The sequence below is a fragment of the Vulpes lagopus genome, chromosome 10 (assembly GCF_018345385.1).
Source record: "Vulpes lagopus strain Blue_001 chromosome 10, ASM1834538v1, whole genome shotgun sequence".
In the NCBI taxonomy this organism is placed as follows: Eukaryota; Metazoa; Chordata; class Mammalia; order Carnivora; family Canidae; genus Vulpes; species Vulpes lagopus.
Window position 1 is genome coordinate 37,411,027 of NC_054833.1, and position 288,358 is coordinate 37,699,384.

The window sequence follows — 288,358 nt, forward strand, 5'->3', positions numbered from 1 at the left end:
GTACCCACCAGAGGAGCAGCAGTCAGGCTGCCCCCCCACCCCCCCACCCCCGCAGCCAGCCCTACAAGTAACCACCCTCCAACCACCCCCATCCCCTTACCCCTTGCCTCCAGGGTGAGAAAAAGTCAGAGACCCAAATTAGAGTGTTATCTGGCTGGCAAAAGAAGTGTGAAAAACTGCTGTGGCCTTTTCTAGCCATCCCAATGAGCTCATGTGTTTTCATTTTGAAGTGTTAAATATATTGCCAGAGAGAGGGTATTCTGTGGATATTTAGGTCAAACGCTAGGATTTCTTTTACCCCTTTAGAATTTTAGCCCAGTTCTGAGGATGTTAAATTGAGATCATAAAACTGGCAGAGCAAACTTTCTGGAACCTTTACAGAGTAATCACCAATATTGTTTAAAAATAAAAACCCACAAAACCGTCTGATCTCAGAGAGAGCTGCGTTATCTCTTTCTGTCTCCCTGAAATAATCCCTGCGTGAAACTTCCATGGGGCATCGGTAATGTGCAGTGGCTCTTCCCTCTCCACTTCTTTACAGCCCACATGCAGTTAAATCGAGGCCGGATCCCTGACTGCATGAAGATTAACTTTCTTGTCTAATCACTCCCTAGAGAATTATTTCAGGTTTTAAGACAAAGGGGAAGTCCTCATTTTTGAGCTTTCTTACCCAGGCAGGTCTCCACAGGCCATTTGGAAGGCCTAAGCTGACATTAAAAGATGGCTTTCAAAGGAGCCGAACTGGAAGAACCAGAGTGGGTGGGTGGTTGCCGGCGGGGGCTGGGGGTGGGGGAAATGGGGAGATGTTGGTCAAAGGGTGCAAACTCCCACTGTAAGGTATGAAAGATCTGGAGATCTAATGCACAGCATGGTGACTGTAGTTAATAACAGTGCATTATGTCTTTGAAAGTTGCTTGTGGAATACATTTTTTTAAGACTATTCATGAGAGACAGAGAGATAGAGGCAGAGACATAGGCAGAGGGAGAAGTAGGCTCCCCATAGAGAGCCTAATGCAGGACTTGATCCCAAGACCCTGGGATTATGACCTGAGCCAATGGCAGACGCTCAACCACTGAGCCACCCAGGCACCCCTGTTCGTTTCTTAAATTCCATGTATGAGTGAAATCATATGGTATTAGTCTTTTTCTGACTGACTTATTTTGCTTAGCATAACACCCTTTAGTTCTATCCAGGTTGTTGAAATGGCAAGATTTCGTTCTTTTGATGGCTAATATTCCACTGTGTATAGATACCACATCTTCTTTATCCATTCATCTGTCAATGGACATCTGGGCTCCTTCCATATTTTTGCTATTGTGGACATTGCTGCTGTAAACTTTGGGGTGCAGGTGCCCCTTCAAACCACTATGTTTGGATCCTTTGGCTAAATACCTAGTGGTGCAATTGCTGGGTGGTAGGGTAGTTCTATTTTTAACTCTTTGAGAAAACTCCATGCTGTTTTCCAGAGTGGCTGGACCAGTTTGCATTCCCACCAACAGCATAAGAGGGTTCCCTTTTCTCTGCGTCCTTGCCAATATCAGTTGTTTCCTGAGTTGTTCATTTTAGCCATTCGGATAGGTGTGAGGTAGTATCTCATTGTAGTTTTGGTTTGTATATCCCTGGTGAGGCTTATCATGTTCTTTTTTTTTTTTTTTCTTATCATGTTCTTTGATAGCCAGACAAGAGAGCACTATTAAGAAATAAGTTCCCAACTCTTCATATTTGTATATTTAATACATCCTCAATAAAATACCAAGATTTTTAAAAACATCTAGAGTTAAAAAAAAAAAAACTAGAGTTGATGTGGGGAAAGAAACATACAGGAATACCCTGGAAATGTTTAAGAGAAATGTAATGAGCCGGTTACAAGCCTTAACAGATGCTAACTACATTCTGAAGTTACATTAACACAATGTGGTGCTTATGCAATGAATACACTGATCATGGACGAGATGAGGAAATTTTAAAAATAAGCACAAATACATAAGGTAAATTAGTGTATAAAGCTGGGATCTCTAATGAGTGGATTATTTAAAGATTATTTGATAGATGGCTTACGAACAATATGGTAACTGGGAGAGAAATAAATTTGGAATCATACTTTACATCCAACATCAGAATACTTTTCCAGTGAATCGAAGATTTACATGTGAAACTTAAAAAAAAGAAACCTAGGAGAGTTCTTTCGCAATCTCAATTGGGAAAGACCTTTCTAACTGTGACACAGAACTAGAAGCCATAGAAGAAAATATTGACAAATCCAACAATATAAGACGAAAGTCCACATAGTGAAAATCATTATGAACAGAGTAAAAAAGGACAATCTAAGGGAAAACAATATTTGCAATTTATACATTAGATTAACAAACCAGTAGAAAAATTGGGCAGTTTCCCCCCCAAAGAAATACATGAACAAAATGCATCATCTCATTATTAATAAAAAAAAATACAAATGAATAATATAGTGAGATGATATGCCCCGTTCAACGTTTCACAACACACTGCTATAGGGTTGGCAAGGGCTCTCCTATATTGCTGGCAAGAGTAGAAACTGATACAACATTTTTGCAGAGGAATTCCTAAAAAACTTTAAAAATTATATATGCATTTGTCCTTTGACCCACGAATTTCACTTCTGGGAATTTACAGATGTACAAAACGATATATGTACACGGTTATTTAATGCATCCTTGCTTGTTCTTTCAACAATTGGAAACAACCTTTGTATCTATTAATAGTAAAATAAATGATCATAAATTTATCCAGTGGAATAATATACATCCATAAACAATAATGAGGGGGCTCTTTATGCATAAAAATTGAGTAATCTTCAGGATATATCATTAGATGAAAAGAGCAAATACAGGGCACTGTGTAGCACATTCTGCTATTTACTGAAAATACGAACAAAAAGAATATATAAACATTTGGCAATATACAAAGAAAAGAACACTGGCTGTTATAGAAGTTGTCTTTGGGGAAAAAACGGATATCTAGGATTCTAGGATAGTGGTGGGGGTAAAATCTGTACTATACACCTTTTTGAACTTTTTGAATTTGAACCAAGTGACTATATCATCTATTTTTTTTAATGTCAAATACAAGTTTAAAAGAATTGAAGGGATAGAAAGAGTGACAAGACAAAAATTAACAGATGTGTCTCAAATGCATATTAATGCACGAGAAGAACTCAATAATGTGCTCTCCATCACCAGACTGAGGAGCAAAGAATGACTTTGGTCCCATGGTATGATGGAAAGAGCTTGGAATATGGAGTTGACAAAGTGTAATTCCCGAAATACTTCAAAAATATGATTCTCTTACAAAATAGGATTAACATTTGTCACAGAATTTATTTAAATAATTAACCCAGGGGATCCCTGGGTGGCTCAGTGGTTTAATGCCTGCTTTCAGCCCAGGGCATGATCCTGGAGTTCCCGGATCAAGTTCCGCATCAGGGTCCCTGCATGGAGCCTGCTTCTCCCTCAGCTTCTCCCTCTGCCTGTGTCTCTGCCTCTCTCTCTGTGAGTCATGAATAAATAAATAAAATCTTTAAAAATAAATAAATAAATAACCCATGAGGGCATCAGGGAGATGGAAACATTGATTCCAAGAGTAGCTGAGGAAGTGGGTGGTGGTATAACCCATAGGGCCAGGCACACTAAAATAACTTTTTTAAATTAAAGACAAATCTAATTAATGCTCCACTGGGGAATAAAAACATCTTTTCTGAAGAAGAGAAATCATTTCTAGCTCTACAAATAGATACATGTTAGACTCAGAGCTACAAGTTAAGGTGTGACTTTACAGAGTCTGTGCCCCGAATTAGTTGTAAATAAAAAAATCAAACATCAGTTTCTTTTCCAAGAGACAGACTAATTGGCTGGACTCAGTGTAAATGAAAATTTATGGCCCCTTGTTCAAATATTATGGAGAATTTCAAGACAGTGATGATCGAGCACTAAACCAAGTTAGTGGGCCCTCCTAAGCGCAGAGTTCTGGGTGACTGCATAGATTGTAACCCATGAAGCTAGTCTTGTTCCCAGGAAAACTAGATAAACCCTAGGAGAGCTTTTAAATAATGTCACACAATGACATTAGGGGACATGCAGCCACTCTCTTGCTTCATTTCCAAATTTTGCATCATTTTTCATTATAGAGTGGAAAGAATGCCTTCATAGTTGTGTGATCTTGGGCAAGTTACTTAATGTTTGCAAAGCTCCCTTGCCTCACTGGTAGATGAGGATTAAAAATAATCCTTGCTAGGGGCGCTGGGGAGATGGTGAAATGGGTGAAAAGATCAAAAAGTACAAACATCTGGGATTGTAATAATCAGGATAGTGAGTATAGTTAATAATCTTGTATTGTATATTTGAAAGACACCAAGAGGGTAGATCTTTCAAATTCTCATCAGAAGGAAAAAAAAATTGTAACTATGTGTGACAATGAATGTTAACTAGACTTATAGTGGTGATCAGTTTCCAGTATATATACATATATGGAATCATTATGCTGTACACTTAAACTCATATATATGTCCATTATGTCTCAATTTAAAAAAATTCTAGGGGCAGCCTGGGTGGCTCAGAGGTTTAGCACTGCCTTCAGCCCAGAGTGTGGCCCTGGAGACCCGGGATTGAGTCCCATGTCTGGATCCCTGCATGGAGCCTGCTTCTCCCTCTGCCTGTGTCTCTGCCTCTCCCCCCTTCTCTCTCATGAATAAATAAATTAATTAATAAAAAAAGAAATTAATATGTTTTACTTAACCCAATATATTAAAAGTACTATTGTGATATGGAAACAATATTAAAAATTATTAATTAAAAAATAAAAATAATCTTTAATTTAAAAAGCCTTGCCCTATATACTTTTTAGGATTTTAATGATTTCTAAATAAAACATGCATCTGACAGTTGGATACACTGTAAAGTCCTATACAAAACTATGCAAATATTTAATATCCGGATGGAGTTTTGGCATTTCAGCCTGGCACTTGTTTCAGATTCTGTCTTTCTCGCTTTCTTTTTTTGTTTTAATTTTAATTGATTGATTGATTGATTGAAGTATAGTCAATATAGTAATGTTACTTTAGTTTCAAGTGTATGACATAGTGATTCAAAAGTCTATATGTCATGCTGTGCTCACCACAAGTGTAGCTCCCATCTGTCACCATGCAACGCTACCACAATACCATTGACTATATTTCCTAAGCTGTACCTTTCGTCCCCATGATTTATTCATTCCATAACGGATTCTCTTAACTGAGAGAAAGCTTCCTGGATAAAATGACCTTGGATTGCATTATAAGGAGAGGGAGACAATGGGATGTGGCTGTCAGGAAGTGGTAGGTTGTCCAGACGTAAGTGACAGTTTGGACAAAGCCTCGAAGAAAAGGAAAGGTGAGCCCATCCCTGGAGACCCCAAAACTGCCTGCTTCACAGGCTGGCAGGAGATGAGAGCTGACACCCGAAAAATCATGGTAACTCACGTAGCCTGTGAAACATTAGGGCAGTGACTGTCAAAATCTTCCCAAAATACCTCTAAAGACAGAAGAAAGAAAACTCTCCAAAAAGACCACTGTAATGGGGGGAATACTTCTTTCATTTTTTTGGGGGGGGGGAGAGGCATACTTCTTTTCATTCTTGTGTCTATCTTCACAAATTCATGAACATTTTACATGCTATTCTATCACATATCCATTATTTTAATATTAAAAATAATAATTCAGGGATCCCTGGGTGGCTCAGCGGTTTAGCGCCTGCCTTTGGCCCAGGGCGTGGTCCTGGGGTCCCGGGATCCAGTCCCACGTCAGGCTCCCTGCGTGGAGCTTGCTTCTCTCTGCCTCTGTCTCTGCCTCTCCCTCTCTCTCTCTCTCTCTCTCGTGAATAAATAAATAAATAAGAAAAAAAATAAAAATAACAATTCTTCCCCCCTCCAAAAAAAAAACAAAAACAAACACAAAATCTTGGGTAAGACTGAATTCCCTCAAGATATCCCATTTTTATTTTGTGGTTTCCAGAACACAGAAGCTTAAGTATCCCAGTCTAAAAGGCACTAGAATAATAGTCCCTTACTAGAATATCGTTCCTGACATCTCGATGACGGAGGCTACTACTGCCCAGAAGCTTCCACCCTTGACTGGAGGCCCTTTCCGCACTTCCAGGGACCAGAACTCCTTGGATGGGGTCCAAACGAGGACCTGCCTTCAGCACAAGTCTCACTCTGCAGCCTCAGTTACTTCCTTTTTCTTTGCACATGCTCCCACCACCTGGGAGCCTCCAGTCTCACCCCTTCCCGATCCCCAAAGGGCTAACTGGTTTAAGGGATTTAGGATTCCTTGAGTTTTCCCCAAAGTGTTCTGTCCAGTTTGGTTTTTCTGCAGCCTAACTGGGTATGGAGGTGGAGCTACCGGAGGGGAGGAGTGGGCGGGGCAGGGGGAGGGCGGAGTGGGCGGGGCCGACGAGGGGAGGACCGGGTAGGCGGAGCCTATGGGTGAGGAGTGGGCGTGGCTAGGAGTGGGCGGGGCCGACGAGGGGAGGGGGAAGGCCTGGTGGGCGGGGGCCTATGAGGGAGGAGTGGGAGTGGCTAGGAGTGGGCGGGGCCGACGAGGGCCGGGGCGGGTGGGCAGGGCCTATGAGGGGAGGGGTGGGCGGGGCAGGGAGCGCGGAGTGGGCGGGGCAGGGAGCGCGGAGTGGGCGGGGCCGATCAGGGGAGGGGAGGGCTGAGTGGGCGGGGCCAGGGGAGGAGAAGGGATGCGTGGGCGGGGCCTGGAGGAAAGGGCATGGGCGGGGCTTACTGTAACCTCAGAACAGAGCAATTTTCCTTGAGAGGGAAGAGTAGTCTCTAGAATCTTCCAATTGGCGACCACCCAGGCTCACCAGCTCCTACCTACTGCGCTGAGCCCCTGGAACCGTGCACATATTTCTGCTCTCCAGAGCCTTAGCCTCCGGAGCGGAATTATCATTTGTTTATGATTAGGACCAGGCTGTGGATCGCAGAGAGCACCCTCCTGAAGTCAGATGGCCGCCCTTCCGATTCTAACTCCTCTAACAAGAGCTTCTTGTGTGTTTCCTTTTGTTAGAGTCTGTATATGTTGCTCAGAGACTTGGTGACGTTTTGAAAGAACAAAGTTTATGATTGCCTCTGAGTCTAAAAGAGGAATTAGGGTAAACTGATGATTCTGCCTTGAGCCCTTCTTCCCATCCTCAGAGCTTGTTTTCATTACCGGGGACTGCTGGGTTGCAAAATAGGAGATCAGAGGAGCATGTAAAGTATCTTTCCCCATTTGCTTCTAAATGGTGGAGTTTGGGGAGGGAGTGCCAGGTTCATGATGTGATCCTCTACTCTTTTTTTAGGTTGGAAGAAATGTCTTAAGAGATTTTTAAGAAATCCCTGCTCTCATGATCTTCTGTTGTCTTTGAGGAAGGGAGTGGTGTGAGAGAATCGGCACACAGCACAATGCGGTGCTTGTAGCCAGTTTTCTTTTTCTTTCTGCTCTGTCCTTTGGTGTTTGGTCCACAGCCAGGGAGTCGCTGTCACTTCTCTGCAGAAGCCTCCCTGGCAGGACTCGCACCTTTACCTCTCTGCAGAACTCTATACCAGTCTGAAGACCGGACTCTCCAGGTGGCTCCCTTCTCCCCACTCTGAAAGAGGAGAAAGGGGAGGAGGAAGAAGAGGAGACAAGGAGCACTGGAGTGGTCACCTAGGACCAGAGCAGCCACAAGCAACCCAGACCCATGGTAAGCAGAGATGAGAGTCATTTTTTTCCTGCTAGACTAATACTCAAGAACCAGAGTCTAAAGTGGAACTTAAGGACACAGATTTCCAGGCCCCATTCCAGAAGGAATGAATCAGCCTTGGGGTGGGGGAGATGGGAATATGTCATATTAAAATCCTCCCTGTGACTCTGCTGTATCAGCAGGTGAGGGAACCACTGGACCAGGCCAGCCCTTAGCTTCAAGTTGCTGCACCTGCCAGTCGGCCCTAGAAGAGTTCAGCTCTAAAAGCTGGGGTTGCCTGGGTGGCTCTGTTCATCGGGCATCTGCATTCAGCTCAGGTCATGATCTCAGGGTCCAGGGATGGAGCCCCACATGGGGATCCCTGCTCAGCAGGGAATCTGCTTCTCCCTCTCCCTCCACCCAGCTAGGGCTTTCTTTCTTTTTCTCTCTCTGTCTCAAATAAATAAATAAGATATTTAAAAAATAAATAAATAAAAGTTGGGTTCAACCTGTTGTTCTACTGTGGACACTCCCACCCCCCTCACACACACACAGCCCTACTGTTCGCCCTGATAATGCTGGGAGATCTCAGTATCCTTAAATAGTTGTTTGCTCATTAATTTTCACTGTCTCTTAGTAGTCTTGCCTCTGGGAGCAGCCCAAGTCCCTCCTGGTATAGATAACTAATAATCCACATTAGCTAGAACACCAGAGTACATCCCACCAAGGGGTCCTTTCGGTTCCTCAAACTCAGCATAAATGCATTCACTGGGTCCTCCTCCCAAGCAGCATCCTCTCCTGGCTTCTACTGTTTATTTCTGGTCTTAACATGGTCATTCTTCCTGTCATCCTGGCTTGCAATCAGCATTAGATCCACTTATCTCTATCCCTTCCCATAGGCCATGCTCCTCTAATCAATCACTGCATCTCATTACTCTCAATTCACAAGTTGATGCTTGTCATCTCCTCCTTAGGCATATTGCCCCTGTCCCCCCTCAGCCCTCTTCACCTCTCGCTGGAACACTGAATGCTTTGAAGGTGAACGTTCCATCGTTCCGTTGTTCCATCCCCAGTTGGTCCCAAGGCACTCTGCTCACCCCCTTTAACCATTTCCCATCCCACCTTCCTTTAAGTGGTTTGCAAGTAAATCTGACCAATCCTTGGTCAGGCTAAAGGCTATGTTACTCCCCAGATCAAAAAACCTTTGATGATTTCCTGTGCCTACTAAATAAAGCCTAGGCATTTTTTTCAAGGATTTGCCCCAATGTCACCCTATTGGGCTACCTCCACTCACAAGTCTCTTATGCTCCCAAACTGTTACCTCTTGCAGATCTTTCAAAATTGCTCCCATTCCTCCTCCCCTGAGCCTCGGTCCCTGCTATGTCTTTCATTGTTTTTTTTTTTTTTTTTTGCTATGTCTTTCATACTCATGTATTGAAAGGTTACCCGTCCTTCAGAGCCCCAGCTCTAAAGTTACTTTCTCCATGAAGTCTCCCATGATCACTCTAGCCTGATGTGATGTCATGCTCCTCAAGACAAGTATGCTTTTCTTATGACATTTTTTCATGCCCTGTTCTTACCGAGGTCATTTGATTATATACCATAGTTCTTTTACTAGACCATTTGTTTCTTTAGGGTATGTTTCTTTACTCTTCTTAATATCCCCCATTATGTCTAATCTAATGCTTTGCACAGAAGCAGCTCAAAAACTAAGTGTTGACAGGCTGAATAAAAGTAGAAATTAATAATGGGTTAAGTTGGGGTGAGGAAGGCTGATAGTCGGTATACTCATTATTAAATATTCAATATTAAATATTGGAATATTTCCATCCTGGTAGGACATCTTCGGCACTATTTCATGCTGCTAAGTTTCAGCAGCTACTGCTCTAGAGCTGTAGTAGCCCCCAGATTCCTGAATCCTCCTCTGAGAGCCCCTGGACCCCTGCACGATCCAGCACCTAAAGAAGTGATACTTGACTCAGTAGAAAGTCTCCAGAATTGATGCCTCCATAGTAATTCTGAATGCCACCCATAGGGAGGAGAAATATGATTAATCAAATAGGTCAAACCACATTGAACTTTGAACGGGATGCTGCACTTGCCTGGGCACAGAAGGAACTAGAAACGTAGACATGATTTCTGCACATCTTAGACTAGGAATGTTCCAGTGGCTAGAAGACGTGAATGTTTGTGTGATGACTAGTGAAGTGGGGTGGGTATTTCTCTTAGTACCAATAACCAGCATTTGACAAAAACTTTTACTAATCTAATTGTCCTCAGAAGTCTTGGAAGCAACCATTACTACCTCATTTACAAGTAGATAGATAGTAGCCGAGGACAGATAAATACCAGTGTGCCCAGGTTCCTATGGTGAGAACACGCGCTGCCTGAATTCATTGATATTCTGCACTATTTCTTATGGCTTCTTTTTTTTTTTTTTTTAAGATTTTCTTTATTTATTCATGAAAGACACACACAGAGAGAGAGAGGCAGAGACATAAGCAGGCTCCATGAAGGGAACCTGACGTGGGACTTGATCCTGGATCTCCAGGATCAGGCCCTGGGCTGAAGGCGGCGCTAAACCACTGAGCCACTCAGGCTGCCCTTCTTTCCGCCCCCCCCCCGCCCCCCCAGGCTGCCCTTCTTGTGGCTTCTGTATCAGGCGACCACAATACGATGCCCCTTGATGGAAAGGAAGAAAGAAAGGAAAAGGAAAAGGAAAAGGAAAAGGAAAAGGAAAAGGAAAAGGGAAAGAAAGAAAGAAAGAAAGAAAGAAAGAAAGAAAGAAAGAAAGAAAGAAAAAGAAAGAAAAGGAAGGAGGGGGGAGGGAGGGAGACACTGGGGGAGGGAAAGAAAGAAAGACAGAGGGAAGGGAGGGAGAGAAGGAGAAAGAAGGAAAGAAAAAAGAGGGGAAAAAAGCAACTTACCAGCAGTAAACAGGAACATTTGGCCTTTGTAGGCATTTTAAGAGGCCTCACACTACATTCTATAAAGCATATTAAAATATACCCCATCTTGGGGCCCCTGGGTGACTCAGTCCATTAAGTATCTGATTCTTGATTTCGACTCAGGATGTAATCTCAGGGCCCTGGGGTAGAGCCTCAAGTCAAGCTCCACACTGAGCGTGGAACCTGCTTATGATTCTGTCTCCTTCTGCCCATCTCCACTCTCACTCGATTTCTCTCTCTCTAAAACAAAACAAAACAAAAAAACAAAAAAAAACATATATATGTCTCCAATCTCTAACTTTTTTTTAAAGATTTTATTTATTTATTCATGAGAGAAAGAGAGAGAGAGAGAGGCACAGGCACAGGCAGAGAGAGAAGCAGGCTCCATGCAGGGAGCTTGACATGGGACTCGATCCCGGGTCTCCAGGATCACACCCTGGGCCGAAGGTGGCACTAAACCACTGAGCTACCGGCTGCCCTCTAAGTTTTTAAAAATAGATTTTATTAATTTATTTGACAGTGAGAGAGAGAAAGAACATGGGTGAGGGCTGGGCAGAGGGAGAAGCAGACTCCCCACTGAGAAGGGAGCCCAATGTGGGGCTCAATCCCAGGATCCTGGTCTCATGACCTCAGCCAAAGGCAGATGCTTAACTGACTGAACCACCCAGGCGCTCCTCTAACTTTTTTTCACTGTGAAAATCTTACGATATTTTTCATAACTTTACATCTCAAAAGTTGGCCTAACAACGATTTCTTGGCAATCATTGCACCCCCAATCAGGAATTTTGCCAATGATGAAAAACCAGCCTGCTTATTGTTCTTGGATAGGTAAACGTCTTGTGATAAATGAAAGAAAATGGCATAATAACATCTGTATAGACTTAGGTATATTGTTTATTTTCATGTTTTCTTTTCATAGTGTGAAGCAGGTTACATTTTTTTAGATCTTCAACATGTTTAGGTCTCTACCACCAGCCGTAGAGACATACAGCCCTGGTTGCAAGTGTTGGAGTAGGGTCAGCCTGCAAACTTAGCCAGGATACTCGAAGCACCCTGGAAGTGCCATCGGCCACCTCCTCTCCGAGCCATCTTCATACATCTTCATACATCAAGGTGCAGACTGTTGCTTCCGTGGTGGAGTTAATTTTCAAAATCCCAAATTGGCCTCTTCCGGAAACCCCTCCCCACTCTGGATCCGGCCAAGCCCCTGGGAGATGGGCGGCAGATGGAGAGCTCTGTGACACCAGGCGGGAAGCAGTGCAGCCAGCGGGCTTGAGGCTGGCCGGCCCTCTGCCTCACCCACCCCTGGGCCCAGAGAGAGAGGCACAGAGTGGTTACCAGTGAACACTGTTTACTTGGGCCAACCTGAGTGCATTCCTAGCCCAGGCTGCAGTCAAAGAGGATGCTAAACAGTCCTCCTTTGCTTTTGGGGTTGCTATGACAGCCAGGAATTTGCAGATCAAACCGGACCTGGAGAAGAATTCTGTCCTTGGCCCAAAAAGTTAGTGGTTCCAAATGGTTCTGCTTCTAGTTCCTGGTGTCCCTTCTGACACCTGCCAGATGGAAGGATCTCTAAACCGGGAATTTGGAAATGTCCCAATGGAAAGGCTATTTCCAAGCTGGCCACAGCTGCATTAAAAGGAATTTAGGTGTGATTGAAGGAACTTTTTGGCAAGAAAATCTGGAAAATATTACAGTAGGCCCCAGAGAGAACCTCATTGTTCTCTGGAAAAAATCTCTTATATTTGTTTAGCGCTCTGTGGTTTGCTAACTACACGCACATAAATTATCTCGTTGGATCTTCTCATCTGCCTGGTGAAGTACTCAAGATCAACATTATATTCGTCCAAAGACAAGGGAAGTGAGGCTCAGTAAGAACAAGATCAAGCAGGTAACAAACAGGAGAATTGAGATTTGAATCCTGGCTCTCTGATTTGAGAGTTAGCAATTTGAATTCTATACTGTTCTCCAAATGATAGACTAGATCACACCTGATCTGGACAGTTTCGGAGTAGAACTTTTTAAAAGAAAGTGATATTGTAGAAAAATAGTTTTTCGGGAACCCTGGGTAGCGCAGCGGTTTAGTGCCTGCCTTTGGCCCAGGGCGCGATCCCGGAGACCGGGGATCGAATCCCATGTCGGGCTCCCGGTGCATGGAGCCTGCTTCTCCCTCTGCCTGTGTCTCTGCCTCTCTTTCTCTCTCTCTGTGTGACTATAATAAATAAATAAAAATTAAAAAAAAAAAAAAGAAAAATAGTTTTTCTTATTGTGGTAAAATACATTTAACACTCTATTTATCATCTTGGCCATTTTTATGTGTACAGTTCAGTGGCATTAAGTATATTCAAATCGTTAAGCAACCACCACCACCACCCATCTCCAGAAAGCTTTCCATCTTGCAAAGCTGACACTGTACCCATTAAACACCAACTCCTCATTCTCTCCTGCCCCCCAGCCCCCTGGAAATTCCCATCCTATTTTCTATCTCTCCAAATTTGAACACACTATGTACTTCATATAAGTGGAATCATAGAGTATTTGCCCTTTTCTGACTGGCTTATGTCACTTAGTGTAATGTCGTAAAGTTCATTCATGTTGTAGCATGGAACAGAATTTCCTTTCTTTTAAAGGCCGAATAATATTCCGCTGTGTGTATATGCCACATTTTTAAAATTATTTTTTTAAAGATTTTATTTATTCATGAGAGATACACACACAGAGAGAGAGAGAGAGAGAGAGAGAGAGGCAGAGACAGGCAGAGGGAGAAGCAGGCTCCATGCAGGGAGCCTGATGTGGGACTCGATCCCAGGTCTCCAGGATCAGGCCCTGGGCTGAAGGCAGCACTAAACTGCTGGGCCACCGGTGCTGCCCAACATTTTGTTTATATATTCATTTGTTGGTGAAAACTTGAGTCACTTGGGTTGTTTCCACCTTTTGGCTACTGTGAATGATGCTGTTCTGACATGGGTGTGCAAATACCTCTTTGGGTCCCTGCCTTCAATTCTTTTGAGAATACATCCAGACATGGAATCACTGGGCCATATGATAATTCTATGTTTACTTTATTTGTCGAAACATCATCCTGTTTTCCACAGCAGCTGCGCCATTTTGTGTCCCCAGCTAGGGTCTTAATCTCTCCACCTCCACGTCCTCATCATCACTTGTTATTTCCTGGTTTTTGTTTGTTTTTTATTTGAGCCATCTTATTGAGTGTGTGGATGGATGATTTTTACACACGTGGTTGTCTAGGTCAGCTTTTTCAGAGGGGTTAAAGAAGGGTCCTAGGGAAACCAGGTTTCCCTTGACATGTCTGACTTGACATGCCAGCCCTAAGCCCAGCCAGGAATCTCACAATAGCATTCACAGGTCACCAGAGAAAACATTAGAAATCCTTGGGCACATTCATGACTTGCGTTTAGGGATAAGGAACCAACCCAAAGCACAGAGCCTCCTCGTAGGAATTTCATGTACCTTCACTATGTATGAGAATTTATTATATGATGCATTTATATTGAATAAAGCCACCCTTCCATAACTAGAAGGTACATGTGAGCACACACGGGCAAGGGTGTGCATCTACATGGATAAAAATGAAGGTGGAGAGTTCCAAGAAGGCTGATATGACCAAGGGGGTCAAGCAGGCTCTTCTTCCAAAGGACTCCAGAATCTTAAGACCTCACTTCATGTCTGTGAGCTTCCTTCTTTATTGTTTATCCACCCCTGCCCACTTCAGAGGGATGAGTTAGAATGTATCTTTAAAGGACTTTGAAGAAAGTGCTTTGTGAGCACAAGATGTAATATCTGATTATGTCCAGAGTTATAATTTCTCCACCTGGCAAGAACTATTGGATTCCTTATAATGTGGTTCAGAATAGAAGCTTGGGGCTGGTGAGTTTGGGACTGGCCACCACATCTGATTCTCCCAACCTTGGCTGTTCAAGTTTTATCTACCTCAAATGCCACCTCCTCCATGGAACAGTCTCTGATGACTACACAGGACGAAATAATCATTTCCTCCTTTTAAATTCTATAGCACTTCACTTATGCCTATCTCAGGCATAATCTTAGACTGGTGGTTATTTAAGAACACATTAGGGGGGGCCTGGCTGGCTCAGTTCGTAGAGCATGCTGACCCTAATCTCTGGGTTATAAATCTGAACCCCATGTTGGGTGTAGAGATTACTTAAAACAAACAAACAAACAAAAAAAAAACAAAGAAAAAAAAAGAATACATTCCCCCTTGAAAGTGGATGCCCCTGAGATGCAAAACCTCTGGTCTCTGGTTTGCACATAGTATAAAGCAAATGTTTACTGAAAACTCCCTAGCAAACTTCTCTTATGCCTGACCTATCGGCCAGAACTGTGTTACATGGCCTTTCCTGGAGCAAGAGAGGCCCGGGAAGTGTTTTGATCTTTTAGCCTCTTTAGTGGAGGTGTGTTGAGAATACTTCCCTTGCATTCATAAGGAACTTAAGAGTTTACAAGGCACTAGCATCCCTATTTTTTTCAGACAAAAAACAAACAAAAACAAAAAAACTAAGACTCAGGTTAAATCATTTGCTCAGGGTAAGAGTAAAGCCAAGTCTGCTGCAGTCCTGGTCTCCTGACGTCCATCACTCCTTGGGCTCTGTCCACTACTCTCCACTGCCCCTCCGAGGGTAGCTTCTGGCCACCACTGTCCTATTCCTCACCCCTGCTCCTGGGAACGGTATAGTCAGGAGAGACGCCAGACAGAGCAAGAGGCTGCAAGACAGTGACATGTGTCATGTGCTTGGGGGTGTGGTGGCTGGGAAGGTGGGAAGTGTTTCTCCTCCCCCCCCCACCCCTGTCCCCTCAGCCTGGCCACCACAGACATCAATCTTGCCACTGAGCAGCTGCGAGCAGCTGTGGACAGCTCTCAGCATCTCAGCCCATGAAAAATATGAGTTCCCCACAGGACACCAGGAGCATATTCAGGTTTCGCATCTCTCGTCCTCACTTTTACACTGTGGATTTGACAGTCTCATCCACGCCTAGAAAACAAAGAAAGAAAAAAGTCCCAGCTCTTCCCCGGGCCCTATCACACCTGTTCCTGCCAGCAGACACCACAGATTTTTCTGTGCAATTCCTGACCTTTTAGGAAGAGCCTGTGTGGCCATCTTCCAGGCTGCTGGAACCAGAAGGGGGCTGGTCGCTAGGCAACGGGCCTCAAGCTTGGCTCTGCCTCTAACTTGACTGTGACCCTGAGATAGCACATCCCCTGGCAGGGGCTAACTCTGCAAAAGGAAAAAGTTCAACCTAAAGGAACTCTAAGGGCCCCATCCAGCTTGGTAGTGGAGGCAGCAGCTGTGCGGAGGGGGAACTAATGGAGGCTTTCAGGCCGGAGCACATCTTTCAGGCCTGAATGAATGAAAAGTACATGAGGGCTCACGCTAGCTGGAGACAGCAAGTCACCATTCCCCAGCTGCAGAGATATGAATTATTTCTGTCTTCTGGCTTGGCAGTTCGCCTTCTCTGCTATGTGCTTACATGTCACAGAGGCAAACATGCTGTTGGATTCTCGGAAAAATCACCCAGGTCTCTGTTTGGCTGCAGAATGAAGCCAGATGTGGGTCTGGTCACCCATGGGATCATAGCAGGCCCGCACGAGACAGTGGTCTAGGAGTCCGATGGGGGCTCTTAGAACTTCCATGCCACCAATTAGCTGTGTGGCCCTAGACGAGATGCTGTTCCTCTCTGAGCTCGTGTCCTTTTCGTAAAATAAACAAGTTAGATGGGATGCCTGTCATACTCCGTTAGAGCCAGCGATCTGAAATTTAGTGCTTAGTCTTATTCTTCTCTCATTTGGTTTCTTTTTTGTTTCTTTTTAAAAAGATTTTATTTATCTTTTAGAGAAAGAGAGAGCACACAAGGAGGGGGAGCAGCAGGCAGAGGCAGAGGGAGAAGCAGGCTCCCCACTGAGCAGGGAGCCCGATGCAGGGCTTCATCCCAGGACCCCGGGATCATGACCTGAGCAGAAGGCAGATGCTCAACCAACTGAGCCCCCCAGGCTCCCCCATTTGGTTTCTTTCTGACAGTTTATCTTAGGGTAATTCTGAGTGTTATTAACCAAAGAAAAACCTTTTGATTCTGATCTCAACTCCAAGATGGGGAATGAAGTGATGGGGAATGGGAAAGCTACAAATATGTTTCCCTTACCCCTTTCACTGTGTGTTTCAAAGGAAACTGCAGGACTTCTCCCTCCAAGGTAAGTGATGCTATACCCCCGATGCTGAGAGGGGAAAGCAGCACCAGTAGACCCAGTAACAACGTCGCTGGAGTTGGGGCACTTACTGTGGTATTGATTTTTTTTAATATTTTATTTATTCATGAGAGACCCAGAGAGAGAGAGAGAGAAATTGAGAAAAAGGCAGAGACACGGGGAGAGGGAGAAGCAGGCTCTCTGCAGGGAGCCCCTTTGGGACTCCATCCCTGGACTCTAGGATCATGCCCTGGGCCTAAGGCAGGGCTAACCTACTGAGCCACCCAGGGATCCCCTTAAAAATAAAGTCTTAATGGATGTCTGGGAGGCTCAGTTGGTTAAGCATCTACCTTTGGTTCAGGTCATGATGCCAGGGTCCTGGGATTGAGCCCAGAGTTGGGCTCTCTGCTCAGTGGGGAGTCTGCTTCTCCCTCTGTGCTCTCTTTCTCAAGTAAAAAAAATAAATATAAAATAAAATAAAATCTTTTTAAAAATCAGCCTGTCTTCCTCCAAAGTCTGAACTGCCTCTCCAAGGGTGTCACTTTAGCAGAAATTGAAAGTAGGATGTAGGGAGGAGCTGGGAAACCCCAGATTTAGCTGACCTCAGGGAAAAAGATGGCATTAGAGCAGAGACTCTGGCTATAAATCCTTAGGCTCAGCAGCCACACAAACCTCTGTGTGTCATCTTGGTCCTTGATTCCCCTACTGGTCAAGGGACAGGCCTGTGCATCCGGCCTCCTCAGCTGGCCACATGAATCAAAGCTGGGGCTGTCCTCTCATGGTGTGGGATGGAGCAGGGTCCAGGGATCGGCAGCTCTCCCCGACTCCCAGGCCCTCTGTGTGGGGAGAAGAGCTGCTTTCTCTACCTTTGTGAGAACCCCTTATTCCTTAGCCTCCATCGGCTCACAGGGCTCCCCAGACACAGCCTCGGGAAAAGTTATCCAGCTCCGACCCTGTAAGCCAGCTGGGGCCTCGCACTGTCCAGCCATAAAAAGAAGCAGCTCACTGAATGGCCAGGTCAAGAAGTATCCTTGTGAGACAGGAAAGAACATATAAAGATAACCTTGTTTTAGTAGAAAAAGGAAATGAGACAGAAGTTGGCTCCTTCTTACTGCAGGGAATGGAATCCTATGAACTCAACTTACTGCGTTGGAACAAATATTTACTGAGCTTGTGTTATACCCTGGGAGGCGCTTTCCTCCCTCGGAACGGTGTTAGGAAAAGAGGAAAGGAAGGCTGGGTGAAGTCAGGGTGGCCTCCTCGAAGCCACTGGCAACTGAAACTTTCGGCCTCCTAGCCCAGGGTACAGCAATTACACCACAAGTGCCTTCTTCTAAATGCTGTCTTGAGCCTGTATCTTCATCCTACAGAACTGGACACAGGTGGATACTGAAGGGACAGACAGATGTGTGGTCTGTTTCCCAGGGGTCCTGTGAGAAGAGACGACAGCACGGATCTCTTTCCTCACTGAGCTCCCCCGCCCTCTGTGTACGGGGCTTCCCCCAGGAGGCCTTCCTTGACATCTCCTACCCTAGGTCCAGGGTCCTGCTCGTGGCTCCACAGCCCCCTGCACTTGCCCCTGCATTTGCCCGTTCAGAGCACTTCTCGCTGCACTTCATGATTATTTCTGTCATCTAGCTTCCGTAACTCACCATAAGCATCTGGAGGGCAAAGGCAACTTTTGCTTGTGCTACATAGATACTTAAAGATTTACTGAATTATTTTAAAGATTTTATTTCTTTATTTGAGAGAGTGTGTGTGTGTGTGCACTAGAGAGGGGAGGGGCAGCGGGAGAGGGAGAAGCAGGCTCCCTGTTGAGTAGGGAGCCCCATGTGGGGTTGATCCCAGGGCCCCAGGATCATGACCTGAGCTGAAGGCAGGTGCTTGACCAACTGAGCCACCCAGGCACCCCTTGAATTATTGATTGAAAGAAAAAGTAGAAGGATGGGTGGATGGGGTGATGGGTGGATGGAGGAATGGATGAGTGTGGATGGGTGGATAGATAAATGATGGTTTACCCATCCCTCAAAGTTACCATATCTCAAATGTGTCTTTCCCTTCCTGACAAGTGAACTAACTTGACTTCCTTAGTTTGTTAGCAGTACCATCAAAAGACAGTGAGGTATAAGGGCTTTCAATCTTCTGACTTTACGTCTTGCCTCAGTCACTTACTAACCATGGGACAATAAGCAATTGATTTAATGTCTCCAAACCTTAGTTTCCTTATTGTAATATATTGTGAGGCTTACTGATGATGCTTCTAAGCCCTGGAATATACTAGGAGGTCAATAAACAACTATCTGTCTTAGCATATATATAACAACATATGAGATCGCTTATGTCTCAACGTATGAGATCTTCGATGCCTCTTTTGTCTTCCACCTCCTGTCCTACCCACAATGACCATTGGCTATAATCTGTGTAGTCTTTTTTTTTTTTTTAAAGATTTTATTTACTTATTTGACACAGAGCACACACAAGCAAGGGGGGAGAAGCAGACTCCCCAATGAGCAGAGAGTTGATGTGGAGCTCAATCCCAGAACCCTGAGAATATGACCTGAGCTAAGGGCAGATGCTTAACCGATTGAGCCCCCCAGGCATTCCCTGGGTAATCTTTCTTCCAAGCATCTCTTGTGTTCGTTTCACCACCTTCATGTCATTTCTTCATGTGATGTAACAGGTTCTAACTAGTTCCTCTACTTCAAGTTTTTTGTTTAATGTTTCCTGAACCCCGTGGCAGCTCTAAAATTCCTATACAAAAGAGGTGTAGGGTGGCACTCTTGGCTCCCCATAGAGTCTTAAAGCTTGTCTTGTCTTGAAGCCGCATGTGAATATCACTTTTGAAAATATTGAGAGCCGCCTGGGTGGCTCAGTTGATTAAGTATCTGCCTTTGGCTCAAGTCAGGGCTCTCAGGGTCCTGAGATCAAGCCCTGCATTGGGCTCCCAGCTCAGTGTGGAGTCTCCTTCTCCCTCTGCCTCTGCCCCTCCCCCTGCTCACTCATGCTCTCTCTCTCTCTCTCAAATAAATAAAATCTAAAAAAGAAAAAATATATATAATACTGAGAAAATGTCAACTGGGGAGAAATTAAAGCACGGGGCAGGGGAGGGAGTCTGATGGATAGGAGAGGGGTGCTAAAACTGTCCACTCTTGGCCAAACCTTGGGGTCACCTCTGGGCAAAAGCTGCCAATTTATATTTCCTAAAGTATGGTTCTTATCAAAGTCCCCTTTGCTTAAATCTTTTCAATGAGTCTGGAGAAGCTGCAGAATAGTTTCCAGAATCTTCTGCCTCATATTCAGGATCCACCATTCTTGCCTCAGGCTAACTGTTCCAGGGCATTTTGCCCCAACTTTTCATTTCATGTATTTCATTTCATTCGATGGCCCCTGAATACACCAAACTATTCCGACCTCTACATCACTGTCCAGAAGTGCCCACCAATAGTCCTCCCCAGGTCCTCTCACCTAATGAGAGTGTATTCACACCCCCACCCCCACCCCAAGGCTTGACTCAAGCCTTGTTCTCCCAAGGAAACTTCACAACCACCCAGCCTACAATGCTTCCTTCTTTCTTGGAATTTGCAGTGCTTCTTACTGTCAGGATAATGGATTCAGGCACTTAACTACATAACTTTCTTATATTGTTGTTGAGACATTTCACATGTTGACGTTTTCTCTCCCACTGGACAGAGAGATCCATTTAGGGTAAGCACTGCCACATACCACTTTGGATTCCCATGGTGCCCAGCCAGGTCAGCGTGGGATATAGTGTAGGTAGGCAATGGGCTGCTGAGTTGTGAGCCATCCCAAGGTACTCTCCTCTATGGGCCCACAAGGATAACAAAAAAGAGGCTGCAGATAGAGAGACAGTCATCTTTATGGAAGCAAAGACTCTTTCCAAGAAACATATGCCAAATGGTTCTGAGACTCTGGACCTGGGAAAACCGAGTGTTTATGACCTAATCTCAGCCTAGTCAACCCATTTCCTATGCTGATGACTAATGACTTGGAGTGAAGTCTTGTTACCTTTAACTTAAGCGATGTAGCTTTAAACACACACCTGCTTACACCCACACACATCTGTCCTCCTATACATACCAGCCCTCAAGCAGTAAATGGTGTCACCAGGTTCATGAGAAAGGCCACAGTGCTGGGGGAAAGGTGAGGGGGAGTAAAGATGGGGCTTTAGAACTTTTGCAAAAATGTCACCTTTAGAGGGAGGCCTGGGTGGCTCAGTGGTTGAGTATCTGCCTCCAGCTCAGGTCATAATCCCAGGATCCTGGGATCCAGTCCCACGTCAGGCTCCCTACAAGGGAGATCAAGCCCTGCATTGGGCTCCCAGCTCAGCGTGAAGTCTGCTTCTCACTCTCTGTCTGCTCTTCCCCCTGCTCACCCATGCTCTCTCTCTCAAATAAATAAATAAAATCTAAAAAAGAAAAAAAGTAATACTGAGAAAATGTCAAGTGGGGAGAAATTAAAGCATGGGGCGGGGCCTCCCCTACAGGGAGCCTGCTTCTCCCTCTGCCTATGTTTCTGTGTCTCTCATGAATAAATAAATACAATCTTAAAAAAAAAAATCTCCTTTAGAAAGAAATCAAAAGGAAGGGTCTGGGTGACAAGTATCCAAGAACTCTTTGTACTATTTTTGCAACTTTTCTGTAAGTCTGAAATTATTCAAAATAATTAATAAAATTTTAAAGCACAAATAACCAAAGTCACCCTCTCTATACATTTTCCTTCCCACCTTCCTCAGCCTTTAAGAATAAACATTTTTCCAACACATTCACATATGATTTATAGCTGTGAATATTTCAACTCCCCCTATTAGGCAAGAAGTATAAAATGGAAAATGAAAATACTCAGAGCTTTTAAATCTTTTATAATATAATAATAATAATATTTTAGGATATTAAATTAGAATATTAAGAGTAGAAGAGAAGGTTTAAAATTTTTTTTTAGGGGGATCCCTGGGTGGCGCAGCGGTTTGGTGCCTGCCTTTGGCCCAGGGCGCGATCCTGGAGACCCGGGATCGAATCCCACATCAGGCTCCCGGTGCATGGAGCCTGCTTCTCCCTCCGCCTGTGTCTCTGCCTCTCTCTCTCTGACTATCATAAATAAATAAAAAAATTTAAAAATTTTTTTTTAGGTATTTGAGAAACAGAACGAGAGAGAAAGTACTAGCTGGGAGAAGGAGAGCTCTGGAGAAGTAGACTTCCAGCCGAGCAGGGAGTTGGATGCAGAGCTGATCCTAGGACCCTGATATCATGACCTGAGCTGAAGGTAGACACTTAACCAACTGAGCCACCCAGGTGCCCCAAAGAGTAGAGTTTTGATATTTTGTAACCTGGGGCAAGATATTACTTTTCTTAGGTGATGGTTTCCTCATATTTAAAACAGAATTAGGGCAGCCCGGGTGGCTCAGCGATTTAGTGCCGCCTTCAGCCCAGGGTGTGATCCTGGAAACCCGGGATCGAGTCCCACATCTGGCTCCCTGCATGGAGCCTGCTTCTCCCTCTACCTGTGTCTCTGCTCTCTCTCTCTCTCTGAGTCTCTTGTAAATAATAAACAAAATCTTTAAATAAATAAATAAAACGGAATTAAAAGTGCCTATCTCTTAGCATTGTTGTAAGAGTTAAATGCAAAGATAAATGTTAAATAATTAATATAATCCCTAGTCTGTAGGTGGTGCCCATACTACTTCCAAATATCAAAAAATTTCAATCACCAAGCTCTATTTACTTTGTGTCCTCACCACCTAAAGAAAGCACCTGGCCCTGAGTAGATGCATAATACTTACTGTAGAAGGGAGAATGAAATGAATAAATGTTCTAATTCTAAAGCAACTTATAGCTGACCCCACAGCCCCTACAACAGCCCCGTTTTTGCCATCCCTTCTGAGTGACTTCATGAGAGTCCCATACCTCTCTTTTCCACTTCTATGAAATGGGTTGGTTTTCATTAAAACCAGAAAGACTAGAGAGGGCTATACAGCTCCTGGGATCTAAGACCCCTAGAAAGAGGACTGGAAAAAGTGGGGCAAATGTGGGACCCAGCAGCCTGCCAGGCCTGTAGGGGTTCATCCCTCCTACAGCATCCCCACTTCTCAGAGCAATGCCCCAGCTCCCGATTATAGACACAGGTGTGGCTGAAGGTGAGCCCTTTGTCGGGCCTCAGTATGACTGAAGGAGAGGCCACAGTGCCAGGGACATCCGGAGTCTGGGAACCAGAAAGTGCAGGCCCAGGGGTTCTCAGAGCCCAGGACACTGTGCTCCATAGGTGCCTCAGGCAGTGGAGACCTGAGCTTTGGCTGCTGCCCTTTCCTCTTCTGGTCTCCTCCCACCCCAGGCTTCAGGGCTCTCAAGGGCAGACCCCAGCATCCCACTAGAAAGCTCCCGGTCACACCCCCCCCCCCCCCCCCCCCCCCCCCCCCCGCCGCCGCCACACACACACCCCTTGGCCCTAGGCCCCTGGAGGGCCCAGAGGCCAGGTCCCTGGAGCCCCAGAGCGTGGCCCAAGCGCAGAGGGAATTCCATGCCTTTGGCCTTTCCTTCCGGAAGGGAGTGAGTGATGCATATTTTGGCCGGCGCCGCGTGCCCTGCAGTTTGCTTCAGTGCTTCCCAGTGGACCGTCCCCCTGAGCGCGGCCCTCACGCCCGGGGTGCAGGCTAGCTTAGCTCTGCCCGCATCTGGATCTGAGGATGGGCGGCTGCTGACAGGCAGAAGGAGAGAGAACGAACGCGAAAGGCCAAGGGAAGGCCAAGGGAAGGCCAGGCAAACGGTGGCTGGGCTGCCAGGACAGGCAGGGAGGCCAGCAGAGCAGGAGCAGACGCTGCTAGGCCGCCTCAGCTGCCCCCTCCACGCCTCGGCATCCTTCTGGTCAGCCTGCGGTTTCCTGTGACAAAACCAGCCAGGGAGCGCAGGGGAGAGGAGAGGAGAGGAGAGGAGAGGAGAGGAGAGGAGGAGCGAGGGGAGAAGGGAGAGGAGGGAGGTGAGAGAGGCCAGAAGAGTGTAAATGGGAGAGAAACGGGGAGAGAGAGGAGATGGAGGCGGGAGGGAGGGCAGATCCAGAGAGAAGTGGAAGCAGAGAGGGTGAAGGGGGTGGGGGGACGAAAACGAGATGCAGAGGAGAAGCGGAGAGGGACAGAGTGGGCACCGAGGCGGGGAAGCCGGGCAAGGCCTGGGCCCTCGGCCGTGGCAGCGGTGGGGCCGCTCCTCTGCTCCAGCGGGTGCGGACCGGCCCCTGCGCTCCCGGGCCCCTGCCCTCCCCACCCCTGCGCTCTCTGCCCCAGCCATCCCGACCCCGGCCCCCCGCCCCCTGCCGTCCCCGCCCCTGCACTCCCAGTCCCCCGCGCTCCCGGCCCCCTGCCCTCCCCACCCCTGCGCTCTCTGCCCCAGCCATCCCGGCCCCCTGCGCTCCCCGGCCCTGCCCTCCGCTCCCCTCCCCTGCGCTCCCGGCCCCCTGCCCTCCCGGCGGCGGGCCCAGCGCTGCGAGGGCGAGGGCGGGCGCGGGCGGGGTGCGGGGGGGGGGGGCGAGGGAGGGGCTGCCGGTGGGAGGTGACCATGTGGTTCCAGCTCACTCTTTTTTTTTTTTCCCCCCCTCTCTCTCTTTCTTCACTTCTTTTTCTTTCCAAACAGGGAAAAGTGTTCCGCGGAGCGGGAGCGCCTTTCCGCCTGGCCCTTCCCTCCGCGACCCTGGTCCCCGCTCCCGTCCGGGCGCGAGCTGCGGGGCGAGCGCTGGAAGCCCCTGGGCGCCGGGGGGCGCGGGGCGGGGGCGCGGGGCGGGGGCGCGGGGCGGGGGCGCGGGGCGGGGGCGCGGGGCGGGGGCGCGGGGCGGGGGCGCGGGGCGGGGGCGCGGGGCGGGCTCCCGCGCCGGCACATGGCCGCAGCCGCCCCGCGCGCTCCCCGAGGCGCGGCGCCCGGCTCGTCCGAGGTCCGTCGGCTGCGCCCGGCCGCCCCGGAGCCCCGCAGCGGCTGAGCGGGGCCGTGCCCGCGCCCGGGCGCCGGGATGCGCGTCCTCCTCGTCGTCCTGCTCTGGCGAGGTGAGTGCTCGGGGCGGGGGAGCCCGCAGCCCCCGGAGGGCGCTCCGCGGGCGCACATCTGGCGGGGGCCCGCCCGGTCGGCCGGGGGCGCGCCTCGCACAGCTGGGCCGGGGGGCGGCCGCGGGCTGCGGCTGGTTCCCGGCGGAGTTTGGCCGCGACCGGTCCGAGGTGGAGGGCTTGGGCTTGGGCTTGGCTTGGGCTGGCTTGGGCTGGGCTGGGCTGGGCTGGGCGGGGGGTGGTTGGGGTTTGGTTTCGGGAGTATCTCCGGGGCAGGCGGGAGAACTGGGGGAGGGAGGAAGGTTTCTTCTGGAATTTCTGTGCCAGGTTCCTGGGGGTGGGGGGGGGAGCCTTTTTGTTTCAAACAGGCGCCTCGAGGGCTCAGATTAGAAACAGATGTGTTGGAGGGGAGGCGCAGGGGATGGAGGAAGCGGCGGAGGAGACGAAAGGTGGAGAGGGACAAGGCAGGACCGGGGAGATGCCCCCGCGAGGGCCAGAAGACCGGGAAGCCCAAGGGGTGGGGAGCTCGAGAGGAAAGAGGAGAGAAGGGGAATATGAAGCAGAAGCGCAGGACGGGGGAGATGGGGCTGCAGAGGGTCAGAAAGAAGGAAGAAAATGGAGTGGAAGGGAAGAAAGAGAGGTTCCGGGGCAGAGAGGAGACTCTCGGGGTGTCCACCTGGGTGTGAGAGAGGCCCTGCGGCACATTCTCACCTGGGCGGGAAGCAGGCAGGTTTGCAGGACAGGGCAGGACAGCAGTTGCACCAAGGATGTGTGTGGACAAGAACTGACAGGAGGACCCGGAGCATCCGAGGCCCGGGGGCCCTGGGGGCTGGAGGGGGGGGGCAGGAGAGCCCAAGAAAAACCGTGACAGGCGTTGGGCCGCGTGCGGGCTCCCCCACCCCCACCCCAGGCCGAAAAGTTAGCCCCGGGTTCAGAAAACCCAGGAGCCCGCTGGGTGTAGTAGAGTGCACGCTGCCCAGGGCACCAGACCTCCTGACCACGAGTCCTGGTTTCCAGCTGCCCAGCTGGGTGATCACGGACAGCTCACCACCCAGGGCTTCGGTTTCCTTAGCTCGAAACAAGCAAATTAGATGGTTCCCAGATCCCTTGTAAGCTCTGACAGCCTAAAACACCAGGGGTGTGCGGGGGCCTGATGTCTAGAAAAATCCCCACACCAAAGTGAAGAAGCAACTAAAAAGCCACCCTGAAGTGGATTTCTAGAGCATTCTCTCTCTCTTTTGTTCTTAAGCTTACAAACTGACTAGGCCCCAAGCGCACCTTTCTAGGCCAGCCTCAGGTCAGCAGTCACCCCGGTGGAGGAATAAAACCGGTGGATTAGCCTCAGCTGTCACTCAGGTGGGGCAGGTGGGCAGCCGCTACCTTCTCAGCTCCTTCAGATACTGGCCGAGAATTGCCAGACTGCCCCTGTGCACAGCTGGCATAGCTGGGTGGCACCTTTGTCACCTTTCCTGACCTCCACCCCGAAGCTGTGAATCACCAGATGTTCACTGGACTCAAAAGTTCAGAAACGCACCCCCACCCCCTTTACTAAAAACAGCTGGGATTCTTTAAGTACTTCTGCTGAGCACTTGATATGAACTGTCTTGTTGAGTCATTTCTCCCTCACGCCGGTCCTATTGGCTGCGCACTGTTGTTTGCCCCGTTGTACAGCTGAAGGAGTCAAGGTGTAAAGAGGTCAGGTAACTTGCTTGAGGCCATAAGCTCCTAATGAACAGAGATGGGATTTGAATGTAGGTTGTTTGCCTTGAGAGGGTGCTCGCTAAAGCGCCCCATGTACAGCCTTCTGTCCCTACGGAAGGACTTAAAGGTGTTCCTTGGAGTGGCATCCGGTGTAGCCCTCTTCGCCAAGGGTGAGAGGTCAAGGTGAACCTGCCCTGAAGGAGGGGTCTGGGCAAGGGATAGAAAGCTCAGCGAAAGGAGTTTGAACCCCTGCTCTATACCAGGGGTATAGTGGAAAGTGACAAGTGGAAAGTGACAAGTGACTTTGTCCCCCATGGTCAGTTGAAATCAACTGGCCGGCCTTGCTAATAGTCATCCTCTTGGTTCATGAGAAAGAGGAACTGGCGAGACAGCATCAAAAGATGTCATTGGAAAAAAAGATGTCATTGGTTCACCGTCCCTTCTTTACTGACTGCCTGCTGTGGGTGACCGTTCCTGTGGTGAGAAAACAAATCTGTTGGGCTGATGGTCTCTTTATCATAGAAGCTGCCTCTCACGATTCCTTTGTTGATTCTGTCCTTATAAAATGAGAGCAAACGACAGGCGACAGGCCATGTGGAAGAGAAAAAGGAGAGCACAGACTTAGCTTTCTGCGCAACTGGATGTTTGTCACTCACACCCACTATTCAGCTTTTGCCACATCTGTGTTCTTTGTCAGACATGCTCAGACTCCTGCCATCCGAGTTCAAGTGAAAAGTCACAGAGTCCATAAGCTGAAGGGTCCGGACAAGGGACAAGGCAGGAGACCTGAGGTGATGTTGGTGATCCAGAGATCACCCATGGAGGGAGAAACCCTGGAAGGGACCCCTCTATGCCTGACATTCCTTCCTGGGTTGGAAGGCCCCGGGGAAGCACTCCTGTGGGTGGGATGGACCTTATTTGCTGAGCGGTTTTGAGCCCTGGTATGCCTGGCACTCTAGGGAAGCCAGAAAGAAAAGCCTCAGAGTTGCCTGAATCCTTAAATCGGCTACTGGTCCCTTAAAGGGACAGTTCCAGGGCTGCTTATGATCGCTGCTGGCATGATCTCTAGCCTCTTTTTTTTTTTTTTTTCTAGAGAATGCACAGTGCTGAAGGGGAGTTGGGAGGGCTCAGTGTTCATAATCTGAGCACGGGTGGACCCGTTGACCTCATGCTTTCTGGACCTGCCAGTGAATGAAATCAAATGCCACACCTCTCTGATGTGAATGAACTGAGTAATGTTCTGAGCTCCTTGGAGGAGAGAGAAGGGATACTTCACAGGCTCCCCCGGCCTCAGCCCCTCCTCTGACCCCTTGCCTTCTCCCCCCCACCACCCCACCTTGATACTCAGGTCCTCATTTCACCTTAAGTTCTCACTTGGACTCCTATGATGGCCACCATATTGGCCTCCTGCCTGAACCCCCTTTTCTACCCTGGACTTTAGAATCTGGCAAACTCTCTGGGTTCTTGTTCTGACTCTCTTGTCCCTAAAACACAGGTAAGGAGATCTTTCATTTAAAATTTCTATGATTCTAAAAAAATAATTTAAAAAATAAATAAATACAATTTCTATAATTCTATGACCTTAGTCTCTTCCTTCATAAACCTTTGGAAATCTCCATTGTTTATGACTTTGAGTACAAACACTTCATTCTCCTGTTAAAGATGCGACACAGTGTCATTCACAACTCTGTTCCTCCCACTCCAGGCAACTCTGCAGGGAATTGAGATTCTTTCCTGTGCCCTAAACATGCCCCGTGTTTCCTTCCGTTTCTATGCTTCTGTTTATGATAGTCTCTCCACCAAAGATGCCCTCTTACTCTCCACCCTGAAGATCAAAATCATGCTCACACTCCAGATCTCACCCCAAATACCACTTCCTCCATATGCCTATGCACGATTTCCCCCAATCAGGATATACTTTCCTTCTTTTGAGTCACAGTAGCCTTTCTGTTACATAGCTTTTCGTGATGGTGATCCAAATGCTCATCTAATGGCCCAGTGAGAGCCTAAGCTCCATGCAGACAGGGTAGTGTCTCATTCATCTGTGTGCCACTTTCAGTACCTTGCATAGACTCAAAGCTGTGGGCCAATTGTTAAAATATTCAGATTTTTTAAACATTTGGAACACTTAAGGTCAAGAGGCAAAGGATTAGGAGGATTGCTACTCTATGGAATGACACAACTGTAAGGATCCCAGTTGTGGGGTTGTTGTTTTTTTTTTTTTTTTAAGATTTATTTATTTACTTGAGAGAGAGTGCACTAGTGGGAGGGGCAGAGGGAGAGGGAGAGGGACTCTCAGGCGTACTCCATGCTGAGTGTGGTGCCTTACATGGGGCTTGATCTCATAATGCTGAGATCACAACCGGAGCCAAAACCAAGAGATGGACGTTCAGCCGTCTGTTCACTCAGACGCTCCACACATAGCCTAGTTTTAACTCAACTTCCTTTTGGGCTTTCTTGTCCATTTATACAAATAGGACCAGTACCTTTTAAAAAAAAAATTATATATAGAACATTACATGCACAGGGACCAGATAATATTTCTTACACAAACTTATTTTGTTATAGGAAGGACATTAGTACCAGATTCATGATAGATTTCTTCATTGAAATTTCTGCCAGGGTGGGAAGGAGCTTTGTTTCCCAGAAAAGGAATATGAGGAAGGCTTGACTGCATGGTCCGTTGGTCTGTAGTTCAATGACAGGTCTCAGTAGGATTCCATGCCCTGCCTTCATCTTCCCACATTAATGATGATGGCCATAACAATGATACATTCCTCCAGTAGGCTCCTGTCTTGTCTCATCCTATTTTTGTCTTGTACTCAGCTGGGCAGTATATACATGAGTGTATTTCATGAATGTACCTAATGGTAATGAACTAGATAGACATTTTTAAAAGGTGGAGCCAAAGATTGTCAGAACTGGGAGAAGCTAAGAGACTGTCTAAAAATGGAAAGTTCTTCTTTTTTTAAATTTTATTTATTTCTTTGAGATAGCATGAACATGAACGGGGTATGGACAGGTGGCAAAGGGAAAAACAGACTGTCCACTGAACAGGGATCCCAATGTGGGGCTTGATCCCAGGACCCCGGGATCATGACCTGAGCTGAAGGCAGATGCTTAACTGACTGAACCACCCAGGCATCCCTAAAAATCAAAGATTCTTAAAATTTGGAATCTCAGACCCCACTGAGAATTTGATGAAAACCACAAAACTGCTTAGAAAAAGACACATATACGTTGAATTTTGTCGAAACTTCTAGGGATTCATTGATCTCCTGATGCCCTTCCTATCAAGTGAATCCTTGATCTAAACCTATCCCCCTCCTTTTTTTTTTTTTTTTGAAGATTTTATTTATTCATGAGAGACATAGAGAGAGAGAGAGAGAGGCAGAGAAATGGGCAGAGGGAGAAACAGGCTCCATGCAGGGAGCCCGATGTGGAACTTGATCCTGAAACTCCGGGATCACACCCTGAGCCAAAGGCAGATGCTCAACTGCTGAGCCACCCAGGCATCCCAAAACCTATCCCTATTTTTATGATGAAAACCAAAGTTCAGAGAGACTTGGGTAAAGTTAAACAGCTAGGTTCATAGAAGGGCCATGACTAGAACCCAAATTCCATAATCTGTCCTATCTCACATTCTTGAACTAGAAAAGTCTCTCCTTCCTTTTCAGCTCGTATAGTCAAACTTCAAGATCACAATTGCTCTTCAGATGCTCCAGTTAAATGAGCTAAATGCTGAATAATTGGCATTGGTTTTTATGTTGAGAAATTGCCTGAAAAATAGGGCAGATGTCGTAACATTTCAAGTTAGCCATCCTAAGTGGAAATCCCGGAAACTTCTGCAGTGTCTTGTAGAATGTCTGCTGTATTCTGGAAAAAGGATTATACCCAAAGTTCCAAAGGGGTGTGTGTGTGTGTGTGTGTGTGTATAAGGAATAGAATGGGAAACCAATAGCTCTAGCTACTTCATAATTTTCCTAGGTTATTCTGGGAAAGTCCTACCACTCTGAGCTTCAGTTTCTTTTTTTTAAGATTTTATTCATTTGTTCATGAGAGACACACAGAGAGAGGCAGAGGCACAGGCAGAGGGAGGAGCAGGCTTCATGCGGGGAGCCTGATGTGGAACTCAATTCCAGGACCCCAGGATCACACCTTGAGCCGAGGGCAGACACTCAACCGCTGAGCCACCCAGGTGTCCCATGAGCCTCAATTTCTTTTGCTGTAAAATGAGATTATTAGATTAAGGTTATCTCAGTTTCCTTATACCACTAACATTGTCTGATTTTTTTTAAATTCTGAGAATTTTCTGGTTGGTCTAGATGTGGTAGTGTTTAGGAACATGTGGGTAAGCATGGCAGTATCTGATTCTTTTCAGGCACTGTCCACTCATGGCAATTGGTTGCATATGATTATAAATCTAGAGGGGCCAGCTACCTAATGTGAAGAGAGCAGTAGTGGGACTGTACTGTAGCACTGTTAGCCAGGGAGCATCATTTCAGGTCATGGTAGATGGTCAGCGACCTATTTCCCAAGTTTAGTAACTGAAATATTCACCTAAAGGACCTCATCCTAAGCAGAGTTACCTATAAAACAGGCCCAAGCATGGACACCTGGCTAGACTCCTGGGTAGAGGGTCTAATGAAGCTATTTGCAAGTGTTAAGCATTTCCCCTCAATTTTTAAAATTAAGGCATAATTCACAGATAATAAGGTATACCTATTAAGTGTGTGGTTTAATGGGTTCCTTGCATGGTTTGAACTTTTGGTTGGGTTTTGAAATATGAATTGGGTATTATTAGGTTACAGTATCTGAGAGAGGATTATATGAGTAGGATTATTATGAGAGTAGAATTCATGTCTAACATTTGTACAGGGTTCAGCAATTTACAAAGTATATTAACATACTTTACCTCATCTTTAAATCACTCTTTGAGGGTAAATGTCATTGTTATGCCATTTTTCAGATAAATAAACTGAGGCTTAGAGAAACCGAGTAAGTGTTTCAAGATTACCCTGTTAGTAAACAGCTAAGCCAGGACACGAACCTAGCACCTCAGATTCCAAAGACCATCTGCTTTTCGCTTACCAGGAGGGACATAGTTCTTCTGAAATCAAGGCTTCTGTGTTACCAAGAAGCAGAGGCTTTGTATGTAGGATGCCAAACAATAAATCCCACAGTGGAAAATTCAGTGAGAACATTTATCACCTACCCCCTTTCTGCTATCTCATTCAAATGGTTCATCTGGTTTGTTTGGGTTAGGGATTCCTGCATCTATCCTTATAGGGATTACTAGCTCTTCTGATTAATCAGAAGGCTCTGGTAGTAATCAAGGTTATTGTGGACACCTTGCCCTGCTGGGGGGGTTAGGTTCATTAGCTATCCTAATTAGTATACCATCCTGAGCCTGTGGGTGCTGATGGTGTAGGTTTGGGTATGACTTGCCCTTTATGTTGCTCTTGTAGTTAAATTCCTGTTTCCACCAGTTTTGACTCCTTTGCTCCCCCCTCCCAAAAAAAAGAATGCAGACTGTACCCCTCAAAAAAAATCTAGTTATCTGAACTTCCTAACTGTCTGGATTCTGGAAAAAACCAAAGTTTATTTCCTTTGGCACCATATAGACCAAAGTGGGAAGGAATGCTGAAATCAAACAACCTTTATTTTGTTAGTGACAGTCAGCCGGGTCGCTGGGTGTCTAGCGTCAGCCAGAGTCTGGCGGTGATAAGATTGAAGGCTGCTTCGTTTCAGTAGAAATCGAGGGAGAAAGCGGTTTCCTTTGTGCCTATGGGGAAGGGAAAAGGGGGCAGCCATCCTCAGAATGGGTCCCCAGTCAGTGGGGAATATGGGGGAGGCTTTTCTGAAGTGAGGCCGCAAGGGGGATCTGGAGAGGTCAGGTCAGAAAAGCAACAGGAGAGAAGAAGGAAGAACTAGAAATGGCAGAGAATGAAGAGCCAAGCCAAACCATGGAGCTCTTGGCCTTCACCGAGCAGCTTCTCCGAGCTCATGCTGCCTCATGGATGGCATTGGCTGCTCCTCGGCCTCCCTTCCACATTTACACAATTTTGACTTCCTCCACAGGCTCTCACAGAACAGTTGTGGAAGGGAGGCTCCTTGTCTGCTTCAGGCCCCTACTAGGCTCCCAGGTCACACGAAAGGTGCCATTTCTACCATCTCAGAACTCAGCCCAGTGGGGGCGACGTGTGCCTGAACAAGGAATTACAGATAAATGAAAGTGCTAGTAGCATCCAGGAAAGTACCAAGATTTCTAGGAGTCCCAAGGAGGAAGGAACTTAATTTTGAGCTGTCTTGTGGAAATAGGGTATTTCTTCTCTGTGGGTCTTCAGGGACTGGGCCTGATATTCTTGTGTCCCTCACGGCACTTGCACATCGTGAGGCTGGTGCTAAATAAACAGCTGGTGGCTTGCTGGCTCACCCCCCATATCATCAGAAAGGATATTTAAGCGGTGTGTGTCCTTGGCATTCAGCCAGATGCTTCCTGGAGGGATTGAACCTCCTAATGTCCTTGCCTTTTGAAAATTATGGTCTCCTTCTTTATCACCACCTGCCAACGACATAGCTACCTCTGCTTCTGCATCCCTCCGGGGATATTAAAAAAAAAAAGAAAGAAAGAAAAAGAGAAAGATATATTGATGAATTTGAATCTCTTAATTTAGGATGGTGGTCTGCTCCCCCAGGGTTGTCATTGATATTTGTCTACATGGAGAGCAAATGGGATCAAGCCAAGAAGGACTTTATTGTTCCAAAAGAAATCCATTGTATTGAGCAGAGACTCGGCCCCTGCCGTCGTCTTCCTTTTCTTGGCGGGAGGGCGGGGAAATCAAATCTCGGAGGGGGAAATTGCTTTGTGACTTCATTGTTTAAATTTAGGCTTGGGTTGGTCGGCATCGTTCAGACTTGGAGCAATGAGCCTCTAACCCAGCCTCTGTCACTTTTCATTACTTCCAGTGACAGTTCCAATTATTTCCAATCATTCTTCAAGGGAAGAGCAGGGGAGGCTTCCGTGGGGACCAGCAGTGGAGCAACTTCTGTAGGGGCCCAGGCCCCGGGGCCCTGAGACCCCAGCGTGGAAGTGCCTGGATGCCACTTGGGGATCACGTGACCTGCCCCCATCCTGCCCCCGCTTTTCTCCCCAGTCCCTGCGTCTGACACCAATGGCATAGGTTTGTTGTGACAATGAACGAGGTAATGCATATAAAGGATTTCAACACCCTGCCTGGCACAGAGTAAACGAATGGCTGTGGTTAGGACCCCGGCTGTCCCTGCTGGGAGAGGGTCCCCTGCTGGGGATTGGGACGACGCGGGGATCTTCTGCCCCAAGTCAGTGGTCGCCAGGCCAGCCAGGCCAGCCTTGGGAGCTTCAGCCACGACCGCTCCTCCACCCTGCACACAGGTTACTAGCTGTCCTTCGGGGAATGTCGCCCTGCTCCAGGGCCCTAAGAGGTGCACAGAACCCACCTGAGCCCCGACTGGCTGCCTGCCACTGGTCTGGGAGGGGAACGTTTTGTGTCTCTTGGCCCTGGGCAAGAGGTGCCCTCCTTACCCCGCTGGGCAGACAGTCTGCAGGCCACTGGGACCGGTGCCACAGTGTGCACACCTTTCCCAGGCCCTGCCCTCCCTGCTGCATGCTCCCGAAAGCCCGTGCCAACCCAGGGCTGCCCCGGCTGGGCAAGCACCCTGTGCCTCATTGCTGCTCTCGGTGCCGGGTCATGTTTTATTGAGCATCTACTGTGTCCTCGGCATCGTGGAGGGACTTTCCAATGAGTGATTTCTTATATCCTCATAACAACCCGGGAAGCAGGAATGACCCCATTCTACAGGTCAGAAAGTGGAGACTTAAGAGGTCAGGGGTTCTGTCCTATGTTCTGTCTGCCTCCTGCCTCTGCACTGATCTGGGGAAGATGGGAGCACAGAGACAGGCGGGTGGCACCCAGGCGAGTGGCGACACACAGGCGGAACACCACTTGGGGACCCAGGTGTGCCCTGCCTTTGAGTGTCTTTGAGGACGTGGCCTTAGAAGGAGGCGTAAGTCCCTGCATTCTCCACTTTTCAGGCAGTCATTTGTCCCGACCAAAATTAGACTGCAGTGTGCCCAACACCCACATTCAAGACGTGTTGAGTTCTATTTCCTTTTTAAATTTGGGAGGACAGGAAAACCTCAAGGTGAGAAGGAAAATGTCTGTTTTTTCCACTGACCCGAACAGCAGAGAGGGTGACATCCCTCCTCATTAAACAGGGCGAAGCCGAGTGTCCCAGATTTCTGCAGACCTAGAATTCCTGCTCAGAATGATCCTGGGGCCAGGCAGGTAGAGTCTGGGTTTCCAGCCGGGGCCTGCTCTCCATCTGCTTCCCTCTGGTGGAGTTCCATGCCCCGGCTGCTCCGGCCAAGAGCCACGACGACGTGTGGCAGCCTCCTGCCTTCCCCTCTCCACCCGCAAAGGAGGAGCGGAGGAAACGGGGCCACCTCTCCGCAGCCACCCTCTCTGCTCCACTGCCTCTCACTCCCTGTGCCTGGAGTCCTGCAGCTTCCCAGGCCCTGAGCAATCCAGCGACAGTCCCTCCCATGCCTGCCACCTTAGCCTGACCTTCCCCTCGCTCTTTCTCTCTCATTTTGGGCCTGGTGTGTCCTGCTCTCAGATCTGGCATGGAACGACCGAGAGGCACAGAGAGAGAGAGAGAGACAGTTATAGAGAGATGAGACAGAGGGAGAGCCAGAAAGAGAAACACAGAGATAGATGCAGAGAGAAGGACAGAAGGAGAAACAGAGATGAACAGAGGCAGGCAGAGACATAGAAAGACAAAAAGGACACAGAGAGACAGAGAGAGAGAGACACACACACACACAGAGAAAGAGACGACACAAGTGTGCACTCTGTAAAGCTCATCTTTGGTGTGGACTTTCCCTTTCTGTCCTGCATCCCACGTGCCCACATTCACACCCACACTCTCTGCAAAGAAGCCTCCCTGAAAGGGGGGTGCTTTGCCCCCCTATCAGCACCCACCTACCTTTTAAGACCAAAGGCTGCACCATCTTGTCATCCGCAAAGGCTCCCCTGATGGTCCCAGGCAGAGAGTGCGGCCCGCCCTCTGGAATCCCATGGCACCTTGTTGCTCCTGTTGCAATAGCTAGGCCACATCATGCAATGGTCTGGGGTTCTCTGTCGGTGCCGTGGGACTGCAAGCAGGGGATAGTATCGTACTGTCTGTGATACCAAGCCCAAGGGCTGGCACTCAGTAGGTACTTGGAAAAACAGGTGAATGAGTGAACAAACTTAGGAATGAAAAAGTTAATGAATGTAAAATGAAGCTTATAAAAGTAAAGATGTGAACTTTTCCCAGAGTACCTTTTTTTTTTTTTTTTAAGGATTTTATTTATTTATTCATGAGAGACACCAAGAGACACAGAGGCAGAGGGAGAGGCAGGCTCCCTTCGGGGAGCCCGATGTGGGACTCAATCCCAGAACCCTGGGATCATGACCTGAGAGGAAGGCCGATGCTCAACCCCTGAGCCAACCAGGTGCCCCTCCTAGGGTATCATCAAAAAGACCCCAGCGAGTGCTCGCTTTGGCAGCACACAGAGTAAAAAACACCCCAACAAGGAAGTGGTCATCGTGGGCAGGGAACAGAAGATGGTGGAAGTGTTTGCAGGTAGAGAGGCCTGTCCAGCGTGCCTCGAAGTCCTACCCCCTGGGAGGCCGACCACGACCACACTGAGCTGCTCCCTGGAGGGCCTACACTCTCTCTCTAAGGGGATGGTGAGCAGGTCCACAGGTGGGAGGTGGCAAGACACCCTGAAAACCCTCTGCTTTACATCTCGTGGTGGGGAGCCTGTAGTCGTTCGGGCCTTCTACACTTTGGTGATTTATTTTCCATGTACTGTAATAATTTGGGGAACACGTGGCTTTTCCTTCCAGCATAATCTGAACTTTTAGCTTCATTAGCGGAGAAAGCCAACCCAGCCATGCTGACCGGCTCATTTCCTGGCCCTTTCTAAGCCCTCTGGGGGTCAATGGCTCTTTCTGGGGCACATAGAGTTGAAAGTCCTCCTTTTCTTTCCTTTCTCCTCTATCTTGGTGGATTTACCCCACGCATCACTAGCCAGCATGGTATCTATCACTGAGGCATGGCGAGCAGAAGAAACACAAGTCAGTCAATGATCACAGAAAGCACTGTGGGATTTTAAAGATATTTTTATTTCATTTGTTTTGTTTTGTTGTAACTTTATTTTATTTTATTTCCAGGCTTAGTGCTTTCACATGTTAGCTCTCCATGACGGCGTCATGAGGCAGATAGTGTCAGCCTCCGTTTTATAGAAAAGGATCAGAGGTTAAGAAGTTTTCCCTAGTTAGTAGCAGAACCAGAACAAGAAACCAATTCTCCTGGCCCCCCAATCATTGCCCATCCCACTCCTCCGCAGGCCTGGGAGCTCCAGCATCCTGCAGCACTCAGCGGTCCTGTTCACTGCTCCCGCCCTGTCCTTGGTTGTCCGCTAGCCACCAAAGCTCATCGAGTGTGCAGAGTGGAACATCGTTGCTAGATATGGCTATCTACTCTGGGAAGGTTTACGATTTAATATGTATGGTGACCGACCATCCTGATTTGTCCAAGACTGAGGGGTTTCTCAGGACTCAGAGTGCAGGATTTTTAGCACCAAACCATGAAGGTTCTGAGAAAGCCGGTCTACTGGTCAACCATCTCACTACTCAGAGTCTGGTGGTCGGACTAGCAGCAGTTTTCTCTCAGGGGGCTGGTTAGACAGGCAGTGTCTCAGGCCCCACCCCAGACCCACTGAACTGGACTCTATAAAACCTGTCCAAGATCCCCACAGAACATTAGAAACGTCTAAGATACTGTAGAGGGACGCCTGGGTGGCTCAGCAGTTTGGTGCCTGCCTTTGGCCAGGGACCCGGGAGCGAGTCCCACATCGGGCTCCCTGCTGGGAGCCTGCTTCTCTCTCTCTCCCTCTGCCTATCTCTCTCTCTATCTCTCATGAATAAATAACATCTTAAAAGAAAAAAATAAGACCCTGTAGAGCAGGACCTAAAGCTCCTTTGACAAGGGTTGGGGAAATGGAAGGTTCGCACCTGAGTTATCTGCCCTGGGAAAAGCTTGGCCGTACCTCAGGTGATGTGTGTTGACACCCAGACAGGTGTATAGGCCGAGGAAGGAAGGAGTCAGGAGTCCGTGTGACCCACTTGGGGTGAAAGGCTGGACTTGGCCTAAGCTCTTCTGTGTGAGATGCTGATGTTCTTACACAGGCTCTGAAGTTTTCTGGACTTGTCCTCCCTCTGACTGGGGAGAGGCTGGCGCTGTCAGGAGGAAGGCAGCACATTTAGCAGAGCACACGCATGGGCAGCAGCAGGCTCTGCTCCTGGGGCGGGGGACTCAGACACCTGAAATAAAAGCATAGGGCCAGGCAGCCCGGGTGGCTCAGCGGTTTAGTGCAAGCTTTGGCCCAGGGTGTGATCCTGGAGACCCGGGATCGAGTCCCACATCGGGCTCCCTGCATGGAGCCTGCTTCTCCCTCTGCCTGTGTCTCTGCCTCTCTCTCTGTGTCTCTCATAAATAAATATAATTAAAAAAAAAAAAAAAAGCACAGGGCCACGGCACATAGCAGAGCCACATGTGGCAAATAGCAGACTCCGAGGAGTTATTTCCTGAAGGAATAAGGACGCTGTAAAAGCAGAATTCTGAGCCCGTGTGTTTGTTTCCCTGTTTGGTATCTGGCTCCTCGTCTCCAGAGCTGAACCCAGCTTCGCAAACGAGAAGTGATTGAATCTGTTCACTCCAGGAGAGGAGGTGGTGGCCAGCTGCGCATCCGTCTCAACAGCTTCCCTAGACCTTGGCTTTTCTCAAAGGAAGCTTGAGTCAAAGCCATGGTTCAAGTCCTTTTCGTGATGGGGGTGGCCTGGTATCTTCTGTGACCTTTGTGCTCTCTCTCGAACCTGACTGACCGACGTTAAAATCCCAGGCACCAGGTAGGGAAAGATGTTCGTCTTTCTGGGCTGCCAGAGTGACCTCAGACTCCAAGAAGCATAACCCACATTTGTCAACTTTCTCTCTATTCCAAGCCACATGCCCAATAGAGACTCGGAAATAAGAGCAGCCCCAGGGACAGAGTGACAGGCGGGCCTGGAGATGAATGTGTTCATCCGTTCAGTTAGAGCTGTTTCAGCCAAAGCTGATTTCTGGCTGTGATATTAATCCCACCCTGACACCAAGAAAACAAACCATCACTTCTCTTATAATAGGGAGAGATGTCTCTGACCTAGGCTGATTGGGTTCGGAACCATTTCTTCTGTGCGTGTTGTTTTCCCTGGGATCTCAGAAGGGCTTGGTTGTGGGTAGATTTTAGAGAGGATACAGGGCCCCTGGGTGGCTCAGTGATTGAGCATCTGCCTTTAGCTGAGGTCGTGATCCCGGGGTCCTAGGATCGAGTCCCTCATCAGGCTCCCTGCATGGAGCCTGCTTCTCCCTCTGCCTGTGTCTCTGCCTCTCTCTGTGTCTCTCATGAACAAATAAATAAAACCTTAAAAAAAATAAGAGGATACAAATTTCCATTATGGAGCAAGCCTTGTGTGCTTGGTTTTGGGGGTGGAGGTGGACCTGAACATGACCCAAGGCCCCTCTCATCAAAGTCTTGTGGGGGCGGGGACCAGACTGCCAGAGAAAGGAAATTGGTGAAAGATACGGGTCACGACGTAATCAAATGCCATAATGTAAATGTTTGGTGCAGACCGGAAGTGAATGGGAGTTTTGGAAAAGGATAGTCATTAAGGTGCGAGGTCTTCTGCCCACAGTGAAGCAGAAATGTGCCCAGTGTGAGTTGAATACACAGTGGCTTGAAGGCGCTGCCTCTGGGGCCGGGGATGGCAGGAGGCTGGACAGATAGACTGGGGCAGAGGAGGGTGGGGTGCAGGGGGAAGGACACGCCGTGGGGGGCAGAGACCGACATGAAATAGCGGTTCTGTCTGACTCTGGAGAGAACACACATTCTTGGCTTGCAGGCCAATTTGGGGGCCTTCCTCAGGTGGTGTTGAGAAGTGACCTTGAGCAACCTACTCTCTGGGCCTCGGTTTTCTCCCTGCAAGAGGGGTGGGTGGGGTGATGTTAATGGAGAGTTTCTGGGTCCTTCCAGCTCTGCAGATGGAGGGCTCTGTGCATTCCTCTGTGGGAGGCTGCAGCCCCAAGTGATTGGTGTTGTTCTCACCTGCGCCCCTCAGCCCGGGAGCCCCCAGGCTTCCTCCTGCTGCTCTGGCTGGGCCCCTGCTGCTTTCTCTTGCCCTAGAATGGACCCCACACGGCCTGACCCTGCCCGGGCCTCTGTCCCCAAAGTCGCTGCAGGCTCAAGCTCTTTGCATTTGTTCTCCCCTCCCCCAGGGATGCTCTTTCTCCTGATTATTGCAAGGCCGGCTCCTTGCCTTCCAGGTTTCAGGGCAAATACGGCCTCAGTGAGGCCTCAGTGAAGCGTTTCCTGAGCCCCACCCACCTCCCTGGTCCAACCAGAGCTCTGCCTGCCGGCTCTCACGTTACCCTGTTATATTTTCTCCCTCACATTTATCACAGTCTGAAAGATTCTTTTTACCTCCGTTCATGCACTTGACTGTTCATTTCTACCAGAGTCTGGGCTTTGCCTGTGTCCTTGACTTCTGTATCCTCAGCCCTAAGAACAGAGTTAGATGCTCAGTACAGGTGCGACGAACAAACACGTGTGCCCTTTCCTGTAGGACCTGCCTGGTGACAGAGAAAGTTTATAGATGCCAGAAGTCATTGAGGAGCTCCTGTTGTGTGCAGAGATCATCGTATACATTATCATCACTCTACTGATGATGGGGGTCTATAGGGGCGCCATCTGACGGAGGAGAACATGGGATGCTACAGAGGTCAAGCTCTTGGTGAAGGCTGCAGAGCTAGCAGGCCATGAGGTTAGGATTTGGCCCTAGGCAGTCTGACTGTCAGGCTGGTGCCATAAATTAAGTACTATTCAAAGCCGCTAAACCAGTGTTTCTCAGACTTCCAGGTGCTTATGAACCACTTGGGGATCTTGTTAAAATCCAACTCTGATTTAGTTGATCTGGTGGCAGGGCGGGGTTGGGGAGAGTGGTGGACTCAGATCCTGTTTCCAAGTTCCCAGCCAGCGCTGCTGGTCCGGGGAAAATGCTGCTCAGGAAGGAAGGGAGAGATAGAGGGAGAGAACCAGGCTTGCAGAGGTTAGGTGGGTTTCGCTAGACCCTATGGATAGTTAATGGCCGAGCTGGGACTCCAGCCCAGTGCTAGCCCCAGGCCCTTCTGGCAGCTCACCAGCCCTAGGCATCTGGAAGCGTGTACATGTCTTCAAAGACTCTTTGCAGGCATGTGGCCACCTGAATTAGAGACTGCAAAGGCGGGGGTGGGGGTGTGTGCATGATCCTGGCCTCTGGCCCAGCGGGTCATGGCCAGGTTGGTTGCCACTGGCCTTCCCATGACAGGCCATGACAGTTCTTCCTTCGAGAGACAAGAATGGTTCCCTCAGAACTTCTAAACTTCCTCCTAACACGGCCTTGACGTGTGATCTCCAGCACACCCCCTACCACTCCCTCTGCTTCACGGGGCAAAAATAGTGCCCTTTCCTCAAATTTACCACATTCCCTCAGGATGCCAAAGGGTTTGGCATGATACCAGCTTTTAGAAGGAGCATCAGCTCATTCGTGCAGCCTCCACCCATCCCCACCCTTCCCTGTTCCTTTCTTCCTGACACATAAGATTAAATGAAAACTTGTTGAAAACGTTGACATCTGTCTGTTCCACCCTCCACCCAGCAGAAATCCCCTTCTGGAAGATGATCATCTGTCCTTCATTGGAGCGAACAACAGGAAGCTCAATACTTACAAATGCTTCCAATCTGAGAGACCTCTTACCGTTGGGAAGGACTTTCTACTCTGAGCTGGAGTCAGCCTTCCTGGAAACTGCCCCCAACCAAGGCTGCAAAGATTAGTAACCGCCACAATCGCCTTGCAAGTGAAGGGGCCTCCACTTTATAAAGTGATGTTTTAAAAGCATTTATCAGTGATGGGCACTGTGCTAGACATTTTCTTTTTTTTTTTTTTTAAGATTTTATTCATTTTTTTTGAGAGGGAGCAAGAGAGAGCAATCACACAAGTAGGATGAGGAGCAGAGGGAGAAGCAGACTCTGCTGAGCGGGGAGCCTGACGCAGGGGCTCGATCTCAGGACCTTGGGATCATAACCCAAGTCGAAGGCAGACACTTATACACCCAGGTGCCCCAGTGCTAGACATTTTCATATACGTGTCACCTGATGCACTACTCACAACCACACCCTGAAGTGCATAGTATCAATCTCTACTTTACAAATATGGAAACTGTGCTTGGAGGGAGGAGTTTAAGTGACTGATCCCAGTGCACAGCCAGTAAGTTGCAGAGACAATGTCCTTTCTAGCACATTGGAGCCATACATCCTCCTCCTATCCCAAAGTCCTGTTAATAGCTGATGGAAATCTTTTCACGTATGTCTCCCCTCCTGGTCTGCTCTTTCTGAAACAAGCCCTCCAGTTTCCTTGAACTGTTCTCTCTAGTTATCATAATAGTAGGACCAACCATCCTTAACTGAAGTCATGACATGTGCCAGGTACCCAACATGTAGACTGAATTAATCAGAGCCCTAAGCTATCTCCATTTTATAGATGTACGAGATGCCGGAACCCGGAGAAGTAATTTTTTCAATGTCACTCAATTAATAAGTGACAGCAAGCTAGGATTTGAGCCTGGGTCTCCTAGACTGTGAAAATGACGGAGAAGGCGGCGGTAAAGGGCTAGAATGAGGACACTGGGAATCTGAATGGGAAATGACATGAATTTGGCTGTTCTCCCATCATAACTATCTGTATTGTGTTGGCACGCTTGGCCTCCCCTATAGACTAACTTAGCTAAACAGGGCCCTTCAGCAGGGAACCTGATCTGTGGAGGAGAGTGGGGTCTGGAGGTATTGAAGGCATTGCTCTGGGGAGGGTTTTTTAATTTTTTTTTCAAGATTTTATTTATTTATTTATTAGAGAGTGAGCAAGGGAGAGAGCTGAGGGAGAGGGAGAGAGAAACTCTCAAGCAGACTGCATTGAGTGTTGAGTGCAAAGCTGAATGCAGGGCTCAATCCCATGACCCTGAGATCATGACCTGAGCTAAAATCAAGAGTCAGATGCTCAACCGACCTAGCTATCCAGGTGCTCCTCTGGGGAGGTTATTTGACATCAATCCTAAGTACTTAAAAAAAAAACAGCCTCAATTATTGAGATATACCAGACATAATAAACTGCTCATAAAGTATGTAGTTTATTTTTTTTTAAGATTTTATTTTATTTATTCATGAGAGACATAGAGAGAGAGGCAGAGACATAGGCAGAGGGAGAAGCAGACTCTGCTAAGCAAGGAGCCCAATGCAGGACTCAATCCCAGGACCTTGGGATCACCACCTGAGCTGAAGGCAGATGTTCAACCACTGAGCCACCCAGATGCCCTAAAGTATACAGTTTATTATGTTTTGGCATATGTATATGCCCATGAAACCATAACCATAATCAAGATATCTTTTAAAGATTTATTTATTCATGAGAGACACAGAGAGAGAGGCAGAGACTTAGGCAGAGGCTTTCTGCAGGGAGCCCAATGCAAGACTTGATTCTGGATCCCGTGAGCTGAAGGCAGATACTCAACCACTGAGCCTCCCAGTCATCCCAAGATATTTTAAAATACATGTCATAAATCCAAAAGAATGGCAGCCCTAGTAATGAATTTTTGTAATAAGTTCTGATCTTCATGGCGGGTAGTAGGGTCAGGGGAGAGTAGATGAAAGCCATTTCAGCCATCTGAGAGTGAGCCTCTGTCTCTGCATTCAGAGCCCTTCCCTGGATATCTTCACTATTTTGGGGGGTGTTTTGCTCCCTTGGAAGCAGTGTGTATTGGGGGCAGGGGTTCAGGTGGCGGGAACAGATGAAAACCCATCTCCTGTCCTAGGAAGCCTTGGCGAAGGTGTAGACCCAAATGGTCCAGATGGGGTAGGACCTTTCAGCCTCCTAGCCGTTAATGCTACCTTGTGGTTTTCTGATGTCTTTTGACCCAGATCCCACATTTCCAGCCCTGTTTGACATCTGTGGCTTCCCATGGACCTTCCATTTGGGTTCAAGCAAAAATTAACCTTCAAGTTCTTGGGGCTGAAAATTTCAGCAAAATGGAACCCAGTGGGGTTGGTCTTGTGGCTCAGGCCCCAAATTTCAGAGTTCTCAATCCAGCAAGAATGAAATGATCCACCAGAACCTCTAAGAGGAGACTCAGAAGACAGGAGCTGCAGGGTCATGTCCACTTCCCATCTTCCCAGCCCTTATCTCTGCCTCCTGAACCCTCACCCCCAATACACACTGCATCAAAGGGAGCAAAACATCCCAAAGGAGTGAGGATTTCCAGGGAAGGGTTCAGAACCCCTTGCTGTAGGACGGCTGAAATGGCTTGAATACTGTCTTTACCTTAAGATCATCCTTATTCCCCCCAGTTGAAATAATCTGTCCACGCTAAACTGCCATAAACTTTCCATTTTGTCAGCAAGCACCTTTTCTACCCATTGAAATACAATTGTTCACACGCACGCACATATTCTTTCACTGTAAGCTCTCTGAAGGTATGATCCAGGTTTGATCCCTCTTTGTATCCCCTGCTGTGTTGAACTCCTGGTACGCAACCATACTTGCTGAACAAATGAATGCATGAATGACTCACCTGTCCTAAGCCTCTGGGAACAGCTGTATTGCTCTGCAATGGTTAGGACTCAGAACTGAACGTACATTACCCTGGTGTCTCTCACAGTAGACGTCACATGTGAAGTATTACACCCAAAATGGTGATTCTCACTCGTGTGATATAAATAGAGCCAAGGAGATACATGCTCTGTCTTCTTTACAAACACTGTTAATTCTAAGTGAAGGCGAGGCTTGGCTTGACGAGCTTGGCTCACAGTGGGAAATCAGGCAACCTCTCAAGGGAAACAGGGCTCCTGCCTCCAGTGGTTCCAGCAGGTGCAAATGTTCTATCAGAACAGATAGAAGGGGAGCGAGAACTACTGTTCTGAGCAACAGGGTGTAGGTCTCAGCAACTGGGGTCCCAGTTGCTCAATCTGGACCTTGGAAAGAAGTCTACAGAGCTGTGGTGCTCATGGGCCACCAATCTAATTCCTTATCCACAGATCTCCATGCCTCGTAGACAGAAGTGGAAAGGTGGTTAAATTGCCTTTAAGTCACTCAAGAAGGAATTCATTTACAAATTAGAAAAAATTAGATTTTGTTTCTCAGACTTTTAGATTTTAGGGAACATAATAAATTTGGGCATGAAATTGGGGCCCACTTTTCAAATACTACAAATAATTAAATAAAAATATAAACTACTATCATGCAGTTAAAATTTCTCCTAAAAAGCAGTGGCATTTCAACAACAGTAATAACAAAAGGACAAAATGACAACCATACAAGAACAACTCCATCTACAACAACTAACAGACTGAGTGCTAACTATATGCTGGGTGCCATTCCAAGTACTTGACTATTATTTTGTTTATTATTTTGTTTTACACCATAGATATTGCATCATTTATGTTTTGTCTTCCCCATGAAGCTATGAAAATTTCATCATGGGCCAGTGGTATTTGCTTATATCCTAGATTTAGGAAATCACCAGATGAGGTTGACTTGGCTGACTCAGGGAGAGAAGTATGTGGTTCTTGATCTCGGGGTTGTGAGTTCAAGCCCCACATTGGGTATAAAGATTACTTAAATAAATAGATTTTATTTATCTATTTTTTAAAAGGAAAGAAAAAAGAAAATCACCAGATGAGAAAACTTCATGAGGCAACTCACAGCCGTAGGAGTCAAAACTTCTATAAACTTTAAAGTTTGCACCTGATGCAGAGTCCAGGCTGTGATCCTTCAGAGCAGCTCTTTTTGCAGGATTCAGATGATAAACATCTTCCTCTGAAGTTTCTTTGATATATGGGATCCGTTGAGGTCTGGTTCCCCCTGCAACTGAGACTCACAAGCTGGCAGCCTTTATCGACAAATGCAGTGGCCCAAGTAAATCACAATCCAGCCACAGCTAAAGTGCTTCCAACTACATTTGTGGGTCATGAAAGATGGAGGAAATGCTACCACTTTTGCAAGATAGAGCCTCCCCCTTCTCCCGCCCCTTTTCCTGCCTGAACTTTCAAAAGCTTAATATCCCACTATCATGTTTCACAATGAACACAAACCAGATGGTTGAGGCCAGGGGAAAGAATGCTGGATTGAGTAACAGGGTATGAATTAAATAACCCTATACAACCATTAAAACAACAACAACGACAAAAACCAACCCTAAGTGTTTCCTAATTTCTAGATTAAAGGAAATCCACGGGGCCTGAAATAGAAAGAGAATATAAACCATGTTAGGATGCTCCCTCTAGACAGAAGGGCCTTCCGCAGAAAATGGACAGGCCTGCGAGGTCATCTACTACAAAGTCTCCCCAGAGACCAAACACATCTTCAAAAGAAGGAAGCAAGTGGGCGACTCTGTTATTTATTTTTCCGAAGCTTAATAAATCAGTTCAAGGAGACCCAATGTCAGGCCCAGATGAGAAATAGTTCATTTCAGGAGATAGCACTTTCGTATCCAGGTGGAAGAGGTGCCAGATTCAGGATAGAATGTGATTTAAGTCCAAGTGATCTTTGTTCATGTTGCCCCTTTGTCTGAACCAGCAGGTCTCCCTGAATAGGAAAGAAGGTCATGGTTGGGAGTTTCTAGTACATGTGGAAAAAATTTTTTAAACTCCTTCCCTATTCCCAAAGAACTGGATTTGGAGACCAATACGGGGAAGCATGTTGTATAAGAAAAGCATCAAAGGACGTGTAGAAAGAGTTACTCTGGAGATAAGTCCTGGCCTCTACGTCAGGTAGAAAGCTTAAGGGTCACGGAAGTTTAGACTTAGCTGGATTTTTTTTTTTTTTTGAGAGCTGGAATTTTTAAAAAAATTGATGGGGAGTTGGGGAGCCTTTGAGAGCTCCATTTTTCTACCGGGTATGTCACTTACCACTGCAAAATGAGGATACAATTCCCATTTCACCAAAGGAGGAAGGCAGGGCTCTTAGAGACAGAGAAACTTGGCCAGAGTCACAACCCTGTATATATCTTGTTGCAAAGCTTGTGCTCTTTTCCCTAACCACACCAACTCTTGAGATGAGATCATATACATTAAAATGTTTGTAATGAGCCAGGGTCTGTGCAATCATTCCCTTGTGGTTATTAGGCACAGACTTCCATCTGGCACGCACAAAGAGACGTGTCAGCTCACATCTGCATGTGTCCATGAATATATTCATGTAAGACTGCTTTACAAACATAAGGAAGTTTGTGGTCTGACTAGCATAAAAAGATTGTAGCAATAGCAGGACAGAACCAGGGAGTCTCCCAGAAATCCAGGCTGTGAGGTGGCTTCAGCCATAGGAAAAGCGGTCCCGGATCGGGAACAATTGCTTATGTTCTGACTCATGCCAGCATTAGTGGCATGATCTTCCGAGCATTAGTGACATGTGGCTCACTTTGGAATAATCCTGGATCTGCTGTCCTATCTGAGAAATGAATTCTTTCTAAGAGATTCAGGCAAACCATATCCATTCTTACTGATCATTATTCTGGAGAATCTGGGAAAAGGGAGTGTTGGCTGTGAGGAAATGCTAAAGAGGAGAGAGAGGCTCCTGGTCTGTGCCCAAGGGTGGAATGATACATCCTGCACCCTGGAAAGGTGTCATCAAACAATGAAAAGGAAGACTGTGCCCCTTTCAGATTGTCCCTCTGAGAAGGCTTATCCTTGATTAGTGAGATGCGATCAGCAGAAACCATTTTATTTTGTGTTATTTTTGTAAAGATTTTATTTATTTATCCATGAGAGACACAGAGAGAGAGGCAGAGACATAGGCAGAGGGAGAAGCAGGCTCCCTGCGTGGAGACCAATGCAGGACTTGATCCCTGGACCCCAGGATCACAACCTGAGCCAAAGGCAGATGCTCAACCACTGAGCCACCCGGGTGCCCCAGCACAAACCATTTTAAAGAACAGTTTACAGGGGTGTCTGGGTGGCTCAGTTGGTTAAGTGTCAGACTCTTGATTTCGGCTCGGGTCATGATCTCAGGGTCCTGAGATCGTGCCCCACGTGAGGCTCTGCTCCAAGCCTGGAGTCTGCTCCAGGTTCTGTTTCTCCCTCTCCCTTTGCATGTCATCACTCCCTCTCTGCTCACATGCACTGTCTCCCTCTCTCTCTCAACACCCGCCCCCAAAAACAAAACAACAAAAAAACTCCCAAAAGTCCAACAAAGAACAGTTTAGAAGTCTGCTTCAGGAATCAAAAACACTCACACCCTTGGCCCAATAATGCCGTCATTGGGGACCTACGGTAAAGAAATAATCAGAGTGTGCAAAGTTGTTGTACAAGAATGTTTACTGCTACAAAAACACAGGCACAAACTAAATGTCCTCAAATAGGAAAATGGCTAAGTGACTTAGGCTTCGTGAATCTGTACTGTTGAATATGATGCTATAAGCAAAACATAACAAGGAATTACCATGACTTGGTAAAGCCATGATACCACGTTGAGCAAATGAAAGTAACGAAACCACCACTTTGTGTGTCTGTAAATGCACAGAAAAAAGACTGGAAGGAAATTTTACCGGGGACAGTTCTTTTCTTCATTATTTTTGTACTTGTTTGCCAGGTTTGGTACAAAAAGTTAGGTATAAGTTTTATTATTTAAACATTCCTTTAAAAATGGCTTAAATATCTCAGCACCACTCCAAATATCCAGCTCATTTGCCTGGATAAGCACAGCAGACTCCCCACTGCTCTTCCCCCTCTGGCCCCACACTCCCTTCCCAACCCAGCCTGTCCTGTCTCCAGGGCTCCCTTCTGTGACTCCGAGCTGACCAGGGTTAATACCCTTGGCTTAACACGGGCTCCAGCTGCCTGTTGCTCCTAGACTGGAAGACAGAGCTCACACTCCTTTGCATGGTTTGCTGTTACCCATGGGGCAGACCCTTGCAGACCTACTGGTCTACCTACACAGTCGTCCCTCGGCTTAGAACACCCTCTGTCTTCCTTTTTCATCCTGAGGAATGTCTTAGTTGGCCTCCATGGCCAAGCTCAGAGGTGAGCTTGTTGCTGTTGGCTCTGCTCCCCAAGACTTTGTCCACAGCTCTATTTTAGCCAGTATCACTTGTAATAAATGTATCTTTCTGTTTCTTGCTCCCTCCTCCTGCCTCTCTCCCCACATAAGACCATATGATCGCCTGTCTAGAGTTCGTCTTGGTATGCTTGGTGCCTGACAGAGAGTAGGTGCTCAGGGATGAATAGATAAAGAAACTGGTGGGTAGCTGGACCACAGGAGGCAGTGGGGCATCCCCATGGCCAAGTAGGTAGTTTACAAGATGCTGTGGACTGACCTTCCTTTCTAGAAACAGCAAAAAAAAAAAAAAAAAAAAAAAAAAAAAAAAAGCAGGCTTTCCTGCAGCAAAACAGATTTCAGGTAGGCAAAAGGAGGAACTTCTACAGGTTGTTATTACTGAAAGAGGTGAGTGATTGGGGACTGGGGGGAGAAGGGAGAGGTGATGCCTTCAGAATAGGGTAAGAACCTCCCTGTCTAAGAAGAATTGGGCACTGCCCTTCTTGGAGCCTGGAAAGTAGACAAGGTGACCTCAGCCACACCTGGGTTTCAGTGTATTGTCCAAGGAAACAGGGTCTGGAGCTCTGCTTTCTCCCAGAGCCCACTGTGATTCCGCTATAGGCCTGGGCAGCTTTCCATGTCAGCTGCACTTCCAAACCCAGATCTGCAATTTGAACCTAAAGCCCTGCAGACAAAGAAGACTGTGTTAAGAGTAGAGCCAATTGCTCCCAAAGCCCAGCAGGGCCCTTGGCTCCACAGCACTCATTAGCATCTGAAGTTCACATAAATATATATGAGGCCTGTGGATTCCCCTGGGAGTCCCGGAGGCCCTCGCAGCCAAAGCAGACTCTCTCCCTCTTTGCACCTCCTCCTGGACCTTCTGAGCCCAGCTGCCTCCCAGGAGCCCAGGGCCGTGCAGCCCTTCCCCAGCAGGGGCCCGCCAACTCATTTGCAGGGTGCAAAAATAGACACGTGGTCCTTTGGGGGACCAGCTCTGTTCTGCCCCTCCCCTCCTTATGTAGGGCCAAGGTCTCTGAAGACCAGGGATTTCCCCATCACCCTCTCATATGCCCCGATCCTGGAGACTCCAGGGCAGAGTGGACCCGCTGCATGAATGCAGCGTAGCCTAGATTGGATGCCACAAAACCCAGGACTTGAGGGAAGTGAGGAGACTCAGGGCTTTTTGTTCCTATAGGGCTCCTTATCTAATGGGATACACAAAATAGAGAAGGAAAAAAAAAGTCAAAAACTCAGACATCACCAACCTCAGAGAAAGATAAATGAGAACATAATTAGTAGCATATGAACCTTGTAATTTCCACAGAGGGGACCAGTAGGCAGTGCTGTGGGATCCAATCTCAGAGGGCTTCCGGGAGGAGGTGGATTGGGGGCGGGGAAGGGTGGAGTTAGGAAGGGTACAGGGACTGTTGGGCAGGGACAGCTGACTGGCTGCCCTCTCCCTCTCCCAGAGGCACCACAGCACAACTGAAACAGCAGGGAAGAAGGCAGCCCCGGGGGTCCTCAGACTCCCAACAGCAGCCCTCTCTGATGGGACCAACGCACAACCACAGTTGTCTCCAAGACTGAAGGGAAAGGACTTTCTGAGAAGAGCCACAAAACGAAGCCATTTGAATCCTGATGCATATGGGGAGAGCCTAGTGTGGGTGGCTGTGCTTTGGTGTTTCTGGCTAAAGCTGGAGTCCCCTGGCCTCAGCTTTGGGGTGCGATGCCACAACACTGCCCTGGCTGAGATATATGGCCCCTCGCTCTGCAGATTCCTTGTGAAAAAGAAAAGCTCACGTATCATTTAGGGGATGTGAGGAGGCCAGTGGCTGAAGTGGAAAGAGGAATTATGGGGCCCCTGGGTGGCTCAGTGGTTGAGCACCTGACTTTGGCTCAGGTAGTGATCCTGGGGTCCTGGGATCGAGTCCCACATTGGGATCCCCAAGGGGAGCCTGCTTCTCCCTCTGCCTGTGTCTCTGCCTCTCTCTGTGTGTCTCTCATGAATAAATAAATGAGATCTTTAAAAAAAAAAAAAAAAGGAATTTATGGAGGTAGATTTCCAAGCACTGAGAGCATGTTCAGCTCAGGTTCTTTGGGAACCCACTTCCTTTGCCCACCTTGGCAGCTGGGGGTCCTCCGTCAGTTGAAGAACAGACATTCTGCTCTCTGAAGCGTCCTTCACCCAGACGCTGGCTCACCTAGGACCTGATGAGAGGGCCCAAGCTCCTCATTTGCCTTGCAGGGAGCTTCATCATCGGCCCCCATCTGCAATGGCTTTCTCTTAGACAGGGAAGGAGGCAGATTTCTCAGCCAGGGAGGAGCTCCCCTCTCCCTGGCATTGGCAATTCCAAGTCACAGCTCGTTATACTGGAAGGATCCTTAGAGGTCCTTGATTTCGACTCCTGCTATAAGCCAGAAGGAGGCAGGAACTTAATCAGCGCTGGGACTGTAGTCCTGGGTTCCAGTGGCACAGAATAATCTCTGCAACCAAACCAGGCTGCCTCCATACTCCATCTTTCTGGTTTGATGGCCATGAAACCTTGAATAAGTCTTTGAACTTCTCTGAGGATCTGTTTCCTCAGTTGCCAAAAGCCAAAAGAGAAAGAAAGAAAAACAGACAGATACCTCCTCATAGGATGCTCTGTAAGAGCTCGGAGATCATTGATAATAGTAACTGTCACTTATTGAGTACCTGCTATGTGCCAAGGGCCATGCCAAGCACTGTGCACAGTACCCCCAAGTACCCAGAGCCATGCTTGGCATACAGTCATGGTTGCTGTAATGATCACTATCTGCGGACCCAAAAAATCAACATTGCTCATGGACCCGTCTCACCTTTGGCAAGAGACTTCTGAGATGATAAAACCCCTAGGGCCCCTGGTGTCTAGGGGTCAGGAAGACCTAAAAGTAGGAAAACAGTTCACGGTCAAGTCTGAGCAGTGACTTGCTGACCTGCTCTCCTGCACCAAGGGGAGGTCACCAGCCTTCCCGTCCAAACGCAGCCTTGCTGTCTCTTGTTGAAACAAGGCCAGGGAGGCAGGCAGGCAGCCCATGGCTGGGAAGGAAGAAACCAGGCCTGTTTGGGATTCCATGTAGACTCTGGGCTATTGAAGCTGTCAGGCTGATACACAAGCTCTGTCGGGCTTATAGCTCTTGGCATTCTGGCTGCTTCCCCCTGATGACCATTTATAGTCAATTCCTCTGAAGAGGGTGTCGCCCTGGGGTTGGACGAAAGTGAAGAAGCTGGAAGAGAGGCACCTGGTGGAGGGGAGGCAGGCAGGAACTACAGAGAAACCCCCTTATCTCCAAACACTGCAGATTTCCCAGAGCTTGGGCTCAGTGGCTCCTCCTTCAGGCTTGTGCGGTAAGAACAAGCCAGTACCCAAGGGAGGTTGGAAGGTGGAATGAATGGAAAGATCAGGGCCTCAAATTAAGAGTTTTTAGTGGAGATTCATCACAAGACAAGCCCATATGGCTTTGCGGTAGGAAATCCAGTCCCTTAACCCCTGCATTTTTCTAATATTTCCTCTTGAGATCTAATTTAAGACCCTTTTTTGCAAATGGGAAGCAGCAAACCTTTAACACTTGGTAAAGGGAAACACGGCCTGACGGCGTCCACAGTCCAGTATGGTTGTTGACCTATGACAAGCTCTGCCCTTGGCATCATTGTGATTCCCATGGTCTCTGCTTGGGGAGAGGGCACTAGATTCCATGGGGCCTACATAGACCTCATGCTCTCTTAGCCCCTACGAGGAGGAAAGAGTAAAGGAGGGTCTGGAACCTGTCCTGCAGACTTGGTTGGGTAAAAAGAACACTGTCCCCAAAGTCGGCTGGAGGAGTTACTAGAAGTCAGGAATCCGCAAATAAGGATGGGAGGGCTTGCTGCCGCTGAGGCCACAGGAAAGCAGTACCTTGAGGTGCTCATGTGGGCCTGCATACACCTGCAGGAATACAGAGTAAACATCTGCCTCTATTAACCATGAGAGGGGCCTCTGTGGGTGGTGGTGGGTGGGTGGGGGGAAGGATGCACAGAGGTGGGGATGGACAGGAGCATTGTTGGTAGTGTGTTTGGCTCTAGACACTGCATTAGGAGCTTTAGACACACCACTTTGTTTTCTAAATGCTCCTAACCTTGGAAGGTTATTTTTTTTTAAGATTTTATTTATTTAATCATGAAAGACACACACAGAGAGAGGCAGAGGCACAGGGAGAAGCAGGCTCCATGCAAGGAGCCCAACGTGGGACTCGATCCCGGGTCTCCAGATCACACCCTGAGCTGAAGGTGGCACTAAACCGCTGAGCCACCCAGGCTGCCCACCTTGGAAGGTTAGATTCTTTTTTTTTTTTTTTTTTTTTTTTAGATTCATTCTTATTTTACAGATGGTGAAGCTAAGGCTCATGCAAGCCAAGTAAATTGCTCAAGGTTTCAGACTCAGCAATGGTTGGAGCTGGGAGTCAAACTTCGTAGAAAAAAAGTCTTTCAGAGTATTTTTTTTTTTTAAGATTTTATTTATTTATTTGACAGAGAGAGAGCATGAGCAGGGGAAGCAGCAGAGGGAGAGGGAGAAGCAGACTCCCTGCTGAGCCAGGGAACTCGGTCTGGGGCTTGATCCCAGGACCCTGAGACCATGCCCTGGGCCAAAGGCAGACGCTCCAACCGACTGAGCCACCCAAGCACTCCTGTTAGGGGGTTTTTAGCAGGTTGTACCAAGATTAGTTATTTGTTTAGAACACTCCCCCGGAGGGTGAGGGGGCGGAGGTTTACAGGTCCTGAGGAAGCCAGATTACAGACCAGAAGGTTCTGCAATAGATATAAGGGTCCTTCCTTCTATCAGGCTGGTATAACAAGAAGTCATCTCCAGCTTGAAGAGGTGTCTGTTTTTATTAGAAAACCAGCCTGTTCCCTGCACAGAGTGGAGCGACACTATCAAAACCTCATTTTTCTGTTTCGTTTTTCTCAAACTTTGCAGAGATCACTACTCTTCAGTTATGACATCCTCTCTTCCTTGGCCAGATGAAACCATACTTGGTTTCATTACACACTTCTTTGGTTAATTTCGATCCTGGGGATTCTGAGGCCCCTTTCACTAATGTTAGGAGTTTATTTAAAAAACCTTTTAGTGCAAACTACAAGTGCATTCATTTGTCCAAATTTATTGAGTGCTTAAATATATACCTGATGGTGGGTTCACTTCTGGGTACAGGAGAATGATGAAGCTTGTCTCTCCTTAGGGGAGGCAGATGCATAAACAAATACAATGTAATATGTGCCTAAATAGCACAATGTTTAAAGCACCATATGGATCGTTACTCTCACTCCATTGGTTTTTCATTCATTGAAACAAAATCCCCAAAAACCTGAGTTTATTGTAAGGCCTAAATAAAGATTTTATTTATTTATTCATCAGAGACCCAGAGAGAGAGGCAGAGATACAGGCAGAGGGAGAAGCAGGCTCCATGCAGGGAGCCCGATGTGGGACTCAATCCCAGGACCCCGGGATCGCACCCTGAGCCAAAGGCAGATGCTCAACCACTGAGCCACCCAGGCGTCCTTAGAAGGCCCAGTATTAAGTACTGGGCAGGGCAGCCCCAGTGGCCCAGCGGTTTAGCGCCACCTTCAGCCCAAGGTGTGACCCTGGAGACCTGGGATTGAGTCCCACATCAGGCTCCCTGCATGGAGCCTGCTTCTCCCTCTGCCTGTGTCTCTGCCTCTCTCTCTGTGCCTCTCATGAATAAATAAATAAAATCTTAAAAAAAAAAAAAAAAGTACTGGGCAAATGCAGAAGAGTCTATTGGGGAAGATAGATGGGTAGTTAGATAGACTATATGGTGCAAAGGTGATAAAAATGTATAACAAATAAGGGCCAGGTTTTGGTAGGCGTATGATTACTGATTTGCATAGAAGTGAAGTATTTAGTACGTTACCTGGAACAGAGCAAGCACTTAATAAATGGTAATATATGTTGTTAGTATCATCACTATTATCATTGGCAAACATTTGGTGAATCCATTTGGATTTTTTTTCCTATAAAGCTTATAAAATCTAGGTGATATTGTCATTATTCCTTTTTTTGGAGAAAATTGTACACAACATGATTTAAGCGGCTGCATCAGACAATTCGGATTTGGAGTACAGATATAAAACTTAAGAGCAAGCACTCTGGCTCCCAACGTATCCCTCTTGCTATGGGCTCCTGAACTCACGAGCTGGCCATTAGTCTGGGCGTCCCACTCACCATAAATTTATTCTGACTCTACCTGCAACCCCTGAAGATCCAATCCTCAAAACATCTGATGTTACCTTAGGATCTCTTTTCTGTCCTCCTCACCTTCAGGAGGCAGCCAGGTTTGAGGAACCAATGCTTCTCCAACCTACTAGTGTACAGATCTCCTGGAGGCTCTGGTTAAAATGCAGATTCTGACTCAGTGGGGGTGGGGCTGGGGCTGAAAGTCCTTCATTTCTAATAAGCTCCCAGGTGCTGCTAGTGCTGCTGGTCCCAGTACCACACTTTGAGGAGCAAGCTGTCCGTTATGACCCCCAAACCTCTCTTTCAGTGACCTCCCCTTCCTTATGCTCTCACCGCCCCCAGCTCGGCCATCCTTACTCCTTGCAGACAGGCCCCAAGCTCCTGAGTGGTCTCCCTGCCTCTCCTCCCTACTTCCACCCCATCCTACATGCTTCTGCTAAATTCAGCTTCCTAAAATGTAACTACCTTCACGTTACTCTCTTGCTGTAAGGCCTCCAGTGACTCCCCACTGACCAGCAAACCGGACACAAATTTCTCCAACTGAAATGGAGACCTTCGAAGATGGGGCACCTGGGTGGCTCAGTTGGTTAAGCATCTGCCTTCGGCTCAGGTCATGGTCCCAGGGTCCTGGGATTGAGCCCTGCATTGGGGCTCCCTGCTCAACGGGGAATCTGCTTCTGCACCTCCTCCCTGCTTGTGCTTTCTCTCTCTCTCAAATAAAAATGAATTCTTAAAAAAAAAAGAAAAAAGACTGTCTAATGTTTAGCCTCAGCTTTTTCAGTGTGAGAAATCTCATGGTTCCCATTGATTTATCCTACCCATGATCACCATGGCTTCGTGCCTTAGGGACTTTGTGGATACTCTTCCTTCCACTGATGCTCCTTCCTGTGGCTCTAATCTCAGCACCCAAACATTCTCCCTCCTTCAGGGCCTGGGCACCTTCTTCCACAGCTGGAAACCATCTCAAACCTGCATAGCTCTTTGCCCAAATACGGTTATTTGTGTGCATCCTCCCTTGTGCATGCCTTCAGCTCTCTGCAAACCTCATAGCATCTCTTGTGGGGCCGTGCTCCCGGCAAGCCCTCAATTAATTCACCTAGATGCCTGACGGATCTATTTCCCAGTTCTTTTAATGGGACTCTGTCCTGTGTGCATTATTTATGTTCCCGTGTTAGATGTGTTTTAACATTGTAAACCACCTCAAATCCTTTTTGGAAATTGGTGAGTAATAAGTCATAAATAATCAGCTGTAAGAGTAGACACTAAGGAAACATTTGTTAAATGAATAAATGGATGCTATCGTCAGGGTTGAGTAAAGAGCAAGTTACTGGCTGCCCTTCCCACTACTTCCTGCCTCTGGCCCTTTTGCTCACCTTGTCCCCCAACAAGTCCTCTTGCAGCTCTTTGGGGTCCTACTTAACTTCAGGATGAAGGGTGAGCTCCAGCCCCTCATGGAACTCCCCCCAGACTAGCTGTTCTTTGGCCTCCAGCAACATTCACTCCTCATGTCATCCATTAAGCTGTGAACCCCTTTCTGTTGTGAGTCTCTGGCCTCTGCATCCCTCATGTTGCAAAAGCACAGTGGTCCCCAGGCCTAGCCTCGCATATTTATCCTTTGGAAGCTTTGGAAGATTTCAGGAGCCCAAACACACAGGTCCCACCCCAGGGACCCAATCAGATGGTTCTCAAACTCGAGTGTGTATACGAGTCATAAGCACCTGAGGGCTCGTTAAAACACAGAGCCCTGGCCCACCCCAGACACTGCAGGTTGGGAGTAAGAATTAGCATTTGTAACAGGTGTCCAGGCAACACTGACACCGTTTGAAAACAGCTCTTGGAGCTTGGCTACCCTAGAGGTGAGGTCTAGCTGTTCTGTAGGTAAAGAAGAGAAATCACAGTGGGCTCAGGCAGGCACAGTAGAGGCTTGATAAATACTTAATGGATTAAATTATTTGCTTCATCTATCTTAGTCCTACCTCCCCAAGTGGATTATAAGTAGCTTGCAGCTGGAGACCAACTCTTAGAGGACTTCTCTGGCAAATTCCACCAGTCATGGCCTAGGACTGGACCCTGGGTTTGCACACCATGCATTCCTTTGAGCGAGTAACAGCTTTTCCTACCCCTTTTCAGTGTTGCTGTCAGAGGAAAGCTAAGAAAACCCAAAATTGCCTGTTTCAGTCAATAAGTAGGAGGGCAAATTCTGTTAATTTTGTTGAAACATTCCTGCCTGATAGGTTTAGGGGTGAGGCGGCCCAAGCCATTCACCCTGTACATTTTAGGAAATCAGTAAACTGAAGACCTCCCTCCCTCCCTCCCACAACATCTCCAAAATTTGCCATAGATCAGCTCCTGTTGCCGAGGTTCTTGTGATGCATATCCATTGTGGTCTCTGAATTTCCATCAATAATCGATGTGCATGTGAGCCAGCATTTAGGAAACCATTAAATGTGCCAAGAAGCCATCCAACAAAACCTGCTTCTAAGGACCATCTTTTCCCAAATGTCAGTATTGATTTACCTTCCCAGGGAAAAAAAAATTAAGTTCAGAGGATATATAGCTGGATTATTGAAATAAATCCTTATTACCAAGGTTTGTTTTGTGCTTCGCAGAATGTTTTAACAGCTTGTTAGAAAAATAAAATAATCATCATTAGGCAGGAGGTTTTTTTTTTATATATGTAAAGATTTTATTTATTAATTCATGAGAGATACACAGAGAGAGACCGAGACATAGGCAGGGGGAGAGGCAGGCTCCATGCAGGGAGCCCGACGTGGGACTCGATCCCAGGACCCTGGGATCACACCCTGAGCCAAAGGCAGACACTCAACTGCTGAGCCACCCAGGCATCCCTAGGCAGGAGGTCTTAATAACAAACAAACATGGTAGATGTAATACGAAAATGGATGAATTCCTCATTCTTTCACTTTTGGACTAGAAATTGAAAAGATTTTTTTAAATTTTTTTCTGAGAGAGAGAGAGACACACACACACACACACACACAAACACACACACACACACACACACACGCAAGGTGGGGGTGGGGAGAGGGAGAAGGAGAGGGAGAGAGAATCTCAAGCAGACTCTGCTGAGCACAGAGCTCGCTGCCGGCTCTATCCCATAACCCTGAGATCATGACCTGAGCTGAAACCAAGAGTTGAACACTTAACTGACTGCCCTGAAAATAATTTTTTAAAAAGATTTTATTTATTTATTCATGAGAGACACACACAGAGAGAGGCAGACACACAGGCAGAGGGAGAAGCAGGGTCCATGCAGGGAGCCCGATGTGGGACTCGATCCCGGGACTTCAGGATCACGCCCTGGGCTGAAGGCAGGTGCTAAACCGCTGAGCCACCCAGGGATCCCCTGAAAATAATTTTTTAAAGCAGAAATTATTAATCAACTGAGTATTTGCAGAGAATTGTGGAAACACTTATTCATCCTTGTAGACTCGGCATCCCCACCATACCATGGGTGTTCCTACACCTCACCTAGGCCCAGGGCCGCCCCAGTCTTCCCGCTCCTGTGTGGCCCCTGGCACAGCTTGGCATCTCCACCATAACAGCACTTAACCTCAGTGTCTTCCAACAGTTGGTTGACCATCTTCTATCCTGTTAAGCATGAGCTAGTTAAGACCGAAGCAGTAACACCAATGTAAATTATACCCGACGCAGCACACACATTTTCAACCTTTGCTGACTCCATCCAGCAAGCTACATATTCTCATCCTCTCGTCCAGATGTCGCACACACTGAGATGATTCCCACACCTGCTGGGAGGGCCTCCTTCTTTGCCTGCAGCATGCAGAGTCCAGACAGACACTAGGAGCCACTATATATCCTTCTCACCCACTGGGTCTGTTTCTTCCTCCCCTTCGCCTCATGCCCAGGCTTGCCCACGCTGGGACCAGCAGCTCTGTCTTCACAGTGGCCTGTAGGTAATTGTGCAGGAGCAAGTTCTGGAAGGTTCGCAGCCCGATATTTATCTTCTCACTGAAATTAGCTACTAAATAGCTCCCAGGAGACACTGGGTTTTTGTTGAGCTTTCCAGACACTGTCATGATCATTTTCAAAAATAACACACACACACATCCATATTTAAGCACATTTGTATCTTTTTAAAAAATATTTTTTAAAAAATTTAAAAATTTAAAAAAATATATATTTTATTTATTTATTCATGAGAGACACAGAGAGAGGCAGAGACATAGGCAGAAGGAGAAGCAGGCTCCCTGTGGGGAGCCTAATGCGGGACTCAGTCCCAGGACCCTGGGATCACAACCTGAACCAAAGGCAGACGCTCAACCACTGAACCACCCAGATGCCCAGTACATTTGTGTCTTTAATGCTTTGACAGATGATTGGTCTTTCCCACATTTTCTGAAGGTCTTAAACCAAGCCTTGATTGGAACTACTTTACGAATTTCTTAAGAAAACTACTGTCTTTTATTTTTGAAATCCCCAGTGCCTAGCACAATTCCTGGCATGTAGAGGGGTCCAAAAAATCAGATACAGGAGGGGCATGGCTCAGGTGGTTAAGCATCTGACTCTTGATTTTGGCTCAGGTCATGATCTCAGGGTCTTGGGATCGAGCCTGGCATCCAGGCTCCCTGTTCAGCAGGGAACCTGCTTCTCCTTCTCCCTCTGTACCTCCCCTCTGCTTGTGCTCTCTCTCTTTTGTGCTCTCTCTCTCTCAAATAGAGAAAATAAATCTTAAAAAAATAAATAAATCCAGGTCCATCTAGTTCCAGAACCCCTATATTTACCATAGCACGATATGAGGTCAACAGTTGAATAAACCTTGATCTTAGAGACTGTAAATATTTGGGTAGTCTGCTGGCTTTGTGATTTATTGCAAAACTAAAATAACATACCCGAGAGCATAACATATATGAGGAAATAACAAGCAGTGCCTTTGAAAGAGGTAGATGGGGGGACCCGCGTGGGTTCATGGGCCCACCCAAAGCCAGCAGGCCATGGTGGCACTGTCCCTGAAGTCCCCGAGTCTGATTTCCAGCAGTGGAGATTGGCACTCAGGCCTTCCACAGTGCCTAAATTCTTGACTATTTTCTTGCTCTTAAATAGCTCTCTCCAGGACCGAGGCATTTTATCAAGATTACAGCATTATGTTATCTGGGTGTGCTGAGAGTTAGCTAGCTAACTCATTAAAAGGGATTGCTCACTCTGATAGATGGGATGGCAGGCTATAATTGGAAGGACACTTCGAGGCTGAGAAGCAGTACGTGACTTGCCTAAGATCCCAGAGTGGGTCTGAGGTGGATGATATTAGAACCCCAAGCACCTAACCAGACCTACCACCCAGCACACTTCCTCTTACAGCATCTTAGGTTGGACCCTGATGGAGGCTTGCTGGTGATCAGAACTTGAGCCAAGCAGCGTAGAGTACTTCTCAGGGGGGTGGTGTGTGATCTGTGTGGCCAAACCTGAGGTTTCTGTGTAGACGGGACCACGTAGGAAGGAGCAGGAAAAAATTCAGGTAATAAAGAAATGATTGCAGAAAGGGGCAGGTGCTGAGTCCATCCCTGTTTGGTGCCTTAGGAGAAGGCGGTGGTTCCACACTGTCCTCTGGAGGGCGCCCTGGAGGCACTTGGGACAACCTGCATTTCAACTCAGAGCCAGAACTCCTCCAGAGCCTGCTGCGTCCTTACCTGCACCTCACTTACCCTTGGGCAGGGCATGGAGCCTCTGCGCCTTCATTTCATCTTTATTCGTGAAATAAAGAAGTTGTCTTGGTGATTTCTAAAATATATTCTAGCTCTGACATTCTAGGGTTCCCCTGACCTGGAATTATTTAAGGTTTAGGCCCAGGGTGCCTGTGTGGCTCAGTTGGTTAAATGTCTGCCTTTGGCTCAGGTCATGATCTCAGGATCCTGGGATTGAGCCCCACATTGGGCTCCTAGCTCAGCAGGGAGTCTGCTTCTCCCTTTCCCACTCCCCCTGCCTGTGCTTTCTCTCTGTCCAATAAATAAATGAAATCTTAAAAAAAAGTATAGGCCTAAAGTCCTAAACCCACTCAGAATATTACTCAACTGTGACCATCATTTCTCCCAAGTTCTTCTGCCTTTGGAATGCAGAGCCAGCTGATAAATTGTTCCCAGGTATTTGCCCTCCGTGATTCCTCCGTTATGCCAGGACTAAATCCTTCAGTGTTTCTGCTGATAAAACTATTAACAGGTGCTTGGGTGGCTCAGCCAGTTGAGCATCTGCCTTTGGCTCAGGTCATGCTCTCAGAGTCCTAGGATGGAGCCTTGCATTAGGCTCCCTGCTCAGCGGGGAGTCTGCTTCTCCCTCTCCCTCTGCCCCTTGCCCCCTGCTCTTGCTCTTGCTCTCACTCTCACTCTCTCTCTAATAAATACAATCTTTAAAAAAGAAAAAAAAAACTATTAAACATTACTGAGGTCATAAGCCTCAGTATTCAATAGAACTATTAACCAAAATAATTTATTAGCAAGGTAAAGGAGCTCTGGAAAGAAAGTGTCCAACTGGTAATAGCCTTGGTGGTTTTCCCTGAAGCCTCATATGCTGCTGCTGGGGATACTCAGCAAATCTTTTTAGGAAGAAGGAATCATCACCTGTGAGATATGATCTAGGGGCCAGAACATAGCTGAGCATCTCTTTACTTACATCTCTCCACTGTTTTGCAGAGCTAGAGGAAGGAAGCATCATGTATGAGCTCTTACCTGTGGGACAGAGCAGAGCTGGGCTCCATCGCACAATTAAGACCCCTCTCTGATGCCGCCTTCCTGCAGCCACGCAAAATACCCTCGGCGTCAATGGCCCTCTCCCTTTCTCCTGTGTCAAGTATCTATTACTGCATAACAAATTTCCCAGGCCCCAACTTAGTGGCTTCAAACTACAAACATGTATTGTTTCCCAGTGTCTGCGGGTCAGGAATTCAGAAGATGGCTTGATGGCTCTGGCCCAGGATGGTTTCTGAGTTTACAGTCAAGCTGGGGCTACCATCATCTGCAGGTTTGGTGGGGCCGAGGGATCTGTTTCTCTACTGGGCTGCCGTAGTAGGATACCACAGACTGGGTGGCTTAGACAATGGTTGTTTTCTCATAGTTGGAGGCTGGAAGTCCATGAGCAAGCTGCTGGCAAATTTGGTTTCTTATGGGGCTTCTTCCTTGCAGACATCTACCTTCTCACTGTGTCCTCACATGGCCTCTTCTTGGTTGATGGGCACAGGAGCCAGAAGACCTGGTTCGGGGCATGGAGGGGTGGGCAGCTCTCTCTGGTGTCTCTCTGGACACTAATCCTACCAGATTAAGGCCCCACCTTCATGACCTCATTAAACCTCAGTTACTTCCTTAAAGGCCCTATCTTTAAATACAGCCACATTGGGGGTTAGGGCATCAACACAATAATAATGGAGGAGACAAACACTCAGTCTACAACATCTTCCAAGGTGGCATATTTACATGATGCTGGTTAAGCTGGAGGGCTTAGTTTCTCCCCATGTGGGCCTCTCCCACATGTTGCTTTACCATCCTCATGCCATGCTGCCTGGTGTCCCGGAGAGAACAATCCAAGAGAGCAATGTGGAAGGCACAGTGTATTTATGACCTGCCCTCAGAAGTCACAGGCTGGCATTTCTGCAAAATCCTATTAGTTACACGGGTCAGTCCTATTCGGGGTAGGGAACGACTATGCAAGGACATGAGTGCCAGGAGACAGGGGTCCCTGGGGCCATCTTGGAGTCTGGCTATCACATCTCTGGATGAAAAGACATTACAGTGTCAGGGAAAGGACATATGTTATAGCAGACCTGGAGCTGGAGCCAAATCCTAGCTCCACCAATTGTAAGCTACACAAACACTAAACCTCTCTGTGCCTACTTCTCCATCAATAGGATGATACACCATCCTCATAGGATGTTTGTGTTAAATGAGAATAGATTCACTGTGTCACAGGTAGTGGTCATCAAGCAAATACTCCTTCCCTCTCCAACCTTCCCTTTTCTATACAATGACAACCTCTATACCATGACAGCACAAGACAAGAATTGTAGACTAATGGACTAGAGTAACTTCCATATCATATAGACTTAATAGTCTCCCAACTTTTTAAATCAAGTTTCTTCTAATTTTTCTCTCAGTAAGCCCTATATTTTGAAATATTTTTGAGTCCCCAAACAAATTCTATTAACTGCATATTTCAGTTCCCACTGTATTCATTAAAGCATATATAACTGCCCATCAGAAATTCTGATCATCGGTGCTTCCACACTGAGTTGTGATAATCTCAATGAAAAGCGAAGCAATGATTATTTTAGAGGCCTAGATAAATGAAGGGATTTAATCCAGGATCATTCAGATTTGTTAGTCATAGATCTAGGGCTCAAACCTGGACCTCTTGATACTAAGCCAATAACCATCCCCAAATTTTAAATAGTCATCCTACCTGTTTGGTGTGTTGTGCCATATTTCATGATATCTGCCACAGTAAGAGATCTAAGGTCTCCTTCAGTCTAACCTCATAAAACTCTGGGATTAAATATCCACCTTCCCAAAGTCCCAGCTGCATGGATAGCACAAATGGGTAGGACCCCCAAACCCCCAAATGTAGCCCCATAAGTATCATAGAACAGGCCATGCCTATGTGGCTTCCATGGAAGGCTGTCCCACTAGCCAAGATGCCCATAAGTTCTAGAGCTATTTAATCAGGGCTTTAGGATAGGGAGCTAGCTCTGTGACTTCAAGTTTGCTGGTCCATACTCTAATTACAAAGAGAAAACTAGCTTCTCACTGGCAGATAGGAGTCAAGTCATGAGATCATCTTTGACACTACCTGCATGGAGTAGGGGGTGACAGAGGGCATGGTTCACCCCATGCTCTGTCTTGTCACAGAGTAGGAGAGCTGAGAAATATGAGGGCTCCGTATTCATCCTGGGGAAGGCCATCAACCCACTTTTTGGCCAGAAGGTCAGTATATGACAGGTGTCTAACCCCAATGCCTTGTCTGAAAGGGAATCAAAAAGAACCAAAGGAAGAAAAGCTGAAGAATTAAAGAGGCATTTACGCAGCCTAGAGGTGGAAAGAATAGTGTCTGTGAGCGAGGTAAGTGGGCCAATTGTTTAAAGACAAATGCTTCGCAAATATTATGTGCAGGGTTTATGTTTGTTGGCCTCTTCCCTGCTAGTCCCTAGTCAGTTTCTTTTTGAATGGTCCAGCCTGCCTCTGCTTCATTAAAGGGCACGAAAATGGGTTTTGTATTTTCCATACTTGGGCCAAAATCTTAAGTGGGGGAGGTAAATCTCTGGGGATATTTATGTGGCCCGAGCAATAGGACTCAAAGGAGAAGCTGGCAGGAGAAAAAAGGAACCTCAGAGAGAAAGATCAGATAAAAGTTTTGAGTTGCATCTTCCTCCATAAAGAGAATGTAGTTGAAACTCCTATCTGCTCAACCCAGAGGCTGTTCTGTGCCTGGAGAGAGGAGAAGGGCTCAGTGTTCCGGACGATGGGCAAGCTTGAATGTCAGCGCTTGGTGCAACCCGAGCCCTGAAGCCTGGGTGCTCCATCAACAGAAGTCCGGGGAGATGCTTTAATGTCAATTATATTTAATGTCATTGCTCTGTACTCTTTCAGCCAGATGCATTTCATTGCAAGAGATTTCATTTCCTAGAGAAAAACCTTTAGAGAAGAGAACAAATGTCCTCAATGAACTTCCTTGGAGGGCAGTTTGGATCAGCCCAGTGGCTGAAACATTTTTCCAACATGCTTCCCCTCCAGGCATCTCTTACACAACCTCTGTGCTCAGAGCCCCTTACTGGGCCCTACTGGGTATGTGTGTTAGGTGACATGGCCCTGAGTGCTAGTAATTGACAGCCTGCTTGGGACATACATGATACACAATGGGAAAAGACATGGGGGTAATATGGAGCCGAATGAGAAAAAAAATGAGAAGGTACTTGGCATGTATTTTCCCAGTTTGAGCTTTGGAGAAAGGCAAAAGTGGCTGCCCTTCCGGGTGGTATGAGTCTGCTAGGGCTGCCATAGCAAAGTACCATAGATTGGGTGACTTCTTTAAACAACAGAAATTAACTTTCTCACAGTTCTGGAAATTAGAAATCCAGGACCAAGGAAGGTGTCAGTGGAGGTGTGGATGGTTATCTTCTCCAGGTGTCTTTCCATGGTCTTCCTTCTGTACCTATTTGTGTCCTAATCTCCTCTGTACCTATAAAGACATCAGATTGAATTAGGACCCACCTTAATGGTCTCATTTTAACTTAATTCCTCTTTAAAGACCCTGTCTCCAAATACTTTCACATTCTGAGGTACTGGGGATTAGGATTTCAATATCTGAGTTTGGATGGGAGTGGGTACATAATTCAGCCCATATAGGGAGTGTTTAGAGGAGGAAACAATTCACACCCATTGAAAAGTCTATCTATATGGTGGTGGTGCTACCGGCCAGGTGTGTAATACTATGGGAGGGAGCTCAGGAGAGGGAGAAATTGCCATGAGCTAGTGTGGTTTGGAGAAGTCTGTCCTGAAGATTAGAAATTGAACTAATTAAACAGGAAAGGGGGACACCTGGGGGTGGCTCAGGGGTTGAGCATCTGCCTTCAGCTCAGGTTGTGATCCCTGGTCCACATCCCCCAAGCAGGTCTCCTTAGCGCCCCATCTGCACCATCTTCCAGGCTATTCCTTCTGCCTCTCCCCGTCTCCTGTTCACCCCCACTACCCTCATCCAAGTCTTCCTTTCCTTTCCTTTTTTTTTTTTTTAAGATTTTTTTTATCCATTCATGAGACACACACAGAGGCAGAGACATAGGCAGAGGGAAAAGCAGGCTCTTCGGAGGGAGCTCCTCTAAGATTGGAGCATTCATTTTGTAGGACCGGAGGAGAGAAGAGCCTGAGGCAACAGGCTGCAAGTGGAAAGTAGGGGATGGGCTGCAGATAGACTTTCTCTCCCATCCTGGACCTTTTAGGCTGGCTAGTAAAGTAGTATCAAGAATAACATGCATATCGCTTCTTACAACCCTTATTTATGATTTTTCATGAACAGGTGCCTGGGTGGCTCAGTCGGCTAAGTGTCTGCCTTCAGCTCAGGTCATGATCCTGGGGTTCTGGGATCGAGCACCACACTGGGCTCCCTGCTCATTGGAGAATCTGCTTCTCCCTCTCCCTCAGTCTCCTCCACCCCTTCTCTCCACAGCTTGTGTGCATGTTCTCTCTCTCAAATAAATAAGTAAATAAAATCTTTAAAAAAAAAAAAGTTTTGGGGATGCCTGGGTGGCTCAGTGGTTGAGCATCTGCCTTCAGCTCAGGGCATGATCTTGGGGTCCTGGGATCGAGTCCCCCATCGGGCTCCCTGCAGGGAGCCTGCTTCCCCCTCTGCCTATGTCTCGGCCTCTCTCTCTGGGTCTCTCATGAATAAATAAATTAAAAATCTTTAAGTAAGTAAGTAAATAAATAAATAAATTGCTTGACCAGCAGATGTGAGGGCTGTGATCAGAATTCACTCCAGGCGAATTCATCTGACAGGCTGGAATGCCTTTGCAGAGCGAGGAGCAGGGGGCTGGGAGTTACGAGAAAGAGGAACAGGACTGCAGTGGTGAAAGCCTGAGTTAGAGAAATGGTCCTAGAACTGGAACAGTTTAAACACACGTGCTATGTTGATTTTGATCAATAAGCATGCAAAAAATGAAGGTGCTGAGAAATAAGCAATGCCTCTGGGAAGGGTACCATACTTGGTTCTCCTCAGCCTTCTGTATCTCAGCATGAGTTAATTGATCAGATTCTTTTCTGGCTTGGGACGTAGGAACAGGAGGACACAAGTGCAGCTATGTTCCCCTATGCCCCTGAGAAACACTTTGTATATTGTACTGGAACTGTGTATGCCTATAGCCATCTCCTCCACCCAGATGATGAGTTGCCCCAGGGCAGGTGACAGTCTTTTCATCTTTGTATATCCAATACCTAGTAAAATTCTTCAGTGATTTGAAACTCAATAAACATCTTTTGAATGAATGAGACAGAGTGAGCCTGTAGGACACCAGCAGTGGGGAAGAAAAGAACACAAAAAGCAGAGGAGTCAGAGACTTCACAGGTGTCCCCAGGATAGCCTCATGGGCAGTCAGGTAAATCCAACCTAAAAGAGAGCTCTACAAGGCCAAAGAAATTTCAAATAAGTGGCTTTGACCATCAGGTCACTGCAGGCAGCAGGGACTTTATTATATAGGATTAGTAAACTTTACGATGAAGAATTATATAGGGCAGCCACAGTGGCCCAGCGGTTTAGTGCTGCCTTCAGCCCGGGGTGTGATCCTGGAGACCCGGAATCAAGACCCTGCATGGAGCCTGCTTCTCCCTCTGCCTGTGTCTCTGCCTCTCTTTCTCTCTGTGTCTTTCATGAATAAATAAATAAAACCTTAAAAAAAAATTATATAGTGAGCTTTATAAAGTGTATGGACATTATACAGAATTGCAGGGCAAATGGCACAGACAACATAAAATAACTTATATCATGGAATAGGTTTCTAGAGAAATGAGTGGTTTTTTCTCCATGGCCTTACCTGTTAGTGCTCCAGAGGTCCTTTCCCCTAAGCTTCTGGTTGCTCTCCCATCCTGCTCCTGGCTGCCATGCCCCCTGCATCTCTCCCTGGCACATGGAAGGGCCCCCTCCTGAACGGACAAGTCTGGCATTAGAAGAAAGGTGGTGAGATAAGGTAGAAAGACCCAGATACATCAGAGCGACTTGTTCTCTCACTGGGTTTATCAAGAAGCCTCCATGGGCTGGAATCACTTCACCTGCTGTCCTTTTGTTTTCCATGGGATATAACTGTAATCAGGGGCTCTGAAGTTCATTTGTTTCAGTACACAAGTTTTGTGAAAAATACCAAGGTGGGTACTAGACAGCCCCTGCCTTCCAGGAATTTATTCTCTCTGTGGAAGAGCAATGTCTTCCTGATGAGTGTTGAATTTCTCTGCCCTTTCTACACTGAGCAAATCCCATTCTCATGCGTGCGGTGGAAGTGCTAAGATTTCCAGAGGTTGCTATATGTGCTGCTGAAGTAAGCACTAAAATTTCCAGAAGTTAAATAATACTTTCTCACCAAGGCTCAGTGGGCTCTTCAGAGCCAAGTGTTGTGGCATAGTCTTCACAGTCATCTCTTGTGGTCATCATCTAGACAGCTGGCCCATCCCTCACCACATCCTAGGCCACTTCCCCTTGCTTGAGCACATGCTTTGATTATACAGGAAGTAGGATATAACCCTTGCCTTGCAAAGCAGTGAACAAATGCTCTGTGGGGGTACAGCCATGAAAGGCAGGAAGTAGCCCTTAATGTGCTACTGACGTTTCAGGGAGAAGCAAAGACGTCAGGTGGACACCCTAGACCTCAGCATCTATGGAATAGGACAGAGACAGTAAGTTAGTGAAGGAAAAGTCTTGCTAAATTAAAAAGTGTTTACTACTGACCAAAACTGGGGAGGTGCACCCAACTGCACCCCTTCCCATTGAGGATGAGGGCAGAAGGTTAGGGGTTTAGCATTCAGATTTGGAGCTCTTCAATGCATGATCCATCCATCTCTTAGAAGGCCTGAATTCTGGGGGTAAAGATTCCCACTGTCCAAGGAAGCAATCCTAGGCGTCAAAATCCTTCCCACTCATAACGTAAATCAAGAGACGATATGTGTCTGTTATGTGACTGATGCGAATTAGAACGGAAACAATGTATTTTTTTAAAGATTTTAAAAAATTTATTCAGAGAGAAAAAGAGAGGCAGAGACATAGGCAGAGGGAGAAGCAGGCTTCATGCAGGGAGCCAGATGCAGGACTCAATTCCGGGATTCCAGGATCACACCTGGGCCCAAGGCAGGCATTAAACCATTGAGCCACCCAGGTGTCCCCAAGGAACCAATGTATTTTATGAGCATGGAAATTTGGGGTGATCCTATGTTGGGGATAAGTTTTCTCCCCTTTCTCTTGCTGCAGGCAGGCACATCCTTGCACACTAAGCTTTAAGCTGCCAGAACTTCAGACCACTGATGCTCTGTCTCTTAACATTCAGATTCCATCCAAATGTCTTTGTGCAGAGTTCACACAAATCTGCAACAGCATGGCATGATGGAAACAGAGTAAGCTCTGAGGTCAGAAGGCCCTGAGTCAAATGCTGGCTTTGAAAGCTACCTGAAAGCTCTGCAACTCTAACATAACAGTGAACACTTATGTAGCACTTAAAACACACCAGGTACTATTATTGTATGTGCCCTACAGATATTAATTTACTTAATTCTTGGGATGCCCATGTGGTTCAGTGGTTGAGCATCTGCCTTCAGCTCAGGGCATGATCCTAGGGTTCTAGGATCAAGTCCCCCATTGGGTTTCCAGTGGGGAGCCTGTTTCTCCCTCTGCCTATGTCTCTGCCTCTCTCTCTTTTTCTGTGTCTCTCATAAATAAATAAATAAAATCTTTTTTTAAAAAATGGAGAGTAGGACTAGAAATAAGACCACCCAGAACCCTAGGGTACCATCATGCAGGAGAGGTTTGGCCTAGGGAATAGGTTGTCAGGAACCTCCGCTGGTTTCTTGATGTGTCCCCTCCCTGAAGCTACACAGGAGACACACCAGAGATGAGATATGGGACTTTGGCTTGGATGAAAGGAATTGTGGGCTCATGTCCAATAGCAGACTGCCTATTTTAAGAAATCTTATCCAGCCAGGAACCTCAACCACAACTCTTCCTAGGTGATTTTACAACAGAAATCAAATAACCCCCATTTACTCCTTCTCCCACTTAGTACTTTGACTGTGAGGTTCAGAGGTCAGAGCCACCTCCTATAGGTTCCTTTGTCCCCTGTGCTGGATGCTGTGGAGACTTCCTAAAGAGTTACTCCTTAATTTTAGGGTCACATTTCAACTTTTGAGATCATAGAAGTATCTCTAAGGGGAGTGCCTAGACAATCAGATCTCTTTATCCCCACCCCTGACACCCAGGATCAAGATCCAACGTGAGGAACTTTGACTAGGTCAACTTAATTCTCTCTCTCCGGCTCTACCAAAGAAGTAGTCCATCTTCTAGGCCACAATGGAGAGGAGAAAATTTGTGTGAATTGAGTACTATCGAAGTCTTTGTGTGCACTCATGCAAAATCAAGGAAATTATAGAACACAGTCCCCATCTTCAAAACCCATTCATGATGCTCTGGGGGATGAGATCTACACACTACAAATGGTGAATACGAGACAATATAAGCCACCTCGTGAAAAATTATTTACATTAACTCAGTAATTAATTTTGTATGCTTAAGTGATGAATTACAATACAGAGTGAATGCCTCACCAATGCGCAAATGGAGGAGCCCACTGTGAGCCAGAATCTGGTAACTTGAGCCGGGTTTAGAAAGATCCCCTAGGGAGCAGTGATTCCCAAATGGGGGCAATTTTGCTTGCCAGGAAACATCTGGCAATGTCTGAAGACACTTTTGATCGTTGCAACTTTTTTTTTTAAAGATTTTATTTATTTATTCATGAGAGACAGAGAGAGAGAGGCAGAGACACAGGCAGAGGGAAAAACAGGCTCCATGCAGGGACCCCAGTACGGGCCTTGACTCAACCACTGAGCCACCCAGACATCCCTTATTGTTGCAACTTGAAGGGGGGGGGGGGGCTGTTACAGAGTGAGTGCCACTGGCATATAGTGCACAGAAGCCAGGGATGCTGCTCTATATCCTATAAGGCCCAGGACAGCTCCCGCAACAGAGAATTACCTGGCCCAAAATGTCAACAGTGCTGAAAAGCTGAAATCAAACCAAAGTTGAAAAACTCTGATCTAGAGTAGTCAGAGAGAGGAAGCCTTTTAGCAAAGGTCGGGGGAGGTGGGGTAGCAGTGTAGTGAAGCCGCAGATGGCAGAACCATAAAGACACCAAGCCACCATCCCACACACTATTCTAGAGGGTTCTCTCCCCAGACTCATGACAACCCATCTTCTGACATATGGCTGGCCAGCCACAACAGATGTCAGAATCACGATGTCAAAAATCTTAAAATGTTACCACTGAAAGGATGCCTAGAGCCCCTGTGTCACCACTCAGTATTACAGATAGGGATGCTGGGCCATTCAGAGAGGGAATTAAGGTCCTGCACCAGCTCTTGAACCCAGGCCCCCAGCTCACAGCCCAGTCTTCTTTCTTGTGTTTTTGTTTTGTTTTGTTTTTAAAGATTTTATTTATTTATTCATGAGAGACCCAGAGAGAGAGGGGCAGAGACACAGGCAGAGGAAGAAGCAGGCTCCTTGTGGGGAGCCCAATGTGGGACTTGATCCCAGGACGCCAGGATCACGCCCTGAGCCAAAGGCAGACGCTCAACCACTGAGCCACCCAGGTGACCCTCTTTCTTGCGTTTTATTTCTGATGTCTAGGACTCCAATAACTTTTTGAACATCTCTTATCCAAGGTGCATGACTTGAAAACTGTTCTGCAGCTCAGAGGTTTGCCGAGCATTTCTGTAAAGGACCAGGGAGTAAATAGTTTAGGCTTTGTAGGCCATACAGTTTCTGTCGCAAGTACTCAGCTCTGCTGCTGTCCTGTGAAAGCAGCCACGGGCAATACATACCCGAGTGAGTGTAGCTCTGTGTTCCAATAAAATTGATTTATGGACACTAAATTTAAATTTCATATAATTCCCACGTGACAGAGCACATTATTCTTTTATTGTGTTTCCACCACTTAAAAGTGTAAAAACCATTCTCAATTTTTAATTCTCAGCCATAGGAAGGGGGCGGGGCAGGGACAGGAAAAGTTGTTGTTAGATTTGGCCTGAGGTCAAAACCGCTGATAATCTCCTCTAGATAATCCTTCTATCTTGCTTTGTTTTTTTCCCCCACCTTTTATGTTATCAATCCCATTTGGGAACTGAAGGTAGCTCTTCTATACGCTAGCATGGAAAAACTGAAACCTAGTGAAAATTGGAAACCATACACACAGTAAAGTCCAGTTCTGTTCAAAGGAAAAAAAAAAGTTTTCTATACATACATGAATATGTATGTAGCATAGTAACATGGAGAGGGGATCCCTGGGTGGCTCAGCAGTTTAGCGCCTGCCTAAAAATAAAATAAAAATCTTAAAAAAAAAAAAAAAAAGACACAGAGGAATGTTAGAAGAACGTTCTCGAAATTGGTATCAGAAATTATGTGAGGGAAGGCAGGGGGATTTGAGGAGAATGGGTCAAGGGAGCCCTTAAAGTTCCTGGTTTCTTAATTTTTTTTTCAAAGATTTTATTTATCCATTCATGAGAGACACAGAGAGAGGCAGAGACATAGGCAGAGGGAGAAGAGGTTCCCTGCGGGGAGCCCGATGTGGGACTCGATCCCAAGACCCCAGGATCACAACCTGAGCCAAAGGCAGATGTTCAACCACCAAGCCACCCAGGTGCCCCATTTTTTTTTTTTAAATAAGGAAACTATATGTCTGTCTTAGTCCTGTAATTCTTTAAAGTTTTAAATTTATTTTTTGTTTTTTATAAAAGATTCTATTTATTTGAGAGAGAGAGAGCACTAGAGAGCAAGCATGGGGTGGGAGGGGTGTAGAGAGAGGAAAGGGAGAAGCAGATACCCCTCTGAGCAGGGAACCTTCTGCTCCATCCACGTGGGGCTCGATCCCAGGACCTTCACATCATGACCTGAGCTGAAAGCAGGTGCTTAACCAACTGAGCCATTCAGGCACCCCTAAAGTTTTAAATTTAAAAAGGGTTATAAAATCTTAAAAAAAAAAAAAAAAAAAAAAAGGGACGCCTGGGTGGCTCAGCGGTTGAGCATCTGCCTTTGGCTCAGGGCGTGATCCTGGAGTCCCGGGATCAAGTCCCATATCGGGCTCCCTGCATAGAGCCTGCTTCTCCCTCCTACCAGTGTCTCTGACTCTCTCTGTGTGTCTCTAATGAATAAATAAATAAAATCTTAAAAAAAAAAGGGTTAATATACATTAACCCTTACACTAGCTTGATAAGTTTGCCTCCCAGTCCTTCTTGCTGTTTTACCTGGGGGAGTTGGGGAACCTCCTACAGGTAGAGAGGCCCCAGGCCTTGGGGGTTTCTGGTCCTTTTCTGTGATTTGGGGGTGGGGAGGTGAGGGATGCCCTTACACTAAATTAGGCGGTGGAGGGGGATTAAAACAACTGCAGTAGTATTTTTTTCTGTGGGGACACTGGTGGTCCAGGGTCCTTGGAATATCTGACTTTGGAAGCCAGAGGGAGAAGGGAGCCAGAAAAGGCTATACAGCCTGGGGATCTAGGGGTCTGGAGGTCTGGGGGGAGGGGGGTCTTAGCTCCCTCCCTTTTCCTCCCTCCCACCCTCCCTCCCTCCCTCTCTCTAGATCCCTGCAGCCCATCAGCCCATGTGGTTTCAATCACGGAGAAGCCCAGCAGCTTGCTGGGCTGTGACTTCACTTCTTTGTTTTGAGGAGCCCAGGGCCCTGCGGGGGTGGAGGCCTTCCCCTTTCTATGAAATTCCGGAAATCATGGGGCAGCCCCAGGCGACAACTGCAGGCTGCAGGCCTTGTGCTCGGGGAGCAGGGGCTGCCTGGGGCGGCTTGGGGTCCCTGGGGGGAAGTAACCCCGTGACCTCCCTGCCAGCACTGGCCAAAGCCAACAGCCAGCACTTGTCCCCCGCGCAGCCTCTGGTGAGATGCTCCTCCTTCCGGAGATGCTCCCCTGGGACCTCGCAGACTCCACAGGCCTCTTCTGCTCTCACTCCCTCTGCCCCTGCCGGCTTCTCAACTGGTTTTCTCTGAATTGGATGCCCCAGTTTGTGAACTTTCCGAAAGGGGATTGAAGGGAAAATGCAACATTCCCCAAGTGGAAGGTTAATTTGATCTTCTCCTAAAGAAGGGTTGCATGGAAACTTCTGGGGGACTCCGGGAACTGGGCAGGGGAGGTTTACTTACCCAGTTTGGAAGGCAGACAAACCCAGTCAGGCGGGGTGGGCAGCTCGCCACTTGTAAAATCCCAGGGCTGTTAGCCAGCCCATAAGGAAGATTCCACTTAATGGCAAGTCATTAGTTAAAGATGCACTTTGGGCCTACATTGCTGAAGTGTTGCTTCAGAGGAACAATCTGGGTTCCAGCCATGAAATGTTGCACAGGAAATGCAAATCTATGGGCCATCTTCTTACTTCGGGCAACCCAATACTCCTGGAAAATATCTCTGACAGACACCACATTCAGGATCTTTCCCCACCATTCTACCATCTTGCGGTGGAACTGTCTCCCCTTGGTCTTGACCATTCATACCCATGGTTTGTAGACTCTGCAAATCAGCGTTGCCATTTTCACAGAAATACTTTGCTTTTTCAGACCGCCAGCACGAGGACTTTCTGGAGCAGTTTGCTATTCTCTTTTTTTTTTTTTTCTTTTAAGTAGGCCCCACGCCCAACATGGGGCTTGAATTCACGACTCTGAGACCAGGAGTCCCATGCTGCACAGACTGAGCCAGCGGGTGCCCCGTATTTTGTTATTCTTGAGTGAATAAGGAAAAGGGGAAATTTTCACAGGATCCTAAACGGTTTGTTTATTTATTGCAGCTCTCAGATTTATTGCAGCTGGCTCCCGTGACCCAAGCCCCTCCTCGCAGTTCATTTGTCACACCGCAAACAGAGCTGTCAGTGTGAACATGGAACACCCCCACTTACAAACTCCCCTGGACCCCAGTTGGCCGTGCATCCAGGATGCATTCTTTTTTTTTTTTTTTTAAGATTTTATTTATTTATTCATGAGAGACACAGAGAGAGAGGAAGAGGGAGAAGTGGGCCCCATGCAGGGAGCCCAATGCAGGACTTGATCCCCGGTCTCTAGGACCACATACTGGGCCAAAGGCAGACGCTAAACTGCTGAGCCACCCAGGATCCCCTCCAGGATGCATTCTGATCCCCTCATGTGTCATGCAGACTTTCCTGGTCTGACCCTATCCTATGTTTCCAGCTTACATCCAGTCCTTAGATGCTGTCAATTCTCTACTGAAGTCTCTCTGGAAATATCTCATCTTTCCCTGAACATTTCTGCAGGTCCTCCCACCAACTCTGGAATGCCTTCGTGTGTGATTACAATGTCCCAGCACAGAGAAATAGGGAAACATTGGGGTAACTGCTAGTAGGAAACAGATTTCTGCACGTCCACCCTCCAAACAGCTTCACCTGTTCCCTGTGGAAGTGGGATCGTACAGTGATCGTCTTGGACAACTCCCCAAAGCAACCATTCATTTTCTGAGTCCCTGTGAGAAGGGACTTGCCAGCCTGTGTCCTGTGTGGGGCTGAGCCAGCTCGGAGGAAGATAGAAATCCTGTCTTTCTGTAGTTTGCTCAAAAAAGGTGCCAGCAGAGGCCTTGGCTCCGTATCTACGGTTAGTTCTGCACATCCTCTCTTGCTAGGATTATTACTTTCCTTCCACTATTATACTCCTCACTATATCAGGGAAGATATGCTTCATACTGTGTGCTTTAAAACAAGGCTTCCTGTGATTAATCCTCGCAACAGCCCTGTGAGATCCAGACTGTTATTAGGCAATTTATGGATAATAAAAGTAGGTTTGGTAAAGGTAAGGATTTTATGGAGGCCGTTTAGTAAATGGCAGCGTGAGAACTCCTTTCTGACCCAAGCCCACTTTGGTGCCCATTGTCCACAGTTTTTAAACCTACAATTTTAAGAGTTTAAGAAGGAGTAAGTTTGGGGCTTATTTTGCTGTTATTGTCTGTTTTGTTTTGCTCCTAATCTTTTTAAAAAAAATTATTTAATTTATTTTTTAAAGGTTTTACTTATTTATTCATGAGAGACACAGAGAGAGGGAGGCAGAGACGCAGGCAGAGGGAGAAGCAGGCTCCATGCAGGGAGCCTGATGTGGGATTTGATCCTGGATTCCAGGATCACGACCTGGGCCGAAGGCAGACGCTCAACCGCTGAGCCACCCAGACATCCCTGTTTTGCTCCTAATCTTAAAAGTCCATAAAATTAAGCTAAGAGGAGTTAAGTATTCCCTCCAAGACTCAAAATATTCTTTTCCGTGTTTATCGTCTAGGCTCTGTGGTTACCAGAAAAATCTTTCTTTAAGATGTTATTTATTTATTTGAGAAAGAGACAGAGAGCAGGAGAGATGGGGAGGAGCAGAGGGAGAGGGAGAAGCAGACTCCCTGCTGAGCAGAGAGCCTGATGTTGGGCTCATCCCAGGATTCTTTTTTTTTTTTTTAATGAATTAATTAATTTATTTTTTCATGAGAGAGAGGGAGAGCGCAAGAGGCAGAGGCACAGGCAGAGGGAGAGGCAGGCTCCATGCAGGGAGCCCGACGTGGGACTCGATCCCAGGTCTCCAGGATCAGGCCCTGGGCTGAAGGCAGCACTAAACCGCTGAGCCACCTGGGCTGCCCATCACCCCAGGATTCTGATATCATGACCTGAGCCCAAGGCAGACCCTTAACCAACTGAGCCTCCCAGGTGCCCCTAGAAGCAACTGTCAACCAAGTTTTGGATTTGTGAACTATTTTCTGACTCGTGAACCACTCTTCTCCCCCCACACATTTTTCATACCTCAACTTCCACCATTCAGAATGCTTGCTCTACATTTCTCTGCTCTTGGGGAGCACACAGGAATGACATTGCTCACCATGGGCACCTGCCAGGGAAGGTGGGCTCACTTCTTTCTGGGTGCGAGTATCCCTCGCAGGGGGGCCACCACCTGCTGTCAAAGGCAGTGCACTGACCTGGTTCTTCTCGCTCTATCTGCCCAGACACCATCCAGCCACCATCCAGCCACACCCTTTTTCTTCTTATCTCCCATTGCAAGAAGGTTTTATTTTTATTTATTTATTTTTTTAAGATTTTTATTTATTTATTCATGAGAGACACAGAAAGAGAGGGGCAGAGACATAGGCAGAGGGAGAAGCAGGCTCTCTCTGTGGGGAGCCCGATGTGGGACTCTTTTTAACCTTGCTGAAGCTTTCCAGAAGGCAGGACAAAGCTCCTGAGCCCTTGGGGCCACTTCTCTGAGGCTGTTCTGAGAGGTGCTGGTGGCTCTGATTGGGACTGGGTGGGAAGTGATCATTATCACAGAAGGGCCAGTCCTAGGCCTCGTGGGGTACTCACATCCTTCAGGTGCCCCTGTTCAGGCCCCAGAGTGTCACATTTCTGGAAGGTAGTATTCTCTGCTACTCCCCCCACCCCCCAATTTCTTTCCCCCCTTTGGAATGCTTGCACTTCCTCACCGTCTGCATTCCTCAGAAGGGAGGGTCCCACCTAGTCCTGCCTCTGCATGCTCTTTTCTGACTGTGGGCAGCATCCTCTCCTCTCTGCGGCTTCGTGGTTTCAAATACGAAACAGAATGGAAGATGAAATTCAATCCTTGGTTCTCTAAATTATATTTCTTTCTCTAGCATTTTGGGCCTGGAGCTTCCATGGGGGGGAAAATGTGTGTTTTGGTAACAAGGAAGGGGTGGGAGGATTAGATGTAAAAGTAACACAAAGTTTCTGGAAAAAAACAGGGCCCTGGGAGTCTGAAGGCCTGAGTTCCTGTCCCAATTTTGCCATCACCTTGCATGACACTCAGTTGCCCAATCTGTCAGATAATGTGGCTGGAGGAGAAACAAAGAGGACGGTGGTTAAGACCACAAACTTCTAGGCTGTTTACTCACTGTGTTTCCTTAGAAATTTATTTGATTTCTCCAAGCCTTAGTTTAATCATCTGTAAAATCGGAATAAATTGTACCTATTTGATATGGTGGTTGTAAGGATAAAAAAATGGTAATGTTTGCAGAGCCCTCCGCAAGAGCTCAATGAAGTTAGCAATTAGCACAGAAGTTCCACATACATACAGGGTTCTTCCCCGTCTATACATTTTATGACTCCATTTTTAAAAAGGTCATTGATGGTTAGATTTTTCATTATTTTTCACTTTTTAACTGGTGGTTCTGTTTCAGTTTTGGTTTTCTGCTTTTTAGTAAGTTCCCTTTCTTCTGGGTCTGCTGAGAATTTATTTTTTTTAAGATTTTATTTTTAAGTAATCTCTATACCCAAAGTGGGGCTCGAACATACAACCCTGAGATCAAGAGTCGCAAGCTCCACCAACTGAGCCAGCCAGGCACCCAGAGGGTTGTTTTTTTTTTTTTTTAAGATTTTATTTATTTATTCATGAGAGACACAGATAGAGAGGCAGAGACACAGGCAGAGGGAGAAGCAGGCTCCATGCAGGGAGCCCAATGTGGGACTCGATCCCAGGACCCCGGGATCACCACCTGAGCCAGAGGCAGATGCTCAATCACTGAGCCACCCAGGCATCCCAAAGGGCTTGAATATTAAGGAAAAATTTTAAAGGGAAGAATTCTACTGTAATCAAACAATCTAACTGCATAGGATATTCAGAAATCAAATATCTTTAATGGTGGAATTATATGTTTATAGCTTCCTATATTTTTACTTTATAACATTTATCACATTTATAGATTTTTTAAAAAAAGATTTTAATTTATTTGTTCATGAGAGACACAGAGACAGAGAGAGAGGCAGAGATAAAGGCAGAGGGAGAAGCAGGCTCCAAGCAGGGAGCCTGAGGCGGGACTCGGGACTAGATCCTCTGTCTCCAGGATCACACCCTGGGCTGAAGGCGGTGCTAAACTGCTGAGCCACCCGGGCTGCCCCACATTTATAGATTTGATATGATTACTTAATCATATTAATTTATCACATTAAATATAATTAAATACTTACAATTAAGTATTTTTCTTTTATTCTTGTGAGTCTACTTCACACAATTACAAACTTCATTAGAGGAGAGACTAATTCTATTTTCCTTACTATTATCTTCATAAAGCTGGCTGAGTAATAGAAAGCTGGTAAATATTTAATTAATGAATAGATAATGAGTAAGCTCATTAATGCTTTCAGACAAGCTTCCGGGGAATTTTGTATGTATTCGAAAAACGAATTAGTTCAGCTTACATCCATTGAAGGCCTGTTGGGTGACAAGCATTGTGTAACTACAACGATGGATAGAAAGAAATGCCCCTGCCTGGGGAGCTTAATGTCCAGTGGGAGAAAAGATGAGCAGCATATATATATGTGGGCCCAAGACAATATAAAAACTATAATGCACGAGTCTAGTGGGTACTGTGGGCCACAGAAAGAAGAAATTGGTGCTATTCAGAAAAAACTGACATACTTGGGCTGCCTCCTAGAAAGAGAGAGGGATTGTCCAGGCAGGGAGATGAGGCAGGAAAGGACCCAAACAATGCTTTGTGGGTTGTGGACAAGAATGTGTTCTGACAATGACCCTGTCCCAGCTCACAGCCTCATGGGTGCTCACTACGGGCTCAGTAACCGTCTGTTGAGGGCCTGCCCACTCCTGCTGTAGGAGGGGGTGTAGGAAGCAGGAAGCATCCTGCTGTGGCCCAGGACCACATCCTGCAGAACCTTGAATACTCACAAAGGAGTTTCCACTTGATCCTGTAAGCTGAGGTGATGCCACTGGGCCCCTCCTTAAGAGGGACGTGCTTTGCAAAGCTTCCCCCCAAATGTGCCTAAGTGCAGAGGAGCCAGTGCCAGCGTGTGTGCCCCTGGGGACTTGGGAACACAGCCCAGAACAACCAGCCCCAGTACAGATGAATTTTGGGCTCTACTCATATATATATTTTTAAAAACACAGGCCCTTGTTTTCAATTACTTACCATGACCCTCCTAGAAAATACTGGTTGCATGATTATTCTGTGGCTCTTTGTGGCCCTGTCATACTAGCCATGACCCCCAGGGAGATGAACATATTTTTTTGAGAAGTACAAAATAAAGAGAACACCCATTTTGCCCACTGCTATATCCCCAGCATGTCTGACACTTAGCAGGTGCTCAGTAAGTGTTTATTAAATGAATGAATGATGGCCAAGAAATCACGTGATCTGAACAGATACTCTAAGAAGTGACATGGACAGGGGGCACCTGGGGGGCTGAGTCGGTTAAGTATCTGCCTTCTGCTCAGGTCCTGATCTCAGCGTCCTGGGATCAAGCCCCTGGGCTTTCTGCTCACTGGGGAGTCTGCTTCTCCCTTTCCCTCCGCTCTTCCCTCCGCCCTCCCCTGCCTCCTGCTCTCTCTTTCTCAAATAAATAAATAAATAATCTTTAAAAAATAAAAAGTGATAGGGACAGATGGCTGTTAGATTATTTCAGAGACACAGCCCGGGCATATTGGCACCTCTGGCCTTTGCCGCCGCATAAGGCCCTGCATGCTGAATGACATAAAGCCATGTCCCTGTCTGTCTCCATTCACTCACCTGCGACACTACAGCCCACCAAAAGCGTGGAGATTTAAGAAACGTTGAGGAGGGGGTGGGTGGCAAAAACAAAGACCTGCCTCTGAATTAATCTCGAAGAACAGTGAACCAGCGAGCTGGGAAAATTGTACATAAAAACAGAGACAGTTGTTAAACTAAAAATAACAACAACAAATTAGAGCTCTTGCCTAGGGGCCATTTCAAAGAGTATTTTTCTAGAAGTTTCCCTCTCATAAATCTCACCTCAGATGACTCACTTCTTCCTCTCTGCAGCTCTTCTCTTTCCCTTGCAGTCCAACCCTGAGTGATGAATTCACTCCTGGCTCCAACATCCAGCGCTCATCCCTGCCTCTGTGGCTTGGCCAAGTTCTGCTCGCCCAGTCACCCATCCCACCTACCGAAATGCTACGATCTCTCAGACTGGAAGTCTTACTTCCTTCACTGACTTTCATCACCCATGGGTTGCCATCTCCTCTGAGCTCCTTTGGCTTTCGAGCTTGTGCCAATTTTGTGCTGTCTTAGAACATTCTTTGATTCTTTCCTATCACTTAGCGCAGTATTGGGCGCTCCGCTAGGGCAGAAATCAGGCCTGCCGTGTTAATCCTACCCTTGTGTCTTCCGTGGAATTCTGTGCAAGGCTGGGGCCTGGTACACGGTCAGGGGGCTGGTTCACCAGTGAGACCAGGAAGCCAGCCTGCGTGGCTCACACAGCTACTCATGGGGCTCATACCAACTCCTCATCAACCAGGATCTTCATATCTCTGCCAGAGTTCCAGAGAGTTCATGCCCCCAGGAGGGCCACAGCGGGGAGCCAGTGTGACAGGGCCCAGAAAACTGGATTCCAGGACTAAAAGCCACAGTGGCTTTGAAAGACCACAGAGAAAACAAAAGATTTCAACAAATATTTTTCTCCAGAAGGCCTCAGTGTCTGGTAAGGTTTCCAAGTTGCAAACACAGCAAAAGAGCTGAGGGTAGAGGGAGGAACCGAGCTGCGCAGAGCGGGGCCTCATTTATGCCCGCCCAGTGGCTGTGTCCTCAGGAGGCCTATACCTCTTCAGCGTGTTCTGAGAACCTCGGCTCATTTTTCTCCGATTGGGCCAAAATAGCTTAAACACGATGTAGAAGTAGGGAAGGGGGGGCACCTGGGGGGCTCAGCAGTCGAGCAGCTGCTTATGACTCCCGGCGTGATCCCAGGGTCCTGGGATCGAGTCCCGCATCGGCCCCCTGCAGGGACGCTGCTTCTCTCTCTGCGTGTGTGTGTGTGTGTGTGTGTGTGTGTGTGTGTCGTGAATAAATAAATAAAATCTTAAAAAAAAAAAAAAAGGGAGGGAAGGAAGGAAGGAAACCAAGACATTAGCAAAATCCTCCCCCACTTTTTCTCTGTGGGTTTCCTAAGTCAGAATTAGCAAAACGATGGACAGTGTCCTCATTCCAGATGAGACTTGCTTTCGCATTTTTCTGTACCCTTCTCTCGTGCCGGGTCCTGTGGAGAAGAAACAGAATCTGCTGGGAAACCACAGCCTCCTTCCCTTTTCTATGAGGTTGAGCAAAGGGCGTTAGAGCAGAGATGCATTGGGGCGGGAGTGTGACCCCCGGGTCCCAACACGCGCATCCCTGGAGTGAGGATGAGGGGCTGTACCATGGGTGCAGGGTGGAAGCAGGGTCCCAGCTTGGGGACACAGCCCCACAGAGAGGACTCTCCACTGAACAGATGAAGGGGGAGGCCAAAAACCTAAGACTCCATCAAGTCTTTAGTTATTCTCAAAACTGGTGCAGAGAAAATGCCGACAGCATCAAAGAAGTGGCCTACCCCCCCCCCCATCACCTACTGTAACGTGGGAGAGTGAACACTGGTGTTTTTCTCTGTTTGCTCCCCAAATCCCATTAAGACGAGAGGAAAGGAGGGACACCCGGGTGGTTCAGGGGTTGAGCATCTGCCTCTGGCTCAGGGCGTGATCCCAGGGTCCTGGGATCGAGTCCGTATCGGGCCCCCTGCTTCTCCCTCTGCTTGTCTTGGCCTCTCTCTGTCTCTCATGAATAAATACATAAAAGCTTTAAAAAAAATAAAAAGAAGAGACTAAAGGAATAAAATGGATGCCAATCCACACGGACAGAAGAACGGGGGAGGAAATAAAGGTGAAAGAAATGTTGGCAAATGTTGGGATGAAAGGAACAGATGGAGGAGAGACAACTAACTTACCAAATTCTCTGGGACCTTTCACGTTTAAAATATGCAAAGAAAGACTTTTTTTAAGGAAAAAAAAAAACCTTTAATGACAATACAGAGGTGTTAGCTTTGGGCCACGTTCTGAATGTCGGCTGCCTAAATTTGCCTTATTTGTTTCCTTTTTTTTCTTAAGATTGTTTTTTTGTTTTTGTTTTTTTTTACATTTTATTTTTAAGTCATCTCTATCCCTAATGCTGGGTGGAGCTTGCTGTATTTGTTTCATTGTTTACTCTCTTTTTTTTGTGGTGCACATGCAATTCAGCTGTCTCTTTGCATAACATGGGGCATCTGTGACTTGAACAAACAGCAGTTCTCAACGTCAAAACAGACGCAGGGAGCCTGTGGCTGTGTGTGTGTTTTCATTGTGTGGTGGCGAGCCCAGCAAAATGAGTATACGGGGGTGGGAGATGGGGCTGTGTGCAAACGTCTGTTTTTTTCAAGGTGGAACTCCAAGACTAATCTTGTTCTTGTATCTCATCTCAAAAAATTAATAATATTTTTTCCCAAAAGAGGGTATATACCAGGTTAAAGATAGAGTATTATAAATCTGGTAAAGCTGAGTCCCCATTGCTTATGGAGAGCGAGCCATTCAGTGAAAGGCTTAAGAACTGGAAGCTGTGGGGATCCCTGGGTGGCGCAGCGGTTTGGCGCCTGCCTTTGGCCCAGGGCGCGATCCTGCAGACCCGGGATCGAATCCCACGTCGGGCTCCTGGTGCATGGAGCCTGCTTCTCCCTCTGCCTGTGTCTCTGCCTCTCTCTGTGTGTGACTATCATAAATAAATAAATAAAAATTAAAAAAAAAAAACTGGAAGCTGTGGACACCTGGGTGGCTCAGTGGTTGAGGGTCTGCCTTTAGCTCAGGTCGTTTTCCTGGGGTCCTGGTATCGAGCCTGCTTCTCCCTCTTCCTATGTCTCTGCCTCTCTCTGTGTCTCTGATGAATAAATAAATAAAATCTAAAAAACAAAAACAAAACTGGAAGCTACTCAGATACAGTGAAAAGTGGAGCTGAGGCATTAAAGCTGGGGGAGTCAGGTGAAAATCCATTTTAAAAAGTTCTAAGTTTCTGGGGAGCCTGACTCTTGCTTTTGGCTCAGATCTTAATCTCAGGGTCCTGGGATTGAGCCCCACTTGAGGTTCCTTGCTCAGCAGGGAATCTGCTGAAGATTCTCTCTTCAGCTCCCTCTGCTCCTCTTCCCCTCCTCCCGTTCTCTTTCTCTCTCTCTCTCTCTCAAATAAATAAATACATCTTAAAAAAATAATCTAAGTTTCAGGGCATCTGGGTAGCTCAGTCGGTGAAGCATCTGATTCTTGATTTCTGCTCAGGTCATGACCTCAGGGTCATGAGATTGAGCCCTGCATCGAGCTCTGCCCTCAAGCAAGGAGTCTGCTTGTCCCTCTCCCTGTGCTCCTCCCCTGGCTCTCTCTCTCTCTCTGTCTCTCTGTCTCTCATAAATAAATAAAATCTTAAAAAAGAATAAGAACTAAGGTTCTCTTTCAGTACCTTCCACAGGAGAAGGGAGTTTTAAAAAAGCAGATTTAGAGACCCCAAGCACAGTAAGGAGCAAAGGGCCAACTGTAAACCTAGGGGCTCCCCAAATTAGTGTCTTCTCTCTGAGACTGTTTGATTTGCATCTCAAATTGGATTCCCAGCCCCTTTACCCACTCAGCTCAGAGATCATTGGCAGCCTCTGCCTGCCTCCCACTGACAGATGGGTGATTCAAGAATTCTTCTCTGGAGAAATAGGAGAGCTTCAGAGAAAAAAGCCTTAGACACTGACATTTGGGAAGGCCACAGTGAAAAAAAAAAAAAGCCTAAGTGAAATCCTCTGTGCAAAAAGACGTGCTCCCTCACAGCATTTACAAATGGCTTTTTGGTATCTCTCTTTCCAATATGACACATTTGCAAAAAGTAAAAGGAAGACAAATAGAAACAGAGACTATGCAAGGAGCCCTGTGATTAATATCCTCAGAGACATAAGGGAAGAAATTGTAAGATGTTTTGCAAAAGGAACACATTAATAGCAATAATAGTAGTATTTATGGAACATTTACTATGTACCAAGCATTTATGAAAGCTAACTTAACGTCACAACATCCTTTAATCCACATTTCATGCCCATAAGTTGGGTACATTTCCCCCATTTTATACATGAGACAACCGAGGAACAGGAAGGGTGAGGAAATTGTCAAAGGTTATACACCCAGAAAGGAGCACCTCCCAAATATTTTGAATCCTTGATTTCAATAACTACTTTATGCCCCCCAAGAGACCCTATGAAAAAAAAACTCTTAGAATGATTCAATAAAAAAACTCAAGAAAAAGATAAGATTAGAAGATCGATCCAGGAAGTCCAATATCTGCCACACATACACACATATATACACAAACAGGAAATAAAGGAAATGGAAGAAATTATTTCTAAGTAGTATAACATTTCCTGACATTGAAAGGAGATAGGTTTTTGGATTGACCAGGCTATCAGTGAGCAGAAAAAGAGACTTACAAACAAAAACCCATCTTAGCAAAGTCTTCCAACTCTGGGGATGAAGTTAAGACCCTAAAAGCTTCCAGAGAGAAAAAAGAGGTCAATCACAAAAGATTGGAATTAAAAATGGCATCAGATTTCTCAACAGTAACCTGGAAGCTGAAAGCCAGTGGAACAATTGAAATTTGAGGAAGAATTCTATCCAACCTAACCTTCTATACCCAGTGGAACCGTGAATGAGGTGTGAGACACACAGAATGCACAGCAACTGATGGCGAGTGTTACCTGTAGGAGGGAAACTGAGGACCACATGTGGGCGAGAGACTTAATTTGCCTGTATGCCATTTCGTTCTGTTTGTTTAGCATATGCTTTTATAACATTATTCAAATACGTTTTTTTAAAGCTTTTTAAGTGATGCTAATAATTCACTGGATTGGGGAGTCACCCATCTTAAATTATAAAAGCACGTGGGTGATGTCTTTTTCTTGCCTAGTCCTCTCCTGCAAGTGGGAAGAACACCAGGTGTGGAGGCAGGCAGGAAGGGAGCTCAGCTGAAACCTGTTTGTACTGCTGATGCAAAGATCATCTGGAAGACAATCCTCTGGCAAGCCAAGGCCAAGACTCATCATTAGGCCATTTGAATAAACACATGAGTGAATGAATGAATAAATGAGCATGAAGCAGCCATTTGAGTCATTTGGGTGTGGGTGAGTAACAGGAAGAGAGCAAAGTTAGGGGAAATTACTTGGCATTACGAATCCTCCCTTGCAGAGACCTGACACGGTCTCCAGGGATATATCCTGACTGTAGGAAGCCAAATTGCAATTTTGGATCTATTCTTGCCACCTTAATGTGAGAAGCTGAAGTGTGGTTTAGCTGATTTATCTGCATACCATCATTAAGCAGCATACAAATCAAGGTCCAGATTTTTAATTGCCGTTATCTGTCTCTGAGAGAAGAGAAGCTCTGAGATGTTTCCGTTGAAGCATGAGCTATGCCTGATTATAATTCTGCTCACACACTTGATGTAAGAAGCATTAAAGCCCACTGCAGTCCTTAAGAGTATATCTATCTAATACACTAGTTATTTTTAAGCCCTTTAAAAAGAGTTGGTATTCAATGAATAGTATGATGACTATGGTCAACTTTTTATAAACATGTTAGTAAGAATATATTCTAAGCACTTTACCCGAACTATCACAAGTCGGTAGCATCAGCCTCTTGGAGAAAGATTATAATATTCTTTACTGTTGGATACAAGCACCATACGGGGAATTACTCTCCTTCACATTTTATCTGCCATAATCTCTGAAGACAATTCCTCCCCCCACACACCCAGATCAGGATGGCACAGTTTTTATAAAAATTTCCCCATGACATATCCAGGAAAATGTATTATCAGAGTGATAATGAAGATTATGGTTACCTTCTTTGTAGAACCTAGGTCGTCTGACATCAGACTCTTTGAATTGAAATTTTGGCTATAACAAGTATTAGCTCTGAAATCTAAGCAAATTATTAGCCTCTTTGAAATCTTAGATTTTACTCCATAAAATGAAGCAAAAGCCTGTCTCCTAGGGCTAAATGATTAAGTGAATGTATATACTCATTTATTTCATTTAATCATTTATATATATATAAATATATAATGAATATATATAAATGATATATATATATATATATGCACACATATGTATTCCTTAGCATACAGTAACTAGCATATAGGGTTTTTTTTTTAAGATTGATTGATTGGTTGATATAAGATTTTATTTATCTATTTGAGAGAGTGTGCGAGAGAGACTATGATAAGGGGGAGGGTCAGAGGGAGAAGCAGAGTCCCTTCTGGGACTTCAGGATCAAGGCCCAAGCTGAAGGCAGATGCTCAATTGCCTGAGCCACCCAGGCACCCCACATTTATTTATTTACTTAAGAGACCAAGAGTTCAAGTGAGTGGGAGGAGGAGCAGAGGGAGAGAATCTTTAAGCAGACTCCCTGCCAAGGACGGAGCCCAATGTGGAGCTTGATCTTACAACCCATGAGAACATAACCTGAGCTGAAACCAGGAGTCAGACTTCTAACCAACTGAGCCATTCCAGGCTTCCCCAGTAACTGGCATAGTAAAACGTTTTTACAATATTCATAGTACTTTCAGATAAACGAACACTAAACTATAATTCTTACTTATTCTGCATAATAAAACTCAATATAGATGGGAAAGAATTTTGAAACCTAAAAAGTGTTTTGCAAATATAAAAGTGATAATATCAAGCTTATTATTATGTTCCCATAAAACAGAATGAAAAATTCATGCCATCCATCTACTCTTAAGGGATGTTGTGGTAACAAAAAAATTAGTGAATTATTAAAGCCTTTTAAAATCTATATGACAGGGCAGCCCCAGTGGCGCAGCAGTTTAGTGCCGCCTGCAGCCCAGGGCGTGATCCTGGAGACCCTGGATCAAGTCCCACGTTGGGCTCCCTGCATGGAGCCTGCTTCTCCCTCTGCCTGTGTCTCTGCCTCTCTCTCTCTGTGTGTTTCTATGAATAAATAAATAAAATCTTTAAAAAAATCTATATGACAATGATAATCATTGTGAGTGGAGAGGCAGAGGAAGTTATTGTGGAATTTTTTTTAAAAAATATTTTTTTTTTGCATTTATTTATGATAGTCACACACAGAGAGAGAGAGAGGCAGAGAGAGAAGCAGGCTCCATGCACCAGAAGCCCGACGTGGGATTCGATCCCAGGTCTCCAGGATCGCGCCTTGGGCCAAAGGCAGGCGCTAAACCGCTGTGCCACCCAGGGATCCCCTATTGTGGAATTTTTAAAGCTTTTCTTATGTGTGGTTAGGCAGCCTCTAAGATTGTCCCTCATAATTCCTGCCTCCTGGTAGTCCCCTCTCCTTGAATGTGGGCTGGAATTATTTGATCACTTATAACAAATAGAACATGGCAGCAGATGTCTCCTCTGAGTTTCCATCTTAGGCGCTTTCTTGTGCTCCCTCTCGAATCACTTACCCTGAGGGAAGCCAGCTGCCATGTAGTGACGCAGTCCTGTGGAGAAGCCCGTGTGGTGGCTGAGACCTGCCAACAACCACATTGTAAACTTACAAGTGGATTCTCGGTACCGTAGTTGAGCCTTCCGATCAGACCACAGCCCTATCCAACAGTTTGATTCCACCTCATGAAGACCCTGTGCCAGAGCCACCCAGCCTATGCCTGGATTCCTGACTCACAGAAACACTGAGATAAGATATGTTGGTTATTTTGATCTGCTACATTTTTGAACAGTTATGCACCAATAGATAATTAGTAAAAAAAAGTATAAATATATAAAATGCACAATTGTAAGTGTACAACTTGATGAATTTCACAGAATGAACATTCCCAAACAGGCACTCAAATCAAGATATAGACCATGCCTAGTCAGCACCTTAGAAGCCTCCCCAATGTTCCCTTCTACTCATTATCTCCTGTTCTGAGAGTAGCCACTCTCTGGAATTCCAACAGCATAGATTAATTTTTTGTTTAGTTTCTATACCTTATATAAATAGAATCATACAGTATGTACTCTTTTATGTACCTTCTTTTGATCTGCATTATATTCGTTTCTAGTTTTTTGAAAGCTTACTCAAAAATGCCATTGCTTAATCATAGTATTTAGTATGTTCCAAATAATAGTAGAGTGTGAGTTTATATATATGCAAAAAATGGGAGCGTAAGTAGAGAAAGATTAAGAAGCATTTCTGTATATAACCAAGAGTAGAAAAGTTTTGAAGGAACTCACAAGAATACTAGCATAACACGAGATCCGTGAAATTTTTGTTAAATATATGTGCTGGAAGGCAGTATAATATACCATTAAGGGTATGGATGGTAGAGTTAAAATGGCTGGAGTTAAACTGTGGCACCGGGATTCCTGGGTGGCTCAGTGGTTGAGCGTCTGCCTTTGGCTCAGGTCATGATCCCGGGGTCCTGGGATCGAGTCCCACATTGGGTTCCCTGCAGGGAGCCTGCTTCTCCTTCTGCCTGTGTCTCTGTCTCTCTGTGTGTGTCTCTCATGAATAATAATATATAAAATCTTAAAAAAAAAAGTAAAGTCCATTGCACAAGGCTGAGAATTCCAGGTTGTGGCAACTTCTCATTGTCTGAGTTGCCATGGTTCTCATTGGCTAGGTTATTGCTGGGCAAAGTGAAAACCTTCCTTCTTCTTGCTGGTGTAGATGAAGTAAGCTTCAAGTAGTGATACCTCCATGAGCATGTCTACTTTGGTACTTCCCAACTCTGTTTTGAATGAAATTTTTACTTTATTCATTTTCAAAGTATGGCTTGACTCTCTACCCTTGGAGGAGGTGACTTAATGACAAAGAGATCTTCTCTTTGAAGATCATCTTCCCTTGGTTATTAGTTTTTATGGGAAGGTAGATGAGATAGATAAAGGCTGAATTGATGCTTTAATTCATCAGTGGATTTTTATGAGCATAATCTCAATTCTCCATTGCCATGAACCCCTAAAAACTGACAATTAGCACTCTCCATCGTAAGTCTGTGTTGATTTTTAATTTCCTCCCTCTATTCAAGTCTCCCTGCCAAAGGTAATAAAAGATTTAGATTTAGAATGAGAGCATTTGGAATGAGACAAAGGCTATAAATAGACACGTCAATGAAATAGGTTAGTGAGGGATCTAGTTCTCAGTGCCTCAGAATCAGAGGCACACCTTCTCGTCTGATCTATGTATGGTCACAGGCGTGCTTGTAGATTCCCTGCACGGGTGTGTTTTTTTGCATATGTGAACATGAATACATGTATGGAACATGTACTAGAACATTCCTGAGAACTGAATTCTGAAGGATTCCAGTGTATTTCTGAGCTGTGGGATGATTGATCCCTGTGGACCAGGTCAGTATTCTTTCTCTGACAATTATTACTAGAGATGTCAGGATAAAACATTACTCTTGTAGTCAATGCACACTCTGTAGGACTGTGACACAGCTCACATGCCCTTTGACCATTATATTGGGTTATATTACTGACCATTCTGTGGGAATATTCAAGACCAAGGGTCCATGGTGATACTCCAATCCGTCAAGTACAGAGGTCAGCCTCGCAATTAGTTTCCTAAGTAGTCGGGCCACCATTTCCAATCTTTGGAATGTCATTCCCTATTTATAACTGCTAAAATAGCAATCTATTTTTCAAGGGCCAGATGTAGTACTGCCTCTTCTATGAAGCCATCTCTGATCACCTTGGTGATCTTCCTCTCCTGAATTCCCTTACCTGTTCCCAACTTCACATTGGTATTGCTCACACACTGCCTTAAACTGGGTCTGTTGAACACCTGTTTGTTTCTCTGTTATTATGATCTCTTCATAGACAAAAGACAATGTCATTGATCTTTGTTTCCCACAGCACCTGGTATGGTAGCAGGAATGCCACTCATATTCATTAAACAAAAGTGCATTCCCTATGGGTGCCAACTATCTTGCCAGTGTTCCTTTTTGTGGTACCAGAATCTGAAGCATTGAGGAAAAGGTGTTTGTTTAAAGATGTTCTATGGAGGGATCCCTGGGTGGCTTAGGATTTGGTGCCTGCCTCTGGCCCAGGGCGTGATCCTGGAGTCCTGGGATCTAGTCCCGCGTAGGGCTCCTTGCGTGGAGCCTGCTTCTCCCTCTGCCTGTGTCTCTGCCTCTCTCTCTCTCTGTCTCTCATGAATAAATAAATAAAATCTTAAAAAAAAAAGAGAGAAGATATTCTATGGAAGTCAGTATCCCTGATTATCCTATTATACAGAAGTCAGTATCCCTAAATATCTCATGACATACAATAATACAAAATTTGGGGACTCCTGGGTTGCTCAGCGGTTGAGCGTCTGCCTTTGGCTCAGGTTGTGATCCTGGGGTCTGGGGATTGAGACCCACATCGGGCTCCCTGCAAGAAGTCTGCTTCTCCCTCTACCTGTGTCTCTCTGCCTCTTTCTCTGTCTCTCATGAATGAATAAATAATATCTTAAAAAAAATTGATACCAACAGAGAAGTATCAATATCATGGAACAGTTTTGCTGTGATTTCAGATTCTCAATGATGGTAAGAGAATATGAACCATTTGATATGTTTCAGCAAACAGGTTTTAAATATAAAATTGTCCAGAAGGCAAGACAGTGACCTTCTGTAGGCCTTTCCAAGCTTGAGATTGAAAATTACATATAACTAAAACATTCCAGGATTTTGTAATTCTGTAAGGGACTGGCTTAGAACCAAGACTAAACGTCAAAACTGAAAGGACCTTGAGAGTTCTTTTGCTGATTCCTCAGTCTCTCTAAAGCCATCTGTGATGGATTTTTGTTCCTTCCTTTTGTCCTTTTTTTATTGACTATCAACTAAAACCATTCTTCACAGCACCTGAGTAATTGATTTGTTTCATAATGAATTCTGCAACTAAAATGAGGTTGTTGGTCTCACAGTAAACATAGATTTCAATTGGAAAAAGTGAAAATAGTGAACTTAAGCTATTAGAATAGTGTATGTTTCTATTTCCTTAGTAAGTTCCTCCCAAATGTCTGACCATATTTTCTGATTTCTGTTGCCCTTAAAAATTAAATGCAGGTCGTTCGAAATTTAGTATATAATCACAAATGGCAACAAAGTGCTTATCAAGCTTAAATCCAAGGTCATCTATAATTCTTTGTCAATTATAATCCTTCTTACTAATATAAGAACTGCCTTAAACAGGAGGCATGGCTAATCCTCTCTAAGTAAATCCTGCCCCCTTGTGGATTAAAACATCCACAGCTAGGAAAGAAGTGCTGTAACTGCTTGGGTCAGTTTCTTTTTCTACTTTTAAAAAAGTAGTTTGGGGCCCCTGGGTGGCTCGGTGATTGGGCGTCTGCTTTTGGCTCAGGGCATGACCCCGGGGTCCTGGGATCGGGTCCCACATCAGGCTTCCTGTGGGGAGCCTGCTTCTCCCTCTGCCTGTGTCTCTGCCTCTCTGTATCTCTCATGAATAAATAAATAAAATCTTAAAAAATAATAAAAATAAAAAGCACTTCAACAATCTTTAAAAACAATGTTAACAATGAAACAAAATGAAATCACTTGTATAAATTGCCTAAGAGCTGACCAATGGTGACAAAACACAATGACAGATAATAGTATATATTTGTATCTTGTTCTTTGCATTCCATTCAGCTAAGACAGAGCCTTGAATATTAATATATCAGTTAATATTTCATACAATATTATAGTTAGAAAGGACATTAAATATTGATTCGTCTTCCACGTATAAGGATCCCTTTTACAGCTCCTGACATAACCCCACTTGAATGACTCCAGTAATGGAAAGTTCACTAAATGAATCAGCTCATTCTCTTATCAAACAGGACTGTTAGAAAATCTATCAACATATGAAGCCCAAATGGAATAAATCTTTTGTAAGAAAACCAGATCGTTCCGAACTAGAAAGAGGTATTGGAGATCTTCCAGTCTATCATTTTATGGTTGAAGCTGTTAGGCCATCTGGACCTGATTCTACCCAAGTGACAAGTAATACTTGTTTTATAGCCTTTTAAATGTTGGAAGGTAGCTACGATGCTGCTCCTTAGTCTCCCGTCTTCCTAACTTGCCCTCTATAATTGTGTCAACTCTTCTTCATATGACATGTATTTCAAACCCCAATATCCAGTCACAAACATCTGGATGCCCACATTTTTGTCAATGCCCCTCCTAGCATGCAGCATCTCTGATGCTCTGGATGTTCTCCTTTGGCTAGTATCAAATACGATAGAACTGTGACCCTCCATGTATGAGGCATCAGACCTCTGTTAACGCAGCCCAGACTCTGTTGGTTTTTTTTCAGCAGCCATATCCCACTGGTGGTTAATTTAAATCTTGTAGAGCCCCGTGTCCTCTGGATCTTCCCACTCGGTGCTTGTGTCTAGCTGCAACTTCTAACATTTGTCTCTGTTTAAATATCTTCTCATTTTTGGCTCAGGATCCCAGCTAGCAAGATAATGATACATCTTAAGTGTGTATGATCAAACCAGCTCTGCTACCTAGCTCTGTGCCATCGACATGGTCTCTGTGTTTCCCACCAGCCAATTTCTAGGCAAAGAGAATAGAATAAAAACAGAAGATGGGCTCATGTCCCCACAGTGCCACCCATCAGCTGCGTGGTCCGCAATTCTCTCTTCTCTAAAACAGAGGTGATGACATGAGCTCACTGTGTAGTCATGGGGCTCACATGAGATAATGCACTGGAGTGAGCTGAGCTAACAAACCTCAAGTGCTATTAATCAGTAGCTTTCACATGGTTTGAGTGAGGAGTGAAGGTTACCAACTTGGCATTCCCAGTGCTAGACCAGGGGAAGATCTTAGTAGAGTTGTTGTTGTTTTTTAAGATATTTATTTATTTATTTATTTATTTACTCATTCATTCATTCATTCATTCATTCATTCATTCATTCGACACAGAGAGAGAGGCAGAGACATAGGCAAAGGGAGAAGTAGGCTCCCCCTGGGGAGTCTGATGCAAGACTCTATCCCAGGATCCCAGGATCACGACCTGAGCAGAAGGCAGACGCCCAATCACTGAGCCACCCAGGTGCACCTTAATAGAGTTTTTTAATGTGGATAAATACAAACAATGTACATACTAGACAGTTGTCACAGAGGGGGAAGGGGAGGTGACTTGATCATTTGTCATCAGGCCAGGTCTAGTCTGAAGACCTCAACTGTCTTCTCCAGTGCAAGGCTCTCTCTCGCCCTCTTCCCCTATAACTCCTGCCAGGAGCGCCTCTATTTCTTCTCCTCTTTAATCCATCCCTCCCCCACTCCATCTTCCTCTTCTCTTCCTTCTTCCCTCCTTCCCCAGCCTTCTCTCCCCCTTCTTCGCCTCCAAAACCAACCCACAGACTGGGGAGGGGAAGAAGCCTAATATCTGGCTGGCCCCCACACTGAAGCCCACCTCTCAGGCTGCCACCTCAGTCCTTGCATACACGCTCCACTAATTTTAGGGACTCCAGGAACAAATACTTCCCCCTGGGGGTGGGGTGGGGTGACCAGAAGGCACCACACTGATTCCCAGATGTCTGAAATTATGCTGCTAACCTGCAAGCCTCACTGTGTTAGCTGTAGGCTGTCTCTAAACATCAAAGACATGTTTGTATTTGAGAAGACATTAGAGCATTAGTTGCCTAACAGCTCACAGTGAATGTGGTTTTCCTTTTCCTAAGATCTCAAAAAGGGGGCTGGCCCAAGGGACTCTGGGGTTGGGCTGGGTATGGGGTTGAGAAAGCAAAATGTATAGAAGAGAAACATCCCTAGTTCACAGTGAGGGGGCCTGAAGGAGGGGACAAGAGAAGACAGTGCTGCCTACTGTTCACTTTGCCCCTACAGCTGCCTCGGGTCCGTGCAGGAATGCATGTCTGCCTTTCTAGAACTAGGTCAGTCCCACTTCCTTAGCCAGTCTTGTCAGAAATGATCTTCCAGGGGCACCTGGCTGGCGCAGTCAGTAGAGCATGTGACTCTTGATCTCAGGGTGATAAGTTTGAGCCCCATGTGGGATGTAAAGATTGCTTAAAAATAAAAAGTCTTCGTAAATTTTTAGTTTTCATTTTAATTACTTTTTTCAAAAATTTTATTTATTTGAAAGAGAGAAATAGATGAGCAGAGAGGAGAGGGAGAAGCAGGCTCCTCACTGAGCAGGAAGCCTGATGTGGGACTCGATGATCCTAGGACCCTGGGATCACCGCCTGAGCTGAAGGCAGATGCTTAACTGATGGAGCCACCCAAGTGCCATAAAAAATCTCTTAAAAAAAGAAAATGACCTTCCATACAATATTGTTAACTTTCTTAGGTGCAATAATATGTTATGGTTGTGTAGAAGAATGCCCTGAATTTTAGGAGGTCCTTGCTGAAACACTTAGAGGTTAAAAGTCGTGCTGTGACTTAACTTCAACCAGTGCAGCAAAAAATAGAGAGATGAAGCAAATATGGCCAAATATTAGCAGTTATCAAGCAAAATGACTTCCAAACTCCTCAACCTCCTGTTTCACCTCTTCAGCATATGCTCTTCTGGTTTGCCTTGTCTTTGGAAGTACAGTATGTACAACTATGAATAATAATAATTACCATGTGTTGAGTAGGCCTGTGAGCAGGTGTCAGTGCTACACGCTTTACATACATCATGTATAATCCTACAACAGTCTTCCCTGGCTGATGTTTTTTTCTCTTCATTTCACAGGGAAGAAAAAAAGACCCGGAGTGGTCAGGAAATTAACTGGACTAATGGGCACTACTTAAAATTTCTGTTGATTTGACTCCAAAGTTTATGCTCATTCTCCTGCATCATGCCAACTCTTGAATTGCACTCTGTGTTCCAGAAACAGTCAGGAAGGTGCACACACACACACACACACACACACACACACTCCCACCCCTACAGATTTCTATGTATGTCATTAGTCTAAAAGTCAGGAGGCCTTAGGGTGAGTCATTTCTTCTAAGCCTCAGTTTCTTGATCTGTAAAATGAGAGACGTTGATTTAAAAATATCCAAAGTCTGGGGCACCTGGATGACTCAGTTAGTCAGTTAAGCATCTGACTCTTGGTTTCAACTCAGGTCATGGTCTTGCGGTCATGGGATCGAGCCCCGGCTTGGCCTCTGCACTCAGCGAGGAGTCTGCCTCAGATTCTCTCTCTCTCCCTCCCACTCACTATCTCTGTTTCTCTCTCAACTAAATAAATAAAACCTTTTAAAAAAATAACCAAAGTCCTTTTTATTTTTCTGACAGACATTCAGTAACTGTGATTCTCTGGAGGCTTTCCGAAATATGTAAAGGGAAACACAAGGAAATTCTCTTCCCATTCAGCTAAGTGACCAGGTCCACTAAGAAAAGTTCAATTGCCGAGTGGAAGGAGGTGCTTGCACACCTGGATGGGCCATTGGTGGGGGCTCCCCTGTACATTACACAGTATGATGGCACAGCTCCTATACCTGACACTAGGTAGTAACTACCATGGCTCTCTAACTCTGGTACTCACAAACTGCATGTGTACACACCCTGGTAAACACCCCAATTCTTAAGGAAAAGAACCGACCTAGGGATGCTTGGGTGGCTCAGTCAGTTAACCATCTGCCTTCGGCTCAGGTTGTGATCTCAGGGTTGTGGGATCAAGTCCTGTGTTGGGCTCTGCACTCAGTAGGGAGTCTGCTTGAGGTTCTCCCTCTCCCTTGCCTCTCCTCCTGCTTGTGCTCACTCATTCTCTCAAAAATAAAGAACATCTAAAAAAGAAAAAAAAAAGCTACCCATTGTTGACCTGTGCACCAAGGACTGTGGCCTCTCTTAGATGAAGGCCCCAGAGAATGTTGAATGTCAATGTTGAGGATGGCAGTGCTGGAGGACCCATCCTTTGGAAGGAGTAAGCATGCAGACTTAACTTGAGATCTAGGGCAACTTGTGTCCTGTAGGCATCAGTAAGTATTTAAGAAACAGAAGAATTCTCTGTTAGAGAAAGAAGAAGGAGTAGATATTTTAAATGCAGCATCCTGGTCCTATTAAAAGTTATCCTGGCCTTTTGCCTCCTTGCATCCGTGAAAGCAAGATGGGTACCAGCAGCTCTGGTGGAGTCATCTGAGAAAATTCGCCAAGTCCTTGCTCTTGCTGTGTCTGCTCAAACTGGCACAGGCCGATCCAGAAATATGGTCCCCATATGTGATGGAAACACAGTATGTGAAGCCTATATAGGCTTCGTTTAGTTGGACTAAGTGGACTTTCTTGAATGGATTATCCAAAACATCTACCTGACAGCAGAAAGAATGTTAGCTCTCTGAGCATAACATTTTTAAGAGGCTTTGATTATAAATGTTTTGATGTGAATGGAATAGTCTTTTGGTTATAGAAGCCTCCTTTTATTTTTTTAAAGATTTTATTTATTTATTAATGAGAGACACAGAGAGAGAGGCAGAGACACAGGCAGAGGGAGAAGCAGGCTCCTTGCAGGGAGCCCAACGTGAGACTCCATCCTAGGCCTCCAAGGTCACGCCCTGGGCTAAAGGTGGCGCTAAACCGCTGAGCCACCAGGGCTGCCCAAAATTTACTATTATTGGGGCACTTGGCAGGCTTAGACAGTAGATCCTATGACTCTTAATCTCAGGGTTATGAGCTCAAGCCCCACGTTGGGTGTAGAGATTGCTTAAAAATAAAATCTTGAGAGATCCCTGAGTGGCTCAGCGCTTTGGGCCTGCACTCGGCCCAGGGTGTGATCCTGGAGTCCCAGGATTGAGTCCCACATGGGGCTCCCTGCATGGAGCCTGCTTCTCTCTCTGCCTTGGTCTCTGCCTCTCTCTCTCTCTCTCTCTCTCTCTCTCTCATGAATAAATAAAATCTTTTAAAAAATAAAAATAAAATCTTGAAAAAAATAAATAAAATAAAATGTACTATTATCTTCCCAATAGACTCATCTTCAAAATATGTGTCTTATTTCCCTCAGTTATATAAAAGTATACACAGAAAAACAAAAAGTTATCCCTGCCCCATCCCTTTGAAGGTCTTCCCCCCCCCCCCCCGCCCCCACCTTTCAAGGTCTTAAAGGCTCAAGAGAATCTTTGGTAAATGTAAATATCCTTTAGAGAATAAAGTTTTTAATCTTAGCTGAATGTAGGCAGTCATCATCTGAGAAAATAAAACAACCCTTCTGCTAGTGGAGAAAAGCAGGGGAAGGGAACTGACATTTTAGGAGGAAACGAATGCCCTATGTGCCATCCCTGTGCTGGGTGCCTTATGTCAGGGTGTCCTTTAATCCCCATTTTGCAGATGAGAACAGTAAGGCTCAGCGAGGGTCATTGTCCCAAGCTCGAGCTCTCAAGGGCCTGTGTTAAGTGCCTGAGTTGTAGGAGACTCCTTCCCTTAGGGAGAGCCTGAGGTGAGGCTTCCAGGGCTGAATCTTGCCACACGCACACGGAGAATGTTCGCATCACCGCTACCTTCTAGCACCTCCCCTCACCATCAAGTGCCCGGAGCGTCCCAGAGGCCCAGTGGAGACTTCAGTTGACCCTTTAACAACACAGGCTTGGCTTGTGTGGCTGCACTTATGCGTGGAGCTCTTACAGTACACTAGTGTGCCTGTGTTTTCTCTTCCGCAAGATATTCTTAATGTTTTCTTTTCTCTAGCTGACTTTATTACAAAAAGTATATAGTACACATAACGTACAGTCTATGTGTGGACTGGCTACATTATGTTATGTTATGTAAAGTTTCCTGTCCACAGTGTAAAGTTTTGGGGGAGTCAAAAGTCACATGTGGACTTGGGACTAGGGTGGGGGGGTGATGCCCCTAACCCTGCATTGTTCCAGAATCAGCTGCATTTGCCTATTTGTGGCCTGCTGCCACCAGTGCCAGCCCTGTTGATGTAGGTTTAGAATGTAGGTGAGGCTTGGTGGGGTCCAGAGTTCATGGCCAAGAAAGAATTCTTGAGACATCTTTGGGGCAAAATGGTGGGTTTTTTCTAAAGCCCGCGGACAGGACCGAGGGCAGGACCCAAGGGCAGAAAGGGCTGCAGCTCCCTGCTGGCCCGGGATTGTGAGGGGCAGCTGATGATCTACTTTGGAGTTGGGTAAAGCAACCATCAGGGAAGTTTCAAGAGGATCTTCGGATGCTAAAGCCCACACAGGATACCAGAGGCCTTGCTCTGGTCGAGCCAAGGTTGTTTTTCCCTCTAGCAAGGCGTTCACATTGAGAAGGTTGGGAGCTTCCTGAAAGAACATTATACTCTGCCTGCCTCAAGTATTTGTCAGTGGGCTGCCAGTGATAAGGACATTTAATTTTATCTATATTTCCTTCTGCCTTTGTTTCCCACATCAGTGTGACTTAACTTTTAAATTCTCAGTTTCCTACCAAATTAAATTTTGATGATCTTGTAACAGTCCTTCTCTCTTTCTTTCTTTCTTTCTTTCTTTCTTTCTTTCTTTCTTTCTTTCTTTCTTTCTTTCTTTCTTTCTTTCTTTCAGATTTTATTTATTTTATCTATTTAATCATGAGAGGCCATGAGAGAGAGGCAGAGACACAGGCAGAGGGAGAAGCAGGCTCCCTGCAGGGAGCCTGATGCGGGACTCGATCCCAGGACCCTGGGATCACACCCTGAGCCAAAGGCAGAGGCTCAACCGCTGAGCCACCCAGGTGTCCACTAATAGTCTCTCTTAACGAAGAGGAACCTTTCAATGCCTGGGAGCCCAGGGCTGGCTCTGCGCACTCACACACCAGGCGGCAGACACCTGTGCTTGGCAGCATTGCCCATCCCCAAGCCTGAGAGTTCTATACAGAACCCAGGGCCCTGTCTGCTTAGGCTGCACATCACAGATGTGGTGGGGAGGTGAAACACAGAAGGAGGAATTTGTGAAATTTGCAGGGATCCCAGGGTCCCCTGAAGTCTCGGGAGCTGAGGTTCTCCACAGGTGAATGCACTCTGATCTCGAGTTTCTCTGCTTCGGGAAAGTCATCTGTGTTCACTGGGCGGCCCCCTCCCTGCACTCCCGTATTTAATTCTGGTTATGGTATAAATAGAACTTGGAACTCTGGCAAAGCACACCACCCACCACTGTGTTCCTTTCCTTTGGGGACGTCAAGCAAATCTGAGCCTTTGATTCCCTCTAGTGGCTCAAATCAGCAACTTTCATAGCTGTTTCTTTGCATTTATTTATTTAATGTATAGAGCCCACTGTATGCGCCAAATTGCTGCTGGGTTCTCAGCTTTGCCAGGGGCATGGGAGGCTGGTTTCCTCTGATCATTGTTGTGCCCGGTGGAAAGGGGACAGGGGGAGAAGCTGGAGGGGAGAGCTCCTTTTTACAACTTAGCTTAGTGCAATGCACACTGGCTGCTCTTCCTGCTGTCGCATAGCTGCTTTATGGGGATGGGGGAGGATGGGTCTTATATGGGTTATTCTGTCTTTGAAGGAGTTGTAGGACCTCAGGGCAACTCATTTATCCCTGGCTCTCAGTTTGCTTATGGGTGAAATGAGTACACGGGTTAAATTGAAGTCAATCCAACACCTGTTTGTTAAGTACTTACAGTGTGAGGGACTCTGGGCTGGGCGCTATGGGGATGTAGTGGTTAAAGGGGAATCTCCGGGAGCTTACAGGCTAATGGGAGAACAGGAGCAGGTCCAGGAAGCCACATAAGACATAGGACAGAAGCAGCAGAACATGATTGTTAGAGTCTGAGCTTTGCAGGGAGGCAGATCTGGGGTTGAGCCCCCGATCTGTCATTGCCTAGCTGTATGATCTTGAGCAAATTGCTAAGCTGCCCCTTCTGTTTCATCCATAGATTTGGGTAATCACCCTTTCTTCCTACGGTTAAGTGCTCAGTATACAGCCAGACCACACAACGGACTCATTAAATCGTGGCCACTCTCATTGCAGTTTTAAGTTTTAAACAGAGATAACAGAAACTTTATTGTGAATGTCAGTAAGGCCCCACGAGGGTCTTGTCCTGTTGGTTCTGCAAGCCCTTTCTATGCCCCACAGATTTCTGTGGCCCCTTTCTTTGCCACAGAGCTTGGGAATCCACCTGCTGCTTCTCGTAGGGTGGGTGCCTCTGAAGATCCAACCCTGCAATGTCAACCCAATCTGCACCCCCGTTTAGAGGGAACTACAGTCGCCCCTGTTCCCTTCTTCCTCCTTTCAGGCCCTTTTCCTTCCCAGCAGATTTACTGCTAATTTATCTTGGGAAATGAACAGGGAATACGAGAGGTAGTTTATGTGCTTTTGTTGGTCGTGTTTCTTGATCTTTAGTGCTTAAGACCCTCTGACATGGCAGAGTGAGTGCTCCCCAGGAGAGGGGACGTCACCAGAAGCCCTGACCCTTGGGGCTGTTCCAGCGTGGAGGCTGTATGATTCTGTTACCTTGTGAATATAGCACCAGAACATTGTGAATGGCTAGAAAGAGACCACTTTTTCCCACTGAGCTTCTTTATCCTGTGTAAGGAGACAAAGGAGGATATTAAAGCACATCTTGATGCAGGACACATCAGACCTTGAATCCAAGTGAGGTTATTTAACACTGTGGGGTTCATAATCAACAATGTCCGAAATCGATAGGGAGGAGAGAGGGTGAGCTGGAAGCCTAGAGTTGCTGACAGGATACCATTCCTGGAACAAGGTGAAAATCAGTGATAAAGCCAGAAGTGACTCTGAAATCCCATTGGCCAAAGGGATCCTGGATGGGTGGAGGGACAGCATCCAAATGTGGTAATTTGGAATTTCATTTTGGATGGGAGGGGTTGCTTTATATTTGAAGCCATGTGAGATGAAACTATAGAGAGTGGAAGACAGAAGTTGGGGGAAAAGAGAATGAGTGTCCTTAAGGGAAGCAGGAACAGCCTATAAGGTCCCACTTGTTCCCTGAGGCATCCTGGGGCAGCCTGTCTCTACGGTGACTCTCAAGGAGTGAAGTGATATCTGGAGCCTTTCTCAGGAGGATGCCAACCCCTGCCTTTCCTTTAGTTTCTGTCCTTTTGGAAGTCTCTACTGGTAAGGGAGAGAAAGTTAAAACAAAAAACAAAAAACAAAAACAGTTGTTGACCTGAGTGCTCTCATCATTCATAAAAACACAATAAGGAAGGAAAGATAGACATCGGTAAGAGTATAATTCGGGGGGGCTACAGAAAATAAATGAGTTCAGTTAATGGAGGAGCCAGTGGGAGATTCCAGGACTTTTGGTACCTGCGGTCTAGGATTCTTCCAACACCATGATTTGCCCCTTGCCTACAGGAACACCTAGGAATTATTAGTTGTAACGTTTGCTTCCCACACATTGCTATCCAGTTTCTGCATTACTCATTAGAGGTTCTCCTCTTCCAGTTTCCTATTATGTTGGAACCCTGGGGACTCACACCGAGATCAAGAGAGTGGCTGAAGAAAAGGTCACTTTGCCCTGTCACCATCAACTGGGGCTTCCAGAAAAAGATACCCTGGATATTGAATGGCTGCTGACTGATAATGAAGGGAACCAGAAAGTGGTAAGTATACAACTGGCCCGACCACTGCCTTCCCTCCTCTACCCCTGCTCTTCCCCTCATCCTCCTACGGCTGTCTTTCCTCAGTCCTCCAGTTTTTTTGTTGGGTTGGAAAGAGCTAGAATTGCTCTTTCAGGGGCAACTGGGTGGCTCAGTGGTTGAGCGTCTCCCTTCGGCTCAGGGCGTGATCCTGGGGTCCTGGGATCGAGTTCTGCATCAGGCTTCCCACAGGGAGCCTGCTTCTGTCTCTGCCTGTGTCTCTGCTTCTCTCTCTGTGTTTCTCATGAATAAATAAATAAAATCTTAAAAAAAAAAAAAAAGATGGGCAGCCCAGGTGGCTCAGTGGTTTAGCATCACCTTCGGCCCAGGGCCTGATCCTGGAGACCCGGGATCGAGTCCTACGTCACGTTTCCTGTAGGGAGCCTGCTTCTCCCTCTGCCTGCATCTCTGACTCTATCTCTGTGTGTCTCTCATGAATAAATAAATAAAATCTTTAAAAAAAAAAAAAGAAAGAAAGAAGTGCTCTTTCATCTGGCTTATTGTTGAAAGACTCTAGAGACAAAAATGATAAACAAGGAAAGGTATTTGGGTCTTAAAGATAAGAGATTCTGTGTTCTTTGGGCAAGCAAGAAAGCCACCTATCAGTTGTTCAAAGAGGAAATCTGTACTCTTAGTGTCTTTCCTAAGAAGGGAGTTAGCATGCAGTAGCTTGATACCCTAACCCAGTGGCCAGAACCCCAAATCTATACTAGGAAACCTGCTCCTCTTCCTCCTCTGAAACCATTACCACCTGCCTGTTTGCAGCTTTGCACAAATTCATGACTTTCAAGCTCTGAGATTGATGTGTAATATGATGAAACATATGATGCAGGACATGACTAGAAATGTTTAACACATATATAATTGGCCAGTGAAAGAATTAATGCTGGTTCGGGAGTTGGAAAATGAAGGATCTGGCTCTGGGTCTTATGTGCTCAGGATGGGGAGGTCCATTGGTGCTTATGGGCTTTTGGGCAATGTGAACAGAATTTGCACTGCTTTGCTCCCAATGATCCATGAGGCTGGTGTCTATGGAGAGTGAGAAGTAAGTAGCTACTGTATTATCTGTCTGCCTTGGCTGCATTCAGCCACTGTAGCTTTCCTCAGCCTGGCTTTTCTAGCACAACTCTTCTCATTCCATTTCCCCACTTTTGGGTGTGGGCGCCTGGATGGCTTAATTGGTGGGGCATGCCACTCTTGATCTCAGGGTTGTGAGTTCAAGCCCCATGTTGGGTGTAGAGATTGTTTTAAAAAATAAAATCTAGGGGCACCTGGGTGGCTCAGTGGTTGAGCATCTGCCTTTGGCTCAGGCCCTGATCCCAGGGTCCTGGGATCGAGTGCTGCATCGGGCTCCCTGCATGGAACCTGCTTCTCTCTCTGCCTGTGTCTCTGCCTTTCTCTCTGTGTCTCTCATAAATACATAAATAAATGAAATCTTTAAAAAAATAAAATAAAACCTAAAAATAAAACAAAACTATTGGTTGAAAGTTTTGTGATTTAAAGAAAATCACATAAAATAACCCAGGGAAAAGCTGACTTTAGACTTTTTTTCCTTTTCAGAACTTTACCTCTTGCCCTACTACAAAGTGAAAGGTTATCCTTTCTTCTTCTCTGTCTGCACTCCTGATTTCATATGATGGTTCCGTGCTGGAAGAAGCTAAAGTTTTCACTAAAATAAAATCCAGGATCATTGTTGGATTTCAGCTCCTACATCACTTTATCATTTTGATACTGCTTGTCATTTTGTTCTCCTAGTACGTCATCCTGAGACTGTTCTCTGTAGGGCAAGGTCACCTTAAACTGAGAGTATTTCTTCCAGCAGATTCTTAGTCAATTGTAGACATGATACTGTCTGTTCTGAATGAAGGAAATAAGAGCTGTGTTCCTTTTACAAAAGTTTAAAAAGAATGACTCCACTCATCTAACTTCCCCCAAGTGTTTTCATTTAAACTAAAGAAAAAAAAGAGTTGCTTGTTTATGTAACCAAGTGAATATAAGGCTTAGAAGTTCATTGCTGGACAGCCCGGGTGGCTCAGTGGTTTAGTGCTGCCTTTGGCTCAGGGCGTGATCCTGGAGACCTGGGATCGAGTCCCACGTGGGGCTCCCTGCATGGAACCTGCTTCTCCCTCTGCCTCTCTCTCTCTCTCTGTGTCTCTCATGAATAAATAAATAAAATCTTAAAAAAAAAAAGAAAAGTTCATTGCTGATTAAAGCAGGCAACTGATAGGGCTTTAAGCAGCCACAGTTCCCCAACTTGTCTTCAGTTAATACTCCAAAGTAAGTGTCACCGTTTATGCAGTCATTCAGAGCATGTGAATTTATTTAGCACTTACTGTATGCCAAGATAGGCACTGGGCTACAAAGCCCCTACCTTCCTGTAGCTTACAGTGCAAAGCCATTCAGTAATTAAAACAAAATAACAAACTTTTTTTTTTAAGATTTTATTTATTTATTCATGAGAGGTACAGAGAGAGGCAGAGACACAGGGAGAGGGAAAAGCAGGCGTACTGCGAGTAACCTGATGTGGGGCTCGGTCTCAGGACCCTCGGATCACACCCTGAGCCAAAGGCAGATGCTCAATCACTGAGCCACCCAGGTGCCCCAATAAAATATTTTAAAGAAAAGAAAAATACTGATTAAAAGCAGAGAGGGGGGCCTCCATGCATTTCTGTTCAAGGCGGTTGCATGATTGCCACGCAGGGCCCTGGCACACCAGAGCAACTGCCAGAAAGCTGAGCTGCTCCGTCTGTTCCATCAGGTCTTAACAAATTGTCTTGCCTCGTCCTCCTGTCTTTCAAACCACGTCATGAAGAGGTCCATCAGGAAAGTCCTAAGACACACAGCGTCACAACAGCTGTAATTCATACACTTCATATTTCTGTTTGTTTGCAAAAGGATTAAATTTATGTTCACCGTTCTCCCATCACACCCCAACAAGGGCTTAGTCTCAGCTCCACATTTTCTAGAATTAAAGCCACAACTAAAACAAAGAGACACACACGTATCTGATATCCAGTGTATGTCTGAAAAAAACTGCGCCAAATTCCAAGGCTGTAACTGAGCCCCAGCCTGTGTCCTAAGTGGGTGTGAAATGTTCATATTAGGTAATGGCTATTTAATTATAGTAAGATTATTTTGGAGTTGTACAATGTCTGCTTTCCAAAGATGTTAAATACTTTCCTTAGTTGTTTTTCCCCCCGCCCCCCCCAATCCTCCCACCCTTTTTTCTTCATTAAATAATGGGACAGGATTTGGGGGAAAAAGGAGAAAAGCACTCGGGAGTCAGTTCCGCCTCAATGCACTAAGTGCTGTGGTGGAGATAAGTCCATGATAATTTTGCCATGGACAGTGGAAAAACAAAATGCTGATCACGATCAGAGAAGCTAAAAGATAGGGTTAAGAGGGTAGACACGAGAGGTCTAAAGGTTACTGGTTGTGGGGGGTGATGGCTTTTGCCATTAGTCTAAATGGATAGAACTCTAGAACACCCAGCTTTCCCCGAATAGTTAGCACCATCCTTAGATGTATCTAGAGAACCACAAGGAGATGGACAAATTGCACCAATTATAGTTAGATTCAGGACACAGAGAATCTATTGTAGGATTATTTGAAATATGTGGTTTTCCTGTATGCTTTAATGAATAAATGCAAAGTCTCCTAATATATGCTAAAAAAAAAAAAAAAAAAAAAAAGGGCTGAGGCTCACAGGAGGAAGTCAGTGATTCTACACGGGGACCCAGGAAAGGCTATAATACATAGAAGGTAGCCCTTGAGCTTGAGCTTGCTTGAGCTTGAGCTTGAGCCTGTGCAGGTGTTGTTTAAGCAAAAATAAAAGAGAGGCATTTCAAAAGGAGAAGGCTGCATGATCCAAGGCAAAGGCACATCAGAGGGTGTTGTTCAGAATCAAGGGACATGGAGTTTGGGTACAAGGCTATTCAGAGATGCAAGGACTGAGAGCAAAGATGAGGCACAGTCCAGGCTGCGCTGGCCTTAGGTGCCACCTTCAGAGGGCTGAGCTTGAGTCCACAGTGTGCCCAGGTGATAGAAAGGAGACGCAGGTTTTCAGGCAGCTTTGCTATGCAGATATATGAAATGTAAAATCTTTAAAAAAGAAAAAAAAAAAAAGGCAGCCCGGGTGGCTCAGCGATTTAGCGCCGCCTTCAGCTCATGGCATGATCCTGGAGACCCTGTATCGAGTCCCACCTCGGGCTCCCTCCATGGAGCCTGCTTCTCCCTCTGCCTGTGTCTCTGCCTCTCTCTCTCTCTCTCTCTGTGTTTCTCACGAGTAAATAAATAAAATCTTTTTTTTTTTTTTAAGATTTTATTTATTTACTCGTGAGAGACACACACAGAGAGAAGCAGAGACGTAGGCAGAGGGAGAAGCAGAGACGTAGGCAGAGGGAAAAGCAGGCTCCCTATGGGGAGCCTGATGTAGGACTTGATCCCAGGATCCCAGGATCACGACCTGAGCCAAAGGCAGATAGATGCTCAACCACTGAGCCACCCAGGTGCCTTTAAATAAATAAAATCTTAAACACACACACACACACACACACACACACACACAAATGTATGAAATGACTAATATTCTCTGAATACTGGGCTGGACAGTTTTGGAAATCTTAAGGGCTCTCACGAACCTAGAACCAGCCTACTAAAAGTGATCTTTAGTGCTTACTATCTCATTCCCACAAAAACTCTATGAAGTGGCTTACCCCCATTTTACAATTGAGGAACTTGAGGTTTGGAAGAGTTAATTAACAGATCAAAGGTGCAGAGCAGAGGGGCTCTCATTTGAATGTAAACCGGTTGACTTCCCTGCCAGCTCACTCGCAATCACTGTGTCCTGGTGCAGCTTTTTTCAATATCAGGACCCAGTAATGGTTTCTAAGCCAGCAGACTTTTTTTTTTTTTTTTTTTTTTAACACAGACCGGAAAATATCAGAGTGTATTGCACATAGGCTATTTCATGAAATTTATGCTTAGTTGTATGTGTAAACTCTGTGTGTGCTGGGTCATGGTGGAAAAGGTTTTTTTTTTTTTTTTAAGCTTTTATTTATTTATTCATGAGAGACACAGAGGCAGAGACACAGGCAGAGGCAGAAGCAGGCTCCCTCTGGGGAGCCTGATGAGGCACTTGATCCCAGGATCCCGGGATCAGGACCTGAGCCGAAGAAGGCAGATGCTCAACAACTGAGCCACCCAGGCGTCCTGGAAAAAGTATTTCTTGATGTGAGTCTGTTCAAAGTTTGAAAGCTCCTAGTGTAGTATACTTAAAGCAGCCAGAGTCTACTGTGGACCACACCTACTAAGTCTCTCCAACGTCAAGTGTGGCTTCCAAAACAAAACTATTTCCTCGTGTTAATCCAAATATTAACATGAACAAGAAAGAAATCCCCTAGACTATAAAGGTTCATCAACTTCCCAAATCCTACAAAACCCCCAAATTCCTAAAAAATGACCTGACTTTTAGGATGCCTGGCTGGCTCAGTCGGTAGATCATGCGATGCTTGATCTCTGAGCTTGTGAGTTTGAGCCCCATGTGTGGCATAGTTTACTTAAGATAAAAATTTAAAAACAAATCCCCAGCTTTTTACTGATTTCTAAGTTTAGAATCTCTTCATTCTTCCTAGGAAGCAGACTAACTTCCTCATAGAGATTATGAACCTGGGAGGTAATATGAAAAAGTCAGAAAGAAAGTAACCTTAGTTGAGTACCTGTTTAGGCATTCCCATCTTACTTGTCCTACCTCCAAACATCAGTCTCCCACTTTCAGTCTTAAAAGCACGTAAGCTCTAAAGCTTCCAGGTTTTTTTGTTTTTGTTTTTGTTTTTGGTTTTTTTTCTGTTGCTAATATATTTCCTCCTCTCCCTATTGTCCCAGTGAGTTGGCATTTCTCTGGCGGCTCCTTCCACCGCCCCAAGAAACCTAGCCTTTATACGCAAGAAACAGGATGTGTGGCCATGAACATCCTGCAAACTTTTAAAACAAACAAGTTACTGTATCAGAAGGGCTGGGACCCTGGCTCTTCCTGGTCTGAGTCTCTAAAGCACAGAGCCCTAACTGGATGCTAGGAACCCTATCAAATTATTTGCAAAATAATATGTACCTTTTTTTTTTCTGGGTCAGAGTTAATAGGTTTTATCTGATTGGGAGAAAAACAAAAAGCAGTGAGGTGTAGGACAAAGAAATTCCTCAGACGTGGTGCTGGCTGATAGGATGTGATGTGCGGTCCGGGAGTGAGCAGTCAAGAAAGAACTTGGGGCTCCATGTGGGGCATGAAGACTACTTAAAAAATAATAATAATTCTTGAGATGTTTTTCGGTGCAAAAAAAAAAAAAAAAGGTGGTTTTTATTAAAGCACAGGGATAGGACCCTGGGATTGTGAGGAGCGATTGACTGTATGTATACTTTAATTTTTTTATTTTTTTTAAGATTTTATTTATTTATTCATGAGGGACACACAGAGAGAGGCAGAGACACAGGCAGAGGGAGAAGCAGGCTCCCTGTGGGGAGCCACCCAGGGGGCCCGATTGTATACTTTCAGATGGGGAGGGTCAGAGACAAAGGTTTCCGAAAAGATTTTCATGTTAAAGACTTAACAGGATCCTGGAGATCTGGCTATTATCAAGCTAAGGTTGCTTTTCAGCCTCTAGCAAGTTATTACCATTAAGACAGTTATGAGTTGCTGGAGGAATGTCTTACTCTGTGGGTCTCAAGTCTTTGTCCCGGGCTCCAAGTTGTAAGGAGATTTAATTTTATCTACATTTCTTTTGCCTTTGTTCTCCACATCACTGGCCACACCCTGGAACAGGAAGCTGGTTGCAGTTTAAGGGATAAGAAAGAAACCTCTCTCTGGCCCTAAGAACTCTCTCCTGGGATGCCCAGTCTCCATGGGAAATGCAGTTATGAATCAGTGAACACAGGAGAGTCCAAAAGAATGATCCCACTTGAGCAGGATAGACTGCAGCTGCCCCAATTTCAAAGTAGGATCTATGTTCCCACCTCATCGAAGGCCCTCTCTAAGTATTTATGAAGCAAAAGAATGCCCTTAAGTCTAAGCAGTTTGTTGGGGAGACCCACTGCTTAATCTCCTTAATCTTATGAATTTTTCACTGCCTTGGTATTTTTTCTGTTTAATGCAAGGGGTTAATACTTTTGAAGTATTTAAAACAGTGCTTCGTACAAAATAAATATCTCATATGTGTTTGTTAAATAAAAACAGAAACCCCTGCCCTGAAAGTATTGCATTGTGTTGATGGATTTTCATTTTGAGGCCTGATGCATATTTTCCTAAGCCCAGAGCCAAGGACTGTGCTTGGCACAGAGTAGTCACTGAATGGTTAGCGAGCAAAGGAATGATGTCCTTTCGCAGATTTCTGCTCTTAAAATTCTTCCTAGAAGCCTGTGAAGTCAGTAGCTAAGATTTGTCCTAATTTTCTTTTAATGCATGAGGAAAATGGGATCTCAAACTTGGCCCCAGAAAACTTGAGCTCTATGCCTTTTAGACTTTGCAAGCCTTTGACCAAGACAGATTTCAGAGCTGGGATCTAAACCCTTAATTCCTAAAGCTAAATCCCTTTCTTTCCCTGCACCTCCTCCCCCATAACTTACAGCTTCTCTTGAAAAGAATGCAGAAATTCAAGACAAAATTTTTGTCTGGGAGTAAGCACTGGATGTTTGACTGAAATCGTGTATTTCCTGTACTTTCCAGGATATTCCTCTGCATGAGGATGACATTCCATTGGGATCTCTCTATGGTATGTGGGGGTGGGGAACAAGTGTTCAGGCTGGGTTTGGGGGAGATCCTCAATCGGTAGGATAATAAGTGTAATCAGACCTCTTCAAGGCTCTTCCCCTGGCCCCCACTTCCCCACTGCCACCTCCTCAGAAGGTGGCTTCAGGGTTTCCTCACTGAGTCTTTGTGAAAGAGAGGGTAGGAGGAAGAGTTGCCATCAGGGGCAAGACTGGGAATGTGAGCAAAGGCTGGACTTGAATAGTCAGCTAAAGAGATAGGATAGTCATCAATTTTACTCTGAGGTTGGTGGTATTTTAATGAATTCTAATCTTTGTGTTTAGATACCCACTATTTGGAAAGCCTTATTTTCCCCTCCTTTTAAAAATCTCTATATTTGTGCCCTCAGGGATCTTATCTGGTCTCATGTCTTTAAATACCATCCACACACTTAGAAATCCCCAATGCGTATTTCCAGGCCTCCCCCTGAAAATCCAACACATTTATATGCAACTGCTTTACCCCATGCCTCCTTTGGGTGTCGAACAGGTCTCTCCAATGTAGTAAGTTCAAAACAAAACTCCCGATTCCCCTCACCCTGCACACTCTGACTTCAAACCTTCTCTGCCCCCTCTCCTCTCTCTTGGTTGATAGCCATTCACTCTTTTCATGGGGTAACGGCCTCCTCTATTTCTTTCATACCATAAATACACATTTAAATAAGGTGGTCAGTTTAGTGAGAGAACCTTCAAAATACTCTGATCACCTCTTCTCACTTCCACTGCTACCACCCTGGAGACGGTGTGCATCTGTTGCTTGGATCTTGACTCCAGTAGACTCTTTTTAAAAGGACTTTATTAAAAAAAATAAATAAAAAAAAAAAAATAAAAGGACTTTATTTATTTATTTATTTATTTATTTATTTATTTATTTATTTATTTTTAAAGATTTTATTTACTTATTCATTAGAGACCCAGAGAGAGAGAGAGAGAGAGAGGCCGGGACACAGGCAGAGGGAGGAGAAGCAGGCTCCATGCAAGTGGGACCAATGCGGGACTGGATCCCGGGAATCTGGGATCTGGCCCTGAGCCAAAGGTGGACGCTCAACAACCGAGCCACCGAGCCATCCTGATTTTATTAATTTAGTTGAGAGAGAGAGAGAGAGAGAGAGAGAGAATGCAAGAGCACAGGTGGGGAGGGGCAGAGGGAGAAGCAGACTCCCTGCTGAGCAGGGAGCCTAATACAGGGCTCCATCCCAGGACCCTGAGATCATGACCTGAGTCAGGACCCTGACATCATGACCTGAGTCAAAGGCAGACACTTATCCAACTGAGCCACCCAGGCGCCCTGACTCCAAAAGACTCTTAACTGGTTTTCCTGTTTCCATTCTTGGCCTCCTACGCCTATTCGCAAAACCAAATCATATCATGATATTCTTCTGCTCAAAATCCTATAATAGCCAACCCCCCTTCCTGCAGAGCAAAAGCCATCATCTTTACAATGGACCAGAGGCCTTGCAGGGTGTGGCTCCCCTGCCTGACCTCATTTACTATTCCCCTGGCCTGTTCCAGCTACCTGGCCTCTTTGCCATTTCTCGAACATGCCAAGGCACGCTTGCACCTTAGGGTCTCTGCCTTGGCTCTTTTCTCTGCCTACAACTCTTTCCCCTACATAGCTCCCGGGCTAATTCTGGGTCTCCTTCATGTGTTAACCCTCATGTCTCCTTCCAGTAAGGTCTACTTTGGCCACCTCATTTAAATAGCAGTCTGTCCCCTTGGCCTACAACCGCCTTCCCTACTCTATTATTTTCACAGTATTGTCCAGTGTTCTTTCATGTCTTTCCTGCCACTAGAACATGTGATCCCCAAGGGTTGGGATTTCCACGTGCTGTGTTCACTGAGATCTTCCAAGCACCTGCCACAGGTGCTGGCAAATTGTGGAGCCTCAGGATTTGTTGAATAAATGACCCATCTTAGGGCTCCTTAGGTCAGCATTCAAATTCAGCTTTTCCTTCACTCTCTGGATGGATGTGGATGGATCACTCCTTCTCCTACCTTCTATTCTCTTTCCTAAATATTCTCTAACTGGCCGTGCTTACCAATTTGCTGTAAAATGTCTCCAAAGAGTTCATCATAGCCTCTAGAAGCAGCTGGTGGTGCTGTCCCGGTGAAGCTAGCTGTCCCATTTCCATCACCCCTCATCCTAGTCAGAAGGAAACACTCCCTGCGCTCTTCTTAGTAGGCCTGTAGGTATTCTAATTTAGAGACCCAGAGAGTTGAACTGTGAAACCACCTGCTGAGGGAGGGAGCAGTAAAGGGGTGGGAGCAGAAGTGAATAGCCTTCAAGGGATCTAATTTCCCTTACTGTCCTACCAGTGGTTTCTCCCTACCCCAGCCTGAACACTTGCCTTCACCCCTGCACACATAGTATACCATAGGGAGGTCCCTCCCAACCATCATCTTCAGGCTTAGACTCCAAATTTTCAGGAGATGAAATTAATTTCCACAGAAATAGAAATTAACTTGTGGAATGCCCATAGTGACATCCCTGTTTCCTATCCATAGCACCTCAGTGGTTCCTGTGGATAGAGATACAAATGAATTTTGTCCAAAAGAGACTACAAATATTTTCCGATTCTCATTTGAACGTGTTGTAAAATCTTTCTGTTTCCATCATTTATTAATGGGTTAAATAAAATCTTTGACATTTGCTTATTTTCTATGTATGTGAAGGCCATAGTTTTAACTTTTTTTTTTTTTTTAAAGTTGTCCTTTGAAACTAAAGGAGAGGGGAAAAAAAATCTTTTCCCCTTTCCCCTCCTAGGTTTTCCAGCTGGGGCACTGTAAATTAGGCCAGTAAAAGACAATTTTTGTTGGTTGGTTGGTTGGTTGGTTGGTTGGTTTTCTCTCTTTAAAAAAAAAATATTTTAGGGCAACCCAGGTGGCTCAGTGGTTTAGCATCACCTTCAGCCCTGGGGGTGATCCTGGAGTCCCTGGATCAAGTCCCACATCAGGCCCTCTGCATGGAGCCTGCTTCTCCCTCTGTCTGTGACTCTGCCCCCCTTTCTCTGTGTCTCTCATGAATAAATAAATTTTAAAAATCTTTAAAAATTTTTAAAATTTTTTTGCTGAGATATAATTGATATGTTAGTTTTGGGTGTACAACAAAGGGACAGATTAACAGGAGAAAAACAAGTTTATCAACTTCTGTATACCATGTACGTAACATGTGGGAGTAAGAACCCACAAATGAGTAACTCCAAGGGGTGGCTAGTATTTGGGCTGTATACCCAACTTAGTAGGGGAAAGGGAGGAGGAAGAAGGACACTTAGGGGAAAAACAAATGACTTTTGAAGAAGATAAACAGGCCCTTTGAAGAACAGATGGGAGGTATGTTAGCTTGTGACCTTGTCTGTCTGGGTGTGGTGTAGAGTTCTGGTCTCCCAGAAGAGAAGATTAGAGTCATTCTCAGGAGGGGATTTACGATGTTTAAATTGTTTTGGGGGATCCCTGGGTGGCGCAGCGGTTTGGCGCCTGCCTTTGGCCCAGGGCGCGATCCTGGAGACCCGGGATCGAATCCCACGTCGGGCTCCCGGTGCATGGAGCCTGCTTCTCCCTCTGCCTGTGTCTCTGCCTCTCTCTCTCTCTCTCTGTGACTGTCATAAATAAATAAAAATTTAAAAAAAAAATTTTAAATTGTTTTGGAAGGCCCTGCTTTTAAGTCAAGGGACTTTAGGAATTCAAATGCCTTCAGCATTTGAAATTAATTTTTTTAACATTTTATTTATTTAAGAGACAGAGTGAGAGAGACAGAGAACACAACCAGGGTGGTGGGGCAGAGGGAAAGGGAGAAGCAGACTCCCTGCTGAGCAGCTCTGACGTGGTGGAGCTCGGTCATGACCTGAGCCTAAGGCAGACACTTAATCCATTGAGCCACCGAGGAGCCCCTGAAATTAATTCTTATGCACATGCAAAGTGGCATATTCTGGGGTTTAATGTCCTGGTCCTCAACACTTTCATAGAACAGTTTTCTTTGTATTGGTATCATCTCTAGCACAGTGCTAAGCACAGAGTATGTTTTCAGTAATCTTCAGTAAATGTGTATTCAAGAAAGGATTGCAGGGAATCCCTGGGTGGCTCAGCAGTTCAGCACCTGCCTTTGGCCCAGGGCGTGATCCTGGAGTCCCAGGATCGAGTTCCCTGTCGGGCTCCCGCATGGAGCCTGCTTCTCCCTCTGCCTGTGTCTCTGCCTCTCTCTCTCTCTCTTTGTCTCTCATGAATAAATAAATAAAATCTTGAAAGAAGAAAGAAAGAAAGAAAGAAAAGAAAAGAAAAGAAAAGAAAAGAAAAGAAAAGAAAAGAAAAGAAAAGAAAAGAAAAGAAAAGGATTGCAGACTTGCAACATAGCCTAGCCAAGATCATTAAGGGCAATAGACATATAAAACCAGAATGGCCCCACAGATTTCTGGACAACACTGAGCATTATAGGAAGGGGATCTAGCAACCTATGAATCCAAGTCTTTCACCATTTCTCCTCACATAAAAATGCTACAAGGAGATGCTATGGGTTAGAGAAAAAAAAAAAAGGCCATTTGAGTGTCATCAGGGAGGGTTTCATGAGAAATTAACACTGATTTTGGATTTTAAAGAATGAAAGGGCATTCCTTTAAAAAATTATTTATTTGAGAGAGAGAGAGAGAGAGGGAAAGGATGTGAGTGGGGTGAGGGGCAGAGGGAGTGAATCTCAAGCAGACTATCCACTGAGTGGAGAGCCCAATGCAGAGCTGTGTCCCATTACCCTAAGATCATGACCTGAGCCAAACTCAAGAGTTGGATGCTTAACTGACTGAACTACCCAGGTGCCCTGAAAGAATAAATAGGAATTCTTCACGTGGAGAGATGAAGAAAGAGAGTTTCTCCATGGAAAAATGCAGTGGGCAGAGTCACTGAGTACAAGAAAGCATGAATTATATTAAAGAAGGGGAAACAGTATTATCTGATGGTACCCAGGTATGGGAGGTGGACAAAAGAGGAAAAGAGACTGGGAAGGTAATGTAAAAGTCACTGTGAGGACTAGAGACTGAATCTGGCCATCATTCAGAGGTGGCAGGAAGCCACTGTAGGGTTTTGAGCTGGAAAAGAGCTGATGTATTAACTTGGCATCCACTTATATCGTTATGTAAGGTAGACTGGAGAGGGCAGAAATACACAGCAGCCAGGCAGTTGGAAATATGAAACCGGAGGTCAAAACTATGTTGGGATAGAGATAAAGATATGAGAATTATCACAGTAGTGGTGCTGGTTGAAATAAGTGGGCAAAGCTGAAATCTGAAAATGTCTTAAACTTATTATCAGCTACAGTGTCTTTTATTTTTCTCTTACTTTTCCCCCACCTCCATATTCATCCCCCACCCACCCCAAGACTGTGAGGTCCTCAATGTAGGAGCTGTCTTATTCCTGCTTCTTTTCCGGCATCCAGCACAGTACCCTGGAATGTGAGCTCAATAACTATTTGCTGATGAAAAAGAGCATGCAGAGAAAGGAAAAAACACATTTTTCAGAAAGGTGGTGATGGCAAACGGATTCTACTGAAGAGTTTTGATATAACGGAGAGAGAATTGTTGGGCATTTTATTGGATGGCCTCAAATATTGTCAGGAAAGCATTTGATGTATGGTTGCAGGGTGTCACGTGATTGAGAATGGGGTTGACTTGAGTTGATGCAACCAGTTTGAACAGCTGCAGCCAGAAATGTGCTGAGGAGACTCCTGTATGCTTGCATGCCTGTTTTTAGTGCCCTTGCATGTATCTGGAATGCTCCCTGCAGCCCTCTTCTCCCTGACTCCATTATCTCTCATTTAGTCTGCTTATCTTTCAAAGCCTAGCACAAATGCCTCCAACTTTTCTGGGACATTGCTCCCTGATACTATTTCAAGTAATTAATCCTTTTTCTATGTTTATACTTCTCTACTTGTTAATCCCATTAGATGATAAATTACTTGAAGACAGGAAGAGGGTTTTACTCATCTGAGTAGCCTCATGTCTGCTGACACTTAAAATCAAATGAGTTTTCAAATAAATAAATAAAATCTTTTAAAAAAATAAAATGAGTTTAAGAATATGCTGAGTGGCAGAAAGGGCAAAGCTGAAGTTGTATAGCTTGAAGTCTTGGTGGACTAGATCAGCATGGTTTTTGTGACTGACAGGACCTACCGAGGTGATGGACAAACATAACCAGGAAAGGATTCAAGAACTATCGGCTGTGATGCAGGCAGATGAAATTACACTAAAATTTAAGATTATTATGATTTTTTAAGTAGGCTCAATGCCCAATGTGGGGCTTGAACTTAACAACCCTCAGGATCAAGAGTTGCATGCTCTACCCATTGAGCCAACCAGCCACCCCAGGATTTTTAGACTTTGGTGTCTCTACCTGGAAAAATAAAGACATGATGCTCATGTGTATTTTATGGTAGGAAGGGATGTAATTTTCTCCCCTGACTTCCTCTTACTAGTTGGCAGTGAAGCCCCCCAAAGGAAAGCCCAATAATGAAGTCCTCAGTATCAGACTCAAGTTTTAAGCATTGACTTCTATTCTTTAACTCCTCCGGTCCCTTTGGCTGGGCTCTAAACTTTTGTAAGAACAAAGCAGGTGGATTTTGCAGTGTCACTTTCCCACCTTCATTTCCAAACTTTCTGGAAGAGTACTTAATTAGCAGTGAAATGAATGCAGATGGCCACAGGAAGTGGGAGAGAGGTAACTGGTATACCAGGACAATGAACTAAATGGTTTTTAGATGGTTATTTTCAAATCCCAGTTATGCTATTTATCTGTGAAATGGGGATAATGACTACAGTATTCCCCTCCTGTCTGTGCAGGGTATGTTCCAACCTCCCCCTCCCCTGGATACCTATAACCATGAATAGTACCAAATCTTATATACGATCCTATATATGTTTCTTCCTATACATATACACCTATGGTAATGTTTAATTTATAAATTAGGCACAGTAAAAAATTAACGATAATAATTTAAATGTTCTGTGAATGCGGTTTTTCTCTCGTTTCAAAATCCTATTGTACCATACCCACTCTTCTTGTGATGATGTGAGCTGATACAGTGCCTCCGCAATGAGACAGTCAGGGGAATGACACGGCACTGTGATACAGTGTTAGACTACTATTGGCCTTCTGACAGTATGGCAGAAGGAGGATCATCTGCTTCCAGACCCTGGGTAACTGACATCACGGGAAGTGAAACCACAGAGAAGGGGAGGAATTACTTAACTTGCAAAAACATTATGTGAGAAATAAACTAGATGTAAAAGTGCTGAGCAAAAGGAATGTAGTGTATTTTGAATAGGTCACATGCAGGTGGTAGGAAATTAAAAAAGTCAGAAAGGGTACGCAGGGGAGGGGTGCCCTGGGTGGTTCAGCCGGTTGAGTGTCCAACTCTTGATTATGGCTCAGGTCATGATCTCAAGGTGGGGGGGATTGAACCCTGTGTTGGTCTCTACGCTGGGCTGGGTGTAGAGCCCACTTGTGCTCTCACTCTCTCTCTCTCTCAAAAAAACAACAAAAAAAAAAAGGTATGCAGGGGAAAGGGAAGTCTCCTCCCTCCTCCCTATCCTTTTCTACCAAATCTCACAGCCAACTCTTCATACCATTATATGCCTTTATTGTGCATTCCCTTCCTTCCATGACTGTTATGTGAACTTGATTGAACATGTAATTCAAATGTAAAATTCCTTACCTATGAAATGAAGTGCTTCTGAGCATTTAATGAAATGGTTACTGCTATGTAATTAAAATGCTACACAAATAAGAGGTGTTAGCTTGGGAAGAAGCAAGGCCCAAACATATTATGCTTTTAACTTTATTTAGATCAGAGGTCTCTTGACCCTGAGAATCAGCCCTGGGCTTGACTGCTTTGTTCCATTAGCAGTATTCCCTTTCCTTATCTTGACATCATCAAAAGATGAAGGCTGAGAGCCACTTGGTCTATTCCACAGGTGATCACTTACTCCAGCCGTCATGTCTACAGTAACTTGACTGAGGAACAGAAGGGCCGAGTGGCCTTTGCTTCCAATTTCCTGGCAGGAGATGCTTCCCTGCAGATTGAGCCTCTGAAGCCCAGTGATGAGGGGCGGTACAGCTGCAAGGTGAAGAATTCAGGGCGCTATGTGTGGAGCCATGTCATCTTAAAAGTCTTAGGTAAGCTAGAGTGTTCCAAGGTAAATGCCTCCATCTTATTAATAAGGTCTCTGCGAGGAATAGCCAAATGCATCGTGGTGGTACATAACTTTGTTTAATACCCTATATTATGCATTCAGAGATCACCTAGTCCAGTTCCCTGGGAAGAAGTATGTTCTATATTCTATACATAATAAAAGAAGAATGAATAATCACAATTTTCCATCGTAGACCATTTTCAAAATTTAAATCTCCTCTGATGTTTAAGTGATATTCTTATATTTACCTGACATCTCTCAAATACGATTCAACTCTGTTTCTGGCAGCAAGAGCTACTAAGTTGTATTTAATTGCTTCCGAGTTAGTGGACTTCTATCCCTGTTTCAGTATTAGTAAGATCACACTCAACTGTCCTAAAATTTCCAATTAAATAACAGTGTCTTCTTTGAGAAGTGACGAGGGAGTTTCTGGGGCAGCCTCTGAAAATTACAGTAGCGCCACTGGAAGCAGCTGGAATTGGGGGTGTGTGTGTGCAGGGGATGGAGGTGGGTGCACTTCTGGGGGTGGCATAAAGCATGGTTATGTAGCAAAAGGTCACTGAATCCCCCCACTCAGAAGTTGACCATAACAGATGGCTAGAGAAACAACTCAACACCACATAGCTCTTCCACTGAATCTGGTGTTTGGCAATCGTTGAAGCTTTTTCTTTTTGCCAGTGAGACCATCAAAGCCCAAATGTGAGTTGGAAGGAGAGCTGACAGAAGGAAGTGACGTGACTCTGCAGTGTGAGTCAGCCTCTGGCACAAAGCCCATCGTGTATTACTGGCAGCGGATCCGGGAGAAGGAGGGAGAGGATGAGCATCTCCCTCCCAAGTCTAGGATTGGTAGGTCATCCTTCCACCAGTCTGCTGAGGCAACGGAATGGTACTCTAGCCATGGGTTCTAAATCTGGTTTTGTCAGCAACTTACCAGTGACCTTGAATACACTGCTGAACCTCTTTGAGCTTCTATTTTTTCATCCATCTTTTCTTCCCTCAAATGGCACATAAAAGTGGCAAAAGAAGTGAGGGGGAGATGTACCACATACCCATGATATCTAATTATTGTGTTCACTATCCCTTACCCGTTCACAGTCTTTTGTAACTCTTGAGGATGTGCGATTTTTTTGTAAGACTCTTCTTAAATTTTATTTAAGTTCAACTTGCCAACATATAGCATGACACCCAGTGCTCATCCCATTAAGTGCCCTCCTCAGTGCCTGTCACCTAGTCACCCCATCCCCCCACCCACCTCCCCTTCCACACCCCTTTGTTTGTTTCCCAGAGTTAGGAGTCTCTCATGGTTTGTCTTCCTCTCTAACTTTCCCCACTCAGTTTCCCTCCTTTCCCTTATGGTCCCTTTCACTATTTCTTGATATTCCACACGTATGACTGAGACCTCATGATAATTGTGTTTCTCCAATTGACTTAATTTCACTCAGCATAATACCCTCCAGTTCCATCCATGTAGATGTAAATGGTAGGTATTCAGAGGATGTGCAGTTTAAAAGAATGTTCACCTTTCTTTCCACATTCTGAAAAAATCTATCATCTCATTCTTACCAAACTGTATTTGAGAATCTTAGGTCAATGATGCAATAAAGTAAACAATAAACAGAGACCTTATCACTAAGGGGATTACAATCATTCCTTCTGCTTGTGTAGACTACAATAACCCTGGACGCGTTCTGCTGCACAATCTCACCATGTCCTCCTCTGGGCTCTACCAGTGTACAGCAGGCAATGAGGCTGGGAAGGAAAGCTGTGTGGTGCGAGTGACTGTACGGTGTAAGTATCCCAAGGGCTTGTTCTCGCCTTTGCATTGATAGTTCCGTGTAAAACACTTTTAATCAGAAATAAGAGTAAGGTCAGTGTAAAAGCTTTTATTTCCAGAAGGACACGGCTATCACTAAGGTAAGGTAAGTTCAGTAGTTGCAATGACCATTACACTCTTGTGGCTAACTCTGTATTTAGAAACATGTGTGAACTTGTCAGCTCCCTAAAGAAATTTATTATATCCAGGAGGGGACCAAATGGAGATGTCCTTTATAAATGTAAATTTCCCTTATTAAAAGGCCAACTTTATTTTTAGAACTTCTCCTGGGTCTGCTGTGTCTCAAAGATAATCAGCTTAAGGGGGCACCTGGCTGGTTTAGTGAGCAGAGGATAGACTCTTGATCTCAGGGTTATGGGTTCAAGCCCTACATTGGGTGGAAACTCCTTCAAAAAAATCAGTGTAAAATTGTCCTAATGGTAAAGAGGCATACTTTGGGGTAGTATAATCTGCTATCTTTCAATATCAAGAAGGTTACTCATACACCAAGAGTAAATAGGAAACTCAAAAGGATAGAAAGATCTGGAAATACTCATCTTGTCTGGCGCTTATGTTTTTGTTTGTTGTTTTAAGTAAAGTCTATTTCCAATGTGGAATCTCAAACTCACAACCTCCAAATCAAGAACTATTGAGATGAAGAGTCACATGTTTCACCTACTATGCTGGCCAGGCATGCCAGGGCTTATGTTTTTTAAATTCATGTATTTCCTTAGCTTATGTTTGGTTTTTCCCTCTGTTTTTGTTTCTGAGAAAATAGATGTACAAAGCATCGGCATGGTTGCAGGAGCAGTGACAGGCATGGTGGCTGGAGCACTGCTGATTTTCCTCTTGGTATGGCTGCTAATCCGAAGGAAAGACAAAGAGAGATATGAGGAAGAAGAGAGACCTAATGAAATTCGGTAAACCTCCCTTCAAAATCCCTTCTACTAGACCTCCTTTACTGGGCTAGCTCCATAGTGACTAGCCAACGTAAATGTCCCATTTCCCCTTTTTAAATTATTTTTTTAAAAGATTTTTAAATTTATTTGGGAGAGAAAGAGAGTGAAAGGGAGAGAGACACAGCAGGAGCCTGGTGGGAAGAAGCAGAGGGATAAGCAGACTCCCCATTCAGTGGGAAGCCTAATTCAAGGCTCAATCCCAGGACCGTGATATCACGACCTGAGCCATCCAGGCACCCCTCCCATTTCCTCTTAACTATGAATCTGTTCAGAGGATTACTCTGGTTAGGTAAGGAGTTCCAGCCTGGGGACAGAAGGTCAGGTTTACCTTGCCTTTATTGTGAAACTGTCCTCAACTGAGAATTAGAAGATCAACGTTGGGGGATCCCTGGGTGGCTCAGCGGTTTAGCGCCTGCCTTGGGCCCAGGGCATGATCCTGGAGTCCCGAGATCGAGTCCCACATCAGGCTACCTGCATGGAGCCTGCTTCTCCCTCTGCCTGTGTCTCTGCCTCTCTCTCTCTCTGTCTCTCATGAATAAATAAAATCTTTAAAAAAAGAAAAAAAAAGATCAACTTTGTTACTTCTGATTCACTTCCATTTACAAAGGGCCATGAAGTGAAGAATGGGCCATGAAAGGCTTTACTTAGGGATGCCTGGGTGGGCTCAGTCGCTTACTCTTGATCTCAGCTCAGGTCTTGATCTGAGGGTCATGAGTTCAAGCCCTGCTCCATGCTGGGTGATGGGCTCCATGCTGGGTGTGGAGCCTACTTAAAAAAAAAAAAAAAAAAGGTTTATGTAGACAGACCCCAAATCAATCTCAATGGTAAGTGCCTGCTTTCCCAGAGTAATAGAGTTGACTTCGGGTCTAACAAAACAACCATTTGCCCAAGCCAACCTGATACAGTCTCAGGGACCAGGGAAGTCCCCGTTCCTCTAAAGGGCTGCCCCTCAGTGGGATCATGTGAAGTTTACAGCTTGAGGAGTTTATTGGAAAACCTCAGAAGGAAGCAACCATAGTGGAAACTATCTTGGTCTTGCCTGTATTGAAGTTTACCTTTGCTGTTTTTTCTCTTCAGGGAAGATGCGGAAGCCCCAAAAGCCCGTCTTGTGAAACCTAGTTCCTCTTCCTCAGGATCTCGGAGCTCACGCTCTGGTTCTTCCTCCACTCGCTCCACAGCTAATAGTGCCTCACGCAGCCAGCGGACACTGTCAACTGAAGCAGCGCCCCAGCCAGGGCTGGCCACCCATGCATACAGCCTAGTGGGGCCAGAGGGCAGAGGTTCTGAACCAAAGAAAGTCCACCATGCTACCCTGACCAAAGCAGAGCCACACCCAGCATGATCCCCAGCCAGACCAGAGCCTTCCAAACCATCCGTATTAGAGTGGACTTGACTCCCATGCTTTCCTAGGAGTCAGGATCTTAGGACTCTTCTAGTCATTGAAGCTCAGTCACCAGCCACACAAACCCCCTCGAACCAGATGACAGGCCATTTAAGTAGCAGTGAGCATTGCATGGACCCGATTCAAATGAACACTTTCTTTATATGGCACCAAACAAGAAAAAGGATGTAAGCTGATCATCTCCAGAAAGGCATCTATCTCATGGTGCCTTGAGACCAGAGTGGGGAAAGCAGGGGTCCTAATCTGTGTATTTGTTGACCAGGACCTGTGGTGGAAAAGGTTGGGGAAAGGGGAACTGCACACACTTAAAACTTCTCACCTGAGATGTTTTGTATCAATACTTCGACTCACCATTGTCAAGAAGAAATGAAATGTTGTTCATAAATTTTCTATGCATTTCTGCAAACCTACTGGATTATTGTGCTTATTCAGTCAAGTGGAACCCACAGCCTTATATTTCACCTACCTGCACCACGTACTGGGCATATTGCTTCTGAGAAATTTCAAAAAAGGAAATATGTTTCTTCTGACCTGACTTCATTTACCATAAGGTTTGGATATTGATTTTATAAGGAGTTGAACTAGTAGGAGGTGAAGAATAATTTGAGTTTCTCCCCCCTCTATCCACTCCTAACCTCCCACTTATAGAGAACCATAAGAGAACTAAGAAAGGAATTCAAAATGTGTGACAGGGGCCTGTGAAAAACTTTCCATCTTAATGATGTTCATTTAGAGGGTCACTGACAGATACCAGAAATCCATACTGGACCAATTGTGGAGTAACCCTCAAATCAGATGTCTCTGAGGACTTCCCTGCTGGATATCTCTGGAGCACAACGTTCACTATGTGTCATTTGACAATGTTCTTAGAAGCTTTTTCGAGAGAGAGATCTTTCAGAGATGCTAAAAGATCATTGATATATCATTGAGTTCTCTTCTGAGAACCTATAAAATCAGAATTCTAAGACTGACTAAACTATAAAGGGAGCTTAGATCAGTTATCTCTTAATATAAGGAAGTTTATTACACCAAACCTGGAGCTTCCTCCATTTCTTTCATTTTAGAAGGATGTGAACCTGGGATTTTTGATAATTCTAGGGCTTAAATTATCAAAAAGATCAGGGATTGCCAGCATTTCCTAATGGCATTACAAGGACGTCATAATCATTCCCTCCTGAGAGGCTGAAATAAATTCAGTAATTTCCCAGCTTAGCCTCTGAGGAAGTCCAGGTTTGGAAGGAAAGGGAATTATATTTAGGGAAGGGATGGTGAGGATAACTCGTGGGTGGCAGGACAGGGCTAGATTAGTGACTGCTAACATTTGAACTGTCACCATCTTGGAAACAATGAACAGAAATGATTCACCACAATAACCATCATTAAGAGTTGATTCATGGAAGAAAGGTGTGTGAGAAATAAAAAGCAAGCAGCAGCCTCCAATACGAGAACTTGCCTTTTTAATAGTGTTGACTATCCTGTGAGTCAAATGCATCCAATGGCAAGAATGATAGATCTGAAAAAGCCCTGCAAGGACCTCAGGGCAAATGTCAACAGATCTCCATTGGTAATGCAAAATATTTATGATTAAAAGGGCAGCAAGTTAGAGGGAAGAAAAAGTCATGCTGAATCTGGAGATGAAAGCATTGTTTCTAAAATGGGCATCAGATGCTTGAAAAGGCAGATCTGGGATTTGGCCCCATTTTTCTGGTTTTTCCTTTCTACATTTAATTCTTCTACCACAGCCCTCATATAGTGCAAATACATTTTCTTCTAAGGTTCTTTAAGAAATGAGGGGGTTTATGCTTGGGTGAAAATTGTAATTTGAGGTTTGTCTTCCTCTTAAAAAAAAAAGCTGGGAGATAAGAGACATTGAGGAAGTAATGTAAAGAATGTCTATTAATTTAAGAAGGCTGGTATATGTGGAATGCTTAATACTAACACTGCCTCATTGTAAGATAAAACCCCTTCCATGCTCTATACTTTTTTATTCTTCTGGTAATGTGGTAACCTATCACCTCTGCTATGTAATTCTGAGGATTCTCATTCCTATAGAACCTGAGCCAAACAAGTCACTATGGAGGCTGCAGCTCTATCATCACAAGCAATTTGCTCTAATCGTTACTTACTACCTTTGAACCTAAGGTTTCCTGCATATGTCTTTGAAGGCAGGAATCAGTCCCCTTTGCATGATATGGAGATTGAGGTTATTTAAACATGTTAGTTACTAAAAGACTAAAATACCCGTTGAATAGCCAGATTTTGGAAATCTATTCACACTGGAAATCTACAAAAAAATTCACAAGACCGATAACTACCTAAAATCTGAGAAATTCTAAGGAATTGAAACTTCTGAGAGATAAGGTGCTCAAGTTTAAGCAATGATAGTGCACTTTTCTTGGAGTCAGGTTTTTGGGTTCAGATACGGCAAGCTCTGGGCTTAAGATAACGTTTTGAGACACTACTGGTTTCAAACCATATTCCATTAACTTTAAGTCAAATAAATCTGATCGGTTAATATGAAACAAAAAAGATAACTAAAAAGTAGAAAGAAAAACATTTTTAGTGTGAAGATCCCAACAGAAGGATGTGAATGTTCAGAGAATAACCATTTCAGTAAAATATATAAACCAGACTTAAATTTGTGAAACAATGAAGTGGATGCCCTTGTTGTTATACTGTATAAAAATAATTTCAGAATTGCTTTTGCAAAAACACACAATTTTGCTTAATTTCTGGTGTTAAGCTGTTTATATTTTAACTTCTAAGTTGCCTTGTAATTGAGACTGTATTTGATCACAGAAACCAAATATTTATTACAGATGTATCTGTATCAGCAATTAAAAAATAAATAAGTAAAGGTGATATACTGTAGGAGAAGCTGAAGGTCATATAACCTGCACTGGAAATGTGTTCATTAGCTTGCTGCCAAAAGAAGAACAGAACTCAGTCTGAATATCATCTATTATTTATTGATTTCAGTCACAAATACACCAAAGTACTGTTTCCTAACAAAGCGAGATGCTTAGTAGTACGGGAGAATACCAAGTTATGACAGAGATGCTGCCTTTAAGGACCTTATCAAAATAACTAATATTCACAATGCAAACATTTTATGCCAAGGTGAGGTGCCGACAAAACTACACACTATGGGATTCAAACAAATCTCAAAAAAGAAGCACCGAGAGGTTCAAATGAATCTGAAAAAAAACTTCACAAAATTAAATGAGGTAATACATGCAAAGCCCTTAGAACCCTTAGTGCTTGGATATGTGACAGGGACTCCAGTATGTTCACGACCCCACTCCCCAGCCAGAAACCCCAAGCCTCAGACTTCACTGCAGTCCCTATGCCCCCAAACTTTAATCTTTCGGTCCTCAATGTGTCTGAAAGCTTGTAAACAGGCGGAGGCGGGACATTGGTCATAAGCTTTATATACATACACTCTGAATCATTCTATTTAATGAGCGCACAGTCCAAGTTCTACAACGTGCTGTGAGTGACCGCACACACAGGATATCTACTTTCTTTCATCAGTGACTTTAGGTGGCATATTCCAAGGCACTGGATTTGGGACCTTGTTCCATGGTCGGGTGGCTCAACAGTTAAAACGTGGTTAGGCAGTCCAGAGGTCACAAGCTGCAAAATGTAGGATATAGTTCAGAGATTGTGTTTGATAGGCTGAGCGGGAAAAGGAAGATCGTAGATACCAAATAAATTGGAAAGGAGCCTCCCACGGCACACATCTTCCTCCTCCGAGTTGGGAGTTACATGTGTTTCTAGGAAAAAAAAAAAAAAACTGCACTATAGGGCAAGTAAAAAAAAAAACAGACCAAGGATTCTGGAATCAAATGCGCTAGGTTCCCTTCTAGCTCAGCCAACTGTAAATCCTACAGATAGCGTCTCTGGACCTCATTTTCCTTCTAATACAGGAATATACGATATATGCCCCAGAAAACTGTTCTGGTGGTTATATATTAACGAATGAAAGAACTCTGTATGTTGTAAAAGCACCCTAAAAACAATTTCTTGGGAAGTGGGGCAAAATTCAAGCATATGCCACCACGTGCTCAAGCCAACGCTGCCCTCCCCCACCCACCCACCCACCCCCGGAAAATGCAAAGGCAAGACATGAAAAAAACGACAAAAACCCACCCTTCCTTCACATGTTTGAATCTGCCTTTAGGCCTTACTGTCTTGGACAAGGACAAGGTGTCCTCTTCCGACAGGCTTTTTGGAGGCACCGTCTGCAGGGCTTTTCTGATTACAGCCACAGCACGGTTAGGTGGTCTTTAGAAAAAAAAATAATAATCTTTTCATTCGCCCATTTACCCATTAAATAAGAATAGCGGCGGCCGGGCCTGTGTGAGAGAACAGCCCTGGAAGACCGCTCAAGGAGCTGAGGCTCCGAGAGGCCCGGGCGCAGGCCCGCCCCCACGCCGCGCGGCTCCGTTATCAGCACCACCGTCTCGCGCCCTCGGTTAATCCTGTTCTCGGGACGCCCCGGGGCGGCTTCTGGGCGAGCTTTTTTAGAAATCCAGGAAGGGAATAGAACCACACACCTGGTCACTGAAAATGAGGGAGCCTGGGAAGCCCCAGGTGAAGGGCACGGGGCCGCCGGCGCCCAGGCTGCTCATGCCTGGTTCTCCTCCGCGGAAGCAAGCCGCGGGCCTTTCTTTCCTTCCACAGACACCTGAGGAGTAGGGGTGGGGGCCGGGGCGGCGGGCAGCGACCCGGGGCCTCGGCGGGGGGAGGGGCAGCCCGAGGATTCCGGGCGCCGGCCTGGCTCACCCGCCCTGCCCCCGCCCGGCGCACCCCCGGGCAGGGCACCCTGGCAGCGCCCCGGGGCCGGTCCCCGCCCCCGCTGCGGACCCCCAGCCCCAGTGCGCACACCCGGCCCAAAGCCCAACCAGGCAGGGGACGCGGGAACGTGGGCCCCGCGAGGGCCTCGGGGACCCCGGGCGACGCCGAGGGGGGGAGGGGCGCACAACCTTCGCGGCCATTTTGTCCTCGCTCCACTTCCGCCTTCCCTCCCGGGCCGCCGGGTCCGCCCTCCCCCCGGGTCCGCGTCCCAGCCCGCTGGCGGCCAGGACCGTTGCCATTGGCTGGCTCTAACGCTGCCCGCCCCTCTCCCTCCTCCTCCTTCCGGCCCCTCCCGCCCGCGCTTGCGACGGCGCCTGCGCAGAAGCGGACGCGGCCTCCGCCCCTCCCCCTCGCCCCCCCCTCCGCCTGAGGTGACTGAGGACTCCCGCGCGCGGGCTCTCTCGGCTCCACCCTCCCTTTCCCCGGGGCCGTTCGGAGCGCGGGGGCGAGAATGAAAGTTCCAGAACGCTGCGGTGAGTGCGTCATCGCGAGGGGGGGTGGGATGGGGGCGGGAGTGGGCGAGGCCCGGAGCGGGAGCCGGCGTCGTCATTGGGGCTCGCCGAGGTGGCCGCGCGCCCATTGGCCGACGCCGCCGTGATGGGCAGCCGGCAGGGGTGGACCCCTTCTGGAAGGTTCTGAGGCAGGGTATAAGAGACAGGGTGGCGGGCGGAAACCGGTCTCATTGAACGCGGCGCCAGATCTGCAGACGGCTGTTGTCTCCGCGAGCCGAGCGCGGCCCACACAGAAGGTAAGGCCCGGGCGTGCCGGGGTCCTGTGGCGGCTCTTCAGGGGCGTGCGGGCGGCGGCGGCCGGGCCGGGGGGGCGGCGCCCGGGGGGCCCCGAGCCTTCGTGTGGAGGTCCTGGGGGGGGGGGGGGCGTCCGGAGCCGCCGTTCTCCTCCCTGCCGCGCTGGGGCGCGCCCTTCCCCGCGGGGCGGCGGCCCGGAGCGCGGGGCGTGGGCTGCAGCCTTGGGGGCCGGCGGCGTCCGGGCCGCTTCCGCCCTCGGGGCGCGGAAGTTGCAGGTCCTGTGAGGAGCGAGGCGCCGTTGGCGTGCGGCCAGCGCCGGGAGCGGGGCGGGGGGGCTGGAGCACGTACCCCGGGCCGCATTGTGTGGTCTCCGGAGCGCCGGTCACGGCGATGGGGGGAAGCGGCGCTCCAGGGCCCGACACCACGTGCTCGGAGCTGTCGCAGACCCTCGGGGCAGGTGCACCTTCCGGTCTGGGCCGGCCCCGCCGCCGTTGGCACGGCAACCCCGGCTGCAGCGCTGCCGGCCCCGGCGTCCCGCGGGGCTCTCCCACATGGGCGGCGATTCGGGGTGGGGGAAGCGGGCTCGTACCCGGTGGCTTAGTTGTCGCAGGAAGCGTTCCGAGGCGTTCAATCCCGTTCTCAAGCCGGGGGCTCGCTTTCTTTTTTTATCTTAGCAACTATGTCTAAGGGACCTGCAGTCGGGATCGATCTTGGCACCACCTACTCCTGCGTGGGTGTCTTCCAGCACGGGAAAGTGGAAATAATTGCCAATGATCAGGGAAACCGAACCACCCCAAGTTATGTCGCCTTCACGGACACCGAACGATTGATCGGTGATGCTGCGAAGAATCAAGTTGCAATGAACCCCACCAACACGGTTTTCGGTAAGCCGTTGGTTTAGATCTTCCGGCGTGGAGAGTGTAGGTGCGGGTGGTGGAAGTCAGAAGTTTATGGAGAGTGAGGCAGCCATGAAAGCCTGGAAAAGAATCGTAAAGTCTGTTGCAGTGATGATTATATAACGTTATGCAAAAGTTAGAGGTATTTTAAGAAATAGTTGGGATAACTGGCAAAGAAGGGGTCCGTTTACTAGAAAGTAGTTTGGTTACTAGTCCTCGTGGCGTTTGAGTGATGGCGGACTAGGTTCTTCCTCGGTAGATAGTGTAGCAAAACTTTCCATTCGGTGACCTTTTACAGATGCCAAGCGGCTGATTGGACGTAGATTTGATGATGCTGTCGTCCAATCTGATATGAAACATTGGCCCTTCATGGTGGTGAATGATGCTGGCAGGCCTAAAGTCCAAGTAGAATACAAGGGGGAGACCAAAAGTTTCTATCCAGAGGAGGTGTCTTCTATGGTCCTGACGAAGATGAAGGAAATTGCAGAGGCCTACCTTGGGAAGGTAAGTAGTATGCATCCCTACAGGGAGGTAGTTGAAGGTTGAAACATGCACCAGATTCCCTGATGAATGCATGGGATTTTGAGTACTGTGGAACACCTAGTGGCCACAACTGAGAAGTTTAAACGTTTAAAACGCTTGTTCTTTTGAGAGTACACAAAAGTAGACGATGATCATGTGACTGCGGACAATTTTACAGAGGATTTACAGCCACTTTTTGTTTTTTTAGACTGTTACTAATGCAGTTGTCACGGTACCTGCATACTTCAATGACTCTCAGCGTCAGGCTACCAAAGATGCTGGAACTATTGCCGGTCTTAATGTACTTCGAATTATCAATGAGCCAACTGCTGCTGCTATTGCTTATGGCTTAGACAAGAAGGTATGTACCCCTTGTGAATAGGATTCACTTTACTCTCTAGATAGAGGTATATAGATCAGAGACCTAGGAGGTGTGCATAATGAGTAACTGTCTTGTATTCCAATTGCAGGTTGGAGCTGAAAGGAACGTGTTGATCTTTGATTTAGGAGGTGGCACTTTTGATGTGTCAATCCTGACTATTGAAGATGGGATCTTTGAGGTCAAGTCCACAGCTGGAGACACCCACTTAGGTGGAGAAGACTTTGACAACCGAATGGTCAACCATTTTATTGCAGAATTCAAGCGCAAACACAAGAAGGACATCAGCGAAAACAAGAGGGCTGTCCGCCGTCTCCGTACTGCATGTGAACGGGCTAAGCGTACACTTTCTTCCAGCACCCAGGCCAGTATCGAGATTGATTCTCTGTATGAAGGAATCGACTTCTATACCTCTATTACTCGTGCCCGGTTTGAAGAATTAAATGCTGACCTGTTCCGTGGTACCCTGGACCCTGTAGAGAAAGCTCTTCGAGATGCCAAGCTGGACAAGTCTCAGATCCATGACATTGTCCTGGTGGGTGGTTCTACCCGTATCCCCAAGATTCAGAAACTTCTGCAAGATTTCTTCAATGGAAAGGAACTGAATAAGAGCATCAACCCTGATGAGGCCGTTGCTTATGGTGCAGGTAAATTATCCCCTCAACCTTTAAACCGTTGTAACCAGTGGCCTTGTTAAGCCCTAGGCTGCTTCGCTATGATGATTGATTCTTTAAACATTCGTAGTTTCCACCAAAAGCTTAGCTAATGATGGTCCAACTTCCTTGGATGTCTGAGCGATTGACCTATGTTAGTGAGTTAACAGGGTGGTTGCGATTGTTTTTTTAAACAAACTGTTTCCATTCCAGCTGTCCAGGCAGCCATTCTTTCTGGTGACAAATCTGAAAATGTTCAAGATTTGCTGCTATTGGATGTCACCCCGCTTTCTCTTGGCATTGAAACTGCTGGAGGAGTCATGACTGTGCTCATTAAGCGCAATACTACCATTCCTACCAAACAGACACAAACCTTTACTACCTACTCTGACAACCAGCCTGGTGTGCTTATTCAGGTATGGATTATACTGTTGGTACTGATTTGGCTCTACTTAAGGGTTCTATGTAGCTTTGGAAAGACATGTTCCGCTGTGATGATTTGACCTAAACCATTCGTAGTTTCCACCAGAAGATTTGTGTTGGCCAACTCCTTCCTTGGATGTCTGAGCGATCAGTCTTTCCTCCTAGTGGACTTTATGCAGAAATCTACAAACTGCTAAACTTTTGCAGCTTCTTAATGATTTGTTTTCTTACCAAGGTCTACGAAGGTGAGCGTGCTATGACCAAGGATAACAACCTACTTGGCAAGTTTGAACTCACAGGCATACCTCCTGCTCCTCGTGGTGTTCCTCAGATTGAAGTCACTTTTGATATTGATGCTAATGGTATCCTCAACGTGTCTGCTGTGGATAAGAGCACAGGAAAAGAGAACAAGATTACCATCACTAACGACAAGGGTAAGTGTTAAAACACAGGTTTGAGTGTTACTTTTTGTCCTACAAGATGGTGTGGGTCATTAAGATAGTATTTTCAAAACCTTTAACTTCCCAAAGCCTCCCAAAGGCATTTATCCTAGAAGCCTGTTTTTAGCTTTCTTTCATGGGTAATAAAAGTTGTAGGGTAACTTGAAGGTTCAGGTTTTAAGGTTGTGTCTAAAAACTTCACAGGCCGCTTGAGCAAGGAGGACATTGAGCGCATGGTCCAGGAAGCTGAGAAGTACAAAGCTGAAGATGAGAAGCAGAGAGACAAGGTGTCTTCCAAGAATTCACTTGAGTCGTACGCTTTCAACATGAAAGCAACTGTTGAAGATGAAAAACTTCAGGGCAAAATCAATGATGAAGACAAACAGAAGATTCTTGACAAGTGCAATGAAATCATCAACTGGCTCGATAAGAACCAGGTTTGTGATTCCTACTGTATATAGTGGTGGGTATAGGGCTTCAGCAGGAAAAGATTAGATGGGTTTCTAAAAATACAGGTCACGATGATGAATGGTCCAAACATTCGCGGTTTCCACCAGAATTCCACATGTTGGCAACTAGCTTCCTTCCTTGGATGTCTGAGTGACCCAGTATTTCATGGGTGACCAAGACTTGAGTGTAGGGATAGGCTTTTTTGCTTGGTGTTACTGTCAGATTATACCAGGCATGAAGTTTCTTGAGGAATTTATAGTATGTCTTTTTTTTTTTTTTTAGACTGCAGAGAAGGAAGAATTTGAACATCAGCAGAAAGAGCTGGAGAAAGTCTGCAATCCCATCATTACGAAGCTATACCAGAGTGCAGGAGGCATGCCAGGAGGAATGCCTGGAGGCTTTCCTGGTGGTGGAGCTCCTCCCTCTGGTGGTGCCTCCTCTGGGCCTACCATTGAAGAGGTTGATTAAGCCAACCTGATGACAGGTCTAGCATTGTTCCACACATTTGAAGGACCCAAATTTGTAGCAAATTCCATGGCAGTTTTAAAGTCAAGCTGCTATAGTAAATATACTGGGCATTCTTGATACTTGAATATGGAATATGTGCACAGGGAAAGGAAATAAACATTGCACTTTATAAGCACTGTATTGTTAAGTGGAAAATGCAATGTCTTAAATAAAACTGTATTTAAAATTGGCACCATAAAGTTGTCTGACTCCATGTATACAAGGGCAACAGGTAGCATTTGGTTTTGGGAGGGCTGGATATTGGCCTAGTGGTGAAATACTGGGTTGTCAAGTGGCTCAGGTTCAGTTCCAAATCAACAAAATTGTGGTTTGGGTTTGTCATTAGCTAGGCTTATGGTTGCTATGGTAAATTGAAACTAGCTGCGGATCTAGGCGCTCCTGGTGCTCTTGAAGTTGATGGGGAAGAAAAAAGGAATCCAACTTCTGCTTCATCTGGCATGAAGAAAGTTTGGGAATGGGAAATTTGAATGATACCTAAAAGAGCCTCTGCATTCATGGCTTAAAACCGCCAGGCTAACCCTGAGCCGTGGGCTGAGCTGATGTTAGTACAGTTGTATTTGACAGGTTACTGGATTGCCTTCAGGTAAAGGATTTTAAAGGAAAACTACATTGTTGGCTCATTTTAAAGGTTACTACGGGGCTGGCTTCTTTGATGTTTAGGAAAGGGGTTGAATTTAGGTTTCTTAGTAAATAATGGTTAGCTACAGGCTGAAAGTACTCCGCCTTGGAATTTGAGTCCTGGAAGTCCTTTGTGCCTGTGTCACTTTGTTCTGATAGGCCTCAGTCCTTAAAACCTGAACCAAAAAAACAGGTTAAGGGTGACAAATCTGACATCATCTGGGGGTGCTACACATCTGCCACCTGGTGGTCAATTAGGACTCCACTAAGTTAATGCTCCCAGCAGAGGAGCCCAGCTTTGATCTACTTGGAACCTTAACCCGTCTCAGAAAGCTTGGTCCCTCAGTGACCTGATATTGTACACATATCCGGGTTTTGTAGAATAATTCAATACTTAACATTAGGCAAGGTCTAAGATTTTTCATAGAGATCATTTTCCTGTGGTTGATACTACACTGACTAATGATTTAGGAGTGTGTCCATGTAATGCTTGGAGTCTGCAGAGATTGGTGGTGCCACACATGATTTTTTCTAAGGGTCATGTGAAATTTGAAAGTAATGCTTGATCCTTGGGAAAGGCCCATGATTTGTATGTAGAAACTGCATGGTTCCCCCCTCCCCTTACTTGATCTGATCAGGGTTTTAGGTATTTTAATACATTTCTTATGAATCTGGAGCAAATGGTTTGAGACGACTCTGCTCAGAATGTGCTCTTGGTGCTCTGAAACAGGATTGTGGGGATCAAATGTGATTGTGAACCCACATAAGACTTCTTAAGGTTAACAGGTTTTAGTCACAACTTGAATTTCAAGTTAATGTTCTGTCCATGAATCTTAGTGAAACAAATTGGAGATTGAGAAATGGTAGTTTTCCTTAGTGCAAATAGGAGAAGCTGGGCCTGTGTACTAGAAAATCATGGGGCTTTGGGAAGAAAATGGAAATTTAACTATTTGCTAGATTTTCTTAGTTATCCAGAGAAGGTTGTGTTTACAGCTGAGGACACAGGATCAGAGTTGAATTGGTCTCAGATTGCATAGTAGGAGAGGGGATCTAGATAATCCAATTCTGGCAGGCTTAACTCCAAAACCTGTGTTGGTTTTTGCTCCTTCATCGTGTGAGTTAAACAAGCTCCTTGAAACAGCATCTGGAACTTCTGCAAGGAATATTTTCTTTAAAGGAGTTTGCAATCTTGCTCAGCACCTGCAATTGCGTACTTGGTAACTTGGTCCTGATATTACTCCTTTGCTAATTCCTCGTTTGAGTTAACGGTTAAGTGCTCTTTTTCAATACTTGAGGTATTCACACATGGAGATTTGCCTTTTGCAAGTGGCAGTCTAAGCAATCTGGCCGTTTGAGGAGCTCAGTGAGTTCAATCAACTTGTATATTTCGTGTTCAATTTGTTTCTTGCTGTGAGATAAGCCTGGTTTATGAGGATAGATAAAAAGTTGGTAGAAACGTGTTCTGGCCTCTGACAAAAGATAAATTGGTAACTACAAAGTGGTTTTACAAAGTATAAAATGGCATGTTTGCAGGAAGACCTTGGTGAGAAGTATAGGAAGTTGTTGGTGCACACTGAGAACATGAGAGAAGGTGGAAAAAGACAACAGCAGTATTTACCACTTTACTGTTCAGTTTAGAGTGAACACTTGGCTTCCACTTTTTTTTTTTTTTAACAATCTTCAGGAAGGATGGTTGGCTGGTCAGCTACACCTGCATAAATCTACACAGGTGGCAAAGGCAATTTTAGTTCCAGTGTATTAAGGAGGTTGTGGTTCTGAGTAGCAATGTCGTGCTCGATGGCTGTCTCATAAATTTGCACAGGGCCCCACTGGATCAGAGAAAGGAAGCAAAAAGTTCCACTCCATCTCCATGAGCAGCTTTTGAAGAGTTAGTGCTGTTTTCAGCTAAACCATATTTAGCAATAACTTAAGTTTTGGTCACCAGTAATTGTTCCACTTGTTAAACTATTAAGGGAGTAGTTTTTACCTGTAAAGCCACAGCAGTGCCTTTATTTCCAACAGTATTACTGTTTATTTAAAGTGTAATACCAAGAAATGGAACTGTAATAGCTGCAAACAGTCCTTTGTTCCAACAGTATCTGTGGAGTACCTCTAATTTTCCAGATCCTCCACCTTCAGAGGAAAAACAGCCTTTTGGATTCTGGTAAGGTAGAGTGGAGGGATTAGTGGAACAAAGAAAAGTTGAGAGTTTTCATTTTTGAGGTCGGCTTGTGGACGTAAGGACCTCTTCTCCCACTAGATGGCAGTAGCTATATAGGAAACCACTCCAGGGATAGCTGAGGAAAGCTACTGGACCATGTCCACTGAAGTCTGTGCTTTTTTGTTTCACAAATTGTCTACAAGAAGCAAAGCAAGTGCTGAGGAAGTCAGTCCTGAATATTCTCACATGCCGTTTTCCGGTAGAGTATTCCCAGCTGACAGTTGAGCAAGTGCCCTGGTTGGGGTTACAGCTTTGAGTAGAGATCTCAGGGTCCTTGGGGGTTGTGGGGAGATTAGCTTTGAAACATGGAAGGGGAAAAGGTATATCTCAGTGGGTAGTCTACTGACACGCTTTTCCTCATTCAAGCCCCTGCTTTATTTCCCTTATCACCTTTGAACTGCTTCTGAGATCTAATCATATTTGCATGAGATGCTAGAATTTTTCCTCCCTCAAACTCAAACCCAAGAATGTAAGAATATTCACACCTATATTTCCAGTGTCTGGCACATTATATTCGTCAAGGAAAAGAATAAAAAGGAGTTAAGCACTGAGAGTTCAGCGGTGGAATGTTTTCTGGGCTTTATCAGGGTTTGGTCATAGTCATGGTTCTTGGGGTGGTGAGAGGCTGGCTGGCTGAGCTCAGGCCCCCGCCCCCATAGATTTTTTTTTTCTACAGTTGCTCCTTGCAGAATTAGGGAGCCAAGATTAGAGCTGGATGAGAAGAGGGAATGATCAAGCTGGGAATAGCTCTAGCCAAATGAAAGTTGACAGTAACAACTGTCAAAACCTTTGGCCTATTGGACTCCTGATGTCTTTAGATTGCCTCTGAAATGTGGCCAGTACATGGGGTGAGTGGGGTGAACCCGCAGAGCCAGTGCAGCTAGTCTTTGCAATACGAGAGGACAGCCAGACCTCTTAGCCTGTTGGGAATGGGGCCTCTCCTAAGAAGCTAGGCCATGGTTCAGGGCACTCAAGGGAAGCAGCCAGCCCCAGAGCTCCAAGAAAAAAGGCTGCAGGGGCACCTGGGTGGCTCAGTTGGTTAAGTATCTGCTTTCCGCTTAGGTTATGATCTCAAGAGTCCTAGGGTCAGATCCCACATTGGGCTCCCTGCTCATCGGGGAGTCTGTTTCTCCCTTTCCCTCTGTGTGTTCTCTCAAGTAAATAAATCTTAAAAACAAAAAAACAAAACAAAAAAAACCCTGAAAATCTTCTTGACTTGGATTAGACAAGGGTTTCTTAATTTGACAGCAAGCAAGAGAGCACAAGCAGGGGGAGCAGCAGAGGAAGAAGAAGCAGGCTTCCCACTGAGCAGGGAGCCCAGTGACATGGAACTGGATCCCAGGACCCTGAGATCATGACCTGGGCCAAAGGCATATATGTGGTATGTCTCAATAAAGCAGTTTATGATTTTTTAAGTCTGAAAAGGAGAGGTGGGGTGCCTGGGTGGCTTGATTAAGCATCTCCCTTTGGCTCAGGTCATGATCCCAGGGTCTTGGGATCCAGCCCCACATCAGGCCCCTTACTCAGCAGGGAATCTCCTTCCCCTTCTCTTTCTGTCCCTCCACTTGCCCCCCACCCTTCATGCTGTCTCTCTTTTTGCTCTCTCTCAAAATCTTTAAAAAAAAGAGGCTGGCTTCCCCATGGGATGGGGAGGAGGAGGGAGAGAGAGCCCCCCCACCCCCAATGGCAAATGGGTAGGTGAAGGAGGGGGAACAATAGAAATACATAAAAGTCTTTTTTTTTTTTTTTAAATACATAAAATTCTTACTTTCAAGGAAGCCAGTAATCACGGTTCTTCGGTTGTTTCCTTCCTTTTTTCCCCTAGCCTTATCAGCATACTTGACAGACACTGTTGTGTAGTGTTAAGGTGCACAGCATGTCGATCCGATACTTTGGTAGTGTGCGTGGTAACCACAGGAGGGTAACACCTCCATGCCCTTACATTAATTACCATATCCTTGTGAAAACACTTGAGATTTACTGTCTTAGCAACTTTCAAGAATATCCATACTACTGTATTGTTTTTTTTTTTTTAATATTTTTTTTTTTTTATGATAGTCACACACACAGAGAGAGAGAGAGAGACAGGCAGAGACACAGGCAGAGGGAGAAGCAGGCTCCATGCACCAGGAGCCCGACGTGGGATTCGATCCCAGGTCTCCAGGATCGCGCCCTGGGCCAAAGGCAGGCGCCAAACCGCTGCGCCACCCAGGGATCCCGGTACTACTGTATTGTTGACGACAGTCACCATGCTGTGCCTTAGATCCCCCAGAACATACTTACCCTGTCAGCCAGAAGTGTATATCCTTTGACCAGCCTGTCCCCACCCACGCTGTGGTTGTTTTCAAACGTCTGCACTTCTGTTGGAGATGCTGTGGACTCTTAATCCAAGTAGAGACAGGTTCCACACCCAGGGATTGAGAAAATTAGATTGGACTGGAAAGAAAGCAGGCAGCAAGCAGGTAATCATTTGAAAACTGGAAATACACCAAAACCCTTTTTTTTAAAAAAGATCTTTATATTTATTTGAGAGTGAGTGAGCCAGTGAGAGAGAGCAGGAGCTCCCTGCTCATGCGGGGCTCAATCCTATGACACCGTAACCTGAGCTGAAGGCAGCCACCCAACCAAGTGAGTCATGGGGGGTGGAGGGGGAGGCAGAAACCTTTTTATTTGTTTGTTGATTGAGCTTTTATGACATTTCTGAGACCTGCTTTGTCGTTTACTAGGTGTATGATCTTAAGCAAATTATTCTCTCTTGTACCTGAATATCTTGGGGCACCTGGGTGGCTCAGTGGTTGAGCATCTCCCTTTGGCTCAGGTTGTGATCCTGGGGTCCTTAAGATTTTATTTATTCGTTCATGAGAGACACACAGAGAGAGGCAGAGACACAGGCAGAGGGAGAAGCAGGCTCCCTGCGGGGAGCCCGATGCGGGGACTCAACCTGAGCCAAAGGCAGATGCTCAACCGCTGAGCCACCCAGGCGTCCCAAATAAAATCTTTATAAAAAATCCTGAGTATCTTATGGAATGGGGATTAAATTAATCAACCATTAGGTTTGCTATGCAAATTAAATGAGCCAGGATATGTGGAGTATGTAGCGCTCTACTTGGCTCCTAGAATAAGTGCTCAGTAACAGCTATTATTATTAATGATTAGTTAAGTAACAATAATAGTTATTAACATTTCCTAAGGTCACCATAACAAGGTACCAAAGACTGTGTGGCTTAAAGCAGAAATGTATTGTCTCGCAGTTCTGGAGGCCAGCAGTCTGAGGTCAAGGCGTTGGCAGGACCATGCTGTCTGAATGCACCAGGGCAGGCAGGAGCTGGTCTGTGCCTCTCTCTTAGGTCTGGTGGCCTCACATGTTCCCAGGCTTGGAGATCCCCACTCCAGTCACATGGCCGTCTCCTCCCTGCGTGTGTTCACTTTGACCTCCCTCCGTGTGTGTCTCTTTGTGTCCAAATTTCTGCTTTCCACAGGGATGCCAGTCATACTGGAGCAGGGCCCTCCTTCATGACCTCATTTTAACTTGATCCCCTCTGTCAAGACTCGCAGTCTGAGGTAGTGAGGATTAGGATTTGTTTACCTTAAAAATAAAGCTGTCACTTATTTTACCAGCCACATGGGTTTATATGGGAATAACAGAATTGCAACGTAAGACAAGGAAGCTCAGGCAACACCAGAGGCAAGTCCCACATGCAAAGGGGAGGAACTTTATTTTACCGAGGAGAAGGAGGACGTTGGGAGGAGTTGAAGACATGGTCACTGGCGAAAAGCAAGAAAGAGGTAGGGTGATGATGGTCTCTCCCTTGGTGAGTGGCAGGGATAGTCCATCTCTTTACAGGAGATGCAGTGTGCCTCTTTCTCTGTTGGAGTTTGTCATTAATCGATGGTTCTTTCCTGTTGGCTTGTCTTCTGCTGGGATCTGTAACTGACAATTTTTATAACTGACATGAGTGGTCCAGGCTCCCCTTTCAGCCTCCCCTTCTGGCATCCTGAGTCCACTTCACTGAGATTTCCCTTTATTAATTTTCATAGGCTTTTTTTGGGGGGTGGGGTGAGCAGGGTACACAATTCAACCAATAACAGTCACATTCCCTGTTATCACAGAACAGGAATCCCCTTCCCGGCTTTTGCCTAAAGATAGAAAACCCTGGGCACCTGGGTGGCTCAGTGGTTGAGCATCTACCTCTGGCTCAGGTGGTGATCCCGGGTTCCTGGGATTGAGTCCCGCATCAGGCTCCTTGCAGGGAGCCTGCTTCTCCCTCTGCCTGTGTCTCTGCCTCTCTCTGTCTCTCATTAATAAATAAACAAATAAAATCTCTAAAAAAATAAAATCGAAACCCGTCCATGAGAATCCAAATATCTCTTCTTTCGTGGGACCAACGAAAAGGCGTATTCATTCGTCTCCCCTCCAGGGTCCCGCCGCAGGCCACCAGCTGTGGGCACCAGTGTTCCCTCCGTCCCTTCGCCAGCCCACCGTCCCTTCGCCAGCCCACCGTCCCTCCAGGTTCCCAAACGAATGCCTAATTCTATTATTGCCAGTGATTTCCCCGTGGGCAGCAGTTTATTTCTGTCATCAAGTCTCTGATGAAATCTTTAGCCATGAAATGTTTAGTCCAATCCCAACAAATCGTGTGTAGTGTTAACATGTCACAGGCAGCGGCGGCCTGCATTATGTGGTAATTTGGAAGCGAGAGGAGTGATAATATAGGGCCGGGCTTCTTTTGTGAGCTCGCATTAATGCTGGATCTGGTGATGTCAATTGACAGCCCATTGATTTGGGCTAATAGTGCCGGAAGGAGGCAGAATTGGGACGAGGGAGGGAATAAAGGATATTGACGGTTGGTCTCCAGGATCCCGGCAGCTTTTAATCTCTCATTGCCCTCTTTTAATGCAACTCCCGTGTCAGCCGCATTTACTTCCACTAGCTCTGCCTGCTGCGCTGAGCTGCGAAGCCAGTAGGGATGCCACCCCCAGAGTGGTCCAGAGTTCCCCTGCATTGATTCTTTGATGCTCTGGGGTGCGAATTATAATTATTTCATTAAGCCCTTTAATGGGTATCAACTATGAACCTTCCCCAGCCCGGGCTGGGGTGGCCAGGGCGAGGTCCACATCATTAATCTGTTTTCATCTCGTTGCCACCAATTGTCCTCCCCTCCACATTTTGTCCCCTTCCTATTATCGCGTCTGTGGTTTTAGTGGGAGGCAGGTCACTCTGCTGTCAGAGAGGAGGTGGGAAGGGGAGTTGGCTGATTTGGGGAGGCCAGAGGGGAGGCCACGGGTGAGCAGATTGCAGTGTGGGCTCTTCACACCAACGGACTCGCTAATCGTGCTCTCGGGTCTGCTCTGCCCACTTCTGGTTTGCCTGTGCGGGACGGCGCTTTGGGACAAAGCGAGAGATCTTGTGGCTGCTTCCTCCTGTGGCTTTGAGTCCTGTCGTAGCTCAGGAACATGCCACACCCTTCCCAGGGTGCTGTGGAGACAGAGGTGTACAAAATCCTGCCTCGTGCCCTCAGGGAGCTTCAACCCCAGTAAAGGATCTGGGAGAGGGATCGATAGCAAACAGGCAGCAAGACACTAATAAGCATCAAGAAAGGGCAAAGTGCAAGGAGTTATGGCAGCCCATGGAGGGGAGAGTCAGTCAAGGAGGGCTTCCTGGAGGAGCAAATGCTCTGCTGAACCTGAAGAACCTGAAGCAAATGCTCCGCTGAACCTGAAGGAGATAGTCTTAGACAAGAGAAGGGCATACTAGTCAGCGGGAACAGCATGTTTAAGAGGCCTGGAACTGAAAGAGAAGGCCCATGAAATTTTGGGGACCTCCCCTAGTTGAGTAAGGTGGGGAGAAGTCTCTCCCCACCCCCGCCCCCTGGTTTCTTATCTTTACCCACCTGCAATTGAGGATTAATCTCATCAGGAGCTTTAATCAAGCTCCATCTAGGTCCCAAGTGACATTTCCCATCATTTTATCCAAGACTTTCTTGTTTCTGCTATACTCTTCTTTAGGCCAAAAATGAAGTTTTATTTCTGATTCTTCACTTGTTTGACCCAGGTAGTGGGTTTTTTTTTTTTTTTTCCTCAGGTAGTGGTTTTAAAAGATGTCTGCACTTTTTTTTCCTGCAACTTCTAAAAAAAGATTTTATTATTTATTTATTTATTATTTGGAGAGAGAGAGAGGAGGGGCAGAGGAAACAGGAGAGAAAGAATCTCAAGCTGACTCCCTGCTGAGCAAGGAGCCTGATGTGGGGCTCGATTCCAGGACCCTGACATCATGACCTGAGCTGAAATCAAGAGTTGGACACTTGGGCAGCCCAGGTGGCTCAGAGGTTTAGCGCTGCCTTCAGCCCAGGGCATGATCCTGGAGTCCCGGAATCGAGTCCCACATCTGGTTCCCTGCATGGAGCCTGCTTCTTCCTCTGCCTGTGTCTCTGCCTCTCTCTCTTCTGTGTCTCTCATGAATAAATAAATAAAGTCTTAAAAAAAAAGAAAGAAAAAAAGAGTTGGACACTTAACCAACTGAGGTGCTCCTGCCCCCTGCAACTTTTTTTTGACACTACTGTCCTGAGTGTATGGAGTCTAATTCCTCTTCCCTTAAACATGGGCTGGCTTAGAGACAGAGGCTGGGTAACTTCCAAATCTAGACTGTTAAATCCATGCTGCTTTCACCTGATTCTCTGGACACTCACTGTAGGAATCTTCGGCTGCCCCCTAGGAACTTCTGCCCCCGTGAAGCCCATAAGTGGAAAGACCACATAGAAGAAAAAGGAGCCCTGGGGCGCTTGGGTGGCTCAGTTGGTTGGGCATCTGCCTTCTGCTCAGGTCATGATCCTGGGGTGCTGGGATTGAGCTCTGTGTCGGGCTTCCTGCTCTACAAGGAATCTGCTACTCCTTTTCTCTCTGCCTCTCTCCCCTGCTCATGCTCTGTCTCAAATGAATAAGTAAAAATCTTTTTTAAAAAAAATCATACTAAAAAAAAAAAAAAAAGAGGAGCCCTAGCTACTGAATGGTCCTAGTCTGTGCCCCAGACATGTGAGTGACAAAGGCTTGAAGATGACTCTGCCCCAGCCCTCAACTGACTACATCTGCCTTCAAAGAGACTTGAGTGAGAATTGGTCAGCTGAGCCCAGTTAATCGCCAGGTTCATGACCAAAGTAAATGATTGTTATTGTTTTAAGCCACTGTCTCAAGGTGACTTGTTACACGGTGGTAGATAACTGGAACAGTTAGATTTGATTAAATTTGTCTTTGATTAAGTTTCATTATAATAGCTTTGTAGCCCTAGTTTTTTTTTTTAAGATTTATTTATTTATTCATGAGAGACACAGAGAGAGGCCGAGACACAGGCAGAGGGAGAAGCAGGCTCCATGCAGGGAGCTGATGTGAGACTCGATCCCTGAACTCCAGGATCATACCCTGATCATGAAAGCAGAGTTAACTGCTGAGCCACCTAGGCATCCCTATACTTATAGTCTTAAAATCAGGTTATGAGTCTCCAACTTTGTTCCTTTTTCAAGTTTGTTTGGACTCTTCTAGATCTTTTCCTTTTCCATGTATATTTTATTTTTTAAAAGATTTTATTTATTCATGAGAGACACACAGAGAGAGGCAGAGACATAGGCAGAGGGAGAAGCAGGATCCTCACAGGGAGCCTGATGTGGGATTCAATCCACAGACCCAGGAACATGCCCTGAGTTGAAGGTAGATGCTTAACTGCTGAGCTACCCAGGTGTCCCTCTGTGTACATTTTAAGTTAACTCAGGGTGCCTGGGTGGCTCAGTGGTTGAGCATCTGCCTTTGACTCAGGTTGTGATCCCGAGGTCCTAGGATCGAGTCCCTCATCGGGCTTCCCCCAGGAAAATCTTTAAAGATTTTATTTATTTATGCATGAGAGACAGAGAGAGAGAGAGAGATACCAGGGCTACCAGGGATGCCCAAATAAAATCTTTAAAGAAAAAAGTCAACTCAATTTCTACCATAAATATAGCCTGCTTGAATTATAATTGGGATTTTAATGACTCTACAGATTAAAGTGGATAAACCTGACATCTTAGTATCGAGTACCAATCCAAGAATATGGTGTGTCTCTCCATTTTTTTAAGCCTTTTTTTTTTTTTAGAGTAGGCTCTATACTTAGCACAGAGCTCAATGCAGGATTTGAACTCACTACCATGAGATTGAGAGCTGAGCTGAAATCAAGAGTTGGAAGCTTAACCAGCTGAGCCACACAGGTGCACCTACTGAAGTGTTTTTAAATTTTTGTCAGCAGTGTTTTGTAGTTTAAAAGGAAAGATGGTTTACTTCTTCCTTTTCAGTCCTTACACCTTTTACTTCTTTTTCTTTCCTTATCACTTTGGCTAGGACTCCAGTAAAATGTTGAGTAGAATGACATTGAAAGCAGACATCTTTGCCTTGTTTTTGATCTTTGGAGGAGAGCATTTAATATTTCGCCATTAAATGTGATGTTAACTTTGGATTTTTCATAGATCTTTTTAACAAACTGGGTTTTGGTATTATGCTTATAGTCAGTGTCAAATTTGTTGAACATGGCCATCTATGCATGACAAAACTGCCAGTGGAGACCAGCATGGAGGAAGAGGGCGAATGCATGTAAACATAGCTGCTCACCATTTCGAGGAAATGCCTGGAACTGAAGTAGCAAGAAGGGTTGCAAGATGTTGCTTCCAGAAATAGCCCAGGAAGAAAGGAGAAAGGTAGAACCAAGACAGAATAACATCCTCAGCGCAGGACCTGTGGGCTTGGCATGGCTTCTTTCTTCCTCTCTACTTGGTGATCTATTCACTTTTCAACAGCCAGCTGAAATATCCCCTTTCTGGAATTCTCCTAGATGCGGTTGGTGACTTCTCCACTCTGCATTTCCAAATGCTTTGCACCTTTATTATAGCCTTTTCCACACGTTTCAGAGATGTTCACATGCCTGGCTATCCCCTCCACTGGACAGGGAGATCCTCTGAGGTAGGGACTGTGCCTTTATTTTCATACATCCCCCTCCTGTAGGCCCTGCCTCTCTGGGAATCATGGGGCAGAGTCAGAGCTCTGGGGTTTGCATATCATATTTCCCAGCTGTGAAAACCTCAAGCAAGTTTCCCTCTGAAAATACTTTTCTTTAAGTTATAATTCCCTTCTAAGAACTTGCACCAAGGTTAATACTACTTGGACACTCCCTTTTCTCATCTATAAAAAGAGAAAAATAATACCTATCTTAGAGGGGGTTGCTATTTGCTCTTTATGTGGCGGTGTATATTTCTTGAATGAAGGGACACAGTTTTGTATTGGAATAGAGGTGTGGCCTAGACATGAACAAAGAGATAATCTTGCATGATCCCTGAATTGAATGGAAACTTGATTAATTAAATCCTACCAGGCTTTAGAAAGTAAGTTCTGTAATGCAGTGAGGTCCCTAACCTGCTCAGACCTCCTTTTTTTTTTTTAATTTTTTTATTATTTATTTATGAGAGTCATACAGAGAGAGAAAGAGAGAGAGGCAGAGACATAGGTAGAGGGAGAAGCAGGCTCCATGCACCGGGAGCCTGACGTGGGATTCGATCCCGGGTCTCCAGGATCGCGCCCTGGGCCAAAGGCAGGCGCCAAACCGCTGCGCCACCCAGGGATCCCTTTTTTTTTTTTTTTTAAGATTTTATTCATTTATTTGAGAGAGAGAGTACATGAGAGTGAGAGCAGGGTGAGGGGTAGCGGGAGAAGCAGACTCCCTGCTGAACAGGGAATCTGATGTGGGATTCAATCCTAGGACACCCTGAGATCATGACCTGAGCCGAAGGCAGATGCTTAACTGACTGAGCCACCCAGGCAACCCCAGACCTCCCTTTTATAAGAAATATTTTGGGGGGATCCCTGGGTGGCTCAGCTGTTTGGCGCCTGCCTTTGGCCCAGGGCGTGATCCTGGAGACCCGGGATTGAGTCCTGCATCAGGCTCCCTGCATGGAGCCTGATTCCCCCTCTGCCTGTGTCTCTGCCCGCACCTCCCTCCCCCCCGCCCCTCTCTCTGTGTGTGTCTCTCATGAATAAATAAATAAAATCTTAAAAAAATATTTTGGAATATCCTCTTTCCTATCATGGAGTGAAATTCATAAATAACCAAAATATTCCATCATAAATATAAATCTGTATGAGAATTAAAGAAAAACCATTTGCAGGGCACCTGGGTGGCTCAGTGGTTGAGCGTCTGCCTTCAGCCCAGGATGTGATCCTGGAGACCTGGGATCGAGTCCCGCATCAGGCTCCCCGCACGGAGCCTGCTTCTCCCTCTGCCTGTGTCTCTGTTTCTCTCTGTGTCTCTCATGAATAAATAAATAAAATCTTTAAAAAAAAAAAGAAAAACAACTTGTAAAATATTATGTTTCAAAAGATAAATGCTCAAGTTCAGATGAACAGGAAGGCACAAAGGAGCTGAGTGAGATGCTCACTCCTACAGAAACTTGGTGAAAGCCAGTTACAAATTCCGACAGACTCAGGCCAGTACTTTGGTGGCTCAGAGAGCAGTGACACTCCTGTTGAGACATGCTTTTCTGAAATGGTGAGCAAATCTTTGTATTGTCCCAGACGAAACAAAGGGTGTTCGTCTCTCATTTTGCGTGATATTTGCAGCCAGGGAAAATTCAGTATGTTTTAACTGAAAGAAATATTTCATGTTATTGCTGTACAACAGTTAAATATAGAAAGTTTTCTCTTCTGTAAGACTAATTGGAAGATATTCAGAAGTCACTTGGGATATAGAAATTTCCTTGATGTACAGAACCGACCTGGATATTGCAAGATACCAGGCATCCCTCTCTTCTACCTACTAAAGGCTTGTGGTGACCCCAATCCTAGCAGCAATCAAAAATGTTCCCACAAATTTCTTAAGTGCCCTTTAGGGGGCAGTATCACCCCAAGCCCTGATTCTGGAGTTACCCTGGCACTGCCTTTTGTTTTTGTCTTTGTGGCTGCTTGACTTCCAGTTTCTTACCCTATAAAAGGGGTGTGTGTGATGTATCCAGTTGCAAGGTGTGTAAGGGTATAAATGACAGGACAGGTGTAAATGCCATTTGGAATAGTGCCAAGTACCTTGCCCTCAGAAGTAATTAATTCATATTGAGCATCCATTTGTCACGGATAGCAACTAGCCTTTGTGTTTCTTGCCCTTAGTACTTCTAATTTTTAGTTGGGTAAGTGGGGCTCAATTGCTTGTCCAAGGTCCCATAGGCAAGGGCAAGGAATCAGGCCTCACAGGGAATCTGACTCCCGAACCTGATGGGTTACTCGCCACACTACATTGACTCTTGTGAGCAGCACAAGCAAGACTACCCCTTGTTGCTTGCCAAAGGTTAACCCCTCCTGATGGCCCACTACTCTTACAAAGGATCTCCATGGGCTGACACTCTAGCCCTCTGAGTGGTGTGAAGAGGAAAGACCAGTTAGGCCAAGGATGAGGGAGAGGTGCTGAGGGCACACATCCCACTAGTCCCTTTTCTCTCAACCCTTGAGTGTGGGATAGAGCGTTCTCACTGGGGGGGAATGCCTGAACTGTAATCATAGCAGAGAAGCTGAGGCTTAGGAGGGGTGAAGATGAGCCACTTGCTTTGAGACAGGCTGATTTGGGCTCCATACAAAGACTGATTAATATTTAGAACAACCTGACAATTCACATCAATGCCGAGAAAGCCCCTGATGTGGTCGTGGTGTTGTCACCCTGATTTCAGAGACATGTTGAAACGATACTCCTGGACCCCCTGTCCTAAGGAGTCCAAACTGGAGAAATCAACAAAAGGTTCTGTTAGGCAGGAAAAGGAGAGCTTGGGGAGGTTGTGGTGGCAATTTTTGAATAGTTGGAGAGTATGGATGTAGTGGTATTACTCTGGAGGTCAGAACTGGCATCCATGGTTGACTGGAGGTAACAGGAAGAAGTATGGGTTAATATGCTGATTATTGCCTCTAGCTCCAAAAACATTCTTTTAGACTTTTTTTGTCTTCAAGACTTTATTTATTCATTTTAGAGAGAGTAGGCATGAGCTGGGGGGTGGGTAAAGGAAGAGGCAGAGGGAGAGGGAGAGAGAGAGAATCCCAAGCAGACTCCATGTTGAGTGCAGAGCCCAACTCGGGGCTTGATCTCAAGACCCTGAGAGCATGACCTGAGCTGAAATCAAGAGTCGGACACTCAACCCACTGAGCCACCTAGGGGCCCCCATTCTTTAAGACTTTGATGCTGGGCCTGGAACTCTGAAAATCACATTTCTCCTTGCCAACTGGATCTGTCTTAAGTCTCCCCGGTAGGGGCATCAAAGGGAGACTAGAGAGCAGGAGAAAGGACAAAGGACTTCACCCTCTTGTTTGCTGTTGCTGATGGCATCACGCCCTCCACCATGACAGTGATAGTTGGTTCTAGTTTCCAGCACACCCAGAACAGATAGCACTGTGGCCCTTCAGAGGTGGTCAGCACTGGGTGGACTGACCCCCACCCCCACCCCAATGTCTGCACATCCCAGTCCACGAGGCTCTCCTCTGAGTTTCTGAGGGAGTACCAACCAGCCTGGGGGCTTAGGGACCCCTCCTCCCACAGCCCCTCCTCTTCCCATTGTGCCCCAGCCTTAGGGGAGGTGATGGCTCCTATCTCTGTGGTTTCTGGTTTCCTAATTGGGCCCTGATGTAATTATCATTGTTGAGAAAGCTTTTCCTACAAGCTATGAAAGCTAGTTAAAAAGTAAATGCATGATTTGGGAGGTTACAAAGTCCTCATTTCTAAGAGTATGGAATCACAGAATTGGTAGACCATGAGGTATTAGATATTATATTGCACCTCATTATTTTACAGCAGCCCATTAAATTAACTGGCTTACTGAGAAGTATGCTATTTCATTCAATAATCATATACAGCATTTACCCTATGTGAGACACTTTATATATTATTGTTCATTTAAACTGTAACAACATTCTTGGGGAGGTACTATTACTATTCTCTCTTTCCCCGAAATACAGAGAGGTTAAGTAACTTGTCTGAGGTCACACAGGCAGTAAATTGCAGAGTGGAGATTTGGACCCAAGATTTCTGGCTTGAGTCCCTACCTTAACCCCTTTTCTCTATATTGCTAGAAGCTGGTAGCAGTGCTCCGACTAGAGAGTCTGGGGTAGCTCACTTCCATTCTAGCATTCTCCTGATGGGAGGGCAGACCAGATTCCTATTTGGTGAGCCTTCCAACACTCAGATGCCAATTTCCATGACTTTTTTTTTTTTAAGATTTTATTTATTTATTCATGAGAGACAGAGAAAGAGAGAAAGAGAGACAGAGAGAGAGAGAGAGAGAGAGAGAGAGAGAGACAGGCCGAGGGAGAAGCAGGCTCCATGCAGGGAGCCCGACGTGGGACTCAATCCCGGGTCTCCAGGATCATGCCCTGGACTGAAGGCGGCGCTAAACCACTGAGCCACCCAGGCCCCTTCCATGACATTTTTATAAATTTCTTGTTTCCCACCTCAAGAAATGTTATGGTCTTTTTATTTAGCAGTTACAGTTAAAAGTTATTTAGACCTTGTGGTGTCCAGCATTGTGCGGAGTGGATATTCAATACACATTTACGGAAAGACTCAGTCTATAGTCACTGCTTGTACTCTTAATAGTAGCATTAATAGGGGTATCTGGGTGACTCTGTGGGTTAAGCGTCTGCCTTTGGCTCCGGTCATGATCTTGGGGTCCTGGGATCGAGCCCCATGTCAGTCTTCCTGCTCAGTGTGGAGTCTGCTTCTCCCTTTCCCTCTGCCCCTCTCCCTATATTCATGCTCTCTCTCTAAATAAATTAATAAAATCTTTTAAAAAAATAGTAGCAAACACATAATACTTTTATTAAACACTTTTTAAAAAGATTTTTTATTATTTATTCATGAGAGACACACAGAAAGGAAGAGACACAGGCAGAGGGAGAAGCAGGCTCCCTGTGGGGAGCCTGATGCGGGACTCAATCCCAGGACCCCAGGATCACACCCTGAGCCAAAGGCAGACGTTCAACTGCTGAGCCCCCCAGGTGCCCCTTTATTAAACATTTTAAAAAGTTTTTTATGATTTAAAATGTTTTTGATTGTGGTAAAATACATGTAACATAAACTTTCCCATCTTAACCATTTTTAAGTGTATGGTAGTATAAAGTATATTTACATCTTTTATACTTCCAATTTTTCCGTCTTACAAAATTGGTGTTCTGTATATTTTGTATCCATGAAACAACCACTCCCCATTCTCCTTCTCCTGACCCCCAGCCCCTGGCAACTACCATTCTACTTCCGGTTTCTAAGAATTTGACTACTCTAGATGCCTCATATAATATACAAAACCTTTTTGTTAAAAGCCAATTTTACATTCCTAATATTATTTGAGGATTTTATGTATTTGAGAGAGAGAGCACGAGTGGAGGGGAGGGGCCGAGGCAGAGGAAGAAACAGACTCTATTCTGAGCAGGGAGCCCGATGTGGAGCTGGATCCCAGGACCTGGAAATCATGATCTGAGCCCAAGGCAGATGCATAACCAACTGAGCCACCAAGGCGCCCCTGTATTCTTAATATTATTTGATTATTGATTACAACAATAATCTTTTTTTTCAAGATTTTATTTATTTGTTCATGAGAGACACACAGACAGAGAGAGACAGAGACACAGGCAGAGGGAGAAGCAGGCTCCATGCAGGGAGCCCATTGCATGACTTGATCCTGGAACTCTGGGATCATGTCCTTGGCCAAAGGCAGACGCTCAACCGCTGAGCCACCCAGGCATCCCCCCCTTTTTTTTTTTAGTTAAAAATGCGAGGCTTGAACTCACAACCCCCAGATCAAGAGTTGCATGTTCTATCCACTGAGCCAGCCAGGTGCCCCTGAGTACCACAGTAATCTTAGAAGCTGACAGGTCAGAGCCTCTTAGAGGCCTGGACTATTTCCATTTTTTTTAAGGCTTTTAAAATATAAAGAAATACCAATTTGAGATTACAGAAATTGTGGTACATTAAAACATTTTACATGGAACGAATGAATACTTTAACAATACAATGCATATACTTATCCCAGAAAAAATTTATTAAATTTTCTAGAGTGTGCTGCAGGTATGGTCCCAAAATGTCATTTTAAGTTTCAAACTGGGTGGTGAACACCTTCTAATCCTGTATTTCTCTGTGGTTGAATGTATATTCATTCCGATATAATGTCAAAATCTAAATGTGAGGTCCTTCATTAATGTGAGGTTCAGGTAAAATGCCCATTTCTCCTTCTCTACCAACTCTTCCACTTATGAAAGGGTAGATATCAGCCCCGTTTTTATAAACCAGAAGTATCTCAGCAAGTGTTGTTCCTAGTTGGAGATATAACAGCAAATTTGGTGGTGGGGGTGGTTGGGGGTGGTGGTAGGAGGTGTAGGGTGGGGGGGGGGGGTCCACGCTTGAACTCAGATGCTTGGCTGTGAGCCTAACACCCCAAGCACCAAGCCCAGCTGACCAGGGCTGTCCACCTTTCAGTTCACCGCTAATACAAACAAGGATGTTAGTGTGGCTCCTGTAGAAGAGGCATCTGGGTTCTACTGAGCACACTCATTGAAATGGTTTGCCTTGGAGGTGGTGAGATCCCAGGCTCTGGGGGCAGTCAAGAAGAAATTTGACTGACACTATTTGGGACGGCTGCAGAGGAGATTCAAGAATGGGGAGTGGGAGTTGGCAGGGAGGGAGTTGCATTCGATTATTTCCAACTTCCCTTCAAGACCCGCCCCCCGCACCCTCCCCCTACCCCCCAGCACCAGGCTGAGCCCAAACCATCAGCACATCTGTGTGCTCTGGGGAGAGGCAGTCTGGGCCTCACATTCAGTTCCCCACCTTTTCATTAGCAGCAGCCTGCCGCTGGTTGTTGGGCAGCCGCAGCTTAATTTGAACAATTGGGCTCTGGGTTCCCAAGGAAAACAGTCCGGGCGCCTCAGCCATCCATCAGTATTCTCTTCAGTCCCCCGACAGCTGCTCACTGCAGTCTGGCTCAACCTGCACTGACCTCATCTTCTCACATAGAGCAGAGGAAGATTTGGAAAAAATTAGTTATATTAGTGACTCCCTGAAACACTCCGTTTACTTGTGATATGACAAATATTTCAGCCATTAGGATCTCTCTGTCTCTTATCATCTTAAATGCACTCACTTACATTCCAAATCACTACTTAATTTAAAAGCCTATTTGTTGAGATTGTGACAGACCCAGGGAAAAGGAGAGACAGACACTCACTCAGCTCTGGCTGGAATAGAATCAGACTTGGAACTTTGATTGAATCTTTCTCCACAAGACTTATGCTCAGTCAGGTACGATCTAAACACATAGGAAGCAAGAAACTTAAAGGGAAACCCACTCTGTAGAGATTGACAAGTTCTGCTTTGAAGTGGCAGGTGGCATGATGACCTTGGGCAAATGACTTTATTGCTGGGTGTCCTCATATTCCAGAGCTCTAGATACAGTGACTCATTCAGTGAACGTTTATTGAACCCCTAATATATGCTGGGCTGTGTGACCAATTCTGAGGGTACAAAGATGAATGAGCCATGCCTCTGTGCTCAAAGCTGTTCTCAGTTAATTATTAACAATAAACACTTATTGAGTACTTACTATTTACCAACTATGCTAAATACTAAACATGGTTTTTTTCTTTAATCTGCACCATTATCTTATTCCTAAAATAAGTGCAGATAATTCTATTTCCATTTTACAAATGAGACTAGTCTGTCATTTATTTATTTATTTATTTATTTATTTATTTATTTATTTGAGACACAGAGAGAGAGGCAGAGATGTAGACAAAGGGAGAAGCAGGCTCCCTGTGGGACTCCCTGAGCTTGATGTGGGGCTCGATCCTAGGACCCCAGGATCACGACCTGAGCCAAAGGCAGATGCTCAGCCACTGAGCCACCCAGGTGCCCCTAGTCTGTCTCTTTAAGTCATAATATTAAACCCTGTGCAGAACTCTCTCTCCATATAAAACTTCCCCTAGTGGATTTGTAAATGGAAAGTTCCCAGAACAGACCATGCTCAATATATATGTGTATTGCATGGTCAGGACATTGATATGCTTTTGGATCCACATAGGGACAAAATTATTCTCAGTGTATAAGAGATAAGGAGAGAGGGGGTCCCTGGGTGGCTCAGTTGGTTGAGCATGTGCCTTTGTCTCAGGTCATGATCCCAGGGTCTTGGGATTGAGTCCTGTGTTGGGTTCCCTGCTCTGTGGGGAGTCTGCTTCTTCCTCTCCCCCTGCCCTCTCCTTACCCCCACCCCTGTGTGTGCTGTCTCTTTGAAATAAATAAAATCTCTATTTAAAAAAAGAGGTAAGGACTGATAGAATTCATCACTGTTTAGGTAGCACACATCCGAGAAATCTTGTTACTTAGATTATTACATACATCTTATTTTTCTTTCTTTCCATATCTTTGGTTTCTCTTGAGGTCTTGGCAATTTTATTTGCTTAGTTTCCACATTTTTCAGCTGCCTTAAGGGAAGCGAGGAAGGAGAACCATCCTGCCTTGGCTTAAGTTTGAAGGTTGGAAGCAGAGAGAGCAAACTCATTGGGACACCATGTGGAGGTGATGGGAAATGCCAGCCTGGGTGCCTCCTGGGTCCCCATCTCTGCTAGGAGACCTGGCTTCACCTCCCTGACATAGCTGGGTGATTTGGAAGCAGACTTCCCACTCTAACTTAGAGCCAAGAGGCCTGGATGCCAGACTTTGGAGCATTTACGTTAATGACCAGTCGGGGAGAATTGCACAACTCCTGCTGTGGGGAGCTCCTATGGCAGTCACCTACTGCTGTGTAACAAACTGCCCCTGACATGTAGGGACTTAAGACAGCAATTTGTTATTTTTCATGATTCTGTGAGTCGTATAGTCAATTCTTTCTCTGGGCCCATTCACACAGTTGCATTCCAGTGGCAGACTGGGAACTGAGCTCAGCTGGGAGCCTGGCATGGCTTCTTTTCATGTGGTCCTGCATCCCTGTGCAGTCTAAACCAGGTTCTCCCCAGGGCAAAGACAGTGTTCCAGGAGGGAAAAGACAAGACCTTGTCCAGACACTGCAGCGCAGCCTTCCTCACTCTTCTACCCAGGAGGTCTTCTAGAAGACCCCACGTCTTCTACCATTTAAAATGTGTTGTAAAGCCAGTCCAGAATCAAGGGGTGGACTTCATTACCTGACAGGAGGAGCCACAAATAATTGCGGCCACAGCGATGGGCTTAGTGGATTGGAAATAGACACAAATTATCTGTGGCCTTTCCTGGTAAGACATGGGGTCTCGTTCCTCAGCGCTGGAATCTGGGATGTCCCAGTGATGTTCTCTGACCAACAGAACGTAGCAGATGTGATGTGCAGTTGCCAAGATGGGCCTTGTAGCTCCCCTGTTGCTCTCCTGGAACATTTCCCATCACCAGGTGAAGAGGCCGGGTTTAGTCTCCCTGAGGAGGAAAGAGCACATGGAAAGAGAGGTCCTGTCCTCACAGCCTTCCTGGCTGAGCTCAAGCCCCCATCTGTGCACCTGCTGAATGTGGTCACATGAGCAAACGCAGGAGGAATCAACAGAAACTCTTCCAGCTTACCCATAAAATTATGAGAAATAATGCGATGTTGTTTTAAGCCACTAATTTTGTGGTGGTTTGTTATGGCTGCAATAGATAAATAAAACAGCCCCCGACTGCCCTGCTCAAAGGACTCTCCCCAAAGTGTGATTGCTTTGATCCTATGACTATCCTTCTAGTAAGTCATTCCCTCCCCTCCCCTACCCCCCCCCCTGCCGCAAGGAAGCCAGAGTCTATTTGCATTGCATTGCTTCTAATAAATACTTAGTGTAAGAGAACCCCAAGCAAAGGTAAGAAACTCAGTGTACTCTGCTTGTACTCAGTGTACTCCCCAGGTGGGGGGGGGGGGGGTCCTCTTCCCAAAACATAAACAAAAAAAGAAAAAAAAAAGAAATTAGGATTTATTGCATAATCTCTATCTGCCAAGATCTTTACTCTTAAAAATTTATCTCTACATCTTTCAAAAAAATTAATTTATTTATTTGAGACAGAGAGAGAGAGACAGTGTGCATGAGCAGAGGGAGAGAGAAAGAATGAATCTCAAGCAGATTCCTTGCTGAGCCTGGAGCCTGATGTGGGGCTTGATCTCGTAAATCCCGAGATCACAACCTGAGCCAAAGCCAAGAGTCTGACGCTTAACCAAATGAGCCTCTCAGGTGCACCTATGCCTTTTTTTTTTCCTTTTATGTTGGAAATCTTGGTTCCTAACGTTAGTGTATTTACTTATTAGCATTATTCTACAACACATAACATCGTTTTAAAATAATCTTATTTTAGCTAGATTACCAAATGAAGTTTAAATTAGTTTCTCTCTAGCGTTGTCTTCAGGATATAGCTCTCTATTACTGTGGTCTCAAGCAGCTTGGAATAATTATTTTTTCTGAGTGTTTTTCATCAGATTGTTTTTTTTCATCATAAGGACTTATGGTTAACTTTGCTCATTTTTAATTTTTAGGAATTACTTTTTTGCGTAATATCATTTTTAAATATATAAAACACATGTTTCTAAAGTCAAATTTATAAAAGGCTTATTTATTTATTTATTTATTTATTTATTTAATAAGGTATATTTAAAGAAGTCTTGCTTGCACTTATGATCCAGTCCATAAGGTATATTTAAAGAAGTCTTGCTTGCACTTATGATCCTGTCCACTTTTATTAGCTTTCCACCTATTTTTCTAGTATTTCTTTTTGCAGATATGAGCAGTGTATATGTATATTTGCATGTGTGTATTTGCACTTGTTTCCCCTTTATTACACAAAAGGTGGCATTCTATGTACCTATCTGTTCCACATCTTGCTTTTTCCACTTAATATATCCTGGAGCTCACTCTCTATCAGCATATACAGTTGTTCCTTGTCACTTTTTACAGCTTCAGAGGATCTCATGCAGGGGAGAACCATACTTGTCAGTTAGTCCTTCATGGACATGGGAATTGTTTCCAATCCTTTGCAGTTACAAATAAGGCGGCAAAGATTAGCTTTGTGTTTGTCATTTTGCATGTTTGCTAGTGTCTTTGGGATAAATTCCTAGCAGTGAGATTTCTGGGTCAAAGGGTAAAGGCATAAATTTTTCCTAGATACTTGCAAATCCCTTTCTAATAGGGTGATGCCTTTATGAGTCCCAAAATGAATGTGTATTTCCCCCACCGTTTCATCAATAGAATATACTCTTGAACTTGGGGATTTTTGCCAGTCCGATAGATGAAAATTAGCATCTCAATGTAGTTTTATTTTGCATGGCTCTTTATTTTGAGTGAGGTAGTACATCTTCTCATGTATTAGTCATTTAAATTGTTTCTGCTTGTTCAAATTTTTGCTATCTATCTATCTTCTATCTGTAGTATATTGACATATGACAACTTTTAATTTCACAGCAACCAAAGGAGGTAGTAGGCTAGTATCATTACTCTTCCTTATAAAGATGAGAAAATAGCCAATTAGAGAGGTCAAGTAATTTATCCAAGGTTGCGCAGCTAATATGTGGCTGAAGTCAAGCTGCCTGATTAGGCCCTCTGGCTTCTCTATGGATCTATTTCCAGGAGTGAAACTTGGAGCTCCTGTGTTTTGCTTTTAATAAGTGATCAGTGCGTGGATCTCATCTCTGACATAGGGCTGGTTCGGGAGATTCTGTTGCGAGTGGGCCTGGAGGAGCACAGTGGAGCTTGTGCTTACAAAGAGGAGGATGGTACCCCTTGTGTCACCTAACAGCACCCAGCGCATTGGGGCATTTTGAATCTCAATGGTAGAGGACAACAGTGAGAGAACTGCAACCTATTTAATTCTGTTAGAGAATCAGTGAGGTGCTTGACGAAGCCATTAACTGGGGTTCGTGTCTCCATTCTACTTATAAGACTCCAGGAGGGCAAATGCTGATGGAAATTTATTGATTTCTTTTTCTGCCTTTACCGAATGGGTCAAAACCATGGTATAACACTGCTGGTTCCAATTAAAATCACCTGTTAGCTTACAAAGGTTGGCCCTTTCCACCCTCCCCTCCCATCCCCCCATTTAAAAAGGGTTTAAAAGATTTTCATTTAATTGATTTGCTGTAAAATGCCCTTTACAATTACCCAGATAAACTAGGCGTCACCTGTGGAGTAAGAGCCAATTTGAGCTGTTTATCAAGACTTTGCCTCTGGCCACTTCTCACCCTGGGATCTTGAGTCTCTGTATTGATAGCTTGCATCTGTCAACATTGGATATTTTTAGTGGGCTGCAGAAAGCTTTTAGGGAGATGGGGATGGTGGGGCTGCATCTTTAAGCAGGTGAAGAAAGCATGATGGGTTTTTTGTTTGTTTGTTTGAAATGAGAATGCTTTATTGTGCTGAAAACAAGTTCAGGAAAGCAGCCCGGGTCCCAAATGCCTAAAAATAATCAGAGTTGGCCCCATTTAAAAACCAGGCAGTGGGCCTCACGGAAATGGGGACGTGGGCAGTGGATAAAACTGCGTAACAAAACTTGCCCGGTTTCTCTTTATTTGGGTTTCATGTCAAGCTGTATTTAATGTTAACAGGGAGAAGATGTCTGTGAAGTGGTATTTATGTTCTTTGCTCTGGTAGTGGTGGTGATGGTGGAGGTGGTGCGTTATAGAGGATGGGGAACAAAGAAAGGAGGACATAGGGGTATTTAATCTAGATCTTGCGTAGTTCTGAAACCATACACTTGAATCCACTTAATCATGGAAACAGCATCAGTCCTGGCTAATGAACTTTAAAAAAAGTTGGTGCCAGAAAACAAAATATAGGCAAATATGGAAGGGAAGAGGTAAATTCTGGAAGGTATAGACCAATAATCTTGAAGTTGATCACAGCAAAGTTCTAGAATAAATTGTGGGGGAAAATGTTTTGTGAACCTTTGAAAGAAGATGGTCACTAAGAATGAAGTATAATTTCCATTCTGACTGGTATCAAATGGGAAATGCTCTAGACACAGGAAGTCCAGTAGGGTGTCGCACAGGAAGTACTAAGGTGGTCAAAGAGACTAAATGACAGATTATTTATGAAAGCTTTTGGCACAAGGTGGATGTGTGATAAGCTATCAGCTTTCATCATCTCCATCATGGTCAAACTGCTTCTTCACCTGCTTCACACCTGACTCTGATGAGAACCCCGACCTATCCACTGACACGGCTTTCTCGTATTACCACTGACCACCCCATCACTAAATTCAACAGATACTACCAGTTCTCATTTTGCTTGAACTCTTTGAGAATTTTGACATTGCTGACTTCACCCTTTTCTCCAAAACCTTTTCTTCCTTCGAATTCTCTGACACCATGCTCTCCTGGATTTGTGCTGTTCTATCCACCCACTTCCCAAACTCTTTGGCCCAACAGCATTTCTCTGCCCTTCCTTAACTACTAGTATTGCCCACGGTTCTTTCCTAGATTCTACTCCCCACTCTTCTTGGGAGCAATTTCAATACATCTCCTATCAAAATTTCATCAAGGTGGACAACTAGATACCCACAGGCAAAATAATGAGTAAAGACCCCAACCACAGACGATATACAAAAATTAAGTCAAAATTGATCAAAGCCCCTAAACTAGTAATTCTAAAACTATAGAAGCCTTAGAACAAAACACAGGTGTAAATCTTTTTGACCTTGGATTTAGTCAATAGCTTTTTAGATGTCACACCAAAAATGAAGGAAGCAAAAGAAAATGTAAACAGGACATCATCAAAATTAAAGCCTTTGCATGGCAAAATATATTTTTTAAAGATTTTATTTATTTATTCATGAGAGACACATAAAGAGAGAGAGAGAGAGAGAGGCAGAGACATAAGCTCTAGAGGGAGAAGCAGGCTCCATGCAGGGAGCCTGATGTGGGACTCGATCCCAGAACCCCAGGGTCATACCCTAAGCCAAGGCAGGCCTTCACCACTGAGCCACCCATGCGCCCCTGCATGGCAAAATATGTCATCAAGAAAGTGAAAGGAGGGCAGCCTGGGTGGCTCAGCTGTTTAGTGCTGCTTTCGGCCCAGGGCCTGATCCTGGAGACCTGGGATCGAGTCCCATATCGGGCTTCTTGCAGGGAGCCTGCTTCTCCCTCTGCCTGGGTCTCTGCCTCTCTTTCTCTCTCTGTGCCTCTCATGAGTAAATAAATAAAATCTTAAAAAAAAAAAAAAAAAGTGAAAGGGGCACCTGGGTGGCTCAGTCAGTTAAGCATCTGCCTTTAGCTTTGGTCATGATTCCAGGGTTCTGGGATCCAGCCCTGCATCAGGCCCCCTGAACAGTGCGGAGCCTACTTCCTCCCTCCCCCCCTGCTTGTTCTCTCTCTCTCTCTTTCTCAAATAAATAAATACACAAAATCTTAAAAAAAAAAAAAAAAAAGAAAGTGAAAGATAACTAAAAGAATGGGAGACAAATTTTGCAGACCACATATATGGTAAAAGATTTGTATCAGGACTACATAAAGAACTCTTATAATTCAACAATAGAAAGAACAATAACCCAATTTAAATATGGGGAAAAGTTCTGAATAGACATTTCTTCAAAGGAGACATACAAATGGTCAAAGATGCTCAATACCATTAGCCATCAGAAAAATGTGACTCCAAACCACAAAATATTATTTCACACTGACCAGGATGTTGAAAAATCAGAACTCTCATACACCACATTCCTGTTTATGTGAAATGATACAGTCTGTCAGTTCTTCAAAAACTTAGAGTTACCATATAACTTAGGAATTCCACTCCTACTTACATACTTAAGAGAAATGAAGATATGTATCTACGCAAAAACTTGCACATGAATGTTCCTAGCGGTATTATTCATAATAGCCCCAAAGGGTCAGCAACCCAAATGTCCATCAACTGCTAAATGGATAAATAAAACATGCCATGTCCATACAATGGAATATTGAGCCATAAAAAGGAATGAGATATTGGTATGCACTAAAACATAGATTTACCTTGCCCACACTGTGCTAAAAGAAGCAAGTCACAATGGACCATGTATTATATAATTCTACTTATATGAAATGTCCAGAATAGGCACAGCCACAGAGACATAAAGGAGCCTGGTGGTTGCATAGAGTGTGGGGAAGGGACTTGGGGAGAAATGTGGTGTAACTGTAATGGGTATGGGGCTTGTTTTGGGATGACAGAAATATTCTAAAATTGATTGTGGTGATACTCCCAGTATCTGTTATCTACTTCCTTTATCTCGTTTCTCACTACTCATCGCTCACCACTCCAGACATTCATATCTTCTTTGAGTTTGCAAATCTCTTTGCCTTATCTCATTTCTGGGCTTTTGCAAAGGACAATCATTCTGCTCTTTGGGTCTCAGCTTATGTGTCACTTGCTCTGAAACATTTTCTTAAACACTCCCCTTATCCACACATTCGGGTTGGATGCGCCCCTAACTTGTGTGTTCTTATTTATTTTATAACGCTTACTGTGTGCCAGGCTTTATAAAATTAAATCATTTAATTTTCACAATAACCTTGGAATGTAGATACAGTTGTTACCATCTTCAATGTACAGGTAAGCAAATGGAAGCACAGAGAGGCTTGGTAACTTGCCCAAAATCACACAGCTAGGGGTAGCACCTAGAATCAAATCCAGACAATAGAGCTCTGGAGTTTGTGCTGTTATGTCACGCTGCCTGCAGTTGCTTAACACATCACTGCAGTTATTATATTATATCATAATTAACTGTTTAGTTATATCTCCATGAGACCTTTGGTTCATTGAAAGTAAGGATTATGTTGGGCCTATTTATTATTGTGTTCCCAGTTTACAGTCCTTTAATTAAAAACATTAATGAATGAACAAAGCAATTAAGATAGAGATATGTGAGATGTACATGAAAAGATTTATAAAAAATGACAAAAATAGTACAAATAATTCCTTTATACTCTTTACCTAACCTGCCATAATATTAACATGTTGTAGGACCACAGGGCAATGATAAAACCAGGAAATTGCATTGCTACCCTGCTGGTAACTGTCCCACTAATGTCTCATCAAGGTTCCAACTGGTCTAGGGTCCAATCTGGGATTACACATTGCATTTATTTGTCATAGCTCCTTAGTCTTTAAAACTGAGATAGTTTCTTGATTTTTCTTTATCTTTTATGACCGTGATACTTTTGAAGAGCACAAAGTCAGTTGGATTGCAGACTATCCCTCAATTTTGGGTTTGCCTGAGTGTCCTCGTCATTAAATCCAGTTATGCATTTTGGTAAGGATCACAGTACACAGACGTGGTGCTGTGTCCTTCTTAACACATCTTATCAGGAAGCACATAGTGTCTATATGTTTCCTGACTGGTGATATTAACTTTGATCACTTGTTTAAGGAGATAACTGCCAGGTTTTTCCCCTGTGAAGTTGTTACCTTTCTCCCTGGTAATTATAAGCATCTCTTGGAGAGATACCGTGACACTATGTGAATTTTCTGTTTCCAGTCATATTTTCTTTTTTTTTTTTAAATTCAAGAGCATTATCAATGCCTTGAGATTTTATTTTATTTATTTATTTATTTTTATTTATGATAGTCACACACACACACACAGAGAGAGAGAGAGAGAGAGAGAGGCAGAGACATAGGCAGAGGGAGAAGCAGGCTCCATGCACCGGGAGCCCGACGTGGGATTCGATCCCTGGTCTCCAGGATCGCGCCCTGGGCCAAAGGCAGGCGCTAAACCGCTGCGCCACCCAGGGATCCCCTCCAGTCATATTTTCATCCACAAATTTTAGCACCATTGGTGATACTTTCTTGGAACGATTATTACAGTGGTGTTTGCAATCGATGATTTTCTATTTTCATCGTCATTTCTACATTTATTCATTGGAGTGCTGTAATAGGAATTTCCCTTTCTCTCCATTTGCTCTTTATTCAATCAATCATCTATTTATGACAACATAGACTCTTGAACATTTTATAAAAGGTTTTATTTTTATTTTATTGTTTTTAAAAGTTTTATTTATTTATTCATGAGAAACAGAGAGGCAGAGACATAGGCAGAGGGAAAAGCAGGCTTCCCTCCGGGACCCCGATGTGGGACTCTGTCCCGAGACCCTGGGATCACGACCTGAGCCAAAGGCAGATGCTCAACCACTGAGCCACCCAGATGCCCCTTGAATATTTGTTTTATTCTGTGGATTATAATTTGATATTATCATTTCTTATTTTCTTGTCCCAATTGTCCCAGATTTTGGAGCCCCATCAAGTTAGCTTGTATCCTCTCCCTATGTTCTTCTCATGTTTTTGAGCACTTCCTTACCTGCTGGTACCACAAGATGTTCCAATTCATGCTATACATTCTCTGCCCCTGTCTTGTAATCAGTCATCTCTTTAAGTATGCCTAGTTCCTTTTTACTGGACAATAATTTTTTTTTTAAGATTTGTTTATTTGAGGACTGGGAGGGTCAGAGGGAGAGAGAATCCTAAGCAGACTTGTGCTGAGTGGAGCCCATGTGGGTTTTGAAGAGTTACTTAATCAACTGCACCACTCAGGTGTCCTGGAGAATAATGTTCAGAAATAATGTTTAGAAACGAAGGTCTGGACACTAGATGTTCATTGCTCCTGGAGTGTTATTGTTTCTTTACTCAGTGTCCAGAGCTAGGAAATATATGTATGTGTGACATGTACACACTTCTCTACTTATTTCCATATCTGGTTATCTACCTATCTATTAAAAACTGTGACTTTATATTGATTCCTCTGATTCCATTCCAATACTCAGGGTTCATTCTATCCTTTCCATTTCTTTTTAAATATTTTATTTATTTATTCATGAGAGACACACACAGAGAGAGAGGCAGAGACACAGGCAGAGGGAGCAGCAGGCTCCATGCAGGGAGCCTGATGTGGGACTCGATCCCAGGAATCTGGATCAGGACCTGAGTCAAAGGCAAACGCTCAATCACTGAACCACCCAGGCACCGCTATCCTTTACCTTTCTTATTTGTAATTTCTTTTTCTGACCATAAAAACTCTGGTGCTTATTATTAACAGTATATTTACTTATTTGCTCAACACTAGATTACACATAGAGCAGTTTCAGAATTGCTAACCTATAACCTGTTTGAAAAACAGATGTATTAATTGGAGTACGATACTGTGTACTCTTTAGCCTCAGTGTATACAGTTTAAATTACTGTCCAAAGGTACTTAGGTGAATTCTTTTTTCCCTCACACCCTTTATTGTGGTTATGTTATTAATTTGTAATAAAGTCAATACATGTTTTTAAAAGTGAATAATATTTGCAAAAATATTTTGAAGACTGCCATGTATAGGGAACTGTTTCTTTCTTCTGTGCATAGCCCAGAATGCCTGGAGAGAGATTCTCAAGCTGGACCCTCCGGGGCCTATAGGGAGATTTGGACCCTATCTCTTATTTGGACCCTACTCTTGCCAGTACCTGTCTCCACGCCTATTATCACCTGCTTCTTCAGTGCTCTGGGAAGAAGGTCTCACTTCTTCTTTTTTTTTATTTCTCTAAAACTTTATTCAAAGTTATTCACCTCACTGTTAATAAGGTGTACAGTTAATGCTCTGTGCCAATATTATGAGGCTTGCCCATTGCCGGCAATGGACTATGAGAAAAACCCATTTCCTGACACCCAAAAGTTAAATTACTCTTTTCAAAACATACCAAACTCCCAATACTTGTGAAAGTATTACATGCACCATTTTCCCATTAATCTTTAAATGTGAACTTACATTATTAATCTACATCAGTGGATGTTAAAATGAAGTCATTTTAACAAATGGACTGTACAAATCAAAATACCACTAGTTAATATTAGACAAGAGTATTTTACAAACACTACATTACATATTACCTTGCAATTTGAAACATTACAGTTCATGTTTGTGTAAGTTTATTTTAGATAACTGAAACTTCACAGAATTTAACAGCAAATAAAGTTTAAAAAATTTAGTTCTGTACATTAGTTCCAACTATCTCTATTTTACAGTCTATAAGGCTCATGTCATAGTTCAGCACCAAAAAGATCTACAAAACTGTCTAACCAGTCTTCTTATTCATTTCATGTGATAGTTTTTTTTAAGTGAAAGTCTGAAAAAATGCTTTATAAATCCTACTCCCAGACCCTGAAATGGAATACTTTTTTTGGCCGTTCATACTATATAAAACTTGGGTTGTCCTTTTATTTATTTTCATTGAAAAGATACCAGAAAAAGGGAAAAGAAAGGAAAATAACACTTATACCGTGAATTTAGGCTGTCAGTCTGTAAGTTGAATTTATAACACTGAAGCATCACAGGTAACCTAACAATGCCCTGTGCCCCATCCTTCTATTTTGTTTAAAAATTTTAAAAGGCAGCCAGAAAAATTTATTTATTCTTTAAAATAAGGCGCAAAGAAGGATTGCAACAACTTCCTCATACACCGCTTTCAAAGTGCTTTCAAAGTCCTGCATTTTAATCTACCCACCTCCACTGAACTCTCCACTGCTTTGGCCCCCAGGTAAAACTTTTTGATCCTTGCAATGCCATGCTTATCGGTGGGGAGTTTTCTATACCAATTATCAGTCTTCGGTGCATCAAACCCCTTAATTCAACCTTTTCCTTTTTCTTGAGTTGAAAGTGGCCACCAGGTGGCGCCTCAGAGTCTATGCAGTCCCAGTTTAAATAAAAATCTGCTTCTCCAGTGGTTAGGTTTGTTTCAGGAAGTCACTGCATTCCTGAGTAGGGAAAGGATATTCTAGTTACACTTTTTCTTTTTTTTAAAGTAGGATCCATGTCCAGTGTGGAGTCCAATGCAGGGCTTGGACTCATGACCTGAGATCAAGACCTGAACTGAGATCAAGAGTCGGATGCTTACCCCTGGAGCCACCCAGGTGCCCCTCTAGTTGCTGTTTTAATTGAGTTAAGAAATTCCTTGCCATTTAGGTCTTCAGCTCAGTTTTAAGCAAAATGACAAAGGAAGGACAATTTTGTCTGTGTCTTCATTTTCGCCTAGAAACCTTGGGCTCCTTGCCTTTTCCTTTCCTTAAAACCTGCTTCAAGGAAAAGCATAAACATAGGTTTGTTGACAGCCGTAATGCAGTTACCTGTCAGGGGATGCTTCACAGTAAGTGTGCTGAGCTCCTTGTCTGTCAACCTCTCTGCAAAGGAAGCTCAGGCAGGGTGTGAAGAAGCTGGAAATCCTGTAGAAACACCACCACTATTGGCGCCTCCTTGAGTAGTTAACTTAGCCTTTCCTGGACTTTGGTGTCTTTACATATAAAAAGAAGAGATTACTGAACTCCAAGGTCTCAAACACAAATCCCTCAGAACCTTGGAGGATAATGTCAATCAATGAAGAGGCTCAAGAGTGGTTTAAGACAACAGGAAGTAGGGTTGACTAACGAAAAATTGGAAAGTGCACACTGTGCTGAAATGCATTTAAACTTTAAACTTGCATTTAAAATTTAAACTTTTAAAAAACATGGAGTAGAGCAAACAAGATACATCTGGGCACTGTACGTATCCAGAACGCTGCCAGTTGGCAGCTCATGGACTAGAGAATCTTTATCACTATGGTTTATTCTAGGCCTGCGGCTCTGTAAACACTCAGTAATTTGCTTATGTTCTTTTTTTTTCTCCTTAATTTTATTTATTCATTTGAGAGAGAGAGAGAGAGGAGAGAGAGGAGAGAGAGGAGAGAGAAAGTGAGAGAACAGGAGCAGAGGAGGGGGAGAGGGTGGAAGGAGAGACAGAAGCAGACTCCCTGATGAGCAGGGAGCCAGATGTGGGGCTCAGTCCCAGGACCCCAGGATCATGACCTGCGCTGAAGGTAGATGCTTGACCAACTGAGCCACTCAGGTACCCATGCTTATTTATGTTCTTCTATCTACTTGGAAAATTAGTCATTACTATCATTCTCCATCACCTCTGCATGTCTAAACTATAATTCCTTCTTATAAAACCCACTCAAATGCCACCTCCTACAGGAAGTTTCCCTTGATTTGTCTCTTTCTAAATTGGAATATGTTTTCTCTTTCTCTTTTTTTCTAGCATTCTAACCTACCTCTTTCATGGCTTTTATTGCTTTAAAAAAAAACTGTGATATATATATTATATACATATATACATATATAATATATATGTATATAATGTGATATATAATATATATGTGATATATATATTTTAAGCTCCTTGTGGGCAGAACCCATGTCTTGTTGAGTTTTGTATCTTCACCACCTGGAAGATCAGCTAATAAATATTTACTGGGGGCCTACTCTGTGCTAGACATGGTTTTAGATGTTACTCTTAGCATATAGTAGTAAGGACTTGATAGATACTTGCTAAATGAATGGTATTAAATGGCCAACTGGAATAATGAAAAAGAAAAAGGCAGATAATACTAAGTGTTAGGGAAGATGTAGAGCAGTCCTCATGCTGCTGGCCCCAACAAACTTTGCTCTCTTTTTTTCCGTCATTATCTTATGTTGTATGGCAAGAGGGATTTTGTAGATGTAACTAAGGTTACTGACTAGTCGACCTTAAGATAGGGAGATTATCTGAGTGGATCCAATATAATCATATGAGCCCTTTTCGTTTATTTATTTATTTTTATTTTTATTTTAGAGAGAGAGAGAGAGAGAGAGCACAAGTAGGAGGGGAGGGGCAGAGAGAGAGGGAGAATCTTAAGCAGGCTCCATGCTGGGCTCAGTCTTAACAACCCTGAGATCATGAACTGATCTGAAATCATGAGTCAGATGTTTAACTAGCTGAGCCACCCAAGTGCCCCAACCATATGAATCCTTTAAAAGCAGAGAGTTTTTTTCAGCTGGTGGCAGAAGAGGACATCAGACAGATTCAAAGCATGAGAAGGTCGTGATGTGTTACTATAACTTAGCTGGGCTTACAAGTGGCTTCTAGGAGCTGGGAGCCGCCCTCAACTACCAGCCAGCAAGCAAATGGGAAGCTCAGTCCTAGGTGACTGCCAGAAACAGTTCTGCCAACAACCTGAATGAGTTTGGAAGCAGATTCTTTCCCAGAGCTTCCAGAGAAGAGCCCAGACCTGCTGGCACCAAGATTTTGGCCTTGTAAGACTTTAAGCAGAGAACCCAATCAAGCCTGCCTGGACTTCTGATTATTGAACTGGGAGATAATAAATGGTGCTGTTTTAAGCTATCAAGTTTGTGGGTGGTTGTTGTGTAGCAATGAAAGACTACCACAGATGCTCAACTAGCACTGTGGAGAGGAATTAAGGCCTCCAGGGAAAAGCCAGTGCCAATTACCAACCATGTGGGTGAAGCACTTCAGGAGGGCATCTGCCAGCCCCAGCTGAGCCTTCAGATGAGTCGGCCCGCAAGGGATGACTGCAGCCTCACAAGGGATCCTGAGCCCACACCGCCCAACTACGCGGCCCCTGAATTCCTGCCTCACAGAAACCATGAGATAAATGATCTTCAATGTTGTAAGCCACTACATTTTGGGATAGTTTGTCATGCCACAATATATCACCGATAGAGAAAGTGCTCAGTCTGATATCACTAATAGAGGAAGTGTCCAGGGTCTGAGAGGCCACCCTAGGGCATTAGAACCAAGCAGGGACATTCCAGGCCCCACTAACCTCTAGCTAGGATGCACACCATGCGGGTAGCCGCACACTCCTTAAGGCATATCCTTTGGGTCTCTTGGGAGAGTCCAGCCCCACCTTGAACTCTTAGGGTTGGCAGTTGTCCGAGCTCTGCCTCTGGTGAGCATGCTTAAGAGCAAACTGAGTTTCCTTAGGAGGAAGAATGAAAGAGAATGTGTTTTTTTTTTAAATGGGAAGAAACATATACTTCACAAGAGTATTGTTAATGAAATGACAATGGTATGAAAACAAGATACTATATAGTCATTAAAAAGATATATTAAAAAAAGAGCTCTTTCTAATATATCTGAAACACTACCCAGAATAACATAACAGACAACATCTATTTTTAAACGGAAAGAGCAAGGTTCAGAACAATGAGTACATTTAACTATTACTCTGTTACGAAAAAGATATTTATAAATATATACTGTATGGGCATAGCATATCTCTGGTAAAAGATCGCCTTTGGGGAAGAGAACTGGCTGATTGGGGCCAAGGATAGAAGGGAGATCTCATTCTTTTCACTGATATCTTTTGTACCATGTACATGGAATCTCCATTAAAAATAAATTCCTTTCTTGGAAAGAGTTAGTAGGCGCTCACCAACAATTTCCTGCTTTCCCGTTCCCTTCCCTTAACACACTCACACACAACGAGAACCCTCTGCCCACACACTTCCACGTGTACGCTTTGAACAGTAAACTCATCGCCAAATGTTCTCCCCTAAAGCCCCAGAGCCTGAATATGCACACAAAGGCAGCCACACATCTTTGTGCTCCATGCACACCCTCAACAGCCATACGGTCTCATTATGATATGGGTGGATATGTGTACATACGTGTTTGTGTGTGCATGTGTGTACATGTATGCATATGTTATACAGGCATGCGTGTGTGTGTGTGTGTGTACATGTGTATGCATATGTGCTTTGACCTAACCCCTTTATCTTCTACCCTCACCAGGGCCTGCTTCCTATGTGTGTACACCTGGATGGATGCCCCAATTACAAGGCGAAATAGGTTAAAAGTATCCTATTCAAAAGCATTAAAGGGGCCTAATTGTAGGTGACTGTAAAACTCTAATTAGGGGAGGCCTCATTAGCTGCTGCTTGAGGAGGAGGAGGAGGAGGACCGGACCAAATGACAAAGGCAGCCTCCTCAGACAGTTAGGAGAGAGGGGCTTAATTGCCCTTTGACAAAACTGGAATGGGGGAAACAGGAAGGAGGGGAGGCCACTAATCAAAGGAGGGGAGTCCCGCAGGCAAGGCCTCTCCCTTGTGCTCCTCCAGCATCTGCCTGGAGGCCATTTGTATGAAAACAGTCACTTACCTTCCAGGGCTGGCAGACAAGGAGGAGGAACTTGTGACCCTCATACCCTCCTTGTCTCCTTGCTTCACTCTCTGAGCTGCCTTGGCTCTGTAGGAATCCCCTGTCCTTCGTCCTCTCCCACCTAATTAAATCCATTCTCTGGGGGCTGAAAGCATCTCCGAGGTCAGGGCACATGTTCTAATCCTGGCTAGGCCACTCACTGGCCCCGTGGTCTTTGTGAGTTACTTATACTCAACAAACCCCTTTCCTCAATTACAAAAAGGACTGCTAACACCCATCTTCCAGGGTTGTGAACAAGCACAGAATGGTAATTGAGAAAGTGACTTGCAAACTGCAAGTCACGACATCCTTGTTACCCGTTAGGGATGGGATCACATGTTCCTGGGGGACAAGAATGATGTCTTAGTCACTTGGGCTCTCAGTCTCCTGCTCTGTGTATCTGATAGAGTGGAAATGAAGAGGCGTCCTCATGGTGCATGACGTGGAAGACCAGAACAAGTAGATCCTCTCGGCCTTGGTGTGAAAAATTGGTAAACTCTTTAGCAATGGGATGAAGCTGTGGTGTTTATACCATTGAGTCTAATATTTATTGAGCATTTACGGTGTGACAGCACCATCCTAAACAGTTTATATGTATTCACTTACTTTATCCTCACTATGTCCTTACGAGGGAGTGTGTAATCAGCATCACCCCCATTTCTTTTTAAAAGATTTTATTTATTTATCCATTAGAGACACACAGAGAGAGGCAGAGACACAGGCAGAGGGAGAAACAGGCTCCTCACAGGGAGCCTGATGCGGGACTCGATCGCAGGACCCAAGGATTATGACCTGAGCCAAAGACAGCCACTCAACTGATGAGCCACACAGGTGTCTCAGCATCACCCTCATTTTGAAGAGGAGGAAACCAAGTCTCAGCTTTAGAGATTTACCCAAAGCTATGTTGCTAGTAAGCGAGGGAGCAGGTCTCGAACCAAAGTCGTGTGGCTCCCAGCCTATAATCTTAACCAAGTAGAGTTTAGGCACCAGCAAACTGGTGGTGAGTGACATTTGGGGCTTATGGCCTTTTGGATGCTCTTAAATTATTAGCTAACATTTCACAAGTGCTTGTAATATACCAGGCACAATGCCTGAAAAGGATTTTTTTGTTATCTCCTTTAATCCTTCAAACAACCCTATAAAATAAGGCCTCCTGTTTCTTTTTCCCATTTTACAGGTGAAGAAACTGAGGCCTAGAGAAACAAACTACATTGCCCAAGGTCACAGTAAGAGCTGAATGTAGGGTTAATGTTGGAACCTCTTTAGTCTGCCTCAGTGCCCACTTTGTGAACAACATATTTTTAAAAAATATTTTATTAAAAAAAATTTATTTGTTTATTCATGAAAGACACACAGAGAAAGGCAGAGACACAGGCAGAGGGAGAAGCAGGTCTCTGTGGGGAATCCGATGGGGGACTCCATCCCAGGACCTCAGTATCATGACCTGGGCCAAAGGCAGAAGCTCAACCACTGAGCCACTCAGGTGCCCCTGAACAACATAATATTTTGCAGCTTGTTTGCATCAAGAACTGCCTGTTTGCTGAAACCATAGTACTGGTCTATGTGGTCCCACTAGTCTGGTTCTGTAAGAGGAGAGAGGTCTGGGTGGTGGGGTGGTGAGAGGGGGAAGATGCCATGGAGGTAAAGAGACCGGACCAATCAATGACAATGTGACAATGACAGTGTATCTTCTAAAAGCAAGATATTTTGCTAGTTGCTTCGGAGTGAAAGCTCTTACAGGTCTCCAAAGAGTTTGTGGCCTAGAGGTAGCACAAAACTAACCCTCAAATGGTATGTTATGAAACTTACATGTTTTTGTTTGGTTGGTTGGTTGTTTTGGTAGGCTCCTTGCCCAGCATGGAGCACAATGCAGGGCTTGAACTCAAACCTTGAGATCAAGACCTGAGCTGAGATCAAGAGTTCGATACAACTGATTGAACCACCCAGGGGCCCCTGAAGCTTATATGTTGAAGAGAGGTGCAGGAGCTTTGGAAGTTCATCATGGGGAGACACGTATATGGTGGATGGAATCTGAAAAGGCGTCATGGATAAGGAGGAAAGGCTCTTGAAGGGAGGAGAGGGTAACAGCAAGTGAAGATAAGTGAGACTGTGGGGGCTGTGGTGGTGAGGCCTTACACCTTTCCTTTTGGCAATGGCCCCACATTCGAAAGATTTTGCCTCTCAAAGTGGATTTAGTAAGTAACACATTATCCTACTTATAATTAAAGATAGTAAAACTGTTGGTTAAAGTTCCTGATCATCACATGTTAGCCAACATTCAACCAACCAGTATTTAGCACCTTCTTTGTGTGAAGTGCTGTGCCTGGTACTTGGAATACATTCAAGGTACATCAATAGAGAAGATATAGCCCTTCCTTCAGGGAACTCTCTGAGTTTGGCAGTTGAAACCAAAGAAACTTGACATTTCTGTCCCACATTATATCAGGTAGAAAATGTACATCTGTTATTAGGCCTTTTGAAATACTTGAAAGGAAAAAACTACTACATTTATTTGAAAAAGACTTTATTTGACAGAGAGAGAGAGAGCACAAGAGAGGAGCGACAAGCAGAGAGGGAGACAGAGAAGCAGGCTGGGAGCCTGCTGAGCAGGGAGCCCAATGTGAGGCTTGAACCCAGGGCTCTAAGATCATCACCTGAGCCAAAGGCAGATGCTGAACTGACTGAGCCACCCAGGCACCCAAAACCATTGCCATTTAACAAGAGATGACTATGTGCTCAGCGTGCTGTGGCACTCTATATCCAGTAATGGAATGGAGGCAGTGACAAAAATGGACAGGAGGGATGATGTCAGAGTAGACTCAATGGTCCCAAGTAAGGGAGCCAAGATAAAGCTCAGAGATCAATTTGCAGCCCCCACTGGGTGAGACAGCTAGTGTGGATGGCTTTTTCCCTCTTCCTACAGTTCTTTACAGGTGGGTAGCAACCTCTGTTTTAGGACTCCAGCTGTACACCAGTCATCCTGGCAGAGCAGATGGCTACTCAGTTCCTTAGTACATGTTTCTGGAGCACTTAGTATTACACGCTCATGGCATCAGCGGCAGTGCTTACTTTGTATTTTGAGGTTAGGTCAATAGAATACCTTAAGGCCGTAGTGTGGTAGGGTTTGGGGATGCAAGGAGAACAGATATGTAGGATTCTATCAGGCTTCCTAGTTCCATCTGTTTGTAACCCCTACTTAAGTACTTGATGAGTTAATACAGGTTAAGTAAATAGAACAGGGCCTGACGTGTATGTAATAAGTGACTGGTGTTATATATAAGACAAAGGCACTCCCCTCCAGGTCACAATCATGCAGTTGGGTTCATCCAGTCCATCAAGACGCTGGAACCAGAGACATTTATGAAAGGCACAGAAAGAGTTCTAAAGGGGCATGATTCTTATGGATACTTGTGTGTTGTTCAACCTCAACCCTCCCACTGACAGCCAAGCTCTTCATAGTCTCTGAGGCTCGTGTTTCATCCCCATACTTCTCTCCCAGCTCCCTGTTGATAAAATGACCTATCAACTCTACCCAAGCCTCTGTGACCCTAGGATTTCCCAAGAGCATGCAAGATTCAGAGCCTCCATCTTGGAGGCGACTTTTATCCTTTGCCAGCTCAGCCGACCTGCCAGGAATTAAATCTTTGCCGGGGACAAATGAGATTATGTTCCCTTTGGAGAGAGAAAAAAAAGACAATCTTCACCTCTCCCTGGACACAGACATTCATTTGCCTGATCACCTGCAAAGCAGATGAGCCTCTGAGACGCCCTCTTTCTTGTTCACTTAGGGGTGAAAAATTATCAGCAAGAAACCAATTAACATCCTCTATGGTTGCATCCCAAGCCTTCTGGAGTCAATTCTTTTACTCTATCCTCTGCACATAAGCAGCATCTGCTTTGGGGTCTTGTCCTAATTGAGTTGAACCTGTGTTGTTATCATTTGTTCGCTGTAGCCCCAAGAGGAGAGGAGGGAGGGAGGGAGGGCTGGGGGACAGGGCTCTGCCCTTCCTTTGTCTCCAGCCTAGAAAGCTACAATCAAGAGAGAGGGTGATAGGGGCAATGGGTCAGAGGTCAGCCACAGAGAGGCTACCTAGACATTTGGCTGGCTGGTTGACATACAGTGAAGAGTAATAAAAGAATATTTCTTGAGCACTTATGCACCAGACATGATTGTAAATGCTTTATATGGATCAACAGATTTAATCATCACAACTCTGTAAGTTAGGTGTTCTCATTTGTTCCTACTTGACATTGAGGAAAATGGAGGCACAAAGAGGTTAGGTAGATACCCTCACAATGCAACTAGATGGAAGAGAAGTCAAGATTGGGGTCTTGCCATTCCTGCTGCTGCGTCCGTGCTCACAGCCAGTCTGCTGCTCCACTCCTCACCTCAGGGGCCCACTGCTGTCCTGGAAGAGCCCGGTGGTCAGATGCCACGTTGGAGTTGCTGAGGAATCCCCACGCCTCCGTGTTGGTGATCCCCTAGTTATCTGCTGGGAGAGCCTGGATGAGCATCAGGTAGGGGGTGGTCGCTGAGTGCAGAGCACCAGCCTGGCTGCAGAGAAGCGGTCTCTGGGAAGCCCGGTCTAATGGGGAAGCAGGATGCATAGATGGAGATAAGCAAAGGCAAGTTACTCCCTGCCCTTAGGGACGAATGGCTTGAAACCCAAAGTCCCAACTCCAGAGTCAAGCATGCGGGTGGCTTCTGGCAGCCTCCCCATCCTAGGGTGCCACTGGAGACTGAGAAGAAGACATTGTTCGCTATGACACAGCCTCTTCTCATGTGCCCGCTACTGGCAAAGCCCAATGTCCCCCTTTCTGGGGTACAAGTCCAAACTTCAGATTCCAGGCCTTCTGATTCTGAGAGCACAGGGCTGCACATTTTTAATCAACATGCCCACATGGGCCAGGCAGCTCAAACAGATACCAGGGGTATAATCTCGCCCTGAGTGGGGAAGCCTGTCTTAGCCTGAAGGGCACGCATTTTGCCTAAAGGCTTTCAGGGTAAAATGGTAAAAAGAGCATTGTGAAGACCAGGCCAACCCCTCCATGTCCATCGCTGCGGGCTCTTAGCTCCCAAGGGGGACCAGCAATGGGAGCTGACTCCTAATTTCTTCTTTCCTATGAATTTCTTTACAGTAAGGAAGCAGCAGAATGGCCCCCCACACTGGACAGGTCCGGATGCTGAGGCCAACTGCATGATCTTGACCCTAGCTCTACTGTTTATTGTCTCTGTGTCTCTCTCTGGGCAAGTTATATGCTTCCTTCTGCCTCAGTGTCTTCATCTGTAAGATGGGAAGAATGGTAAGTGACCATGTCATGAGAGCTACTGTGTGAACTACATGAGTTATAGGTGAAGTGCTTAGAACGGTGGCTGGCACATATTTAGCGCCATGTACGTTTTAGTGATTCTTTCTACAGTATAGGTTTCACAAGTTCTGGATGCTGCGGACATTTAGTGATAACCTACAATTCTTTATGGGGTCTGACAGAAAGAAGGTAACCAAGAGTTAGATTTTTTAAAAAAGATTTTATTTATTTAGTCATGAGAGATACAGGGAGAGAGAGGTAGAGACACAGGCAGAGGGAGAAGCAGGCTCCCCGTGGGGAGCCCGATGTGGGACTCGATCCCAGGACCCCAGGATCATACCCTGAGCCAAAGGTAGATGCTCAACCACTGAGCCACCCAGGCGTCTCTCAAGAGTTAGATTTGTGGCAATATCTCTAGCTTCCCGGTTCTCTAGAATCTGCTGTTATATCTCTACTTATAATTGATAGTAACAAATAATTAGTAATGCTCTTAGTATTACTTGTCATATCATACTATATATTAATAACAAGAAGAAAATAAAAGTAAGCATAGTAATAGATTACACATAGTGCCTTCTGTGAGTTGGGCAGCATACTAAATGTTTTCTATATGTGTTACCTCAGTCTTCACACTAATCCTCATGATAAGAGTTATTAATTACCACCTCCATTTCACAGATGAAGTTACTGAGGTTTTGAGAAGTTCCATAATTTGCTCAGTTTTTAAAAAGTACCCCCCAAAATGTGCTGCATAAGATTTAATATAATCCCATGCCAATGTCTGTGAATCTTGGGGACAAGAAGCACTGGGGGGTAAGGACTGTGCTCTAAAAGGAAACTTGTCTGGTGCTTGTTTCTAGGTAATGACCTCTTTGCCTAGGGAGACACCTGTTTGGAGCAAAAGGAAGCAGAGAAACTTAAAGCTGAGGATGTGCATTTTATTTTATTATTTTAAGAGATTTTTATTTGTTTTTGAGAGAGAGAGAGAGAGAGAGAGAGAGAGAGAGAGAGAGAGAATGAGTGGAGGGAGGGCAAAGCCTGATGCAGGACTTGATCTCAAGACCCTGAGATCATGACCTAAGGGGCAGGCAGATACTTAACCAACCAAGCCACCCTGTCTTATTTTTCTTTTTTAAAAAAGATTTGTTTATTAATTACAGAGAGAGAGAGGAGGAGGAGGAGGAGGAGTAGAGGGAAAGAGAGAGAAAGAATCCCAAGCAGCCCGATGTGGGGTTTGATCTCATGACACTGGGATCATGATCTAAGCTGAAACTAAGAGTTGGGTGCTTAACCGACTGAGCCACCCAGGAGCCTTGAGGATATATATTTTATACTTCTGCCAGCATCTGACAATTTGTTACCAAGCTTCAGTTGTCCCAAATCCTTTGTAAAACAAGGCATTTTATTTTTTTTAAAAGAATTTATTTATTTATTTGTGAGAGACACAGAGGGAGGCAGAGACATAGGCAGAAGGGCAGCAGGCTCCCATGGTTACCCCAACACAGGACTCGATCCTAGGACCCCAGGATCACGACCTAAGCCAAAGGCAGATGCTCAACCGCTGAGCCACCCAGACGCCCCAAAACAAGGCATTCTGTAACTAAACAGATAGTGATGTCACATTCTTTTTCTTGAACAATCCTCCACAATGAAATTATGAGCTAGGCATCAATGATCTTCATTTAACAAATGGGAAAACTGAGACTGAGAGGGGGATTAGGTGACTTGCCCATGATAAGTGCAGGGTTGGGACTCAAACCTACATGCATCTCACTAATATCCATCCAGCAGCCTTTCCCTATGCGGTGCGGAGTCAGTCAAGCCACTGTATTTCCCGCATTGTATTGCGGAATTGTATTGTATCCCGCATGCCACAGAGGAATCAGACACCCCTTATGCCTCAGGTGAAGAGGCAGAACACACCCTGTCTCGGGGGCAATGAGTTAATGCTAGAAGAAATGTCTCAAAGCAGTTCAGCTGGAAATGAAGGGAAAGTCATTCTCAAATGTCACGGGGGAGTCAGATTCTGCGCATATCAAAGACATTTGTGCACAAAATATATGGGGGATGCTAACCCAATAGAGGAAGCCAAAGGGGAGAGAGGGGGGCAGCCCTGTTCAGCCCTATTGCCCCATCCAGCACTAGCTGAACTCTCGAGAATCCTGAATTCCCACTAAACTTGCTTCTTTTCCCTCATCTCCAGTTGCCTGTGTGTTTCACTGTGATTTTAATTAAGGGCTGGGTAATTCACGCCCAGCAACTCTGCTCCCTAGCATGCCCATCACTTTTCATTTGTTGAGCTGCCTACTTCCCTAAATACTTCTGACCAACAGGCGGGGATGTTGGGGCTGGTGTACCTACCATCTTCCTCCTCTTCCCACCGCTGCGCCGCTCCCCTCTCAATTCCAAAGGCCCAGCAGTCTGCATGGGAGTAGAGCAGCTCCATTTTTCTCCAATATTAATAATTATGACATTAGAAGGGTGATCTGCTGCAATTCAGCCTTTCTATTTGCAGGCTGGTGGCTGCATATCAATGGCATGATTAGGCAAATGAAATCAGATTGGCACTGTTATGAAATATTTACATGGCCAGAATGCATATGCTTCAATCTCATTGTTCCCATTATTAAGCCATTTTATAATCTCATAACATTTAGACTCACACTTTGCATTTCTAATTAACTTGAGGAGTGACTTCGCTGGGAATTAATTGCAACTTGTGCATTCTTATACACACAAACTCCCCGAGAAACAAACTCTGGTTGGCAATCATGCAATTCACCCCTAAGATGGACCCTAGGCTGACTTCTGTTTGAAACCATCTTTTCCGTCAGTTGGGAAAAGTGGCTGGGGATGTTGGTTTTCATTAAAATTTGGCTACAAATCACATGCAGGAACAGTGTGAGTGCAAGAGTCCCTTTGGAGGGACTGGTTTCCACCTGAATAGCCTTTCACAAAGAAGCAGGTTGATGTGGGAGTAATGGTTTTCAGTCTTTTGGATCTTGTGGATCAATAACATCCCTATAATAATAATAGTAATAATAATAATAATAATAATAATAATAAAAGATTTGGGATATCTAAAGAGCTGTCATATTGCACTATTATATTGCCTTCATTTAAAATTGCTTCAGTATAAAGAATGTGGTGCATCTCTCACAGTTGATTAATTAATCAATTAGTTAATTGATTAGCAATTGGAAGTCTCCAGTCAAAAGTCCATACCTGGAGATACCTGGGTGGCTCAGTGGGACATCTGCCTTTGGCTCAGGTCATGATTCTGGGGTACTGGACAGGGAGCCTGCTTCTCCCTCTGCCTATGTCTCTGCTTCTCTCTCTGTATCTCTCATGAATAAATAAATAAAATCTTAAAAAAAGAGAAAAAAGTCCATATCTGGCAAATGGCTACTATGGGCACTTTAATGATCTTCATCTCCTATGAACACCAGAGTTTTGTTAATATGCACACTTGGTGTCAGAAACGTTTTTTTACTGGGGGAATGAGTGGTGTTCAGGATATGTGGATTGGTTAGAAATATCAATCAGCCAATTTCTTTCATGAACGTACAGGGAATTTGCTATAAACATACCGGGTAGCCTACACCCTTTGGAACACTGCCTAGGCCTGGAAATTTCCCTGGTCATATGTTAGGAAGCTTATGCAGGATCTGGTTGCCAGGCTCTGATTAAGAATTGATGTGACTCGGGCAGCCCCAGTGGCTCAGCGGTTAGCGCCACCTTCAGCCCAGGGCCTGATCCTGGAGACCTGGGATCGAGTCCCATGTCGGGCTCCCTGCATGGAGCCTGCTTCTCCTTCTGCCTCTCTCTGTGTGTCTGTCTCTAATGAATAAATAAATACAATCTTAAAAAAAAAAAAGGAATTGATGTGACTCTACTGTGAGTGAACCTTGCTTGGAAGATACTTGTTGGAGTGAGGGTTCTCAGCTGAGGACGGTTTTGCCCCTCCTCACCATGGGAGAGTGGGAGTGATGAGGATGAGAGAAGGAAGCATTTGCAATGTCTGGAGATGTTTTTTGTTGTCACAATTGTATGTATGTGTGTTTGGGGTGGGGTGCTATTGGTGTCTAGTGGATATTGGCCAGAGATGCTGCTGAACATCCTACAATGCCCAGGGCAGCCCCCTCCCCCAAGAATGACCCAACCTTGAATGTCAATAGTGGCAAGAAATCTAGAAAAAGAGAGTTTCAATGTCATTGAGTTCACAGAACTGGCTATATGGCTGTTTTTATGTCAAACAGCTCATGTTTGTATAAGTGACAAAATTTAGCCTGTGCTTCTCTTTGTAATATACACAATATATATATGAGGTGAAGTTATGGGGGGAAAATCCTAGATTTTTTTTCTATGTCAACTATTGGACCAATATTTATCAAAAAGAACCCAGTAATTGTGCATGACCGTGTTATCTTAGGTCAGTTTGAAACAAGAGTGTAGATTCTCAGTCTTTTATTTTGGAAATTTTAAATTTTGTTAATCCCTGACTTTAAGGGGCACCTGGGTAGCTCAGTGGTTGAGCATTTGCCTTTGGCTCAGGTTGTGATCCTGGGGTCCTGAGATCAAGTCCCACATTGGGTTCCCCACAGGGAGCCTGCTTCTCCCTCTGCCTATGTCTCTGCCTCTCTCTGTGTGTCTCTCATGGATGGATAAAACAAAACAAAACAAAACAAAACAAAACAACCCTGACTTTAAAAAGAAACAACTGTGATCTATTATTACCCTGATGTAATAACAGAATAAAAAACATCAATACACTAATGACATCGTAAAGAACAATCCTTAAAATAAAATGTATTTAACTTTAAAAAAATCACTTTTCTCAACTCATCACCTTAGGATTTGCTCCACTTTCCCCCCATACTGGCAAGAACGTGTCCAATTTAGAAGCAAATGTTGCTCTTATTGTCTTTAGAGGGATCAAGGTACCAGCTGAGAAGGGGAAATATCTTTCCTGGAGATAGCTAAGAAAATCTTCAGGCAACCACTAGGACAATTTTCTAGACCTTTCCTTCATGCTGCTGGAAAATTCTTTAAAAAAAAGGACTTTGAACACTTTGCCACTCAGTATCTGTTAGATAACAGGATTGAATGGTCTTCAATTCATCGTCTGGTCTAGAGATTCTTAAACTTAAACATAAAACATAACAGATCAACAAACTTTTTGAAAGATAATTATGTACTTTGATTTTTTCCCCAAGGAAACAAATTTTTAAAAACCTTGACACTTTCTATCCATACTATTTCATAGAATGAAAGATACTCTGTGAAATATTCTTCAGGAATATGGAAAGCAAACAATCCATTCCTTCTTTCATTCAATGAATACGTATCTAGTGCCTGATATGTGCAACTTTCTTCTGGTATTGGTGAAAAAGCAGAAAAGAAGAACCCTGGAGTCCTTGCTGTCTTAGAGATTATATTCTAGTGACATAATCTCAGAATAAAAGATAATTCTTCAAGTAAAATAAATTGAACTGTATGAATGATTCATTGTAGTGTCTTTATCGAACTTGCTTCATCTTACTTAATGAAAACCTCATCAAGTGTCAGCATTGGTCCACAGACCAGCATTTGGGAACTCGGATCTAGTGCATTTGTCTGCTTCCAGGGACAGAGGCCTAAATTATCTCAGATGGAGGGAAATCTGAATGAAATGTAAATGCAAATCTGGGTTCTCACAGGGCCTAGGATTTATGGCTCAGGTGGGTACCACTGGGTAGTATGAGCCAGATGTCTATGAGCACAACACAACTCTTGAGGTTTAAACTGGTAAAGTGGCATTTTCCACAACACCTCACTTTGTCTGCTTTGTCTACACCTTCACTAGTAAGTTTGTGAAAATCCTCCAAAGTGTCCTAAGCACCTTTCTGTGCCTCAGGTCATGGTAGCTCATTAGCAACTCCTGGAGACTAGGTTCATTTTACACATAGGGAAACTGAGCTCCAGGAGGAGGCCATCTAGCAAGGCAGAAATGGCTGTAGGACCAATCCCAGTAATTCTGCTTTCATGTAGGGATCTCCTCACAGGACAAGTCAGAGAGTCATCTCCATTCAGAACAGAAAAGGCTGGAAGCATATTCTCCAGGCCTCTGCAACAACAACTTGGTTTGTTTTCTCTTCTTAATTGTTTAGCTAAGATCTCTGAGGGACATCATGTCTCTCCTTTGGCCTCCAAGCAAACATGATGTGTTTGCATCATTCCTGGTGGCTGCCATTAGGCTGTGCCCTCTCCCTCCCTCCTCCCTCCTGTAAGCCCTTGGTCCCCTCCATCCAAACACCAGCTCAGAATATGCTCTTCCCAACTTCAGCCAGGACTGTCCCTCTCCCCACTCCCGGATTTCTAAAACAGCAATGCCCTCCCCCTCCACCACTTGCAGGATGGGCTCCCAGCGGGTGTGCTGCTGTCCCCTCTGCAGCTTGCTCCTCACCCCACATGCCCCACCCCACCCGAGGTGAGTCTCCTGTGGAAGCCTTCCTCGGCTGTGGTGCATTCACAAGTCTTACTTGGATAAGTCATCTCATTTTCTCCATTAACATGTTCATTTTCAGTCACTCGTGCTGTTTGCGATGGAGAAGGGGGACTGGGTGATACAAGAGTGGCCAATACCAAGATCTTTCTAAGTTTTTTTTTTCTGTATATTTTTTTATTGGAGTTCAATTTGCCAACATATAGTAAAATACTCTGGTTTCTCTTCAGATCGCGTAAATCTTTAAAGATCTTTCTGTTTGGCACTGAGAGGTATGAAGTAACTTTGAGGAAGGAGATGCATCTCTTTTCCTTTTATTCTTTAGGTTAAGGCTAAGGATGGATTTGTGGTCTCTGAGCCCCTAATAATTGAAAACAAAATGAAGAATCCCAGGAAGTACGGCTGAAATGCGAGCAACATCCTTGGGACTGATACTTTGTCATGGATGATCTTCAATGTTGCACAATAAAGAGGTAATTTTGGGGGGTGGAATATTTATTATTTTTTATTGAGATATAACTGACATATTCTAGTGTTAGGTGTGTGATATCATGATTTTCTATTTGTATATTGGAATGATTCGCTATTTGTATATTTGTATCATTGCAAAATGATCACCATAATACGTTTAGTTAATACTCAACACCATGCATAATTACAGATTTTTTTTTTTCCTTTGCAATGAGAACTTTTAAGATCTTCTCTCTTAGGGAGAGAGACAAACCAAGAAACAGACTCTTTTTAAAAAAAAAAATTATTCAAGCCCCATGTTACACCCAACATGGGGCTTGAACTCAGAACTATGAGATCAAGAATGGCATGCTGGGGGCACCTGGGTGGCTCAGTTGAGCATCTGCCTTCGGATCAGGGTGTGATCCTGGGGTCCTGGGATCAGGGTCCCCACAAGGAGCCTGCTTCTCCCTCTGCCTATGTCTCTGCCTCTTTGTCTATGTCTTTCATGAAGAAATAAATAAAATCTAAAAAAAAAAAAGTGGCATGCTCTTCTGACTGAGCCAGCCAGGCACCCCCAGTAGGCTCTTAACTATAGAGAACAAACTTATGGTTACCAAAGGGGGAGGTGAGTGTGGGGATGTGTGAAATAGGTGAAGGGGATTAAGAGCACACTTATCGTTATGAACACTGAGTAATATATAGAATTGCTGAATCACTCTATGGTACACCTGAAACTAATATAACACTGTATGTTAACTACACTGGGATCAAAATGTAAGAAGTTAATAAAATAAAGGATCTTCTGTCTTAGCAACTTGCAAGTATACAATATAATATTATTAACTATAGTCACCATGCTGAAGAATGCAATATGTAGTTCTATCCAGTATTATTCAGACCATGTGCGGACTATTATGTGCAAGTGAGGCAGGCGGCTTTAAAAGTGCAGAGCCCGGGATCCCTGGGTGGCGCAGCGGTTTGGCGCCTGCCTTTGGCCCAGGGCGCGATCCTGGAGACCCGGGATCGAATCCCACGTCAGGCTCCCGGTGCATGGAGCCCGCTTCTCCCTCTGCCTGTGTCTCTGCCTCTCTCTCTCTCTCTGTGACTATCATAAATAAATAAAAATTAAAAAAAAAATCTTTAAAAAAAAAAAAAAGTGCAGAGCCCTGGGGCATCTGGGTGGCTCAGTGGTTGAGCATCTGCCTTTGGCTCAGGTCATGATCCTGGGGTCCTGGGCAGGGAGCCTGCTTCTCCCTCTACCTGTGTCTCTGCCTCTCTCTCTTGTCTCTCATGAATAGATAAATTAAATCTTTTAAAAAAAAGTTCAGAGTCCCATAATGGTAAGAGGGCTAAAAATCATGTGTTATGAGAGGCTGTGCAGGTTCTGGGGAAGAGGATGCTCAGAGAAAACAGTAGAGCTTTTATTTTTATTTATTTTTTAAAATTTTAATTTTAATTTTAATTTTTTAAATTTTTATTTATTTATGATAGTCACACACACACACACACACACACACACACAGAGGCAGAGACACAGGCAGAGGGAGAAGCAGGCTCCATGCACTGGGAGCCCGACGTGGGATTTGATCCCTGGTCTCCAGGATTGCGCTCTGGGCCAAAGGCAGGCGCCAAACCACTGCGCCACCCAGGGTTCCCTATTTTTATTTTTTTTAAAAAGATTTTATTTATTCATGAGAGACAGAGAGAGAGAGAGAGAGAGAGAGAGAGGCAGAGACACAGGCAGAGGGAGAAGCAGGCTCCATGCAGGGAGCCCTACGTGGGACTGATCCCGGGACCGATCCTGGGACCCCAGGACCATGCCCTGGGCCGAAGGCAGGCGCTGAAGCACTGAGCCACCCAGGGATCCCCAAAAGTAGAGCTTTTAAAATGTTTTTGTTGTTGTTTGTGTTTTAATATTCAAAAAACACTGTAGCGGTATTTTACATGAGTCCAGAGGTCAGAACAGGGAGCAGTGGTAGGGAAGACACAGAAATAAATTGAGGCTTCATCTGGGGAAGTCATTGAATTGTTCCAGGCGTTCCAGGTGAGAGGCTTACTTTGGGTGGGGAGGTTCATCCAGGTATCTGTGAAGGCCCTTCCATGCTATACAATCTATATAGTTATATACAAACTATATGGTTGACCCATGAATAGTATGGGTTTGAACTGCACAGGTCCACCGATATGCAGGTGGTTTTCTTTTTCTTTTTCTTTTTTTTTTTTTTTTTGCAGATGTTTTTCAATACAGTGTGGTACTGTAAATATATTTTCTTTTCCTTATGATTATCTTTAAAATTTTTTTTTTAAAGATTTTATTTATGGTCAGCCCAGGTGGCTCAGCGGTTTAGCGCCGCTTTAGCCCAGGGTGTGATCCTGGAGATCCAGGATCAAGCCCCACATCAGGCTCTCTGCAAGGAGCCTGCTTCTCCCTCTGCCTGTGTCTCTGCCTCTCTCTCTGTGTCTCTCATGAATAAATAAATTTAAAAAATAAAGATTTTATTTATTTATTTAAGAGAAAGAGAGAGAATGTTCACAAGTAGCTGGGATGGGTTGAGGGAGAGGGAGGAGCAGACCCCTCACTGAACTGAGAGCCTAATGTGGGACTTGATCCCGGGACCCTGAGATCATAACCTGAGCTGAAGGCGGATACTTAACCAACTGAGCCACCTAGGCTCCCCTCTTCCTTATGATTATCTTTTTTAAAAATTTTTTTATTTATTCCTGAGAGAGAGAGAGAGAGAGAGGCAGAGACACAAGCAGAGGGAGAAGCTGGCTCCATGCAGGGAGCCCGATGTGGGACTCGATTCCCGGTCTCCAGGATCAGGCCCTGGGCTGAAGGCGGTGCTAAACCGCTGAGCCACCAGGGCTGCCCTCTTATGATTATCTTAATAATGTTTTCTTTTCTGAGGCAACTGTGTGGCCCTGTTGGGTAAGCCTTCAACTCTTGGTTTCAGCTCAGGTCACGATCTCAGGGTCCTGATCATGGCATCATGAGATCCAGCCCCGCCTCAGGCTCCATGCTTAGTGAAGAGTCCGCTTAAGACTCTCTTTCCCTCTCTTTCTGTCCACCGCCCCCCCCATCCCTGCTTGTCTAAAATAAATAAATCTTTTAAAAAATAATATTTTCTTTTCTCTAATTTACTCTATTGTAACATAGTATATAATACATATAACATGTAACATATGTGTTGATCGACTGCATAGTTACTGGTAAGGCTTTGGGTCAAGAGTAGGCTGTTAGTAGTTACGTCTTGGAGGAGCCAAAGTTATATGTGGATTTGTGACTGCATGGGACCTAACCCCTGTATTGTTCAACTCCCCCTTGTATATGTGTGTGCGTGTGTATACAGCATATGGCTCTCCTCCTCTACTCAGATATAGGCTTTTATTCAGTTGGGTTTTTTTTTTAAGATTTTATTTATTTATTCACGAGGGACACAGAGAAAGGCAGAGACATAGGCAGGGGGAGAAGCAGACTCCGTGTAGGGAGCCCGGTGTAGGACTTGATCCCAGGACCCCAGGATCACGACCTGAGCCAAAGGCAGACACTCAACCACTGAGCCACCCAGGTGCCCCCCGTTTGGTTGGTTTTTAATGAGTGTGACTGTTCTTTCTGTGAAAGTACACTATTTGAGGGAACATGAACATGACCATAGGTAGATTTACATATAGACACATAAGCACATACAGTATCACTTAATTTTTATTAAGCACTTACCATGTGCCAGAAACACTAACTACTTTCCATGTACTGTCTTATTTAAATCTCCTAACCATCCTGAGAGAAAGGAGGGACCATTTATTTATGTCCCCATTCTTCAGATGAGATTGGGTCTCCAGGAGGTCACAGATAACATGCCCAACGTAAGTAGACCTAGGTTGAATATCCAGGTATGTCTGATGACCACTTTCATAAAAGAGAATGTGTGATTTGTATTTAAACACAGACACATTCTAAGGCCATACATGTGTTATGAGACCTTTCAAAGGGTACGGCCACACAGACACCTGCTGCTGTCTAGTTCAATCATTGGCTCATCAGATGATGGGATGGAAGAGGGGGTGGTTTCGTTTCTTTTCTGAGTGAGGGTCTCTTCCACCCTTTTTTTTGACCCATTTACCTCAACCTTGAGGATGCCAGAGGCCCATGGCCCTGCTGTGCTGTGCTGTTTACTTGTGCTGCCTTGACTTGCCATGAGATGTAAATAACCTCTGATTTCTTTAGTTTAGCAAATGAAGTTTTCTGTGATTTCTTTCTTTTTGGTGTTTGTGTTTGGTGGCTGTATGTCTACATGCATGTGGGTTTTTATTTTCCTAGTGGATGAATTTGGCGTGAGAGTAGCTTAGCGCTCAGCAACAGAAGCCTCTAGATGAATGAGGGTGGTCAAACGAGAGGAGACATTTCCATAATTTGTCTCAGACAATCACTTAATGGGCACAGAAAATTTCTGCGAAATGGGTGAATAGCGTGGGTCCATCTTATCGGCGGCCCCTCAATGAAGTGAAGCCCGCTGGCTTTTAAGACCCAGGCAGCAAACAAAAAGTGGTCTTTATCCTCACACACCAAATCTGTGCGTCAGTAAAGTGCAGGCCCTGACAGGAATTTCAATTATTTAATCAAAAAGAAAATGAAAGAGGTCTTAAGTGTTGTGATTCGAAGACAGCCTTTTCATAGACCAATCTAGTGTGCGCTCATATTGAATATGAAGCAAAATGGGGAGGAAATTAAGGCAGCTTCGGTTTAAATCATGTGATTGCAAATAGTAAATTAGTTTCTCGATGTTTTCATTTAAGTGTTTAAGTGGAAGGTTTTATTCCTAATGTAGTGTAGTGACACAGAAGAGAACCCTCAGCCAATTCCAGCTTCCCGGCCCCTCGCTTCAGTGATGCATTTGCCCTGGGGAGGGAGAGGGAGGAAGGGAGGCGAAGATGGAGAGAGAAGGAAAAGCAAAGCTACAGTCACGTTGAGGTGCTTTTGTTTCAAATTGCTACCAAAGTACGCTTTCACAGCAAACTCATTAATCGAGCAGATGAGTAACGTCTGTTGAAAATGTACTAAGCGAGATGCATTTAATTTGGAAGGCAAATCAGGAACTGCATTAGTCAGAGCGTATAAATGGCAACATCATCCATCCTGCCCTTGTTTTGTTTGATGTGGACTCGCTGAATTTGTTCTTAAAGGATAAGGGCTAGGTAAGGACTGGTCAGTGTTGAGCTTGAGAGAAAAAACACCCCCCGTCCAGGGGCTTTCAAAGGCTTCTGGGTGGTTTTGCTGGGGCTCCGACTCCAGCCTGCTGCTGGGATGGATGGGCAAGGGTATCAGGGATCTCTCTCGGGGCAAGTACTAATTGGGTCGCGCCGAGTTGACCCCCGACCCGAGCAACAAGTAGCTGCAGGTCATTTCTTTGCAAATGAGCATCCCTTTGTGTTCGTAATTAGCTTTGATTATTCGGCGGCTGGGAGCGTCGGGCGGCGCGCGGTGGGAGGTCGGGCTCTGGGTCCGCTCCCTGGACCCACTGCCAGGGCACTTTGAAGGTCGAATCAGGCAGCAAGGTCGGGCATCTACCGAACAGGTAGGTTCGCCAGCATCTCCCCTGCAGTCCGCGCGGGAGGAGAGAGGAGGCGAGGGGGTCTCTAAGTTGGCAGGTGTCTAAGGCTCCGCTCAGACCCTCCCTCCGCCCGCGCGCATTTCCATTCGGTTCACCGGCTCCCACTCTGGGACCAAGACATCTTTCTTCTCCAGCCTCCTTGGAAAGCTAGCTGTTGGGCTTTTCCTGTGTTGCTTTCTGGACATTGGGAACTGAGCATACCCTGATTTAGGCCATGTCCAAGCCTTTGAAATATTTTTGCTTTTGTCTTTTTATTATGGACACTTTCCACAAATTGAAACAACAAAATAAGGAACTTCCGTGTATTGATCATTACAATTCAACAGTTCTTAATCTTTGAGTCGCAGTTACTAATCTTTTGTCACACTTATTTCATCTCTGCCCCACCCCTGAGGTTTGCTTAAAGTAAATTCAGGCAATATAATGTCTCACCCAAATTACTTAAATGTATACATTTAAAAAAAAACTTGAAAGGACATGTTCCTGTATAACCACAATACCATTATCGCCTTTAGCAAAATTAGCGATTCCTTCATATTCTAATACCTAATCCGTATTCAAACGTCCCTATTTCTCTGAAAGTATTTTTAATGGTATGCTCAGAGCAGCATCCAGCCAAGGACCATGCACATTGTGCTTCTTTTTTTGGTTTGTTTTAAAAAGATTCATTCATTCATTCATTTAGAGATAGAGTGGGGAGGGGTTGATGGTGAGGGAGAGAGAGGAGAGAATCCCAAGCTATCTCCCTGCTGAGTGGGGACCCCATCCCAGGATGGAGGGCTAGATTGGAGGACCTGAGATCATGACCTGAGCTGAAACTAAGAGTCATGCTCAACCTACCAAGCCACCCAAGTGCCCTCCCCCACTTTTTTTCTTTTTAAAGAAAGGACTGTGCACAGCGTGTCTTAAGTCCCTAAGTAAATAAAGTATGCCTCATGGCATTGCCATTGTTGAAGGAAATGGGGAATTGTCTCATACAATGCAGACCGCTTGGGTTTGTCTGCTTCCATATAGTATACTGTAGCTTGTTTTTTACCCTCTGTAGTTTCTGTGGCTCGAAATAAGTAGGGTGTAAATCTGATTAGACTCAGGTTAAACATTTGGCAGGAATACTTTGGAGGTGATGGTGTGTCCTTCACTTAGCATCACCACAGGGCACATATAATGAATGTCTGGTTGTCTGGCCATAAGAGATGTAAGATTGATCACTGGGCTGAAGTGGTGACAGTCTGATCACATCACACACAGTTACACTTTCTTGTTCCTATAACAGCAAGTAACATGTAGGGGAATACTTCCGTACAATGCAAAAATCCATTTCCCCCCATTTTACAGTGGAATCAAATGAGTGCCAAGGACCCTGCATTACAGAGTGTCCTATTTTCCACAGCACTTAGTAGTGCAAGATAGGTAATAACACTCCAAGAGACAGGTTGAAGGGGTGAATGAATGAGTGGATGGATTCATGAAGTTTTGAGTGAATGGGGAGCCTGGGAGGCTCAGTTGGTTGAGCATCTGCCTTTGGCTCTGGTCATGATCTCAGGGTCCTGGGATCAAGCCCCTGAGTTAGGCTCCCTGCTCAGCGGGGAGTCTGCTTCTCCCTCTGTCCCTCCCCCCACTCATGCTCTCTCATTTGCACAATTTTTTTTTCAAATGAGTAAAAAATCTTTTTAAAAAGTGAAGTTTTGAGTGAATAAAATGAAAAATTTAACATGATGAGAAATTCTGCAAATCCACTTGTGACTGATAAACTGGTGAAAGAATCCAACATCTTTGGGAATGATGAAATGGTAACACTCCCCTGGGTGTGGAAAGACTCATGTTTTCTACCTCAGCTTTGTCAATAATTTGCTGTGTGACTGGACAAATCACTCACCTTCTCCGGATTTTATTTGTACAACAAGCAACACAGAAAGGAACAATCTCACAGGTTCTACCGCCATAGCATTCTAGGAGTCCAAAAAATAGAACTATTTGGGACAGGTAGCTGGAGCCTGCAGATCTTGAACCCATGTGAATCTGGGTTCTTCCGGTGCACTATAGGCTTGTGGTACCTAATAAGCTTATAGGTTGTCATGACGACCACCCTTTCCACAACTTCTTATCTGCTAACCCAGCCATTCCAACTCCACTGCTACCTATAGTCTCTGTCCCATTCGATATTGAGTTGGAAAGGCGACCAGGGATTGATTAGCTTTTATGCCACTTTGTAAACAACGAAAACATTTGCTTTCTTTCCCAAGTAAAGTAAAATCTACCAGGCTGGATCATCTGAGTGGTTATTTTACCTATGCACTTATTTATTTATTCACAGGTTCAGTCCGTTAGTCAGCATTTGAGACCTTACCATGTGCCAGACATTGGACTAGACGCTTGGGGTAACATTGGTCTTCCTTCTATAGCATTTATGGTTTAGAAAAGGAGACAAATGATGAAAGAGACAGTTGCATTGTAGTGAGAAAAATATGATAATATCAGAAGTGTGTGGTCGCACATGGGCAGGACACCTAACACACCTGGGGGCATCAGGGAAGGCTTCAGGGAGGAAGCCATTTGTTCTGAGAACCATAGAAGGGTAAGCCAATGTTGGGGAGGTGGCTAGAGCAACACATGTTCCTGGCATGGAAGGTGACATAACATGCTACCAAAGGATTTTGAACATGGACTAATCATCAGATTTGTGCTTTTGAATCAGCACTCTGGCTCCTGAAGAAAGGATTACAGGGAGGGATAAGACGGAACAGAGAAGATGTGAGCAGTTAAGATCCTGATATTATCATAAGGTTTGCAAGTCTCTTTTTTACAAAGATTTTATTTATTTATTCATGAGAGACGCAGAGAGAGAGAGAGAGAGAGAGGCAGGGACACAGGCAGAGGGAGAAGCAGGCTCCATGCAGGGAGCCAAACGCAGGACTAGACCCCAAGACCCCAGGATCACGCCCTGAGCTGAGGGTAGATGCTCAACTTCTGAGCCACACAGGCTCCCTGAGATTTGAAAGTCTTAACACACACACACACACACACACACACACACACACACACACAAAAGAAGGTCTTAACAGCAGAGCCTGTGTGGTGCTTGTATTTATAGCTTCTAAGCTAATCTCACCATGACTGATGTCCATGGAAAGTGACTAATATCTATTTGTTGAGTGAATGAATGATTGTTTTTTGACTGAATGGCTGAAGGGACTCCTCTCTGGAAACACCAATACCATCCACACTTTCTAGTGCCTTTTCTCTAATTCCTCTTACATAAAGACTTGATATAAAATTTCCTAAAACACTATCATCCACAGTTACAGCCCTGCTCAGAAAACCTTTACTGGCCCCTACCCTCAAGCTGCTCTCCTCCAAATTAAGCATAACGTCTTCTGACTATCTTTCTTTCTTTTTTTTAAAAAAAGATTTCATTTACCTATTCATGAGAGACAGAGAGAGAGAGAGGCAGAGACATAGGCAGAGGGAGAAGCAGGATTCCTGCAGGGAGCCTGATGTGGGACTCAAATCCAGGACTCCAGATCATGACCCGAGCCCAAGGCAGCTGCTCAACCACTGAGCCATCAGGTGCTCTCTGACTATCTTTCCAAGTACTTGTTAAAAAGGCCCAAACCACATTTTTAAAAAAAGATTTTATTCATTTATTCATGAGAGACACAGAGAGAGAAGCAGAGGGAGAAGCAGACTCCTCACAGGGAGACTGATGTGGGATCAGGACTCGATCCTGAACCCAAGATCATACCCTGAGCTAAAGGCAGGTGCTCAACTGCTGAGCCACCCAGGGCGTCCCCTAAACCACATTCCCAAGTACTACTCAAAGGCTCCTCTCTAGTTATGATCATCTCAATATTCTCAAAATACACTTTGTTCTACTTGCCCTGTGAATACTTGTATTTGCCATTCTCTGCTACAGGAAGAGTATCTTCACTTCCCTCCACCTGTCCAAATTCTACCAATACTTAATGGTCCAGGTTGTGTCTTGCATGAGACCTTTACTCCTTCATTATATTTGATTCAAATACAATTTCATACAAATTAAAGGAGTGATAGTTTAATTTTTAAATTAGAAGTCAAAATGTCAAATCGCTATGTTGTATAATTAATAGAACTATTGTGAAACTAATAGAACACCGTACATTCATTTTACTTGAATTAAAAAAAATAAATTGTAAGTCAAAATGAGATTCAGTGGAAAGAGCCCAGTCTTTGAACACGTGCAGACCTGGGTTTCAGTCCCTCTTCTGCCACTTGCCAGATGTGGACAGATAAGTCCACTCTCTGAGCTGTGGTTTCATTCCTTTTTTTTTCTTTCTTTCTTAAAGATCTATTTATTTATTTATTTGAGAAAGAGAGAGAGAGAGCAGGAGGGGCAGAGGGAGAGGGAGAGCAAATCCCAAGCAGACTCCCAACTGAGCGTGGAGTGCAAGGCAGGGCTCAATCTCAAGACCCTGAGATCAAAGACAAGGGACGAAATCAAGAGTCAGATGCTTAACCAACTGAGCCACCCAGGTGCCCTGAGCTTCATTTTCTTGAAATATAAATCTAACGTAATTATGTTTACTTTGTAATGTAGATTAGACTATATTAAAGCATGTAATATGATATTTATCATAGATTAAGTGCTAGAAGCTATTACATTTTTAAAAAAAATTTTAAATTTATTTGAGAGGGAGAAAAAGCACAAGCTGGGGGAAGGGTAGAGAGAGAGGGAGAAGCAGACTCCACATTGAGCAGGGAGCCCAACTCAGGGCTCCATCCCAGGACATGAGATCACGACTTGAGACGAAGGCAGACACTTAACTAGCTGAGCCACCCAGGCACCCCTAGAAGCTATTACTCTCAATAGTAATTGACATTTTCCTCTTGTTGGACAGTTTTTATAGCTCTTCTGCATATTTTCCTCACAAAATAATCCCTATGATAGGTCTCTGAAGTAGATGACATTATCCCCACTTTGCAGATAGAATAACTAAGATTCTCAAGGGTTAAGTGACATAAAAACAAGAGTACTGTACTTACATTATTTGTAGGAGAATTACCCGAGACTATCTAATTTATCGTGGATAGGAGAATAGACTGATACTCCCTTTCTGGAGTACCATTTGGCAAAACCAACCAAAATTACAAACTTAACCTAGCAATTCATCCTCTAAGAATGCCCATGTATAAAATATGTCTACAGGTTTTTTTTACATGTATTTAATACAGTATTGTTTGTAATAGCAAAAGATTGAAAGCATCCTAAATATCTTAGGAAATCATCCTAGATACCATAGAAGGAAACTGACTAAATAATCTTGGTGCATCCATACATGTCACAATCAATGTGCAACCGAAAAAAAAAAGTTAAATAAAAAACCAAGGATACATAGTGTGCTACCCTTCACCCTTTGTATCGAAAGAGGGAGAAAGGATGTGTATATGGGTGAGAAATATATATGTACATATATATTTCACTATACATTTATTTATGCACAGATGTAGTCACATCTACATGTGTATATATGTGTTCATGTACATATATCATCTGTACACACTTTAAAATATCTGTGAAAGGACACTTAGAAAGCAGTAACAGTGATTGGCTCTGAAGGGAGAATTCGCTAAGAGAGGGAAAGGGGAGATGTTTCACTTCATGAACTTTTTCTAATTTTTGACTTTTGAATTATTTGAATATGTTGCCTATAACACAGTAGTCTAGCTGGAAAACAGAACATGGCCATGACAAGAGATAAAACATATCAACGTAGTATTCAGCTTTTTTCCAAATGCCCAGTCAGTGGTATCTCTGCCTATTAAGTGCTGGAGGAAGGAGTGGTTTTCTGAGGGAGAGTGGAGTGAACTGGATCTAGATTTGAATGGAAATTATCTCTGTAGATGGGGGCTGACAAGGATGATCCTTCCAGAAAGACAGATGAAAGTGATTTTTAATAATTGAATTTGGTGAGGCTAAAACTGCAGAGTGCCAAGTGAAGGTTCTGTTTTAGTTTGGTTTGAAGAGACTTCTCCAGATTCACCAGTCCATATTTCTTCCCCTCACCAAACCACATGGTGTTTTTTTATTTTTAATTTTTAAAAATTTAAAAAAGATTTTATTTATTTGACAGAGAGAGAGAGAGAGAGAGAGAGAGTGAGAGAGCACAAAAGCAGGGGGAACACCAGGCAGAGGGAGGGAGAGGGAGAAGTAGGCTCCTCACTGAGCAAGAAGCCTGATGTCGGGCTGTTCCCAGGACCCTGGGATCATAACCTAAGCTGATTGAGCCACCCAGGTGCCCCCACATGGTGTTTTTCTTTTAAAAGAAGCATTTGGTAGGGGTACCTGGGTAACTCAGTCTGTTAAGCATCTGACACTTGATTTTGGCTTAGGTCATGATCTTAGGGTCATGAGCTTGAGCCTTGTATCAGGCTCCACACTGGGCATGGAGTCTGCTTAAGATTTTCTCCCTCCTTCTCCCTCTGCCCCTACATACTAACCCGTTTATGCTCTCTCTCTCAAAAAAAAAAAAAATCATATGATATCACTACACCATCTTAAGGAGCTGCCTGCCTATCAGCCAATAGGGAGGGATCTGGTAACCAGCACTAAATTATTCTTTTATTGAGGATCCCTGGGTGGCTCAGCAGTTTAGTGCCTGCCTTCGGCCCAGGGCATGATCCTGGAGTCCTGGGATTGAGTCCCACATCAAGCTCCCTACATGGAGCCTGCTTCTCCCTCTGCCTGTGTCTCTGCCTCTCTCTCTCTGTGTGTCTCTCATGCATAAATAAATTAACAAAATTTAAAAAATTATTCTTTTACCTGGGAACTGCCAAATAATATGGCAATCAATTATAGAAGTATTTTCATGTCAGTTTTGGAATAGTCTACTATGCATTGGAAAATATTAAGATACAGTAGATAAAATGAAATCCTTGGCTTAAAAGTGGAAGCAAGATAAATACATATGACAAGAGGCCTCCAATACATACCCACCTTTTTGCAAGGTACAAGTTCAATAAATGTTTGCAGATAAAAACTGAATAAATCACAGAGCTCTTGGCTCCACTGTCTCCCGATATTATTTTCTATCCTAATTACAAGTGAGCCTATATCATCTTAGTGATGTTTTCCTAGTTAAGTAAAATACACAGAGAAGCTCTTGGTTGGTTTTGTTTGCTTTGCATGTTTTGGGTTACATGTATGGGGTGTGTGTATATGTGTGTCTGAAGCAGACATAAGGCTTATGCTTTTCTTTGTTCCCTGCTCTCCTCTATCCTATCTCTCCAAAACACCTCATACAGAGCCTAGCAAAGGTAGGATACCTGGTAAACAATAAGTACTCTGCCTGATTGTCTTCTTCTGGTAGAAGGAGGGAAAACCAGACTTGGTGTTGATCTTAAAGTACTTTCTAATTTAGGGGCAACTGCGTGGCTCAGTAGTTGAGCATCTGCCTTTGGCTCAGGTCATGATCTTGGAGTCCTGGGATTGAGTCCCGCATCGGGATCCCTGCAGGAAGCCTGCTTCTCCCTCTGCCTGTGTGTCTCTGCCTGGTGTCTCTCTCATGAATAAATAAGTAACGTTTTAAAAAAAAAGTACTTTCTAGTTTAGTGTTTTTGAATTCTGGCTGGGGGAAGTTAGATGATGTCATCTTTCTTAAAATCATCTTCAAGGTATCTTCTGGAACTAAATAGATACTCCCCACTTGTTCACATTGGTACACAGAAGAGCACTACCTAGTACCATCACCTCCTTCCCAATACATTCTTTATTTTTCTTAGCAAGAATCTCTTTCTGGGATTATATAGCCTGCTTTTATAGAAGAACATGGTGTTGGATTTATTAATCACCCATGTTCATGGTATCCCTAGGGTCCCACCATTGATCATTTAGGGTCTCTTGTATTGGTTTGTCAGACCACCATCACCAGCTGCAGCACCGGCAGCAGTTACTTACTGAGATTTAGCTGTGTGCCAGGCACTGAGCAAAATGCTTTACATATATTATCTTTTTAAAATTGAGATATAATTGACATATGACATTGTGTATGTTTGGGGTATACACATTATCTTAATTATTCCCCCAAACTATCCTATGAAGTAGGGCTTAGAGGGGTTAAATACAATTTCCAAGGTCATACAGCTAGTATGCAATGGTGATAGATCCAGATTCTAACCTTGGAGTCTGTTTGACTCCAAGCCCTGTTCAATTTACCACTGGTAATATATCCTGCATCCTGCCCTCTTTACCTTGAAGTGATGATGTTAAGTGTTCGTGTGTTTGCACATCCGTGCATGCGTGTGTATTCATTTTCCAAAGTAAAAACATCCTTTCTGGTATTTTAGGTTCTAGTTACTGCAGGTAATGGTATGAATTTATAAATCATCCAAGGAGAAGAACTGGGGAGACTGGCCTCTTAAATCAAGGGCTATAGTTGAAAGTTTTACTCCAGATGAGAGATAAGCAGCATCTATTATTGCTTTACTTGCTAATTTTTCAAATTCAAAGATAATGTGGTTACAATGAATAGACTACAGACTCTCAGGTCAGATAAATCTGAGTTCAAATCCTGACATATAAAGCTGAGTGATCTTGAGTTCATGATTCTACCTATGTGATCCTCTGTGTCTTTATGTATGTGGACAGGAAGAGATGTGATGTTCAGGTAAGAAAGCAGCTTAAAGTACACAATGTACAATATAAATACAAGAAATTCACTTCATTATTCATAGCACCATCATTGAAATAGTCAAAAACTATTCTTTAAACACCTTTCTTTAAGTGATTAGATACATATTATCTCTAATTTGTGGATGGGAGTGGGTGTGTGATCACCTCTTTGAAAACACATATAATTTATAGGAAAGCAAAGTGTTGTAGAACCTTTACTAGGGAATAAAACTTTAATGTCCTTTATAGGAAAATTTCAGTGAAAACACTTTGTAATAATTTGGGTTCAGTAACCTATTGAGAAGGGCTAAAATAATAATTTGAAAGAACATAGGGAAGAGTGCCTGGGTGACTCAGTCGGCTGAGCATTTGACACTTGGTTTCCGCTCATGTCACGATCTCAGGGTTGTAGGATTGAGCCCTGTGTCAGGGTCAGTGCAGAGTATGCTTGTCCCTCTGCTCATCCCCCTATTTGTGCTTCCTCTCTCTCTTTAAAATAAACAGAATCTTTAAAAAAAAGTAGTAAATTTTGGATATTTTGGGGTTAAAGTAAAAGAATTTCCTTTTTCTTTATGTTTTAACTTTAATATTATTTTATTTTTATTTTTATTTTTTTGTTTTTATTTTTTATTATTTGATTTTTAAAAAACATTGCATGAATATGATTCTTATTCAAAAGGTACAAACACGCATATAGGAGGGGTGCCTGGCTAGTTTAGTAGGTTGAGCTTCTGATTCTTGATTTTGGCTCAGGTCATGATCTCAAGGTCATGGGTCAAGCTCTTCATCAGGCTCAATGCTCAGCAGGGACTCTGCCTAAGACTCTCCCTCTTCCTCTCCCTCCACACACCCCACCGCCTGCTCACATGCACTCACACTCTCTTTCTCTCTAAAATAAATAAATCTTTAAAAACAAAAAACTAAAACCCAAAGGGCATATGGGGAAAATCCTCTCACCAAGACCCCAGCACTTCAGTCCTTAAAAGTAACTAATGTGAGTTTCTTATGTATCTTCCCAGAGGTATGTCTAACATATATAATCAAATTTGTATGTTTTTCTCCTTCTCTCCCCCTTTAAAACAAATGTTAGCATTCAGTCTAAAGCAAATGCCCTTTTCACTTCAAAGTGTATCTTAGAGTTCCTTTCATTCTGAGTTTGTATAATTTAGCCATGATGTGCAAATCATATCTATTAAATGAATTTCAGTGTGCATTTGGAATTTTGATATATATTGCCAAATTGTTCTCCATAGAGATTGTGCAAGTTTGCAAGCGTTGCATCAATATATGAGAGTGATTCTTTCCCCTACAGTTTTGCCAACAGAGTGGGTAATTCGATTTTTTATTTTTTAATTCCACATATTAACAATGTTGTCTCACTGTAGCTGATCTTTCATTAGGCTTATTTTTAGTAATATGATTAGCCTCTTTAAAATGTTTAATAGTCATTTATATTTTCTTTCTTGTGAACTGTTTCTTCCTATATTTTGCCAATTTTTATTTTATTTATTTATTTATTTATTTTTAAATTTTTATTTAATTATTGGAGACAGAGTGAGTAGGCAAGAGAGAGAACAAGAGCACAGGGGAAGGGCAGAGGGGAGAGGGAGAAGCAGACTTCCCACTGAGCAGGGAGCCTGATTTTTGCCAATTTTTAAATTGTGCTCTTGGTCTTTTTCTTTATTGATTGGTAGGAACTTTTTATATATAACAAATTATCCCCATGTCTGGGGTATAAATCGCAAATGCTTCCTATCATTTTGTTGTTTATCTTTTTCCTTTGCTTTTGGTAATTTCTGGCATGCAGAATTTTAAAAAGTTTAATACAGCTAATTTTATCAATATTTTCCTCTTTGGCTTCCAGGCTTTTATGTTATATATAGAATGACTTTTCTTATTTTCAGCTTATCTAATAAAACTTCTCCAATATTTTTTTACTCTGTTTCCTTTTAGGATTATCTACCATCTTGGTCATTGCTAAGACAAATTCAATATTATCCTCTTATAGTGCAATCATTTGTACCTTCCATTTCTTTTGGTCCACTAACTTGATTGTATTAGCAATGAAAGTTAGAAGAACAAAAATCAATTTGGCTTTGTGAAGAGTATTCTCAAACAAAATATAACTGATCCATCATTTTAACAAAAATATACCAAATATTTAGTTCTATGCACAAAGTCCTCTTGGGAAATGTTTACAAGCTCATCTCTATACCTCATAATAGAGTTTGAAAAGGTTTTACAATCTTTCGCATCAGAAATTCACAGTTCATAATGGTAGCATTTTATGCCCCATTATTTTCAAAGCTATGCATACTAATTTGGTATTATTCTTTGAAGTACATTGTATCAATAGGTGCCAAATTTTAAATCTGAAAATAGAATTTGGATGGTTTAGGATGGGAGAAAAGGATATTTAAAAGGCATTTTTGTTAGCTTATTGGTTTTTCTCTAGTAATATATTTAGCTACTTTTTTTGGGACTTGATGAAGAAAATGGTGGGATCATTCTTATTCCACTGTATACATTTTAAATGATTAAGAAACAATATATGATCTCTTGTATTTCAAACTTTTAATTCCCAGCTCCAGGTCTTTCTTCCTATTGCTTTATGAAGCATGTTTTATTTATTTATTTATTTATTTATTTATTTATTTATTTATTTATTTATTTAAAGCATGTTTTAAAATGAGATGCCAAAAGTAGCATAGAAAATCTTGAGAGAGAAAAGAAAATTTTGATCCTTATAGATTGACTTCGTCCTGGATGGCAAACAGGATTCATTTAGTTGTCATTAGGTTAAGAATACTGTGATTTGGATATCCTATCCTTGGATGTGTTCTCATGTGAGTTCACATCCTAATTTTTGGTGTAAAAGCATTATTTTGGGGGAAAAAAGCATTATTTGAAGATGCATTTGCAGGAAGCATTCAGTGACTCCTGTTCTTTCTCTGGACATGTCATCCACTTTGATAGTACTTAAAATAAAGTACTCAGATAGAAAGTGACTTGAAACAGACAACAAGCAATATAATATAAAATGTTATGAGTAAAGTATGTTACTCAGATCCTTCTAAAATACATTTTTTCTCTTATTTTGAGGACCACTGTATAGGCACCTTGGCTAATGGAACCAATCTCTTCCTTTGATCATCAATAGAGTTGTCTCTTTGGGAAACTAAGTCCCAGCTCAGATGACAGTTTTAGGTGAGGCTGACATGAAAGAGAGAAGGACTGTTTAATTATTCCCTCCCTGAAAAACATGTCTTTTTCCTCTTGGAATTCATAATTCCAGTTAAGACCATAGTAGGAGCTCTATCAGGTCTTGGGGGTTGGGTGGGGGCAGAAATACATTTGATCTTTATTTTTTTGCTCAGAGCAGTGTTCAGGATCTTGTTTTACATGTCTGCCCAGCATACAGCTCCAGCCTGCTGTTTCTAGGTGACAGATTTTAGTCAAATGAGAATCAACAATAAATGTAATGTGAGTATATCATTTAATCTCCTAAAGCTTGGAGAAAGCTTGGGAAGGTGTGTAGTGAAGAGCTTGGTATATTGTAGATGCTCAATGAATGCTTACAATAATTGAATGTAATGCATGATTAAAAGGCAGGCATAAGAAAGTGCTAGGCTGGCTTTTGCAACTGCTTTCCATTTTCTATGTATGCCTATCTACATTGGAAAGGGGTAAAAGGGATTATGGCAATTAACTAGCCATGTGCTGTCCCATAGGTAACCAGTAGCCATGTGTAACTATTGAGCACTTAAAATATGGGTAGTATAAATTGAGATGTACACTAAGTATATAATACACACTGGATTTTGAAGATTTAGTATTAAAAAATGATACAAAAAGGGCAGCCCCTGTGGCACAGCGGTTTAGCGCTGCCTGCAGCCTGGGGTGTGATCTTGGAGACCCGGGATGGAGTTCCACGTCGGGCTCCCTGCACGGAGCCTGCTTCTCCCTCTGCCTGTGTCTCTGCCTCTCTCTCTCTCTCTCTGTCTCTGTGTCTCTCATGAATAAATAAAATCTTAAAAATATAATACAAAAAAAATCTCATTAATATATTTATATTGATTAGATGTTGAATTTTTTTTGGTATATTGGGGCTAAATGAAATACATTAATATTACACCTGTTTCTTCCTATGTTTTAAATGTGACTACTAGAAAATTAAAAACTACCTGTGTGACTCACATTGTTGGCCAGTGCTGGTCTCTACTTTAGAGATAATCCAGACAATGAAACATCTGTTGTTGTTGGTTTTTCTTTTTCAAAGATTTTATTTATTTATTTATGACACACACACACACACACACACACACACACACAGGCAGAGACGTAGGCAGAGACTAAGTAGGCTCCCTGAGGGGACCCCAAAGCAGGACTGGATCCCAAAACCCCAGGATCAGGACCTGAGCCAAAGGCAGACACTTCACCTGTGAGCCACCCAGGCACCCCGAAACATCTCTGCTTTTAAGGGGCAAGTTGTTTACAAGTTATCTGAAAAAATATAGCTTTTACTCATTCCGGGTTTGGGCCCTGAAGGGGCTGGGTTAGGTGACTGGAAAACCCTGTAGGCTCTGGAATGCCTCTTCCTCCTCCCGTAGGACAGGCCAGAATTGAACCTTAAGAGGAGGCTGAACATCTTTGGGGGCCTCCTTCACTCCAACGCAGTAGGATGGGCCATGCCTGGGGCCTTGAGGGGGAGGATAGAGATTGGGTTCTGCTCAGTAGCCCCACCACTGCAGAGAAACTTGCCAGCTTTCTTGACGTCTCCATTTCCCCGAGAAGGTGGGCAATAATTCCAGGAGGAGTCTGCGGCCAGGACCCAACAGGCACTTCTCCAGGACAAGACCTGCCTGTACAGCCTGCCTACTCGCAGGCAGGACTCACGTCCCAGAGCGCCCAAGGCAAGCCTCAGCTGTGATTATTTGAGCATCCTGGGAGAAGGGGTTCTCCCTCCTTGAAAAAGGGTGGCGACAGAGGAATCCCTGTCTCCGCCTCCACTTCCGATCCCCTGGTCCCGCCTCCGCGTCCCCAGGGGCCTGCTTCGGTGTGGGCGGCTGGTCCTCTCCGCCTCCCAGCTTTGTTTCTCTGCGTTGCAGAAACACGGGAAGGGGAAGTTTTCCTAGTCCTACAATCCCCGAGGTCCTGCTCCTTTCCATAGCTATCCAGCTTCCTCCCTTCCTCTCTTACGTCTTAGGTTCCTGCTGGAGCCGAGGCAAAGGCAGCAGAATCGGGTTCCCGAGGGAAATGCGTTGAAGTCTCCCTCGGTGGCGCTCAGCGCTCGGCTCTCCGGAAAGCGAGCTCAGCGTGAGCAGAGCTAGAAAAAGCGAGACGTCTCCTCCAGGGAGCGGGGCCCGAAGACCTAGCCTCAGCTTTGGGGGCGAGCAGGGAGCGGAGTCCAGCGTATGTGAAGTAAGGGGGAGGGTAAGGACCCAGCGGGCGGTCTACCCTTCCCTCCCCTTCTCTGGACCCCGAGAACACCCTGGTGCATGTGTAGGGCTAAATTCTAAGGGTTTGCAGTGCCTTGGCTCAAAAGTAGCAGTCACCCAAAGACTTTGTTTTTCTACTCCTGCACCCAGAGGGACATTCAATAATCTTGATTTCTGTTTCCCAGACAGAAGTTAGTCTCTGCTCTGGAGTGAAGTTTAAATCCCACCCCAAGGCTGGGTGCAAATCTGTACCCATGGTGTGTGTAGGGACGGAGCCTAGAGAGCACCGGGGCAAAGCTAGGCTCTTTACTGAGGCCAAAGTCTGGTTGTACACCTGTCACGCCCTCAGCAGGTGCTCAGCCTTTAGGGCCTTAGGGGACTGGACGGCTTGGCTTTCACTCAGCAGGGTAAGTTCTCACTGAGAGGGAAGTGGGCATCAGTATAGTGTAGACTGTCACCCCCGGCGCCACTTTACGAGTTCCCTTGGTTTCAGTTTCCCTCTAGCCCCGGGAAGGGGCTAGAGGATCTTCCCTCTAGCGGAAGATCAATAGACCCGGGCTACAGAGGGAGGATCGACTCCTCAAAGTCCACTCCTTTCCCCTCTCCATGGCTGCCTGCTCTGGGGTTTATCAGTCTTTAATCACCATCATTTCAAAAAAGAAATCACAATTCAGACTCCCAGACAGAGCGTTCTGACTTCGTTTAGATGCCTACTTGCCAAGATCTTATTTTAAAGTTACTTCCCCCCCCCCCCCGCCCTTTCTTCCTTCGTCCTCTCACTCTCCTCATCTGTTTACCATTTACTGGTTCATCCGTATAGAATACGATGCTCCCACTTCCTGGACCACTGTAGTTTGGGGCCTAATTGATTCTGGTAATTAATTTGTTCTACCTGCTAGATCAGATGGAAATCCTACCCGTGCGCCCAAGGATTAGCACTTGGCTTTCTAACACCTCCTCTAATTATCTAATAGCATGGGTTGTGAGGACTCAGTCTCTATTAAAACACTTTTACTATTAGCAGTAGTGATTGGAATTGTGATGACGACTAGATTTCAACAAATTAGAGCTTAAAAATGGGGAGATGGAAGAGAAGTGGCTTCTTTTAATTTCCCTGAGTTTAACATCAATAATTAGAGCAATTTTCAGAGATGCGAGCTGAAATTACCCCTGCTGTGCTGTAGATGATCACCTTAATTTTAGCAAATTGACTCCAGGGAAATAAATGTGACAGATTAGAAAGAGACAAACAGGAAAAAAAAAAAAAAAGACAACCAAAAACAAAAGATTGGGAGGGAGGAGAATGAAAGGCTGGGAAAGAACAGGAGACAAAAATCTAGTACAATTATTTTGGTGGGTTAGGGTTGAAGGTGGTAGTATGGCAAAATGGGAAGCTGTGTGAGGAGGAAGTAAGGGAAATGTGGGAGGAGTTGGAAGATGGCATTAAGAAGTAGCTCTGGACATACTTACACAGACCAAATTATTTGACCAATGTAGCTAGAACTTTCCTCATACCACCCTCTCTAACTGAGGTAAAGAATGTAATGGTCATCCGCATTTTATTTATTTTCCTCAACAGTTCTTCCGTGCCTCAGCCAGCAACTGAAGTTGGGTGTAGCAGATATAGATTTTCTCTTCACTTCTCCCCTTCTCCATCCCGCTACCGTGTCTCTAAACTTGGAAAACCCAGGCCTAAATGCCAAGGTAAGTGCCTTATCCCTATTGCTTTGGGGCCCTTTAAATGCTTTTTGCTCTCTTAAAGAAGAGTCTGTCGAATGACAGAGACGTGTTCTTTTTAGCTTTCTTTTAAAATGCCTGACAGAAGAAAAAGCAGAAGCAGCTCAAACTGAGGTCGAAAAACCAACCTGGCGCTCGCCCCGGGCCCGGCCAGTCGTATTCAGCACCGCGGACAGCGCCCCGCCCCGCCCCGAGCCCACCGCACCCTCCCCTTCGCCGCTGGCAGCCTTGCCATTGGCTCTCCCAGCTCCCCTCTTGAAGCTGCCAATTCTACACATAGACCCAACCTACCCAGGAGCTCGTCTTCTCGCCTCTCCAGCCCCCGGGGTAGCCCAGGCCGGGGAGGGAGCCTCGGGGTTTCCGAGCCTCGGAGGGTCGTCCGCTCTCCACCAGGCTTGCTGAGACGCTGCCTGCTTCCTACACTTCGTCCCCGGCTCTCGCCCTGTGGCAGACGCTTGGCTCAAGATGAATCTCAACTTCACCTCCCCGCTACACCCGGCGTCTTCTCAGAGGCCCACGTCCTTCTTCATTGAGGACATCCTGCTGCACAAGCCCAAGCCGCTAAGGGAGATGGCCCCTGACCACTTCGCCAGCTCTCTGGCCTCCCGGGTGCCTCTGCTAGACTATGGCTACCCCCTCATGCCCACACCCACCCTCCTGGCTCCTCACCCTCATCACCCTCTGCATAAGGGAGACCACCACCACCCTTATTTCCTCACCACCTCGGGTAAGTACAGGGGCCTCCAGGTTTGGGGAGTGAGAGCAGGTCTCCCAGCATAGACATGCCTGTGATGGAGCTGAGGAAAGGCCAGAGCTGATTCGGCCTGGCTTGGTGCCTTCCTTCCCTAAGTGACAGTGGAACATTGGGGATAAGGCTGAGGACATGCAGAGCTCCCCGGAGGCATGCCAACCCATGGGGGATAAGTCATGCTCCCTCCACACGCTTTATAATGGAGGAAACATTCCTATCCAAAAGGTGGCTAGAGGTTTTGACAACATTCTTGGTGGATAGTGCTCAGTCTCCTTCCTCCTGGTCCTCCTGGCCACTTTAGCCCGGCTCTCAATTCTGATTCTCTGTCTGTCTTCACTCTGAGGGAGACCCCTGACCACCCCACCCTGTGGAGCAGAACTCCACTTTCCAGCTCATTAGCTCCAAAGGCTCCAGCAGGGCCAGCTCTCTTCACCTCTGCGCAGAGCTTTCATGGATATAGTGCAGGGGCTTAGAAGTGAATGAGGGTTTGGGATATTCCCAGGACTGAAGGTTTGACCTGGCCAGAATAGGGGAGAAAGGGTAAGAAAAAAAAAAGTGTGTGAGGGGTGGAGGGGGAGAGGGAAGGACGCTGCTCCACTTTAACCCTCTGCACTCTCAACATCTAACTCATAATCTTGGGCTCGGCTGCCCTCCTCTGCCCTGATAGCTGCTGGAGCAGGAGCCCCACACCGTAGCATTTTGATTTTCCATGAATGACAAAACCCGGGGGCCAGTAAGGTGGCTGGGACTGGGAGATGTGAGGAAATACCCAGACTTTTCCTGCCGCTCTCTGAAAGGCCACACTCGTAGCTTCCCTCTTCGGCATTTTCATTCCAGTTGAAATATAATAATTCATTGAGTCCAAATGCAGAGCTCAGGCAGGAAAACAACCCCCTCCAGGCGAAAGCCATGGAAACACATGAGACAGTTTGTGAAATGTGTGCTCCGGAATCTATAGCAAAAGCTAAAAGTTTCTATGAAGCTGTAAAACCCAGATTCTGAGGCACTAGGTTGGCAGGGCAATTGTACAAGCTACATTGAAGCCTGCATCTTGGTGTTGGCCTCCTCACTACCTGACTCAGGACAGTCCCTTCTGGGCTGCACCCATGTCCCCCCCCCCCCCATAGCAGTGGCCAAAGCCCTCGATGCCACAATTGCTCGTTTCCTTTCCCCAGGGGTATTGGGAGAAATTGATGTTTGTAGCGGTTTACTTGGTGTGTCTCAGACCCCGTAATAAATGCGGAGGTCAGGAAGGACAAGAGAGGTCTCCCCGGACCTGGTCAGGGGGAAAAGCGCTTCCATCCTTCTCTTAAGAGTAGGAGAGAAAGAATATGAAAAGAATGAGGACTCGATTAGAGATGGGGTCCCCAGCAGGACGCCACAACCAATAAGGAACGTGCCAGGCGGGAATTGCCTCTCCGTTCTTGCTCTGGAGGAGAGAGTTTTGATCTGTTCCCTTTGGCAGCAGGCGGGAGGTTGGGGGCAACTCGAGAGAGAGAAAAAAAGGTGTTTTTTAGTGAGGTTGGGAGGCAAGGCCACCTTCCTGGTTCTACTAGCCGCAGAACTAGACGGAGTGTCGTCGGGGGTATGGAGGAGAGGTGGCTGGGCGGAGCAGCTCGTGGACCAGCCGACGTTTGCAAGAAAACTTGGGCAGGCGCACCAGAGGACTGACTGCTAGCTGGCGGACGCCGGCAGAGTCTTTCCAAGAGCACATTTTTTTTTTTTTTTGAAGGCCTCCGATTTTGAAATGTTCTTTTCCATTCCACTTACTGTTTATTGTTTGTACGTCTTAGATGAGCCGCCGGATAAAGATCCCCAAGCGCTATTCTTGTGATTTTAAAATTCCCCCCGCCCTGCGGTTCCTGGGAGAAGGGGCTGGAGAAGCCGTGGGGGCGACGAGGGGACCGGCGGAGGCAAGAAGCGGAGGGAGGCGCGCGGGACCGGGGCGCGCGGGGCGCCGGCTCTACCCCCGGGCCGCCTTTCTCTCCGCAGGGATGCCGGTGCCCGCGCTCTTCCCGCACCCCCAGCACAGCGAGCTGCCGGGCAAGCACTGCCGCCGCCGCAAAGCTCGCACGGTGTTCTCGGACTCGCAGCTCTCGGGCCTGGAGAAGAGATTCGAGATCCAGCGCTACCTGTCCACGCCGGAGCGGGTGGAGCTGGCCACGGCGCTCAGCCTGTCCGAGACGCAGGTGGGCCCGAGACGGGGCAGTTCCTGGGCCCCGCTTCTCTTTCCTCGGGCTCCTTCCACCTCCGCGCCCGGTGCGGAGCTGGAGCTCTCGAGTGGGGGCGACCCCTTTCCCCTTTATTCCAGGCTTCTCCAAAGATCCTTAGGAAAAGTACGGACACCTCCATCCTCAGGTCAGACTTCCCGAAGCATCATCTCTTGCCGGAGCTCGGGGCCGGGAGGAGAAAGTGCTTCGGTGACCCTGAGGATCACTCTTAGTTTGAGAACCATCCGTTGTCGCCCCCCACTGCTCTCCTCCGATCTATCGATCCATCAATCGATTGGGGCTGTAAGCCGGGGCTGCCGGAAAATAAGGAGACTAGACGGGTTCTTCTCCTGAGAGAGGCCCGCGCAGGGAAGCATATTATTATTATTATTATTATTATTATTATTATTATTATTATTATTATTATATTGTCTCTCACAGCCGCAAGCCCTCAGATCCAGCCTCCCCACTCCCCCACTGTAATGTAGGCCTCCTCCTTACTGCCCTGTCCTGAGCGGGAGGAGGACTGTTTCCATCTTCCAGATGCTATTCACCTGCAACCTTAAAACTCCCTCCACTTCCTCTCTCCTATATTCTCTGTACCCCGGAGCCCAGAGTGCTGTGAAATCATCAGCCAGGTGCCCGTGACTTTTCTCTTTGATGAGAACCAGCAAGGTTGATTCTCATCCTCCTGCTGGATCCGGTGCTTAGAGGCCCCAATTGGGAGAATGTAAGTTAAACATAAAGGCCACTCGTCCAGTCGCACCTACCATTAGTAATTATAAATAACAGCAATATTAGTGTTCACAAAGCACACCATTTTGGCCATTATCGTTATGTTGGACAGTTGCTTCCAGGAGCTTTAGGATGCCTGATTCTTGTTCAACCTACACGATCCCTTGCGAGCGGTGGAGGGCTGATTTCACCCGAGGATGAGGATGAGACTGTCACAGCTCTTGGATAATTCGTGAATGGGTTGCGGCCCATTTTCCTAACGCCAGCCATCTCTCAGATCTTGGCAACTATGGATCTGAAGGAATGACACGGTTGTATTTATTTATTTTTTTCTCCCTGAAATCAGGTGAAAACGTGGTTCCAGAACCGGCGGATGAAGCATAAAAAGCAGCTGAGGAAAAGTCAGGATGAGCCCAAAGCGCCAGACGGGCCCGAGAGCCCCGAGGGCAGCCCCCGCGGCCCAGAGGCCGCCTCTGCCGAGGCTCGGCTGGGCCTGCCCGCCGGCCCCTTCGTGCTGACCGAGCCGGAGGACGAGGTGGACATTGGGGACGAGGGGGAGCTGGGCCCCGGGCCGCACGTGCTCTGAGCCGCGGGGCGGGGGCCCGGGAGGACGCGGCGGGGCGGGGCGGGGCGCGCATCCCTCGGGCTCCGGGACGCGGGCCTCGGAGCTCCGCTCCTGGGACACCAACAAAACACACCTGTCAACCCTCGAACCCGCCCCCCGCCCCGCGGCCCCGCGTGCACCTGCGCCGCCTGGTTCCCGCGCTCCGCGTCGTACGTGGCGCCAGCTGGACCCCGGGCTCTCGGCTCCCCAAGTCCGCCGCGCTCGCAGACCCTCTCGGCCCTGTCCTCCGCCACCTGCCCCCGCTCCGCCGTCCAGGCTCCGCGACCTCGCCGCCCGGACCCTTTGCCCTTCCTTGCGTAGACCGATTGGCTGCAGGTAAGGGACCCGGAGCGCGGGCCTTCCGCTCGGCGGGCGTCCAGGTGGAGCCTCAGCCAGATGCTTAGGATGTTTGTGCAGGACGTTCCCGCGCGCTCCCGGCCGCTACCCTCCCGCTGGGGTCCCCCCGCCCCCATCTCCAGCTCAAAGCCTCGGGCCACAGGCCCACTTCAGGAGGGCGGCGCTTCCAGCCGCTTCCATCCGCTCCGGCCACTGGTCCCCTCCTGAGCTTGCGGTTCGGCTCCCGGGCACATCCACCCCGCACGCACCCCCCACCCCGGCCTCCCGACCGCGCTGCACCTGCCCCGCAAGTCTTCTTACACGCCCCGTGCGCTGCCGAGGTTTTAAGAATCAGCGTTCCTCGGGCTGCGGAAATGCTCATTTTCACCGCGTTTTAGGGAATGCGGAGCTGTAGCGAGATGCCAGCTAACTACGCACCCCCTTCGGACGTGCACCTGTGCGTGGCCTCTCGAGGAGGGGCAGAGTCTGGCCCAGCGCGCCGCCCCCCTCCCTTTCCCCTAGGAGGTCTCCGGCGCTCTCCCCGGGGCTTGCAGTCTCTCTAGAGAATAAAAGGGCTCGCGGCGCAAAACTGGGAACGAACCGAGTTTCCGGGGCATCGTTTGTTAACGCGTCCTGCTGGGCGTCCCCCTCCCCTGCGCCCAGGCAGCGCCCTGTTCCCGAAAGGAGTGAACAGGGCTAATAACCTTTCGTTGACAGATCCCCTCACTCCCACCCCGGTTTTTCTGTTTTTAATCGTTTAATAGTCTTGGGTTCCACCTGTGTGGGGAAGGTCACCCAAATGGTATTTTTTTTTTTTTTACTTTTAAATACCAAAGGGACAGAATCCCTTGATATCTAGAGTTTGAAATTATGCTAATAAATTGTGTGATGACGCTGCACACCCAGGACACTTATCAGAGCTAGCGGCCGTGCCAGAGGCGACCTCAGCTTCCGATCTTCCTTTGGTTCTGGTTGTGCATTTAGGTAAGTGAGCCCAGGAAGGCTGGCAAAGAGTGTGTGGCTAAGTGGAGTCCTGACCCTTGGGTTCCAATGATGAATAATAATTATAGAGACAATGGCCCTGTGAGCTTGGGTTACATTTAATCTTTTTGTTTCCTTGTTTTTTCTAAAAGAGAATCCTAAATATCCCTCTAAATTCTATGAATGTAGCTGTAGGAATTCTTTTTTCTTCTTCTCTTTTTTCTACAGGTGTGTTCCAGGAAACATTAACTTAGGCAAGGATAAGTGTCAGGGTGAGACCCCTATCCAGTCCGCATCATTTAGGAGATCAAGTTATTGCTTTAAGAACATAAGCATTGTATAGCCTGTTTGGATTTTCCAAAGTGCTCGTTATCAATCAAGATCTTGTGAATCCTAGACAACAAAGATTATTTTTTCCTTTTGTAGTTAAGGAAATCGAGGTTTGGCAAGACTGAAGGATCCACCTATGAAATTAGTACTAGTTAACAGCCAAAGCAGGAACCCCCCCCCCGCCCCCAATCTCTTTTGACTCCTTGTTCATTTCTTTGTCCAACACACTGTTTTCTTGTAACAATGCACTGGTTGCCCCTATCACTTTGTATGAACACCTCTCCCATTGATATAGGTTTTGGAGAGGAGAGATTTCTCCTGACTCCCTGTTCAGATAATGACAGTACCTTTTTAAGGTAGGAATTTTTGGCAAGTGCTTTACAATAAGACAAAAGACTTGGTTATGGGAGGAAAAAGTGATTTTTGACTATTGGAAGGGAAAGTAGATACTACTACACAAAGGGGGGAATCTCAGATTCTTTTAATACTAGGAAGAAGAGCTACTTAAAGGGATTTGGGGGAGAAACTTTAAGCTGAGTAGTAATACGTTTTTGGAGGACATTTAAAAATATTTAAATTAGATGCTTAACACAAGCCCCAAAGCTCCAGATATTGATATCTTTTTCCTGTCTTCACAAGAAGATTCCAGGTTTTATTTTTGGCTCTGAGAGCAGAGATTAGGCACATTTCATGATCTTTTGAAAAGGCAAGGAAATAGGTAACGTTGGTAGTGTGGGCACAGCTCTGCCTGATGGGAGGCAGAATGAACCCTGGAGCCCAGGGAATGGCTGTGTCTTTGATTCATGAGTGAAACGTGGAAAGATTCTTGTTCTGCCCTCTGTGGCTGTTCCTGGCCAGAGTAAGTGGGAAGGGAAGAGCTCACACCTGCAGTGCCAGCCACACTCACTGTGGCACGGTTTTCTCATCAGACCGTATTCCCTGAAATCGATGGCAAACAATTCAATAGCAAACTTCTCCTGGTTTTCTTTTCCTTTCCTTTCCTTTCTTTCTTTTTCTTCTTTCTTTAATGCTCAGCGGGTTAGTGATGATAGTAGAGGATAGACACAATTTAGTTTCAATTTAATGTAACATGATGGCAGTGTTTGTTTTTGGCCTTCAATACCGATCAAAGCCTCCATAGGCTGAAGAGGTATTTTATCTGAATTACCTAGGCTTTTGCCTCAGTTCAGCTTGACTTGGTGGTAAAGATCTGACGAAGCCACATTCACTATGATATATTAAAGACCTAGTCTGATTCTCAAGAGGCAAAAACATCTGAAAATAGCCAAGGTGGGCACATCATCTTACATGTAATCCCAAATGTAGTAAATAATTTCTTCCAGATTTGTTCTTAATTCTGTTTGCGATGGACTTCATTTCACAGCCTCTCAGAGAGGGACTCTTCATATTATTTCTGCTCACATGACCTAAGAACATAAGAAATGGACAACATCCCATTCTCCCCAATATTAGCAGATAGTAGCACTAAGAAATAATTAATTGGAATCCATGGCACCACTTCAAAAGGTAGAGGATTGGCTCATATCCATGTGTTTGGTAACTAGAGATAAAGATATGTGAAGGCACAGAGCAAGCAAGAATGCTTTTTGGTGCTAAGAGAATTGTGCAATAAACACATTTAGTTGAAGCGGTGACTCCCTGGTCTTCTTGAGTTGGGCTCAATACGTGTGTGGAAATAACGAGCGAAGGAAATATTTTACATTTATGTCATGTTCTTGGCATCACATTTAAAGAGGCTGTTGACAAGCTAAAATTCATACAGTCTACAAGAACCTGGGTAGTAAAAGGTGTGGAAAACACAAAAGAGTGTGAGCTTTTTAGCTTAGAGAAGCCAAGTATTGGGGAGGGGTGGGAGAGGACATTAGGATAATTGTATTTGAGTGGTTGCAGGGCTACTCAGTATCAAGGGGTCTCTCTAAGCAGCTCTGCTAAAGGAGGCGGAACCAGAACCAATGGGTGGTGCAGGGAAACAGATTTTGGAACAACATTTGCATACCTCCCATATCTGGAGGCCAGATAGTGTGCCCTCCTTCAATAGAACAACCTAAGTCCAGAAAATCCTAAGCATCTTTCACTAGAAAAGTTTGAGCAGAAGCTGGAAAGCAAAACACTAGGTGCCGAAGGGCTCTGTTATGGTTCTTCATTAGTGAGAAGGTAAATCGATTTGGTTCTTTCTAATCCTTAAGAGCCTAGTATCCGATCTCCTTCTTGTAAGAAAGAACTATAAATTCCAACTTATTAAGGTTATTTGTCATCTCACTAAGAAGATTTCAGTTCATGAACTCTAAAGAAATATATCTATAACAATTAGAAGAATTAAGAGAAACAAGAAAATGAAAAGGTTATTCTTTTATTCATTAAGGAAGTCTCCAGCAAAGTGACATCCCTGGAGTTAAGGACTGATCGGTGGTCAGGAAAGAGTGGTCAGTATTAGAGACCTTTAACAAAATCTAAGCCCTTCATTTTATAAGTGAAGAAATTAGGATCCAGGTATGATGAATGCCTTGTCAATGTTAAATAGAATTCAGACTAGAAGCCAATTTTCATGATCCTGTTTTACCACTAATTTATGCTATGATAAAAGTGATGGGGGGGGTTGCTATTTGTCACTGTATTATGTAGAGGAAAAGATTTTGCATAGTAATTTTGGTTGTAAAAATTTAAAATTAGAGCTGGAAGTTACCTAGTAAAATCTTAAATCAATTTATGGAAAAACTTTTGATGAAGAGCAATCTAAAATTTAAACTGGCTCTCTGAAGAGGTACTGAGCCCCTTAACCTTTTTCATTTAAGCCAAAGTTGAATAACTACTTGCTGGGATGTTTTCAAAGAAGTTCATACATCGAGTAGGATGAAAAATATAACAAAAAATTTGGCTTAATCTTTTTATACAAGGCAACTGAGAGTCTGAGAGATTAACTTGCTCACTGTCTTACAACTGATTAATTTGATGAGTTACAAAATTAATACATGTAGAGGTCCGAGATCATTCCAATAAATATTTAGGAGATAAAAATAATTGATATCATTTTCCTGTTTTCTGTCCAGATTCTCTCCGTTGTACTTTCTGGTTTTAATTCCTCCTCCTAAAGACACATATTTTTTTCCATTTTATTTACTCCTCCTGTCTTAGAATTCCCAGGGTGTACACTAGGAAACGTTCCCTCCATGATTTCATTTATAATTCTCGGAGCCTTCTTTTCTTACTCTCTTTACAAAATTGTGTAGCTGCAGCTGGATTTAGCATCATAGCCACTGACTAAATGATTTGGCTTGAAGACTTCAATTCTAATCTTCCTTTGGTTCAGGATTATGTGATTTCTCTTACTTGGCATCAGAAATATGAGGAGAGTGTCCTTTAAGTTAAGAGTGGTGAGGAGATGTGAAATATGGGATATGAAAGTATCTATTGTGAGATCTTGGATGAAAAGTGCTAGAGGAAGATAATGAATTACAATATAGATCTGAACATATCCAGTTGGTTCTTGATTCTATACTTCATAGGACTGCAACAGTAATAATGTGGGTAACTAAAAGGTATTAGTCCTGTGTTCCATCACTATCATTACAAGGGTTTATTATGTCCCCCCTTTTTTTAGATTGTTTATTTGTGAGTGAGAGAGTACAAGCTGGGGGGAAGAGGGGCAAAGGGAGAGGGAGAAGCAGACTCCCCACTGAGTAGGGAGCCCAGCCCAACCTGGCTGGATTTCAGGACCCTGGGATCATGACCTGGGCTGAAGGCAGATGCTTAACCAACTGATCCACTGAGGCACCCCTACCATGTCCCTTTCTAAGGAGTTTTAAAAATAACTTTATCTTATTTTCCCTTTGTCATTGCCCTGTGTGGACTAAGCGAGGGCATGGTGATTTTGGACGAAATAGGGCCATATAGGGCCATAGAGTTGCATTGAGGGTACCTCATTTAGAATATTCTTTCTCTCCCTCTTTCCTATCTTGCCTCCATTCCTGTCCCAGGGGTTCTGTTCTCCCTGGCGGATATAAATGCTATAATTGGGGGGCGGTATATAATTCAAATCTATGGGTGCCCTATTAAGAGACTGAGTTGCCAGTAAAGGATCTACCAGGGAAATCCAAGATTTAAGCTTTTTTTCTGAAGCTTTAAAAAAAAAAATTTGGTTTTAAAAAAGGCACACCTTAGACTGTATCTCTGTAACAAGAATAAAAGTTGTTTAAAAATATTGACTAATAGGGGGACACCTGGGTGGCTCAGTGGTTGAGCGTTTGCCTTTGGCTCAGGGTGTGATTCCAGATCCCGGGATGGAGTCTCACATTGGGCTCCCCACGGGGAACCTGCTTCTCCCTCTGCCTGTGTCTCTGCCCCTCTCTCTGTATCTCTCATGAATAAATAATCTTTAAAAAAAATTGACAGAATTCTTAGGGATTATTTGAATATTTGTGACCTTCATTCTCTCCCTAGCTTTCGTCGCTACAGATATAGAGTAATTAAGTACACTTGCCAATATTCTAGCCCAAAGTTAAAAGAATGGCCAGATAGTCCTTATTCTTTCTCAGTGCTTGATTTGGAAAGCAAAATAAACTGTAGAAAGCAATGGGAATAAGGATAGAAGGGTGGCTCTTTAGCCTGATTTTCAAATGGGAATAATTTATATGCTAAAGGCAAAAAACTCATACTTGTTCTATTCTTTTCCCATCTATTTATTTCCTTAAGTTCTCTCCATTTAATTTTAAAGATTTGAGTTTCATCATTTACCCACGTGCATTGTTTATAAAGTCAAATAGTTGTAGGAGAATTATTGTAAAAAGAAGCAGTCCCTTGGCCACTCTATGTTCTCTTTATTACAGAGGCAACTGCTTTCCAGTACTGGGTGATTCTTTTCGTATTTGTCTTCGTGTTTCTTAGTAACTGTTTAATTGCTGCTTTTTGGTATTTTTGTTTTAAGAATTATCTAGTACTTCATGCCATAAAATATGAAAATTTAGTTATTTCTTCCCTGTTCCCACCACATACGTGTGCACCCTCTTCATTTCTTCCTCCGTATCAGGGTTTTGTTTAGATTATTATGGTATGTATGTCTGACTCTCCATTCAGCCACGTATTTTTTCCTGCAAGAGTTCCTTTTTTTGGGACACCAGGGTGGCTCAGTGGTGGGGCATCTGCCTTTGGCTCAGGTCATGATCCTGGGGTCCTGGGCAGGGAGCCTGCTTCTCCCTCTGCCTGTGTCTCTGCCTTTCTCTGTGTCTCTCATGAATAAATGAATAAAATCTTTAGAAAAAAAAAAAGACTTCCTTTTTTTCCTCTTGGAATTAATGTCTTATTAATTTTTAATGTACTTGTGGCCAACTTAACTCCAAACTCTTCACCACTTGTCTGTAGCCGACTCCCAATTGCTCTTGCTAAGGTTTTGTTTTCCTGAACGAATCTCTCCCAGAGACTCTGGTCTGCTCACTTCTGGATTTTATGTCACTGTCACTCTCTTCCCCTCCATCCTAGGATTCCTTTTCATTTACTTTTGTTTCCTGCATTTTCTTCTTTCTTGGTTTACCCTCTCATTTTGGGGGAGCACTGTCTCCTATAGTTTCCTGATTGTGAAAGGTAAATGTTTTGAGTTCATCCTTCTCTAAAAAATCTTGGTTCTAGTCACATGCTTTCTTAGTATTTTGGCTAAGTGTAGAATTCTAAGTTTGGAAGTTATTTTTGAATACTTTTGAATAATTTAAAAAATATCATTTGATTTGTTTTTATTAATAGGCTACCAATTACTGCTGTGAGGGTCTAAAGGCATTTTGATTCTTGATCCTTTGTGTATCTTGTTGAATTTATTAATTTGTTTTCCTTTTTTGGAAGCTTGTAGGATACTCTTTGTAACCAATGGACTGATACTTTTCAATTGTGTTCCTTGGTTGGAGGCCTGTTTGTACCCATTGTTTTGGATCCTCCATAGGCTCTTTGAGTCTGAAAACTTTCAGTTATGTAAAGTTTTCTTGAATTAATTCTACAAAGATTTCTATTCTTTGTGTGTTTTTTTAAAAGATTTTATTTATTTGTTTATGAGAGAGAGAGAGAGAGAGAGAGACAGACATAGGCAGAGGGAGAAGCAGGCTGGATGCAGGGCTTGACCCCAGGACCACGCCCCAAGCTGAAGGCAGATGCTAAACCACTGAGCCACCCGGGTGCCATGTATCTTACATTTCTGACTTCCCAGACCTCTTTTAATTTCCTTCTCCTCTCCTCCTTTTTAGTGGGTTTCCTCAGTGATCTCTACAGATGCATAGCAGTTCTCCATTGTTTGCTCATGTTTATGAGAAAAGGCTAAAAGGAAGCTCTGAATACACGGCGGTGGGGTCTATGTGTGTGTGTGCGTGTGTGTACTTTTGACTGTGAGCTTTCCTCTATGATAATGTGGTTGAGTTCTTCATTTGGAGACCCTCTAAAGTCAGAATTTTTAAGGCTTTTATTTTAGGCTGGTCGGATTCTCCAGAGGAGGCTTTTTCAAACTCCTGCTTGTAAGATGAGGCCCAATGTTTTGGGAGCCATGTGGTAGATGAGAGGTCTGAGTATAGAGGCCTCTGAGTTTAGAACGCACATGTTCAGTATTGATTCAGCTTTGTGCCCCCCAACAGAGCCACTTGTCCCTCACTCTAGAGACATTGTCCTACCCTTTACGGAAGGGAGAGAATGTTTTGGGAAGTAGTGAAAGGGCAGTTGTCCTTCTTTTAGCCCCCTCACTCCCTTATACCCCTATTTTCAGAGGCAATTGCCCTCATCATTCTTGAGCATTTTGGATATTCTGGAGTATAAATCACATTGATTCTTGAGTTTCCAGTTTACTAGGTTAGAGTCTTTTTCAACTTTGATCTGCTTTCCTGGTTTCATACTTTTATTACTATTGTCTCTCCTCCTGTTTTTCTGTTTATGCCCTCTAAAAACCCTTTACTGTAATTTTTAGCATGGATTTGCCAAGGAAGTGAAGTCCGTGTGTGTGCGTTCATGTGTTTAGCCTAACATATTTACCCAGAAGTCTCATAGTCTGAATTTAATGTTGTTTTCTTCTGGCTCTTACAGTGAGTGATGGAGGTGTTGATCTTTTACCTTAATGCTTTTATGCAACTGCATTTGTTGAGGTTCAGGAGAATTGCATTATCATTAGAACAGATTGAAAAGTTCATTGCCAAAAATACATAATAGCCCTTCCTTCTTGCCTCCTATTTAGTGATGCAGTACCAGTGGCATGGGATCTACCAGTTTGAGGGCATTGGAAGTTAGAGTTAGTCCTTAAGAATCTTAGTCTGTGAAAGGTCCAACTAGTTTTACAGGACATCCTTAGAAATTTCAAGGTGAGGAATTTATTGTTTCATTTTCCTTGGTCTCAGATTAACTGAAACCTAGGTCCCTAATTCTCTAAGTAGAGAAACAAGATAAACAGAAAGCAAGACAGAGCTACAGACACACACACACATACACACACACACACAAGCTCTTGGAGAGAATGAGACAAACAGGACAGGGAGAATTGGAAGGTGATCAATTAAGACATTAAGTGTTTTGTGACACATGGACGCATCTGCATTTTGCCCTGATAACAAGACCATCAGCTCATTTTCAGAGGGCTGCTGCCTTACTCAGTTCAATCCTCAGATCAAAGCAAAACTGTCTGCTTGCATTTTCCAATCAGAATGGGGATGCTAATTTATCCTCCTTAATGTGTGATGGTAAGAGACTCCTTCAATTAACTGAATTCTATAGCCAGCAAAATAAAAGGTATACAATGAGGCGCAGGCTGGAAGAGCTGAAATTCTCATTAAATCAAAAGGTCCAGTATTCATTACCTCGTGCATCTGAGGCTAAACACTAAATATGGGGATTGTCAAAGGAGGTTTAATGGGTTAAATTGAGAATATAATCTAATTAAAATATTAGACATGGCTAAATAGTTCTTTGATATTCATCTAAAGGATTCATTAAAAATAGGTGCTTGAGGTTTGTGTCATTGGAGATGATCAATTTTAAGTAGAAACAACAAATTTGGGGACCTCATCACACTGCTTCAGTGTCCCCATTGTGTGGAGGGAGGGTAATGGGAAAGACCTTTCTGCCAGGTGAGGGGTTGGAAATACAAGGTAAGGCCATCCAGGCTTCGTGACAGTGACTTTAGTGATTGTCAGATGGCAAAAAAAAAGTGTAAGATTAATTTGAGACCTGTTCACCACAGAGGAAAGAGTATGCTTGGGGCACAAATTATTTAGCTATATTCTCTACAGAGAGAGCTATATTGATTTTATTTGATAAAATAATATATATAATCTGAATATTCTGTTATCTACTTCCTTTTCTGTAGCTTCTGAAAGAATAACTGATCACACTTTTTGGATTTTAAATACCTGAAGATTATTCCCCCACTATTAAATTTGCATTGTAAGGATATTCTATTTAAAAATTTCTTGCTAAAGCATGGGACCTTGGGAAGATGGTCTAGCAGTCCCAATATTAGAGCTGGTCTCAGGGATGAGCGGTCAACCCCATAAAGGATATTTATGAAATCTTATCCCACATCTCCAAGGCTTCACTAACTATATTTGCCTGAAATGTTCATGTCATTGTAATCCTCTCGACCTATTAGAGTTATTTAAGAGCGGAAGACCGTTTTCTCAGTTTATTGAAAATTAATTACTTCCATTGCTCAGGTTTGCCAGGGAAAATGAAAAGGCAGTGGAGAGGCAGCAAGGGAGATAAGCCTGGCCCACCAAATTCTTTTTTCCTTTCCTCATGTCACCCAAAGAGCCCTCGTTATATTCAGGGGTAGAGAGAACTGAAAAAAATCTATTATTTTGCAGCTTCATCTTGTGATGTGATGTTTTCACAACATTTTGGGGGAAGCCCCAACATTCTAGTTATTTCACTGAGATAAAACTAAGTCCCCAAACATAAAGAATGGAATTTTTAAGACTGAGGAATAAAATGAATGAATGAATGAATGAATGAATGAATGAATGAAAACTCTGCCTTCTGAAACCTTGTGCTTTCCATTGACTAGATATTTACCTAGAAAATTGAGATGTGGGCAGCCTGGGTGGCTCAGTGGTTTAGCGCTGCCTTCAGCCCAGGGCCGTGATCCTGGAGTCCCGGGATCGAGTCCCACATCGGGCTCCCTGCATGGAACCTGCTTCTCTTCTCCCTCTGCCTGTGTCTCTGCCCCCCCCCTCTCTCTCTGTCTCATGAATAAATAAATAAAAATTAAAAAAAAGAAAATTGAGATGTTTTCTCAGTACCTTTGTGAACAGATATGTGGTTTTGCTCAACAAAGCTAGAGGGGAAAAGCTAGGAACAAATATTGAACTTAGCCTGGAGGCAGTGGGGTTGAGGGGACCACGTTGGAGGTATATATTTTAGGTAAGCTCTAGGCCCAATGTGCAGCTTGAACTCCTGGCCCCAAGATCAAGAATCTGATGCTCTACAGACTGATCCAGCCAGACACCTCTAGGGGACAGAACATTTTTTAAAATTTGATTTTGAATATTAGATTTTAGCTACTCTGGAATCCTACTTCAGTGCATTTAAAGAGTGGAATATCAAAATAAAATTTTTATTATAATGTTTCTCCTTTATATTGCCTTTATAATATACAAATTTTGTCTGATGTAATATAGACAGTTCCTTAGAGTCAGGGTAAGAGGGGAGTAAGACACTCTGGATAAACAACCCACAGCAATTAACTATTTTACTTGTATAGTTTAAAACCCTTCTCTCACTGTGACAACGAAAGATGTAAATGGAGTATTTGTGTATCTTTTTGTCTCCATTTATATTAGGAATAGAAATTATGAAAAGAGTTATGGAAGAGAAATCCTGTCGTCATCCCATGAATACTTGAGAGTTGGATGAAATATGTATTATTCAGGATTTATTCTTGCTCTAATAAAGTCAATCTTAAAAAGGCATTTTTAGATGAGTAACTTTGATTTTTTTCTTACAAATTTTATACTTTCAAATATAAATTGCTTCTTTGAATATGATGATCTACATTTTCAAGAATATGTTGGGAATAATTAGCTAAACATGTCCTGATATCTTCAGACTATGACCCAAATTCTATTCATTTTGTGCTGTTTGTCAATAAGTAATTAAAAAAGAATCCCCTTCCCTCCCCAACCCTGAGTTTATCTAGTCTGCTATTGTAGACCATTTGCTATCAACTCAAAGTTCTCAATTAGCTCCAGTGTTGTTATAATTACTGGATGTGTTTTCAAACAACTCCCAGCTAATAACTGTTGGGATGAAGAGTCATTTTCTCACTATAGACTAGACTGCACGCTCATGCTTGCTGTGAGGTTTTGACAATGATTCGTTAACCAATAATAGGCCCCAATTGGAACCATTAGGCATTGGTGTTTTGCTAGACTTACCTTTTATTTTGTTCCTCAATATTGTCTTTTCTTGGGCTGGTTTCTAGATAACTCCCAAGAGACTCCTTGATACACAAAACAATATCATGAAGACAGCTGTCATTAAATTCAGCTACTTGGAACAAAGCTTCCTCTTAAGAGGATGCTCTCCCTGGCAATTCAAGATGGAAAAACACCATAAAAAGGAGTCTATAATAAGAGAAAATATGTGTTTTAAAGGTCCTTTATTTACACGAGTTCACAGAAATTAGGCAGATTAGGCCCTCTGTCTTTCATTGGGCATATAGAACATCTGGTCAAATGCAGGCCCTCTATCATTCTATCACTCAGGTTTAAAGTCCCTTGCTTTCTGATATGCAGATTGTTTACTTCTTGAATATCTGAAGCAGAAATACTGTAAAAATTGATCACTGATCCACTTAGGTCTACAGAAGATCAATATTGTTGCCATTGGTACTATTTATTTTCAAGGAGGAGCAAAGAAGTATTTGTCATTCACTGTTTCTACAGAATCTCTGTGCTGTCATAGTATCATTGTAGCTTAGTGATTTGCTAGATCTTACCAGGTGGGCCCAAAGGCTTATTTTGGTTCATTCTTTGATCTCAACCCCCGGCTTTTAGCAAATATGTTCTATTTCTGTAGCTACACCCCTTTTAGATGCCACGTGTCACTTTCAATATTTGTGCACAAAGAATTGTGATGTTCTATGGTTTATATACTGGATGGTACAGACTTGCCTTGGAAGTAGATTCTGTGAAATGTTTGACACAGACTGAATTGTGCCACCTGCTTCAGCGAAGTGTGTTTCTTGACACTGCGTGAAGGGATTGAAGGATTTAACAGTGCTTAGCTACCAGAGAAATGGTTAGGGAGAGGGTTTTTTAAATGTTCAAAAACGAAAGTGTTTTTTACTAGTCAACATCTGAGCTACTTCATGTGTGTCTCTTTTGACTTTAACAATGTAGTTATGAAGTTGCCAGATTGTGTTAAAATATGATCAGGCATGTAGTAATGCATATTTCTAAAACTGAAACAATGGGAGTTCACATCCAAAACGGAAGTTCATGGTAATAACATGCTCCTTGCCCACACGGAAAACAAAAACTACCCCTTTCTACAAATAATCAAAGAGCGCTGTCCTTGGTGTTGAAAGGCTGAGGTTGAGACTTGGCTAACTCCTTCTCCCATTACTATCAGTACGCCGACAGACAGACATCGAGTCATTTATCTGACCTTGATCTCCATTTCCTTTTCTGAAAAATTAGGTGAACAAGATAAGTCCACTCCAAGCTCTGAAATTTTTGAAGGTACTCTAATAGAAATGCAATACTTTAAAAATTGCTCTGTCCATTTATATTTGGAAATGTCTCTATATGCATTAATCTTGCAGAGTAAGTTTAAATTTAAGGCTGTTTGGAAAAAAGAGTAATTCTTAAGTTTCTAGAAAAGTCTTCACCATGTACCATGAAGGGTCCTCTTCTTTTACAAATACATCTTAGGAGCAGTTTGGGCTATGATTTTCCCAAAGTCGTGCTTCACATATAATTTTCAAAATACTACAGAAACATGATTTACTATAGATAAATTTACTATTTATCTTCAGATATGTGTGATTTTTCCCCCCAGACTTTCAATTCTAATTGTTTCTAGTTTAAGAGAAAATTATGTGCTGGTAGCTTTTATACCACATCATGGTTTATGTAAAATGTTTGTAACAAAGGGCTAACTCTCCAAAGCTGGTTCTTATGCCGCCTGTATAGGTAAACAAAATTTTCCTTAAATTAGTGTTAAAACTGCCCATTTCAGGATATGGCTCTCAAAGAATGCAATGCCTGTCTAATATAAACAAGAAAAAATTAAGTTCTTCAACAATTAGTTTAAGACTTGATAATTTTACAGTGTTTAATCAGTTTCAAAAGATGAAAAAATAGAAAAATATTTATTATTGACACTCAGTACTAAAGTATGGAATGCTTTCTCATCTTACCTAACATTGTGTGTGTGTGTGTGTGTACCACAGATGTGGTAATATTTTAAGATGTTTGTGATGGCAAGATGCCTGGCATATTTACATACTTGGAGCAAGTAGCTTGAGAAGGTATATCACTCAGAGTTTCCTGAGTGGATGTTTCTGGACTTGTTGGATTTCTAATTTATGTCTCGATGCTCTGTTAGAACAACATTGGGGTGTGTTCTGCTTCAATAGGCAAAGCTAAATATGATTTCATGTTTTCAATTTTATATATAAACCCTTTGCTAAATTTAGAGATTTTACTTTTTAAGTTTTCGGATTTTAGAACTATTTTGAAAACAGTATCTCCAAATGTACTAGCAGTTAGTCCAGGTTACATTCAATTAATTTGAAACTGAAGTGTTTATACTTTTTTCTTTCCTTATCATGAAGGTATGAGAGAAGAAGTTAGATAAATTTTTTTTTTTTTTCTGGGTCTCTTCAAAGTTTTCATTATGCAAGGAAGGGTAGAGATTTTTTAAGAAATTAAAAGATCCAGTGTGAAACTAAAAGACTTTATTCCCTAGTTCTTATTCGGCCCCAAATTCTGATTTGAAAATAATAATAAAAAAATCTTCCTAGAAAGTAAAATACAGCCCTGTAATGTGATAAGGTCCCCATATTTTAATTTCTGTACAAAGCAAATGTGAACTGCAGCGAGAGGACAGAGTGTCATCCCTCTCTAGGTAGAGAGGTTTGTTGGAGTTTTTTCTCTACGTTCAGTCCCTGGGCATTTTTGGTCTCTGACAAATGTGTTGTCTATACAATGTGAAGGACTTTGAAAGCAGCCACAGCCTGTTTTTCTCTTTCGTGTCTGCTCTGCAGTATTTCAAGCAGTGAGATTTCAGGCAGAGTGTCTTCTTTTCGAGCATAGGTGGGATTTTTCTTTTCCTTTGATGCTGGATCCGTCAGACTTGGAGGTTTGGGTTTGGGGATGGTCTTAGCGTACTCCAAAGCCTAAAAGCATAAAGATAAAATTTTATTTGAAGTGGGAAGTGAGTCCTGGATTCCTTAAATGAAATAAAATCTTTGGAAGTGTTTATTGGTAATATGAGTGGACACTATGGCTACCATTAGGTATAAGATGCAGATGGGAATGAAGAATGGATGGGAAATGAAAGTCATGCAATATAACACACAATTTGAACAAAGTAAGTTAACCACACAGCAGTATGCTAAGGAAAAGAGCTCAAAAATGAAACAGAGTTGTGCCTTTGGGTGTTTTCTTTATAAAATGGAGTTTTTAAAATAAATATTTTATTTATTTATTCATGAGAGAGACACTCAGAGACACAGGCAGAGAGAGAAAGCAGGCTCCTTGCAGGGAACCCGATGTGGGACTCGATCCCGACCCCAGGATCACGACCTGAACCAAAGGCATACACTCAACCACTGAGCCATCCAGGTGCCCCTATAAGATGAAGTTTTATTCAAGTGTTTGAAAATTTCTCACATGGGGGCTCTATTTAGTTTCTGGCAGTCTTATTAAAACCAAACTTCTATTAAGGAGATATTCACAGACCATTCCAATCAAAGTGGACTTGCTACAGCTTGAGACCAAAGACATCACTGTAGTTGATATAAAATTGAGATTCCATTATTACATCAACTCTTTTTGTTCCCAGGCTCTTGGAACTCTAGCAACCATTTATTAGAGGTTGTAAATTATCCTTTTCTTTAGGAGATCTATAGAAATCTGGAGACTAGAAAAAGCAGTCTTTTTTTTTTTCTGTGATGTCAGTTCCAGAAGACACTACAACAGAAATGAGATCACTAAATATGATTTCTAAATCTGTCTTTATATCCATTTTATATTTTAAGAAGTTTCTTGATAGCTGAGATGGGACTAATTCAGGTGCTGGAAGGGGTAAAAAAGTCCAAATTTCTCAGTGTGTGTAGGTGACTTCTGTAGGAATTTGTAATTACAGACTTGTCTTCAATCTCTTCATGGAAAAAATAATGGATTGGAGAAAAAAGAAAAAGTAGCACCATGGAAACTCAATCAAGTGGCCTGAGGTCTTCAAGGTCTGAGGAAGAATGGCAATAAATAGAAAATATGATGGTCTGTGAGAGAGAACATGAAGTACAAATTCCTAAAAGCACCAAAGGGTCACTTGTCCCTCATGCAAAGGGTCCCATGTTCTTATTGGGACTGAGACAGACTGCTCTACAAGGCTTGGTGTCTCTGCCAAATGTACTTCATTCACGTCCTGACTTATAGTTGGATAACCTCTGAGTGGGAGAACATTCTGTATTTTATGAAATCATTTTTTTGTGGCTACAGGAACCTATATATTATAGTCCCTTGGGAATAATATAAGGGCATGAACTTGAAAGAAACAATGAAGGATTTTTCTTTGACATACGTACCCATCAATGACAAGGAGACACTGATTCCTTAAAATTTAATGGTAGAGAAGGAAATGAATAGGACTTATCAGGATTGCTAGTTTCCTATAAGAAATCACCTTACTATTCAATTGAAAAAAATTATTTTTAAAGTTTTATTTGAGAGAGAGAGAGAGACAGACAGACAGAACATGAGCAGGGGGAGGGGCAGAGGGAGAAGCAGACTCCCCACTGAGCAGGGAGCCTGATGTGGGGCTTGATCCCAGGACCTTGAGATCATGACCTGAGCCAAAGGCAGATGCTTAACTGACTGAGCCACCTAGGTGCCCCTAATTTGACACACCTGTTATGTTGGTTTCAGGTGTACAACCTAGTGATTCAACTTCTCTGTGTTATACTCGGCTCACCGCAAGTGCAGCTACCATTGTCACCATACAATGCTATTACAGTATCATTGCCTGTATTCCCTGTGCTGTACCTTTCGTCCCCATGATTTACCATTCCCTAACTGGAAGCCTGTATTTCCCTCTCCCCTTCCACACATTTTGCCCATTACCCCACTACCTCCCCTCCAGCCACCATCAATTTGTTCTCTGTATTTATAGGTTGGATTCTGCTGCTTATTTTGTTCATTTGGTTTTCAGATTCCACATAGGAGTGAAATTGTATGGTATTTGTCTTTCTTAGTCTGGCTTGTTTCACTTAGTGTAATATCCTCTAGGTCCATCCATGTTGTTACAAATGGCACCATCTTATCCTTTTTTTTTTTTTTAAAAGGCTGTGTAAAATGCCTGTGTGTGTGTATGTGTACGTACACACACTACATCTTATCCATTCATCTGTAGATGGACACTTGGGTTGCTTCTGTATCTTGACTATTGTGAATACTGCAATAAATACGTGTGCATATATCTTTTGAAAACATTGTTTTTGTATTCTCTGGGTAAATAATCAGTAGTGGGATTATTGGATTGTATGGTGGTTCTATTTTTAATTTATTGAGGAACCTCCATAATGTTTTCCATGGTGGCTGCACCAATTTAAATTCCTACCAGTGGTGCATGAGGGTTCCTGCCTCCTTCTCCACATCCCCACCAATGCTCGTTATTTCTTGTCTTGATTCTAGCCCTCTGATCAAGTGTAAGGTGATCTCCTTGTGGTTTTGATTTGCATTTCCCTGATGATGAGTGACGTCGACTATCTTTTCCTGACTGCTAGCCTTACTATGTCCATTTTTATGTGTTACAAACTTGAAACACTATGAAGAAAACATGTGGAGGGCTAAAGACCATGATGAACTTCAGGCTGAGCTTACAGCATCATATGTGTACATGTTATTTGCATATCAATATCTGTGAATGATGGGTAGCTGCAGGAACGGCAGTAGCTAGGGCATCCCCTGGGTTAAAAAAAATTGGGGAATTTGTTCAGCGGTAACAGAGGTTTCCTTCTCATTCTAACTGAAAAGCTAACTTCCTTGGGTGGGGATTTCTTACCTTCTGCCGAGGGACGGTAGATTTACTTTCAGTTTTTGCTGTTTGTGGTTTTGACAGAATGGATAGGGTCTTCATGTTATACTCCTTAACTTGTTTCGCATATTCCTTTTTTTGGGTTAATTTCTGCATCTGTTCAGAGAAACCAAGTTACAACAGTGCACAGGTCCTGTGAGATCTCTGTTCTCTCTTTAAAAGCAAGACTCGTTGGAGCGAGCTGGGCCTATTGTATCAGCAGCAGCAGAGGGGAAATGGGATTTACGGTGTGTAAGGCAACAGCAGCGAGATGGTTAAGTTAATGTTTCTCCAAGAAACAGTCTCTCTCTGAGGGGGGGCATCACTGCCATAGCACCACCCAGTGTTCCCTTAACAGGGTCTAAATCACATTCAGCTCCTTCTTTGTTGCATTTACCCAATTTATTTTCATTTTGGCTTCCAACTTTGAACTATACTCTCTTTTTATGCCTTGAGTGCAACTGTAGTTAAAACACATTAAGTGAAGATCTTCTTTCACTAGAGGAAAAGAAATAAAGTGGATGCACTTTTCATGGGTTGGGAAACTCTTATCCTAAGTGTCTTCTCTGTAGTCACTCTTGAAAATTACCAAGATCACTCTATTGGGAAAGGCCAACGACCGTATAACACACACATCTCTTTTCATGTGCACATGGCCCTCTTCTCTGCACAGGCCTTCAAAACTAACTAAAAGATGGATACATAAAACAACATTGGCTAGGTTATTTTATCTTATGGGAAAAGGAGTATCTGGGTCTCTATTACCAATGCTATTTCAGAAGGGTCTCTATTCAGAGGGAGACATTTGGATTAGGACTTGGTTCTGGTGTGTGTTTGTGGGAGGGTGGGCTGGGGGACATGTTTACAGTTCTGCTAAAACACAGGTGGGCAAATCCAAGCCTACAAAATGCTGTATGTACATCACACTCACTTTGTCTCTGATGGACTCAAGGTCAGGTCCAAGGCCTCCAAGCTTCATGTCTCTTTTCTGATAACCTTTCAGCTTAGAGCTCTACAAATACAAAGAGACAGTTTCTTTTAAGGAATTGCGTGTCCCTCCCCCCACCATGCTGTTATAGCCGCATAAGGGAAGAATGGAAGCCTGTGTGGCCCGTTGGGAGAGTGGGTGCTTTTCCTGACAATTCTTCTGCTCTAATGGTAGTTATTGATAATAACTTCTTAGGTAATTTGCAGCTGGTCAGCTAACATGTTTTGACTTTTCCAACTTCTGCAACAACAACAACAAATTGGAATTCTGAAAATGATAAATAAAAATTTCCAAGTGAATAAAGAGCTGTTTCATTATTAACATTTTAAATGACACATATGTTACCACTTCACTGTTGCTGTTATTATTGTCTGGTCTTGTATATAGTTCACTAAACCAAATGACTTCCCTGGAAGAGGGAATTGAAATCAGGTAAGCATTGCTTCAAAATTAGAGTGCCCTGTCTAATGATGTTGTAACATTCAAAAGATCATAATTTTTAAGGGTTGAGAGTCTAGGCAAGATCTACTGAGAAACTCCTTTCATTCAATGTGATTTTGGATATTTTGAAGTTTACATAAGACAACATATTAGTGTGGAATATTGAAAGGGACAGAGTAACATAATGAGGCAATTTCGTTTTTAGATTATGACACTTGAGCACGATAACAGGCAGGAGAAACACTAATGCTTTCCTGACTGTAGGAGAGATTAAGATACCCCATCCCCCAAACTGCTGCTTTCAATGTTAAAACTGACTTGCTACTTGGGGAAGACACTCTTATGGGGATACCAAATCCTATGAGTTTGTGAATTCATTTGGTTTCCCTCTTTGGGAAGGGTAGGAAGCACGACCCCAAAGAGCTAGTGTGGATGACAGTGATTCTATTTGGACAAATCTAAGTGGGTGCTTAGAACACAGAAAAAGAACAGCCATCCTAACTGCACATGGTACTACCTGTCTATGTGCTAATGAGAAAGCTCAATATTTTTCTAAGTTTTGAAAGCTCCTATAAATTATGTCACGTCCTAAGATATGCAGTTTATCTAATGAGCTTTTAAGACAATTTGGCAGATAGTCCAGAGACTTAAAAAGATTCTCATCCTATTGGATATAGTTACTACATATAACACCCAGATCTTAAAAGTGAACTTAATGAACACGGTCTCAGAGTTACAAGGATGTGTTCTGGTTCCACTGGCCTACTGGCTGACTGCTCGTAGCTCATCCCAGTAGTTTCTCCTTTGCCATTCTCCACCATAGAGGGTTGGAGCCGGGTACTCCTTTCCCAGATCCTCAGCACTGAGCTCTGGCCCGTGAGGCATAAATGAAAGTTGGATAGGGTGGAGTGTGTATTGTCGCTTTTATTCAGGCTGGGGCAGCCCTCCCCTTTCCTTTTCCTGGCCTTGAATGGGGACATGATAGCTGGAGCTACAGCAGCAATCTTGTGTCAAGAAAGGAATGAGAGAACCGTACAAATATTGGTTCTGATGTTTCAAGCTGTGGATCACCGGTGCTAGTTCCTGTCTACTTGTGGAGTAGCTGTATGTGAGAAGAATGAGCTATGGTTGGGCACCTGGGCGGCTCAGTTGGTTAAGCATCTACCTTTTGCTCAGGTCATGATCCCCGGGTTCTGGGATCGAGCCCCTTTTCAGACTCCCTGCTCAGTGTGGAGCCTGCTTCTCCCTTTCCCTCTGCTCCTCACCCCTGTTCACTCTCTCTCTCTTGCCCTCTCTCTCTCAAATAAGTAAAATCTTTTCCTAAAAAAGATTTTATTTATTCCTGAGAGACACAGAGAGGCAGAGACACAGGCAGAGAGAGAAGCAGGATCCATGCAGGGAGCCTGATGTGGGACTCGATCCTGGGACCCCAGGATCACACCCTGAGCTGAAGGCAGACGCTCAACTACTGAGCCACCCAGGCGTCCCTCAAATAAGTAAAATCTTAAAAAAAAAATTACTAGAGGGAGCGAGCATGAGCAGGGGTAGGGGAAAGGGCAGAGGCAGAGGGAGAAGCAGACTCCCCACTGAGCAAGGAGCTTGATTGAGCAAGGACTCGATCCCAGGACCTGATATCATGACCTGAACCAATGGCAGAGGCTTAATCACTTGAGCCACCCAGGCGCCCCTCAAGTAAATAAAATCTTCAAAAACATGGGTTCATTTTTTTTAAGTTGCTGTGAATAGTATTCTGTGACTTGTAGCTGAAAGCAGCATTTCTAACGTTTCGATTCTTCAGAGAGCCAGAATCCTGTTTCGGCCACATTTCTATGCTGCAAGGATTGAGTTCTGTAAATAGAATTTCCCTGATCAGAATGTTCAAAACTTTAAAGTCTTTCAGGATATCTACTGCTAAAAGATGAGAAAAGATCCTTTTTCTTAAAATTTAAATTCAGTTTGCCAACGTCAACCCAGTGCTCATCCCATCAAGTGCCCTCCTCAGTGCCCGTCACCCAATTACTCCATCAAGATCTTTTTTTTTAAAGTTGGACTAAAATCATTAAAAAATATTAAAGTGTAGAGGAAAAAAAGTACTGTTTATTAAAGACTTGTCAAAATCCTAAGTCTCCTTTAAGAAAACAATCACCTGGCAAAACCACTCCAGCGGCTTCTATGCCCTTGGTATCTATCTGTTCATACTTTCATAAAATTGTCGAGTGCTACAAATTAGTCCCCCCCCCACTAAGTATTTTAGCGTTATGCTGTATTTCCCTGTCAATATTTTTGAAAAATGTGACTTTTATTTGTAACATTTTAAATGTTGAACATTTAAGATGTCCCAGGGACGAGTGTTGTTTGTGAGCTACTCTGATGATTGCTTTGAGATCCCTTCATAGAAGCAGAATTATTGAGACAAAAATCACAAAAACACTGAAGGTCATCAGTGAACACTTGCATTAGCAATGCCTAAGAATGCCCTTTCTGTCCAAACCTTGATTACACCAGGTATGATCACATTTAAAAAAAAATCTCCACTAATTGTTAATAGGTGAGCAAACTCGGATTTTCTTCTACTTGACGACTGCAAATTTGTTCCTTGTCTTGGGCGTGCCGTCTGTACTGCTGTTTTTGCAATCACTGAGTTGCTCTCTATTTGCCAGAACAAACCAAGAATGAGAAGGGAGAGGACCTCGCTCAGATCCAGGTCATAAATCCAATTTGTCCTAAACTGATGAGAAATGATCAGTGTCCAGAAATCACATACTTAGCGTGAAGCAGCTTAACTTTAATCATTGCACAGACACAAAAGATACCGTGTGAAGCACAAATAATTGCTCCCTGCCCCCTGTTGTCCCAGTTTCTACCATCACCTCGAATAACCAGAATAAAGGTCTTGGCTATCTTAGGAAGACAGCAAAGGGACTCGCATCACATAGTGAGTGATACACAGTAAACACTGGGGCCTAAGAAGGGGACGAGTTGAGTATCCAAATGCTACTAACTCCTTTCCAGGGTGAGCTGCTTCTAGCAAACAGACCTTTTTTCAAGGCAGAGAGAGCATGGCTCCTAACGGAGTTTGTTCTGGGTGACTGGCAATGAAAAATCCTGGATTTACTTGAGTTTGCCACAAGTAATCTTGATTGGCTCTCAGTGCTGTAATTTCGTTTGATCTCTTTCCACCAGAAGTCTTTTTAACAGCTTTACTGAAACAGAATTCACATACCGCAAAATTCACCCATTTGAAGTTGTACGATTCACTGGGTTTTAGTATGTTCATCAAGTTGTGCAAACATCTGCACAGTCTGATTTTAGAACATTTTCTTCACCCTGAAAAGAAACCCCTGTACCCATTAGTAGCCACTCCTCCGCCCCCCTCTACCTCCAGCCCTAGGCAACCACTAATCTACTTTCTGCCTCTTCAAAAGGCTTTTATAGCAAAATAATCCTCAGAATTTACTTTGATTTAGCTTTCCTTGGCTGTTACAAGACTAAAAGGTCACAGTAGCATGCCCTCTCTCCCCTGAAAATTAAATCAACAATGATAGTCCTGTTAGGTCCCCAAGCACAGAGGGAAAATATAGTCCTGTTCTCAGCAAACCCCTGATGGAGCGCGCTGCTGGTCCTTGCAGGAGACCTGCACAAACTGCCCTTCACCATCCCTGGGCCCGGGCTGATGATTTGGAAGACCAGACCCACCCCCCTGAACTGGTGTTCAAGGTTGATGGTCCCTTCAGCAGAGGATGGCACCAGACTTTCCTGATGGCACGTTTCTGCCGGTAATTAATCCCACCTCTCAAGCTAGAGGAGTGGATTTAACTGTGAACTTGGGGCAAAGTGTGCCTGAATTGAAAATGGCCTTGATTGGCCCTGCGAGGACCTGTTTTCTTTCTTTCCTTCCTTCCTTTCCTCCTCTCTTTCTCTTTGTCTCTCTCCCTTTCTTTCTGTCTCTCTTTTTCTTAAATATTTATTTATTTGACACAAAGAGAAAGCCCAAGCAGGAGGAGCAGCAGGCTCCCCACTGAGAAGGGAGCTTGGACCCCAGGCTGCATCCCAGGATCCTGGGATCATGACCTGAGCCAAACGCAGACGTTCAACCAATTGAGCCACCCAGGCGCCCCGACGACTTGTTTCAACTCTGAAATGCTGTACCCTGCTGTGGGGGACACGGCAGGGCCTTCGTCCAGAACATTCCTCATATGTATGAGTGTGAGAGTGACTCAGAAGCAGCGCAAAAAACAATGCCTCAGATACTGGGGAACAGCGAGTGAAGGAAATTTGCTCTGTGGTTGCTAAATTTAATCCAAATAAACCTCTTCTTAGGAGCCGTCAAGCAGCAATACCCAGACTGTCTGTGACAACAGACACATGAGTTAATTACTGTGGCTCAGCTGTCCGACAACTCCTGAAGCAGTTGTTCTGGGGGGGGGGGGTGCAATACTTTTATGCGGTTGGTCACCCCTTAATGCTGCATCAGTCCCTTGCTGCCTGACGTCTGGATTTAACAGCGTGGACAATGCTCTGTGTTCATAAATCAGTCCCATCAGAGCTGCCAGGAGAAGGGGAACGGAGCTTGGGCCTGTTAGCTTTACAAATCCTCAAATTTTTAATGCGATTCAAGTCGATTCCCTTGGAAACCACAAGATTTGCTGTGACTAGCAAATGGGCATGACCTGGATAATGATTCCCCCTGTCTGGGGCCCTGGCTACCTGCTGTTCTATACAAATAGCTCGGCTCTAAATCATTTTAGCTTCTGGAATAGCTCAAGGGACAAAGAGCACTTCTGTGTGTTTGTCAGATGTAGGGTGAAGGTGTTGGACCGAGCAAATGGATGCTGGTGGGTTGTAACATTCCTGGAAGTAAGCAGGGAGGGAGAGATATTCTGAGTTGGAAAGGGGCTTTGGGTAGCAGTGACTGGAAGTTCTTTTTTTTCCCCCTTCCCCGTCCCTACCCTCTCATGCTCTTAGACTTCCGGCGATGCCCTGTCACTGGGGTTCCTTTCTCCACCTCTTCTCTGTGAGACGTGAATTACATTACTAAGAGAGGAAGGAAAAGGAAGCTAACATTTGATGATCTCCTCTTCTCTAGGGACTAAGCTTTTTTTTTTTTTTTTTTTTGCCTGAAATACTCTTTTGTTTTTTTCTTATTAACTCTTGATCATCTAAAACTCAGCTCAGAATTATCCCTTGAAGCTCTGCTTGGCCCACCCCCAGGTTGGGATGTCAACCCAAGCTCCTCTGTGCAACCCACACATACCTCTTTTTTTTTTTTTTCTTAACTGCAATGTTATACCAAAGCCATTTTCATGTGTGTCTATGTGAGGAAGGGTCATGGCTCATCCTCCTTACATCCTGGCACCTACCGCATTTCCTACTAGGAAGTCAACACCTATGTTGAATTGAACTAAGGTTGATTCCCTAAAATGACCTTATAGTGGATGTCCCTCTGGGCTGGGACACTGGTTCTTCCACTTGCTGGGACTGCTGTGTGCTCTGGCTCTCCATAGGTTCCCTTCCTAAGAACTGTCCTCAGCCAGATGGAACCGCTGTGCCCAAAGTTCCAAGCCTTGGGGTTTAGGGGTAAGGGGGAGAAGCAGTAGCCAATGGCTGGTCCATGTGATGGAGCAAAAGCCTGGGCCCTTTACCTTCAAAGACCCTCCCAAAGTCCAAGCCCTCGTGGGCTTCTTAGAGGCTCCTGTTGCACCTGCATCATTGCACACTGTCCCTCAGCCAGCCCTGCCCCCTCACTCCTCAGCCTCCTGCCCCAGGGGCCTCCATTTCAGAGTCTATTCCTGGGGAACCCAGATCACCACAGGCCCATTGCTTCTGACCAGCTCTTTCCCAGTTGCCCTGTAAAACAGAATGCATTTTCCATTTTTCCCCCCTTATCATTTGACAGAAGCAAACGACCTTTCCTGAGGGTTTTTTGTTTGTTTGTTTGTTTTTGCTTGTAACAGTAGAGAAATGCACAGGACCTTAAAAAAAAAAAAAAAAGACTCCTTTCATGTGCCTTCATTTCTGCCTGGAAAGATTCCACCGTGCATCCTTGCTCAGCCCTACTTTGTCTCCTCAGATAGGAGAATGTGCTGAGAGACTCAGCCTTGACTAGGGGCTGAGGCAGGATGTGAGGAGCATTTCTGAGGGTGTGGTGTTTAACCTGGGCCCAAAGGAGGACTCTGCTTCTCTGCTAAAGTAGACTCTTCCCTGAGATGAAGCACGAATGAGGGACCTTTCAGGCAGCAGCAGGGGATCAAGTCAGAAGTGACTGAGGACTTGGGGCTGCCCAGTGTGGCAGCGGCTCAGTAATGACCATCCCTCCATCCCTATTCTAGATCTGATGTAGGGAAATGAAACCCAAGGGCCATCTATATTATCGAATGAAAAGGTTATTTGGTAAAATGCTTGCATTACCTTGATGTGGCTGCTTCTCCTGTGCTTTCTTCCTTTTTCCAGTTGAAGCAGATAGCCTTCGGAATTGCTGCGGCTAATTTTCACTGTGTGTCTTTGGCTTCTCTCTGAACTGAGTTGGGATTCACTTTCTACCCTTGACAATATAGGTGGAAATGTGATGCCAGATGAGGCCCCTTCACTGGGCTGCACCTCGGTCAGCTGTATTAAGGCTTGCTGGTGCTGCTCCATTATCTGATTGAGCTGTGAATCTGGAGAAGCTCTAACAGGTTGGCTGTCCAAGGAAGAATGGAATTTCCTGAATGGGAAACACCCCCCACCCACACACAAATCTGTTAATGGAAACTGGATACATAAGACTTTTACCATAAAAGTCTTTATGAATTTGATGTATTCATCACTCTCCAGATCAAATTAAATCTTAAAATAATGACCTGTAGTTTAATCTTTTTTAAAAAACTTATTTGAGAAAGAGCGAGAGAACATGAGCAGGAGAAGCAGAGGAGAGAGAATCCGAAGCAGACTGTGCTGAGTGTGGAGCTCAACACGGGGCTCGATCTCATGACCCTGAGACCCCCACCCTGAGCAGAAACGAAGAGTGAGACACTTACTTGACTGCACCACCCAGGCACATCTAGCTTAATCTTTTCATAAATATATTAATTTCTTAAAAGCCTCCTAGTTTTTCTTTAGGATAGTCTAACTCTTATTTAGAACTTCCATTTAGTACATTCAGAAAAAACAAACGAACAAACAAACAAACAAATCTTTGAAAAGTCAAAGATCTTCCTACCATAAAATTCCTGGAAATGCTGGATTAAATTTAAACATCCTTTTAAATACACAGGTGAATTTTTTTGGGTAAGATTTTATTTACTTGAGAGAGAGAGAGAGTGTGTGTGAGAGAGCACAAGTGAGCGCGAGCAGGGGGAAAGAGGTAGAGGGAGGGGGAGAAGCAGACTTCCCGCTGAGCAGGGAGCCTAACTTGAGGACCCCAGGATCATGATCTGAGCCAAAGGCAGATGCTTAACCCACTGAGCCACCCACGCACCCACATAGGTGAATTTATAAGAGAGGCAGGGAATCTTTGAGACCAAAACCAAAAAAGGAACTAAAGAAAAAACAGATTTTGAATAAGCTGAAGCTATGGCTTTCTTTGTGAGAGTTTTGGGTCTATAGACTTGAGTTCTAACACTTTGGTGCAGGGGTATGTGAAATCTTGGCCCCATGTGGGGCAGGGAATCCACTGAGATGCCTGCATAAGGGCCTTGGAGAAGCTACATCCTCAGAAGCTGGATTAGTGAAAACCTCAGTCGCCATCCTTGAGAATCAACAAAGCAAATCTATCTGTCTTGGTCTAGGTTCTCAGTTGGAAAAAAAATTCCTTGCGAATCTCCACACGACAGTGTTTGAGGTTCATATTTACCCATGTAATCCTGGATTCCAACACCAAAAAAAAAGTAACATAAGAAGGATCCCGGAAGAGGGCTACCTCTGCATATCTGGCAGAAGCAAATATACAAGTTCTCTGGAGGGATACGTTCCTTCTCAAGCCTGCTAGGTGTCTACAGACAAGATGGCTAAACATACATTCACAATCCAAAATCTTAGAATGTATGAGGAAATCATCTATCAAGTCACAGTCCGCAGACACACATGCACACACACAAGGATCCGTGATAGATTCCTAAGAACTTCTGATAATAGAATATTAGCATTCTCTTTTTTGTTTTTCAATAGCTTTATCAAGGTATCATTTGCATATCATCAAATTTCACCCACTGGTAATTGTATATACAGTTCAGTGATTTTTTTAGCATGTACATTTATCTTTTTAAAATTTTATTAAAGCAAGCATGTTTAAAATGATTAAGGACATGAAAGAAGAAATCAAAACCCCGAGAAACCCATTTTGAAAAAAAAGAACAGGGAAGCCTGGGTGGCACAGTGGTTGAGCACCTGCCTTTGGCTCAGGTCGTGATCCTGGAGTCCCAGGATTGAGTCCCACATCAGGCCCTCCCCACAGGGAGTCTGCTTCTCCCTCTGCCTCTCTCCCTTTGTCTCTTATGAATAAATAAATAAAATCTTAAAAAAAATAAAAAGAAAATAGAACAGGAAGGTTTTAATCAGAGCCAAATAAAAATTCTAGCCATAAAAAATACTCTGGCTTGGGTCAGGATCCTGTGGTCCTGGGATCAAACCCCGCGTTGGGCTCCCTGCTCAGCTGGGAGCCTGCTTCCCCCTCTCCCTCTGCCTGCAGCTCTCCCTGCTTGCGTGCGCTCTCTCTCTCTCTCTCTCTCTCTCTCAAATAAAAAATAAATAAATAAATAAATAAATAAAATCTTTAAAAAAACCACAGGTATCTAAAAGATAGAATATAAGGAACAGAATTCAAGAGACATAGAGTCTAGAATAACAGAATTTGATATACCTCTATTTGGTATTCCCAGAGGGAAAATAGGGCAAATGATACTTCAAAAGGTGTGTAATATTGCCTATGACTATTTCATAATATTGATGATAATTTTGTGGAATTTATGAAAGAAATGAATCCTCAGATTTAAAATCACAAGCAGGATTAAACATTTCGTACCTAGACCTAACACAGTGAGACTTCAGAACACCAAGAACAAAGAGGACGACTGAAACAGAAAAGACAAAAATGAAAATATATTGACAAAAAACTTTCCACGCAGAAAAATTTTTTCAAAGAGTTTAAGTTTTTACCAGTTTAACTATAACTCCAGATAGAATGTAAAGGAATTTTAGGTAAAGTTTCCAGTGACCTACGCTTGTTGAAATACTTTCCAAAGGATGTCTACTTCAAGAAGAAAGAGTAAAATGGAAGAAAAACTGTGAGGCAAAGGCATGAAAAAACAATTAAATGTGAAACATTGACTGTATAAAATCAATAATTTTTAGAGTTCTAGGTGCTGGACAAGATGCTGGCCAAAAATTCTATGACCCACAGGGTGATTGGATTAAAACAATCCAGCAATTCTTAATATGTTCTGGAAGAGAATAGAAATATTAACACTAGTCTAGTTAAGTTTTTTTAAAAAATTAATTGGATGGCACTAAAGGACATCATGCAAAGTGAAATAAATCTGACACACAAATACCATATGATTCCACTAATACATGAAATATAAAAAATAAAAAAAATAAAAAAGCCAAATCAGTCCCATAAATACAGAGAACAAACTGGTGGTTTCCAGATAGGAGGAGGTAGGGGGTTGGGTTAAATGGGTGAAGGAGAGGGAGGTTTAGGCTTTCAGGTATGGAGTGAATAAGTCATGGAAATAAAAGTCACAGCATAAAGAATATAGTCTTTATATAGAGCAATGTAATGGGACGGATGGTAGCTACCTGTGAACTTACATGATATATAAACTTGTCAGGTCACTAAGTTGTACACCTAAAACTAATGTAATGCTGTATGTCAACTATATGCAAAATAGAGAATATGTATTTCCAAACCAGGAGAGGGACAAAGTAACAAAACTCTATTAGTTCAATAGGGGATCTATATATCCATATATAGAGAGATATAAGAGTATAGAAACAGTAGGTGATCGAAGGGATAAATTAAGATGCTAGAAGTAAATCCAAATATAATTATTATAATAAATGTAAGTAGTTTAAAGCCGAAAATCCATTTGTGATAAAAGCTCCTTGCAAAAGGAATAGAAGTTTCCTGTCTCTCCTCCCTGTCTACCAAAAGTTAAATATTTTTAATCCTATAAATACTAGAAGCACTCCCTCAAAAGTCAGGAAAGAAAGGCCAGGATGCTTGCTAGCTATCACTATCTCTTCTAGGAAGCTAAATCTGAATTTTATTGAATGTACATTCCACATCTCCAACACAGACAGCCCTGAAATGTCTTCTCATCACTTCAGACATGCAAAATTGTCTACCTACTTTGAAAGTAAGCTCCTGGAAGGTACCTGGGCATCATAATACTTCTGTATCTTCTATAGCATTTTAGCCCTGGATTTAGTGCATATCAGGTTTGTGATAAACACATTTGACTGAAAGACATCAGGAAATGTCCTCTGAAGTGATTTTTAAAATAACTTTTTTTTTTATTGTAGAAGGAATAGATCTACATTGCAGGGAACTTGAACAATTCAGAAATTATGAAGATGACATTAAAAATAATCCAACCTCTCTTGCCAGAAATAACTACTATTGATATTTTGGTGCATTTTTGTCCTTTATGCATATTTTTGCATACTAAAGCTCCCACTCCTTAGGTGTCAATTTGCACCTTACTATTTTCTTTTTATAGAGGTGTTTCCTAATAACCATAACTTTTAATGGTTACATGATATTAAATACCATGATTTACCTAAACCTTTCCTCATTGTTGGGTTATTGTTGTCCTTTTGGTAAATTATGGTATTTTTGTGCATATGTATTTTTCTGTATTGTGAATTATTTCCTTAGGATAGGTCAGTACAATGTTGGAGATAGTTTCCTCCAAACATTACTTTTAATCCCCAAAATATAATGATTTTTTAATTTTTTTAATGGCCAGTCCCTCTGTCCTCCTCTCTTCCCTCCAACATCTGGCTTAACTACAGTTGAAAAACTAGAGACCAGGAAAAATACATTGAAAGTGTACTATTTGAGGCAGAAATCAGAGCCAATTGGGGTGCCTGGGTGGCTCAGTCAGTTCTTGGTTTTGGCTCCGTTCATGATCTCAGGATCGTGAGATCAAGCCCCATGTTGGACTCTGTGCTCTGTGGGGAGTCTGCTTGAGATTCTCTCTCTCCCTCTCACTCCTCCCACACTTGATGCTCTGTCTCTGAAAGAAAGGAAAGAAAAAGAAAAGGAAAGCAAAAGAAAAGCAAAAGAAAAGCAAAAGAAAAGAAATTGGAGCCAAGGATCTTGTTAGGTGACATTTCCTCTCCTGTGACCACCCCCATGACCTGTCTCCATAGCCCCCCACCCATTCTCCTTCTCCTGTCTTCAGTGGTCTCTCATTTCTTCTCTAGGAAAACACTTGAGCAAAGGGAATTCTTACCACAGTATTTCTAAGTTCTTATATTTTGTTTCTGCGTAAGCCTGATTGGGTTGCTTCTTCTTTTCCTTCGATCCATTAATGTTTATGTTAGGAACAGACCAGGAGCCCTTCTGGCTCAGGGGCACTGGTCTCTGAGTAAGCTCATTGAGGTAGTTCAAGTCCACATGGGAAAGAGTGTTGATGTGTAGCTGCTGTTGTGACAGTCTCTTCTGTCCCTGGCCTTTGTGTCCTCTTTCTTTCTTATCACTCACCGAGTAATATCCAGTAGGGTTTTTGTACAACACATTGTCAAAAGCCTGCTGTGGTGGAGCAAATTTATTGGAGGTTACTGTGGGATCCTGGCTCCTAAGTGCACTTGAGTGTTGTAAATCATTGTTAGGCGCATTCATCATTCCAATTGTTTCATGCTTTATTGAAGTTTCGGTAGGCTTATTTTGATTTTGTTGCTGCCTGGGAGTGCCCTTCTGGTTTCTGTGACTGACAGCCAGCTCTTCAGTCACCAAAGACTTCCGGCCACGCAGGCGTTTATGCTGGTTTCGAATCTTGTGCTTGGTTGGTCTTCTGGAAGGTTCCTGGCCATTTGTTGTTTCAGAAGATTGACCTCTTGGTACGCTGTTTGATTTTGCACTTTCATATTGAGACAAGTGTTCCTGATAATTCTAAAAAGATATCTTTCGTTAATGTAAATCGGGTGATTGGAACTCCTCCCACTTTACATTAGTATTTTTCAAACTAGGAGCTGAGACTTCTGGGAGGGTGACCACAATATTGGAGATAAAGAGTACAGTAGGCCCTTTCCTAATTTCAGGATATAAGAGTGATTAGCTAAGTAGTTCCTCCTGGCAATTTCAGATTATGAATTATCTAGAAATAAGTAGAGAGAATGGGCTTTATATTGAAGTCTTTGACTTCAAATGTAAAATGAAGAGTTACCAAGTGTGTGTGTGTGTGTGTGTGTGTGTGTGTGTGTGTGTGTGTGTGGTGGGGGGAGCTTTACCTTTACAGGGCTACATACAAAGAAAGTACAAATATACATCAAAATATGCAAGTTTATTTTAACTAAGCTGAATATTTTAAAAAATCTTAACCAGAGAGCACATCAATGATCTGCTTTACCAACAAAGTACAAGTCAAATATGAGATACAATTTAGATGATCAGATCTTTTTACTCATATAGGTCAGAAGCTAGAAATGACCTCTTCACCAGATGAAACAAATTAGATTTTATTCAGAGGATTATAAAAGAGTCTGCACTGTGATAGGACATCTGTGAAGCCACAAGGGTTGTTTTGCTTCAGTTCCTTAATATAGCCTGTACTTAGGCAATCAAACATCTGGGGGAAATATTTCAATTTCAGAAAGGTCTTTATGCTTTTCAAAGTCTTGTAACAACAAAATGTACTCCTGGTATAATAGATACACTATGTAACTATATTGTGCTAAGCCATTTAGAGATATTTTCCAAGGAATAAAGCACTCATTACTTTGTGAAAAACTAGCAGAGTTAAGAGGCCTTTGGAAAGAATGATTAAATGCTTAGTAAAAATAGTAATATGACCATATGCATCTGTGTGGTATATAACTGTAACATATTTTTTCTTTCTGAACACATATTAAAAAACTCTACCTATGCAACATTAATTGAAAAATGCCAGTTACCGGATCATTCGAGGAAAAAACAATCCTTAAAGTGAATAAATCATATTTTTGCTCACATTGTTTTAGCTTGCTACAAAGAATGATCAAATTATTTCAATGAGTGCAACTTTTATTTCAGTTTTCTGATAAAACTACTAAGACATCCTATTGCTGTATAACATTAAATGGTATTCTATTTCTTTTTTTAAAAAGATTTTTATTTATTCATGAGAGACACAGAGAGAGGCAGAGACACAGGCAGAGAGAGAAACAGGCTCCATGCAGGAAGCCGGATGCAGGACTCGATCCTGGGACTCCAGGATCATGCCCTGGGCCCAAGGCAGGCGCCCAACCATTGAGCTACCCAGGCGTCCCTGGTATTCTATTTCTAATGACATCTCCCTATAATGAGGTTGAGATTGTTAAATTTAAAACAGTCCAATACAATAATATATTGCATGTCAGATTTTAAGTATAAATGGCTTATCTGAAATTTAGAGCATGTTTTCCATAAAATTTGAGCTTTTTGGAGCATTGACCAGGTTCTGATGAGACACCTCTACACTTTAATTGTGTACTGGTGATACCCCAAAAAAGAAAAACTTCCTTTTCTGTATTTCAATTAAGAAAGGTTCTTCCTTCCATGCAGTATATTGAGCTGCATGGGGGAAATGTGGGCAAGAGGGCTCTGCAGATAGATATACAGTAGGCCCTTTCCTAATTTCCAAGAGCATCCTTCCTTATAGTGGACCCAGAAGAAAACTCTATTTTACAATATTATCAGGTATGTTAATGAAACACAGTGGCCCTTTTCATGGCCATCATCAGTCTTCATGAAGGCAAAAAACAAACAAACAAAAAACCTCCCCAAAACCCATCTTTGCTATGATATATGAATATTTATTGATGCTGGGAGTGTCAGTAAAAAATATATATATATTTGTCAGGGGCACCTGGGTGGCTCAGTCGGTTGAGCATCTGACTCCTGATTTCAGCTCAGGTCATGATCTCAGAATCCTGAGATGGAGCCCATGTCAGGCTCTGTACTCCATACCGAATCTGCTTGAGGTTCTCTTTCTTCCTCTCTCTCTGCCCCTCCCCTCGCTTGTGCTCGCTCTCTCTAAATAAATAATCTTTAAAAAATAAAAGACATTTGTTAGCCTTTTAAAATTGCTAGGAAAATAGATGAACAGGAACCTTTTCTGCTGCCATCTGACTGTACATGACCCAGTTCTCTGTCCTCATTCCCACCAACAAAGAGGGGGAAAAAGAAGGCTATCAGGAATTTTTTCCCTGGGGTACCAGACCTGAAATCTTGGGTTACCACTTGGTTTTAATCATGTTATACCTTTGCTGCTGACAATTCCGATTACAATAGTACTCTTCACAGGGTGCTTTGTCAACAGGGCCAAGGACTCCTCATTTTATGAAACTTCAATTGTCTCAAGTGTTAAATCCGCTATTCACATAAGTCTAAGTGCCCAGAGATGGCATTTCAGTCCCCAGAAAGGAAGACATTTACAGGCTTGATGTGATTTCTCTCACCTTCTGAGCAGGCTACTTGAGATCTGTGGTTTACTGAAGATTTATTACCTGACAATTGAGACATCAGGTGTCACTTTTTAGGTCGCAAGACCTGAGTTCCCTCAAGTTAATATACAAAGCCATTCTCAGGCTACTTAATCTCCACCAGCCCTGAAATCCTCTATTCCATCCTGCTCTCAATGGGGTTCTTTTGTTACCAATACTCACAATCAGTCCATACTCCATGCACTCAGAATAACTGCTTAATGGCACGAGGTTTTCCCAGCACACACACAGCAGTGGCCATTGGTACAGCGTTCACATTGGGGAATCCTGATGCCTAATGCGAGGATGATAATTTCTTAGTAAGATCTGTACTTAGTTATTAATGTTCGTTCATACTGTGCCATCTGCGGGTAGTTTGCCCCCAACCCCGTGAAAGGCAGGGTCTGGCTGTTTCTCTTCTAGGACTTTCCTATTTACATGCCATGAGCGGAGGCTGTTTCTCTTCTAGGACTTTCCCTATTTACATGCTATGAGCAGAGGGGAGGATGCATGCTCTGTCTCAACTGAAGGTTCATCTGCTTTAAAACAAAAGCCATCCTTGCTCTTAAGCCACCCCAATCAATCCTGAGGGTTATGCCTGGGCTCCAAGATCAGCTCTGACCTAGGGAAGTGTCTGTTGTGCTTATTAACAATAAAACGCAAATACATTGGGTGTGTGTGTGTGTGTTACAAATTCCATCTGATGATATTAAGAAAATGTAGAGCATACATATTAACTGGCTCATTTTCAGCATCAGTAAGAGAGGACTCTGTTCTGATGAATAAAAGAAGCATAGCTCTATTGATGGTGGTGGAGGCAAGATCAAAATAACAGCTCTTATATTCTTATAATAATAGCAAAGGTGGGAAGATTACTTAGGATGTGATTACAAGGACTTTGATATTAATTAGTCAAAGATCCTGCATACCTTTCACCCTGTCATTCCTTTGCCTTGCCTAGAAAGGCAAGAGTAATTTCAGAGTGGCAAGAAAGAAAACGTCCTATTTCGTTTTTCCGAAGCTTCACTTAATTGGAGAACTTTCTCTTTTTGCTACTGACAACATGCTCGTGCCTGGGAAGGTTCTTCTGCTATTGGGAATGTGCTCCTTCACGTCGGCCAGCAAAGGTTGGACTCTCAGCTAAGTACTGGGTCCCATTCTGGATACACCATGGAACTGGGATTTGGAAAATCCATGAAGGTCCACAGGGGAGCCCAGAATAGTTCAGGACAAGATCTATGTGGCAAGGCAAAGCGAAGAGGGATGATGTGGCTTAGTCAAACCCTTAGGCGTGAGTGGGGCGCTTCCATGGAAAGTGATGGTGAAGACTGTCAATTGTCAGTATTTTTAAAGCGAAGATGCACAGGCTTAAATTGGCTCTGAGACTGTTTCTGGCCTGTCTTGTTTCCTTGCTCTATCCCTGCTTGCTCTACCTTGCTGCTTGTGAATGCATTTCTATCTCTTCTATGAAAAAAAAAAAAAAAACAACTAAGAATCCGTCATCTGATCTCATTCTCTGATTAGACATCATCTCTTAACCCGCAGTCGGGCATCTCGCAAGGGTAGGCCGCCTTTCCCATCTCTGGTTCTGACCTCTACACCCTGCAAGAGAGCACTGACTCTCACCAGCCCACCCACGCTGCTCTGTTCAGGCCACCGGGGGAAACCCTTTGTTGCTAAATCCTCTGGGCACCATTTTCTTTGCCCTTTCATTTTTTTCAAACTTACAAAATTATTTCAAACTTACAGAAAAATGGCAAGAAGAGCATGGAGAGCTCCCAAATACTGTTAGTGAGAGTCGTTAACATTGTGCCACATTCCATCTTCCTCTGCGTGTCTCTCCATATATAGGTAGATGGACGCACACATGTATGTCATTTCTGTGACTATTGTGTGCCTTATTGCTACTTGGTTTTTTTCTGAATCCTTTGAGACCACATATATCATTCCCTTTTCATGGCACCTTTTTGTCTTCCCTGTAGAGTCTGATCCTATTCCCTGATGCATCTTTCTAGAGATTTTCAGGTCTCTGGTTCCATGACAGTATTTTACCCTGGGCAGCCTTTATAGTCTCTCACCTCCTGCTCTCTGCCTCTGCATACCCTTAAGACTTAACAATATGGACCCTGTTCTTGACCCTCCTCTCTTCTCCCATGACCTACAATTCCTGGGGCATCTCAACAATTCCTACAGCCTCTGTCCACCAGGAAGTGGATTCTTTCCACCAAATGTACATTGCTAATTTAGATGTGTCTCCTGAGTTCTATGCTCAGATCACATTCCGCCACCAAACTCAGACTCACCACCCCTGTTCTCATGCCTTTCCTCCTCCCCCCAGCACAAAAACCCTCCTTTTCTTCCTCAGTGGCATTAGTACCACTAATCGGACACTTGGAAAGCAGTCCCTTTCTCTCTCTCCCATTTACCTTATATTCAAGCAATTTGCTGAATTGGTTATTTTCACTTCTTGACCATCTCTAGGCAGGCGCTGAGGGGGTCAGGCACTGCCCTAACCCGCAGGAAGTGTCATCCAGTTGGTGCATTAAGATCTGCCCACCACACTGAAAAGTGAGCTAATGGTCTGTGGAGTGTGGGACAGACCCAGAGCAGGTGCTGCCACCCTGAGTTCTCACATTATCTCTTGCAGGAACCACAGCACATGCCACCTTACTGGTTTTGCGGTCTCTGCAATCTTATTGCCCTCCAATCCATTCTTCAGACCATGGCTAGGATGAATCTCCTACTGCGTAAGCTTGGTCGTGTCATTAACCTGCTTAAAATTTGCCAGTGGTTTCCTGCCATTTACTGGATAAAATCTAAAATCTTTGGGCTGGCATGAAAGCCTTTCAGGGCCCCTACCTCTAGTTACCTGTCCAGCCCTTGTCACAGCACTCTCCTCCCCCACACATGCTCCTTCATTTGCTGAGCCACAGGTGAGGCTGAGGACACGCCCCATCTCTCATGCTCTCAGGTTTCTGCTCCCATTTGTCTGTTTGCCATATTTTGATTCATCCTTCTAGGGCCAGTTCAAATGCTGTCTCTTTTCAAGAGACTTTTCTCATCTTTTTAAGGCAGAATTAGGTGCTCTTTTAGTTCCTACCGCATGTTATACCCACATTCCTATCATTGCATTATAATAATTATATCGTTGTCTTCCAGCTAAAGCTCTGAGCTCCTGGAGGGTAGGAACCATTTTTTAAAAAATGATCTCTTATTACCTTAATTATTTTTTTAAAGTTCTTTTTCTTGAACCATGGTTTTCGGGCCAGACACCTGACCCCCAGTGCCTGGACTATAGTAGATACTCAATAAATATTCATCGTGGGATTTATTTTGATCTCATGTAAAGCCACTTCTTATTAGTGAGAGCTACTCATTGTTAGCGTAGGTTTACTGAGGGACACATCAAGTCTTCTAAAAGTTCTCTTTCAAGAAAAAAATTTCAGAGGGGCCCATTTTCACAACACGATTTTTAAATGTTTCTGTAACCAACCAGTAGATATTTCCCGAGGGCATAAAGTGCTGTGCTAACAAATGTAGAGAAATAATCTACATGTTCAGGGAGGTTATAGTATAGTTGGTACCAAAGGAATACAGGAAACAGCTAATGAGATGAAGCCAAATGTGATAAACCCTAAGGGAGTAGTCCAGACCACAGGCACAGTGGTAGTGGAGAGAAGGGGCAGAGGGTGGGGTGGGAGAGGCTGCAAAATCTTCATGCAGGATGGGGGGACCAGAAAGAAGGCACTGGATCTGAGTAGTTGAATCAGAGAAAGAAAGGCAACCTGGGGCATTTGCACGCTGAGTGCCTGCCTAGCTGGTGTGTAGAACGCAGTAGGGAGTTAACAAATCCTTTCCAAATAAAGAAAGGGAAGCATCCTATGGGCCACTCTGCGTTGATCATTTTAGATCTAATAATCTTTAGATGTGTGGCCCTCTATGTCTCCATTCAGAAGTGGGTGATAAACAAGTGAGTTCTAGTACCCACAGAGAATAAACAGCATTCTTTTGGCTTTCTTCTGATTTTCTTCCTCACGTAATTTTTTGACCTCCTCTGTCAAAGGCCATGCCATGAATCAAGAAGCACTGTGATTATTTTACCATTGACTGAGATCCTATAATTTTCTGTCACGATAATTATGGAAGCTCTAGGTTGCAAGAGGCTTACATGCTTCAAGTGTGTTTTCTGTAATAATTTAACTAGAGAAAAATATCATAGAATAATAGCATTTTGCAGCTGGGACGCATCTTGTCATTCATTTTGGGCAACTCTTCATTTAATAAGGAAGAAACTTAAGGCTTGGGGGAAGTTGAGATTTGCCCAAAGTTCTCAATCGACTAAATGACAGGTGAAGGTCCAGAAATCCATGTTTTCTGACGCAGTCCATTAGCTGTAACACATGATAAAACCTTAAAGTGTTTCCCTTGTCCTCTCCATCCTGTTGGCCAAGCTCCCTGGTCTCGCTCTCAGGTCTGGTGTAGACCCTGGCCTCTATATCCCATTACCGCGAACATTTCAGTACCCATCCTCTCAACCTCTGGGTTTGGTCTCCCTGGGATCGATCAGCTTTCAGGAAGTTCTGGGTGAACAACTGTTTTTACTCCCTGTCCCCCCTCTCCCAACTTTGAGAATGACTGGAAGCCACTATGAAGGAAAGATGATGATTTAGGCAGTCCCTCTTTTCTAAATTCTCTGAAAATGGAATGAACTTTATTTTTATTATTATACCTTTACCACCGTACATAGTTCTAACTGATGGTGTCAGTAGGCTTTCTAGGCTGGGTGATTTCATAGGGCTCACCCCTCCTTCAGCAGGGATAAAATCTGGTGTGAGGGTGACTGCTCCCTGTAACTCCAGACACTGGTTCCAGAAAAAATCATGTGCTAGCACTTTTCCTCTTCTAAAAAAAATGGCCACTGGGGACTATTTTGCAAATATCTTCCCTAAAGTCATATTATGATGTCAGAGTAGTCAGCCCAGGGCCAGAAAAGGATGTTTTCATGCTAAATTCCTGGTTGGTAGGCTTTCTTATCCTGCAAATGAGGGTTCAATGACGCTCTGGGGGATTCCTGCCTATTTTTAGGGATCGTGTTGCCCATCAGTTAGGGACACTGTGACTGCCAGCTCCATAAGGAAACAGACTTGGGAGCAGTGCACATTTGGACAATATTATGCAACTGAGATTTTTTTTTTCCTCCTGCATTTTCTTCATGCCTTTCTTCTGTTTGGGGTTTTAATTTAAAGAGTGATTTGATGATTTTCTTCCAGAAAATGGAACCTTTGGAAAAATGGGTAGAGTTGGCTGGCTGAGCAAGCAATGGCCCATCTGGGAAAAAAAACAGTCTTAGCCCTAGAAGGGTGGGTAACTACTCTCAGGCACAATAATAAACCTGTAAGTGATAAAAAGTGAGTCATAAACATTACTTATATTTAACAGTAACTCTTGAAACCCATCAAGAGTTTAATCTAGAGGTAACCTTTAGCTGTTGGGCTCTTTGATGCCATTTGTCTTCAGGATTGATGGCAGCATTTTCCATCTCTTTGGCATTCTGAATGGATGTCTTGTCAGTTGCACTGATGGGGTAGGAGATCTGAGAGGATAAACATATAAAGCATGTTAGTGGGATTCATTTTAGTCTTAGAAAGATGAGACTCATCTATGTACTCTAGAAAGAGGTCCTACAGGGCTATGTTTTATTTTCAGTTCAAGGATATATCTTAGACCTCAGGGACCTGGATTTTTCCCAAGAAAAACAAAATAGTGTTTTCTCCTATAGGCTTGATGTGAGAATTGGTGCTTTGAGGTCAAACTAGTATTTACTTTAAGTGTTCAATACATATGTGGGGGACCCAATTTTAGAACAGTTATCTGAACCAGATGTAGTAACTAATGTTGAGTCTATGAAATGAAATGAAATGAAATGAAATGAAATGAAATAGCACTAGGCTTCAAGATAATGGTAACAATAGAAATAATATTAATATACATTGAACGTTCATAGTATGGTAGTAGTTGTCCTAAGCACTTAGCATATATTAGTTGTACTATATTAAGCCTTATCATGCATGAACTATTATTATCCCTTTTTTGCAGAAGAGAAAACTGAAGGACAGAGACGTTAAGTAACTTGTCCTGAATCAACAGCTGGTAGGTGGAGGAGCCAGGCAGTCTAACTCTAGAGCCTCTTATTTAGCAATTTTGAAATATCATCTTTGACTCACAGAATTTGTAATGTTGGCATTTGGGGAATTTGAACAACATAGATCAGAAGTTCTCAACTTTAGTTAGATGTTAGAATGACAAAATATCAGTGCCCTGGCCCCATCGCAGACCTATTAAATCAGAAGCTCTGGGGTGTCCCAGATAGCATTATATTTTAAAAGCTCCCCAGGTGGGTCTACTCTGCAGCCAGGTTCGAGAATCACTGATGAAGGCAGCTATGCGGGATTTAGGTCCCCAAATTATGGAAGCCCTTCATTGCCTTCATTACCTACCTATTTTATTTTATTTTTAAAGTTTATTTTTTAAAATAATCTCTACACCATCCTGGGGTTCAATCTCATGACCCCAAGATCAAGAGTCATCCGTTCTCCCTACTGAGCCAGCCAGGTGCCCTGCTACCTATTTTATTTTTATTTATTTATTTTTTTGTTCTTGATTTGCAGCTCTTTTAGGAGAAAAGCATTTATTTTCATAGGAAATGTGACATTTATAAGGATTGAGCAGCTTAAAGAGTGTGCACAGAAATTGGTAAGACTTGTAAAATGTTGGTTTACCAGGCCTGGTTGATGCCTGGGCAAGAAAATTTTAGTACAGGAGGAGAGACTTAGTTCCTAGCTTGGAACATTTGTTTATGTTTGGGTATTTATTTATAAGACCATAGATGTCAGGCTAAACCAGTTTCACATGGGGAAAGGTCGGTTAAAGGGAGAAAATTTTTATTGTTGTGTTTATGTTTCAAATTTTCTGTCTACCATACAGTCCTTTGAGTTTTACTGCTTATTAAAGTACAAGCATTTCTTTAGCTCACTATTTGCAAAAGAAAAGTGAAAAGGAGAAATGCTGTTGCTTTTGAGCATTCCAGGCATCCTACTCCCCTCAACCACCCCAAAAGAGATATTGAAGATATCAATTAATAATAGAGATCTAAGCATTCCAAAACCACTTAATTTAATTTTATATCAAATATGTGATTCCTAGAATATGTAGGGAAGGTTGATAGCTATTTCCTAATACTTTTTCTGCCTTGAGTTAGAATTTGATTCATGTGAATATTTTGCAGTTTTATGATTTTGAGGTGGAAGGTTTCCTGCAATTACTGTAATTTACTCCTAATCAGAATATTGCTAGTTTTGTTGTTGTTTACAAAAGGAAAAGTAAAAAAAAGTAAAACATTGAGTTACAACGTTCACTTTGACAGTGGTCACTGGTTAGCTGTCCATCCAGCATCCATTTCTCTTTGCCTCTTTCCATATAATACCCCAGTTTTCCTGATGCAGCCACTCTGCTCTTCTGCAGTACAGTGCTTTCCAAGGAGCTGAGCACAGTCTCAGCTTCAGCAGTTGTTTCGATTTGTCTACAGTGAACCACCCATCTTTGGTACCTCTCACATTTTCATATGAAGAGGGGTCAGGTGATATTAGGAGTAATGTTAGGAGTAATGCTGCTGGGTGCCTTTTTGGAAATGTCTTCCTTATTCTGACCAAGAGAAAGCTTCCAGAACTGGTCCTCTTTCCCTCCTGCTGGGCTATTGACTGCATCTTTTTTTTTTTTTTAATTAACTTTTATTGGTGTTCAATTTACCAACATACAGAAAAACACCCAGTGCTCATCCCGTCAAGTGTCCACCTCAGTGCCCGTCACCCATTCCCCTCCAACACCCGCCCTCCTCCCCTTCCACCACCCCTAGTTCATTTCCCAGAGTTAGGAGTCTTTATGTTCTGTCTCCCTTCCTGATATTTCCCAACATTTCTTTTCCCTTCCTTTATATTCCCTTTCACTATTATTCATATTCCCCAAATGAATGAGAACATACACTGTTTGTCCTTCTCCGATTGACTTATTTCACTCAGCATAATACCCTCCAGTTCCATCCACGTTGAAGCAAATGGTGGGTATTTGTCGTTTCTAATGGCTGAGTAATATTCCATTGTATACATAAACCACATCTTCTTTATCCATTCATCTTTCGATGGACACCGAGGCTCCTTCCACAGTTTGGCTATTGTGGCCATTGCTGATAGAAACATCGGGGTGCAGGTGTCCCGACGTTTCATTGCATCTGAATCTTTGGGGTAAATCCCCAACAGTGCAATTGCTGGGTCGTAGGGCAGGTCTATTTTTAACTCTTTGAGGAACCTCCACACAGTTTTCCAGAGTGGCTGCACCAGTTCACAGTCCCACCAACAGTGTAAGAGGGTTCCCTTTTCTCCGCATCCTCTCCAACATTTGTTGTTTCCTGCCTTGTTAATTTTCCCCATTCTCACTGGTGTGAGGTGGTATCTCATTGTGGTTTTGATTTGTATTTCCCTGATGGCAAGTGATGCAGAGCATTTTCTCATGTGCTTGTTGGCCATGTCCATGTCTTCCTCTGTGAGATTTCTCTTCATGTCTTTTGCCCATTTCATGATTGGATTGTTTGTTTCTTTGGTGTTGAGTTTAATAAGTTCTTTATAGATTTTGGAAACTAGCCCTTTATCTGATATGTCATTTGCAAATATCTTCTCCCATTCTGTAGGTTGTCTTTTAGTTTTGTTGACTGTATCCTTTGCTGTGCAAAAGCTTCTTATCTTGATGAAGTCCCAATAGTTCATTTTTGCTTTTGTTTCTTTTGCCTTTGTGGATGTATCTTGCAAGAAGTTACTGTGGCCAAGTTCAAAAAGGGTGTTGCCTGTGTTCTCCTCTAGGATTTTGATGGAATCTTGTCTCACATTTAGATCTCTCATCCATTTTGAGTTTATCTTTGTATATGGTGAAAGAGAGTGGTCCAGTTTCATTCTTCTACCTATTTTAAATCAAGAAATTAGGTTGTCTCTGTGCTTTATGGAATTCCAGGCACCAGGAAGCATTTCAGAAAGCAAACTAAAGTCCTACAATCTTAATGTTGGCAAAAGAATCTGGAGGTAATCCAGTATAACTGCTTAGTACTTCTGTACCATCCCTGGTAGAGATGCATCCATTTGCTGCCTAAACAATGTCCCTTCTTCTGGCAGGAATTACCTGTTTATGTTACTATTACTAAAGCTTTAAAGATCTTCCATGGACTGAGGAGGAGAGAAGGCGTAAAGCGGTTTATGAATATTCCCTTTCTGTGGGAGACCTGGTCCTTTCCACCATCCCATGGAATAAAGTGTTAGCTCTCTCACTCTCTGCTTCCTGGATGGTGAACATACTGTTGCATCATCGAACAATCACTTATATGTTACAAAGTTCACCCTATGAGAGCATAAATATATCTTCCTGTAATTTCTATCCCTCGGCCTTCTGAAATAATGGAATTAAGTCAATCTCTCTTTCAGACAATAGCCCCAAATGTTAGCAGCTGACTATGATGCCTTTGCTAAGCCTCCTCTATTTACAGGACCCAGCGAAAGATTTCTTTGCCATTCCTCCTGAGACAGGTTACCCACACTGGACTCGTTTGGCCACTGTGCTTTATGGCTTGTAAAGGTTGACTTCCTCTTTTCTAAACTGCTATAACAGACCTTTAAATTTAGATTCTGGATTTTACACTTATTAAATAATTTTTAAAAATTTAATTAATTAATTCACGAGAGACACACACAGAGAGGCAGAGACACAGGCAGAGGGAGAAGCAGGCTTCCTGCAGGGAGCCTGATGCGGGACTCGATCCCAGGACCCCGGGATCATGACCTGAGCCAAAGGCAGATGTTCAGCCACTGAGCTACCCAGGTACCCATATATTTATTATATGAAATTGCCCCTGGTGGGCTGGGTTGTGTGAAAAGCAGCAAGCTGTGTAATGCTGGAAAAAGCATGGGATTTAGAATCGGTCATGTTTATGTTGAGATTCTCCTGCTGCTTGTAGCTATTACTCCACATTTATGCAAATTGCTATTCAATAAGGGAAAGAGGGGGAAATACTTGTTTAATATTAAGAATCCAGAGTCCTCGGGGATCCCTGGTTGGCGCAGCGGTTTAGCGCCTGCCCTTGGCTCAGGGCGTGATCCTGGAGTCCTGGGATCGAGTTCTGGATCGGGTCCCCTGTGTGGAGCCTGCTTCTTCCTCTGCCTGTGTCTCTGCCTCTCTCTGTGTGTCTCTCATGAATAAATAAACAAAATCTTTAAAAAAATAAATAAAAAATAAAAAGCCAGAGTCCGATGATAACCTCATTCCTCACCACTCGATGTGGCTTCTGTGGCCGCCAGAAAGTCTATTTTGGGTGAACTCTTACCTCCACCTGGATGTGTACCTGTCCTCATTACTAGACTCACATATATAGATATGGCAAACATATGGTATAGAAGTTTTGATACTTAAAGGTTGATCTGGAAATGGGAAAGAATGAAAATAAGACTTCTTCATGCTTGAATTATCATGGCGAATACATGGAACAAAACGTGCTGTTGGACTATAGGATTTTTTTCCTGATTACAAATGAGAATACTCAACAGATTTTGAAAGATTACCTAGTCTGCAAAAGGAAGACTTCCCAACACCATGGAACAGCTTAACCTGCTCTGAAATAGGAAGTTTAAAAATACAAATGCTACCACCGAAGGTCAGGAACTATGTGCCATGATGCCGTCTCTCTGTCCCTCCTCTCATGGCCCTGGTTTAAAAAACACGAGGAGACTGTAAAAGTATTAGGTTTCATAACTCTGGGCTTTGTTATTGCAAAGATTTCTATCCCTTACTCCTGTGATGTTAAAAGGAAACATCACTTATTTATTATTTATTTTTATCTTTTATTTTTGAATTTATTTTTATTATTTTTAATTTTTTAAAAAAAAGATTTATTTATTCATGAGAGGCACATAGAGAGAGGCAGAGACACAGGCAGAGGGAGAAGCAGGCTCCCTGCAGAGAGCCCAATGTGGGTCTCGATCCCGGGACTCCGGGATCACACCCTGTGCCGAAGACAGACGCTTAACCACTGAGCCACCCAGGCATCCCTCATTTATTTATTTTTATCTTATTATTTCTTTAAGATTTAAAAAATTTATTTGCAAGAGAGCACAAGCAGGGAAGAGCAGACTCCCTCTGCGCAGGGAACCCTACCCAGAGCTCCATCCCAGGACCCCGGGATCATGACCTGAGCCGAAGGCAGACACTTAACCACTGAGCCACTCGGGCCCCCCAGAAACGCCACTCATTTAAAAGTAAAATCATCTCTTTCCTGGATGAGAAATGAAGGCCTAGAGAGTTGGAAAAAAAAAATCTAAATAGGCTGCCTAAGCAGGGGAGGAAATAATCTTTTTTCAAACCTCAAACAGGTAATGTCTTGGACAAAAATGTTATCAGCAGCTTGGGAGAAAAAATTGGGCTATTTCCTCCATCCGCCACTAGGATGTTTGATTCCTTGGCTTTTGTAAAGGGGACTTGCTTGGTTTAATTGATGCAGCCTGTCCCTGGCGATACTGATTGTTTGACCGCCGTGATGGGATCCCTCACATAGCTCTGCTGAGAAGTTTCCAAATTACAAATACATCGTCCTCCGCTTCCTTCCCCAGGGAGTGTAGTAGGATATAGGATATTTCCATCTGCAGGCTGTTTTGGTGGAACTCAGTGTCTGAATCACCCCAGTGAGAGTCTCAGGGCAAGTAAAGCATACTTCTACATTATCTCTTTGAAAGTGGAATGGGACACAACCTCTGCCAGCTATTTTTTTTTCCCTTTGGCGAACCATTCTATTAATACCAATCAAATCGAGAAAATGATCAAATGAAATTGCATTTTGAGCATCATAAGCTGTGTAATGTCTATTCTGTTAAATTGAGGCCTATAATTGCTTCTCTACTGAAAAGATACAACAAAGACAGCAATCATGGCATGTCATTATCCCAGACTAGAAAACCGGCCTTTGCTGGGAGGACTTCAAAGGCTTGCGGTTCTCGAATTGCATTTGGCTGCTATTGATGAAGCACGGGCAATCCTGATTAGGTGTTTACACTGAGGTAAGGCGCAGAGCAGAGAGCCTGAGTGCCTGAGTCTAGAGCCATTAAAAAATTGTACATTATGTTCCTTGCTTTGAAGTGAGGGTTTGTAGGAAGGAAAGCGACTCAGATTGAGTACAGCTGAGCTAGATTGGGCGGCTACTTCGCTCTCAAAGAAACTCGGCAGGTTCTTAGAGGATCGGCGCCGCACAGAGAAGTTGAGGCTTTACCCGAAGAGCTCTGCACAGACACACGCTGCAACATATTTAGAAAGCATATGATCCTTAAGTCCTGAAGTCGCTGGAAGTTTCGCTCCTTTATTCCTTGATGCTGTGTCTTGTTAGACTTTATGCAGAGCCCTACAATGGACAGATCAGTTTCCCTGTGACTCCCGGATGGTATTAACCACCAGCATGTATCCAAAATCAAACAGGCCAAGGGGTCTGATTTTTTTTTTTTTTTTTTTACTGTAGTATTTGCTTACCATTGCTCCAGGACATCTGTTCCCTCTGTCCCCCTCCCTTCGGGACCCAATCACTGGAGTCAGTGAACAGTGGCTGACTTGGCTAACGAGTGACCTGCACGATTTCTAATATGCTGCGCTCCGTGTCAAAACCGGCCCCCGGCAGCACTGCGGGTACAGGGCCAGCAAGAGAGGCGGAGGTGAGGAGGTGCAGGGACCCCCCCCCCATTGTGCGGCTCCAACATGGGTATTTTGCACAGCTGTTTGAATGATCTGGGGATTTGTATTTGGGATGCAGCAATTTAGAGACAAAACGCATGAAATATTTTGGCTCCGGGTTGGCCACTTGGCCCCTTCCTGCGGAACGTGTCACCTTGCATTTCACACAGATGGGCTCAGTGAGAATTTGATGACCTTTGGGCAGACTACGTTTTGCATTTTTGCATTCAGTGTCCATATAGGATCCTGCAGCTTTTAAAGCCCTCCAATGGGGACGCCTGGGTGGCTCAGTGGTTGAGCCTCTGCCTTCGGCCCAGGGCGTGATCCTGGGGTCCCGGGATCGAGTCCCACATTGGACTCCCTGCACGGAGCCTGCTTCTCCCTCTGCCTGTGTCCTCATGAATAAATAAAGTCTTTAAAATAAATAAATAAATAAATAAATAAATAAATAAATAAAACCCCCAAACCAATTCTGCTGGCCACCACTTTAACACCCTTCAGTGCTTCTCCATTGCCCTTAACCTTTAAAGGCTTGTAAGGCCCTGCCTCCTGTACTTCCTGCTCTTTTCACATTGTGTGTTTTCTTAGTTCTGTGGTTGGACCACAGGTACCCGGATCTCTGGGTCTGTGCATAGGCCATCCTTTGATGGGAAACACCTCTTCACCTCACTTATTCTGACCAATCCTATTTACTGTTGCTGTTCCAGCCTCAGCTGAAATGGAACTTCCTCCAGGAAGCCTTCTTTGACACCTCTGTGGTTACAATAGATGCACCTGAACTCACGGCCTTGGCACTCTGTCCTTTCCCTTTTGTAATGGGTATGGCCTGGGTGACTAGGTTTGTTTCCCCTCTAGACTGTAAGTCCCAGCTCCAGTGGTGGTATTCATGGGAGCCATGGGGCGGCCCTGAAAGTGCCCGGACATACATGCTCTGTAAATATTACTGAGTGAAAAGACCTGTCTACATTGAGCTCTGAACTCTCCATTTACAATCAGAATACAGAGACCCTACTTGTTTATCTGGCCAGATTTGTGGTTTATAATAAAGCCAGGTTGTCAACCATCAACAAAATAAGGTGGAAAGCAGGCCTTATCTTTTCCTTTCTCTTGCTTGCTCCGCCCAGGACCACTGGGCCTTCACCCTTCACATGTGCTGTTCTGTCTTCCAGGAACATTCTTTCCTCAAATATCTGCATGATGAGCTCTCTCACCTCCTTCATGACCTCTTTAAAACTGTAATCCACCCCCCCCATATACCCAAATTCCCTATTTCTCTGCTCTCTCTCTCTCTCCCTAGTCCTTTTATCACCTACAAATACACTGATTTAACTATTTTGTCTATTGTCCATCTCTTCCCACTAGAAAGTTAACCCCACGAGGCCTGGGACTTTTGTCTTTGGTTCAGTGATCTAGCTTGAGTACCTAAGACAATGCCTGACACATAATAAGCTCTTAATAAATATATTCCAATGAATGAAGCAGTTAACTATTTTTAAGAATATGAAAGAGATTTTTAGGAATATCTTGTGTTTGATTAATCAGGTAACCTGAGCTCTATATAACACAACCAAGAATATGTAAGTGTGACCTCTGGATGGCCACAGAATTCAAATTGCTCCATTACTAAAATCCTTCAGTGATAACACATCATGTAGAGGAAAGGCACGACTCTTTAGCACAGCGGTTCTAAAACTTGAGCATGCATTAGAATCACTCGGAGGGCTTATTAAAACAGATTGCTGGGCCTCGCCCCAGAGTTTCTGATTCAAGAGGTCTGGGATGGGGCCCAAGAATTTGCACTTTTAACAATTTCCCAGGTGATGTGGAGGCTGCGGTTTCCAGGGACCACATTCTGAGAGCTCCTGGGTTACAGTGACGTACAAGGGCCTGCATGGAAGGCACCTGCCAGTTTCTCTGGCCTAAATACCCACGCTCCCATCCTCATAGTCTAGACAGGTAAAACATGGAAGTATTCATCTTCTCAACTCACTGGATTAAGTAGCACTTTCCAGTCCTTCTTTAAGATATCCCAACTAATGCCCACAGCTGATGCTCACAGCTGGCCAGCTACTCTCTAGGATGCCTTGGTATTTCTGTGTCCACCAGCTGACTGGTATGTTTACCAAGAGGCTTTTGCATTTATTTGCAAACCTGTTTGTTTGTTTATTATTTGTTTTTTAAGGTTGGATCAGAAGACTTAAAAAAATATTTTTTAGATTTTATTGATTCATGAGAGACACACACAGAGAGAGGCAGAGACACAGGCAGAGGGAGAAGAAGCCTCCCTGCAGGGAGCCTGATGCGGGACTCGATCCCAGGACCCCGGGATCATGCCCTGAGCTGAAGGCAGATGCTAAACTGCTGAGCCACGCAGGGGTCCCACAGACTTTTTATTTTATTTTATTTTATTTTATTTTATTTTATTTTATTTTATTTTATTATTTTATTTTATTTAGACTTTTTTATTTTTTAAAATATAAGTTCAATTTGCCAACATATAGTATCGCAGCCAGTGCTCATCACAACCCGTGCCCTCCTTAGTGCCCATAACCTGTTAATTTTTATTGTACATGTTGTGGAAATTTTAAGAATGTATTTGAAACTTAGATAATTTGGAGAAATCTGAGTGTGAACAGAGAGTTGTTATTTTCAGGAAATTAAATAAAATAATTTAGAGTGACCCAAAAAAGCAAAAGGCAAGGTGACGGCTGGGGAGGAAATATATAAGAGATTAGGGGAAACAGTCATTTAAAAAAAAATCAAAGATTATATTCTCAGATCCTCTCTAAAGGCTTCCCAAGTTTTCCCTTTGGCTTTAAGAAATTAAAAGTAAAAATCCTAGGTCTCTCAAACTGATGCAAAAGGACAAGACCGTACTCCAGGATCACACACACTGACAGGAGAGGCCTCAGCCCCTTAGGACAGACTGGTGAGTTCCTGTACGTTTATATTCTTTCTGTGAAAATCAACTATTTAGGGTCATTATTTTTCACATCTGCTTTAACCGCTATATTTGGTTAACTGACTAGTACCCTAGAGGTTCCCACTGTACCAGCAGGCTCCACCTAAACCGAGTCCTTTCAACACTTTCTCGCCATCACACTCACTCCCTTTGCCTGCAGTATGTTTGTTGCCCACCACCACCTGCTACCTTCCTTTTGAAGAATTTGTTCAATGGTCGCCTCTTCTGTGAAGCCCCCTCTGGCTTCCCCTGACAGACTCAGGCACTTTTTCTTCTGTGTTCCTTTGGGACCTTACGTGTCTCTTCTACAGGTACTGACTATCTTATTTATTTTTTAAAAATTTTGTTTATTATTTATTTGGATGTGGGGGGAGGGGCAGAGGGAGAGGGATAGAGAATCTCAAGCAGACTTACTGATACAGGGCTCGATCTCACGACCTTGAGATCACAACCTGAGCTGAAATTAAGAGTTGGACGCTTGATGGACTGAGCCGCCCAGGCACCCTGATGCTGACTCTTCCAGTGTCTGCTTCCCATAAGGCCAGAAGCTCCTAAAGAGCAGATACAGTGACAGCAGTAAAAATGACTCAGACTCCTAGCGGACTGGGGCATTTAATAAAGAGGCAGAGCATTCTTCCTCCCATTACCATGGCTCCGGACTTTACCACAGAAGCAGGTGCAATGGCCCGGGGAAGATGGCCAGGCCTGTGGAGCCCTCTGGGCATGTTTGTGAAAGCCATCCTGAGAAATGATTGCTTATGTTAAGGTTCAGGATTCTGAAAGGGCATGCTTTGGTTACGTGGAAAGTTGTCTTATCATGGATTCCCTCAGCAGTAATGCTGAATTAATGGAGTGTCACTCTATAGATCATACAATTGGTAGTTAAACCAACTAAGTGCTGAGTGGTGTGCACAGAAAAATGCCTTAGGAAATGTGTTATACTAGAAAAAAACTCCGAAGTTCAATTTGAATTATGCTGTCATAAGTAAGTGCTCTTGTTGTGGTCATGCAGGGCAAAAGGAAAAAATAACCCAATCAATGAAGATACAGAGTACTTTATAGAAGAATAATTTTTATGCATATAATAGAGGGGAGACGGAAAAATATAACCAAACTGGAAGAATTCTAAGAAAAAAAAGAATTCTGTTTCTAACCAAATAGAAAAGAATGATCATCACTTGAAATAAAGGTATAGCTTAATTTTATAGATAATTATATAAACCTAAAACTATAGAAAAGAAGAGCAATCTGTTACTTAAATATGAGTCTAGGGACACCTGTGTGGCTTAGTCAGTTAAGCCGCCAACTCTTGGTTTCGGCTCAAGTCTTGATCTCATAGGTCATGAAATTAATCCCTGCATCAGGCTCTGTGCTCAGTGGGGAGTCTGCTCAAGATTCTCTCTCCTTCTCCCTCAGCCCCTCCCACTCATGTTCTCTTTCTCTCGAATCAATCTTTTTAAAAATATTTTAAAGGGGATCCCTGGGTGGCACAGCAGTTTGGCGCCTGCCTTTGGCCCAGGGCGCGATCCTGGAGACCCGGGATCGAATCCCACGTCGGGCTCCCGGTGCATGGAGCCTGCTTCTCCCTCTGCCTGTGTCTCTGCCTCTCTCTCTCTCTCTCTGTGACTATCATAAATAGTAAATAAAAATTTAAAAAAAAATAAAAATAAAAATATTTTAAAAATATTAGTCTTATCCAGTAGGAGACTAAATTAAATCAAATGTTCAATAATAAATATGTAGGGCTACATGTTATATACAAAGCTTTCACATACAGTATCTCATTTGGTCATCCCATAATCCCGGGTCTGCGGTAGAAGGCAGAGGCCTTTGAGCTGCATCTCAAGAGGGAGGGTAAGGTTTTCCTAAGCAAACAAGGCAAGAAAGAGTGGTCCATGACCAGAAACGCAGTGGAGATGCTGGGTTCTGGGAGCTGTGAGTTCCCTGAGGATCCTGAGGATGCAAGGGGCAGGGCTAGGGGTGGGGATGACAAAGGGAAAGGCTGAAGCAGCAGGAAGGGGTTAGGTCACGGAGAGCCTGTGTACCACTCTGAGAGTTTGAATCTGGCATAGACATGGCAAGTGCGAAGTGTGCCTACACGTACCCTTTTGTGGACAGTCTTCTGGGAGTCATACCATATAGATTGGGCTACTAAGGCATTGAAATGCTACTCTTTTAGCTATACTTTCTTATTCTACCTGAAGTCCTATTCCTTTCATCTTGAGGCACTATTGACCTGAAAAAAGAAAAAAAAATCTGTTTCGAAGGGCCTGTTCCCAGAATGATTCCTTTCCTTTCCTATGGCTTCAGAATGTCCAGTATTGTGACAATAGCTTCCCTTTATTGTCTGCTGCATGTCGGGAGCTTTGTATAATTTTCCCAATAGGCCTCTAAGGCAGAAATTGACCCCATACAATAGATAAAGAATGTAAGACTTAAAGAGTCACTTGCTCAAATATCTAGGAAGTGCTACCACCTAGTATGCTGGAGAGTCAGGATATAATCCCTGATTGTCTGACTTCCAAATTGGTGCTTTGTTTTGGTTTTATTTTTTTCTCCCATAGCATTGTGTTGCCCCTAGCGGTTGCCCCTGTGCTACCAGGGCTGGCACAAACCAAACCTCCTCCCCCAGAGATTCCATAGTTTTCTCTTTCTCATGGGTTCACATCTCAGCTTGAATGACATATCCTCAGAGGGTCCTTCCCAAGTACTCAGACATCCTAGCTACACCCCCTTCATCGTGTTATTAAGTAAAGTTATTCAGTATTCTCTAAGATATGTATTGGCACTTGAAATTATTTTGTTAGATTTCTTGCCTCTGTTACATGACTGGAACAGAAGTTCCTTGAAGCCCAAGCTCCTTTGCCCTGTTTTCTGTTACATCCCTAACACTGAGCACCAAGCATGTAGCTGGTGCTCAATAAAGGTCTGTTGGCTGACGTACCTGCTGTCTCAGCAGGAGCCACAAATGTATGTTGACCTTCAAAATGGGTAGTGGATTCTTTCTAGGGCTTTATATTGTCTTGAAGACTATAGGTGACCGTATAACCTTTCTATATTTGCTTTCACGAAGTATCTGTGATTTTTTTCTCCCCCCCCCCCCGGGGGGGCATGACAAGAGAAGAATAACATGTCTAAAGCACTTACTGCTCTTTTGTGGGCACGCTAGATTTTACCTTCATCAGTCTTCAAAGTCATGCTGGAATCAAGATAGAAAGGTAGCTCCTTTTTCAAAACACAGATTTCTTTTAATGGTAGATCATAAATGGACTCCAATTCTAACTAATGAGTTTCAGACAAACACTGAACAAATCATGAGTAAAAAGTAAGTCCTGAATATTCAACGGCAAAGTTCCTGGCTGACCGTGATACTTAGGTGCCCTCTAGTGTGTGTTGGTTTTTATATCAGTTCCTTGCTTCACAGGTCATGTGATAAAGATCTCCTGAATTCCAAGGTGATTTTTCCAGTGCATTTTAATGTACCATCAACAGATCTATGAAAAATGGCAAAAAAAAAAAAAATTGTGGGGCAGCTTAATTTAAAAACTGATGCTTCTGCTTTGAGCCAATATTTACAAGTACAAGAATGCAACGTGGCTTACCCTGAGCTGTCACGGGTGTGAAATTACAAGGGTTACTACAAAATGTCGTGTCTTGTGAATCCACAGGCAGGCTTTAAAAAAGAAGAGCTGTATAATGGTATAAAGTGAAAGACTGTGACCCCAACCTGTTCCCCTCCCAACCTCTACAGTTAACCACCTGGATATCCTCCCAGTTTTTTAATGCATATCAAAGAAAAAAATATACATATATCTTTATTCTTCCTCATTTTTTCACACTGTTTGCACTGTTCTGTATCTTTAATTTTTCCCTTTTAATAAACCCTGATAAGTTGTCCATAATCATTCATGGAGAACATCCTCATTTTTTTTTCATCCTCATTTTTTTTTTAACAGCTACAATGTACTTTATTCTATGGATGTACTATAATTTCAGTATTACCCACATGATAGACATCTGGGTGGTTTCCAATCCTTTGCTGAAAAAAAAGGCTATAATGAATAATGTTGTACAGGAGTTATTTTAAAACTGCACATATATAACCAGGAAAAATTCCTAGGAGTGGAATATGTGGGGTCAAATTAAAATAATCATTGCTAATACTTATACAGTGTTTGCTATAAAGCAGGCATTGATCTAACTGCACACATATATTTATTCATTTATTTAATCTTCATAATCCTGTGAGGAAAGTACTATTATCTTTTTTTAAGGATGAGGAAACTGAGGCATATAGGGGTTAAGCTACCTGCCCAAGGTCAGACAGCAGGTGGTGGTGCCAGCCACCTTGGCTCTGAAGTCTATTCTCTTAGCCATTATGTTTTACTTTTTCAAGGAGCATATGTATTTATATTTTAAATGGATATTAACAAATTGTCCTCCATACCCATTATACCAATTTATTATCTCACAAACTTGACTGTATTTTTTGCCTAAAGGTTCAGCAAATGTTTGGAATTTTGTTGGTTTAATTATAGGTAAAAAATAGGGCGGCCTGGGTGGCTCGGTGGTTTGGAGTCATCTTCAGCCTAGGGCGTGATCCTGGAGACCTGGGATCAAGTCCCGTGTCAGGCTCCCTGCATGGAGCCTGCTTTTCCCTCTGTCTGTGTCTCTGCTTCTCTCTCTCTCTCTCTCCCTCTCTGTGTCTCTCATGAATAGATAAATAAAATCTTTTAAAAAAAATAGAATCCTAATGTAGTATTGATTTGTATTTCTCTGACTGAGGTTGGGCATCTTTTCATATGTATCATAGAAATAATGTATAAACTTTTCTCTTGATGGCCTTTATGTATTTTTATATTGGAATTTTTGGTCTTGATTTTAAGGAGCTCTTTATATATTAGGGATATTGTGTTTTACCTGTGATATAAATTAGAAATATTTTTCTTCCTTATATTTTGCTTTTTTTTTTTTTTGCTACAGAAATTTTTGGTATTTATGTAGTCAAATTTATCAATCTTTTGTAGATTTTGGATTTTGAACCATCTTGAGGTTATGGGAGAAATTGCTTATTTTTTTCCCTAGTATTTTTATAGTTTAATTTTTAAAAATTAAATATTTGATCCAACTGGAACTTGTATGATATGAGGTATGGATCTGACTTCATTTTATTCCAGATGGCTACCCAGTTTTATTGAACAACCCTTTTAATCATTTCCTCAGTGATTTGAGATACTGCTTTATCAAATCATTGTATCATATTCTATATTCCCATATGTAATTTGACTCTATTTCTAGACTTTCTACCCTGTTGTTCCATTTTTCTGTCTATATGTGCATTAAATATTATCTTAATATTTACTTATTGAGGCTTTATAATACACTACATAGTAGTGCCAGATTCTCTCATGATTCTTAGTGTCCAGAGGTTGCTTTATTATTCCTGCTCTTATTTTTTATCTGAATTTATTCAGCTTTTTGAGTTTTATTTTTTTAAAAAGTTGACATTTTCTTGGAATGTTGTAAACTTCTTAGATATACTTCCCAAATATTCCCAAAGACAATACTTAAGACCCTGGGCCTAAATACTTGTGTTAAAATGATATATTAAAAAGCTGATTTTCTTGGCTGTGTAATGGTAATTGACATTGAGTCATTCATTTGGCAATAGATGTCATTTATTGTTTCAAAATTTCAGTTACAAAACATTGGTCATCTCTTTCAATGAAATTAAGAGGAGAAAATAGACTTTTAAACATGAAAACCTTCCAGATAGATGCTGCTTAATGTTAAACAATACCTTCGAAAGCTGCCACCCTCAATTCTTAGCTCCTGCTCCCAAACCAGCAGAATAATCCATCAGCCATTGAAGACATCAATACTCTATGGATACTGACTTACACAACTGTGACTTGGGTTTCTGAAAAACCCTGTATGTCCTTTATGTGTGGTCCATGAACCAGCAGCCTTGACATCACCTGGGAGCTTATTAGAAATGCACAGCTTAGGGCACCTGGGTGGCTCAGTCAGTTAAGTATCTGCGCTTTCAGCTCAGGTCATGATCCCAGGGTCCTGGGATCCCAGGGTCCTGGGATCGAGCCCCATGTTGGGGGTCCCTGCTCAGTGGGGAGTCGTCTTCTCCTTCTCCCCCTGCTCGGGCTCTCTCTCACTATCTAAAATAAATATTTAAAACATGTTTAAAAAAGAAATGCACACTCTTGAGTCTTACCTGAAACCTACTGGATCAAAATTTGTATTTTAATGAGATTCTGGGGTGGTTCATAAGTGTCATAAAGTTTGAGGGGAAAAAAATCAGTGGTTATCAGTGGGCCCAACAGCAGAAGTGGCACCAGCCAGAACCATATAGAAAGTTCAGATTCTTGGGTCCCACCTTATGCCTACTGAATCAGAAACCATTAGGTTTGGTCCAGCAATCTGTTTTTAACAAGCCCTCCAGTTGATTCTGATGCACACCAATGTTTGAGAATCCCTGATATAAAGTAGTGGTTCTCATTCTTGGCTGAGCATTTGAATAACTTGGAGAGCTTTGAAAAATCCCCATGCTGACATGTATCCCAGATGAGTTAAATCAGAAATTCAGGGTTTCAGGCCAAGGAATCAGTATTCTTTTAATTTTCCAGATGATTCCATTGTGAAGCTAAGGATGAGAATAGAATCACTGCTCTGGTCTGGAACACTGCTTCTTAAACCTGGCTTCACATTAGAATCAGTTGAAAATCTTTAAAAGAAAAATACTGGCACTCAGGGTCTTACCCAGAAATGCCCATTGGTCTAGGTGATGCCAAGAATCACTTTTTAAAATTAGTTTCTCAGGTGAATCTAAAATAGTTTCTCAGGATTTCAAACCACTGCTTTAGAAAGACCATTTCCCCCTCATATAAAATTTATAGTAAAGAGAATAAGTTTGGAGTTGATGGAAGAGGTCTATTTTTCATTCCTCATATATTTCTTGAGACTTTACAGTATATGTTAGGATAGTTACTATGAAAATTAAAAATAGGTACAAAGCATAGTTCTTGCCCGTAAGGAAGCCTCTAATCTGTACTGACAGAAAGACTTGCACATACTTCATATATAAATAATGACTTGAACACATTGCTCTAGGCTATTGATTATAATTCAATGAAACAGTTACACATATCCTATCACTAACTTTTATCTTTAAAAGAATAGGAATAAGATGAAGGAAATGTATGTTGGGCAATGGTGAAGAAACAATTTTGAATGTAATTAGCAATCAGCTCTTAGACGTTTGAACCTGGAGAGAGTGGTAGACAAGGTCAATGGCCACTTCAAAGACTAATTTATGAGCCTACAGATTGAGCAAGCCAAAAATGCTTTAAAGTTTTCTCGCTGGCATAACCAAAAATTATGCTGTGGAGTCACTGACAGTCCACTTACACCAATATTGTTTGCAAATGAAGTTATAACTACTAAGAAAAATTAGTAATTAAGAAATCAGCAATTAAAGAGTTTAGAATAAAGCTATTTTCACTTTTATTAGAAATTAAAATTTCCTTTGGCTTCACTATTTGCCTCTCCTTCTAGACTGGCTTTTTGGGGGAACACATTTGCAAATAAATGAAAAAATATTGTTCTAGTCTAGGATAAATTACTGGCTATAAACATTTTTCACAGATATTGGACTGTGCTGAATTTATATCTTTAAAGGGGCAACCAAGCAAAATTCAAAATTTCAAATATTTTATGAAAAGTGTGTTAACATCTAAAATTGGGCCCCAAATGTTGAAAATTTTGTTTGCATTCAGCTAAGTGTCTGTTTTGGTAATTTAGCTGAATATACTACATCCATTCCTCTGTTTTATTATTAGTTACAAAAGCAAGGGTGTGACCATAATCCTTTATAAAGGGAGTTTCTGAATTAAGAGAAAATCACAAATGTTCATCTACTTCCTCTTTCCTGTTTTATCAAAAAATACTTACAGGGTAAGACAGGTGAGGGCATTTTAAATAATACCAATTTGAATTTGGAATAGGTCAAAGGGCATCCCCGTTTAATGTAATAACCTTTCCTTCATATTAAAAAATGACCTCATATTAGTAAATAATGAATTTCAAGCTGTTTCTCTAAGAAGGATGGTGGATATACTGATCTAGCATTCTTTTTTTATGCCCATGGACATGTCCACTAGGAGGTGTGCTGATAAAAGCTTTATGAGTGCCCATGAAATAGAACTAAGGTTACTGGCTCCAGTGGATTTTGAATCCATCACCAGGGATAGACTTTACTCTTGAAATGATGAGATGAAAAAAAGAGGGCATTTATTGTTCTCATTCCATAGATGGAGTGACTAAAGTTTAATGATATCATTTGCTCAAAATAAAGGGTGGTGTAGTGATTATCAATTGTGGTTGGAAAGGTAATAGAATCACCTGGATAATTAACAAAACAAAACAACTACATGTTGTAGCCTGCCACCCTCCTGCTACCACCCCAAATGTTTATAATATTTAAGTTGAGAATCACTTGTGTGTGTTGCTGTTACTGACATGAGTGTGTCATGTCCCCTCCAATGTATTGGGACTTTTAATAAAGTTGAAAGCCAGTGCTGTACTGGAAACAAAGCAATTCTTAACACAGAATCAAACCTTCAGTCCTATATTTTATTTAGTGGAGTATAAATTTAAAAAAAATTCTATGGTTCCTTGATTTTTTTTAATTTTAAAAAATATTTAAATTCATTATAAATATAATATAAATTCATATAGTATAACACCCTGTGCTCATTCCCATCATGTGCCATCCTTAGTGCCCGTCACCCGTTTACCCCATGAATGAAAATATATTGGATATAATAATTGAATTATAGCATTGCAAGACATTGATGGCTTTGATTTTGCTCTTAAGAATTAGTTGAATAGGGACACCTGGGTGGTTCAGTGGTTGAGCATCTGCCTTCAGCGCAGGGCATGATACCAGGGTCCTGGGATCGAGTCCCATATCACTTCTCCCTCTGCCTATGTCTCTGCCTCTCCCTCTGTGTGTGTCTCTCATGAATAAATAAATAAAATCTTTTAAAAAATGGAATAATTCCTCTGATTCTTCAAAGAGGAGTGAGATATAGGACATTTGTTTTACTCAGCCACATGGTTACAATGACATCACCATCTCAACGGAAGTGATCTCCAGCCATTTCAAATAAAGGCAAATTCCAGTCTAGTGCATGGAAGAGATTATTAAGTAGCACTTACATACCTGTTCTGGGAGAATTTCCCCCCTTCTTCTATTGTGAAGTTGAAGATAAGAGTCGGTTTTAGGAGTAGGTAATCCCAAAGTCAGCTTGTTTTTTTCCACGAAATATTGTTTGGACTTCCTTCGCCGAGGGCCACGTGATCCTGGCAGGAAAACCTCATTGTGGGAACTTGAACTCTTCAGGTACCGAGAGAGGTTGCTTGACTTCTCCCCCAGATCACTGTCGCTCAGCTCCGAAAATGGCTGGCTGTGATGGGCACCACGCTCATAGTTTGGGCTTAAAAATTCACTGCCAAGTAAGGAGGCAGCACTCTGTGGGCTACTCTTGGGTTCCCCTTTTTCCTCTGAGAGTTCCATTGACGTTTCCTTGGAAGGGTACAATGGATCCAAAGTCAGATTTTCGGGAGAGCTGTTTACAGACTCTGGCAATGCATCCATAGTCAGCAACTTCCCCTCTTCTTTCTTACTCTTCCAGTTTGGGTCATATCGGAGGTCTGAATATTTGTCTTCTAGTGGTCGTTGGCTGCCCAAAGGAGAAAGGAAATGTCAGGTCCTTAATCAAAATGAATTTACTTGTTATATTTAGTTGATTATCTTACTTGAATCTCTCTCTACAATGTTCCTTCTACTACCTAGGTGTTGAAGGTATATCTGAGGCTCAAATTAGGCTTACGCAGTATACATAAGGGCATAAGTTCTTAACTCTCTGAGTTTGTTAAATTAGGAAGTAAAAATGGGGAATAATTTATAAATGCCAGAAAACAGCTGAAAAACACAAACTGTGAATCACTGTGGTTCAAGGGATGCTATTACTTATGCACACCTTAGGGACTTCAGCTAGTGAAAAAACTGCATGTTTTGGTTGGTGACATACACATCTGGCTGCTTATCTAGGAAGAAAATGCCATTATTGCCTGGGTAATATGTTCCTTGGTCTGCTCCTCCTGTGAGGGAAAGCAAGATTTATCCCAGTGGAATGCCTACCTAGATTCATCCTCCTTCTAAGTGATTTTGCTTTGCATTGTGTCTTTGTAGATTTTATCATGTGTGCTGTAGAAAGATCCCCAATCTTTAGAATCAGATGGTTTCTCACTTGGAAAGCTCTTAGTTCATATTCGTTTGTTTTGTTGGATCGAGGCACATAAGACAGTACACAGGTCAGCGTGTGCTCTAAGCTGTAGGACAGCCCTATTTCAGCAAAAGGTTAAACATATGGTCCTACCATAGGGACACGGGCTAGTCCACAATCAGTGCCTATGACCCCAAATAAAGTCTTCCCTTTTCCTCATGACAATCTCAATCTGTAAAGCACCTCTTGGTCTTAACCAAAAAAAAAAAAAAAAAAAAAGGAAAAAAAATGCTGGTAATATGGCATATTTAATGGCCCCTTTGATCTTCAAAAGCTAAATGGGAGAGATTTTCCTTCCTTGAGTATAGTAGATGCAATCCTCTAATCAAAAAGAAAATGTAAATCGCCTAGGCTTTTTATGCTACTTGATATTCCCGTTTACAGAGGACATAATTTTATGCTGGGTAAACAAACTAATGGTGCCCCTACTGCTAATTTACTTCCCTTAATGTGGACCAAGATTTCTTTTGATTTGATGTAAGGCAAAAAAGAGTGGAAAGACAAAACTCCCATGCCTTGCTAAACTGTCATTTTGAATTTTTAGTTCACGTATTAAGATGGAGAGCTTCCTGGAGTAGGCTGTGCTTCTTTCTCCACTGAGGGAAGAAAAGTGATAATTCTCTTCCAGCAAAATGCCGGAATGGAGATTGTGCACATTCGTTGGGAAGTCAGACATCAAACTATACCACTCGCCCCACTCCCTAAGCACCACAGGGTTATTGGTCTCTGGGGCTTTGAGGAGCAGGAGGTTTCTCCCTATGTGATGTCTTGGCTCATGAACTCACACTATGTTTGGTCTTGCCTTTCACTTGACTCTATGGGTCTCACTGGGCGTGTTATGGGGACATGGAGTGGTCCAACAGGGCACAATCTGGACTTGGGACTGGACAGATCTGGGCTCAGTTTCTGGGTTTGTCCTTTCCTAATTGGTACATGAAATCATGCCTTCTGTGAGCCAGTTTCTGTTGTCTGTAAGGAGGGATAAGTAAGATTCTGTTTACTTCTCAGGATTGCATAAACATTGAAATGAAACAGTGTGTCTTAATTAATATTCTGTATTTGTGCTTATTTCATCTTTCACCATGGTAACTTTGCCTCTGGGTGGCAGGCACTGACACTTCCTAACCTACACACTTCCCTAACCTCTGCCCTAGTGCTCTACCCTGTGCTATGGACAGAGGAGTTAATGAGCATTTCTTAAGTAAGTGAGCCTCTAAAATCACTCAGGTCAACCCAAATGTAGCATCAGATATTGATTTTTGAAAACCCAATAGTAGCAAATTAGAATCTAAACATGCAGAAAAGCTTCTTTCATTGGACCAAATTAGCAAATGACTTCAGGGTTCATCTTATAATGAGTCAAATATAAAGATCAACTGTGATTGTTGGGGGGGGAGAACAGATTAAGGGGTACCTTATTAGATCTTCAAGCAAATAAAAGCATGAGATGTTCTTTAAATAAAGATGCTGTTTCCCCATATCCAATACACATTGAAAGGAAAAAAGTAAATTCAACGGTCCTGTCCTTCATTTGCTCTGTTTCACAGAATGTAGCTTCTCTCATTCACTAGCTCACTCAGTGATTCTGCTGAGTGTGTACTGAGCCGGTACTGAGCCAGGGGAAACAGTGATGGGTTCATGGCCTGGTGGGGAATACAGACAAGAAAACAAGCAATTTCCTATGGGAGTGATGAGTGTCCTGATGAGGAGCATGGGTGACCTAGACTCACAAGGGACCTCCAATCCCATCTCTGGAGGTTAGAGGGTAGCATTCTGAAGGAAGTGATGGTTTAGCTGAGACCTACGGCTACAGAGGACAGGGAGTGTATGCCAGGCTGAGGGAAGAGCTTGTAAAACAGAACGTGGTGCTTTCAAAGAACAGATTCTGTACAGATGGAAGGAAGATTGAGGAGAGCTCAGGGTGAAACAGGTGTGAGATCTTGAAAGGCTTTGTAAACTCTCTGAAGGAACTTGGCTTATCTAAGTTCACTTGAGAGTCTGGCTTTGAGCAAAAATAATTTAATTAGACAGCAGAGATATTAGTGAGACATAAATCATAAATACTTCTGGAGAGCCCAAGTGATGAATCTGGGGAGGGGATTATCTATGGAGGTGTTTTTGTTTGCTTGTTTTTTTTGGTAAAGTTTTAGAATAACGAGCCTTCTTTGTATGCCTTAAAGCAGAGGTTGGCAGCCTTTGAAAGTGAGCATCCCACTGGGGATCACTGCTCTGCTACTTGGGGGGTGGCTGGGATGTGGAGCGCCGACTGGGGAGACAGCACGTATTCTGCATGCCAATTAGGCAATGCTGACAGTGAATCTCCAGTGTTTTCCTTAGAAGAGCCCTAAGAAGGAATTATTATCCCTATTTAATAGATGAGGAAACTGGAGCTTAGAGAGCTTATGCAACTTTCCCAAGGTCACCGAGCTAACAAGTGGTGGAGTCAGGACATAAACCCTGGCAGTCAGCCCTGACTCCTGTCCGCTGAGCTGGACTGTTTTGTGCAGCTACTCCCATAGGTGGTCGTGGAGCAAGGCCTGTCTGTGAGTCAGTGAATTAGTCGGCCAGTCAACAAATATGTGCTGAGCAGCTCCCCGGGTCCTGGGCATTGAAGCATAGCGAGCGAAACAGAGCAGGCTAGTGGACCTTACCTGCTAGAAAGGAAATAGGCTTTATGCACCAACTCTCATAATCAAGTAATAAATGAGATGTATAAAGAAATGCAGCACTAGGGTTTTTAAAACAGGGGGCATAAGCTTGCTTATCGCTGAAACTATGTTAACCTCTTACTTCTAGATTCAATTGCTAGTTGATATTTCATAGTCCATTTTAGTTCTATTCTATGATCCTATGATAAACCCACAAAAGAATCAATAGGCTGAAGAATGCTTATTATTTTAAAAAAACAGGTAGTCTTCAGCGTTGCCTGGCTGGCACAGTCAGTTGAACGTCTGATTCTTGGTATCAGCTCAGGTCATGATCTCAGGGTCGTGAGATCAAGTCCTGTGTTGGGCTCTACGCTCAGCACAGAGTCTGCTTGAGTTTCCCTCTCCCTCTTCCTCTGCTCTCCCCTTCCCTTCTCAAATAAATATATAAATCTTATTTTTAAAAAAGGGAGTCTTCAAGGATTGAAGGAGATGGTTTCCCTGATTCTGTGTCTTCAGTTACACTGCAGAAAACTAGCACTCACAGTGGTCATCACATTTAACCAGCACCTGCTGAAAATGGCATAATGTCTAATCATGACTGCAGACCTTCCGTCAGTTATACGGAATCTCTGGGGGGCTCTCCTTCCTGAATAACGATATGGTGTCTTTTGGTTCTGAGAAATGGTACAGCAGAGTGTCTCGGGACAAGGAATCAGACTGTCTGAACTCAACCCCTGGTGCCACCAGTTCCTGTGTGAGCATGCGCAAGTCATTTAACTTCTCTGTGCCCTCGTCAATAAAATGAGGATCACAGTGCTATCTCACAGTGCTCTTGAGAGGATTAAGTGACCTAATACATATGAATGCTTACAATGAATTGTGTCCTTGACACAGAGTACGGATCCAGTGAAGGCTGGCTATGAAAGCCTCTGTCACCGTTCTTTGCTTGCCATGTGTTACGTTCGGTCACCATGACATAACGTTGTCATGTATTGTGCTTCCTGACAATGGATCTCAAGGGATTCTTTTCTCCCTATGGCTTAAGTTATTTCTAGGGCACAAAGTTGTCTTGTGATGCGCTAAGTGGCATCTTAGTGGCCTGAAAGAAGTAACACTGATCTTCAAAACTCCCGTTTTTGTTACCATGACTTAGGCACCTGTGGACAATCTGTTTGAACTGCGGTTTCAGAAATGGGACTAAGAAATTTCAGCCACGTGATGAAATATTTTAAGAACCTGGTGAAAGGATGAGGAGGAAGATAAAACAGGGAGAATTAAATTACTTTAGATCTTCAGAAAGAGCTGTAATTTCTGGCCTCAACAAATTACTGTTCTTAAATGCCTGTAGAAGTATATCACACATGGCAGAAAGACTGGTGTTTTAAGTGCAACCTAGAAAACACAAAGGGTGTTGGAACAGATTGGAAAAAATGAATTGCTTTGGCTGAGAAAAATGTTTTTGAACCAATCATGTGAAGAGAAACTCTAATAATGTATACAGAGGAGATCTGAATCTGAAAATGGGGCTCTTCTAAGAGCTTTAATTACACTGCACTATTTACACCTGCAATGACCATCTCAGAGTATCCCCTCCGTCCCCTTTCTAGATGGAAACTCTGTATTGAAACAAATGTGAGGTTATGTTTTGCAAAATCACGGGCATGGGATGCTGTAATACTTCACAGAAACGAATCTAATGGTTGAAATAGAACATGATACTGAAGGACCCCATTGTACTGAGCTTGTGTGCTAAGAAGCTCAATTAGGTTTTGTGGTCCAGGTCAACACACTGGAACAAAATGAGTGTGAAGTGCTCCTTCATCAGTAATCATCTGCACACAAAACATGCACTTCTTTCCCTCCCCATGTGATAGAAAGGTTACACAGACAATGCATACACAACTCTTTTGTTACTGTTCAGACAACAGATGCCAGGTCTCCTCTTCAGATGCCTCGATAAGACATGGATGCAGAGAGAAAGGGGAGGGTGGTCTCATATGCATACGCCATGATATTTGCGGGCTTTAATGGACCATATTTGAGTACTTACTGTACTCAACTTCAAACAAAATAAAATCTCCATTTAATGAAGAGCCTCATATTTAGTATAGCATTCAATCAAAAAATTACTAAAATTAGAGCATGTTTCTAGTACAATTAACATCCTTTGCACTCATAATAAAATATTCAATAACTGGCCATTTTGTCTGTTGAGGAGGTGAATAAAAGCACTGCTATTAATCATTTAGCAGTTATTTATTTGCCACTTTATTTTAAGTAGGCAGTTAAATTGAAACTGCACATGTTATTATTGATTTAGGTTTAATTTAATCCTTTTAAACAGAACAATTATTCCCAATTTATATGCCATTAAACCTTTTATGCATATGAACAGCAAATTCAATTTTTGTTTAAGTGTAAAGTTTTTAATGCTTCTTTAAGGAACTATAAAACTGACAATTACTTCCAAGGATTTCTGAATTCTAGGCTCATCTTAATCTTTTTATCAATGGCTTTTAAGTAAATCAAATGAAATAAATCCAAAGGATTAAAAAAATCGCTTTTGCAAGTGTGAAATAAAATGGTCCCATAAATACACTGATGCACTTTAAGGAGGTTGTTTATGATGCAGGAAATTTCATTTAACGTAGGCATCCAGCTAAAAAATTAAACATTTTAATAGGAAAAAAGTTGCTTTAATGAACTGAACGTCAAAGACTGTCTACAGAAACCCACTCAAGAGAAGGGACTGGATTGTTACCTCGTGAATTTTATTTATAGCAATTATATAATTTGGGTAATTCCAACCCAGAGTCCCTTCTTTGTCTTTGACAACAGATTTATGGCTGCAAAATAACCAGATATTTGCCCCATGTTCCTATAAGTACAGCCTTGATTCAAGAACAGTCTGTGAGTTGAATGGAAACGAATGATCCAAAGAACATATGTTTATAATTATAACATTCTAGTTACCTCAGTTATGTGCAACAAAGCCTACATCTTCATAAGGGAAATGATGTTTGACCCAGTATTTAGAAACACAATTCCTCATATTCAGTGAGAGTCTACGACACTTACACCAGGAATTTTCCATGGAGATCTTGGATGTTTTTGTTTCACTCTCCAGAAATGGTGGCTAAGGAGACTTGGATTTATAAAATTTCTAGTGTTTATACTTTCTTTAGAATTTCCTGTCATTTATTTATTTGTTTGTTTATTTATTTTTAGAGAGAGCACATGCACAAGTGAAGGTGGATGAGTGGGTGGAGGAGAATCTCAAGCAAATTCCATACTGAGTGCAGAATCCATGTGGGTCTCAATCTCAGGACCCTGAGACCATGACCTGAGCTGCAATCAAGAGTTGGATGCTTAACTGACTGAGCCACCTAGGTGCCCCATAGAATTTCCTGTCTTTTAAATGCCAGATATTGGTCACTTAGGTGGCTCAGGCAGTTAAGTGTCTGTCTTCAGCTCAGGTCATGATCCTGGAGTTCTGGGATCAAGGCCAGGAACGGGTTCCCTGCTCAGCGGGGAGCTTGCTTCTCCCTCTGCCTTGCTCCTCTCCCTTGCTTATGCTTGCGCATGCTCTCTCTCTCTCTCTCAAATAAATAAATAAAATCTTAAAAAGTCAGATATTGACAGCATTGTAATTGCAAGGTAGCTGTGATGTTATGAGAAAAGCAGTAGAAGGACAGGTCTTGAAATGTGGGTCCCATCCAGATTTTGCCAAGCTGTGTATGCTTCGGTGAATCTCTTTACCACTCTAGGCCTTGGGTTCCTCCTTTGGACAATAAAGGGGAATAGGCTGTGCTTTAGGAGCCCTGCAGCTCTAAGAATTCATAATCTTATTAATCGGATTGCATCTGTCATGCAAAACTCAGCAATGGCATATAAGAATTGGAAAAAGAATTCATTTTAAATTCAGTATATGAAAAAATGTATAATATTTAAAGCTTTCTACATTTTCACACTTGCCAGGGAGTAGAAATAAATGAATACAGTTAAGGTCTTGAATTAAACTAGTCTTTTAATAATTTAGTTACAATCCTCTTAATCGTCTTGATAAACTCACAGGATTGTAGGAGATGTAAGTTTAATTGTACTTTGTGAGATTTTTGAACTCACTCTTTATTTACTAATTTAACACAGTAAGCATCCCAATTTTGAAATAAGCTAGAAAGGAACTAGTGGTTGTCTCTGAGGGCATTAAACCCCAGGGCACCATGGCTTTAGCATTTCTGGCGGGGGACTCTGCCTTTAATAGACACAATCTATGCCCACGCACACACTTGACTTCCGTCTCTGACTGCTCATCTGTTGTGATGGCACCATGCCTGCCCTGAGGAGTGCACCAGGGTTTAACTACAGCAGAGTTTGTGAGCAAATGGATGAACATAAAAATAGAAATGACTAATGCCTCCGACAAAAAGTCACCTCTCTGATAACATCCATTCCCACAGGATCAAAAATGAATAACTAAAATGCTAGCAGCTACCCCCAAAATACTATGTGAAAGCCTGACCATCAGGGTATAACATAAATGAAGTTGTTGGTTGACCAATGGCCCTAAACTGAATATTTAATAGAGTCCATAAAGATCAAAATGGATGAATGTTTCTAGATACCAACAGGGATGAATGGGGGCTCCTGGAAGCTCTCACAGTGTTCTTACTAATACTTAGAATGTTCAACATGCCCTCAGGTGTCATCTTTACTCTTCTAACCAGTGCAAAAAAAAAAAAAAATCCAACACCTGTAACAGAAAATCTGCCCTCAGCTTCCTATTTCCAATGTGTTCTACAAAACAATGTGAAATTTGAAGGGAAATGAAAATGTCGAGTTTTGAAGGCTGTCTTTATCCCTTAGCTATTTTGGTTTTTCAGTGCTGCTATTTGAGCCCTTCACCTGATTCTTCTATTATTCATCAGAACTAATATATACAGAAGCATTTGGGAGGAAAATCCTGTACTACGACACAATAAAAATGCCGATTATTATTATTGAGTCCCCTTCTTTTAGACCGTTCTGAGCATTACCATTGAAGAATTCCTTATTGTATCTGTTTCCTGCCCCATAATTTCTGGCACAAGGTGGTTTATTAGAATTGGAATCTTTGGTGAAGGCTATCATTCCCAGATGATACAAAAGCCATCTACAGACCTTAATGAATGAAAACCTCTCTCTTTCCCAGGAGAGGTACTGGGGAATATAGGCTACCATGACACTGCTTCCCAAAGCAAGATAAGATTGATGTTGGTTTATTCCGAAGGCACAGTATCCTTTAAAAATGTTTATTACTTTACTAAAAAGTCATAATTTTCCATGAATATTTACTTTGGCCTCAGTTTAGTCCATATCAAAATTTTTAGCCTTAATTTTTGCTAGATGGTAAACTGGAATCCTTTATTAGATCAACCCTGATCATCCTAGCTAGATGACTTATAATTAGAGGCTCAGGCTTTAGTTAGGGGAGCATTCATTCAGTTCAGTATCTGGCTCTGCCACTTAGTAACTACATACACCTACACAAATGTCAGAGCCTTGGTTCCTTATCTGCAAAAAATAGGGATAATAATGCATAAGAGGCTCTTGTAAGGATAAATAAGATAGTACATATAAAGCAAATAGTTCTACAAATGGTAGCTAATTACATTTAAGTATTCTTATTAAACACATATCCTAGGTACTGTACCGCTGCCCTCTGATTTTTTTTTAGACATATAAGGTTTCAGAGGCCTAGGACTGAAGAGGTTATTTCTAATGCTTGAGGAATTACATTGATCTCTTTCTTTGCCAGCGCCGAGTGTCCTAAGGCTAGTTGTGGAGTGGGGTTTAAGGATTATCACGTGGAGATCCTCTCTCCACTCTCTCCACTCTTGATTCATTCACTGTAGTCAATGCTGCTCCAATTTCCATTAAGTAAAAGGTTTTCTCTAATCTATATACATTGAACTATGGCTTGACTTTGGTGAGCTACAAGAGAGTAATTGCTTTGAGGAGGTTCTAGTAACATCAAAACAGAAGAGTAAGGCTCAAGTGATTTGTCAGGCAGCTTTTAAAATCGTTGCTTACAACAGCAAGAAGAAAGAGATTTTTCATGGTTTTAAGGCAAGGCTTTGACTAATTTTTTTGAACTACAATTCCCAGAATGCCGTCTACCTTACAAAAATGAAAGCCTACTTGAATTTCATTTTGAGAGTCTGAGATCGATTTGTCTGTTTCATGGCTAATAAACTATTCAGAGCCAGCAACAATGCACGTAGGAAAGGTTGCCAAGACGTAGGTGAAAGAGGCCAATAACCTGAATAATATTTTTGAGGCATTATTTGGCTAAATGCTTTGGTTCTGTTTTCCTTTGTAGTGGAGAATTGGTCATCTTCATGTTCGATGTCTCAAGCACTACACTGCCAAATAATTACTAGAGCTAAAAGCCATTCTAACCCTGAGGATGATAGTCTGTCATTAATGATTTCTAAGGCAAATAAGTCTAAGGAAAACAGCAAGGTTTATGGATCTCTGAATCAGAAGATGAAGGCCCTAACCATAGTTTTGGTTTCTATAAGTATTTTTCTTTATTTTGAAATACATTGAGTGGCATTTACATTGTCCTTGGGTAAAGTGCCAGGGATAGTCTGCTCCCTGAGCCCTGGACTCAAAGAGTGAAAACTCAACTTTGGGGAAATGAGGCGCCTTAATGGACTCTTGCTTTGGTTTCTCCACTGTGAAACTACAGACAAAAATGCCTATCTACTGCAAAACATTTTTCCTATGCCTTTGTTTCGGGGGGTGAGGGGGGAGGTGGAAAGCAATAAAACTACTACCATTTATTACCTAGGAGACTGTGACTCTCTTATATCAGAGTTATGATAAAAAACATGGCTTAAAGCATAGAGTCCGACTGCCTGAGTTTTCTGCTCCACCACTCACTTGGCTTAATAAATGGGTGTACATATAACTCCTCTAAGCCTCATGTTTAGCCTTTAAAATAGGGACCATTATAGTGTCTCCTCACAGGGCTGCCATACAGATTAAATGAGATAATGCACATAAAGTATTTAGTGCAGAGACGGGCTCATGATAAACACTCTGTAAATGCTAGCTGGAGTTATGAGAACTTTAAAATAACGTTTGGCTTCTCTTCTTCCTTTAGCCACTATATCCAATCTGTCAACAAGCCCTATCAATTCGTATTCTCATTTTCTCTCTCCATTCCCTGCCCCATTAACAATAAATTACCGATGCAGCGAATTAATAAAAGATTCCTAAGAAGGATATACACCCACGTAAGTGTACAAACTGGTTATCTCTGAGGAGGCAGATGAAGGGGAATGGGTTTGAGAAGAGGAGCATGGAAATTTTATCTGTAATGTTTTATGTCTTTAAAAAATATATATCTGAGGGGCGCCTGGATGGTATAGTTGGTTGAGCATCCAACTCTTGGTTTTGGCTCAGGTCATGATCTCAGGGTCGTGGGATCAAGCTCCACTTCAGGCTCTGCACTCAGCATAGAGTCTGCTTGAGATTCTCTCTCTCTCTCTCTCTCTCTCTCTCTCCCGCCCCCCGCTCCTCACACTCATGTGCACTCTCTCTAAAATAAATAAATGAAAAATATATATCTGAAACAAATATGGCAATAAGGGTTATATGGTATTTTTCTCTGTACTTTTTAAGATTTTATTTATTTGAGAGAGAGAGAGCAAGCATGAACAGGGGGATGGGGCAGAGGGAGAAGCAGACTCCCCGCTGAGCAAGGAACCCCACTCTGGGCTCAATCCCAGGATCCTGAGATCATGACCTGAGCTGAAGGCAGACCTTTAACTGGGTGAGCCACTCAGGTGCCCCTCTGTATTTTTCTTTAGGTTAGAATTTGGTTGTAATTTAAACCAACATCAACAACAAAACCACAGATATCCTCCACCAGCACTATGCCGTTCAACAGGTTGCTTGATCTCTGTTCCCCTCATTTCTCATATCTGTAAAATGAGAATAGCATTTTTCTGGCAGGGATGACAATGAAGAATTAAATGAAATTATAGATGGGCCTTTAAAGAGAGACATTATTGTCATTGTTGTAATTATGACTACCATCTGGTAGTTTCTTTGTCCATTGTGAGTTTACCTTCTAATTCAGAATGCACTGGTTTGCAGGATAATCTTCCCTAAACTCGGCTGCCTCTCGCAGGACCCCCCAAGAATCTGTATTCTCTCCCCCTGCTGCACCCAGCCCAGGCCCTGCAGGGGTGGCTGTCTGGCTGATGCTTCCCTGAGCCTCTCTTCCTCCCCCAGTGCTATGGCTGCAACCTTGGTCATGGCGATTACCACTTGCCCTGTACTTTGAGATCCCTAAGAAGCAAATGAGCTTGATTCTGCCCAAAAATATTTGCAGTGAAAGAATCAAGGAGAGAAATCAGAAAGGAAGAAAAAGTTTGGGACTGGGGTCTAATTCTGGCTCTGGCAGGTGCTCTTGCTATGACCGCCTTGCTGGGACATGTTGTAGGGTACTATGTTCAATACCCTATCTGGGTTGTGTACTGGTTGCACTCATGATGGCCCCTATAATCAGACCCCTACGCTGTCCTCTTTACCTATGCTTGGAACAAATCCTCTGCCACCAAGTGGGGCTTGAACATGTCACACTTTTACTCTAATTCGATTCTTGTTTCCAAATTTTACCATCTCTCCCAAACCCTGCCTGCCTAGAACTTGGTTCTAGGCCTTTTAACAAACTTCCCTTATATTTTACCCATTAGAAAAACCTAACACATTGGGTCACCAGGGTGGCTCAGTGGTTGAGCATCTGCCTTTGGCTCAGGGTGTGATCTTAGGCTCCTGGGATCAAGTTCTGCATCAGGCCACCCACAGGGAGCCTGCTTCTTCCTCTGCTTGTGTCTCTGCCCCTCTCTGTGTGTCTCTCATGAATAAGTAAATCTTAAAAAAACCTAACACACACACACACACAAACCTAACACATCTATAACTTACAAAGAGCTAGTCACCACCCTACATACATTGTGTATATATTAATTTATTTTAGCCTCAAAACTCTGTGAAGTAACTATTATTATCCTATTTTAGTGATGTCAGAACTGAGATACAGAGAGATTAAGTGGACTTGGCCAACTCACACAGCTTGAACCCAGATTGTCTACTCCAGACTACGCACTTTGTCACCACACGGAAACGTCTTTCTAATCAATGGCTTTTAACTTCTTCCACGCTGTGTCATATAATTAGTATTTTCACTAAAATGGAGTAATGCACTAATTTATATTCTCTTAAATTCTTTGGTAGCTCACGGCATAATGTCAACACCTCGTAAATACTGATTATTAGAAATTAAATCTTTGTATAAGCCCCAGGAGGTAGTACAGTAGGATTATACTCCCAGAGTGTATTATTGACATTAATAACAGTCCTGGGAGATAGGCCAGATCAATTTAACAGGTGACACAAGTGAGCCACCAAAGAGTTAAGTGACTTATTCCAAATTATACACTAAACAGCAGCGCCTGGACCAAATCAACACCCCCTGATTCCAAGTCATGGCACTCTTCTATGGCAGGCTTTCTGGGATTTCCCCAAGGCAAGTCATAGCAGTAGAGACACTTGGAATATGGACAGGAAATAAGGACCAGAAGGAGTACATACACCCTTATTAATACCTATCCTTGTTTTTCACATATCTTTTTATTTAAAAACATGGCAAAAAGCCTGGCTTCCAGCCATCCTTAGTTGCTTGGGATCTGTCTCATACACATTATAAGGTATTCATTACCATGGCCTTGCGATCTACCAGTGATGATCACACTGTTATCTTACACAAGCCAATTCCTTACCTGTTGTCTATGCCATTGTTCTGGGTACGGATGTTCTCCTTGCCATTCTTCTGAGCTACTTTTCTGCTTGTTTCCTCTTCTGTCTCACTCAGGCTTTCCTGTTGAGGACTTTCTTCCTCCAAGCTGTCTCGCTCCATACTGTTGTCCTGGATTTGGTCTTCAAGTTCAGACTGGGACTTACTCTCTTGAGTGAAGCTTCCTGAATCAGATTCCAAAGAATCTTTTGAAATCAGATGTAAGTCCTTCTTAAAAGGTGGCTCTCTGGACTGGACCTTTAAGTTGGCATGATGAACAGGAGATTTAATTGAGAGCTTGGGAATTAATTTACTATGACTCATCTTGAAAAAACACAAATACAAATGTGAATTCAAATATCCTCGATGCTAGGAGCAGTTGGCTTGAATATTCAAAGTTGTGGTTCACAAAAGCATTACCTAAAAAAAAATTATTTATGCACTTTGTGACTACTGAATTCTAATTTCAATGTTAATCAAACACTTAAGTGAGCAGAACCCTGTTACATTATCTGCAGCAGCCTTTTGTATGTACCCTTTTGTATGAGGAAAGTCTATTGGAAAAACTATTGTGTTTTTCTCTTTACAGAAGCACATCTGATGTGGAGTTCATAAACAGCCTGATAATCAAATATAGCTTTATTGTGGAAATCAAATGGCTGGATTCTTTTTTTTTTTTTTTTAACCTTCCAAGGGCCTATTACAGACAAGCCTGGACAAAGCTAAATGGTTAATTATGGACAGTACTTCTATGGCATTATTTCAGATACCCAGGGCACCAATATAAATATGCCTGTTCAGGAGTATTTATGGATAGAGAAAAACAAGTTCAGGGTCAACCTTTTGAAAAGTAAAGGATGGAGATGGGAAGAGAGTAGCTTCCATAGTTGGAACTGTAAAAGGGAGGCTATTTGTTCCTAGATCTACATTAGCTGGTTTCATCTTTTAGAAGATATTGTGGTTCCCCAGTGGCTACTTGGTAGGAATGTATACTTTTGATGGACCTCACACAGAGATCAACCTCAACTCAGTATATATATTTAAAAAAAAAAAGAACAATGATTAAAGCCTTTTAACATAAGATTTGGACACTTTGTGACTTGTGCCACTTAGTGATTCATAGCAGAGGCTGGATATCTACCTACCTGAAAGGGATGTTGTCCTGGAGAATGTTGGATGGGTGAGAGATTGGCCTGAGTAACAGCTAGGGTCCCTTCAACTCGCTTAAGTGTGTGATTCCAAGTGAGCCTTCCCTGTCTCAGAGGGCTGTCATAAAGACCCAGGAGATGGTTATGGGAAGGGTACTCTAAGTTTGTATCAGTTTGAAAGGAGAGGATTTTGAATTGGGCTTCTTTCATCTCTCTGTAGCATTTCTATTTTGCTCAGTCTTCTATCTCACTGGCCTTTATGCAATTTATTTTTCTTTTTTTTCTGTAGGTCAGACAACAGAAACATTGACCATCAGAGATTCCTATAACATTTTCTAAGGGCTTGCTCTTATTCTTTTGGCAAAGCTAGCTTTAATTAAATAGCACAAACTTATTCCTATTCCTAGCACTGCTAATGATGTCTTAAAGTACCATAGCAAAACAGACAAAAGGTGGCATTCAGATTTAAATATATGTGGGGATCCCTGGGTGGCTTAGCGGTGCCTTCCACCCAGGGCCCGATCCTGGTTCCTGGAGTCCCAGGATAGAGTCCCACATCGGGCTCCCTGCATGGAGCCTGCTTCTTCCTCTGCCTGTGTCTCTGCTTCTCTCTATCTCTCATGAATAAATAAATAAAATCTAAAAAAAATATATATGTGAAGTGGTTTTCTTTTTAATTCAAAATTCCCCAAACTAGTGTTGTAACTATAAATAATATATTAACTCTACAGACTGCTTTGCTGTATCATCTCATTTTAAGGATACATAATGCATCCTATCTTATTTTAGTAATAATTAAGTAGATTAACTCTTGCTTTTTAGGGTGTTTTTAGAAAGCAGCAAAGCCACCAAGTACTGACATTTTTAACGCAAAGCGTTTGTATAAATATCTGTAAGAGTTTTACTGCCTAAGTCACTGTACTTGGTATATGTGCTGCCGAAGTGAGCACAACTGTACTTGGGATGTTAAAGAAAAAGCTTAAAATAATCATTCTGTTCCAATTTGGGATTGCTCATGAAATCATTCAGTCCCCTCAATGGTGCTTAAGTGAGATAGACTAAGGTTTCTTAGAGTTAACGCATTAAAAAAAAAAAGTCCATAGAAGAAGATGATTTTGCTGTAATTAATGAAATCTGGAATAGCGCCGAGAGAACAAAGCCAAACACTAGCAAAGCTGGGGCTTTGGTGGAGCCCTAATCGTATAGAGGAATGAGATTAATGAAGGAAAAGCTGGTATCTTGAATAAATCAGCAAGGAGGCGTTTTAAGGGTAATAAGTGTGGCTCCCTAGTGGCACGGTTGTTTTTCACTGAAGTGTCTGACCCAGAGAGGCTGGCAATCTCGTTACAAAAGAAAACAAGGCTGACTGGGATGTCGCCAGTGGTATCCAGGCACTGAGACGCGGCCGGTTCCCTAGGGCTCCCCTCCAGACCCTGGGTCCTGTCCTCTGTACCCGGAGGAGGAACGAATTTCCTTCTGTAGGTGAGAAGGAGCCCTGCTTGCTCTGGCCAAGGTGAAAGGCCAAGGTGAAAGGCAGAGAAAAAGTTGCCCTGTTACTGCCCGGAAGCTGCCCGTAAGGGGCGGTCGGTTTATTTTCTCTTTGCCTTTTTTCTTTTTTTTTTTCCTGATGGACAAGACCAGGCAGCAAAGGCGTTTTAAGGTCAAAGAAGGGACAGGTGGCGGGGGTGGGGGTGGGGGTCTGGTGCCCCGGGCAGGTCTTAATCAACAGAAGTCAGGGCTGCTCTGGGAGTCTGGGCACCAAAGCCTGTCCAGGTGCGGGCCCCTGGGCCCACGTCCCTGCCTCTCCCCGGCCCCCCTTCCCGCCGGGGCCCCAAATGCTGTCGGGCGCCGGCTCCTTGGGGTTGTCCTGGTCCTGGTCCAGTTCTCTCCGGAGGTTTCCTGCTGTCCCCACCCAGTCCCACTCCTCCACATTTCCCTCCCCGGCGCGCGCACCCTCGTTCAGGAGGCAACCGCCTGTCACCTGCCCAGTGCTCCTCCGCGACCGCGACCCCTGCAGCCCGCATCCTCCCGCGCCGCCGCCGCCACCGCCGGGCCTCCCCCCGCCGCCCCGCCCGCTCGCTCGCAGGTGCTGCCCTGGAGACGCGGCCAACAGAGCCCGCCCCGGGGCTCCGGGCAGGGGGCGGGGCCAGCTCGGGGGCGGGGCCAGCCCAGGGGATGGGCTTCTGGGGGCGGGGCTGCCTCAGGAGGCGGGGCCAGCCCAGGGGAAGAGCAACCTCAGGAGGCGGGGCCAGCCCAGGGGAAGAGCAGCCTCAGGAGGCGGGGCCAGCCCAGGGGAAGGGCTGTCTGGGGGCGGGGCTGCCTCAGGAGGCGGGGCCAAGGGGAAGGGCTGTCTGGGGGCGGGGCTGCCTCAGGAGGCGGGGCCAGCCCAGGGGAAGAGCAACCTCAGGAGGCGGGGCCAGCCCAGGGGAAGAGCAGCCTCAGGAGGCGGGGCCAGCCCAGGGGAAGGGCTGTCTGGGGCCGGGGCTGCCTCAGGAGGCGGGGCCAGCCCCGGGGAAGAGCAGCCTCAGGAGGCGGGGCCAGCCCAGGGGATGGGCTGTCTGGGGGTGGGGCCGCCTCGGGGGCGGGGCCAACCCAGGGAAGGGGCTGTCCGGGGGCGGGGCCGTCTCGGTGACGTCACCAGTCGGGCGGAGGGGGGTGGAACCTATTGTAATGCCCGCGTTCAAGGCGGGCGAGCTCTGAGCCGGGGGCCCACCTGACCTCCCAACGTTGGAAAGCAAGGAAAGACGGGTCGCTTATATAGATGGAGATGTTTGCGACAAATACTGCTAGGATAGGCGAAGAACTACAAATCAAGAAAGAAAATCTAGTGAAAGGATGATTAAGTGACTTGGACAGGAATATTAAAAACGAAATACAAAAGGCTGATCAATATTTGTGGTTGATTGAAAAGATGATTAACTTATTAATAATCAGAAGAAAGCAAATTAAAACCATGGTGGATATCTCTTTATCCATGCTCATCAGATGAGCAGAATTTAAGATATCTGACAGGGCTGGGGTTTGGAGAGGATGCAGGGTGAAGAACCCTCATAGGCTACGGATGGGAATGTTATGTGGTGCAGGCACTTTGGCAAATAGTTTGAATTTATCTGGGGCATGCATAGCTTATGATTCAGCAATTTCACTTGTAGGTATCTATCCCCCCCAACTTATGTGCACCCAAAATGGAGATAACTGAAATGTCCATCAACAGTAGAATGGTTAATTAAAATGTGCTATTCCATACCCTGGCCTACTATACAATAGTGACAGTGAATGAAATACAGCAACAACACAGAGGGGATCTTTAAAATGTTAAGGAGGGGGCAGCCCGGGTGGCTCAGTGGTTTAGCACCACCTTTGGTCCAGGACGATCCTGGAGTCCCGGGATAGAGTCCCACATCGGGCTCCCCGCATGAAGCCTGCTTCTCCCTCTGCCTGTGTCTCTGCCTCTCTCTCTCTCTCTCTCTCTCTGTCTCTCATGAGTAAATAAATAAAATCTTTATTAAAAAAAATGTCAAGGAGGAGCATCTGCCTTTGGTTCCGGATGTGATCCCAGGGCCCCGGGATTGAGTCCTGCATCCAGCTCCCTGCAGGGAGCCTGCTTCTCCCTCTGCGTGTGTCTCTGCCTCTCTCTATGCATCTCTCATGAATGAATAAATACAATTAAAAGGAATCGTGAAGAACAGCACAAAGCAACGCCATAAAGTACTTTTTTTTTTTTTTTATCCACGGTTAGGGTTGTAATAATGATAATTTACATATGAGTAACACTACCCAGGGTTTGCAAGGTGCTTTTGCACACATTATCTGTTCAGAAGAAGCTGTCAACCTGACCCTAACCAAAACACAAGAAGAGCGAGAAAAATGAATAAAAAAAAACAAAAAACAAAACCCCAGCACTAAACCTGCAAGAGGTTAGTAATGCAGGACTGCGCTGAACCCCTCTCCACCACCTCACAGAGCTTCATCTCCTACAGGAAGAATTTCTGATAGTCCCACCACCACCGTCCTCCTGACTCTCGGACCATGGCCATTCTGCACCGAGGGCAGTGTTATCTACCAGGAGATGTTGGCAGTGTTTGGAGATGTTTTCTATTGTCATGACTTAGGGGAGGGCTACCAGCATCTACTGGGTAGAGGCCATGATGCTGCCAAACATCCTGCAAATGAGCAACAGCCTTCACAGCCAAAAGCCCACTCAGTCCAAGATGTTAATGATTCTGGATTTGACAAAGCCTGTGCTAGACTAATAGCCCTCGGTTTGTGGCCCCAAAATACGCAAGGACCTGCTTCCATCGTGACACATGCACATGTGTCATATTGTATTATTTATGAATTACTTGTATAAATTCTGTCATCTTCTTACTATGTGATAAGCTTCGGGACAGCAATGACTAGCATTGTGCTTGCCACTTAAGAGATGCTCAGTGAGTGGCTCAGCGGTTTAGCACCACCTTCAGCCCAGGGCGTGATTCTGGAGATCAGGAATCGAGTCCCGTGTGGGGCTCCCTGCATGGGGCCTGCTTCTCCCTCTGCCTGTGTCTCTGCCCCTCTCTCTCTCTCTGTGTGTGTGTGTGTGTGTGTGTCTTTCATGAATAAATAAATAAAATCTTAAAAAAAGAGAGAGAGAGAGATGCTCAGTAAATGTTGAAAAACCACAATGCCTTTATAATTTAGCCCTTGAACAGAGCGTAGGTAAGTGTAGCCCTCTTAGGCCTGGTAGTAGAAATATGCTCTTATTTGGCACATAACTAGGATGATTAGAGAATTTATCACTTAAGCCCAGGATATACTCAAGAATTAAAAAAAATTCCTATTAACAGATAGAAGCTGAAATTTTCAGGAGTCGTTTTGAAGTGTGGTCATCCTGTGTGTTACTCTAGCAGGTTTAATTGTCTGGTTCCTTGACGTATATGTTAAGTTAGAAGCAAGTTAGAAGAGGGTAAGAAAAGACGACCCAAGGACCGAGAGGTAAGCTACTGCCAGCAAGTGGAGAGATAGAAGTATCACAAAAATAAGAGATGTTCAGAAAAGCAAAGCAGCTTGTAGTTGCTGCTGTATTTCATTCACTGTCACTATTGTATAGCAGGCCAGGGTATGGAATAGCACATTTTAATTAACCATTCTACTCTTGATGGACATTTCAGTTATTTCCATTTTGGGTGCACATAAGTTGGGGGATAGATACCTACAAGTGAAATTGCTAAATCATAAGCTATGCATGCCCCAGCTAAATTCAAAGCCTACTTGCTGTAGGCAACAGGCAACCCTCTAGCTGAAAACCCTGTGAGGGAATTGAGGTATGACCACGAGCACAATTCATTTCCATAGTGATTAATTTTTAAAAATTCATACAGAGTAGATCAGTTTAATAAATGTGAGTAGACAGGTAAAAAAAATCATCGAATATATTTTACAAAGATCCCTCCCCCATATTAAAATGTTTAAAATGTCAAGGGACAAACTCTCATTTATCCCTGCACCCCTATCATTTATTTAGAGTGACTAATGGAGAATAATTTTAGAGGACTGAAGTCATAATAAATATATGTTTATATAGACAGTGCAGTTCAACAGACAGAAGTACAAGTAATGCTAACCCTGTTCCAGAAGATGGAGTCGAGTCCTGGGGGAGACCAGGGGGGAAGAGGGGGCTTTTGCCTGACTGGAATCGGAGGCTTTTGGAATGAGATGATCCTACAGGGTGGCTCTTATGAATACTGAGCAACAAATTGTTGACGACTGCCTTTTTTCTTGTCTTTGTTTTTTTTGGGTTTTCTTTCTTAAAAATAATTTTAAAACATTTTTATTGTGGGCATTTAAAAACATATGCAACGGTAGAGAGAAAAGTATAGTGAATATACAGGTAGCCCTCTCCTGGCTTCAATAAAGACCAACATGTGAGCAGTCTTGTTTGTAAACACACTGTGCTTGACTCCCAAAATTATTTAAAGGCAAATTTCAGCTGTCCTATGATTTCATCAGTAAGGTATCTGTAAGGGATAATTTTGAAATAACTGCCATAGAATAATCACATTTAAAATAAAACTAATGACTCTTTAATATCATTTAGTACTGAGTCAGTTTCAGACTTAAATCGTCTTTCAAATATCCTTTCAGAGTGTGTAGGTTTGCATTAGGATTCAAGTAAGTTCTACAAAGTGATTTTTTAAAATAATAACTTAGAGATATAATTCACACAACACACAATTCACCCTTTAAAAATACATGATTCACTAGTTTTGCAACCATCACAACTATCTAATTCCAGAACGTTTGTCCCCCCCAAACCCACCCCCATTAGCAGTCACCCCTCATTTCCCTGATCCCTCGGCCAGTGACAACCATGAATCTACTTTTTGTCTTTATAGATTTGCATATCCTGGACATTTCATATAAATGGAATCAGGCAATATGCGGTATGTGTGTGTATGTACATGTGTGTGTCTGGCCTCTCTCACTTTGCACGATTTCAAGATTCATGCACGATGTCGTATGTGTCAGGATTTCATTCCTTTTTATTGCCAAATAATATTCCACTGTATGAATATATCACATTTATCCACTCACCAGCTGATGGACACTTGTATTGTTTCTACCTTTTCACTATTATGAATAATGCTGCTATGCACATTCATGCATAAGTTTGGTGTGGATATATATTTTTAGTTCTCTTGAGTATATACATACCTAAGAGTGGGATTTCTAGATCCTATGGTAACTCTGTTTCACTTTTTGAGGAACTGCCAAGCTCTTTTTCCCAAGTGGTTGAAGCATTATACTTTCCTACCAAATTAATTTTTAATTTTGCCTAAATTTTTAAAATGATTATGTAAGTCATTCACAGAGTTCCCAAGTCAAAACTATAAAGCCAGGGACATTTAGAGAAGTCTAATTTTTTAAAGATTTTATTTATTTATTCATGAGAGACAACACAGAGAGAGAAAGAGAGAGAGAGAGAGAGGCAGAGACACAGGCAGAGGGAGAAGCAGGCTCAGCAGGGAGCCTGAGGTGGGATTCGATCCCGGGTCTCCAGGATCAGGCCCTGGGCTAAAGGCAGCACTGAACCGCTGAGCCACCCGGGCTGCCTGAGAAGTCTAATTTCTATTCCCAATCCCTTCACTCAATCGCCTCTTAGCTCATATACAGTGATGATTTTTGTTAGTTTTTAGATTAGTTATATTTAAAAAATATAATCCAATATGTATATATTTCTAACTAACCTCTTTCTGAGATTAAAGGAATATACATACTCTCTCCTGTACTTTGTTCTTTTTTCATTCAATAGTATATCCTGGAGATGACTCGAGAGACATATACAGTGAACTATCTTATCATTTCTTTGCACGGTTGTATAATACTCCCCTGTGTGCCAAATCAGTTCCCTACTGATATATACTTGAGTTATTATAGATGGTGCTGCAATAAGTAGCTGTGATGTTGTGATATAATAAGAAATATCTATTTGGTTTTCATTCTGACACCTGGCACAGAAGTCCTAAAACACTTGTAATGTCCTGACCAGTAAGGATGACGGGAGCATATTTTATTATTGTATTTGGTCTTTGTCACAGGTTCCTGAGATAAGAGCTGCTAAAACCCTTGGAAGATCCTGAGTGATAGAGGTGAGAGGAGTATCTTTGATTATTCATAATAAACTCCTTCCAACCACATCGGGTTTATGGTAGTGAGTTTATGTTAGTGAGGTGACTCTTGGTGGGTAGCTTTAGGATGACGGCTGTCAGAGGAACCAACCATGTGATTAGAGGGTCTGAACTTTCTACCCCACCTCCCAGGACTTGGGAGAGAGGCTGGAGATTGAGTTAATCACCAATGACTGATGACTTAGTCATGCCTGCTTAATGGAACCTTGATAAAAATCCCCAAATAATGGTGCTCAGGGAGCTTCTGGTTTGGTGAATGCGTCCATGTGCTAGGAGAGTAATGCAACCCAATTCCACAGGGTTTGAAGCTTCTGTGCTTGAGACTCTTCAAGACCTGCCCCTGTGTGCCTTTTCATCTGGATAGTCATTCGTATCACCTCCAATGTCCTTTATTATAAACTAGTGATAGTAAGTTAAGTATTTCCCTGCGTTCTGTAAGTGGTTGTAGAAAATTCTAGAACCTGAGGGGGAGGCCCTGGGAATCCATGGTTTACAGCTGGTCGGTCAGAAGTGCAGGTGGCCTGGACCTTGTGATTGGCATCTGAAGTGGGACAGTATTGAGGGACTGAACCGTTAACTTTTGGGGTCTGGGCTGATTCCAGGTGTTTAGTGTCAGAACTGAATTGAATTGTAGGACACCCAGTTAACGTCAAGAGAATTAGAAACTTGGTTGGTGTGGAGGGGAAAAAAGCCATGAATTTGTTGTCTGACGTCTTGTGAGTAACAAACAGTTCATAAAAGCCCTGTACGTATGTCAAATTGTAATTTTGCCATTTACCTTTTGGTTTGATTTCTAAAAGTGGGATTGTTGGGTCAAAAAGTAAGTTCTAACATAATTTTACTAAAGGTTGACAAATTCCCCTTCATAGAGGCTGTATTATTTTACATTCCCATTAGCAACATATGAGTGTGCTTGCTTTCCTACCACCTGGCCAACAAAGCATGCTTG

At 44.0% G+C, this 288,358-nt stretch overlaps 5 protein-coding genes and 1 non-coding gene across 23 annotated transcripts; 4 read left to right on the forward strand and 2 right to left on the reverse strand.

Moving 5' to 3' along the window:
- Positions 1-24,509: 24,509 nt before the first annotated feature.
- Positions 24,510-122,668, forward strand: LOC121499688 (CXADR like membrane protein). Its single transcript, XM_041770648.1, is given in 8 exon segments — positions 24,510-24,925; positions 101,930-102,087; positions 117,870-118,071; positions 118,767-118,934; positions 119,754-119,876; positions 120,680-120,821; positions 121,938-122,185; positions 122,188-122,668. Coding segments are annotated over 8 exon segments (1,158 nt in total). The 5' UTR covers positions 24,510-24,891; the 3' UTR covers positions 122,271-122,668.
- A 2,547-nt stretch (positions 122,669-125,215) lies between these two features.
- Positions 125,216-127,696, reverse strand: LOC121499689 (ribosomal large subunit pseudouridine synthase B-like). 4 transcript variants are annotated; one of them, XR_005990212.1, is made up of 2 exons: positions 126,453-126,808; positions 125,216-126,038 (listed from the first exon to the last, which is right to left on the reverse strand). XR_005990212.1 is itself a non-coding variant. In XM_041770649.1 (2 exons), exons 1-2 carry the CDS (start codon positions 127,606-127,608, stop codon positions 125,920-125,922), a joined length of 477 nt encoding a protein of 158 aa, XP_041626583.1. In that variant the 5' UTR covers positions 127,609-127,696; the 3' UTR covers positions 125,216-125,919. The 4 variants fall into 4 exon arrangements, 2 of the variants coding, with proteins under 2 accessions (XP_041626583.1, XP_041626584.1); XR_005990211.1 differs by having other exon boundaries at positions 126,415-126,808; XM_041770649.1 differs by lacking the exon at positions 126,453-126,808 and adding an exon at positions 127,251-127,696.
- A 45-nt stretch (positions 127,697-127,741) lies between these two features.
- On the forward strand, positions 127,742-132,334 carry HSPA8 (heat shock protein family A (Hsp70) member 8). The gene is made up of 9 exons (XM_041770647.1): positions 127,742-127,870; positions 128,543-128,752; positions 129,063-129,268; positions 129,495-129,647; positions 129,757-130,312; positions 130,532-130,734; positions 130,977-131,175; positions 131,386-131,618; positions 131,914-132,334. The coding sequence occupies exons 2-9, from the start codon at positions 128,548-128,550 to the stop codon at positions 132,097-132,099; spliced, it is 1,941 nt and encodes a 646-aa protein (XP_041626581.1). The 5' UTR covers positions 127,742-127,870; positions 128,543-128,547; the 3' UTR covers positions 132,100-132,334.
- LOC121501116 lies at positions 130,376-130,463 on the forward strand. Its single transcript, XR_005990538.1, has one exon. It is a non-coding gene; the product is annotated as a small nucleolar RNA SNORD14 (small nucleolar RNA).
- A 6,227-nt stretch (positions 132,335-138,561) lies between the features above and the next one.
- On the forward strand, positions 138,562-210,085 carry BSX (brain specific homeobox). 7 transcript variants are annotated; one of them, XR_005990091.1, is made up of 10 exons: positions 138,562-138,784; positions 172,398-172,521; positions 173,143-173,307; positions 180,123-180,270; positions 201,521-201,645; positions 201,741-202,405; positions 204,422-204,618; positions 205,721-205,909; positions 206,163-208,915; positions 209,010-210,085. XR_005990091.1 is itself a non-coding variant. In XM_041769809.1 (9 exons), the coding sequence occupies exons 6-9, from the start codon at positions 202,144-202,146 to the stop codon at positions 206,316-206,318; spliced, it is 804 nt and encodes a 267-aa protein (XP_041625743.1). In that variant the 5' UTR covers positions 138,562-138,784; positions 172,398-172,521; positions 173,143-173,307; positions 180,123-180,270; positions 201,521-201,645; positions 201,741-202,143; the 3' UTR covers positions 206,319-210,085. The 7 variants fall into 7 exon arrangements, 2 of the variants coding, with proteins under 2 accessions (XP_041625743.1, XP_041625744.1); XR_005990088.1 differs by lacking the exons at positions 206,163-208,915; positions 209,010-210,085 and adding an exon at positions 199,710-199,924 and having other exon boundaries at positions 204,422-205,369; positions 205,721-205,834; XM_041769809.1 differs by having other exon boundaries at positions 206,163-210,085.
- Positions 210,086-220,317: 10,232 nt separating this feature from the next.
- JHY (junctional cadherin complex regulator) lies at positions 220,318-281,835 on the reverse strand. Of its 9 annotated transcripts, none has more exons than XM_041772840.1 (9): positions 281,724-281,835; positions 278,581-279,014; positions 264,971-265,490; positions 245,449-245,562; positions 236,762-237,420; positions 231,735-232,029; positions 224,829-224,909; positions 223,886-224,014; positions 220,318-220,997 (listed from the first exon to the last, which is right to left on the reverse strand). In XM_041772840.1, the coding sequence occupies exons 2-9, from the start codon at positions 278,916-278,918 to the stop codon at positions 220,800-220,802; spliced, it is 2,334 nt and encodes a 777-aa protein (XP_041628774.1). In that variant the 5' UTR covers positions 278,919-279,014; positions 281,724-281,835; the 3' UTR covers positions 220,318-220,799. The 9 variants fall into 9 exon arrangements, with proteins under 9 accessions (XP_041628774.1, XP_041628773.1, XP_041628775.1 ...); XM_041772839.1 differs by having other exon boundaries at positions 281,696-281,793; XM_041772841.1 differs by lacking the exon at positions 245,449-245,562 and having other exon boundaries at positions 281,696-281,793.
- Between the last annotated feature and the right edge of the window lie 6,523 nt (positions 281,836-288,358).

What these genes read in the sequence shown, in the direction of transcription:
- JHY (XM_041772840.1), bottom strand. Translation starts at nt 278,918, where the DNA reads ATGAGTCATAGTAAATTAATTCCCAAGCTCTCAATTAAATCTCCTGTT. An exon ending in AAGAACTTAGAAATACTGTG is followed by an intron (nt 232,030 to 236,761) that starts GTAAGAATTCCC and finishes TTTCCCATTCAG; the next exon opens with GAAATTCCATTCTTCCTTGG. An exon ending in GGAGAAGCAGCCACATCAAG is followed by an intron (nt 224,910 to 231,734) that starts GTAATGCAAGCA and finishes TTGTATTTGTAG; the next exon opens with AGCTCTAAGCTGAAAGGTTA.
- HSPA8 (XM_041770647.1), top strand. Translation starts at nt 128,548, where the DNA reads ATGTCTAAGGGACCTGCAGTCGGGATCGATCTTGGCACCACCTACTCC. An exon ending in CTTATGGCTTAGACAAGAAG is followed by an intron (nt 129,648 to 129,756) that starts GTATGTACCCCT and finishes TTCCAATTGCAG; the next exon opens with GTTGGAGCTGAAAGGAACGT. An exon ending in ACTGGCTCGATAAGAACCAG is followed by an intron (nt 131,619 to 131,913) that starts GTTTGTGATTCC and finishes TTTTTTTTTTAG; the next exon opens with ACTGCAGAGAAGGAAGAATT.
- LOC121499689 (XM_041770649.1), bottom strand. Translation starts at nt 127,608, where the DNA reads ATGACGCACTCACCGCAGCGTTCTGGAACTTTCATTCTCGCCCCCGCG. An exon ending in AGGACAAAATGGCCGCGAAG is followed by an intron (nt 126,039 to 127,250) that starts GTTGTGCGCCCC and finishes TTTTTTTCCTAG; the next exon opens with AAACACATGTAACTCCCAAC.
- BSX (XM_041769809.1), top strand. Translation starts at nt 202,144, where the DNA reads ATGAATCTCAACTTCACCTCCCCGCTACACCCGGCGTCTTCTCAGAGG. An exon ending in TTATTTCCTCACCACCTCGG is followed by an intron (nt 202,406 to 204,421) that starts GTAAGTACAGGG and finishes TTCTCTCCGCAG; the next exon opens with GGATGCCGGTGCCCGCGCTC. An exon ending in TGACCGAGCCGGAGGACGAG is followed by an intron (nt 205,910 to 206,162) that starts GTGGACATTGGG and finishes ACGTGGCGCCAG; the next exon opens with CTGGACCCCGGGCTCTCGGC.